Source organism: Macrotis lagotis, chromosome X, assembly GCF_037893015.1.
Source record: "Macrotis lagotis isolate mMagLag1 chromosome X, bilby.v1.9.chrom.fasta, whole genome shotgun sequence".
In the NCBI taxonomy this organism is placed as follows: domain Eukaryota; kingdom Metazoa; phylum Chordata; class Mammalia; order Peramelemorphia; family Peramelidae; genus Macrotis; species Macrotis lagotis.
In genome coordinates this window covers 285106488-285355709 of record NC_133666.1, presented here as the reverse complement: position 1 = coordinate 285355709, position 249222 = coordinate 285106488, and the positions used below count along the sequence as shown (strand labels likewise).

General features: G+C 37.0%; 1 protein-coding gene and 1 long non-coding RNA gene across 3 annotated transcripts; one reads left to right on the top strand and one right to left on the bottom strand.

Moving 5' to 3' along the window:
• The first annotated feature begins 7984 nt into the window (after positions 1-7984).
• EGFLAM (EGF like, fibronectin type III and laminin G domains) lies at positions 7985-244586 on the top strand. 2 transcript variants are annotated; one of them, XM_074207355.1, is made up of 24 exons: positions 7985-8001; positions 8659-8914; positions 97301-97410; positions 98245-98328; positions 101066-101092; positions 107717-107834; positions 110450-110585; positions 134392-134558; positions 176379-176494; positions 177389-177707; positions 178766-178866; positions 179663-179763; positions 181903-182047; positions 186908-187097; positions 194851-194976; positions 195663-195906; positions 202957-203068; positions 207920-208036; positions 211852-212032; positions 224773-224851; positions 226903-227046; positions 240728-240811; positions 241884-241987; positions 243545-244586. In XM_074207355.1, the coding sequence occupies exons 2-24, from the start codon at positions 8800-8802 to the stop codon at positions 243697-243699; spliced, it is 3075 nt and encodes a 1024-aa protein (XP_074063456.1). In that variant the 5' UTR covers positions 7985-8001; positions 8659-8799; the 3' UTR covers positions 243700-244586. The 2 variants fall into 2 exon arrangements, with proteins under 2 accessions (XP_074063456.1, XP_074063455.1); XM_074207354.1 differs by lacking the exons at positions 7985-8001; positions 8659-8914 and adding an exon at positions 94145-94260.
• Positions 186541-226632, bottom strand: LOC141502565 (uncharacterized). Its single transcript, XR_012472587.1, has 3 exons — positions 226499-226632; positions 197544-197615; positions 186541-193503 (listed from the first exon to the last, which is right to left on the bottom strand). It is a non-coding gene; the product is annotated as an uncharacterized LOC141502565 (long non-coding RNA).
• Positions 244587-249222: the final 4636 nt, after the last annotated feature.

Here is a 249222-nt window from a genome sequence, read left to right as displayed (position 1 = left end):
AAGAGTTCCACAGCACTTGCTTCATCTGCCTTCATGGTCATCAGAATAAATTGTTCTCATTCACTCATTCCACCAGGGAAAGTCTTTACATATAGAGTCATGGGGCTTACATTCTACAGGGACTAGTCAAAATATAATGGGTACTTGCCTGTGCAGGAGGATGGGAAGGAGACTACAGGATGTGGCAGTCATGGAGGTTCAGTTCTCATCAAGATAGGACAAAGGGATCACCTATCAGAGCTTGGAGGAGCCAGAGGAAGAGTTCAAGATTCTGAATAAGGCCATGGTGAAGAAAGTTTAGACAATTTTCATGAAGTTGTTGAATTAAATAAATTTTCCAGGCTCATAAGGTTGTGTGATAAAAAGAAAAGTAGACCCCACAGGTTCTTGATGCCCTATTTGGTGGGCTTTCCCCGATTTTCCATCATTGTATACATCAAAAAACTTGAACTTGATACTATCCTTTTATGGATGAACCCCTAGAAAAAGCAGTCTATGCTAATTTTCTTTCCTGGCATTCATTTCTTAAATCTTTCTAATCTGGCTTCACACTTCATCACTCAACTGAAACTGCTTTCTCCAAAGTTGCCTATTGATCTTTTAATTTTCAAATTCAATGACCTCCCTTGATTCTAGTAGTTCTTGACCTCTCTCCAGCATTTAAGACTATCAAAAATCTGTTCCTCCTGCAACCTCCCTTTTTTGAGCTTTTCTAATTGTTTTCTTGGTTCTGTTCCTCTGTGTGTGTTTGTTCTTTCTCAAACTCCTTTATTGGATCATCAGCCATATCCTGCATCCAGGTTACATTCTCAACCATTTTTTTCCTTTTCTCATCCCTTTCTTTCAACAAAATCCATGGTTTCAATTACTATGACTATAGATGTCACACCATCTTGCCCTAGTCTCCTCATCTCATTTTACATCAATTATTAAACATTTACATCTTTAAGTCCCATAGAAATTTTGACTCAACATGCTCAAAATTGAACTCATTATTTTCCTTCCAAACCCACCCTTCTTTGAAAATTCTGTTTCTCTCAAAATTATCTCTATCCTTCTAGTTCAAGATTCATAATTTTGAATTAATCCTCTGCTCTTCAGACTCCCTTTCCTCCCAGAGTCAATTAGTGGCAAAGTTATTGATTCTTCCTCCACAACATCTCTCATAGATAGATAGATAGAGATATAGATGATATAGATATCTATAGATATAGACATATCCCTTTATCTTTAATCACATAACTGAACTGCATTTAGCAGAATCAAACACATACTAGGCATTTAATAAATGTTTATTGATTTGATTGATTAGTGATTGATGGGTCAATCCCATCTTACTTGGACTATTTCAATAGCTTCCTAAATAGACTCACATTATCTCCCTTCTCTAATTAATACTCCACACAATTGTTTAAATGATATTTTTTTTAACTTTTCATCTTTCATTCTTTCTTTTTCCAACTACATGTAATGGTAGTTTTCAACTGCCTTTTTTTTACATTTTTCTCCTTTTTTTCCCTTCACCCCCTCCTTCCTCTGATAGAAAGCAATATAATACAGATGCTACATCTATAACTATGCTAAACATAGATCCATATTAATCATATCATGAAAGAAGAATCACATCCAAGTGGAGGAAAAAATCTGAAAGGAAAAAATGACAATTCATAAATCAACTTTTTTTTAAATTGAAGATTGTAAACTTTGATCTGCATTTTAATTCCACAGTTTCTTCTCTGGATAAGGATGGTTTTCTCTACCACAAGTATTTGTCTTTGATTATTGAACTGCAGAAATGATCAAGTTCATCATAGTTGCTCATCACCCTATGTTGCTGTTGGTATATATACTGTTTTTCTGGTTCTGCTCACTTCACTCAGCATCAGTATGTGCAAGGCTTTCCATGCTATTCTAAAGTCCCATCCATCATGATTTCTCATAGAACAATAATGTTCCAACACATTCATATCCCACAATCTGTTCAGTCATTTCCTAATTGATGGGTATCCTATCAATTTCTGATTTTTCACCACTACAAAAAGAATTGTTATAAATATTTTTGTTCATGTGGTATTTTTACCCTTTTTTGTGATCTCTTTGGATACAGATCTAGTAGTGGCATTGCTGACTCAAAGGGTGTGCATAGTTTTATTGCCCTTTGGGCATAATTCCAAATTGTTCTCCAGAAAGGTTAGATAAATTTACAACTCCACTAACAATTCATTGATGTCTGTTTTCCAACATCCCTTTCTTCAAGAAGCTTCAATGGCTCCCTGTTTCTTCCAAACTCAAAAAAACATAGTCCATTTGGCATTTAAAATCCTTGATCATTTGGCTTTCCATCCCTACTACATTTTACTCCTTCTTATCTCTCATACTTAACATGTGATCTTCCATTTCTTTGCCATTGCATACTTGTCCCTCATGCCTTGAATGTCCTTGTTCCTCACCTACTCCTTTTAGATAAACTTGTATAACCTCTTCATTGATCCTTTTAGCTGCTACTTCCTCCACATGTCCCACCTCACAAGAAATTACCTTATATGTTTGTATAAACTTATGTTTTCCCCAGATAGAAAACAAACTTCTTGAGGGAAAGAACTTTTTCATTTTTGTCAAGTCAGAAAATAAATGACCAAATAGTCACAGACATTATCCAACCACTGTTATACACATTATCATATTTAACTCTAAGAAATGAAGTAAAATAAAAGCATAGTTAACAGTAATCGTAAGCAAAAAAGTTTCCTTTATTTCGTTGGAAAAAGGAAATTAGACACAAGTGTAGGTGCTTTCTTTAGAAAGAGACTTGTTTTAGTGAGGCCTAAATCTAGGGGCTACTCATTGAGCTGTAGCCATGACAGTGAGGAGTAACAGCAACAGTGAGACAAGTTTGATTCATAACAGGACTTAAAAGACCAGAACGTGGATCCCATAGAAACTTGTTTGATCTCAGGGACCATTGGGGGACGGTGTGAAGCAATTTTGGGATTTTTCTTCTGAAGAATTCATCCAGACGGTGAAGGCAAAAGATTGTTATACCAAGGTCAGGTCACAGCTTGCTTCCTGGGCCTTGGATCTGGAAAATGACTCCTAATAGTAAAAGAGAGGAGTAAAAAGAGAGGGAGTGGTCTTGGTGTGACACCTAATCCCCATTTAGTCATTGGCATATAATAGGTGCTTAATTAATACTTGTTAATTAATTGATTCTGAAACCACCTCTTAAGTGTTGGAAAATGATGGCTTTGAGTATCAAATTGTCTCCAATTCACTATGATTCTTTCTATTCCACTGAGTGATGTTGGTCCTTATTTAAATTGTACCATAGATATTTCCAAAGGATTTTCATGAATTCTTCCATTTCTGGGACGATGATAGCTTCTTGTTCTTATGACATAGCCAAAGTCTGGCCTCAAACACTTGCTAACTATGTGTCCCCAGACAAGTCACTTAGCTCTCACTGCCTCCTCCCAACCCCTGCCCCCCATATTTTGTATTTTTTCTATTACCCCTCATTTCCCCATCTTACCATCAAAATTCATTTTCTTCATCCATTTGGGAGTCTGAAAATGTTCTCCAATTTAACTCATATGTAATCTTATATAGTTGTCTAAACTGACAGGTTTTTTGAGTTCTTATATACCTCTCAGGTAAAACTTGTAAATTTTAATAGAGACCTTCTTGATATAGTCTATATGTGGTCCTTGATTCAGACCAGAAGAGGTAAAAGTTTAGACATACCTGTTCTAGAGGCAATGCCTTAATTCAAAGAGGTATTCTAGTTATATCTCTCTTTCAAAAATTACAGAATACCAGTGAATCAAAGATTTTGGTCCAATGGACTCTGTAGTGCCTGTTGTCATGCCACCTATTTTGCTTTTGCTTAGGGCATACCATGCATAGAAGAGAGAGACATCCATTTTTATTTGCAAGGGGACCCAGTTGAGAAGACTCACAGCAAGTCCTTTGTCAATTCTTTTGTAGCAATGAAGCTAAAGTTACTTATCATCCATCTGTCTGTCTGTCTGTCTATCTATCTATCTATCTATCTATCTATCTATCTATCTATCTATCTACCTACCTACCTACCTACCTACCTACCTACCTACCTACCTACCTACCTCTCATCTATCTGCTATGACTGTTGGTAGAGCAGGATGCATTTTATTTGAAAAATGTTTGAAAATATACCAAGGAAAGTATCTTTTAAAAAATGAAAACCAGTAGGTTATTGTATTGAAAGCCTTGGTCAGTAAATTAATCAATATACTGAAATTTATGGAAGTAAAAAAGTGGTAGAAATATAAATAATTTATTCTAATAAGTCTTACTTCACTGAATGGATATTAAGTATTAGTATATTGTTAGATTGATATTAGAATAATAATACTTATTCATTGAACTATTCACTTAGTCTTTCAAAAAGCATTTATTAGTTTGCTTGTTATATTCAGAGCACTGTACCAAGCACTAGAGTAGAAAAAAGTTTAGAAAAGACATTTTTCTGTCCTCATGAAGCCTATAGTCTAGTGGGGGAATCAGACACAAATGCAAATGACTGTACATCATATAATAATCCTTATGATATTTGTCCTTCATTTTCAAAGAAGGCTATGACATCAAGAAGATGAAGTACATGAACTGAATTTGAGTGAGGGGGTACTGTGCAAAGTCACCAGTCTCACTTTTTTCCTCCAGAGTCATAGGGCAGCAGTGGAAAGATATGAATCAAGACAACTTGGAGATTGCCCTCAATGCAAAGCAATCAGTGTTAAGTGACTTGCCCAAGATCACACAGCCACTGTCAGATTTGACACTTGAGGACAGATTTGAACTTAGGTCCTCCTGACTCCAGGGTTGGTGTTCTATCTACTGCACCACCTAGCTGCTCATATTTGGGGAAATAAGTGACTTGCTAATATCACAAATAGTTATTTTCTTCTCTTTTTCTCCCTCTCTCTTTTTTTTTCCTGCTCTAAGTCAGCATGACAAGGTAGTCAACTGGAGTATTTTGATGGCAAGGAATTTCTTTGTAAATTTTAAGTGAAAATGAATGGAAGATTTTGACTTTGCCTTGGAAATTCTCCAATGAATACTACATTTTTGAACATTTTTAAGTTTGGATATCATTGACCTCCCTGTCCTTCAAAGGTCCATGAAATCCATTCTGTGAAATAAAGGTCAGAGTTCTCTTTCTCAATATTGAAAAAAAGGAGGCAGATTGCAATCCTACAGGAGACCTTGTTAATTGAGTTTGACCCTCAGGCCAACTGGGTCAGCTGTTCTCTAAAGACTCCAATGCCTCTTTGCTTTCTTCAGAGACTTTCCTCTGACCATTGGCAGAAAGAGTACTTTCAGAGCCTGAAAGACAAGAAACTGTGTCTAGAACACAGAAACCAAGATTCCATCAGACTTAAATATAATTTGCCATATGATGCTGAAAAATATCAATAATAATATCTCACATACATAGGACAATTCCTGACTGCAAAACTATTTGTAAACCCATAAGTTCTTAACTGGGGAGTGGAGAGGGGAATGGGGGTCATTCATCAACTATTTTCTTAATAATTTTAGAATTGATTGTGCAGCATGGAAGACAATGACACAGGACTGCCTAGCATGGTGTGCTCTCAGAAAGGGCACTGCACTCTATGAGCAAGGCAGAATTGAAGCAGCTCAAAGGTAATGCAAGATATGTAGGTTTATAATAAACAACCCAAGTGTTCACATGGACTATTTATGCCTGACCTATGGTAGAGCATCCCAAACCCATTCTGGTCTGAATCAGCCACAGTTGGATATTCTGTAATTTGTCTTTTACATAGTGATGTCATTTTGATCTTCTTCAATAATGAAGGATAAGAACTACAGCCAGTAGGTGGTGTTGTGGATAGAGTAATAAATCTAGACTTCCCAAGGTCTGAGTTCAAGTCCAACCCCAAATACTTACCTTGGGCATTTAACTTTTTTTCCCCTCAACTGCAAAATGCAAATAATAATAATAGTGCCCACTTCTCAAAATTGTTTTGAGAATAAAGTGAGATTCTTTTAAAGTGAGCTATAGAAATGTTTGCTATGGTTTCCTTTGTAAATCTGGGTACTTTATACATTTAAAAGCTTTGTTCTAAGAAGGCATCCATAATCAATGTATACCATGGAAACAATATAAGGACTGGCAAATTGCCTTCTATGGAGGGGTGTGGGGGGGAAGTAAGATTAGGGGAAAAATTGTAAAGCTCAAAATAAATAAAATCTTCAAAATAAGAAGGGATCCATAGGTTTCACCAGACTGCCAAAGAAGTTCATGATGCAAAAAAGCTTAAGATTTGCCTTTTCAAACAAAGATCAGTCTTACTGAAAGTGTGAATTGAACATCAAGGAGATACTCCTTAAGAATTTAAGAACCTAATTTGATTTTTACAAACGTTTTACAAGCTAGTTATGTCTGACTCTGTGATCATTTGGACTATACCATACATGGGCTTTTCTTGGAAAAGATATTGGAATGTTTTGTTGTTTCTTCTCCAGTGGATTAAAACAAATAGAAGTTAAGTGATTTATCCAGTTTGTATAGCTAATAAATATATGAGGATGGATTTGAACTTGTCTTCCTGATTTCAGACTCAGCATTCTATCTAATGAGCCATTTAGATATAGAAAAGGAGGCTTTGCAAAAATTAAACTATTTGCCCAAGGTCAAAACAAAAGCAGAAAGTGTAGAGCCAGGATTCCAGGTCAGAATTTTTGCCTCTAAATCTAGGACTCTATAAACCATTTAGATTGTCCATATTTGTGTTACAATTACTGTTAAAAATGGAAATAATGTGTTTTGGGGAAATTCTTTAATTTATGGTGATTGTAAAATACTTCTAGGCTGTTTTCAGATTTGTAAATAATGCCAATTTAAGTGTTCTGACACAATTCCTGTCTGTCTGACCTTTAGCAAAAGGTATTTATGCTTTTATCCCCTCCCCCCTTAATTCCCTGCAACTTGGAAAAGATTTGGGGCTCACAGCTGAGTACTGATCTTGGAATTGGATCAGACTTTGGATTTATTCACTGCACACCTATAAACTCCTCCCATGTCTGGCTTTATAAGGTAGGGGGTGGGGCCGGGGAGAGAGAAAACGTCAATTATCTGGTTAGCTATTAATCAAATGATTAAATTCCCCCAAATCTACCTCACCATATCAATGAATCTTATACTTGTCAGCCTCTCTGACTCCCTCCATAACAAACTAACCTGGGGGTGGGGGATTCCTGAAATATGACTAAACAGGAGTTCAAAGCCCTAGGAGGTTTGATCCTTAAAGGCTGAAGTCGATGCCAGGGAGACCAATTATATTTTTCATTACACCTTCCTTCTTGGAATAAAAAAGAGCAGTAGATGGACCAACCGTGGGTCTGTTCTAAAGTAACCATTCTTGTGAATTGCTCCTAGGAATTGGTGAGTGTTCCATATTCACTACTCTGCTACTCTGTTGATATATCTGAATATGCACTGAATATATCTGAATAGGCATCACAGAATGTTAGAGTCAAGTTTTTCTCAATTCTTAAATCTGGGCACTGGGGTTATTTCTTAGTTCCCATCCTGCCAGGTGACTCTCCTCCAAGCTCACTCTGAAGCAAGGACCAGAAAATTACAAAGACAGTGGACTCCACTCCAGGGGAGGAACGAGACAGAAGTTGCTCAGATCCTGATAGACTTCGGGGTCAACTCGTGGAACTAAGGCTATTCATTTGTGTACAATCCCTCCCTACCTCGTTCTTTGCCCTACCCAAGCCACAGCCGCTCTTAGAATCCCCAACTTCCTCTGGAGTTTGACATCCATTCCCAGCCCCCACCTAGACGATTCAGATTTCGAGAAGGGGAGCCGACCTCGCTCCCCGACCCTCCCCTCTTCCCCCTGCCCTCCCCTCCACCTTTCCCAGTTCAATCCAGGCCCTCCTATATCTTATACTGAGGGGCCAGAGAGGATTCAGCCGTCCATCTGGGTTCGTTAAATCCTATTTATCTCCTTACCTCGGCAGCCCTCCCCCGAGCGCCCCTGCTCCCCCCCCCCCATCTGCCTCTCTACTCACCTGGATCTGGGAGCGGACACCCCCAGACCCAGAAACAGTTCCAGGCAGCGGGGAGTCGCGGGAGGAGGCAGATGCCGGGGGCGGGGGGGGGGGGCTGTACAAAGACGTAGAGAAAGGGTCAACCGGCGGAGGTTCGGGCGTCAGGATGGGCTTAGTGAGATGGCAGGAGCTGCCAGGAAGGACTCAGACATCCTCCTCTCCAAGGCCAAACACTGAGTCTTATCTTTCGGGCTGGAGGCTACGGCATAAAAAAGGGAAGCGGCTAGTTTGTTGGAAGGGGGAGCTGGGTATTAGGGTGTGCGGTGGTGGGGGGAGGCGTGTTTGCCCTCCCGGGGTGGGTGAGGGCGAAATCTGCCCATCTGAATTAGACTTGAGTGTAATCTCATCAGAGGGACAGTCTGAGCCTGGCTCTTCCCAGGCCATCCTCTCAGGCTGCCTTCTTTCCTCCCTCTCCCCCTCCCCGCTTCCCACCCATCCCTCCCCCCGCCCCCCTACTGCAAAAGCCAGGCGGGCTGCTTGCCGGGTGCGGGCTCCAGTCCCGCCGACTGAGTTACGGTGCCCTCCTCACAGAGCCTCCTGCTGACCGCGGGTGTTGCCCGTCCAGGCATCTCGGGGACCCCCAGCCCAGGATCTGTCTCACCCAAACCCCGGAGCGCCTTTTTCTCTTCTTCGCCCCGGACTTCCCGAAAGTTTGCGGGCAATTCAGGACGGATGGATTTAGCCAGTAGATCCCGCCGAGGCGGCTCCCACCTCCTCTTCCTGCTCCTCCTGGCTTTTGGCTTTGGACCCGACGCCGCTTCCCCTAGGGCTGCACTCCGAAAGGAAGGTAAAGAGCGCCGGGCTGCCTGCCCTACGCAGCCCCCGGCCCCTGCCCCTGCCCCTGCCCCCTAGCTGCCCCGGCCCAGGGGGTGCTGCTGGTGGGAAGAGTGGACGCACAAATTCCAACAGCGCCTGGGGAAGAGATGGGGCTCTGGTGTCCGGGAACTGAGAAAAGAGCGTCCCTGCCCGGCCCAAATGCTGCCAAGGCTGTGTATTTGTGTAAAAAAAAAATAACCCATTCCGCATGGAGAGGTGGGCGGGGGTGGGGGGCGAGCGGAGCTCTGTTCGGACGATAAAGAGCTAAGAGTTGGGCCATTCTCCATGTGATCTCAATTACTTGGTGCAGGCAGTCAGGGAACGTGCGAAGGGGTGCGGAAGAAGCAGCTTCATCTCTTCTTCAAACATCTCGTTTCATCCACATTGTCTGAAGCCCAGCCATTTCCTGGGAAGTATGCGTGGCTCCCTTTCAGGAGAGTTTCTGATCCTCTTTCCTTCTGGGACAGAGTTGTTTAGACGGGCAGCCTTTGCTTGGTGGAGGGGATATTACTATGAGTGAAGAAGACGCCTGCTTGGGTTCCTTTCACCGGGTCTGAGCCCTGCTTAGCAACTCTTTAAAGGCATATATGTTAAATGAAGTGTTTCGATAATAACGGAAGCCTGAGTGATACAGTTTCCAGTCATACATACTTAAGCACTTGTGGAAAAGGGTTTTGTTTAACTTTTAATTTTTCTGTAAGCTTCGATTATTTGGGGGGGGGGGTAGTGAGAATAGGAAAATTCCAAACAGTGCTTCCTTATTAAGGGTTTCTGTTCTTTTTTGCTGCGACTATATTTAGAACACTTAAAATCTGTTTTTTCTTAGTTTACTTTGCTAAGGGAAGTTGTCTTATGGGATTAATTATCTCTTTTGAACAATGGAAAACAATATGACTTATTTTAATAGTCTCCAAAACCTCATAGTGCAGTTTGTCTTCTTCTGCAAAAAAGAGTCAAATTGTGGAAAAATGTATCAGAGGGCAAAGAAAATCTTAACGCTTCTCATACGGCTCCTTGAATATTTTAGATATTCCTGATTTCTCTGTTTGGAAATCTGATTTGTTGCCTCTCTACCCAGAAAAACAAACTCACTCTATTATCATCTGTATTTTCCATGCCTTGAAATTTAGGGTCATTATCTTAATATGTTTCTTTTTTTCTTCTTCCAGAGGATTCTGTTAATTCTTCCAAAGAAGAGCAGCAGCTCTTAAAAATGTATTAAATTGGTTGTCCTTTCAATGTGTACACACACAAATCGCATGACTGACATTTTGCAGGTTGCATTCAAGTGAACCATCCTTTCAAACATTGTAGACTTAAGTTTGTGATTCTCCATGAATGGTATGGCATCCATTTTATTAGTAACTTTCACCTCTTTCAAGAAAAATTCTTGAAGTTAGTCTTGTAATCAAGACAGTGAAAAAAAATGTCTCCTCAGACAGTTTTATTGGGCCTCCTTTCTAATTCTTTGCTATTAGCTCAAGGTTTGTAGTTGTACAGTTAATCATGTTCTTGATATCCTGACTACCCTGTCTGTTGGGCACTGGGTTCTGTTTAAAAAAAGTATTTATGACATAGTAGTGGCTTAAGGGTAGGTACAATTTTATAGACATCTGCTGAACTCACCCAAGTCTGTATCATAAAATCCTGACATCAGCAGACCTAGATTTTAAGCCCAGCTCTGATATCAACTGTAAGACCTTGGTCAAGTCATTTAACTTTTATGAGCCTCAGTCTCCTCCTGCACAAAGCATTGCTTACCATACAGGATTATTGTGAGAAAGTCTCTTTTGTGACTCTTCAAGGGATCTACTTCCAATTTCAGACAGAAGAGAGGCAGTGTGGAACAATGGCTAAGTACTGGACTTGAAATAAAGAAGGTCTAGGATCTATGATCCATTTCTGCCTGTGTCAGTTATTAGTTGTGGAAAGCCTGATCAAATTACTTGAACTTTTTATGATTGAAGCACTTTCCCAGGACTTATCTACCCTCACTTAGAAAAGTTGCAATCTACTTTGTTATTATACAGGAAACATCACAGTGATGAAATTCCATGTGCATACTGGTATATGTGGGTATATATGAGACATAAGATTGAAGAGGGTTCCGATTTGTGATTTCATTTGAAGGAAACACCCAGTATCTCTATCTCCATCCTCTTAAGCAAATAGATAACTCATCTATAAGGTGAAGTATCTTAGCTATGATCATAGTTGGTAAAGTTCAGAGCCTAGATTTGTAGACTGGTCTTCCTGCCCCCCCAGGACAAACTATTTATCCCATGCTGCCTCTCAAAAGAGTTATTAAAGTAAACTTATGAAGAAAAAATTTTTAAAGAACTGAAGAATGACCAGAGGAAAAAATCTTTTGACTTTTAAAGTTTGATCATCTTTCTTTAAAAGATCTGAGCATTCATTGATATAGGTCTTTTTTCTACTTAGTCTTAATATATATGTGAGTTGTTATACTCTCTACCTCCCAAATTCATCATCCAGTGTTCAAACTTTGGTAAGGGGCATTGGTATGTTAACTTAAGTGTATTTTCAAGGGGGAAGGTGAATTCAAACTCCTTTTCATCTTTTTTTTAAGTTTTTTTTTTTTTTGCAAGGCAATGGGGTTAAGTGGCTTGCCCAAGGCCACACAGCTAGGTAATTATTAAGTGTCTGAGGTCAGATTTGAACTCAGGTACTCCTGACTCCAGGGCTGGTGCTCTATCTACTGCACCACCTAGTTACCCCCTCCTTTTCATCTTTGAACAGTTTTTTAAGTTATTTGTTTAACTTACCCCTAGCACTTTCAAGTGTCACGGCTAGTCAGACTTAAATGACCTCTACTTTATAAACTTGCATGAGAATTTTCTTCTTAGGTTCATTTACATCCCTTGGAGAAACTAATTTTTGATCTGGAAAATCGGTCCAGATTAAAAAATGAACATATCCAACTTGACTGTGATGTGAAAAGCAACCAGCTAATACATAAGCTTCCCCAGAGGCCAGTAAGCTCTGTTAGTATCCAGGTGAGAGCTTCCCTGTACTTCGTATTTTCACAATAGAATTTAAATTGTGGGTAGGACACTGAAATAGTCTGGCCACGCTGAGGGGGTTCTTTGTAAAAGGATAAAACTCTTGATTATTTTCAGGCTTGTCATTGCTAATTTTGACCGTTTTCCAAAGTCATCCTGAAGGTCAGAAAGGGTGAAGCAAAGGTTTATAATGATGAGTCTCCTCCTCTAGAAATGGCAACAGCAGGTAGAGTGATCATTCATCTGACTCCTCTGACTGACCTGAATTTACAGAACATTTGAAACTGGTCATCTTAGAACCTTAGGCAGGAGTAATTGTGACCCTAGACTAAATTTCTGTACAAAACTCTCTTATTTCAAAGGTAGAACCTATTAAGTTGCACCTAAGAATTAGGGCAAGTTTTGTAGGGTCCTGCCCTCATGTCTTTGAACTCCTAGAAGCTATGGAGCTGATTGACCTAGATGATCTACCCTAGTCTCTTGGAAGTAGAAAGCTCCCACTACTTCCCTCAGCCATAGTAATATGAAGCCTTTATTAGTTAGATATCCTGATTCCACATCCTCTTTGGGAAATAACATAGATATTATAGAATAGAGAAAATTTCAATGATATTTTGGGGGAAGTAGGCTTGGAAGGAATGGGGAAATGGGACAGACAGGACTAAGGAAAGAATTTTGAGTGGGGAGGCAGTCAGATCTAGGGAAGAAATTTGCTGTGCTTTTGACATCCAGTGTTAAGACAGTGGGAAAAATTACAAGCAGATACTAATATTCAAGACTGTGGAACCCACTGTAAATGGAAATCAGGACATGTAAGTTATCTATTGGATGAATGCAATAAAAGATGAATAAGTGAAGAATGGATTTGGTTTGTGGAGTCTTAGGCTATCATAGTTATTATCTTTGTTACCATGGACAAGTCAAAGCCTTTCTTCATTTATAAAATAAAAAAATCATGACAAAAATGTTTGCATTGTTTACTTCTTAGAAGTGGATTGAGGAAAGCAACTTTATACTTTAAAGCATCATATAAAGATGAATAATGCTGCTGCTGCTGAGATACTAGCACCCACACACTCAGTTTGTACATTGCGGTCTGTGCCATGCTAGGGAAGTTAGTAACTCTTAACCTTGTTTGAAAAACATTTTTACCAAAGCTTCATGAGGGACCCAGGTGTTGAGGCATAACTTTCTGATTTAAAATTATTTGTCTTTTGAGAGAAGTAGGCATCATTTTGTATCAATTCCCATTTCAGGTGCACAAATGCTGTTGGGTTTATGTTTCCAAAATGTGATTTCACAACATAATAATTCTCAAGTATTTTTATGTTTTCTTCAAAGCAGAGATCATATAGCATTTTTTGCAGTTGGGAAGGACCTCAGAGACCATTCAGTGCAACCTATACTTGAACAAGATTTCCCTCTACAATCTACATGACAAGCAGGTTTTACTTAAAGCTCTCCCTAGTGAAGGAAAACCTTGTGAGGGACTGGAATAAGGAGGGGAATAAGCCTTTATTAGCCTACTATGTGCCAGGGATTTTGTTAAGCATTTACAAATATCTCATTTGATAACTCATTATCTCCTTGAAAACCTATTCTACTTTTAGATAGCTCTAATTATTTGTAAGTCTTTCCTTGTGTCAAATCAAAAGATTTTTGTTTTTGTTTTGCAACTTCTGCTACACAACTCCTAGTTCTGACCTCCAGGGTCAAGCAGAGAAAATCAAATATTTCTTTGACATGAGACTATTCCTTCAAATAATTGTAGGCAGTTGTCATGTTTCTTCTTGCCCAGGCTACTCCCCTCTCCCCCCACCCCCACCCCGGTTCTTTCTATCAGTGAGTATGCAGTCTACTTTCAAGGCTTTTGCTATCCTCAGGACACTGTCCAGTTTATCAGTGGCTTTCCTAAAATGGCAGCCCAGAACTGAAACTGGTATTCCACATGTGCTCTGATTGGGGTTATTGTACCTTTCTAATTTTCCTGGATCCTTTATCTCTCTTCTTTAAGCCTAAGATTGCACTGACTTTCTTGACTTTATCTTATATCTTTTCCCTCATCATACTCTTAGTACCTTTCTTCTCCATCCATTCACATGCACACACACAAAGGATCCCTCACAACACAGCCCTTTCCTATAGAACAAATATTATACTTCTTCCTCTTCCCCTGCCCCTCTGATCATAATTGGAAATTTCTCTAAACATACATTCTAAATTGAATTTTATTTTGAGGTGTCCTGTCACTTATCCTAGGCATTTTGATTTGGGAAGGGTGGGAAGAAACAGAAACAAAAGATGCTCCATCACCTTGATATAGTCTTTTATTGATTGATTTGTATGTGCCTTTAGGCATGAGGTATTCCCTAAACCTTCCCTTTCTTCCTTCTTCCTCTTCCCCCCATCTGTTGCTGGTCCAGTGGCCAGCAGTCCATAATGGTAAACAATTTTATGGTCTTTTTCCATGAACTTCCTCTTGTCCCCCTTTTTTTATCTCCTATCCCCCTGATGCCTTCTGTCATTCTCTTCACCTTCACCTTCACCCCTGTCTCACATGATGAAATGGCCATCATTCTCATTTTAAGTTATCATTCCATACCATTTCCTCCAGCAGATTGTCCCTTCTCTTATCCCCACTCTTTCACCTATTTTCAATCTCTCCTAGTCTACTGGCTTATTCCTTTCTACCTAAAAACATGCTATCTTGAAAACAACCCTTATTTCTTCCTTCTATCCCAATTTTCTTTCTATGTCTCCAATGCTTTGTAGCTAAACTCCTCAAAAAAGTCCTTTTAATAAATAAGTAACTCCTTTCTCTCACTCTTAATCTTTTGTAGTCTGGGCTTCCAAATATCATTCCACCGAAGTGCTTACTTCAAAGTTGCCAATTATTTCTTAGTTGCCAAATTCAGTGATCTTTTCTCTATCCTCATTCTCCTGGACCTCTCTGCAACTTTTGATATTAGCACCCTCTGCTCCTTGATACTCTCTTCTCTGTAGGTTTTCAGGACACCACTAGCCAGGTTTTCTTCCTACTTATCTGACCCATCCTTGTCTATCTTTTTTGCTGGACCCTCTTCCAGATCACACACTCTAATGGTAGATAGGTGTCTCTCAGGATTCTGTCCTGGGTCCTCTTCTCTTCTTCCTCTGTATTACTTCACTTAGTGATTTCATTATTCTGATGATTCTCAAATCTAGCTATAGTCCTCTGCGAACCTCCAGGCTTGCACCTCTAATTGTCTTTCAGATGCCTTGAACTAGATAGCCAGTCGACCTCAAACTCAGTGTATCCCAACCAAGCTCATTATTTTCCCCCTTAACTCTCCCTCCTTCCTCACCATTGCCACCACTCTAGTGTAGGTTCTCATAACTTCATGCCTAGATTATATTGTAATAGTCTGTTGGTGGGTATTACTCCCTCAAGTCCCTCTATATTCCAATCCATCCTCCATTCAGCCAATAAAGTGATTCCCCTACAGCACAAGTTTACTCTTGTCACCTCCTTAATCAATAAACTTTAATGGCTCTTTATTGCCTCCAGGAGCAAACAAAAAATGTTCCCTTTACTGTTCAAAGTCTTTAATAACCTAGCCCCATCCTGCCTTTCAAGTCTTCTTATACCTTACTCCCTACTACATATTCTCTAATTCAGTGATATAAACCTCCTGACTTTCACAAATAAGACATTTCATCTCCCAGCATTTTCTCCGACTGTTCCCCATGTGTGAAATGCTCTCCTTCCTTCATTCTGTCTACTGACTCCTTGGCTTCCTTCAAATTCCAAATAAAATCCCTTTTCATATTTTCCCAACCATTCTTAATTCTAGTGCTCTCGCTCTCTCTCTCTCTCTCTCTCTCTCTCTCTCTCTCTCTCTCTCTCTCTCCCTGTGTTAATTATTTCCTTTTTATCCTGTATATAGCTTGCTTTGTATATATTTGTTTTCATGATGACCCCCATTAGAATGTAAACTCTTTGAGGACAGGTGCAGCCTTTTGCCTCATTTTGTATCCCCTTCTCTCCCCACCATACCTGACAATGATAGGCATTTAATAATGGTTAGTTTATTGATTGAACAATCTGAAATATTTTCAGGAAAGTAAAATCTGGAAAATATCAAGGGATCCTTGGAGAAAATAAATGATCAAAGGGCAACATGAAGTGTGACAAATATTGGTGAAAGAAGGGAAGTGAAGAGAGTCAGACAGAGACTCTTTCCACATCCCTTCTCAGTTCCCTGAAGATGGTAGAAGGAAGCACTGGTATGTTTTTTTTTTGGAAGGGAGACAAAAAGAGGAGTTTAGGCATTCCCCTTTCTTGGTAGTCTAGAATGATAAGGACAATCCATCCCTGGCTTCCTTCTTAGGGGTGTTCTTGGCTTTTCTTCCACACTATCTCCAAAAGGCTGACTCAGGTGATCTTTTTTGCCTAGGAACGAAAGTAACCTGATGACTTCTACTACTATGTGGTAGACTTTCCCCTTTTCTGTCAGCATTACACCTAAAACTCTCAGATTCCACCAGGGAATCCACTCCAGTTTATTATCTTTCAAGTAATTTCATCTCAACAACTGTTTTTTTTTTCTGTATGTACAGATCACTCTTTGACATGGTATTCCAGTATATTTATCATATTCCACAGAAGAGAAAAATAGAATCGCAGGTCTATTAGGTCACAAAAAAAGATACATATCTGCATATAATAAGGAAAAGACATACTTTTCTAGGATAGTAATGCAATGGGACAGCAATTCAACTTGTCAGGGCACTGAAGGGGGTGTCCTAAGTTAGTCATGGAGGTTCATGCAGAAAGGGATACGCATTTGTGAAGTATGCAATATATTTATGTTTCACCAGATGATACATGTGTTTACAAGGGACAGCTTTGTTGTGGAAGGGGTTGATTAAAAGACAGTTGAGATTAGATGGAAAAAAGAGTATCAGTGAAATGTTTTAAAGAAATGAATAGAAGAAAACCAAGTTCCCAAAAATATATAAATAAATAAGTTATGTTTCTGTTTTGTTAAATGTCACAAATGTGTACTTATTTAAAAAAAAACTTGGGGCAACTAGATGGTGTAGTAGATAGAGCACTAGCCCTGGAGTCAGGAGTACCTGAATTCAAATCCAACCTCAGACACTTAATAATTGCCTAGCTATGTGACCTTGGGAAAGTCACTTAACCTCATTGCCTTAGATTAAAAAAAATTTTTTAAAGTTTTCCCAAATAATGGGCATTCAAATTAGCATTTATTAATGATGAAGAGACTAAAGAAGAATACCTCTGACTGGCAACAGAGGTTTTCTTACTTCAGTATTAACCTCAAAAAAAAAATACTGGTTGACTTGAATATGTATTTATGAAGTTCTTACATTGTTCAAAGCATGGTGTTAAGTACTGAGGACACAAGAACAAAAAGTGAACTGATCTCTGACCTACTTGAGGAAGCAACATGTTCACATCTAAGTAAATATATATATATGTATATATATATATATATATATATATATATATACACACACACACACACACACATATATGCATATGTTGTATACATTAAATGTGTTTATATATTCCCATAAACATACATACATAATAGATGGAGCAATGGTATGCTATAGTAGGGAGACCTGAGTTCTAGTTTTACTTGAGAAGCATACTGGCTGGATGTGCCTAGGTAAGTCACTCAACATGTATCTTAGAAATTAGCAAATTCTTCAAATCATATTTATTATTTTGTTGTTTGTCTATCTAGACTTAAGAAAATGTTGGGGGGCGGCTAGGTGGCCTAGTGGATAAAGCACCAGGCCTTGGAGTCAGGAGTACCTGGGTTCAAATGTGATCTCAGACACTTAATAATTACCTAGCTGTGTGGCCTTGGGCAAGCCACTTAACCCCACTTGCCTCGCAAAAATAAATAAATAAATAAAAATAAAAAAAAAAAGAAAATGTTGGGGAAAATGTTAATAATTCAGATTAAACTTAAATATGAACCATTTGTCCATTTCTCTTCCCCCCCACTGGTTAAATATTTCCCAGCATGCCCCTTTTTAGCCACATTAAATTATAAATTGCAAACTTACAATAATCAGGAACTAATCTTTAAATGAAGTAAAGGAGTTTTATTTCATTCTATGCAAATGAACTAACACATTCACCTTAAAATATACAACATAATTTCAGGGCGAGGAAGTTTACACTAGCATCCAGGAGAAGAAAATCAGTCTTCTTGGGGTGAGGAAGGAGTTCACTGTAAGCAAGGGTGACGGTTCTGGGAGGGAGATATGAAATGGATTCTGATCATATTCCTTAGACATTTTCCTCTCAGGCTGAATGCTTTTCCTAGGCAGGTGATTCTAAAGTGAGGGGAAATCATTCTTACCTTACGCATTTGGAATAAACAAATTCTGTTGCTTTCTGTCAGTTGCTATTTGCTTAGCATTGTGATTGTCTTTTAACATCTATGTCCTTTCTCCCCATCTGGATTATAAACCTCTTGGAAATCAAGGATGGTGTCTTTTGCAGACTTTTTGTCTCCCGAGTGTTAGCCCAGTGGCCCATGCCCTGGGGGCCCTTAGTAAATGTTTCTTGTTGATGCTTTCAGCAATTTCTCTTTTCTTGAGAAAATAGCAGCTGCCCACACCCCTCCTCCTCCACTTCAATCCTTTACTACTTTGTTTCCATAATCCCCTTCAAGGAAAATGATTTTTTCTCATTCCTGGATTTCTGTTCCTCTGACTCTGATTTTGAATTATGGTTATTTACATATATGGTGTGTGTATATACATATATATACACACATGTACACACATATGTGTATGTGTGTATCTGATCTTCTCTAATAGATTGCAAGTTTCTTGAGGGCAGGGATTTGACTCATTTTTCTATTTTCTTCAAGTTTTAGCAGTACTTTCTACACAATACTTGGGCCTAATAAATGTTTAGTTCTCTATAGCTTAAGTTTTAAGGCTTTGAGGGGGAGGATTAAGTACAAAAGTCATGGGCAGATATGGTTTGAAGTGTGCAGTTTGGGAGGAGTGATATTTCTCAGTTTGCTTACCCAGACCAGAGAAACTTAGCCAAAGTGGAACCCTGGCTCTATTTCTTTACTTCAACCCTTGATCTTTCTTTCACTCCTCACTTTCCTTCCACTACCATCCTCCTTTTTTTCACACATAGAAGGCTTTGATAATTTAAAATTCTCTTTGTGATTTTGGCTCTCTCTCTGCTGGTCAGAGCTCCTAATTCAACAGGGTTCAGAAATGCCTTGAGTTCAGATGCTTTAGCAATAGATTGAGACTGAGACTAACATGGGAAGGAGAAATTTCTTATGCTCTCTAAGGTTTTATAGGACACCAGGTGTCATACTTAAGAAATGCTCTTTCTTTCTTTCTCTCTTTCTTTCTTTCTTTCTTTCTTTCTTTCTTTCTTTCTTTCTTTCTTTCTTTCTTTCTTTCTTTCTTTCCTTCTTTCCTTCTTTCCTTCATTCATTCAACTTCACACTTAAAGGTTTACAATTCATCTTTTGTACATTCTCATTTAATATTAGATAGCATTTATATGGTATTTTGATGATTGCAAAGTGCTACATAAATATTATCTCACTTGAACTTCTCAGCAGCCCTGGGGTCATCTCTGGATCTTTTTGAATTAGGACAGGTACATTATTATCCCCATTTTACCAATAAAGAAAGTGAGGCAGATAATAGGTGACTTAGCCAGGGTCACACTTCTAGAGAATTTCTGAGACTGAATTTGACTCTAAGGTCAGTACTCTTTTCACTGTATCATCAAGCTGCCTAGGATCATTTGACCTCCACAACAAGTCTATGAAGTAAATACTACAGCTATTATTACCCCCTCCCCCATCTCAGAGATGAGGAAAAAAGCTCCTAGAAGTTCATGGTCACACAGTTGGTCATAGAGGCAATATCTGAGCCCTGACTGAAGCCCAACCATAGACTTGATATTTTACTCAATATTACACTATCTCTCATAACCTTCTGCTGGAAGATCTGCTGTTGTTCCCATTTCATTTACAGGACAAACATTTCTTCCCAACAGTTCTTGAGTTGATCAGGAAAGTGATTTCTAAGCTTGTGGGATAATTTTTGGGAGATTCTAGACCTTGCTCTCTGTCTTTGACATTCCATGGCATGCTGATATTTTGGAATCATTCTTGGTTTTCCCCAGGGGAAAATGGGAAACACAAGAAAATGCGTCAGAATCTTGTTTGACCTCAATGACATGAGTAATTCTGAGGTGATGGAAGGGAACCCTAGAACAAAATGGACAGGGAGCTGCCTTTTTGGTTGCTGACCAACCAGGAGCATTTTCTTTCTGAATTTCAAGTAGGACATCTGAAATGAGCCCAATGTTTAAGAAAGAAAGGCAGGAGAGTCACTAGCAGGAATAGGTATTGAAGACCAGAGTGAATACCAGAATGTGGCAGTCACTCAGGTTGTAGCAAATGTGGGATGGGACACAGATGAAAATTAAAACAGAAGATCTTGTTCCCTTTTATGGCAATAAAAAACTTGAAACATCTGAGAATAAATAAAGAGAATGTAGTATATAAATATAATGGGATATGACTGTGCTGTAAGAAAGAACAGATACATTGAATAAAGAGAAATTTGGAAATAAAAATATGAAATGATACATTGAGGTGAGCAGAGCCAAAAAAACCAATATACATAATAACAATAGCAATGTAAAAGGAAACCATCATAAAACAGCTCAAAATTAATGTTGTGAAATTATGAAAAACAAGTTTGGTCCCCCCAAAAAGATAGGAGTAGATATCTCCTCCATTTCACTTTTTTGCAGAGGTGAGGGGTGGCCCATGGGTGTGGAACTTTGCACATATTTTTAGATATTTTTTCAATGTATTGATCAGCCTGTATTTTTTCTTCCTTTTTCCTTTTAAAAACTTTCTATTTTATGAGATAGCTCATAAAAGAGAGGGGAAGAGGAGCATAGGAGGAAATTTAAGAGATATAAAAATAAAAGATATAGATAGAAAATTTATTTTTTTAAATGAAGCATTGCCAAAGCTGTCAAAGGAAGATGTAGGCTGGACTAGAAACTTCATCATAGCAGGGGGAATAGTAACAATAATAAAAGCAATTCCCATTTATGCAACATTTGATATCTTCTATTCCATGAGACCCTATAAGATAGAGGCTATGAATATTGCTTTGATACTTCAGAGAGTCTGTGACCTCCCATAGACAGAGATTTAGGATTTAGGAGACTTGTTCAGTGACTTGTTCAGATGAGAGAGTCAGAATGTGAATCCAAGTGCTCTGATTCCAAAATGAGCATTCTTGACCCTGAGCTCTCCCTTCAAGTGATACAAGTAACAGTAATAATAGTAATAATGACAATTTTTATTAGTTGAATTATTATTTATTAACATTACTATTGTTATCTGGGTAGTGATAATATTTATTCTAATCACTAATCATTCCTCAGCATTACTTTTAAAAAGAAGTTTTGCAAAGCACTTTACAAATATTCTCTCACAAGAACCTTGAAAGATAGGCACTATTATTTTCCCCATTTTTATAAGTGAGGAAATTGAGGCAAATAGAGGTCAAGTGACTTGCCCATCCATGGTCACGTAACTAGGGAGTATCTGAAGCAGAATTTGGATTCATGCCTTCCTGACCCCAAGCACAGCACTCTACTACCCCAACAAGCAATTCATTCATACCTTTCCATCCTTTCTAACTTTCCATATTTTCTAATTAAATCCCACAAAAAGAATGCCTAGAGATCCTGAGGGCTTCCTCTAATGCAGGAAGAGTTTTTAACTTTTTTTTGTGTGTCCTGGATCAGTCAATGAACATTAAAATGCACAGATTAAAAAGGAAATGATTATCTTGAAATATAGTTATGAAAATATCTTTTAAACAAATTCATGGATGCCACGTGAAGAACTCATGCTAAATCTTTTAACCTTCCGTGTTAAAAGTATTAGTGTAATGCTCAACATTTCCATTACTTTTCCTTTGCTCTCATTATACATTACACATTTCCGGGATACTGTTTTTATATCATTTTTTACATGTGAGTCAACATTGTTAATAAGTTGCAGCCTAGCTACATCCATCCATCCTATGCCTCTCTGAGCATTAGTATCCCCAGATGAAGAGAATGATCAAGATAAGTGAAGGGTTTTGTAACCCTGTCATACCCAGATCTGTTAAAGGCACCAGGAATATTCTTATTAAATCAGAGAGGACAAGACTGGGGTGGGGTGAAGGATGAAGAAAGCAGGACATGATAGCTGTCTTCAAATATTTTAAAGATTGCCACATGAAAAAGAGATGGGACTTTTTTTTTTAGTTCAAACCACCAAGGTAGAAATAGAAGTTTCAGACATATTTGAATGCAATTTGAGAGAAAACTTCCTAACCATGCATTGAGGATTCTGTCATTGAAGGAAGTATTGAGTTTCCCAAAGGAAAATCTTCCAATGGAGCCTGGATGGCCATTTGTCACAGATGTCATAGAGGGTGTTTCTGATTCATCTTGGAGTAAAAGACTTTTCAAATCTTTAATTTCTATGATTCCTATGAAAGAACAAATGACTGCTAAAAGTCATACAACACTTGAATGCAGATCTCCTGTGTCTAACTTGGAGTCTTTTCTCTATAATATATCATGCTGCTTCAGTTTTTCTGTCACACAAAGTCTTCTCAGAGCTCACCTCCAAAACTAGTTCGGTTTTTTTTTTAGGTTTTTGCAAGGCAAACGGGGTTAAGTGGCTTGCCCAAGGCCACACAGCTACGTAATTATTAAGTGTCTGAGAATAGATTTGAACCCAGGTACTCCTGACTCCAGGGCCAGTGCTTTATTCACTGCATCACCTAGCTGCCCCCACTGTGCCACCTAGCCGCCCCCCAAAACCAGTTTTGAGGAAAACTGTAGCCTTCATTTTTTTTTTTACTACAAAAACACCTAGTCCCCATCTCATCTTAGGGATCTGGTATGCTCATGTCTTTCTGTTCTGCTTCTTAAAAATCTTTCCTCAGATCTATTATGCAAAATAAGGAAAGAATGATTCAGTGGTTAGAGTTGGACCTGAGTCAGGAATCCTTATCTTAGAGATTTCAAATCCAGCCTCAGATTCTAAGAGATCCTGGGTGAGTCACTTTACCCTGTTTGCCTCAATTCCTTATCTATAAAATGAAGTAGAGAAGGGAATAGCAAACCATGCCAAGAAATGACTGAAAAATACGGAACAACAATTCAAGAGCATTAACTCTTGCCTCAGTTGTTCCCTTCCTACTCCTAACTCCACCAATCACACTTTCCCCCATCCACTGTTACATAAAAGGCAGGTGAATTGTTTGGGGGTTGGGGCAAGATTAGGGAGTGGTCATATAAGCAGATTAGTTAGATTCATACACACACATTCAATTTAATAATATTACTTATAAGTCTCCCATGCTCAAAACTTTCCTATGTTTCCACTATTCTATCTCCTTTTGTTGTAGAAGTGAATGTTCTCAGTAGCAGCACACAAGTTTCTTGAAACTTTTATCAAGTAGGAACAAATTTGGGCAAAGCCTTCAGTCTTTATTGTCTGAGAATCGGCTTAGTTAAGCTTAGAGAAAGTTCATTTTTATATGACAATTAGCTCTTGGTTTTTGTCTGTCTCTCTGTTGTGTTTTGACCACAATCATTCATTAGGATTAAAGAATTGCAGACTGTTCTGGTGAGGGGTACACCTACATTGAAAAAAACTGCACATCCTTATAGTTGAAGTTTGTTCAATCAATATACACAAACCCCCACCCCCAGCCCAAACACCCATAAAGACACAGGCATTCATATATACACCGAAAGTTGTACATTGTCTCATATTGAGTCTCTTTCATTCCTTTATTCTCCAAGGTTGTATCTTATGCTCATTGGAACTCAGTTTTACCAGGATAAAAATTTAAATTGTGAATGTAATGGGAATGAATGGCAAAAAAAATGAATGTGATATAAAACAAAAACTTTGTTTTAATGTAATGAAAAGGATCCCCACAGTTTGTTTTCTATTGATTGTTTCTTTTATCACAAGATGACCTTCTACTCAAGTGATGGAAACTTGGAGACAAGATTTACTTGAAATATTCACTGCACCTGAGACAACCAGTACTGACTCTTTGCATATTCTTTTTACATTCTTTCTTATGAAACAAATGAGCCTATAAGATTATGAAATTTTCTTAAAGCTTGCTTTTTTCTGTTTTTAAGTTTTTCTTCTTTTACAAAATAGATATAACATTAAAATTTCTTCCTCCCTTAAAATAAAATACCAAATAATGCCCAACAATGTCAATGTCTGTTGGATAGATATATTGATATAATTAAGAGCAAGGTATTCCACAACTTAAGAAGGACAGAGAAGCTCAAGAAAGAGTCAGTATATTAAGTATTGAAAAGCATATCCTTAGAGGGAAAGTTAAAGTTATGGGGATGATTTAATATGGAGAAGGCTGAAGGGATTTAGACATAAGAATTTTCTGTCATGAACACTGTAGGTTGTATTACCAAGGGAGGTTACAGGTTTAACAATCTCTGATTTTTTTAAGAGAAAGGCTTTCCCCCCCTTCCATTATGATGATTTTTTCCCCTATCTATGTGCAGAGGGACAAAGGACCTATTACGCATATTCCCCAAGGTGGGGTTGGTTGATATGAGCATTTTTATCCAGTGGGCTATGGGGGTGGCCCCAAAGGGTGTCATTGTGGACAAATTCCAGGAATAGAAAATGCTCTCTAAATATTAAGACAATAAGGAAATGTCAGTTGTTGTTATGTTGAAGTACAATACCTCTCTACCCCAGATGAAGCTCAGAGGCCCCTGGAAATTTGTACAGTCTGGGTTAGAGAGGTCAAGTACCCAGAACCAGGATGAGGCACTTTTTGGACTCAAGGCAAAGTCTGTCTATATGAGGTTTTGAGTTTTTAGAGTAACACATGCAATCTGAGTTACCGCAAAATAAAAAATGTTATCACATAGGGAATGGATACTCTGGAATTAAAGATATGTACAGGAGGTAATGCAGTTTGGAAAGTCTCTTAGGGAGGAACAGATTACTAAAAGAATGCAGACAATGACAATATTCACCCCCCCCCCCCAAAGAGAGGATTGAAAAAATATCAATAAAGGCTTACTCTTTTTTTTTTTTTTTTTTTTTTTTTAGTTTTTGCAAGGCAATGGGGTTAAGTGGCTTGCCTAAGGCCACACAGCTAGGTAATTATTAAATGTTTGAGGCCGGATTTGAACTCAGGTACTCCTGACTCCAAGGCCAGTGCTCTATCCACTGCACCACCTAGCCACCCACTCGTTCATTTTCATAACATTTTATTAGGGTGACTTACATGTATATTGAGGATACTGGTAAAAATGAGAGAAAATTCTCTATAGTAAATGATGTCTTTAAAATCACTTTTGCTTATAAAAATTCAGACAATATGATTGCTATTTGTTGTTTATTGATTGTTTTAAAAATACTTTTGATTTGATAGAGCAAAAATCAGATACTCCAACAGGGAGTCTCCCATGCAATGTGATGATTGTATATATTTTTCAAGACAAATCCAGACATTTACTTTCACAATCTAGCTAATCAGTAATGGTAAGTGAGACACAAAACAGTTAGATAGATGCTTGTCAAATATTTTCTCTTCCCCTCCCCCCAATAGTCTACTTTGCATAAGATCTAGATGAGAATGGAATTTGCTCTACATGGTAAGTTCCTACAAATCTTGTTCACATATGATTTATGCTAATTACATCAAATTCTTTCTTGATCATTATTAGATATAAATGATTGTTCAAATCAGAATAATCTAACAATATACACAGGAAAAACAAAATGGAAGAAAACAATTTCTTTTGCTTAGATTATGACACACAGATGGAGTTAGTATATCAGTGTGTATTTTTGGGATGAGAGCTACAAATGAATTATAAGATGGATCCAGAATTGAAAAGAAAAGAAAGAGACAGATGGGTTGTATTTAAGAAACTATGGAGTGCTTTTAATAATCTCAAACTGTTCCCCAGTACAAAGAGTCATCTATTCAACACAGATATACCCTTAACTCTACTCAGATTTGGAATGCCACAATGCCTAAGGAATGAAAATTATTGTTAATGAAGAAGCACATTGTTGTACAATTTAGCTGTAGCTTATTTCTAATGGTGACTTGCACTCAGAAGTGGTGAAAAAGACACTACTGAGGAAATGCAACATAAACAAAAGACTGGCCAATCCTTTAGTGCCAGTGAAGATTAACAGTTGGAATACCTAAATCCTCTACTAGTGCCTTTAGAAGGTAAAAAGATTTCCAGCACCCTAGGAGAATAAAAGTCATATATCAGTTTTAATTTGTTCCAATATGAAGAATATCTATATTGATGAAGTCACAGATTCATTTGGAAATTCCTTTCTTTGAGCTTCTAGTATATTGCATGTACCTATCTACCTTGTCCTGTTTCTGCATTCAGCCCTTTGAAGTGATAGAACTTTCATAAAGTTGGGATGAAAGAATACTACTTTCTGATCAATGTCTGTTGAATAGATATATTGGTGTAACTATGATCAATACTTGGTATAGGAGCAGTATATCGAAAACTTAAAGGAACTATGTCATTATCTACTGTTCTATTCTTTCTCAATGATATATCAGTTTCCTCATCTATATAATGGGAATACTAATGTTTGTGATTCATTGGAGAATGGATATGAAAGTGCTTTATAATGCATGAGATATTATACAAGTTTAAGAAATCATCCTTATAGTAATGATTATATTTTATTATTATTATTATTATATTATTATAATAATGATACCATTTTTTCAAGATAACCAGATCAATTGATCTTGCATTTTCTAATTTGGCAATTCTGGTCTAAAAAACAATTCCTATACTGTATTTATCTGACTGTGCAATACTGATCTGTTTAAACTTAACACTTCTGTTTGCTGATAGAACAACAGCAAAACACTGGATCAGATTTAATGCAATGCTATTGTTACTTATTTTTCTGTGTGCAATGAGTTTATATTAGCCATTTAATGGTTTACATTGTACAAAAGGAGTTGTATCAGCAGTCACTTTTGTGCAACATCTGGACAGTTGGAAACATAATACTTATATACAACCTGAGCTTAAAGCCTTCCTTAGACAGATGGCTAATTTTATTGATCTAATCTTACATTTAGGAATCAAATCCAATGATTCTTTGTTAGTTGAGGGAATAAACACTAAAATAAAAGAGATGGATGAAAACTATGAATTAGGTGACCAAAAAAATGTATTGGTAAATTGAAAATATAGTATGCTACCAATGAATTCCCTCACTTTTTACAGAAAATTAAAAATAATGACACCAAGAAAGTAATTAAGATAATGTTCCTTCTAGCCCTAAAGTTCTATGATTCTAATCAATGTTTTAAATAGAGAAAATATGTAATACATTTATGATATGATTGGAATTTCAGAAAACATTCCTGGAGGGTACTTTCATTTATATCCCTTAACCAAAAACATAAGTCATAATAGAACAAATTATTCATTAAGAAATATACTTTTATATAGGAGATGCAGTTTTAAACACCAAAGACTTTCTTAACTAGGAAAAAAAAGGTATTGCCTTATCTTCCAACTCATCTAATGTTCTTCCTCTCTAACCTTCATAAACATATGGAATATCCAGTTTTCTATGTAGCATTTTCTCACTTTGCTTCTCTTGATCTGTTTCTTCATCTGTGAAATAAGCAAATTGGATTAGATGGTCTCTAAGACATCTTTCAGCAGGTTGTCTATGTTTTTAATATTCCAGTGAGCTTTATCCCTTCCACCATCACTCTCCACTGACCACCCTGAGCCAAACCAGATTCTTCAAGACACATCTGAATTCTGGTACTGACTGGATGGTGCTTTAAGTGATCTATTGTTTGGTTTTGAATCTTTTCATGGGAAATTATCTCTTTAGGTAGATAACTCTCTTAATTGAGAACATAAGGTCCATAGCATCTTTTCTAAATGGATTTTGGTAACTCCATGGCTTCCTAAAAAGTGAGATACTCATTCAATCACAGATCATTCCTTGTTTCTTTCTTCATCCTCAGCAGAGTGTTGGCTCATTGATTTTTTTTTTTTGTATTTTAAAAATGGTATTTGTTGTATCTGGCAAAGTAATTTGCTCTAAGATTTATTCTTTTATTCCTGAGGGCAGTGGTTGGCTTTAGAACCTTTAATTTTGATGTCTAAAGAGCTTCTAATAAAAGCAATTAATAGAATAAGTTGAAAAGAAAAAAAAAACTAACACAAGCTATTACCAACTTGGAAAAAAAAACATTGATGGATCTTATCAAACCATTCAATATTGATCATAGTAACAGCCACACCAAGTTCCTGTTTGAATCAGGAGAAATCTGGATTCAGTCATTCCCATATTTGATACCCACAGTGACTATGGACAGGTCACTGACCTCTCTGAATGTTGGTTTTTTCCATCTTTAAAATCAGAATAGTACCAACCAGAATAGTTGTGAGGAACAAATACAATAGCATACACAGACTTCAAAACTATATAAAACCAGATGCTGTTATTGTTCAGATATCCTTTTTTGTATATATAAGTGAAGTTTCAATTTTGTCTTCAACATTACAAGAATATCACTTGTGTCTTCTTTACATACTGTGAATCTCCTATCATTTAATGCTTCATCCAGCACCCTGTGGCTATTCACTGAATATTAATTGACAATGATAGAAACAGAAGCATATAGTTGATGCGCTTGATTTTCAAGAATAGTAACTATTGGATATTGACTAAATCTGGCTTGACTTTGCATTGTTAATTGATTCTGCTGCCAGTCCTCACGTTCATTTTCTTTTTTCCAGAGAATTCAAGAAAGTTTTTATTTTAATAACAAGAGGAAAAAAAATCCCCCACATCCAAGTGCCAATGATTTCACGCAACCTATGCAGACATTTGAAAACCCACATTGCCACATGATTTAGAGAAAGATATCCCCTGGAGAGTTAGTCTGCTGCAGCATGTAATTTAAATCCCACCTACATGCTGCCAGGGGCTATTGGAATTGTAGGTTTTCAAGGAACCTCAGATTGAGACCGTGCTGTGAAATATGTCATTTTCGATACCCAGAAAACAGGTAGAATTGGAGAGAACAGCCCTGTCTCAGACCTGCTGCTTATCCTGTTGGGAGGTTAAGAACAAAAGGTAACTACCATTTACTCAGACATCAAAAGATAGGGGTTATGGAAGGGATAAAATAGCCAAATGTTCTCTTTTCCCTCTCTATCCTTTAAAACCAAAGGGAAAAATGAGATGTGTACAGGAATTGCATTCAAGGTACTGTTGGAAAGGTCATACTGCACGAAAAATTGATAAAGGCAGTTCATCTCCAGTAATGAGACTGGACAGAGGGGTCTCATGGGTCATGAGGAAAATGGTAGTCAAACTCTTCAACATTTTTCTTAAGTTTTATTGTGCCAACCCTGGCTTGCTTACCAAGATCAATTCTGTAATCCCCAGGAAGCAAACAAGTCCCAAGCCCAGCACATTTGTAAAGATTTTTTTCTTTGGCTTTCATTTCCAATAGCACATGCCTGATAAAATGAAAATTCTTGCCAGACCTGAAGGAAAACATCCTGGTTTCCTCCCTTATAGTTCCAAGCATCTATCTGTTTGTATAGAATCATATTTCTGAAAGGGGAGGGGAAATAGGGAAGATAAGTAGCTGTATTTCAGAGGGGATTCAAGCCCTGCCTGTACATATAGAATAAGTGAATGGATTTCTTCCCATGAATAAAACTACCCCCATGTCTGCTTTACATCCCCCTCAAGAGTCTAGGCAGCTTAAGAAAATTGCCACCATTGTTTCTTAGTTTGTATGCTGTTTCTGATTTAATATCTCCCATGAATAACTACTGTGGGTCTTAAAAATTCCTATTGGATTAGATCCTAGATAGATGAAGTAGCTCAACCATAGGGTCATAAAGACTTAGTCCAACAAAACTAGAAAGGACCTTAGAGGAGATCATTGAATCAAATTCAAATCCCCTATTTTTATAGATGAGGAAATGGAGATTCAGAAAGTCTATGTAACTGACCTAGGTTCACATATAGTAAGCTCCTGAGTTGAGATTCAAACTCAGGCCTTCCTGACTCCAAGTCCAGAACTCTATCCTCTATATCAGTTGTTTCTCTTAGAATTACATGTCTTGGGGTAGCTAGGTAATGCAGTGATTAGAGCACCAGCCCTGGAGTTGAGAGGATCTGAGTTCAAATCTGAGCTCAGACACTTAATAATTACCTAGCTGTATGACCTTGGGAAAATCACTTAACCCCATTGCCTTGCAAAAATTAAAAAAAACACAGAGAATTACATGTCTCACACTAATGTTTCACATTAATGATAAAGCTGTGAACTGATCCAACCATTTTGGAGAGTAATGTATAACTAAGGAGAAAGGGCTATAAAACTGTGCTTTCCCTTTGACCCAGTGATACCACTACTAGGTCTATATCATAAAGAAATCAAAGAAAAGGGTAAAGGATCTAATTGCAAAAAAATATTGAGAGCAACTCTTCATGAAGGCAAAGAATTAGAAATCAAGGTTATGACAAAATACCATTGTACTATAAGAAATGATCACCATAACCGTTTCAGAAAAACTTGGGAAGACTTATATGAACTCAGACAAATTGAGGTAGAAATAGAACACTGTAAAGAGTAATAGCATTATTGTAAGGATGATCAATTCTGATTAAGACAATGATCCAAGAGAGCTCCAAAGGACCCAAAATGAAAACTGTTTTCCATGTCCAGAGAGAGGGCTGACAAACTCTGAATGCAGATTGAAGCATTTAAAAAAAATTCTTCATTTTTCTCCCTTTTTTGGTCTTTCTTCTGCAACATGATTAATATGGAAATAAATATGCTTTGTATGATTACACATATATAATTGATATATTTGTTTGCCTTCTCAAGAGAGGAGAAGACCTAGGGGAGAAGAGAATTTGAAATTCAAAATTTTTAAAAATTAATGTAAAATATTTTTACATATTATTGGGAAATTAGAAAAATAAAGAAAAATGCATTTAAAATTAATCACATGTCCCAAAATCTAGTAGGAACTACATGAAGAAATGGAAAGGTGCCTGCAAACTTGATATTTTAAGTTTTAATGTAGAGGCTAGAAGCAACAACCTCACTATATAAAGAGTTTTTCTTTGAGAATGCTATTTTCATTAAAATTAGTTGCATTATTGGAATTCTAGTACTTGAAATTGTATTTGAAAATGTTTGCTGAAAAAAAAAAGAAAATGGTTACTGACATATCTGGTATTCCTAAAAGAAATCCCCAAAGGTCACTATTACCCAAAAGTATCTTAGAGTCAGAGGGTATGATCTTGAATACTGCTTCTGCTGCTTTACTCTATGACTTTGACCAAGGTGCTGAGACTCAGTTCATATATCTGTAAAATGAGATACCCTATGATTCACTGCATTGATATAACTCAGTAGTTGATTATTCAAAGAAAAGAAATGAGACTTGTTTGGGATTTTAAATACTCCTCAGGCTCAGTCATATTTGACTCTTTTTTCCTCCAACCCACTTTAAATCAGTTGTCAAGTTCTGTCAGAATTGCCTCTGGATTCAGTTTCTTCCTTTTCATCCTTATTTCCTCTATCCTAGCCCAGGCTCTCATGATTTCTCACTTAGCATATTGGAAAAGTCCCTAGCTGGACTTCTTGCTGCTGCCCTCTGATACTCTCCAATCCATTCTTCACACAACTGCCCAAGGAACCTCCCTGAGGCATGCATCTGACAATCCTATTTTCCTGCCAAGACTTTCAGTAGATCCCCAAGGCTTACAGGAAAAAATGTAGCCTCCCTTGCCTGACATTTAAGGACCACTAAAATCTGACTCTAAGCTGCCTTCCTTGACTTTCACGAAACTCCCTGTATCTGAAACTTAATTCAAATCCTTCAAAGTTCTATTCCAGGGATCTCTCCTCCTCCTCCAAGCCTTCCCTGATTACTCCAGCTAGGAATGAGTTAACCCTTACTGAATATTTTATACCTCCCTATTTAATTTTTCTTGTGCACTTTTCTCATTTTAATATTTACTCTACTAACTATTCTTTGTAACTTTTCTCCTCCTAATATACTAAATGTGTGTATTTGTGTTTTGTAGTCACTTTAGATTATAAACTCCATGAGGTCAGGGACTATTATTCCATTTTCAGTTTTTATATTCCTAGAACTAGTTTAGATTATTGAGCAGAGTAGAACTTTTTATTTTTTTTTTTAGTTTTTGCAAGGCAATGGGGTTAAGTGGCTTGCCCAAGGCCACACAGCTAGGTATTTATTAAATGTCTGAGGCCAGATTTGAACTCAGATACTCCTGACTCCAGGGCCAGTGCTCTACACACTGCGCCACCTAACCGCCCCAGCAGAGGAGAACTTTAACCAAAGTTTTATTGAGTATGGATGGCTGGATAGAGTCTTAACTGAATAAGATATTTCAGATGATGTTTGTAACAATGGTTTTGAGATACCTATAACCAACTATCATCAATAAGTAAGTTAATAAACATTTATTGTTTAATGTGTTACAGACATTGTGTTAAGCATAGGTGACAAGAAGGAAAAAACACAATCCTTTCCCTCAAGGACCTCATATGTTGGGAATGAATCTGTATAAGTAACAATATACAACCAAGATATCTACAAAGCAGATAGAAGTAATCTCTCAGAGAGAAGACCCTGACAGTGGGAGATTTAATGCTCTCTTCCCCTTCCCCTTCCCCACAGTACCCTTTAGTATATTATTTGGGAAGAAGTCTCTGGCCCTCCAAGTAGAGCTTTTCAAAAAATTTTTACTTTCTGTTATTCTCTCTTTCTTTCCCATTGTATATAATATTTATAAAAACTGGATGACAGGCTGATTACTCCTAAAAGTAGTTGTATCAAGGTAAGGGCAAGGTGACTCATTGGATAGAGCACTGACCTTGATTGCCTCATATCCAGAGTCATCTCCAGTTGTCCTGATTCATATCCAGCCACTGGATCCAGATGCTCCTAAGGAGAAAGTGAGACTAGTAACTTAGCACAGGGCCCCCCTCACTCAAATCCAATTCATGTGCCTTTCCTAACATCACTTCCCTGATGTCATGATCTTTTTAAAAAATGAAGAACAAAAAAAAACCACTCATATCAAGGAAGATAAGGACTTTTGCATGGTAGAAAGGCCACTGGATTTTGGAGTCAGTGAACTAATGTTCACTTCCCTGCATCTCAATTTTCTCATTTATAAATGAAGGAATTGGCCTATGTGAAGTGCCTTTGGGATCTTTTCACCTCTGAACATATGGTCCTATGAATCTTAGGATCCTATCTTTAGGAATAATCTTCAATTTCAGTTTTTCTTCTTATATTTTCCTCTTGTACTCAGTCTCAAACAATACAGGAATTATTAGAGGAATTTTCTAACATTATACTGTAGAACAAAACACGTGTCTTAAGAGTTTGGGGTATTTAGTTACAAGGTTATGCATCATTTAAGATATTCAAATAATATGTCATCTCAACCATTTTGATTTATTGGGGTGAGTTAGTGGTAACCCAGGTTCATCATTTGACTTTTGCTAATTTGCATTTAATCTTTCAGAGTTAGGTGGGGTTTTTTCCCCAGTGATAATAAAACACATTTTTTCCTTTTATGATCTCTAAGTGGCTCCTCAGTTACCCAGGCCTTTTAGGAAGTATATATTTTGGTAGCAGGCAGGGAGGACTGACTGGTCTTTGAAAAGAAAAAAAAATCAATGTCTCTTCGTGCATCATATGAGAAGATGGCAGCTACTGCTGCTCTCTAGCCCTTTGCCACCTGCTTGGTCATCTCCTCCTCTTCTGGTTTTAAGTGGGACTCCAAGAATCATTTCATGCTGCATCCTGAAGTGATAAAGAGGAGGCTAGAGAGATTATTGGGGTGTGTTGGGAACTGGTCTCATTAGACCTCAGCTGAGTTTAATCTATATCCTTAGAGCTTCCACAAAGATATTTTATAAGTACCTTATTGCCATAGGAACATATTAATGGATTTACTCAGCTTCATTATTTGCCATTTCATTGTTAGTCAGAAATTCTTATTGTTCATCCATTATGAATCTAAATTTACTGTGGAATAAATTCTGAGTTACAGAATGTTTTCAAAGAAAGTTGTTTTCAAAGGCATTAAAATCACAGAATTTCAGAATTCCTTCAGGAAGAAAACTGCTGCTTTTACTTGATACTCCAGAAATCTGAGGTAACTGTTCAGTAGGTGTTTTCTTGCTGTCATTATGGTGACCTACCTATCCACCCCATGCCAAGAGGAGGCATGGATAGGACTTGGTGGAGGACAACATTTTTTGTAAGCTCTGAAAAGTACTTGTGCTAAGGGCTGACAGTTTTCCCCAAGTATCAGTTCTGTTTTAATGAAAAAGAGCTTTCTTTTGTTAGTAGAATTTAAAGATAAGGACCATCCCTTATCCTATTTAGAGATAAAGACTAGACCTGTAAATTTATTGGTATAAAAGGAACTCAGGGGTAAAGAAACATCCTCTACCATTATAGGTAGGAAATTTTTCTACACCTAAAAGTTTTAGATAATTGTCTCAGGTGGTGAGACAGTGCCAGACCTGGATCAGGAAGACTCATCTTCTCGAGTTCAACTCTAACCTCAGACTCTTATTAGTCATGTGACCTTGGGCAAGTCACTTAAATCTATTTGCCTCAATTTCTTCAACTATAAAATGAGCTGGAGAAGGAAATGGCAAATACCTCCAGTATCTTGGCCAAAAAAATCCCAAATGGGATGACTGAAACTCAGACAATTGAACAACAACAACAAAAGTGAGATATTAAATAACTTGACCAGAGTCTCACAGCCTCTGTCCTGCTTTGGGGTCTAGCTCTCCATTCATTCTTTTTTTTTTTTTTTTGTCGTGATACAAACTTTATTACCTTTATTCTTTGATATTCAGACTTTTATACTCAAATTTATCTCAGACATGACAGGTTACACAAAACCCTCTTGCATCACTCTCTGGATATAATCTACAATTTGTATCCTTCAAAATCTGTAGACTTCCTTATCAGAAAGTTTCCCACACACCTTTAGCTCCATAGATGTTTAGGTCAGGGTTCACTGGTGAGACAACAAATCCATTTAATGAGCAAGAAGAATACAAGCATATCTCTAGTGGCCAAGGTCACCAAAAATATGTGTAATTCACTCTCAGGAGCTGACCCTTGACAGAAATCCCCTTCTTAGGCATGCTGAAGCTTTAGAGGGTGTTTTAGGACATCTACATTTTGTCCCAGAGAAAAAAGACATTTGAGCCAAATGGGAATAATACACGATATCAATAAAAATGTGAACATACCCAGAAGCATGCTCACTAATAGATTCATAAAATGAAAAGGATGAATCCTATCAAGAAAGTTAAACAAATTATCAATATCTGAGTCCATTTCCATTCTAGGTGCCAGTGCAATATCATTAACAATTTAATGCAATTGATTCATATCCTTAGTGATAGAATAATTATACCATATTCCATTCAAATAACCTTTTATATTATCCCCATGGAATAAGTGAAGTATTATATTTTAAAGGAGTAACACAAATAGCAGAGAATCTATAATGACATTGCAATTGTCCCTATTTTCATTACAGTGGTTTGTAATGCATTAATCAAATGATAAAGATCTTCATTAATTCTCTCCTGAGAGGGATTTGCATGAACTGATGCTGGGCAAGATGAGCAGAACCAGAAAAACCCTTGTACATTCTAACAGCAACATCGGAGTGATGATCAACCTTGATGGACTTGCTCATTCCTTCAGTGCAACAATCAGGGACAATTTGGGACTGTCTGCGATGGAGAATACCATCTGTATCCAGAGAAAGAACTGGTGAATGTAGACAGGTGCAAGAAGGCCTTTTTTGGCATGGGCATCAGGGAAGGCTTCCTGGATGTGGGCAGCCTCTCATCTTTCAATGTTTCTTTTGGATCTTGTATCTGAAAGTCACATATTCCACTCTTTTCTTTTCATCAGGAATGCTTCAAAGGCTTCAATTACATGGAATATCTCTTTTTTTCCCTCTTGATGTCTTTCTGTAGAGAGCAGGATGGTAGTATTTGGAATGTTCTTCAATCATGTGGTTCTAGCCACAAACATCTTGACTGCTGAGGGTTGGGAGGCTAGATGTGTCTTCACACAGAACAAACCTTGCTTCAAAGTCTTCATCAGAGTACCCAAATGTCTTAGGTCAGTTGATGGATCTGCATGTTTAGGTTTCCCTTTCTGGGTTAGACTATTACCAATTATTGTTGAGGAACCTTGAGCTCATTTAAGTGGCTGAAACAAATTTCTTCCATGATCTCCTCTCTCACAGTCCCTTGGGCATTTGCAGGACCCTCAGAGATGGTCAGTCTAGAACATGGAGGGAAATGAGGGTAAAGAAGGGGAGATTTGTAGGGGGGGGCAATGCAAGTGATCTCCATTCATTCTTAACAACAATACCTCATGCATGAAGTTTATTCCTTTAAGCAGATAAAACAGGACCTCAACCATCTAAGGATTATGGACATAGATTAGAGCTGGAAGGGACCTTATCAAGTCTAAAGCTTTCATTTTGCAGAGAGAAAAAGATACTTCAAGAGATTAAGTAACTTGTTTATGGTCACATATTAATGAGCCAGTAGATCAAAGATATGAATCCATATCTTTTGCCTTCAGATCCAGGACTGTTTCCATTTTTGGGGAATTCTAATTTTATGTATTGCTTCCTCCTTAAAACAGGCCTAATTCTGCCCTACTTTTTTTTTAGGTTTTTGCAAGGCGAATGGGGTTAAGTGACTTGGCCAAGGCCACACAGCTAGGTCATTATTAGGTGTCTGAGGCTGGATTTGAACTGTAGCACCTAGCCACCCCTCTGCCCTACTTTTGACCAAATTCTACCCAAACAATTAAATGGTACAATGATAAGAGAGCAGGACCTGGGTATTCAAGACCTGAGTTCAAATCTAGATTCAGATATTGTTGCTGTTGTTGAGTTGTTTCAGTTGTGTTCAACTCTCCATGATCCCATTTGGAGTTTTCTTGGCAAAGATAATGGAGGAGTTTGCCATTTCCTTCGCCAGCACATTTTACAGATGAGGAAACTTAGACTAACAGATTTAAGTGATTTGCCAAGATTATACAGCTAGTAAGTGTCTGAAACTGGATTTGAATTCAGATCCTGCTAGGACTTGCCTAGTCAGGTTCTGTCTTTGTTTCCTTAACTGTAAAATTAGGATAGCACCTACTCTCCAGGTTTGTTGTGGGGTTCAAACAAAGTAATCTTTATAAAGCAGTTTAGCACAGTACTTGGAACATACTAAGCATTTATTCTCTTCCCTGCTTCCTTTCCCATAGTTGCTAGTTCTGACCCCTGGGGCCAAGAAGAATAAATCTAATCCTTCTCCCATGTGAAAGACTTTCACATATTTCAAGAAAATCATCATGTCCCCCTTAAATCTTCTCTAAGTTAAATATCTCCAGTTCCTTCAGCAGACCCTTATATGCCATAGCCTAAAAGCCCACACATTTGGAAAGGTCAAATGTTTGCCATGAGATTAGAAACAGACTTGCAGAACAAGGAACAAGGCTGGATGATCAGAAGGGTTCCATATGCTTCAGAGAGAAGAGGAGATAGATCCCTGTAGGGGCCAAGATGGAAATATAGGAAAAATTCCACTGGGATATCAACTGTGATGATGAGAAAACAGAAATGTGAGAGTTGGTAGGCTACATTGCTGTCATTTACTTATTGTTTTATGATATCACAATTTCTTATATTTGGAGCTGAAAGAAACATCATCTTGCTCAGTCCCCCTCCTTTGAGAAATAAAGAAATGAATGAAGATCAACAAGAATGAGGGGTTTGCCCAGGGTCACACAGGGAATAACTGGAACTTGGGTCCTCCTCCAAAGTCATTATCCTAACCACTATTCTGTAATTCTTCGTCAGATTTAAAAAATTTTAATATTTCAAAAGATTTGTGATATCATCAGTGCTGTTATTCCCTTTGTTTCTATGACTTGAAGCAGATATTTACCTTAAGTAGACTGTGCCCTAAGTTACTCTGACCAATTTTTCTATCAAAACTTAGGATCCTTGGATGCTGGAGCCATCTTTGACTGTTGATCACATTGCATATGTTATAATATTCAAAGGTCTTTACCATATTACTGATAGAAAAAATAAATACATTGGGTTTGGGGTCAAAGAAAACAAGCTGGGCCTCCATAACTATGGAAAGGTAACTGAAACTTTGTCCCCAGAAACCAAATTTAGAGGATTACCTAGAGTAGCAACAAAACTTGATAGTACCTCCCTCTTTATCATAGTCTCAATTGTCTTCCAATGACATGGTGTCACATAGTTCACATACACACACACACACACACACACACACACACACACACACACACACACACACGCGCGCGCGCATGCGTTTAGGGTACTTGATCTATGTAAAAGTTTACTGGGTATAAATCTGATGTCCTGCTTTAATACTTATTAGCTTGGTGACCCTAGACAAGTCATATATCTCTCAGAATTTCCTTGTCCTTATCCATAAAATGAAGATAATGACATTTTCGCTATCTACTTAAAATGACTTGTTATGGGAAAAGTGTTGTGGTTACTATGACATGCTACATAACTATGAACTATTCTAGCCAGCCTGTTCCTTAGCAGCATAGGATCCTCCTATTGTTATTTGTCCTTCATTTTTCAAGAGGACCTGTGACATCATGGGTAATTTCTTTACATGTGTGTGAATTGAAATTAAGTGAGGCAGAGTTGTCAGCCTCACTTTCTCTTCCTTAGTCATTGAAGTTCAGTAGCAAGACAAAAGGCAGGACAACTGGCAATAGCCCAAGATGCTATGGAAAACCTTGATGTCCACGATCAGCCTGACCAGGCTCTAAACATCCCACAGCACTTGTTTCAACCTCTTTCATGGCTGTTGGAACAAATTATCCTCATGCACTCTTCCTATCAGGGAAAGTCTTCTCATGCTTGGAATAGACACCCCCCCCCCAATTATTGACCAATTGTCCATTATGCTCAATCTGGTTAAGTCCATCTATCCAGAGAATACAGAGAATATAGGATCCACCTATATATCAGGTTGGAAGAACACCTCAGAGGGCATCTAATAAAATTTCAAAATTTTGTAAAAGAGGAAACTGAGACACAGGGAAATTGAATGATTTGCTCAGTTGAGCTTCGGTTTTTTGTTTTTCTCTCTCTTAAATATGTGAACTACCTAACCTATGGGGTTGTGTTGAGGAAAGTATACTAATCTTGAAAGCCCTAGAGAAATGCATGGATCTCTATGGTATAAAGCAGTTCTCCCTTAAGGCATGGTGCCCATACAGTGTGGATCTTTTGATGTTAGTACAATTGCCATGCTTTTGACTAGAAATATGAAAGGATAGTGGATGATCTGCTCCATTCAATCAACAGAAGATGTTAGAGAATGCAGTTAACCCCAAAGAAAATTGTCCCAGGCTTTGGGACAGAAATTTAATACTCATCTCCATATGTCAAGGAGTACTAATAACTAGCACTTTCTTTACATTTTTGAGCAAGAGAAAGAAATTCACTGAGGGACTACAGGCAAATATCAGAATGAAATCCTTGATAGCCTAGAGAAGACTGTTGAGAAAAGGATGGCACTCCCTGCTTATTTTTTTTCCTTTTCAAAAAGAAAAGTCAGTGTCCTTTAAAGAATAGCTCTCAGATTTGTGAAACAGTGGCAGGGCATTATGCTGTGAAATAACATGAGGAGGTGTGATTTCAGGAACATCTGTAGCCCCTCCGTTTTGCTTTTGGTCCCTGACAGGATTTACTAGCAGATGTTTGGGAAGATGGTAAAAACACTGATTGGTATTGTCATCCAATTCTGAAATGCTATATCTTAAGAGTATATTTCTTTTGACCACAGATGGTGATCAGTTGAGGTTTTAGAGAAAAGAGATAAAAAGCCCTTCTACTTTTTATCACTGTTAATGCAAAACTAGATAGTTAATCATAGGCTTCTTTAAAAAAAATTCTTAACAGATTACTTACCTTGAAAGCATACCAAACAGTGAAGTCTTTAGTTAATTAAACTCTAGTTTAAAAAAAAATCCCCCTCTTCTGTTTTAAATTAGTGAGTACTGTTTACATTATCTGTTCCCTTGTTCATGGCTACTTCTTTAAGTTTGTTTAAAAGAATGGCAACTCAATTATGGGCTTCAGTTTTCTCATATGTAAAGTGATAGGCTGGGACTAGACAATCTCTAAGGTTGCTTCCAGTTCTAATGTTATTATGACCATTGACAATTTCATACTAATTCAGTTTAATTTTCAACTCAGTTTAATAATAGCTAATATTTATGTAGCCAAAGGTTTATAAAGTCATATATATGGTAACTCAAAGGTCTTCACAACAATTGTGGGATATTGGTATGATAATTATTATTCCTATTTTACAGATGAGGACATTGAGTTTGAGATGTTAAGAGATTTTTCCAGAGCTACGCAGCTAGTGAATGTCTGAGGAAGCATTTGAAATTTAGCAAACCACATGCGTGGGACAATAGGTAGAGAACCAAGCCAGGAGTCAGGCAAATGAGTCTTCATGAATTCAAATCTGGCTTCAGACTCTTATTAACTATGTGACCCTGTATAAATCACTTAGCCCTATTTGCTTCAGTTTTCTTATTTGTAAAATGAGCTGGAGAAGGAAATGGCAAATCAGTCCAGTATTTCTGCCAAGAAAACCCCAAAATGGCATCCTGAATAGTTGAACATGACTGAAAAATAACTGAAAAACAGCAAACTATGTTCATGGTCCTTCATATGACCCTGAAGACACAAAGACATAAACAAAATAATATCTATGTTCAAGGAGCTTGGAATTAAATGGAGGGGGTGTTCCAAAGTCTGTATAATATATATAAACTCCACATAGACTATAAAGTATATGAATTCTATTGTAAAAAGAATTTACAAGGTTATTTTAAGAGAAAGGAAGGGCTCATAACTGAGGACCCTAGGAAGTCTTTTTGGATAGGAAGTAGGAAGCCAGGCATACTAACAATGTGAAGCAACTTGATGGTGCAGTGATGAATGGAGCACTGAATCGGGAGTCAAGAAGACTTGAGTTCAAATCCAACCTCAGATATAGCTGTGTGTCCATGGGCAAATCACTTTATCTCTATTTTCCCAAGTTTCCTCACCTGTAAATTGGGAATAATAATAGTATCTACCTCCCAGGGTTCAAGAGATCAGATAAGACAGTACTTGTAAAGCACTTAGCTCTGCCTAGCACATAGCACCTCTATAGAAATGTTAGATATTTGGTATTGACATTTCTTTAAGGTTTGCAAAAAAATTTTTTTAACATTATCTCACTTGGTCCTCATGATCCATGAACCACCATGAGGTAGCTACCACAAGTAGCATTATCCCCATTGGACAGTTAGACAAACTGAAGTTCAGAAAGGAGATATGACTTACCCATGGTCTTACAGAACCAGATTTCTCTTAATACACACACGATCCTTTAGCCTCCTCATACTTAAGGTTAAACAATCATCTTAAATTTCTTTTCTTTGCATGGCCTTGTGACAAATACTGAGTGAGATAAATTTGGATCAGATTGAGAGCTTCCCCTCATGTAACTTAATGCTTGGTAGTTTGATATGACATATACACAAATAACTATAATTCAAAATTGAGTCTATGAGAGAAAAGCATACAATGAATGAATGAAAAAAGCATTTGTTCAATGCTTACTCCTTGCCAACTACTGTGCTTGTGAAGTCTAAAGAGTGAAAGGCACTCATTATCTACTAGAGTAAATCAGAGGACAATCCCTTCCCATGGGAGGAGGCTGAGTTGGGTTTTAAAAGATTTAAATGATTTGTAGAGTTCTTTACTTTTAAAAAAACAAAGCTTTTGTAATATTTCTAAAGAATAAGAGGCATAGCATTCTAGGAATAGGGAACATTATTTGTAAAGCCATGGAGGTGAGAAAGAAGGGAATACTTAGGGGAATAGCAATCTGTTTCAGTTTGATTGGAAAATAGAGAAGGTGGAGGGAGGTGTAGAATGAAATAAGGCTGAAAGGACAGACTAGGACTAGGTTTGAAAGTCATTTAATAAGCATTTATTAAGCACCTACTATATACCAAGCACTGTAATAGGCAAAGAAAGACCAAAATATAGATTCTACTCCCAAATGGGGGATTTTAAATAGACTTGAAGTCTGGCAAAATCCCTCCATTTTTGAACAACTAAGGCTTTCATGGAAGAGATTCTATAGTATTCTGGGGAATGATTAGTAAAACATTCCCACATGGGACCATTTGGGAAACTCAGTCTTCTCTGAGATAAACCATTCTATTTTTTAATTGCTCTAATTATTACAATTTTTTTCTTATGTTATCCTCAAATCTGTCTCTGACTTCCAATAAATAGTCCTTTATATTTTTATTGCAAGCCAAAGAGACCATGATAAATTCCACTTCCAAATTGCAACCTTTCAGATACCTGAAGGTAGCTATCATATCTCTCCAAAGTCTCCTGTTCTCAAATATTCCTAGGTTTGTTAATTAATTCTCAAAGAAAAGATTTTTGAATTCTTTAATATTTTGCACTTTTATACTTTGCACTCTCCAGCTGCTTGCTAATATCCCTTCTAAAATGTGGTGCTGAGTAAAATACGCTCTATTGTGATGTTGCTTGACCTGGGCAAAGTATGTCAAGGCTATACTCCATCTCCCCAAGTATTATCTGTTAATGCAGTCTCGGGCTACCTTTGCACTTTTGACTGTCACATCACATTGCCAATTTATGTTAAGTTTGAAGTACATTAAGCATGGAGAAAGACTCCAGGTCTTTTTTCATATAAAGCCTATCATAACGAAGAAAGTAAGATTGGACGCAGTGACAGCAATTACTTAGGAGTAGGTATTTCTGTCCAGTGCTTATATAAATAAGCATTTATATAGTACCTGGTATATGCAAACACTGAACTAAGTGTTTTTACAAATATTTTCATTTGATCCTCACAACTCTTCAGGTAGATGTTATTATTATCCCCATTTTACAGGTGAGGAAAATGAGGCAAACAGAGGTTAATTGACTTAACCGGGATCACATAATTACTAAGTGTCCAGGGCCAAATTGGAAGTCAGATCTTTCTGACTCGATTCAGAACTCTTCACTGCATCACCAGCTGCCTGAAATTATTTATCTACAGTGTGTCTGGCAGTATGTTATGAAATGTGAAGGCTACAAGAGAATAATGTAAAATAGTCCCAACCCTCAAGAATTTTATAGTAGTCAGGGAAACAAAATTAACATAGAGACACATGAAACATAGACATATATACTTAGATACATAAACAAATGCTAAACATTGTGATGCAACCTGCTCAGGGCAATAGGAATTTAGAGACAAGAAAGGTCAGTGTGGGCTAGTAGAGACAGGGAAGACTTCACTGAATAATTGGTATTTGACTTTGACTTGAGGCCTTAAAATAATCCAGGGACTGTGAAGATTCAACCAAACAATCCAACAAAAACATTAGTTAATTCCTATTAGAGAATAGTCAGGATAATAGGGGTACAAAGACAAAAATGAAATAGTCAACAGTGCAATAGAAATCTGTCAGGAAACAATTGTAATCAAGAGAGAGGGGAAAAGCACTGAAGAAGGGATTGTGTGAATGGAGAAAATGGGTACATGTGTGAGTGATGTTATGGAGGTAGAAATGACAAGATTGGGCAACTGATTGGATATGTAGGGTAAATGGGAGCATGGAGTCTATAATGATACCAAAATCATAAATTAACCTAGGTGACAGAAAGATAATGGTGTCCTTTGCAAATACAGGAAAATTCATAATAGTAGGAGGTTGGGAAGGGAAGATACTAAATATTGCCTTGGACATCTATCTTGGAATGTCCATTAAGCAGCTGGCAGTATGGAATTCAATAGAGACTAGACTTGGATATATATATGTGTGTATATATATATATATATATGTATATATATATACACATATCTGGGAATTATTTGACTAAATATAATATAGGAATACTTTGATATTGTAAGTTCAGTTTCAGACAACCAAAATAAAGTAAATATTGAAGTAAAGTAAGTCACACAATTTTGGGGGGGGTTAGTGCATATAAAAGTTATGTTCACACTAAACTGTAGCTGACTTAATATGCAATTGTATTATGTTTTTAAAGCACTCTAATATTTTAATAATTAAAAATCATTGCTAAAAATGCTAATTTTCATCTAAGCCTTCAGTGAATAAAAATCTTTTTGTTGGTGAAGGATCTTGCCTCAATGTTGATGGCTGCTGACTGATTGGGTTGGTTGTGGCAATTTCTTAAAATAAGACAACAATGAGGTATGCAGTATTGCTTAGAAACCCTTGTGGAGTTATTCATTGACTTAATTTCAATATTGTTGTGTCTCAGAGAATAGGAAGACCTGAGAAGGGTGGAGCAGTCAGAACACAGACTATATTTATTAAGTTTATTGTTTTATGTGAATGCATTTAATGGGACTCCAAAATGACTGCAATAGTAACATCAAAGGTCACTGATCACAGATCACCATAATATGTATTAGAATGATGAAAAAGTTTGAAATAGTCTGAGAATTATCAAAATGTGACACAGAGACATGATGTGAGCACGTGCTCACCAATAGAAAAAATGGCACCAATTATTTGTTCAACATAATTGCCAAAAACCTTCAGTTTGTAAAAGAAAAAAATATCTTTTTGAGAAGCACAATAAAATCTATAATTGAATTCATGAAAGATGATGAGATCATCAAGTAAATATTCAGAGAAAAAAATGAAGACTGTCCAGGACAGAGTCTTGGGGTATACCACAGTCAGTGGGCATAGCTTGGTTGAGAGATCATCAATGTAAATTGAGAAAGACTTCTTGAAAAAAGTCTGTTATGATTTTTTGACAGAATTATCCAAATGATTCCCAAGGAATATTGACAAGCATGAAAGTAATTCTTGTTTATATATTCCACTATGATGATTTTCAAAGATAATGGATTTCTCTCTACTCTTGATCAGTGGCCTTTATTTTAACTTCTTAGGTTGCCATTTTATTTTCATTTGGCAAAAGTTTGATTCTGTTGACTAAAGACAAGTACCTGTTTCTTATCCATTTACTAAATTTTATATTTCAAATGTGCAGGTACCTTACTTTCTAGAGAGTGAAGAGAATGATATAGATATTCTTATTTAAAAATTTATTCAGTTTTCCTGAAATATACTGAGATTTGCACAGACACCTTGCACCAGTAGTCCATTCTTTATGAACTTAATGCCACTGTAAGATTTTCAATACAGATGCGTATTTCTCCAGGAATAGAGCTAAATTAAGCTACGCTGAACACTTTTTCCTTTACTGTCTCCTTTGTTTGGACCTATAATTTCCCTAGAGATTAAGATCTTCCAGACATGTATGCAGTATACTAGAACAATTACCCCAGGTCTCCCAATACCACTCTTTCCTAACCAATCTGTTTGCACCTTATTTGAACTGTAAAAATATCATGATGTATTAAAACCTCCTTGGTTTTCTCACTCTGGTAATTCTGCTTGGTAGTTTCATGTGCTTGTAGCTATTTATGAAAGATGAAACTACAGAGAGATCTTGGCTCCGAGATTGTTTGAACATTAAGGAACATAAATACAAAAGAATCTTCCTTTATGTAGCAAAAGTCTCCAGATGTTCCTAATTGTGGATAACATTGTGCTGATTACATGGATCTCTGCAATACTACTGGTTTCTGCAATGTTATACTCAATCTATTCAAACAAATCTGCCAGGAATCCACACACACATATTACCTAGATAGTGATATGTAATTAAGTGGATAGCCTACAACAGATAGGCAATGAATTAGGGCCATAATTGAAAAGGAGGAAGAGAATGAGCTGGATTGTATTAGAGAAACTTTCATATCACTTCCAATTATCAAAAGTTGCTTCCTACCATAAAAGCCTTTCTTTTTAATATTAATATTCTCCCAGTGATGCTGTATAGTGGTGAATCAAGGAACATCATAATCTCAGAAGAATCAAAATTATAGTGACCCAAAGGGCAATGAAAACATAGATTGTGGGTCTAAGTGGGCTTTGCCATATTACCAATAATAACTTTACACAGGAAGGGTAGGAGGAAATAATCAGTGACAAATATGATTGGAAAGGAGGTGGGCTGACCATATCATGAGTTTGATGAATCAGAGATAGACAGTCAGAATCCTGTACCTGCTGTATATTAAATAGGAAAAGAACCAACATGTTCAATGTAACTTCTCTACAGGATTTAACAGAAAGACATGGACAAGGATCATTTAATAAATCAACAAATAATCCTTTGGAGACATTTTCTTGTAATGTAGAAAATCATTGACCTAGCAGGCAGAGGATCTGAATTTCAGTTCCAGGTCTGCCATTGATGGACAGTTTGATCTTGAGGAGGCCACTCAGTATCTCTGGGTCTCAATTTCCTCAGCTACAAAATGTAAATAATGACATTTGCCTAGTTAACAAGATTGTTATGAGGATTATATAATAATGATAACCAATATTTATATAATTTGATAGGTTTTACAAAACACTTTACATACTGTATCTCATTTGGTACTCACAACAGTTCTCTAATTAAAATGGGATAACGCTGTTTTGTGAAATCATTATGTAAAAAATGATTTAAGAAACAAACAAGGTGTCCCAAAAGATGGCACAGTTTTAATTTTTATACTTAAAACTATGCTAAAATTTTTGAGATACACTGTATAAATGTCTACCATTATTCATTTTGCCTGAGAAATACCAGAATTCTTCTGAGATAATATCCCCCCATGATAATAATGATTCTAACAGAATTTTCAAATAATCCTTGCTAGAAATACTCATGCTACCATCCAAAATTGCTTCACTTTTTTAAAATGACACATATCATCTTTCAAAATGATTGGATCTTTACAATGCCAATCATTTATCTTCTAGATCTTGAAATCAGTCACTCATTCATTCTGCATTCATGGTTATTCATTAGTAAGTATGAATAGAATCAGTAAGTTGTATGATGATGATGCACATGTGGGTCCAATGCTCAAATAACACCTGCCAAGAATGTCCAGCTAATTCTGTTGGTTCTGAAGCTCTCTCCCAAGTGATCCTGGATTCAGACCAGCATCCAGTATCTAGTACATGCTTACTTCACATTTTCTCATTTGTCTGTGAGTAACATGGGGATGGGGAAGGTTGGGAGTTTCAGGTAAATTCAAAATGGCAGCTGAGTCCAGGTTGACTAGTCAGTATTTGAAGAGGCATGCTTCTTCCAACAACATCTTCACTAGATAAAAATTCTGTGTGGATTGGTTGAGTCCATATGACACCTGAAAAAGCAAGACGTGGATGGTCATTTGCCAGGTTACAGATGGAATTCATGACTGGGATAAGGGTTGGAAAAGAATCCCTGAGTCCTTTTTAACTCTAGAATTCTACAATTTACCAGAAAAAAATGAGAAAGGTAATAGGTTTATAAGATAACTACAAACTGTTTCTCAGGAAGGAGATTGATATTCTCAGAGGGTAAACATTGATGGATCTATTATCTCATCCTGTATGACTCTTGTCCTATAGTAATAAGGAGACTTAGACCAATAATTCTAGAAGTGTGAAAACTCTGGGTAGGAAAACTCCTAGGCTAGATCCCCATTGGCATTTAGAGTCTTAGTGAATTGCTTAGAGCATTGAAAGGTTATGGAAGAGTGGCTAGGTGGTGTAGTGGATAAAGCACCAGCCTTGGAGTCAGGAGTACTTGGGTTCAAATCCGGTCTCAGACACTTAATAATTACCTAGCTGTGTGGTCTTGGGCAAGCCACTTAACCCCATTTGCCTTGCAAAAAAAAAAAGGTTCTGGAACTTGCTCAGTGTCACTGAGCTACTTAATAGTACAAGCAAAACTTGAACCCAAGTCTTCCCAATGACAAGATATACCTTCTATCCAATGCATCATGCTGTCTGTTGTCATTGTCTTTCCATAAATACCTAATAGAGTCCAACCAGTGTGCTGGAAGCCATCCTCTATAGGTCTTGACATTATGTAGATACTAGTAGAGCATGAGAGTTGTCCATCAAGTATTCTTTGTATAAACTGGCTCTCCATCTTTACCATCATCTTCCTCTCTCTCTGAAAGTAAACTTCATGCCACCAATGTAGTTCTACATTAGAATTATAGTATAATCTACTCATGACAATCATATAGCTTTTTGTTTCTTTGCAGATGACCTGCAACTCCAATTCCCCAGAATTAAATTCTTCCATGGTATTCCATGTTTCATAGCCTTATAGCATCACTAAAGAGCATTTTTTGTGGGAATCATTTAAAAACACTGCATCATTTTCCAGAGAAATGCTTGTCCAAGAAACTGATATGACTTTAAATATTTAGTTTTCTTCCTAGCAAAAGACTGATAAGGGGCAGCTAGATGGCACAGTAGATAGAGCACCAGCCCTGGAGTCAGTAGGACCTGAGTTTAAATCTGGCCTCAGACACTTAATAATTGCCTAGCTGTGTGACTGTGGCAAGTCACTTAACCCCATTGCCTCAAAACAAACAAACAAACAAATAAATAAATAAAAAGAAAACGCCATAGAAAAAGACTGATACCCAAGCAGCACTTGGGCTACCATAGCTTGATACCATTTTCAGTATAGAATTGGCCTTCCAGTTTTTCCATCCTCAATGGTTCAGTCTTTTATGATGGATTTTTGGAAAGACATGGGTAAACATTAAACAAAATGAAAAGATGTCAATGGTTATGAAGTGAACTAATGCAAGGAATACTCACATAGTTGGGATAATAGATCTATGGAAGTATTGAAGCATCAAAGTAATTAGTAATAATAATAACAATAACAATAGTTAGCATTTGCATAGCACTTTAAAATTTGTAAAGCATTTTGCAAATATTGGCTCATTTTATGCCCACACCAACCCTGGCATGTAGGTACTATAATTATAATATTCTTAGTCATTTAATGAGTTACTGTGGGAAAAAGAAATGATTACCAGGTGGCTAGCTCATTTTTGATGATCTTCTCCACATATGGTGAACTTTCAATTCTATCCTCAGATGACATATGGGCAAGTGTAGAGGCAAGAGCAATGGGATAGAACTATGTCTCCAGCTCTAACTTTTGATCTTTAAACCTACTCCCCTAAGGAAGTCTCTGTTGTTAACACAATTTTGACAAATAATGAGAGCATTTATAAAGCACCCCAAGATTTGCAAAGCATTTTTAAAATTTGCCATATTATCCTCACAACAATCCATTTTACAGTTGAGGAAACTGAAACAAAGAGGTAAAATTAATTGCCTAGGATCACACAGCAAGTGTCTGAAGCTAACATTGTCACCTGGTGACCTAGTTGCTATTTACTCACACACACACCATGTGCTTCTCCAGTGCTTTTCAGGGTAATCAGCCTCTCTAAATCTTCAGACTGTGATATTCCAAGCTTCATAGTCATAGAGCATCAATGGAAAAATGGTAGTGTTTAAAATGAGACTTGTTTCAGAGAAAAGCTTGGGATAAAAAGGCTTTTTCTCAAATACAATCCAGGCTATTCTCTTCTTCCTTTTTTCAACTCAAGGCCCTGTTCATTGTTTATTTTTCAGTGACTATTCAAAATTGATGTATCTCCTTCCAATCTTATCTTATAACTTATACAATAGACATTTTTCATCCACATGATTTTTTCCTGTGTATTAGGTCACCCTTCTGAGGGATACTAATTATTATTAGAATAACTACAATAATAGCTAGCATTTATATACCACTTTGGGATTCGCAAAGCACCTTATATGTATTCTCTTATTTGATCCTCATAACAACCCTTCAAGGTACCATTATTATCTCCACTTTACAGATATGGAAGCTGAGGCCCAGGGTCACACTGCTAAGAAGTGACTGAAACTGGAGTTATACTTGGGATCTTCATGATCCCATGTCCAACACTTTGCCACCCAGGTGCCTCCAGATTTTATTTAGGAAACTGTGCAGTCTTCTGGGTTTGAAACATTTGGCAGGATTTCATTCACAAACAGGAGCATCTGGAGTCTCTCACCATCAGTAGGGAATTATCCTCTTCTGTTTGGAGGTTGCAAGCAGGAAGACACAAAAGCATTAACTCCTTGTTTCCATAAAGTTTCAAGCACATCCATATTTGAAAAATACACATCTCCACTTCATTTATTTTTTAAATACTTTATATGGTAGGTACTCTGCTGAAAAGATCAAGACAAAAATGTCCCTTAAGAAGCTTATGTTCTGTCCAACAGACTTATGTACACATCTCTGTGTACTAGACACATATACAAGGTATTAGGGATGGTGGGTATAGTAGATTTATTTTATGTAAGGATATTTTAGAGGGTATATTGAGGACTAAGATATAATAGGAATTACAGAACAGGGTACATCAATGAGTGGGATTTATCATTAATTTTCTTGGTTACTTTGACATTCAGTTTTCCTAAATAGTTCATAGAATCCCCTTGCTTAGGCTTTTTAAACATTATTTGAATACAAAGCTTTTTTCAAGATATAAGAGAATCAGAAACAGCAACTGTAAAACAAGTGATATTTTCCTCCTTTGTTGAAATAACTCTGAAATAGTCAATACAGATTTTTCTAAAGTTTTCCTGAAAACTCTGCTCAGGAAAGAGACAAAGCCTTAGTTATTTTAGTTCCCAGGTAATTTCCTGAATAGGCTTTAAGTGACTGACGTGGATATTTACAGAGCAATCTCTACCTTTAGTTGTTGCTTTGGTAAACCCATTCTTTTCTCTAAGGAGCATTTCAAAGATACTAGCTAATCTTCACAGCACCCTACTGAGGGAGATAGCAGGAAAGTCTCCTTTCACAGATAGGGTAAGTAGGGACAGTGCAGTAATGCCTTTGTTCATATCCAGTTTCACATGAGTCAGTAGCAATGCAAGGATGCTAGTTCTAGGTATCCTATTAATTTCCCCATAAGTCCAAAGCCCTAGAGTAGGACAAGGGAATTAGAATATTTTATTAACTGGCAATCTCCATCACAGTAAAACCAACCATGGGAAGGTCACTGTTATCTCAGTGGATCATAATCTTATAACTTTTGAGATAAATGATAAACATCAGTGTCTATATTCAATAACTTCCACAACTGATCTTATTTATATGACCCATAGAAATGATCCATACACAGTGTTTACTCTACAATAGGCTTTTATAATTTCCATCAAATGACATGATCATTACATAGATATATCATCATTTACGAAAGGAAAGAGCAAGATTTCATTGAATATTTGAAATAGCTGAAAAACTCTTCTATCAGATCGATGGGGAATGTTGAATCAGGTCGATAGGGGAGTTAGGGAGTGTTGAAAAAAAGTCATTGGACTAGTATGCAAAAAACCTAGGTTCCAGTTCTACATAGTTCTGTGATTGTCATCTTGTTTTGATCAAAATGGAATTTCTGACATATTTTCTATTTGCCTTACTGACAATATTACTTCTCAGATGGCTAAAAAAAAGTGTAGCATGGAGCAGTGCTACTCTGAATACTGTAAAAATAAGAGAATTGTGAAATCTGACAGTGTCTAGGGAAGATATAAGCTAATCTCATTTATTATTTTTGTCTTTTAAAGATATGATTTTTTTTTGGCAGGGGCAGCAAAGATAGAAACAGTAGTGGCTTTCTGCCTGCTGGCTGATCCCCCTCCCCTCCCCAGTCCCCATGTGGTCATTAATACACGATGTTGTCTCTGTTTCTTTTCTTCCTTTGTTCTCATCCTTTCCTGATCTAAGGTGGATGAAATTCTGAGATGAAACAAGTCTGATTTGATCTAGTGAGCTTCAAAAAGTCAGAACAGACAGCATATAATCTGACAACTAGAGTGCATATGAGAGTCTTCCTGTAATCTTCAGAACCTGGGAGGAGGCAGTCCTGCTTCCTCAAGCAGGAATGATCTTCCTGACCTGGCTCAGTGATGAACTGACACAATTTGTCCTGCAAGCAAGAGAATGACTTATCCACAGCTATTCAGAAGTGAATTTGATGAGAATATTTTGCATTATTTGTAATGTTTAGTTTGAGCCCATTCTCCTGAGACACCACTGTGGTAGAGTAGTGTATACTCCCGGTTAGAAAGGTAAATGTACCCAATTCTGTCTTTGCTATCTACACTTTCTTAGTAAATATTTCTTTGTAAAAAACTAATTGATATCAACTTGTGAAATGTTACTGAGGAGATCTTAACTGGCAGTGAATATTGAGGGAACACACCAGTGGGAGCTCCTGATACTAGTTCTAGAAACCCTCCTTCCAGCTTTCTAAGGTTACATTTAGAACTGTGAGAGAGGTAGAGAGGAGGAAGAAAAGTCTCATTCTGGAGACCTGACTAGGTTGGGTTAATGAGTCCCATTAGGTCACATGCTACATTAGTATTATATTTCTATTGTCAGTGCAAATAAAGTATTTAAATGGATTGTTAATGACTGAGGCTGTGTTTAAATTTCATAATTATGCCCTAATTCTACAGTCCTTGATGTAGAAAGGAATCATGACTGTGAACATCTTTCATGATGATATTTGTGATCAAAGTCCAGATCTCAAGAAAATGAACAATGAATATGCCAGAAAGCTTTGCTGTTAACAGGATTCTTCTTAAATCTGTTTATCTGGTTACTGCTTCTGAAGATACAGGTATCTTTACAATGACACACACCTCTTTTGAATCAGTTCTTGTCATTCATTGTTCATTCATTTAATAAATATTTATTCAATATTTTGTGTATTAGATACTAGAGGTATTAAAAACTGAATGGAGAGGAATAGTAATGAGAATAATATAAGTGATAAAAAACTTAAATTGGAAAAGATTATTTTCATATTTTAAATAATAATATTTGGATAAATACAAATAAAATATAAATAAAATAAATATAGAATTGTACCTCAAGTAAAGCCATAAAATTTGAGCTGCCCAATATTTTTTTATTTCATTTTTTCCATATCTTCTTATGATATCTTTTCTGTTTATAAGCATTTTGGTTGTTTTAAATAAAAAAAGACAAATTTATGTTCTTCTAATTCTGTTGTCCTCACTTTGCATCACTTTCTCCCAGGCTTTTCATGTTGATTTTTTTTTTGGTTGTTCATGTTGCATTTTTTATTTTCATCATAACAATATTTCAGTACAATAATATACCACAGTTTATCCAGTTTCCTCTGATTATTGGAATATAGATTGGTTCCAGTTTTTTAAGATTATAAAAAATACATCCACAAGTATTTTTCTGTACAGATAGTAACTTTAGGCATTTTGGTGCCATCTTTAGGGAACATTACCAGAAGTGGGTCAAAAGGCAAAGTCAGCTTTGCAGATCTTAATATGTAAATCCAAATCTTATTCATAAATGTTTGCACTGATTTATAGTTCCTCTCCACCAAGTCTAATGGAGTAGTTGTTTCTCTACAGGCTTACCAGCATTGAATTTCATTATTTATGTATATTTTTGCCAAACTGATAGATATATGGTTTGTTAGAGCCATTTTTTGAGTTTCGTTTCTCTGACTATCAGTGAATTTGAATAGTTTTTCAAATAGTTATTTGTATTACCTCCTTCAAAAATGGCCTGTTTGACTTTGGAGAATTGTATTCTTTTTTTTCTTTTATTTCTTTTTTAGTTTCTGTAAGGCAATGGGGTTAAGTGGCTTGCCTAAGGCCACACAGCTAGGTAATTATTAAATATCTGAGGTCAAATTTGAACTCAGGTACTCCTTACTTCAGGGTTGGTGCTCTATCCATTGTGCCACCTAGCAGCCCTGAATTAGTATTATTCTTATGAATTGGCTTTTTTTTCTTAAAGATTCTAGATTCTCATTTTTTTATCTGAAATTTGCTAAAAAAAGAGACTTTTCTTCAATCTATTTCTTTTCTCCTTATTTTGAAAATACTTAATTTTGTTCTACAAAAATATTTTATCTTTGAAATACTCAAACATCTCCATTTCCCATCCCTCCCAATAACATCTTCTGTTTGGAAAACCTACTTCTTCAGTACACAACTCAAATAAATACAGTATTCATTTTCCTATACTTTTAATGTTCATTTTTATCATACTAACATCTGATTTTCCCAAGAATTTTTATTGAATTGCATTTTTTTTACCAATTTTTGATTGTTAATTTATTTTTAATTACATTCAAAAATAGTTTTCAACATTCATTTTTATGTAATTTTTTGTGTTCCACATTTTTCTACCTCCCTCCCCCATGACAGCAAATAATCTGATATAGGTTATACATGTACAGTCATGCTTAATATATGTCCATATTAGTCATGTTGTGAAAGAAAAATCAGAAATAAAAGGGGAAAAACCATGAGAATAAGAAAAAAAAGCATTGAACAAGTTTTGAAAAGTGAAAATAGTATGCTTTAGTCTGCATTCAGCCTCTATAGTTTTTCTCTGGATGTAGATGGCATTTTCCAGAACAAGTCTTTTTGAATTTCCTTGATCATTGAAGTACTGAGAAGAGATAAGTCCATCACAGTTGATCATCACACAATATTGCTGTTAATGTGCACAATGTTCTCCAGGTTCTGTTCACTTCACTCAACATCAGTTCATGTAAGTCTTTCTAGGCTTTTCTAAAGTCCATCTGCTCATGAATTCTTATAGAACAATAGTACTCCATCACATTCATATACCACAATTTGTTCAGCCATTCCCCAATTGATGTGCATAACCTCACTTTCCAATTCTTTGTCACTGCAAAAAGAGCTATTATAAATATTTTTATCCATGTGGGTCTTTTTTCCCTTTTGTATGATCGCTTTGGGATATAAACCTGGTGGTGGATTTGTTGGATCAAGGAGTATACATGGTTCTATAACCCTTTGGGCATAGTTACAATTACTCTGCATTATTGTTAGATCAGTTCACAACTCAACTAAGAGTGCCTAAGAGTTCCAATTTTCCCATATCCCCTCTAACATTGATCAGTTTCCTTATTTTGTCATTTTAACCAATCTCATAGGGTAATACCGCAGAGTTGTTTTAATTTGTATTTCACTAATCAATAATGATTTAGATCATTTTTCATATGACTATAGATAGCTTTAATTTTTTCATCTGAGAACTGTCTGTTTATATGTTTTGAGCATTTATCAACTGGAGAATGATTTTTGTTCTTATAAATTTGACTCAGTTCTCTCTATATTTTAGAAATTAATCTTTTATCAGAAACACCAACTGTGAAATTTGTGAGAATGTGTACAATCTGAGGTGAGGCACAGCTTGCTGGGGTCGCACATCATGTTTCCCCTCATATTTGAAACTAAAATACAACAAATTCAGCTGTTTTTAGTATGAAAATTACTGGAATCAAAAAGAAATTGCATATATAAAACAGATCAGTGTATGTAAGTATTAATATTTATTTTATTTTGTCATTACTATTTTTTACTTTTTGTGATATTAGGGGAAGCCCTGCCTCCTCTGTCTCCCCTGACCACATGTACCTGATATTGTTATCAATGTTATTTGCATATTGTTTCTCCCATTAGAATGTGAACTCCTTGAGAGCAGGGACCATGTTAGAGTCTCTATTTGAATCCCCAGCATTGGATACTTAATAATAACCATTTAATTGTGTCAGTGTTGACTGCCTGACTGACAAACTGAAGTATATCCAGAGGAGAGTGAACAGCATGCTGTGGGCTCTATAAACCTTATCTTCTAATAAATAGTTGAAAAAATTGGAGAGTGTTTAGCCTGGAGAAAAGAAGAATTGGGAGATCAATAGGAGGTAGAGTTTGGGATCATATTATCTTGCTCTCAGATTTTTAAAAGGCTGTCATTTGGAAAGGGTATTGTTATCCCTTATTCTAGGTAATCTCAGAAGACACAACTAAGATCAATATATGGAAGTTACTGGAATAGAGTTTCTGGCTCAGTATAATTGACTGAAAGATATGACTTGAAGAAGGAATATTCACATATATATGTACATATATATCTACATGTGTGTATATATAGTATATCTGAATATTCAGTATATATAATATGTATGTTCATATATCTATGTGACCACACATAGTAATATATATGAAAATGAAGGTGATGTAAAAACTGAAGATATCAATAAAATTTTAAAACATTTGATTTGGTTTATTTAAAAAATTTGCTTTAAATGAAGCCTTTCTTCCAACAAGATGCCTTATAGTGCCTACATCAAAATTATTGCTTGACAAATATAATCTATTGGCAACCTCCTGATCAGTAGAAGCCTAAAACAAGGAGATCTATGCTCCCAAAGGCTATGATCACATCCACTGCAAAATTCAAATGGAAGAAGAATTTGCTAAATGTTAATGTCTTCAAGATGTTCAGTTCATGGAGAACATTATTGCAACAAGCCCCAGAATATTGTAAAATGTCTGAATAAGTCCCATAATCACTCAAAAGAGTTTGGCCTAACCATTCACAGATGAAAAATCCAAAGAATCAAGAATAAATATTATCTGTATCCTGTTGTTGTTCATCCTGCATTTTTGAAGAGGACTAATACCATGTAAGTAGATGGTCACTTTCTTAGTCTTATCCATCGGGATACATATCTTGGATACTTAATTCAAATAGACAATAGGTTGGGTGTAGCATGAAATAGGCAGATGAGAGGAGGCTGGATTGCCTTTGTAAAATTGCAAAGATTCTTTAATGACCTTAAACTTCCTGAAACAAAGGTTCATATTTTTAAAAACCTAATATTCTACCAGTGTTGTGCTATGGCTATGAGTCATGGAACACTTCAGACTCTGAAGAACTGACAATGAATATCACTTAGAGGACAATGGAGAGATGTGTGGTAGCTGTGAGCAGACTGCAACATATGAGAAACAAAGAAGCTATGAGGAAGAATTAAGGTAAAAGAGATTTCTAAAGAAATGTGTGATTGAAAAAGAAGTGATCTCATCAAGTGGCAAAGTGAGGGATTACCAGTTAATATGTCTTTACTGGTATCTTCATAATTAAAAAGGAAGTCAGAAAGGTCTTTGTCCCTTGGAGTGCATGGCTCCCCCCAACTTAAAGGAAGATATGGGTAAGACTCACATTGAATGGACAAACATAGATGGGTTGTAGCAGGCATCATTGTAGGGAACATGTACATTGGTGAGATCAAAAATTCATTTGGGTATATATATATATATATATATCATGTTGGAACACTGAAAAAGTATTGATGCTATTAATGTCAGCACTCTCTCCACTTGTATGAATCAGAATTCCTATTTGCCTTCTTATCCTTCATGATTCATGCTCATGTCCTTCCAGAAATGCTCCATTGTCAAAATGTACAATGTATGATAGTGTTTCCCTTGTATTTTAATATTTCTTGGATTATCAGAGCAACACTCAGATTATAAAACTGTAACCCCTCACTCTCAATATATGGCCATTCTAATTCCTTTTCCAAATATACATGACCTTAATGATACTTTTTATATTGATTTTTTGCATAAAAGTCATGTTTCCATCATTGCCCTTTATGTTATCAAGAACTTGAATTCCTTTTGATTTGTAAATTCTATACTTTATAGCTATGATAACATCAGAGAGAATTTTGGTGTTAAAAAGTTGAACTTTTCAATACATCAAGATCCTATTCAGGTCCTGGTGCTTGCCCATGACTTTGAATTCAGTTTGGCATGGAGATTCTGATGTTGGCTTTATACTTGCTAATAGAGTTCCTTGAATAATGTTTCTTGAATGAAAGAATAAATGAATGACTGAATGAATTTTTTAAGAAGGTTCTAAAGAACTTAAGGCATGCGTTCCCATAGAATTCTCAAGCTAGCCATGCATTACTGACAAAAGATATTATAACTATAATATGCAATTTTAAATTTTTGTTTATTTTTAATTTATGGAATAAAACAAGCATTTCTATTACATTGTATAATAAAAGATGAATGCCCAAGAAACTGCAAATCTATTATATACAATTACTTTACTATTCCTTTTTAAATATATAAAAAGATATCATGAAAAAATTAGCTTTGTGTCAAGTCACAAAAATGTGTGCTAAAATGTGTAGTTCTGATCATTTAAAAATGCTGATTTTGGGTTTCATTTGCTACTCATTTTTTAAAACAATAAATAAAGACTGCTCTCTTCTTCTTTAATTCTGGCAATAGTTCATTGTTCTTCTATAGCTCCTGCCTGAGATTTACATACTGATAGTCCAAATCGTAGGATGCCCTTTCATTTTATATACAAATCATAGAAATGCAAATTCTTCATTCACTTTTTCCCCATGTGGATTATTGGTCTGACTTCTGATTGACTATGGTTCTTATAAAGGAAAGCCTGTAGTATTCCAACAAAATTAACCTATAGCATCTAGAGAAAAGGATCTCACATCAAGAATAATAGCAGTTAAATTAATATGAGTAGACAGTCTAAAAAATTTGTGAATCTTAGAATTTTCTGCCCTCTTTCCTACCAATCTATCAAAGTCACTCTGGAACTAGAAGCGAGCTGGCAACAGCTTTGTGTTTTTACCTATTTCATGGGTCTCCCAGTCCAATAATTCAACCCCTAGTGACCAACTTTCTGGCAACAAGACTTTCTGTTCTTAACTGGACTGGTTATCAGACAATCTCATTTACACTTTGTTGTTGGAACAATAGCTGCAATATTTTTCAGCTTGGTAGAATCTACCAGAGTTCAAACACACCACTTGCATAGCCTAAGAGAACCTAAAGCCACTTCCGAACTGCAATGACCATAAGAGTAGAACTCATGTTTAGAACTTTCATGTGTAAAATCTAGTTGTCTATGATCCAAAAGGTCATGGAGAGTTTCAAGGTCAGTACTTTGGACAGAGGTTGAGCATGAGTGGGGGATCTTCAAAATGAGGGGGGATGTAATTTAGGGGTGGGAGATGATTACTTCACCAACAAATTGCCACCATATTAGAAAAGGACTCAGTCCATTGCTGAGGCAACTATTGTTTCTTTCTGCCACAGATACAAAGGCATCTAGGAAAATATAACACAGATGAGTATTCCTTACTACTTATTCATCATAAATCATTCTTTATCTTGGAAGAAAAGAGTAATTATTTTCAAAATGTATTTCATTTTTAGGAAATATTTGTTAAAATGTTTACAAGAGGGCAGCTAAGTAGTGCAGTGGATAGAGCACCAGCCCTGGAGTCAGAAGGACCTGAGTTCAAATTCAGCCTTAGACACTTTACCTAGCTGTGTGACCTTGGGCAAGTCCCTTAACCCCCGCTGTCTTGCAAAAAAGAAGAAAGAAAATGTTTATAAGATGATAGATATTTTTTACAACATCTTTGTACACATTGTAAACTATTATAAATTATGCCAGGTAGGAAAAAGTAGCTCATTATCTTTTATTGGATTGTCAAAACAAAACTGGAAAATTTTTTCCTTTCTTCTCAAAGTGAACACTATATGCCCCAGAGAGATAGAAACAATGAGAAATATTGGGAAGAAGAAAATAGGAAATGAATATGGAATATGATAGTAGATCTGGCCAGAAGAGAGAATAAAAAATTTCTCTCTCTCTCGCTCTCTCTCTCTCTCTCTCTCTCTCTCTCTCTCTCTCTCTCTCTCTCTCTCTCCTCTTATCTCAGTGTCTCTCCCTCTCTTTCTCTAGTTCTCTTTTTTCTCTCTGAATCTTTCTCTCCTCTGTCTCTACCTCTTATTCCTTCTCTCTGTGTGACTTTGTCTCTGTCTCATTTTTGACTGTCTGTCTTTGTCTCCATTTCTGTCTCTTTCTCTGTCTCTCCATCTCTCCTCTTTGTCTCTATCTCTCTGTGTCTGTCTCTTTCCTCTCTATCTCTGTGTCTATTTTTCATTCTCTAGCTCTCTCCCTGTTTCTCTCTGTCTCTTTCTCTGTCTCTCTGTCTCCCCTGTCTCTGTCTATCCTCTTTGTCTTTCTCTGAATCTCTCTCCAAATCTGTTTCTCTATCTGTCTCTATCTATCTCTGTCTCCCTCTGTCTCTGTCTTTCTGTCTGTCCGTTTCTCTCTCTCTCTCTCTCTCTCTCTCTCTCTCTCTCTCTCTCTCTCTCTCAGAGGAAATAGAAGTTTCTGATTTGTAGGATGAATTGCTATCTAGTTCCCATGCAGATTTTAAAATGATTTGAGTTTTTTTCTCTAATAATTGGCAATCTCACTTGAACCTTGGGATGGAATTGCAGTTCTGTAATTCCTGACTACTGAATATTTGATCCCTTTATCTCACTACATTTCTTGCAGTCTGGCATGATCTATTGTTATGATATTTGTTGTTACTGTATAAAACTGTTATTGTTATTCATTAAAATTGAACATTTAGACTCAGGTTGGACATTACCTGCCCTCAAAGAACTGAATTTACTGTGCTGTGAGGAATGTATTTGCAAGCTCTCTTTTTCATTAGGGGAGGGAGGGTGATATAAAGATCTAATAAGGGATTTAGGCAGCTTCCAAGAAAAGCATTTTCAGACCACTGCTCAAACAGTTTGCTTTTAGTCTCCTTTTCTGTTTTAGAGAAACTCATGCTTTAGGAGGGCATCAAACAGAAAGGTAAAGATGAGAATTGGGCTTGTAAGTATTCTTAGTAAGGTTTGGGTACCATTTTCCAAAAACCTTTTAGATTCCACCCAAAGTATAAATCATATTGCAGTAGTTTCTTCCATCTTTGGGAGTATCACATCCTAATTAATTAAGAAAGGGTGGAGTGTTCTATATATCTACTCTGGAAGCCCAAGGCACAAGAAGAAAGATTTATGCAAGCAGGAGTTGATAGAGTGTGCTTCTGTATCCCTGGTTTCTCTTCTTTTATCAGATCCATTGATCGGATGGAATAAAACACAGGAACATGGTTTATGAATTTGTATGCAAAATTTACAAGTTCCGCTGGACCTCCCATCTAACAGAGGTGAACTTGAATGGGAAGCAGTGATATTTGTCACTGTAAATCTCTGCCAGCTTCCATCTATTCAGGGACAACTTTGTTTGCCAATGCTTTTGAATAATATACTTGACAGTTGCCAGTTGACACACCCATCATTCTGTGACATGTCCAGGGCCCTTTCCCTTCACAAATATTCATTAAAAAAAATACGACTGCACTATATACACAGTAAGAGTTTATGCAACCAAGTAAGTAATTGCTTTTTAAAAATTATTTTGTGTCAGTAACAAATAAATTTGTCTTGTTATTGGCACTGACATCAGCCATGTAACAGTAACTCTCAGTAAATCATAGATCTGAAGCAGGCTAGTTCCGAAAAGCACCTTAATATTCATTTCTCTCAAGTTCTGTCTTTTTTACACAAAGAGAATTTACTCATAGACTTATTTTTAAAAAAAAATAATATTCAACATCTTTGAAAGGACTTTTAATTTATCAAAAATACATTATTGTGGCAGTATAGGAAAGCTTATAATGGGTATTTTCCATCTTTACAACTACTGAATTCCTTTTCTCCTATACACCAAGGGCAATTTTCATGACCTCTAGTTCAAAATAATATTTCTTCGATTCAGCCTATAAGTAACTGAGCACATGGAAGAATAAGTAGTATTTCTTCTCACTTCATATTTTCACTAAAAATTTGGGAAAATGAGGTGCCCTGAACACTTCACAGTTTGGTGTTTGTGCCTGTGTATGTATCTTCTTTGCATGACAAATGATGTTATTTAAAATATGCTAGAGTCCAAGTTTCTCAGCATAAATGACAGGTAGCAGAGACTTAGTGTTCAAACAATAATAATTCTTTAAAAATTAGGGGATTCTACTGATCAGTTGCTTGATCTTACTAAATGACAAAAATCACCTCTTCATCATACTCTCATCCTAGCTTCCACGTAGTACGCAACATCAAAGGATACTATGGGGTGACCTCAAATACTCAGTGACTTTCAGAGGTAGGACTGCCTCTCTCATCTGGCTGTCCTTTTTGTGGATAGTAATGCTATCCTAAGAATTTGTGGGTTACATGAAGATTTATCCACTCTATCTCTTGCATCATGGTGCTCCATTCACAGGAAAATACCCCTTTGCCAGTGCTTCTACATTTCAATGGTAATTATTCAAACAAGTATGGCATAAAATTGTATATATTTCTTGATAGTAGCAACAGAAAAGGAGTATAAGTTAATGAAACAATCTACATAGAATTGTGACCCATAGCTACTTCCTGGTCCAGGCATCCCTAACCCCCTTTGTTCCCCAAATATGTCAAACCAGGAGTACAAAAAAAAAAATAATTTGGATAATCAAATACAGATATCTCATCAAAATATAGTGTTTTATGTGGGACAGCTGATTAGAGTACCAGCCCTGGAATCAGGAGGATCTGAGTTCAAATCCAGTCTCAGACACTTGATGCTTACTTAGCAGTGTGACTTTAGGTAAGTCACTTAAACTTATCCCCCCCCCAAAAAAAAAACTCCAGTGCTATCTTTCTCAAAATTTTTACTCCAATGGTATTTTAGATTGATCTCTGATTCTCCTGGAGGCAGTCATAGCTTTGTTTCCTCTCAATTGTCTATCACTTTGCTCTGGCTATATTTCCTGCTTTTCAATCCTGCTTACTTTAATAGAATTTTTCTGAGACTTCTTATGTGTAGGATTTGCAACCTCGCTATTAAATTTTCATCAAGGAAAGGTAATTCCATGGTGATATCTACTTTGCCTCTTTCCTGTCTTCTTGAAATCCAAGCCAGAATCCTTCAGTCTTTCATCATTATCCCAGTTCTACTCATGGGCTAATCACTGGGGCCATGGCTTTGGATACTTAGCCACACTCTTTGCTATACTATCATCACCATCCTCCCCATAATCTTCATCACTCCTACCATTATCATCATCACCATCACCATCATCATCTTCATCATCATCCTTATTATACAGGGGGTTTTTTTGCTTTTTTAAAAATTAATTAATTTTTTATTTTTATTTTTTTTGCAAGACAATAAGATTAAATGACTTGCCAAAAGTCACACAGCTAGGTAATTATTAAGGGTCTGATTCCAGATTTGAACTCAGGTCCTCCTGACTCCAGGGCTGGTGCTCTATCTACTGTGCCACCCCTTATATAGAGTTTTAAAGTTTTCAGAGCATTTAATGTTATTTCATTTGATCCTCACAAAAACCCTGTGAGGTAGCTGCTATTATTATCCTCCTTTTACAGACAAGAAAACTGGAGTTGAAAGAAGTTAAGCCACTTAGGAAGAATCATACTGCTAGGAAATATCTTAAACCAGATATGAAGTAAGTCTTTAGGGACTTTAAGTCTAGCATGTTACCCACTGTGCCACCTAGCCTCCTCCAATATTATTCTTCCTTGAAGTTTTCCTGATGTCTCCAACTCAGACTGTGTTCTTTCATCTCTGTCTTCTTTCATATTGATTATTTCACACATTCATACCTGAAAGGGCTAGAGAAGATTCTAGCTGCCTTATTATCTTATTTACAGCTTATATATATTATCTTATTTATCACTTTTTTTCCTATTCACATCTCTTGTCTCACTTTTCTTGATTACATATTTTTTAATGGCAGCAACAATGTCTTCTACCTCTTTTAAGAGGCACAGAGCTGGGCCAGGAGTCAAAAAGACCCAAGTTCATATTTTGCCTCAGATACTTTCTAGTTATGTGGTCCTAAGTAAGTTGACTTCTGTTGGCCTCAATTACCTCAGTTGTACTTATAATAATATCTCCCAGTGTTATTGTGAGATTAAATGAGATAATATTTGTAAAGCACTTAGCAGTTTGACCCACTGACCCTTTATAAAGACTTACTCCTTTTCTCCCCCCCCCCCTTATGTTTCCCTTAAGGCTGTAAGCACTGAATTAAACACATGCCAGGAAGGTGCAAAAATATTGATTGATTGATTGAGTTCATAATCTTTTGGGAGCTGCAAGGGGGTGTTCAGGAAGGACCAGCACCTCTGGTGTGAAGGCTTTCTGAGCCGTTTTCAGGGCTGCTCATTCAACTTTGATGTTCATCTATCACTCAGCTCTCATCAGGGACTCCAAGAAACTATACCATGCATATTGTTCATACTCCAGTAAAACCATTTTGGCAGAGGTTGAGGCTAACAAATGGGCCTCAAACCTAATCATGAGTTAGGGTGCTGTCTACTTGAAGAATATGAGGACTTCAAAATGGGCAAAATGGGCAGATAAGAACAATGTATTCTAATGACCATGAAGGTGGTTGAAATGAAGCAGGTCCTGTGGAGCAGATTCTATGTCATTGCAGTCAACTTGCCTTTTGTCTTGCCACTTGGAGTTCACTGGAAAAAAAAAACTGAGACTGTTGACTTTGTTCAACTCTGCTTCACCTAAATCCAATGTATGAAAAGGTCAAATCTCTGCCCTCAAGGAACCTATAATCCAATGGAGAAGCAACCTGCAAACACATAAGTACAAAGCAAACTATGTATGGAATATATAGAAAATAGTTTGTTTACCTTTCTGATCCTATTCCCTTATTCCATGTCATTGATTTTTAAACAAAATTTAAAATATCTGAGAAATGAATGCTTTTGACATTAAGATTGTTAGCTCTTTGAGGGCCTGTTATGGACAATGCTATCCACGTCCAGATGAAAAGAAAAACCAATCCAAAACTAAAAAACTACAGAATGTGAACAAACAGAAGATGGTGGCATGAAGGCAGCATTTCCCAAGAACTCCGACCTCCTAAACCCCAAAAACAAAAGATGGCTCTAGCCAAAATTCAGCAGGGCAGAACCCACAGAAAGATTGAGTGATACATTTTCCCAGTCCAAGATAACTTAAAACTTCAATGGGAAATGTGTGCTTCACCAGGACTGGGGGTTGGAAAAAAAGCCACAGTGCAGTCCAGCCCAGCCCAGGCACAGCCAAGCCCAGTCCAGCCCAGCACAGCCCAGCCCAGTCCAGCCCAGAGATCACCAGCAACAGTTTAAAGGGTCAGTGAGAGAACTGTGCTACACCTGAGTGAGTGTGGAGTGAGGGAGCACAGGCTGCAGAATCTGCAGTGAGAATTGGGAGAAAGCAGCCTGCACCCCCAGAGACAGTAAAGGAAGTCTGCAGAGATTTCTCTGCTCTCCCTGGGGTAGGACTCTGCTGTTTGTCTACACTCAAATATTGCAGTTTGGGCTTCCATACTAAATAACCAAGCTGGATCTCTCTTTATAGCCATATGGCAGAGGGCAGTGTTGTGTTCATCTACAAATCAAAGCACAGGCTAGAGAGCATAAGACCTTGGAGGAATGACGGTCCCTGTGGGGTGTCCCCCCCTCCAAAAAAAAACCCCAAAGCCTTGGAAGTGCTGCAAATTAGTCTTGGGCTGAGGAAATGAGTAAACAGAAAAAGAAGAATCTGACCATAGAGAATAACTTTAGTCCCATGGAAGATCAAAACACATACTCAGGTGATGACAAGACCTAAGCTTCTGTATCCAAAACCTCCAAGAGAAATAGAAAATGGGCTTAGACTATGGATGAGCTCAAAAAAGACTGAAAATCAATGAAGGGAGGTGGAGGAAAAATTGAGAGGAGAAATGAGAATGATGCAGAAAAATCATGAAAACCAAACTAAAAGCTTGGTGAAAGAAATACAAAAAAATGCTGAAGAAAATAATATGTTAAAAACTAGTTTAGGCCTAATGGAAAAACAAGGCAAATGAGGAGAAGAATGTCTTAAAAAGCAGAATTGGCCAGCTGGAAAAGGAGATAAAAAAGCTCTCTGAAGAAAATAACTCCTTCAAATTCAGAATGGAACTAAAAGAAGCTGATGACTTTGCAAGAAATCAGGAAGAAATAAAACTCTGCCAAAAAAGCCAAAAATTAGAAGAAAATGTGAAATATCTCATTGGGAAAACAACTGACCTCGAAAACAGATCCAGAAGAAATAATTTAAAAGTTATTGAACTATCTGAAAGCCATGACCAGAAGAAGAGCCTAGACTTCATTTTTCAAGAAACAATACAGCAAAATTGCCCTGAGATCTAGAAGCTGAGGGTAAAATAGAAATCGAGAGAACTTATTGGTCACTCCCTGAAAAGGATCCCAAAAGAAAAACTTCCGGGAATATTATAGCCAAATTCCAAGCCTCCCAAATCAAAGAGAAAATTCTAAAAGCTGCCAGAAACAGCAATTCAACTACTAAAGCTCCATAGTCAGGATTACACAGAATCTGGCAGCATCTACATTAAGGGCTTTTAGGGATTGGAATATGATATTCCGGAAGGCAAAAGATCTTGGTTTACAACTGAGAATCAACTACCCAGCAAAACTGAACATCCTCTTTCAGGGGAAAGGATGGACTTTCAATGAAACAGGGGACTTTCAGACTTTCCTATTGAGACAACCAGAGCTGAATAAAAGGTTTGATCTCTAAGTACGGGACTCTGGTGAACCATAGAGGGAGTGGAAGAGAGGGACTAACTATGAGGAACTTGATGATGTTGAACTATTTGTATTCCTGCATGGGAAGAAGATATTGATAACTCATATGAACTTTCTCATTTATAAGAGCAGTTAGAAGGAGCATATATAGACAGGGCACAGAAAGGAGCAGAATATAATGGTATGATGTGGTAAATGGATGGAGTTAATGGGTGATGGGGGAAAGTACTGGGAGGAAGGAAAAGGAGATGAAGAAGAAGCTGAGAGAGTTCACATGAGTCAAGAAAAAGATTTTTCAGTGGAGTGTTGGGGAAGGCAAGAGGGAATGAGTGAGCCTTCATTCTCATCGGAAATGGCTCAGGGAGGAAATGACATAAACACTTAATAGGGTGAGGAAATCTGTCTTGCCCTGGAGGATAGGAGGAAAGGGATGGGATGAGGGGGAATGGTGGGAGGGAAGAGGGGAATAGGTGATAGAAGAGAGGGAAAATTGAGGGAGAGGGTACTCAGATGCAACACTCTTTTGGACAGGTCCAGGATGAAAGGAGAGAGAGAATAGAATAAATGAGAGTGGGGAGAAATAGAGTGGTAGTGATAGCAACTATGGGAAATATATTGAAGCAAATTCTCTGGTGGACTTAGGATAAAGAAAGCAACTCACCCCAGAGACAGAGCCATTGAAATCTGAACACAGACTGAAGTACATTTCTCTCTCTCTCTCTCTCTCTCTCTCTCTCTCTCTCTATTCTTGAGGCTTCCCATCTTCTTGGGGGGTGGTTATGTTTATTCTTATGTTTTTTCCTTTCTATCCCATGTTTTTCTTTCTTTTCCCTTACTCATAATTCCTCATACACAAAATGATTAATATGTAAACATATTAAACACAAATGAATATGTACAAGGTTCACTAGACTGTTTGAGGCTGAGAGGAGGGTGGGGAATGGAGGGTAGGAGAAAATTGTGTAACATAAATAAGCAAGTGGATGAATGTTGAAAAAAGTTCATAACATGTTATTGGAAAAATAGAATAAAATATTTAATAAAAGATTCGTTCTTTGGAAGAGAGGTAGTCTTTTTTGTTCTTTTAATATCTTATTTTTCCTTAATTACATGTAAAAACAATTTTAACATTCTTCTTTTCAAATTTTGACTTCCATATAACTTACCCTTTTTTCTCCCCTCCCACGTTCAGAAGGCAAGCATTTTGACCTAGCATATACATATGCAGTTATACAAAATATATTTCATTGCAAGTCATGCTATGAAAGAATACACAGACCAAACAAACCCATGAAAAATAAAGAAAAAATGTGTATTGATCTGCATTCACATTCCATCAGTTCTTCCTCTGGAGATGGCATTTTTCATCATAGGACTTTAAGAATTTCCTTGGATCATTTTACTGCTGAGAATAGTTAAATTATTCACAGTTGATCATCATACAATATTGTTGCTATTGTATACAATGTTCTCTTGTTTCTGCTCATTTCACTTTACATCGGTTCATTTAAGTCTTTCCAGATTTTTCTGAGAGCATCCTGTTCATCATTTCTTATAGCACAATAATATTCCATTCCATCACAATCATATACCATAACTAGTTCAGCCATTCCACAATTGATGGACAATCTCTCAATTTTCAGTTCTTTACCTTCACAAAAAAAAAAAAAGAACTGCTATAAATATTTTCACACTTTTTTAAAAAATCTCTTTGGGATATTTTGCTTAATAAAATGTTATGCATGCATGGTGTTAGAGCCCTTTGGGCATAGTTCCAAATTACTCTCTAGAATGATGAATCAGTAAACAACTTCACCATTTGTTGTTCTTTTAAATGAAAGTAGTATATCAACAGAGGGACTAGGAGTACCAGCGCTGTTTTGAAACATCCATCTGTCTCTGCTCTAAGGGGGATGAGGAATTTCAAGCTGCTTATGGCTACCTACAGGCTTACACAATCACATGACCTTTAGGCCATAAAGCTGGATGTCCCACTGACCCCTTGACTCTCCTTAGCATGAGCTTTAGGCAAGGCTTATAAACTTAGTGCTGTACTTCTTGTTTTTATGGCTGAAATTGTTGTGACCTGGCTCCTGTATAACAGAAAGGATAAAAGTTTCTTTCTAAGCTGGCATAAACATCTCCCCCCCTTTCCTTTGGCTGCCCAAGGCATCCTTGTCCACTCAGTGATGTTGTTGAGCTCTTGAAGAGTCTCAAATTCAGTCTTGCCTCTGACACCTTCTGGCTATCATTCCATGAGCAAAGAGCTCCATCCTTATCTGTAAAACAGAGGAAAATGAAACCTTGACAGTTTGTTGTGAGAAGTGAATAAGACAATGCAGATGAAGCTCTTTGTACCTGCCAATTGCTAGGTATCTTCATGGATAGGGTACTGGACCTGGAATCTGGAAGCCTTGAATTAAAATCCATCTTCAGATACTTACTAATTGTATGATTCAAGGCAAGTTCCTGAAATCCTGTCTCAGTTTCTTTATCTGTAAAGGGTCTACTTCCCAGGGTTGTTAAGAATAAGATAAGATAATATTTGTGAAATGCTTTGTAAATCTTAACACTACTTGTACATGCTAGCACAAGGAAAAGAGAGAAGGCAGAGAAGAGAATTGGAAAACTAGAAAGAGCCAAAATTCAGATGTTTTTTCATAGACTAATTTCACTCAAATAAAGTAGATATAATCATTGAGAGTCAGTTGCTCTAAATCATTCCTAGTTTTATACTTTTACCACTTAAAATGAGGAGGCAGCACTAGGGGAAGATACTTTGTTTCTGGTTTTGAGGATCATTTGGACTGCAGATTTAGAACTAGGGGCCCTTGAGACCATTTTGTCAAGCCTCCTTATCTGCAGATGAAGAGCAGTGAAGTTCAGAGAAGCTAAATACTTGCCCAAGGTCACTCAGGGAGAAAATGATGGAAGAGGGAGATTTGAACTAAGATTTTCTGACTCTAGTACACTTTCCATTGAACCACACTGAGTTAGGTTTTCCTATAAAAATAAAGTTCACAACTCCAGGTTACTCAAATGACACCAGCAAAACTCATAAGCTCTGGGATAGTGAATGTCTTACATAGTTGCTAGCCTAGAGTAGAAGTGGAATATGAATGAATGAAGTGAGATCTCTCGTTATGGTCATGAAAATCCATAAAGATCACTAAGTAGTTGGAAATGTGGAAATTCTATATCCATCACAGGAAGAAGAAAATGTCTCAATTGTTCTCAGAAAGGCACAATTACATAACCATAGTTCTGGGTTATGGCTAAGCCAAACCATAGGTAATTTGGGTCCAAGGAAGAGTGAAATTGTTTATAATCTAATTAATTTAGTCACATTCACCAGCATTCATAAAGTGCCTCCCTCCTATTTGTATAAGACACTGGTAATGGTGATACAAAGATATCAAGAAAGGTTGCCCTTGTACTCAACTGAAAGAAAATAAAACAGCTTGAGGTAAAGACCCTTCAGAATTTGTCCTTCATTTCTATAGATTCTTGGACTTTTGTAGCTGAAAGGGGCCTTAGAGATTCTCTAGTTTTAGACATGAAAACCTGAGGGTCAGAGAAGTAAAGTATTTCCTATTTTTTCTATACATATCTTGCTTTGTACATATTTGTTTGCATGTTGCTTCCCCATTGGATTGGAAGTTCCTTGAGAGCAGGAACTCTTTTGTCCTTGTTTGGTAGGGCTAGTGCTTAGCACCTAGTTGATGCTTAATAAACATTTATTGATTAAAATATCCAAGTACATAATTGGTGTTTAATAAGTGTTTCTTGATTTATTGGTTAAGATTACTTGCCTAAGATCACAGTAGGTATTAAGGTTGATTAAACTTAAACTATATGTCTAAAATTCGAGTGTTCTTTTCTATGTGCTATGGATACACACACACACACACACACACACACACACACACACACACACACAAACGCATGCGCAGCCTCCAGTCAATCAGTTCCTATTCTCTCCAGTCAGTAAATTTTCAAGGAGAATTGTGAAATGGATCCTTTATTCTCTGACCTTTAGAATGATCTCAAACTAGGACATATTTCCTGGAGTCTGAGTAGATTAAGGATGTTCTCTATATTGACATGAGATCCTGAAGCCAGGTCACAACCAAACTAGGTCCTAGGAGTATGTTGTGTTGGCTATAATTAGAGGCAAAAGATAAGTAGGCCTTCAGTGAAACTTTTTGCTACTAGGAAAAAAAATTCTAGAATTTGTCTTATTTGTTATTTGTAACTGTGACTTACAATCATGGAAACTTAAGCATCGCAAAACACTATGTAACCCAAAGAGAAAGCAGACAATACAAAAAATTCTTAGCACATACACAGTGCACATCTCTCCAACTTAGCTCATAAGAATTTTTGGAATTCTTTTTTTTTAAATTTATTTAAGGCAAAGGGGTTAAGTGATGTGCCCAAGGTCACACAGCTAGGTGATTTAATGTGTCTGTGGTGGGATTTGAACCCAGGTCCTCCTGACTTCAGGGCTGAGGCTCTATCTACTGTGCTACTTAGCTGCCTCTAAGAATTTTTTTAAACACAAATGATGTTGTTTTATTTCAAGGTCATTATTATATAATGAGTATATAAGGTCACTTTACCCCTTTTAGTTTCATTTTCTTCATTTGTGAAATGAAGATGATAATAGCACTTACATTCTAGGATTATTGTGCGGGTAAGTGAGAGACTTTTGACTAAAGTTTCTTGGTTATTTCCCATGGAAAAAAATATGTACCATTGGGGGGAAGAGATTAATATGAATAAGTTGACAGACTATCTACTCCCTTATCGTGAAATATCAGCATCATTTTTCAATCTGACTTTTTCAAAACTGGCAGTCTTCAATTTAACTCATCAAATATTTATCAAGCTCCTCGTATATTTAAGGCACCATGTTAATTGTTAGAAATACAAAGACAAACACAAAATAGTCCCTTGCCCTCAAAGAGCTTACATTTTATTAGAATAATCCATGTGAATAATACTAGGTGTGTTGGAGTCTGTGTGGTCAAGATAATTTAAGGACCACCTAGAATAGGGGTGAGGAACCTTTTTCTACTAAGGGTCATTTGGACATTTATTTATTTATTTAAGTTTGTGCAAGGCAATGGGGTTAAGTGGCTTGCCCAAGGCCACATGGCTAGGTAATTATTAAGTGTCTGGGGTCGGATTTGAACTCAGGTACTCCTGACTCCAAGGCCGGTGCTCTATCCACTGCACCACCTAGCCGTCCCCATTTGGATATTTATAACATCAACCATGGACCATATAAAATTATCCATTTAAAAATTGGCCTGGGAGCAGCTAGGTGGCTCAGTGGATAAAGCACCAGCCCTGGAGTCAGGAGCACCTGGGTTCAAATCCGGTCTCAGACATTTAATGATTACCTAGCCATGTGTCCTTGGGCAAGCCACTTAACCCCATTTGCCTTGCAAAAAACTAAAAAAAAAAAATTAGCCTGCTATATTTGGTCAAACATTTAATTAATTCACCCTTAAGAAACTCCTAGATTTATTGAATTTTGAATCAGATCAAATGATTTCATGGGCCTTATATAGCCCATGTGCCAGATAGTCCCTGCTCCTGACCTAGAATAGCAAAATGATTTAACTGACTCATTTGCTTAGGTAATTTTTTGTCTTTTTTTATAAAATTAACACTAATTTCAAACTGTACATCAGTCTGATATGTCCTTTAGTTCATTGTAGGATTTGATTAGATTTGGAGAGATAAGTCCATGTTATTTCCTAACATAAAGATTTTAAGGAAGACCTGAGATCTGTAGTAGAAGATGCCTCCAAAGAAGCTCTCCTTTTGATACCTCCTCATGTTTGGGTCAGCTGGGTGATACAGTGGATAGAATACTGGGTCTAGAGTCAGGAAGACCCGTACCCAAGGCAAGTCACTTAATCCTCCTGTTGAATTTCTCTTCTGGAAAATGAACTGGAGAAGGAAATAGTAAATAACTCCAGGATCTTTGCCAGGAAAACCCCAAAGAGGGACAGAAGGAATCACTCATGACTGCAATAAATAAACATAATGCTATAGAGGTGGCTCTGGGTTCTTGAAGGTTGGGTCAATAAATCACAAGCTCTGATAGGTTCTTCTTATCTGGAAAAATTCCAAGAATGGTCCCATGGTCCCTATCTCTTTTAACTTCTAACACATACATGTTAAGGGTCCTCAGCTTTTGTCAAACTGCTTAATCTCTGGCCTCTCTATTCTCTTATCCATAAAAATGTATAGATTAAACCAGTTGATCCCTTCCAACTCTAAATTTATATTCCTAATATTCCTTCGTATCCCCTCTTCTTTGTGATATGAAGGACCTAAAAGTAAATCAGAGGGGGGAGTATTGATTATGTAATCCCTTAGAGGGGAAAGGAATATGTATTTATTAATCCCCTACTGTATCCTAGGCATTGTGATAAGTGCTTTACAGATATTATAGGAGACACTATGAGTTGCTGCTGCAGAACTGGGGACCCTTCATATATTTTTAAAAGCTAAGTTTACAGATATTATTTGTCTTTACATCAACTAGATTATTGCCTACGTTTCCCTCCCATAAGTGCTCTCAAGAAATCTGTCAAGATGTGGCCCCCATGTTTTATTTTTGGAAGGCAAATGGGGGTTAAGTGCCTTGCCCAAGACCACACAGCTAGGTAATTATTAAGAATCTGAGTCCAGATTTGAACTCAGGGTCTCCTGCCTCCAGGGCTGGTGCTCTATCCACTTCACCACCTAGCTACCCTGGCCCCCATGTTTTTAAAAAAAAGTATTATTCATGTTTTGCATTATTGTACATGTATATTTGTTATCATATTGCTTGCCTTCTCAACAAGGGAAAGAAGGTCTGGAAGAAGGAAGAGAATTTGGAACTCGAAATGTAAAAATAAAAATGAACAAACAAATAAATGATTTTTTAAAAAAAATATGGCTCCAAAAATAGTGTAAGCCTGTTTTCCAAAGACCAGAGCAGCTAATCATAGAGAGGCATACCCCAAATTGACTAGACACCTCATAAGGAAACTTTTTGACCATGGAGAAATAAATCAGAGAATCCTATATCATGAGCAATTCCTTTTTTAAAAAGTTTGTAGATGCTGATCATGACAACCACCAAATGTCATCTAGAAAAATGAAACTATACTTTAACAGTCAGGAAAAGACATTTAATTAATATGGGAGCTATCTCCAAGCCAACTGTCTGTGCACAATCAGACCACTGACTCATCATCACTAATTTATAATAAAAAGAAGGAAAAATAAAAATAAATAGTATATAATTAAGAAGATTTAACTCTGAATTAAACCAGATACTGAAATTGAAAAAAAAGAGAAACAGGCAATTGAAACAGTATCTATATCAACTATGATAATTTCATCCAGATACTAAGTCATTGTAAATTAATTGCCACAACAAGTAGACTAAAAGAGCCCATAAAATGCCTCAGTTAGCAAACATTTGACTTATTAAATTCATCTGTAAAATCTTATGAAATAAGATGAATGATTATGAAGTGTTCTCTCATAAAGCAGAGAGAGGCCGTGAAGAGTAAAAACAGTCTAAAGCAAGATCTATGACTTGGGAAATTGCTAATCTCTTTTACAGATCTCAAACTTCCCAAAACAGCCAAAGCATGTCATTTAATACAAAGTTTTAAACTGGTGCTGTTATGTGAAAGTGAGACCTGGTGCTTTTGAAGAACTAAAGATGAGCATAGAGAGCAATATAAAGGGACATGGTAGATGTGAGCAGGCTAATGAGGAACTCTGGAAAAGAACAGATGTAAATGATATCATCAGATAATTGCAGGACAGAAAGAGAAGATGAACTGGTAAAATGGCAAGAGTGAGGGATGACAGGTGTATAGCCAGAGAGCTTTATCTCTCTACCTTTGGAATCTTGGGAGAAGTTAAGAAAGGTCTCCAGTCCAATGAACAGACTCCCTGTGGTGAATTTATGAGTGTTATGGATGAATTTGCAATCATCATCACTGGAGAAAACTCCTAAGTTGAGGTAATTTAATTCAGTCAAACAGGGTCTCAAATCTTATTCAAAATTTAGTGAACTGGGAGTAGGGACATATCAAAATACTGGTTTCTCTACATGTTGATTCCTTCCCAGAGATGTTCTACCTCCAGACACTTGAAGAGAGTCTAGAATAATGTGTCTTCTCTCTCAAAGCTAGAAGTCAGATCAAGATCTCTTTTTCTCTCCAGTCCTCACCAATTCTACCCCTCATGTAGGCATAGAGCTCTAAGCAATTCTACCAAAAATGATAGTTCCATATCTTTGAGCTAAGACTTACCCTCCCTTCCTCCCTCCCTCCCTCCCTCCCTCTCTCCCATCCTTCCTTCCTTCTTTCTGTTCTTTCTTTGTCCCTTCCTCCTTTCCTTCCTGCCTGTCTTTCTACTTGATTGTTGACTTGAATTTTTAAAATAGTATTTCATTTTTCCCCAATTACATGTCAAGACAATTTTTAGTATTCATTTTTTTAGGGTTTTTTTTTTCAAGGTAATGGCTTGCCCAAGGCCACCCAGCTAGGTAATTATTAAGTGTCTGAGGTCAAATTTGAACTCAGGTCCTCCTGAGTGCTCTATCCACTGCACCACCTAGCCTCCCCCTTTAGTATTCATTTTTACAAGATTTTGAGCTTCAAATTTTTCTGCCTCACTCTCTCCCCTCTTTTGAAAATCAAAGGCAATTTGGTATGGGATATATATATATATATATATATATATATGTATATATATATATATATATATGTATATATATATGTATATATGTATATTATCATGTAAAACATTTCCATATTAGTGGCAGTTGTGAAAGAAACAGATCAAAAGGAAAGAAAAACTATGAAAAAGAATAAAGTGAAAAAATGTGCTTCCATCTGCATTCAGAGTTCATCAACAAGGGAAAAGAAGGTCTGGAAGAAGGGAGGTAATCTTACTTTATGAGTTCCTTGTACATGTCTTGAATCCTTTGCTGAGAGGAGCTGGGTCTCTCATGGATAGATCATCACACAATGTTGTTGATACTGTGTACAATGTTTTCCTAGTTCTGCTCATTTCACTTTGCATCAGTCATACAGGTCTTTCCAGGTTTTCCTGAAATCTGCCTATTCATTACTTCTTAATGCACAATAGTATTCTATTACATTCATACACCATAGCTTGCTGAGCCATTCCCCAATTGATGGGTATCCCCTCGATTTCCAATATTGTGCCATCATGAAAAGAATTGCTATAAATATTTTTTTGACAGTATCTGATCATCTTCAAACTTCTGACTTTCATTCTTGATTAATGCAAACATTCTTGGCAAGGGTTTTTCACTATGGTTCTTTTTGTGCTGGTCAAAGAATTTAACTCTAGTGGAAAAATATGGCTGTCCCTGTCTGTTGGCAAGAGGGCCACCTGGGCCTTCTCTGAGATCCCTGCTATCCTGCCCTGATGGGTTTACCCCCTCATTTCTTGTCACCCTTTATGTCTAAATCATTTTTGACCTTATCTTGGAATATTGTGTCTAAACCTAGTTTGTTTCTTATTGTTTTCCAATTTTCCCCAATAGCTTTTTGTCAAATAGTTATTATCCCAGAAGTTGGGGTTTGGGGGTTTATCAAATACTCAGTTACTATGGCCATTAACTATTGTGTCTGGTGTATCTAATTTATTCCACTGATTCACCACTCTATTTCTTAGCCAGTTCCAGATATTTTTGATGATTATTGTTTAATAATATAGTTTGAGGGGCAGCTAGGTGGCACAATGGATAGAGAACCGACCCTGGAGTCAGGAAGACCTGAGTTCAAACCCAGCCTCAGACACTTAATAATTGCCTAGCTGTGCGACCTTGGGCAAGTTGCAACTCTATTGCCTTTAATAAATAAATTTTAAAAAAAAAATATGGTTTGACACTAACAGAATGCCTTCTGTGGGGTGGGGGAAGCAAGAATGGGGGAAAAATTGTAAAACTCAAAATAAATAAAATCTTTCTTAAAAAAATATGGTTTGTACCTGGGTTCAAATCCGGTCTCAGACACTTAATAATTACCTAGCTGTGTGGCCTTGGGCAAGCCACTTAACCCCATTTGCCTTGCAAAAACCTAAAAAAAAAAATATGGTTTGAGATTCAGTATTGTTAAGTCAGTTTCCTTTGTTTTTTTTTCCTGTTAATTCCCTTGATGTTCCTGGCTTTTTATTCTTCCAGATGAATTTTGTTTCCAGTTTTTCTAGCTCTATCAAATAATTTTTGGTAGTTTGATTGGTATGATACTAAATAAGCAAATTAGTCTGTACAGAATTATCAGTCTGCCCATGCGTAATTGATATTTTCCATTTGTTAAGATCTGACTTTGTATAAAAAGTGTTTTGTGATTGTGTTCATATAATTCCTGGGTTTGTCTTGGCAGGTAGACTCCTAAATATTTTATACGGATTGCAGTTATTTTAAATAGAATTTCTCTTTCTCTTGCTGCTGGGCTTTGTTGGTAATATATAGAACTGCTAGTTTTTTTTGTGGATTTTTCTGGTATCCTACAACTTTGCTAAAGTTAATTATTTCAGTAGTTTTTTAATTGAATCTCTAGGGTTCTCTAAGTATACCATTATATCATCTGCAAAGAGTGATGATTTTATTTCCTCATTGCCTCTTCTATTTCCTTTGATTTCTTTTTTGCTATAGCTATACATTTCTAGTACTATATTGAATAATAGTGGTGATAATGGGTATCCTTGCTTCATTCTTGATATTCCCATTACAGATAATGCTTGCTGATTATTTTAGATAGATATTGCTTATCATTTTAAGGAATACTCCCTTAAGGAAAAGACCTGTATGTATAAGAATATTTATAGCAGTTCTTTTCTGGTGGCAAGGAATTAAAAAAGTGAAGGAATACCCATCAGTCAGGGAATAGTTGAACAAATTGTGGTATGATTATGATGGAATGCTATTCTGCTTTAAAAAATGATGAGCAGGATGCTCTCAGTAAAAATCTGGAACGTTTTACATGAACAGATACAACATGAAATGTACTATATAAAAATAAAAAGTAACAGTGATATTGCAGGGTTATTTGCCACGAATGATTGAACTTTTCTCAGCAGTGCTGTGCCCCAAGACAACTCTGAAGAATGCTATCCATTCCGAGAGAGAGAGAGAGAGAGAGAGAGAGAGAGAGAGAGAGAGAGAGAGCTGATGGTTACTGAATACAAATCAAAACATACTTATTTTTATACTTTATTATTCTTGAGTTTTTTGGGGAGATGATTATGTTTTCTTTTACAACAAGGATTAATAGGGAAATGTTTTACATGATTACATATTTTAAACTATTTCAAATTCTGTCAGTCCCTAATGCCATCATTGTTTTCTCAATGCCGGGGAGTAGGGTGAGAAGAAAGGAGAGAATTCAGAGCTCAACATTTTAAAAATGAATGTAAGGGGCAGCTAGGTGGCACAGTGGATAGAGCACCGGCCTTGGAGTCAGGTGTACCTGAGTTCAAATCCAGCCTCGGACACTTAACAATTACCTAGCTGTGTGGCCTTGGGCAAGCCACTTAACCCCATTGCCTTGCAAAAACTGAAAAAAAAATGAATGTTAAAACTTGTTTTTAACACATAACCAGGAAAAAATAAAACAAAATAAAATAATATACCTAAATTTGAAAAAAAAAAGAAATGTTCCCTTTATTCTTATGCTCACTATTGTTTTTTTTTTTTTTAACAGGAATCGGTGCTGTATTTTGTCAAAAGTTTTTTCAACATCTATTAAGATTATCATATGATTTTATTGGTTTTGTTATTATATGATCAATTTTGTTGATAATTTTCCTAATATTCCTGATATAAATCTCACCTGATCATAGAGAATAATCCTTTTATTTTGATATAATTGCTTTGCTAGTATTTTGTTCAAAATTTTTGCATCAATATTCATTAGGGAAATTGGTCTATTATTTTCTGTCTTGATTTAGCTCTTCTTAATTTAAGCATCAGTACTATATATGTATCATAAAAGGAATTTGGTAGGACCCCTTCATTTATTTTCCAAATAGTTGATATAGTATTGGAATTAATTGTTCTGGCCTGGAGATTTTTTTCTTAGAGAGTTCATGAAAAGCTTGTTCAATTTCTTTTTCTTATGATGGCTTTATTTATACATTCCATTTCCTGATCTGTTAATCTGTTAATCTATATTTTCATAAATGTTCATTAATTTCACTCAGATTGTTAGATTTATTGGCATATAATTGAACAAAATATTTTCTAATGATTGTTTTAATTTCTTCCTCATTGGTAGTGATTTTTACTCTTTTCATTTTTGAATATTTGGTTTTCTTTCTTTTTCTAAATCAAATTAACTAATGATATTTATCTTATAGGGTTTTTTTCCATAAAATTAACTCCATGATTCACTTATTAGCACAATAGTTTTTGTTTTTTACTTTCAATCTTATTAATCTTACCATCGATTTTCAATATTTCCAATTTGGCATTCAGTTGGCAATTTTTAATTTATTCTTTTTCTACTTTTTTTTTGGATGCATACCCATCTCATTGATCTGTTCTTAACTTATTTATAGAGAGATGGGGTGGCTAGGTAGGGCAATGGATAGAGCACTGGCCCTGGAGTCAGGAGTACTGGAGTTCAAATTTGGCCTCAGACACTTAATAATTAACTAGCTGTGTGGCCTTGGGCAAGCCACTTAACCCCATTGTCTTGTAAAAAACTAAAAGAAACTAAACAAACAAACAAAGAATTTAGAGAGATAAAATTTTCCTTTAGTATAGCTTGACTGCATCCCATACATTTTGGCATGTTGTCTCTTTGTTGTCATTCTCTTTAACAAAATTGATTATTTCTATGACTTTTTCTTTGATTGACTCACTTATTCTTTAGGGTTATATTACTTATATTAAAAATTAATTGAAAACTATCTTTCCATTGTCCTCTGTTGAATATAGTTTTATTGCATTATGATCCAAAGTAATATATATTTAATATTTTTGCCTTCCTACATTTGATTTTGAAGTTTTTATGTCTTAATACGTAGTCAGTTTTTGTGTAGGTACCATATACTATTGAAAAATATACATTCTTTTTGTTCCCATTCAGTTTTCTTCAGAGGTATGTCATCTCAAACTTTTCTAATATTCCATTTACCTACTTGGTTTCTTTCTTGCTTATTTTTGGTTGGATTTATTGAGATCTGAGAGGGGACAGTTGAGGTCCCCCATTAGTATAATTTTGTTATCTATTTCTTCCTATTTTCTTTGGAACCTTTTCCTTCCTTATCTCTTTTGATTAGGTTTATTTTTGTTTTTGCTTTGTTTGAGATCAGTATATCTATACCTTTTTAAAAAAATTTCAGCTAATGCATAATAGATTCTGCTCCAGCCTTTTATCTTATTGTATTTTTGCAAACATATTATGAGATTCTGTTTTTTCATCCATTCTATTATTTGCTTCCATTTTATGGGAGAGTTCATCCCATTCCCATTCACAGATGATTGCTACTGAATTTCCCTCTTTCCTATTTTCCCTCCTGTTTGTCCTCTCTCCCTTTACCCTTTCCCTTTCCAGTGTTTTGCTTCTGTCTACCACTTCCTTTGCTCTCTCTCTTCTCTTCTGTCAGTCCCCACTACCAACTTTACTTAATTCCTTTCCCATCCTCCCATCTTCCCCTCCACTATAATGGGTCTTTTCTCAATTCTTCATGTACAACAATTTACCCCTTCCTATTTCTCCCTTCCTGTACCCAGTATATTCCTTTTTCTCATCTCTTAATTATTTTTATGTCATTTTCTCAAATTTTCCATATAGTCATACACTCTCTCTACATATATTCCTTCTAGCTGAACTATTAGTGATATTATTTTTAAGAATTCAGGTATTACATTCTCATGCAGGGATGTAAACAGTTTAGTTCTATTGAATCACATGTTTTCTTTCCCCTTTTTGCCTATTTATGCTTCTCTTTGGTATTGAAATTGGAGATCAGTTTTTGGTTTAATTCTGATCTTATTTAATTCTGATCTTAAAGCTTGAAATTTCTTTACAAGTTCATCCTTTGTTGATAATCTGATCAAAAAATTATCAAAATATGATTCAAATGGTATCAAAATAGCACTTATCAACTTGGGACCCTAATAAACAAAGGTTTCCAAAACTCACTAGAAAAAACCATATACAGAGTGAATTCTTAAGTAAATGTTTTTAAATGCTTGATATGCATAACCACCACCACCATCATTATCTTTTTATAATTTAGAGCTAGAAGTGACCTTTGATACTATCCAATACAAAACTTGCGTTTTACACAAGAGAAGACTTCTGCTCAAAGGGAATAAATGACTTTACCTAAGATAACAACAACCTCTAACTGTGGATAAATTTAAGAATGGTTAAATTTTGCAAAGAATTCTCTTAAGCAAAAACAAAAATGTGATCACTGACCACAGGCTTTGGATATAGGTACTACTTAAGTACTCTATTCATAGTAAATGCAGTCCCCACCAAATCTCATCATTGTTTGGCTCTAAGGCTAACACAGTTGGTGTAATGCTCTTGGTATGTGTGACTTATTCTAGGAATTTGATTAGATTTTGAAACTACTCATCTCTTTTACCCATTAGAGTAAAAGGTACCATATCTAGCCTTCAAGTGAATTTGTGCATTTACTGAATCTAGCTGGAATAACATTGGTTCCCCTATTTTAAATTCTCAGAGCCATGGAGAACCTCTTGGAAATCTATTGACAATTTCTTTTTTGCTCAATCTAGTATAACAGTATCCAGGCCTATCCCACAATGATTCCCAATGGTACAGTCAGTTATCTAAGAAGTGCAGCTCCATGGCAATAATGATTAGAAACTTTTCCAGGAAGGAAGTGGTATGCACATTCACAACACAGCATTATTTCCTATATGGCTATTGAAACTTGATAATTAATAGAATCCTCAACATGATATAGAACTAATTATAGCAAAAAATCATGAATAGAGAATCAGAAAAAGGTCTTTGAAGTCATTTAGCTAGCATCCTCATTTTGAAGATAAAGAAATTAAGGTAGATGGAATTTCAATGACTTGGTTAAGGTCTCACAGTGCCCCAGTAAAAACTAGATCCTCTGACTCCAGATTCAGTATTTCTTGCTGCTCCATGAATCTTTAAGAGAATATTTTGGAAAGTAACTTTGATAATTAACGATACCCCATGACATGAGGCAGTTAGGTGGCACAGTGGATAGAGCACCAGCCCTGGAGTCAGGAGTACCTGAGTTCAAATCTGGTCTCATACATTTAATAATTACCTAGCTTTGTGGCCTTGGGCAAGCTACTTAACCCCATTGCCTTGCAAAAACCTAAAATATAAATGATACCCCATGACTAAAAATTGTTGTGCTCTGTCATTGATCCTCTGACTATGATATAATTCCAGAAATTTGTTGGCATTCTGTCTTTGAAATTAATTGCTGGGATTTCCACTCCTGTGCTTTTTTCTCTGTATCTAGAATAATGACGTAGTGGATATAGGAAGAACAGTAATATTCTCCAAATGACTTTTCTCAAAGAATTTCATTGGTCCATATATTTAGATCTGGAAGAGACCTTAGAAATTATCTTGGTTGACTCCCTCATTTTAAGTAAGATGGCACTGAGACCTAGAGGATTTAAGTAACTCTCCAAGGTCACACAGATATTAAGTCACAGAACTAGGTTTCTAATCAGTATTGTCTGAGTCTAAATCTAAATCTGTTTTCATTATATGGCATTGTTTCTCCAGAGTTGTATTTTTGAGTCTATCAAAAGATGGTCACTATAATCCTCCACTGAGATTGGTATGTCTAAATTGTAATAATAAGAGCTAAAATTTGATGTGTCATTTTAAGGTTTGCAAAGTGCTTTATAAACATTTTCTCATTTTATACATGATAACCCTGAAAGATAGAAACTTATTATTATTATTATTTATTATTATTATTATCCTATTTTGCAATAAGAAAATTGAGGCCAAATTTACCCAGGGTCACAGAGCTAGTAAGTATAAGCAGGATTTGAATTCAGGTCTCCTGAATCTAAGATTGCAACTCTTTCCATTGTACCACCTGGCTGCCTTACCTGGAACACTCTTCCTTTTCTCCTCTGACTAATGACCTCCCTGTCTTCTTTTGAATTTCAACTAAAATTCCACCTTCTACTGGAAGTCTACCCTAATCTTTCTTAATTCCAGGGATTTCCCTCTTTTATTTATTTCCTAATTTTATATATATAGCTTGCTTTTTGTATAATTGTTTGAATTTTGTTTCTCCCATTAGATAGAAGGCAATTCTTGAGGGAAGGGACTTTCTGTTGCCTATATCTGTATTTATATTGCTTGGCACAATATCTGGCCCATAGTAGGCATTTGTTGGGAATTGTTGTGTGTGGGACTACTATAAAATCTTCATCACCTGGTGTCCTTGAGCACCAGAACATTGATTTACTAAGTGCCCACGGGAGTGGGAGAGGGAATGGATTAGGAACTGGGGAGGATATTTAAGCACTTTTAGTTTGATAAATAAACAGAGACCTTAGTGTACTAAGGGAGAACTTGTCTTCCTTGTCTCCCTCCCCTTCAACTCTCACCTGGGGAAGGTTAAGGGAGTCTGGAAAGGGACTCAACACATGGCGTTGGAACAGGGACACAAAGACGGAGTTAACTAAGTGAAGTCTGGGATAAGGATCGGCAGACACAAGCAGCATCCAGGTGACATCCAAGTGCAGAGGACTCTGGAGAAAGTAACAGATTGATTTGTTACCAGGGGGCTGATTTTAAGTTGGAACAAGGAAGTGTAAAGCCAAAGAGAGGATAAATAGTATTCAGTATTAAGGAACCAGGGAAAAAAAGAAAATACTGAGGAGTCAGTGGAGTCTCCAAGGCAGTGCAGCAGGGGACAGAGCTTCTTCCTTAGCAGCAGGCCACTGCATGAGCAGGATGCAGGGGACCTGCTTGCTGTTCATTTTGGCCACTGCTGACTGTCTGATTGCACTATGTGTGTTAAGCACCATCCAAACCCCTAAATCTATGGTCAACTTCAGAGACTTCTCTTTGTTGAGGCAGACCCTGCCGGAGACCCTGCCATCTATGATGGATTTCACTCCAGAAGCCACAACAAGTTTCATTTTCCAGCCTGCAGCCAGGCTGCAGCTACCCATGCTCTGGCACCAGAGGGCTGTGAATTGAACACTAACTGTACTTCCTCTGTTGAGAGCAAAAATGTCACATGCTATTGGATAATTTGTAATGGTGTTGGTTACTATTCAGAGAATGCAACAATGCCAAATTATACTGTTGTCAACAATTTAAGTAATTTCAAGTGCTCTCTCTCATTTTCTGCCATCCCCCCCCCCCCCCCCCCACACACACACACAGAGGGAACCAGGGAGGGAGAAGGGAAATCTTCCTTTTTGGAACTTTGAAAGCCAAGCCTATGTCTCAGATGAAATGCAGGCTTTGCTACAAGGACAAGATCGCTTCAAAAACTTATTCTAGAAATAAAGGGATGCCCTTGCTTTCTTCCTGGTTTGGGGAGGTGGGGCTTGGGCATTAGGTTATTGATTGGGAAGCTTTGTGATCAATTAGTTAAGAAAAAAAGAGGATTGGGAAATTTAGATTTTTGTCTTTCGAATGAAGCCTATGCCTATCTATGGCTTATATTTCTGTTGACCAGTCTTAATTGGCATGATATGTGTGTGTATGTGTATTTAAACATGTATAGGACATTTTATATCTCTCCACTGGCCTGGAGAGGTGGGAAAAGGTTTCTATATTTTGAAATCTGGTACTGGCCAGGTTATCAGTCTCATTTTGGTAAATGTGATACAAGAGAATTGTTTTCTGTGTTTGTGTTTGTGTCTAAACTCTGAAATAGTTAGGTAAAGTTAAATGTTATTTCTATTAGTTTAGGTTTTGAATTTGATTGCTTTGAAAGGCTTTTGAGGACAAAAGAAAAAAGTTTGGATTTATGCATAATATAATGTGTAATATTATTTTGTAAAATTTAATAACTCATGTTAATTGACTTGGATATGTATTTGTTTTTACTGTTGTTTGATTGACATTTGTTTATGCTATTTTTGAACTTTTGTTTACAACTTATGTGGCATTCATTATGTAATAATTTTGTTTCAAAAAAAGGCAAAAAGGGAAACTGTTGGAAACTGTTGTATTTGGGAGTACCATAAAATCTTCATCACCTGGTGTCCTGGAGCACCAGAATGTTGCTTTATTAAGTGCCACAGGAGTGGGAGTGGATTAGGGGCTGGGGAGGATATTTAAGCACTTGTATTTTGATAAATAAAAGGAGACCTTGGTGTACAAAGGGAGAACTTGTCTTCTTTGTCTCCTGCCCCTTCAATGCTTGCCTGCTAAGCATGTCCAGAAAGAGACTCAACAGGCATTTAATATTTATTTATTGATTGCTGTATTATTGCAAATATTGCAGAATGGGCAATATATCTGATCTACTGAGCACTGACAAGAACTCACTTTGTTTAATAAATAGAGCCAATACTTGAAACTTGTCTTCATTTTTACTGTTCATATTAGGTTTCACTGTGAGCTTCTTAACTTGATCCATTATAAATGTCATCTTTGCTTTTGTCAAAAAGTTCTGTTCAAAGATTACATTATGAACTCCACATATGAGTGACCCCCCCACCATAATAGTATGGAGACAAATTGTGTTGCTATGGAACAGAACCTTTATTTGTCTGTTATTTCCTTTTGTGAAATAGAAATCTTGGGGCAGTGTCTGATGTTACCCATGAGAAGGGTCCTTTCACCTATCCCACAAGTTTATTAAATATCATCATTTTTGGTGAAGCAGTGGCTGTACAGTTATTATTTAAGACTAATAAATTATTAAGGAATGATAAATAACAACAGTCTTTTCCAGGTTTTCTATTTTTGATTGTTTCAAGAAAGAAATATTCACTTTTCATAAGAATTTCTAACATGTGTCACATAGGATTGCCATGTCATGAAAAAGCCTGTTCACATTCTAAAATGGAACTATATTCTAATGGATAGTCATAGCTATTGAAAAAACTTGTATTGTCTAGCTTCAGAATTCCATTCTCTTGCTATAAAACATTTTATGTCCTATAGAAATAAACATTTGGAGGACAAGAAGACTTTTCAAATGACTAAATTTTATTGCTGAATACTACTCTAGAAATCATTACACTCCATAACTATGAAAGGTCAAAAGATGATAAAACATTTTATAAATCAAAGATAATAAATGTTCTCCTATAACAAACCACCCCATGGCATATGTATGCAATCAAGGAGAATGATTTGTTAAAAACTGCTTGTATGATTTCATTTTTACATTAATTTTCACTGGTAAAATGAGGTCTTTTAAATGGTAAACTCTGAATTGTGACCCATCCAGAAATCTTGACATTCTACCTTTAGTGAACAGGTTTGATGTAGTTCAAGAAATTGAAAACAGCTGAATTTTAGAATAGGATGAAACCATGGAAAATGATATCTGGAAGGGACTTTATTGTTTTTGCAAGGCAAATGGGGTTAGGTGGCTTGCCCAAGGCCACACAGCTAGGTAATTATTGTCTGAGGCTGGATTTGAACTCAGGTACTCCTAACTCCAGGGCCGGTGCACTATCCACTGTGCCACCTAGCTGCCCCTGGAAGGGACTTTAGAAAAGATTTAGATGAGTTCATATGAAGCCAAATAATTGACAACCCTGGAGCAAGAGTCACAAGCAGATCCTTGCTTCTAAGGTCTTAGCTCCTTCTTGGAACTAACTAAGAAAAACTTTCTCTTGACCCAGAACATAAATATTTCCGGCAACAAAGATCATGGCACTTGATTATTTGGTTTTATTTAGAATAAAAGGAACATGGTTTGTTATGATTATTGAAAAAGGAAGTTGTTTTCATTGACTGTTGTTGTTGGTTATTGTTTTAGTTGTGTTTGATTTTTCATGATGCCATTTAGGGCTTTCTTGGCAAAAAAAATACTGGAATGATTTGCCATTTTCTTCTCCAACTCAACAGATGAGGAAACTGAGGCAAAAGGGGTGAAATGACATTACCAGAATCACACAGGTACTAAATGTCTGAGGCCAGACTTGAGCTGATGAGTTTTCACAACCTCAGGCCCAGCACTCCATCTGTGCTACCTAGTTGCCCAAAAGGATGTTAAAGTATTATAAAATAGACTTGAACCCAGAGTGAATATTTTTTTTCCCTTTTTTGGAGCTTTTTCATAAGAATCATATCTGCCAAAAGGGTATACTGTTGTATAGCAGAAAGAGCATTGCATTTTGAATCTAATTTGAATCTAATTTTAACTAGAGTAGCTATGGGAACAGTCTCTGATGAGCTGCTAAAATTTTTGAGTCATAGTTTCTGAAATAATGAAATGGGAAGTTTGAAAAGTTACTTTAATACTTTCTGGGGGGGGGGGCGGCAGCTAGATGACACAGTGGATAGAGCACCAGCCCTGGAGTCAGGAGTACCTGAGTTCAAATCTGGCCTCAGACACTTAATAATTACCTAGCTGTGTGACCTTGGGCAAGCTACTTAACCCCATTGCCTTGCAAAAAACAAACAAACCTAAAAAATAATAATTTCTGAGAGTAAAATTTTCTTTTTATAGGTAATATTTAAGTAATACCATGTTGGTGTTTCTTTTATATGGTCAAAACATCTTTTTTAGTTTTTTCACTTTATTTCTTGATTAGTAAAATAAAAATCAATGTTGCCAGCTTGCCATCAGTATACAGTTACACTCACAAATCTTTCTCAGACTTCCCATCATCAGTTCTCTCGTTGCTCTCTTTCCTACCCCTTGTGCTGAGTCTGAATCCCTTTTCAGTCCAGGAATACTTATCCTTCCATTGCCCGCTATCCTTGATGTACACACCTGAGGAGTCATTGAATGACAGTCCCCTACTCCTTCTTTCCTGCCACTGAGTAGATGTTCTGGCCATTGAAGGGCTTAAGGAAGCTATAACCTGGGTCATGAATTTGGGCATCATTATTTCTCCTTGGGACTCCCTCAACTTCTCCAGCACAGTCTTACACACAAGCCTATAACTTAAATTCAGATTTGATCAGAGTCTTCCAAACTTTTGTAAATAGATTATGTCAGGATTTGCTTCTGAATCCCTCTGGTTTCTGCATATATTCATACAGACAGAGATCTCCCATAAAGCCCTGCTGTCCTAAGTACCAGGGAGAGAGAAATAGCAACAACATCTTTCATACAATCTTTTATAACAGGGTTCTTTTAAGAATTGTGATATTCTAAAATCAGATATTAGTCATGGAACAACTCTAAAATGTGATATGATTATAATAACCTTAGGATTTCATAATCTCAAAATGTGGGTAGATTTGGTGTGTTTAAATATATAGCTGACTCTTGTTTTTTTTTTCTTAACAATCCTACCTAGTCTTTTTTCCAAGGTTTTTCATCCACATAATGCATAACTTTACTAAATTTTATTTCCTTCTTTGTAAAAAAAATTATTTTGAAATCACTTATTATATGTGCTGTGATTACATATATAGATATAAAGATATATAATTTTCTTCTTGATAGGACTCTTTAATTCATATGACCAGAATTTAATAACAGCACAATTATTATTGTAAAATTATTTTGATTTCTCATGGCTGTTATGACTTTTTTGAATGAGATTTATTTTATTATTCTTTTAAAAGTACCATAATAACTTCTAAAAGGAAATGATATTAGAAATGTCTATCATGAAATTATATCACTAGATCCAGCTCCCCTGGGGGAGAATTTAAAGCACTGTCTCTGGAAGAATCCTAGACTAATAATGTAGACAAAATGTTGAGGTGAGAGTGCAAAGGGTGAGATGTGGCCATTGAATACTCAAGAGGATAGGTTTCTTCTGATTCAGCTCTTCCCAGCATCCTTGGACATACACCCCCAAATAACTTAAGCAAATTTACCTTTAGTCCCAGTTTAATACTAGGAGTAAAAACAAAACAAAACAAAACATGGATCTTGAATTGGAAGAGGCTGGTAACTCTTCTTTTGTGTAAGGGAGTCTGGGATGTTGGTGAAGTCCATAGACAACTCAGAATAATGTTTTTTGGTGTATATTATAAAAATATATATAGAGAGAAATAAAAAAGAGATCAATTATATTGAAATATAGCTACCAAATTAAAAAAATCCAGATTTTTAATTGTCTGAGGTCGAATTTGAACCCAGATATTCCTGACTCCAGGGCTGGTGCTCTATCCACTGCGCCACCTAGCCTTCCCTAAAATAAAGTTAAAAAAATTTTCTCACTTAGAATATTTGTAATTCTGAAGTTATTAAATCTGAAACTGCTGAAAGATTATTTTAGAAGGAATGTGGACAAGTTAGAGTATGTCTAGGGGAAAGAGTGACTGAGAGAGAGGAGAAAAGAAAACAATGAGTACTGATTAAATGAATTAGGGATGTTCAACCTGAGAAAAGAAAACTTTAGTGGGGGAAGGGTAACAAATATTTGAAGAGTTGTAAAACACATAGAAGCCAAGTCAAATAAGTAAGCATGTTTTAAGCAGACATCTTCCTTTGTTTCATAGAGCAGTACTAAAAGCAATTTGTAAAAATTTCAGAGACAGTTTTTGGTTTGATATGAGGGGAAAACTTCCTAACTGTTCACCATTGGAATAGACTGCCTTCAAATAGAATTCTCTATCATTAAAAGGAATTTATGTGGTTAATGGCTGGGAATACAGTTTGTGGGGTATAAGGGAGGGGGGGATAATTAATGACAGAATCTGCATGTATAATTTTATGACAGGCCATCTAATCAGTCACCAAATCCTCTTTTTTTCTGATTGTTTTGGGTTCACTTCCCCATTTATATTCCCATTGCCAACTCTAGCTTCCATTTCCATGTCTCCAATCTCTTTTCTCCAATTCATTCTGTCTTTCCCTGTGAGTCACATCTAGCTAAAGCACACTCAATACAAAGGTAGCATGTTCTATAAAGTAAAGAACCTTGTTCTGAGAGCCAAGGAAGTTAGATTCTAATTTTGACTCTCTCTTTCTAATTAATTGTATGGACTTTGGTGAATTCTGAGACCTCTGGTCCCAATTTCCCCATCTGTAAAAGGAAGTCTGACTAACTCTACAAGCACATAAAACTTTTAATGACAAATGCAACTAAATCACCAGACTTCATTAATCAACAATCAAAAAAGTATTTATTGAAAACCAATTCCTTGCCTAGCACTATGCTACAGTCCCTGTCACAAGGAGTTTAAATCAGTTAAAGAGACAAGATAATCAAGCAAACAATTAATGAACTAGACAGGTTGATATACTGATGGAAAAAGGAACTAAATTATAGAGGACAATCAATTAGATGACTGGACAATATATTATTAGGTACTAATTATATAATGCATAGAAGTGTGAAGTATAAGTTGTTTTGTCCTTCATTCTTGAAGAAGACCATAGCATCAGGGAGATGGTGACATGACAAACACATGAATTGAATTTGAATGAGGGGACCTAAGCTAAGTCCCCAGTCTCACTTTCTCCTCCAGAAATAAGTGGGTCCAGTGGCTAGATATAAATCAGGATGACTGGAGACGGCCCTGAATGTGAGAGAATCATGGTTAAGTGACTAGGTCACTTTGCCAAGGTCACTCAGCTAGTGAGAGTCAAGTGTCTGAGGTCAGATTTGAACTCAGGTGTTCCTGAATCCAAGGCCAGTTCTGAATCCACTTTACCACCTAGCTACCCAAATATAAAGTAAGGAAGGTGAAGGGATGAAAAAATTCAAATGGATTTGAGGCATCAAGAAAGGCTTTATAGAGAAAATGGGAGAACAAATAATTTTTTATTATTTCAGGTAAAATTCCTTGATACAGGGTAGCTTGAAGAGGGGATATACTACAGTATGGCAAACTTTCCCTGGTTCTAGGAGCTTGAAATATTACATTCCTATATTATTAGAATTAGAGTAGAACTTAGAAATCACTTAGGTTTATATATACTTATTTTAGAGATAACAAAGTTGAGAAGTTGAACTGGTCTGAGTTCCCACAGTAATTTTGTGGTAGAGCCTAGATTAAAACATCTTTCTCTTGACTCATATTTAAGTACTTTCCATTTTCTCATCTAACCCTTCTCTCCAGAAACTCTGATCACTCAACACAGCTTAGATATCTTAACAATGATATCTGGAGCATGAAAGATGATAAAAAATAATGGATTTGGAATTAGAAGAACTGAGTACAAAACTGAGTCTCCTATTTATTAGCTCTATAACCCAGGGTAAGTTTCTTTACTTCTCTGGCCCTCAGTTTCTTATAAAATGCCAAAGTTGATCTAGATCATCTCTAAGTTGGTTCCTAACTCCAAATCTATTATCCCATCAGTCTTTCTAGGCTCTTCTATTTGTTAACTATATTTTTAATGCTTCTGAATTTTTAATATCTTGCTTTACTGATGTCTTTTATTTTATACCTGCATTTCTTTTTTTTTTTTTTAGGGTTTTTTTTCCCTTCAAGGCAAAGGGGTTAAATGGCTTGCCCAAGGTCACACAGCTAGGTAATTATTAAGTGTCTGAGGCCAGATTTGAACTCAGGTACTCCTAACTCCAGGGCCAGTGCTCTAACCACTGCACCACCTAGCCACCCCCCCCATACCTGCATTTCTAATATTCAAGCCTCTGTTTCCCAGAGATCCATCCCTTGAAACAAAGAGGAAGAAAGAGAAAAGAAGAAAAATGCAGTTCTGCAAAATTAAGCAACATATCAGCCATATCTGACAATTTATGTTAAATTCACAATCATTCTCCACTTTTGAAGAAAAGGGCGAGAAGCATGTTTTTCTAATTCTTCTTTAGATCCAAATGTAGTCATTATAATAACATAGTTTTTCCCCCTTTCCATTTAAATTGTTTTCATTATGTTTATTGTTTTTCTGGTTCTGCTCACTTCAATCTGTATGAATTCACATGGACCTTCTCATGCTTCTCCATATTCTTCATTTTCTTATGACAGTAATATTCTATTACATTCATTTATCTCAATTTTCAGCAGTCATTGCTGATGGTATACAATGACTACTTTTCTAAGCATAAATCCCTAAATTGTCAAAGATTAAACTTTCCTATGCTGCCAACTGCATCTTCCCCTACTAAATACCAAAACACACATAGAATAGGTCTATTGACCTCAGTGTCAATGGTGGCATTGAGGGAAGAGGGAGTTCATTTTTTTTTATTTGATCTCCCTGCCTTCCTTCATATTCTTTGAATGTTCTCTAAGTGAAACTTGGATTACAAGAAAGTAGATAGTAAGAACATCATAAAGAGAAAATAGCAAGCCTGGCTAGACTTTCTGTCATTTGCCAGTTATTGAGGATTTCTGAAATGGCAAGATGACTCAAACTATGTTGTATCCTGAGTCCAGATTTTCTGTAGTCTTGTAGGCAAACTTTCCACCATGGTGGGAAGATTCCTAGTGACTTATTCATTGTAGTCTTAATAAGACTGGTTGGATCAGGCTTCCAAAATATGGAAATATGCTCTGTGTGGTTGTTTGTCCATTCAGAACTTCCTGATTATTTTAGTTAGTCAGGGCAGTTTTCTTTCCATCTGCATCTGTTGGCATAACTTGGTTCATTTCATGAAAATCAAATAATTCAAGAGCTAGCAATGTATTTCTGTCACAGATGATATTTTTTATTTATGTTTGGGGGTATTTTTATGAATTGAATTACAAAAGTAATTACATCAGCAATGCATCTCTCTCAGGAAGCTGAATTGAAGTATTTTATTAAATAAAATTATCACAGGAAATTGACCTAACTATTCAGAAAGTTGAGATGCAAAATGAATAAGGTAGTGCAGTGGAGTCCATATTTTGACAGCCCAAAAGAAGGGTTTACCAACAGTACTTGGAAATGGTTTTAATCCCTCTGACTTTCAGAAAGTACACTTTTATTTATGAAAGTACTTTAAAGTATATTATATAAAAAAATCCCTTTCACCTTTTAAAGGCCATAGTTCTTCAAACCTGATTCAATGTTTCCTTTTTTCTGCCATTTCTAACCACTACTAATTAAATGGAAAATGTTATTTTGTCTTTAGGTTTAAAAGCCATATACATAGACTTGTCTAACTCTCATTTGAATTTGTCACACATATGAGTGACCTTTGAAAACAACCTGATTTCATTCAGCAATGAGTAAGCACAGGCCCTTTGTTATGCTATTGTATAGAAGGTCACAGAAAGAGTAGATGTTTAAAATCATCATGAAAACATTTGTTTGGAGATAAATTGTTTCTGGCTACTCACCATTAAGGATGTTTGAGAGGCATGATTCTGATTTCACAAATGTAGCTTATTACTACCAATGACTTCCTAAGGTTGTAAGAGATATATAAAAGACCTTCAGAAGGGTTACTGTCTTGCCATTAGTGTGAAGAACAGTAAAAAAACCTTGAGAGGATCATTTAACACAACACCACCTCTACCCCAATTTCTCACCCAGAATTTTCCAGACTAATTTGACCATTGTACTTTGAAATATACCAAAAGAGCCCGTAAATCTAGTTCAGGTGGCTTAGCACATAGAATGTTTCCCTTCCCCCACTCCTGCCCCTACCTTCTTTTCCTCATGAAAAAAAAATGAGAAGTTTCAGGGAAATTTTGGACAAATGGAGAAAGTTAATCCTATTTTCATACCCCTCAAATTGTCATTACATCTATCTTTGATGCATATATACTTTCAAGCACATGACAAACAGCAATCTTTCTGAATCTCATTCAGTTTTCTAAGGTTGCTTCTGCATTAGTGAAAGAATATTAGATTTAGAGCTGGAAGGGACCTTACAGGCAATCTAAATTTTTATCATTGAGGAAACTGAGGCATGGAGCAATTAAATGATTTACCCAAGCTCACATGGGTAGGAGATGACAGATCTGAGATATAAACCCAGCTGCTCTGCCTCCAAATTCAATGTCCTTTCTCCCCACTAGATCCTGGTCTTTAATGTATTGCATTTGGTGGTACAGTGGATAGTACTAGGCTTATAGTAATCTTCCTAAATCCAAATCTGGTGACACTCTGTGTATTGCCCTGGGTAAGTTACTTAACCTTGTTTGCCTCAGTTTTTACATCTGTACAAACTGCTTTAGTATCTTTGCCAAGAAAACCCCCAATGGTGTCATGAAGTGTCAGACATAACTGAAAACAACTTAATAACAACAACAAAAATAACACAATTATATGTGAAAAGTTTTAAGGATAATACTCCATATTACTTGGTGGTATGCAATAACAGCCAAAAAAATCATTACCTTTCCATCTCTTCCCCAGTCTTCCTTATCATTTTTCTAGGTAGGATACTATGTGGCACAGTGAAAAGAGGATCCCTGGCATCTCTACTACATGTGAGGGAAGCATTATTGTTCAAGCATTAATTCTGAATTTGGAAGACCACTAACAACCACTTTCTAGTAGACCTTGGAGAATCAATCAACTTATATTTATTAGGTACCTACTAAGTGTGTGGCAAATCACTTAATCTTCCTGAATCTCCCTCTCTTTAATAATAAAATAATATGTTGCCTAGATAAGTGTTATCAAATTCAAATAGAAATTCCTGTGGGTCTTTTTGATTTTGAAAACAACAAATTAAATTTATCTATGTTTTATTTTTAAAATATTTTGTCAAACATTTCCCAATGACATTTTAATCTGTTTGGGTATACTCAAAAGCTGTCCATGGTCATTGAGTTTGAAATCACTGTATTAAATGACCTCTGAGGTCCTTTTCCAACTACGATGATGAACCTGGGGTTCTATTCTTACCTTTTTTTTTTTTTTATAATTGTGACCTTGGACTCCCTGGACCTTAGGTTCCTCATTAGCAAGATGAGGGGTTTGAACTAGAGGGTCTCTGAGATCACTTCACTCTCAGGAACTACTATGATTCCAGTATAAAGCCCAGAACAAAATTTATCTTTTCCATGAATCCTCTGAATTTCACTGATTCTTTGTACCTATCCTACTTCACTTTTAAATTCCTTTGTTTCTATAGCTTATCCTCTAACTAGTCTAGGGGCTACAGAAGGACAGACTGTTCTACCCATAGCGCCCAGCACAAAGCTTTAGTCATAATAAACATTCAATAGCTGTGCTTTGAATTAATGAATGAATGAATCATAGTCAATGGTAGTATTTTCAAAAACCTATCCATACTCACCATCATCAACCCACACTACCAGTTTTTGTCCTTTCTATAATATGCCACAGAAAAAAATACAAATACTCAGTTTGCCATAGGACAAAGATAACTGGAAAGTCATACTCCAGAGAACATTCACTTTTATTTTAAAATTATTGTTATTTTCCTGAAGCATTCTGTGCTTGAATAGTTGAAGGGTCACACTATTTGAATGTTCTACATAGTTTTTTGTATGTGGGAGTACCTCAATAAATGCTAATTAATGATTTAGGATGGCATAATTTACAAAAATGAATAGTTTTCTTGCTAAGGCTCATTCATTTTCCAGGACAGTTGGTCATTATTTTGCACAGATACTCTACCTTTTGTTATTTTGTCAAACTAATAGACTTGCTCAGCTAATTGCATGCTATTTTTGGAGTTACTGTCTAGGAGATAGACTCTGCATGTAAAAAAAAATGAGACAATATAATGGAGTCTGTTTTAAGTCAAATAAGAGTAATTAGACTGACATTTTATTATAGACTGTCTCAAGTAATAAAAATTAGGACAAAAGTCTGCATACATGATCACAGTATCTTCATTTTTGTTACTTAAAAAAGTATTTCAAATGAGAGAAAATAGTAAACCAAAATCCATTATATGCTAGCTTTCAACACTCACTCTTTAATATAAACAGCTCAGTAAACTGTATATTGTCTTTAAATATCAAATATTTCAAATCTCTCCATATTGAATTCTCCTGTGACAGAGGAAAAAATAGATACAGTAGCCAATATATCAACCCTGTTTGATACTTTATACAATTTTCCATATCTATAGTTATCCACTTCTGGAAAAGAGGTGAGAAATGTGCATTTTTTTTCACTCTTCTAGAGACAAAATTTAGTCATCATACTATGCCCTGATCATTCTCTGCCTTTCTACTAGACTGAAGAAGGACTATTCATTGCTGTTGGGTACTAGAACGATTATTCCAGTATAAAGCCCAGATCAAAAATTATCTTTTCCATGAATCCTCTGAATTTCACCTACATTGCTGTTGAGTTTTTTTCAGTTACCTAGACTTCCTTTTAATAAACTTACACTGTTACTTTGCATTACATAGTTATAAGAATGGTGGATATGATTCTCTTGGTTTTGCATATTTTGCTCTCATCAGTTCACAGAAGTTTTCCAATGTAGTTATGAATTTCTTATATTTTCCTTTCTTAAGACATGATAATATTCTGTATATTCCTATATAATAGTTTTTTTTCATCCATTCCCCACTTGAAGGGCAACATTTTGGTTTCCAAGTCTTTGCTGCCATAAAAAGTATGAATATACTCTTTGTGTACTCATACAGGGGAATATACTTTTTGTAAGCTCTTATATCAGAATATGATTTTTGTAAGCTCATATGTGGGAATATACTTTTTGTATGTTTTTATGTGAGAATATATATATATATATATATATACCTTTTATACTATGGATATGATATATATGTATATAAATATAAATAAAGGTCATATACATATATATGACCTTTATTTTTGTTTCTGACTTCCTTTTGAGTGATGTGATTGTTCTATGAAAGGCTATGGAAAATTTAGTCACTTTTCTTGCATAGTTCCCAGTTGATAGCCATTATAGATTGATAGATTCATTGATTTCTCATTCCTCCAAAAGTGCATAATTAGATTTATCTTCCCAACATTGGTTGTTCTTAACTTTTTTGTAATGTATATTCTTGGAATTATCAAACATTGGCCATTATTTAGATATGGATTACTGAATATGACACTATTGACAGTACACTAAAATAGTTTCCTTGAAGCAGCTATAAAACACTGACTGGAGAAGTAACTGGTGTTTTCCCCAAAGAAATGCAGCAGATTGTCTCCTGCAGATCCATGAATGAATCTTGGATGGTTGTCTTTGGGTTTTGTTTTGTGAGGAGTCTCATAAGTCCTTGTAATTATCTCATATCTTTTTAGACAACTTTGTTTACTACATGGCCCTTTAAATTCTGGAATAAATTGACAAATGATAAGTGATCTTAAGTTCCAATTTAGTCTATAACTAATCTCCTCAAAGGGAGGAATCAGAAAGTGTCAGGTCATCCTCACCCAAGTTTCTTACTCCAAAGCCTGCAGAAGGAATTTGATCAAGAAACCCGAGTTAATTTACCAGAAAAAGAAAATAAATCCACCATGATAAAATACAAATTATTATCTTCTATAACCATCATTGCCAAGTCTATCAATTTGAATTTTAGCTAGATTTCTAGATATTTTCTTCTTAACAACCAGAGAAGATCTCCTTTGTACTTTCTAACAGTGTCCTTTTATTTTGATGTAGGCAGGTTGGGTCCCCCTGTTAACATTCTGCTGGATTCTTTAAACTGTTCAACTTTCCATATTCAGTGGAGAATGCCACATCATCACACCAGTCTCATCACTGGGTATACTGTGAGTATATAGGCTTGTTGTTTTTATTTTTTTAATATAATGTCTGCCTTCCTAATGTTTGTTGACCCACTCCTTTCCTTCTGCCCCTATGTGAACTCTTATTACATGAGCAGCCCTAATTAGAGTAGGATAACTTCTTTGAAAGTGCCCTGATCTTCTACTAGCTTTGAAATGAGGGAGAAAACAATTTGTACTTACACATTCATTAAAAGCTACAACTGGTTTAGTCGCATGTTTATGTGGTTCCCACATCATTCATAGCTTCAGGCCAGGTTTAATGGAGATGATAGATATGGTCCCTACCAACAAGTTTAGAAAGATAAGGCAAGTATGCATGAAACAGTTAGAGAATTGCTACATGCCACCCTACTGGTAAATGAAAAATAAGCCAACACTGAATCTAATTGCTAGCACTGAAGGATCAGAAAGAAAAGTGATATAGAGTTTTCATAAGGGACAACTAGGTGGTGCAGTGGAGCATTGAACCTGGAGCCAGGAAGACCTGCTTTCAAATTTGGTCTCAGACACTTGATACTTACTGTGTGATCCTGGATAAGTCACTTAGCACCATTACCTCACCAAAAAAAAAAAAAAAAACGACCCAAGCAAACAAACAAAAAAATTTTAAAAGTCCAAAATTTTTCAGGGAAAGTCACCTATAGATTGCCAAGCAAATAAAGTGAATGGACCCACAGCAAAAGGAGGGAGATGTGGAGGGAGTAATGAAATATGAGAAATTAATTCATTACATCTTTTAGTGAAATTAGAGCAGTATATATTCTGTAAGAAAACCTTTGCAATGCTATTGACCTTAGTTAACTATATTTCTTTAAGGTGTTTTACTCTGAGATTGGGAAGGACAAACTTCTACACCAAATGTCAAAAGATGTGCCTCTCAATGAGGATATGCTCAATATGGTGAGTAGTCCCAAAGCTGGCAACATCCTGTGAATATGATATGAAATCAATGCCTACAAGGACTTTCTCAATAACTAACAGTGGGATGTCTATTATTCTTTAACAAAATGTGTGCTTTTCTCAAATTTGCATATTGGAGAAGTGGGAGCCTACCAGGTCAAGATGTTGTATATTCCATTGTATCTGATATTTGGCCTTAATTTTTTTTCTCTCCTTAATTGTTTTCTTTGAAGGTTCAATTTGGGGGAGTGGGATGTGATTTCATTCTCTTTTATTTCCCAAGATGACAGTGACATAATGGCAAAAGTTATCTATACTATGTATTTTTTAAGAAATATAAAACAAGATTTGTGTTGAATGCCTCCACATATTCAGTCATTTGAAGAAAATATAACAGTTTAAATTTTCCCATCCTCTATTTCCACTCTTCTTTGTCAATTGCTCTGAAAACAACTTCCTTATAGCCGATTTTTCCTTTTCCCCATAAAGTTCAATTTTGATCTCTTAGAACTCCCAGGAAAGCTTTATAAGTATAAATGACAAATCTAAATTATCTCAACTGCCTGAAGAGACACATTGAAGAGAACAATGTATTTTCAGGTATATTTTTAAGGGTCCTATCTTTGATTTTTTTTCTTTCTCATTTTTCTCTCCTTCCGTTTTCCTACAGCTTTCTTCATTCTTTTCTGTTCTCACCTTTCCTCTTCATGTAAATTTTTCTTCTTAGATATTTTCTCCCCCCCAAGTTTTAATATATATATTATATATACATATATATACACATATATACATATATATATATACATATATATACATATACTGTGTTTTCGCATCAACTTCATTTCCAAGTCTATTCTCCCCCTCCCTATGCTGCATAATTTATGTTCAGTTGTTTCTGTTCTGTCTCCCTCTTCATTCGAGTCATTGAGGTTTTCTTGGAAAAGATAATGAAGGAGCAGTGAATAGAACACCAGCCCTGGAGTCAGGAAGACCTGAGTTCAAATCTGGCCTCAGACACTTAATAATTATCTAGCTGCGTGTCCTTGGGCAAGTCACTTAACTCTGTTGCCTTGCAAAAAAAAACCCCAAAGAAAAAAAATACTGAAGTAGTTTACCATTTCCTTCTTTAGATCATTTTACAGATGAAACACTGAGGCAACAGGGTTGAGTTACTTGCTCAGGGTCACACAGCTAGCAAGTGTCTGAGACTTCATTTGAACTCAGGAAGATGAGTCTCTGACTCTATGCCCAACACTTCCCATTCTCCGCATCCTTTCTCTCCTTCTTTCTCTGTCTCTGTCTCTTTCTGTTTCTGTATCTCTCTCTCTTGCTCTCTCTCTCTCTCTCTCTCTCTCTCTCTCTCTCTCTCTCTCTCTCTCTGTCTTTGTCTCTCTACTAAGGGGAATTACGAAAAACAGTCTGCTCCCTTTCTGAGACTAGATAAAGGATTACAATACTGGCCTCAAGGCCTTGAAGAGAAAATATTCCTATTGTTGTCTTTCAATACAAGAGTTTCCTGCCAAAATTTGCTGTTCTTCCCCCCCCCCCCCCATCCTGCTATTATCACCAAGCATTTTTTGTGTGACTGACTCCTTTTGTTTAGGGAACTAATTTGGGGCTAATTGGTAAGAGGGATGTAAGAGAATTGTAGAACCTGCCTCTGAGCTGCCTAGAGCCTCATTGGAAAGGGAATGAAATAGAAATGACAGTAGCATAGATTTTTTTTTTAGCTTTTTTTTGCAAGGCAAATGGAGTTAAGTGGCTTGCCCAGGGCCACGCAGCCAGGCAACCATTAAGTGTCTGAGACCAGATTTGAACCCAGGTACTCCTGACTCCAAGGCCGGTGCTCCATCCACTACGCCACCTAGCTGCCCTGAGCAACATAGATTTTCAAAGAATACTTATCAAATGTTGTTGTATGTGCCTTAGGCTACAAACTTTACAGAAGTTTAGAAAGGAAAGGGTTAGTTTGGGCTGCACTGATCAAGGATGATTTCATGGAAACAGGAATTGAGGGAGCATGAGGTGGTGAATTTGGAATACCAGAACCTGAAGTTCAAATCCCAACAAGATTTAGAGCTGGAAGGGACCTTGGAGTCCATTGAATCCATTTTACAGATGATGAAACTGATATACAAAAAAGATGATATGACTTTCCCAGAGTCACAAAGCTAGAAAATCTCTTAGTCTAGATTTGAACTCAGGTTTTCCCAATTCCAAATCCAGTGTCCTTTCCACCAAACCACCTCATTACCTTTCTGTATCACCTAGGCATTACCTGGGAAGCTTTGGGCCTCAGTTTCCTCTGAGGTCATAGATTTGGAGCTCATAGAGTCAAACCTCTCTATTTTACAGAGAAGGAAATTAAGGCACAAAGGTTGCCAAGGTCAAACAGACAGCAGTGTCTAAAATGAAGATAATACTTTTACTCTTGTCCTTGCAGACTTTTGTGATGAAAGCACTTTGTAAACTTCAGAATTCTATATAAATGTGGTTGGCAGGATGAGGCAGGAAAAGCATGCCTTCCTATGGGGCAGTGTGAAAGAAGGCTAAGAGATAAGGAAGAACCAGAGTGAGTTATAGGAATGTATCTGGATTGACTGGAACAAAAGATTTCTGTAGGAATTATGTGAGTTTCCATCTTTGGCCTGGACACTAGTTAGTTTGCAGACTGCCCTTGAGGCTTTTGATGTCCCATCATCTTTCATGCTGTTGTTCTTTTCTTTCTCCTCTACAGGGTCAACTTGATGGCCAGGCAGCTTTTGTAAGTATGTTTTAAATGCTAATGTATCCATGATGCAACTCTAGGAGTCTAGGTGGTCTCTTCTCATCAAAATATTGAAGTTGGCAGACACCCTTTTGATATTTATTAATCAGAAAGACCAACCAGACAGTGCATATTGCTAGTGAGAGTGTCCAAGGTGAATTTTTAATCATTAAAAAAAATAAACCTCTCTTAGACTTGCTTTGAGATGCTTCAGTTCACATGGCAATACAAGCACAGAAGACACATTTTTTTAAAAAGATTGAAATAATTTAATCTCTGTCTTGAGGCCAGGTGAAATAGTTTGGAAGAGAGAAAATATTTAAACTGATAAAGTGTCATGGTATTTTTAAATGTTTTACTTCCTTTTCTTTCTCTCCTACCCCCTGAACTTTTGCTGCACAGTCTCAATTACTTCAGACATTTCTGCAGGATGTAGTCAATTCAACCAAACAAGAGTTGATTTTTGAAATTAGGACTTATATCCTGTCTACCACAAAAGAAGGACTTAAGGTGAAAATGATGGGTTTGATGTTTTTTTAACCTAATGTCAAACAGTGGACTGGAATTGACGACCAGTTGATCTGGTTCATTTAACAAGATGGCCATAACCTGACTTGTTTGGATCCATTGCTTTATGATCCATCCACAGGCATTCATTGGATAGGAGAAACACTAGATTTTGAGTCAGTGGATGTAGGTTCTATTCTTTCCTCCATCATTCCCTATATGACCTTGGGAAACATAAATACCATGTCAGATTTCCTAATTTGTAAAATAAATGACTTGAACTTATTGTTCAGTTGTTTTCAGTTGTATGTGACTTTCTGACCAAATTTGGAGTTTTTCTTGGCAAAGATTGGAGTGGTTTGTCCTTTTCTACTCCAGTTCATTTTATAGTTGAGGAGACAAAGGTAACAGGGTTGAATGACTTGCCCAGGGTCACCCAGCTAGTCCAAGTCTGAGTGCAGACTTGAACTCAGGAAAATGAGTCTTCATGACTCCAAGCCCAGCCAGCACTTTATTCACTGTAAGAAGATTAGGAAAAAATAAGAAGCCTTCCAGGTTTGGAAGGGCTTTAAAAGTCAGACTCAGTATTTGATCATGGAAGTAATTAATAGGAGCCACTGGTTCAGACTTTAGAATGATCACTTAGGTACCTGAGTGGAGAGTGAATTGGAGTGTGAGACACTTGAGTCAGGGAGATCTATAAAAATGAATATTCCTTCCTGATAGAATAAAAATCTTCACATCTCCAAGACTGGAAGGAGAAACAAGAGACATCTTTTGTCTTCATTTCCACAGGCATGATACATGAATACCAGTAGGGTAGGAAAGTTAAGCAACAAAGAAATGGATAGTGAGTTGGAGTCGAAGACTATAGCCAGTTTATATTCAGGTTCCTCAAGCAAAAAACTCTTGAATGAACTTTCTTGTTTTCCCACTCACTGCCCAATAAAGTGACCTTAGATCTGTTAAATGCAATCAGGACTATTCAAGCAGAGGGATAATACATAATTAAGAAATAATCTTTGCTCTTATAGGATGTACAACCCAGCAAGCAATGGGAGAGGGAGGAAAGGAGATATGCCACATTCCATTTCAGACACATTATCCACCAGGTGCTAAGTGGTAGGGATGTGAAGATGGAGGAAAGCATAGTCCCTACCCTCAAGGAGCTTACATAGTCTTTTTTTTTTGGAGGGGAACAGGCAGTCAAGATAAAGTGACTTGCCCATGACTAGTAAATGTCTGAGGACAGATTTGAACTTGATCCACTATCTACAAGGTCATCTAGTTATTCCTATGTTCTATCTTTAAATATTGTGAAATAAAATCTGACCAAAATGTAAAAAAAAAAGGTAGAATGACTTTTGGCAATTAAATTGGTTAGTTCAGCTCATGAGGAAAACTAAAGCAGCTGTTTAAAAGAAAGTCTTTCCTTGTATTTAGCCTGGCTCATCTGCCTCCTTGACTTTAGATTACCAGAGTCCCAGCAGTTAAAAGACTGTTTTATAGATCTCGAGTGTTTGTGGTCACTCAGTCAGAGTGGCGGCTGTGTGGGTATTTGTTCTCCTGGAATGCAGATTACAGTGGCCTATTGGTGGGAAGTGCCCCGGAGACCCCTGAGGAGCACTGCCAGAAAAGAGGAGGATAATATGGAAAATCTATCCAGGGTCAAAAATAAATGGAAGAGGTTAGAATAGCAATGAGAGCCTCAGTTCAGGAAGACCAAAGACAAACTAGCAGTTGACTGAGGTCCTTAATACATAATTCTCATCCTTTTATGAATCTGCAGGAAGTAGGACTATTCTCAGCTTTATTTCTCCCCTTCCCCTCCCCCTCCCCAGCCCTCCCTTCACCTCCCTTCTCTTTCCCAAGCTTCCCCTCCCCCTTCCTCCCCTTCCCTCCCCTCCTCTGTCTCTCTTCCCTTCCCCTCCTTTCTCTTCCCCTCCTCTCCTCTCCCTTCCTCTCCCCTCCCTTCCCCTCTGTTAGTTTTCTATTACAACCTTTCAGTGATTTTTCTGACAAAATGCTCCCCAAAGTACAAATTTTATCATCATGTAATAAATATTTTCTTGGAGATTTTTGCTCACTATGTCTGCTGTTTGTTCTCATAAAGTAAGTTACCTATTGGTCATTCCTGATGATCTTTAAAAGAAACAAAAAAAACCCCTGGATTCTGGGATTCCCCCTTAGACTCACTACTTGTCCAAAGTTTCTTTTGCATAAACACAGCAATAGGAGTAGAAGATCATAGTATTTAGAGCAGGAAGGACCTTAGATCATCTAATTCAATCTTCCTATTTAACAAATGAAGAAACTGAGACCTATAGACATTAAAGTCATCCATTATTATTTTTTTTATTTTACTGTTTTTAGGTTTTTGCAAGGCAAATGGGGTTAAGTGGCTTGCCCAAGGCCACACAGCTAGGTAATTATTAAGTGTTTGAAACTGGATTTGAACCCAGGTACTCCTGACTCCAAGGCTGGTGCTTTATCCACTGCGCCACCTAGCCGCCCCCATCCATTATTATTTAAGAAAATTTGATGGGGAACTCACTCTAAGCATTTTAAGCAAATTCTAGAAAAAAGGGAAAGTGGTATTATTTTATTATAGCAAAGTGTCAAATTGGGTGGGAAAAAATATTTTTGTTGAAGGTGACCTGAATCTTAGCTCATATATAAAATCCCAGTGATTTATTTTTTTCTTCATTGTATCCTTCAATACAAAACAAAGGTTAGACAACCAGATCATAGGTAGAAACAAGACGGGGTTGGGGGGGAGCTTAGATTTTTTTTTTTTGAAAGTTTCATTCCATTAATTTTTTTCTTTTTTTTCCTACTTAAATAAAAACAAAACTTTTAACTTCTTATCTAGGTTGGTGCAAATCTGAAATAGTGAATAACAGACAGTTGGATACCCAGGATTAGTCTGATATTTCATCAAGGAATTAAGATGTATCACTCCAGTAATGAAGTCAGCTGGATAAGAGAAGGGAGATTAGAGAAGGAAATGAGCAATTAGATGGCCTAATTCTGCTCTTTACCCTTCATCTTCCAGGTTGGAAACTGTTTTCTTCTAGCCTAGAGTCTAGCTCACTATCTTGCCACATAGTAGGCACTTACTGAGTATTGAATTGAACTAAATTTATTTTTTTAAGGTTTTTGCAAGGGTTAAATGGCTTGCCCAAGGCCCCACAGCTAGGTAATTATTAGGTGTCTGAGGCTGGATTCGAACTCAGGTATTCCTGACTCCAGGGCCAGTGCTCCATGCACTGCACCACCTAGCCGCCCCCAGAACTGAGCTAAATTGAAATGCCAAGCCCCCAGCACAGGAAAATAAATGGACTGCCTCCAAAATTGTTGGAGGAAGTGAAAAATAGCTAACTTCCCATGACAGTAAGAGAATGTCTTTTTTTTTTTTAATTCCACATGAGAACCTTCTGGATGTAAAGATTTGCCTAATTTTTTAGAAGTGAAAACCTTGTATTTTTTTTAATCTGTAGACTTGAGGGGACCCAGGGCAATCTGAACTTAAAGGTTCTTAGTAAATATTTTTGGTGACTTGCACATTTCTTAATCTTTTCCATCCATGTATCAGACAACTTTACACTCAGAGAAAGTGTTTAATGTTAACATTTGCTACATATTGGCTGAATTCTAATTTATGACTTTTATAATGATTTTTTCAAACAACATCTTTAATTCATATGGTTTTATGATTTTTTGGAAGAGGAGGAATGTGAAACAGACGACTTTGAAATATTTTAGTTGGTCTAGAAGAGAAAGTCTGTTTGCATTAGGAGTTTCCAATCCTTTCAGGGTTGGAAAGGAAGGCCTGGAAAAGGTCCTTTTCCAGGACCCAACCCTCCATCTTTTGCAGTCTTTAGCTAGAAATGGAGAAATGCATAGTTTATAGGACTGTTGTAAATGAAATTGGGAATGGGATTCAGAGTGAAGAAGGTGAAAAGAAGCAGAAGAGATGAACTGCCCAGCAATAGTTCCCCTTGTGAGATATGGCGGCAGCTAGAAAATGCTGGCTATTTATCAAAGACAACCTTATTTCTTCATATGCAATCATGCTTCCTGTTATTTCTTGCATTGCATTAGGTGGAATAATATTATTAGAATGGGTTCAACTTCTGTCTCTTCCAAGCATAGCTTGTAAAATTCATTGAGGTGGGAAATTCAGTGTAAAATTCAGAGGAGAGTTTAGCTAGAAAAGTTTATGAAGGAAAGTAATTGGGAATAAGTTGCAAAGGGAGGTAGAATCAATTAGTAAACATTTAAGTTTCTCTGGGAATATGAAAACAGGCAAACAATAGTCCCTGCCCTCAAGGAGGCTAAGGTAACATGTGAATAAATATATAAAACAATCTATATTAAGGCTGAATAAATAATTAATAGAGAGAAGGCACTGGAATTGAGAGAAGCTGGGAAAGGCTTTCTGTAAAATTCAAAAAAAGTAGAGAATCACTATTGTAGACCCTAATCTCTAATAAAGCTAATCTTAGCTTTAACAATTAGCTTCAGGATAATTGAACTGGAATGAGAGAAATAAACTGGAGACTAGTGATAGTAGCATCCTATAAGAGCAAAGGAAGTGACGAGATCACAAACTTAAAGGTGGAAGGGAGGGATCTTGAAGGCCATCTAGCCCAACTCCTTATTTGGCAGATGAAGAAGGGGAACCCCAGGGAGTTGCCCATGTTAATACACAAAGTCCAGGAATTTTTGAGGATTAGTTAGGAAAGTGACTTCCTCTTTCAGAATTGAAGCAAGGTTAAGAAATACAAGCTGTTATAATAAGACAAGTCATTTTTTTGTCTAGACATTCATTACCTTAGACCAAGAAATATGTTCTCTCTTACAGCATGGAGCTTTAGAAGCAGAGTATTTGGAGCTAGAGTTAACCTTAAAGATCACTCAGCCAGTTTCTTCATTTTGCAGATCAGGAAAATAAAAACCAGGTAGATGAAGTGATTTGCTTAGTAGTAAGTGGCAGAGATAGGATTCAAACCCAAGTCTCCTGGTTTCAGGATTTTCCCTAGACTTTAGTGACACATGTATATACTTTAACATTTTCTTTCTTTTTTCTTCCCCTCATATCCTAAATTAAGTTCCTTTTGGAACAATTCAAACATCTTCACTGAACTGGGGGGAAATAATTTTGTGTACATCGCAATCAGGTTCGAGATCACAGTGTCCTTAGAAGTAATGTGTTGGGGTGACAACAGCAATCTCAGGCTGCCTCTCTAAACATTGTGCCACCCGGTTGTCCCTTTATGCATTTTTTTAAAAGTGGTCCATAGGTTTCATCAGACTGCCTGATTGTCATGACACAAAAAAGATTAAGAATTCCTCACATAATTTATGTGACTTAATCAAAATCTCATTGGCAATAAAAAAAAATAGAATTAGAACTCAGATCCTCTTACTCCAAAACCTAACATTCATTCCATTTTACCGAACTACCCACGGCATATCCTACTCATTTTTAGCAATGTATTTCAGTGCTACTTGATGAACAGATGTAGAAAGTGGGTGGAACAAGTATTTGCTTAGTCTGAGATAAAAAGTGACTATTTCAGGTCAGTGGTCTGAGAACAACCAGAGCCAAGGGTGAGGGAAACGTCTGGATCTGTAACTGTAAATGTTTTTGTTGCACCCACACACAGTCAGGGTAGCAAGAAGGGCCCCATCTCTTGTGACTGGTCCCATTGCTGTCAAGAGTATCTGTGATTCGAAGATGAAAAAGGTATATAGCTTATGCATTCCAACATTTGGCCCAAGGGAAGAATGTTACTTATATTCAACAGCCAAACTGTAGGAACTGCTTCAGACTTCATAAGCTGTTTTTGAATAGTGATGAGTAGCAGTTCTAGGACCATTTATACATTCCTCTAGAGAGGAAGCCTTCCACTTTGATAGGAAACATGTGAAGTTTCTTTTTTCTTGATTTTTTAAAAACTGAGCTGACACTGCTTTTGTCTTTGAGGAAAGACTGAAAACTGTTGCAAAAGGATTTTCCAGGTAGGCCACATGATGCTGTTTCGGTGGAGGTTCTCAAATCCCCAGACTCATGAATTCTTTATGTCTTTCTTTTTTGACTATTGACAGGAAGTAGTGATTGGGGATTTAAAATCAGGTACCACCTACAGTGTGAGTGTAAGAGCTTATGGTTGGAACATCAAAGGACGCCAGAGCTCTCCCCGACATGTTACCACTCTATCAAAAGGTAAAAAAAAAATGCCCTGAATCCCCTTTAGTATAAAATTGTATGGTCTCCATTAATGAGAAACATTTCATTTGCATAGGTAAACAAATGACTGAGAACTCAATTTCTGCTCATACACTGAAATCCTGTCAACATAAAATAAGAGAATAGGAAGGATGTTGTTGTAAACTGTGGAATGTTTCTATAAATTTAAAAGAATAAACACAAGTGAGCTCCCATGGGTTAAATGGCATGAACTTCTTAAAGCTATGTTTTTAGTTGAAATTATCAGATGAAGAAAAGGGAAGACAGTTTTTCATACTCTCAAAGAGAAGCAGCATTAGGGAGAGGGCTTCAAAAGCAGGAAGACCCAAGTTTGAATTTGTTCTAGATGATCTCTGAGGTTTCTTCTGATGCTAGAATTTGATGTCTCTAAATTGGGCTACTTATGGAAAATACAAAGTGATTAATCTGCCATAAAATATTCTCTGATAAAGTCAACAGACAGAAATCAATGAAATGAGGGATTTGATACTTACTGACTTGTGATCCTAGGCAAAGTTCTTAATCAATCAGTGCTCTGTAATATCAAAGCTCTAGAGCAATGGGGTCAAACTCAAATAGAAATTGGTGCCACTAATCTGCACATAAGAATTCTTACCTTGCCACCCTGCCCTGATGAATTGCATAATTGACAACTCTGCTTTAGGAGACTAAGTCTTTAGCTACAAAAAAAAAAGATGCCAACTTTCATCTGCAAAGGGAAATTTCACACCTAGGAATTTCCTATGTCAATGAAATCCCATTTTTCATTCTTATCCCTTCATTCCGTATTTAATGAATCCAACCACTACATGGATCACTCTTTAAATTCTTAGAGAATGCTCGAATCTCATCATTGGATAGCCATCTGATCCTATTGGTCATGAATTCCCTCTACAATATTCTTGACAAAATAATCATACAGCATTCTCCTAAAATTTTTCAAAAATGATGAACATTGATCCCTCATGTCAACCATTTCAACTTTTTTATTGTTGTTCAGGCATTTTTCTGACCCCATTTGAGACAAGAAAGTCTTTGCCAAAAAAGGCAAGGATACTGGAGTGGTTTGCCATTTCCTTGTCTAGCTCATTTTACAGATGAGGAAACTGAGGCAAACAGGGTTAAGCGACTTGTCCAAGGTCACACCAGGGTCAGACCACATTTGAACTTAGGAAAAGGAGACTTTCTGACTCCAAGATTGGTACTCTATCCACTGTACCATCTAGCTGCCCTTTCAACTTCTGAATAACTCTGATTGTTTAGAAATATTTCCCCAAGAGCAATCTGGAATTGTGCCCAAAAGGCAATAAAAATGTGCATACCCTTTGATCTGTCAATAACACTACTGGGTCTATACCCTGAAGAGCTCATGCAAAAGGATAAAAACATCAGTTATGCCAAAATATTCATAGCAGTTCTGTTTGTGGTAGTAAAGAATTGGAAATCAAGTGAATGTTCATCAACTGGAGAATGGCTAAACAAATTGCAGTATACATATGTATATACTTATATATATATATATATATATATATATATATATGTATGTATGTATGTTATGGAATGCTATTGTTATATTAGAAATAAAGAGGTATGGGAATTCAGAGAAACCTTGAAGGATTTGCATGAACTGATGATGAGCCAGATGAGCAGAACATTGTACACCCTAAAGGCAACACAGGGGTGATGATCAACCTTATTGGACTTGCTCATTCCATCAATGCAATAATCAGGGATAACTTTAGAGCACCTGAGACACAGAATACCATCTGTACTAGAGAAAGAACTGTGGAGTTTAAACAAAGATCAAAGTCTATTATCTTCAATTTTTTATTTTAAAAAATGTCTCATGTCCTACATGATTTCACTATCTCTAATATTTTATTTTCTTCTCAAGGATATGATTTCTCTCCCAACACATCCAATTTCAATCAGTGTATAGCATGGAAACAATGTAAAGACTAACAGACTACCTTCTGTGGGGGGGGGGGGGTGGGGAAGGAAAGGGAGGGTGGAGGAAAGATTGTAAAATTCAAAACCTTACAGAGAATGATGGGTAAAAGCTACTATTGTATATAATTGGAAAACAAAGAAAATATTAATTAAAAAAGGAATATTTCCCTACATCAAACCTATGTCTGTCCCTCTGCAATTTACTATTTACTATTTAACCTTCAGATGATGAACAGAATAAGTATGACCCTTCATTCTCAAGATAGCCCTAACAAGTACCCTCCCCACTTCCTAGCCATTTTCCCAGATCCTTCAACTCTGTCTTGTCCTTCCCTTATATGTCATGGAATCTAGTCCATATCACCCCTCCTCTGAACACTGTTTAGCTGATCAGAATCATTCCTAAAGTGACATACCCAGAACTAAATGCTATGTTATGGTTCATCTGAGGCAGTAATGTAAAATGGAGAATTAAATGATTGGGATGCTGATATCTCAAACTTACAGGAAGAACTCTGAATGAGATTCAGTTGTTTCTATAAGAGGAGGAGTCTCCTAGGAGAGGCAACATGTTTTGTGGGTATATAAAACCTACCCATGTGCTTTAATAACTTGACAAATATTCTTTTGCTCCTGATCAGATAAATGTGTGCCCCCATCACCTCCTTCTCAGCCTCAAGTCATCGTGGTTTCTGACTCCGAGGTGGCACTGTCCTGGAAACCTGGAGAAAGTGAAGGAAGTTCACCTATTCAGTACTACTCTCTGGAGTATATCAGGTACCTTAATGGGTCCAATTTAAGTGCTCAACATTTTCATTTCAGGTGTTTCAAATTCAGCAGGAGTCTGGACTATGAACCCTAGTCATTACAATGGGAGTTTTCAAAGATGAATGTGTTGCTACCTGTTTATGCTCCAACCTGAACTTGCCCAAATGACACCCCTAAAGTCTACCAGGAGGCCAATGCCAGCACCAAAAGGAGTGGCCTGATGGGTGGGTTTCCAACCAACCCCAACCAAATTGAGAGATACGCCTATAAACTATAAATGCCAGGTTATTGCTGGCATTTTGTAGATTCAATAGAGTTGGCTTATTTTTCAAAAATTTGCCCACAAAGGAAATATTTGATAGTGACCCTCCTTAGAAAGTAAAAACTGAGAAGCTGAATGGGGATTAAAACAATTGTGTTGTTGGGGCAATTTTTAGCCTCTCTTTATCCTGATCTTAGTTCTTCTACTTCCATTTATCAGGAAAATCAGGGATCCTCAGTTCAAGCGGTCATGGGATCTCAGATTTAGAACTGCAAGGGAATTTAGTCATGGTTCAGTCCCAACCTCCTGATTTTACAGATAAGGAATCTGAAATTTCAGGGAGGGCATTCTTTGACCTTTTTAGGCCAAAGACTTTTTTTTATTATTATTAAATTCTGATGGTGATAACTTGAGTTTGAATCAAAATACCAATTTGATTAGTGGATCTGAAACTTAAAAAATATGTATGGCTTCTGGAATCTGTGCATTAAAAATGAGAGGGAAGGAGTGGTCCTAAGGTTCACTCCTTTCAGTTCAAAAAGGGGCAAGGTTAACCACCCATCTGAGTCAGAAGCTCTTCAAAATTTAGAAAGATGATTCTGCCAAGATTTATCTTATTTGGGAAGGTCAGGAGGACAGGATATTGGGGGAATTGGATCATGTTCCTTTCAGTGGCTTGTATAACTCTTAGCAAGGTCTGTCACTACCATGCTTACAAATGTAGAATTTATAAACTCCTCATCCTCACTCAGGATACATCGATAGTAGGCACTGTCTATTGTTTCTAATTAGTTCTAGTTTATTACCTATAATTTGAAAAGCTCATATAAATCTTTATTTAGAAAATCCTAGTATGTTGCTGCTGGATGAGACTTTAGAAATCACTTAATCCAAGGGTTCTAAATCTGTCATCCTTGGAACTTCAAAAAAAATGGTAATTATTGGGGCGGCTAGGTGGCGCAGTGAATAGAGCACTGGGTTTGGAGTCAGGAGTACCTGGGTTCAAAAATGGTAATTATTTCAATACACAGGATTTTAAAAGTCTTTCTTAAAACTACATTCAGACATTTGAAACATCCTGCATAACTGGTTTCCTGTGCAGATTTTTGTATTTTAATTTATGCATTTAAAAACATTATTCTGAAAAGGGATCACACACACACACACACACAGGTTAAGAACCCTTTATTTAGTCATGGGTTACTAGGATCATTTATTTAGAATTGACAGGGGTCTGAGAAGCCATTTCATACAACCTCCTAGTTTTACTAATAAGAAAATTAAAGCACAAAGAGATTCAAGCTTAAGATACCATAATGGAACCTGGTGTATCTGACTACAATTGGCCAAAAAGCCAGTGGGTTTTAGGAAGCAAGTCACTTAGTCTCTCTGCACTACACTTTCCCCATTTGTAAACCCCATTTCCCAATTTGTAAAATGAAGGAATAAGACTCTATGACCTCTAAGTCTTTTCCAGCTGTATGTGAGTCTTATAAGTAGAAGGGAAAAAAAATATTCCTCTAACACATGAGAATTATTCCATTAGTTTCCTTCTCTACAAAATAAAACCAAAGTTGGTTCTACTCTGGTTCAACAAAGCATAACATTGGCAAAACTTATAAAGAGGAGGGAATTTTTAGGGCAGGCACAGGGGATTTTTTGGTAGAAAGTTCTACTAATAGGTTGGTGTTCATTCATTCATTTCAAGGACATATGTTTGTTAGATACCTGCTGTGTGACTGACACATGGGGAGAGAGAAGAAGACACTAAGAATTATGACAAGCTCGGAGTTGAAAAGAGATTGCTTGTATTTAGTTGCAGGGTTGTTACTTTGACATTTCTGCCTCACTCTCAATCAATCAGCAAATATTTAATTAAGCGTCTCCCCTGTGTAAGATGCTATACTCCATCCTGAGGATTCAAAGTCAAAAATGAAAGTCCCTGTTCTTAAAGAGTTTGTGTTCCACAGGAGGGAGATAACAGGGACAGATGGAGTCATGTGTACAATATATACAAATTCCCTGTTTGTTTCCTGTCCTTCCCCTTGTTCATCTCCTTTCCTCCAAAAAAAAGATCATTCTAGCATTAAAAAATCAAAAGTATAAGAGCTAAGCAGGATAATACAAGGTGGAATGGCAGGGGTGGATGAAAGCACTAGAAAAATGTAGAAATTTCAACTTCCAAAAAGCATTCAAAGTTCTGACTTTCCAAAGATAATAAAAGGAGGCCAAAGGTGCTATGACTATGTACAGATTGACTTCCACAAACTCTCCCCGCCCCCAATCACTATATATTATGATGGAATTCCAACAACAATGAGGAACAGGCATTTCAAATAAAATATGAATATACATTCTTTCTAGTCTCTGTACAAAAGGGAGGACATTCTCATCAGTTCCCTACATTCATCCCCATCTCTTTTTCCCTTTTCCCTTGAACTGCTGCTGATTCTCATTTCCTAGGTGAGGAGTTGAACCCTGGAAAGATGATGTCACCTTATCCTAGACTCTAGCTCTAGGGCCGGATGATAATTTGAAGTCCAACTTCTTCATTGTGCAAATGAGAAAACTGAGGCCTCAGGAGTCTTACTGAGTTGCCCAAGGTTACACAGGCAGTAAGTGACAGAGTCAATATTATAATGTGCAGGTCTGGTAACACCGAGATCAACATTTCAAGTTAAGGATTCTTTTCCACTTGCTGAAGGCCAGATGGCTAGTTTATCGCAAAAGGGAGGACAGACAGATTCCATCCCATAGTAATCTTATGCCAACATCCTCTGTATTGAGATTCAAGTCAGCAAGGATTTGTTCAGTACCTACTAAGGACTAGACCCTGGGATAAGTGAAAGGGATGCCAAGAAAGAATGAAAAGTAATCTCTCCCTAAGTCCAAGGAATTTACTTTCTCTTGGGGGGAACATAATATTTAAATAAGTACAATATACTTTGAGAAGGGAGAGAGCAGTAATAAGAGACAAGAAAAAGTTTCCTGTGAGAAAGGGTATACCTGAATTGATCCTTGAAGGAAATCAAGGATTGGAAAATGAGGAAGAAATTAATTCATATCAATCATGGGGTCAGTCTGTATAAAAAGCATAACTTGGTGTTGGGTCCTGGGAACCCTAAATAGGCCTGTTTGGTTGGAACATAGACTGAGTAAGTGGGAGTAATAAATGCTAAGTCTGGAAAGGTAGGCTACTATCAGATCATGAAGGGCTTTAAATGACAAATGAAGTATTTGTATATTATCCTAGGGATGGAAGATGGAATGATAGTCATAATGTGCAGGGGATCTGCTGTCTAAAGAAATTGGAACCTCAGTTTCTATGATTTCAATGTTTGCTCTGTTTCAGAAAGAATCCCATTGCAGTGTATTATTGTGTTTGTTCCCATGTTTTAAAATAAATCCCAGCATTTGTCTGTAAACATTTCAGATTATACTCCATTACAGCTGAGTGCCCAAGGATGTGTACTTAACAAGAGCTTGTGTGGGCTCAAAATCAGAAAAGGCAATTAGCATGGATGCTTTCTCAGGCGCCTCAATTATTCCCTTCTTCTATGTTTGCCTGTTAAGTGTTTAATACTAAACTCTTCTTGTCCTAATATTTCACTTCTGCAGGAGGAGTGTGGTATGCCTCTGGGTTCCAATTTTAAGAGAAATTAATGGATCCACAGAATTCCCAAAAGGTTATATTCTAGGTTCTAGGCACTAATAAAGAAGACAGGAGCACCTATTTATGTTAGGGAAGTGGGTTAATAACCTTCAACCTCAAAGTAGGTCAAACTGCTCAGGTCTAATGATATATACCTTAAAAGAATCAAGAAGTGATTTAGGGTCATGTAAAAGGCTACTAATAAAATGGTTGCCTTTTGACCAACAGGAATATGATTTTTCAGAAATAGGCTACTCTAAGCCCGTTGGTCTTGCTGCTATCTAACCTGGAATGCTGCTCTAAGTTACAGTCTGCTGATTTTCCACCTGCTGCCTGTATAGAGCCCATAATGAAACTTAGAAAACTCATCCACACTCAAGGCTCTCCTAGTAATGCCTAAGAATTGATTTCATTTGAGAGTCTTGATGTCAGCCACACCTGAGATGTTTCTATCAAGGTCCTCTAGACTAAATCAGGAGCTGTGGGTTCCAAAGGCTTTAGCCTTTAACTAGCTGTGAAATCATGAACAAGCCAGTTCATTTCTTTGAAGTTTCCATTTCATCACTCAGCAGTTGAGATAATACTCTCCCTATCTCACTCACAGGGATTTATTTAAGGAAAGCACTATAGAAATGTGATATATTTCATATATGATTACTAAGATGGGTCCCAGAGTCTTGAGCACTCATTTTCTGTGGAAGTTAAGTCTTAATTATGTTCCCTATATAGTGGGGATGATGGCATCAAAAAAATAATAAAGGATCATATCATAATATTTTAGAGGTATTATGAAAGTAACAGTATAAATCCCAGTATCAATCAATGAATTTGCAAGCATTTCTTCAATGTTCCAACTCTGATTCAAAAACAAATTAATACTGTCTCTATCCTCAAAGAACTTAGGTTCTATTGGAGGAAATAATGTCTATATAAATAAGATAGATACAGGGTATTTTATTTTCCAAAGAGGAAGACAGTAACAAGGGTGGATCAGGAAAGACCTCATATAGAAGGTGAGATGTGAGCTGAACTTTGAAAGAAACTAGGGGTTCCAAGAAGGAGAGGAGGGGAATTCTGGGCAAGAGGAACAGGCAGTGGAGGGTTATTTGCATAGGACTCCTATGGTGAAGACTGATACTCAGTGATCATCAGGTGGAGATGAAAATCTGTTATCCCAAATGATGTTGGGTGTATATAAATATATATATATATATCTCAAAGCTTAGTGCTTATTGAAGTTGGGAAGAACTCGGGAGAGAAGAAGCCTGGTCTATTGACTTACAGCTTTTGAGAAAGAACCTTATAGTTTCTGATTCTCTTCAAGGGGAGCTCTCTAAAGGAAAAGGAAGAATACAAAGAAGCTGACATTGTAGAGGAGCTGACTTTGATTATGTCCCTATTCCCAGTTTACTATACAAGAGAATTTGAATAATTTCTCCTTACGTAAAACCTAATCCTCTCTCTCTCTCTCTCTCTCTCTCTCTCTCTCTCTCTCTCTCTCTCTCTCTCTCTCTCTCTGTATCTCTCTGTCTCATTCCCTCCCCCTTTTTTCTGTCTCTCTCTCTCTCTCTCTCTCTCTCTCTCTCTGTCTCTCTTTCTCTCTGGTTCTCTCTTTATTTTTCTGTCTTTGTGTCTCTGGGTCTTTGTCTCTATTTGTCTCTTTCTCTCTGCCTGTCACTCTTTGTCTCTTCTCTGTTTCTCTGTGTCTGTCTGTCTGTCTCTCTCTCTCTGATATTTCATTTACAGAGAAAGAGCTCTTTCAATCTGAGTATTATCTAGTATTTAAAACTTCTCTGACTTATTCGCTATCAATCTGGATAAATTTGCATTTATTTGATATTAATTTTTGTATAGCTGGTGCTTGGTAGGAGGGAATCAAGCTGTGTATATGTGTGTGTGTGTGTGTGTATGTATGTATAATTTGAGGCACTCCTTCCCCATTTAGGAATAATGATAAGCTTGAACCTAAAAACTGCATCCCCTAGCCTAACAATACTTAGGAAATCAGAGAACTTTAGTGTTTCTTCTACTTAGCCTTCTTTCAGGAAACTTACCTTTAGTTTAGCCTGGCATCCTCTCACTGAGAGGAAAGGTTGGCTAGACTCTTGTTCCCCAACCTCCTGCTCCCCTCCAGACCAGAACTGAAATCTCCCTCAAAGAAGAGTGAATGAAGGAGACTCTACATAATAATGTATACAAAGACAGATTGAGTTAGGTTGGGGGGGGGGGGGGGCGTTGCACTAGGTTAGAACATGGGTATTGTTTCTTTTGTCATTGACAGGATTTATGGTATACTTCAAGCCACAATGTTCACATGAAGCAATCATTTGGCAAGGTTCTAGTACCAAGAAAATGAGTTTTTTGTTTCAATTTGCCCTTTCTGAGAGTAACCACAACTCACCTATGGAGTTAGGTCACATCAAGGAATTTTTCTTGGTGACCTTTGTACCCTAGAAGTTTGTCAGAAGCTTAGGCTCAGAATGAAAGTTTTCAGTCAGGTATGATCATCATAATTTACCAAATTTAGCCTACAGGCTTGAGATTAACTTAGACATTAGCATTTTATCTTTTTCCAATATACCCACCAGATGGTAAGTTGTTTCTTATGCAATGGAGAGAATATTTAAGTCTTCAGGCTCAAAATAAGACTTTAGACAATAATGTTATCATTTTTTAACTTTACCCGATACGATATCTTAATTCTACAAATCTTATTTTTAGGTGAAGATGAATATCTGTTTTTCCCAAATGATGTTGGCCATATCTTGGTGGACAGCAAAGCTTAGTGTTTATTGAAATAAGAGCCTAGCATATGTTTAGCTACCTGCATTTGAAATATTTTGGTTATGAATATCTGAAAAGCGACTCTACTTTCTGACTGCAAATTTCCCTAGGGTATCTCCTTTTCTCATAAGAAAAAAAAATGTATGCTAGGGAAAGGAAAGCTAGAGGTCTGGAAAGGAAATATTTTTTACCTCTTGATATTCTAGTCTTTTCAATGCCCATATCCATATATACTATCTGGCAGGCTGATCAGAGGTAAAAAAAATAGTTTTCGCTTAACTTTCCTCTATAACTTTTCAGATTGAACATTCCTATAGGTGTGGATTGATTGGTTAAAATTTAATCACAGCAAAGTATTGACTAAGAAGGTAAAAATGAAGCCTTTTTTTTAGGTTTTCGCAAGGCAAATGGGGTTAAGTGGCTTGCCCAAGGCCATATAACTAGGTAATTATTAAGTGTCTGAGACCAAATTTGGACCCAGGTACTCCTGACTCCAGGGCTGGTGCTTTATCCACTGTGCCACCTAGCCGCCCCCAAAATGAAGTCTTTTTTGAATTGGAATATGGTTGTTTTAAATTTTACCATTTTCTTCTTGTATTCCATATAAAAAATTCAAGAATTTGTATGATTTAAAGCCTTGGGTCAAAAAAAAATCTCAGAAAAAAGTTATTTTATTGGAAAGAAAATAGATTTCCCCTCTCTTCCCCCTTTTGCCTTTTCTCCACTAAATAATCCAATACCTGCTTTTGCCTCCTTGTAAGAGAAGCAATCCATAACAAGACTTAGAAAGTTCATCTTCATACAGGTCTGCTCCTAAGCTAATTGTAATGCCTAAGAATTGATTTAATTTGGGAACCTCAAAGTCATCCACACTCAAGGGTTTTTTAACTAAAAATTGATATTTTGGTTAAAAAGCCATTCTTTTTTACACCTCATCACCTCACAGATCACAAGCTATTCACTAATCCTCGAGTAACAAATGAACTTAATTAAAATTTTCTCACTGGAAACTACCTTCCAGGGAATACAAGTACAAGGAACACAAGCCAGGAAATTCAGCACAGTGGCTAAGGCCAATGCAATGATCCTGTGTGTTTATAAGACTGAAGTTAAAGTTGATGACTTTTCAGGTTAAGGAGGTTTGTTGACAGAATCTGAATTTAAGGCTTATGTGTAAATAAAGGACACCCTGTTGTTTATTCCTCAAGATAACAATGAGACCTAGAAAAGTTTCCTTATCTGACCTGAAGTGGCCCTTCCTTAAATGATGAAAAAGGATGGATGTGTCCCATCTTCCACTGAGAAATAGTCTTGAACCTGCAATGCTAAATAAAGCATAGTACAAAAAGGACCTGGCTTCCATCAATGAAATCATGGAGTTGCAACAAGCTATAAAAGCCCTGCATAATAGTCAGTACTCAGACACTGGCCTTGGGTCTCCCTAAGGTTGCCCCTTCTCTAGTAACCCCAGGTCCATCAACTTTGTTTTAGTACTTGACTTCTAAGAGGACATGTACTATATTTCTAGTTTGGCCTAAGTCAATCAAATAGTCTTATTTTGGTGAAGCTAAAACTGTATTGGGGAAAACAAAAGAAAATTAAGAGCATAATGAAAATTGGTGAAGTAAAATGAATTTTGATTGTGGAGTTAAAAACCTGAGTTTTAATTCTGATTCTTCCACTTCCAAGTATTAATATTGGTGGGTGATAGAGAATCAAACCCAGATGTACTAAGGCTTCATCAAAATGGTCCAGGCAATTCCCTGATACTACATTTTTATACAAAAATAACAGGAATATTCATGAATACATTTCATATATATTATATATATACATATATATGTATATTTTATATATATATATATATATATATATATATACAAACATTTATGAGAAAGAGAGAGAGAGAGAGAGAGAGAGAGAGAGAGAGAGAGAGAGAGAGAGAGAGTGGGAACATCCTGTGTTAGAAATTGTTGTGTGAAGAATTGAAAATGATAATAATTACTTCATTTGTATAGCATTTTAAGATTTCCAAAGTACTGTACATATTATCTCACTAGATCCTCACAACTCTGGGAGATAGATGTCATTATCATACCCATTTTACAGATTTACAGATAAGGAAATTGAGAGAAGTTGACTTGCCCAGGGACACAGCTAAGTAGGTGAAACAAAGGTGAATATATACAATATCTTACAATAAAGGGGTATGGGATTCTATTTTGATTTTTTTTTTTTTTGCATATCCATCCCTTAGTCCAATGACTGGCACAACTGATTTGCACACTGGTTCAAATAAAATATCAAAATCTTGATAAAATAAATACCAAGCTTTAGAACATCATGCTTTTTAGATGTTGGAGGACTAGCTGAAAAATTAACTTTCCCAAGTGTCAACAGAAATTTCATATCCATAAGTATTTCTTTTAGATAGATCTTTTTTTTTTTTGCTTCAGGTTTTGAAATTAAGTATTTAAGAGAAGACTTACAAACTGGTACTGGGTGCCAGGATATCTCATAAAGGTTAAGTCCATCCACTCTGTGCTTTAATGGAAGGGTTAAAAGGGTAAGTCTGACCATTTTCACAGAATGGAGATATACTAGCTCTACAAATTGATCACTTAAAGCTTCAGTCATTCCTTTAGTGAGCTTTGCTGATGTAATACCAAGTCAGATTGATGGAAGTTGACATAAATTGAATTCTTGTGAGAATAACAGCACTGGGAGTCATTGGTAAAACATAAAATGGAAAGTGCACTCCCTGGTTGGCTCACCCTGGGACAGATTGCCAGCTGAGCCTATCATTACCCCACTTTATCCATCTGTTTGTCATTTGCTGGGGTTGGACTGATTCGTAAATAAAGAAGGCAGGCTGAAAGCTGAAGGTCAATTGATAAGTCATTCGTTTTTTCTTTTTTCTTTATTGAACTGAAACTACTTAGTGGCTTCTGGAGTTTCCTCTACAATATATTTTATTGGAAACAAAGTCTTTGCAAAGGCTAGTTCTGAAGAAGCAAAAGAGATTAGTTTGGGGAAGATTAGTTTAGGAGATTTAGATTAGGGAACCCACCCCTGGGAAAACCAAAGCAAAACAGTTTATATTGAATAATCTGTAGGTCCATGAATTTCTTCTCTTAGAGCAGCCTGTCACAACATAAAAGAAATTAAAAGATCTTTCTTTATGTGGCACTTAATGGAATTGTGCTACTGAATACCTTGTTACATTTATTCCAAGAAACTGGAGATGATCATGATACTGTCATGGGTTCAGGGCTGCTATAGAACTAATTCAGCGGGTATCAAACTCAAAGAGAAAAGGATCCCTGCATGTGGCATATTGATTTAGAAAGCCACAAACTAACATTAACTGTGTGATATTGTATTTTTATTTGTTTTGTTAAATATTTCCCATTTACATTTTTTGAATCTTTAATGAGATAATCAGCATTAACTAAACACGTACTATGCCAAGTGTTAAGCATACTAAAGAGGCAAAAAATAGTCCCTGCTCTCAAGAAGTTCATAGCCTAATGTTAATCCCCTATTCTTTGTTTCCACAGAAATCACCCTGGATCATGCTCTCATCTCTTTTTTCTTCCTAAACTCTTTTTATAGCTTCCTTTTAAATTTTTTAAAAATATTTTAATTTATCATTTATTTATTTTAACAGTTTTCGTTTTACATTTTGAGTTCCAAGTCCTCTCCTTCTCTTTCATAACTTCCCACAAACACAAGAAGGCAAGTAATAATATATAAATTATACATGTGAAATAAAGCAAAACTTATTATCATATTAATTATATTGCAAAAAAGGCAAGGAAAATAACATGAAAAAAATCATATAATTTACCCTTGGAGTTCATCAGTTCTTTCTCTGGAAGTGGGTATTTCATCATGAATCCTTTGGAATTGTGTTAGATTATGTTATTTATCAGAGTGATCAAGTGTTTCACAACTGATCATCATTACAACATTGCTATTACTGTGCATAATGATTCCTAGTTCTTCCCACTTCACTTTGCATCACTTCATCTAAATCTTGTCATATTTTTTTCCGAAACCACCTCCCTCATCATTTTCCACAACATAATAGTACCCCATCAATTTGGGGAAAATTAGTTTAGGAGATTTATATCAGGGAACCCACCCCTGGGAAAAACAAAACAAAACAAAACAATTTATATTGAATAAATCTCTAGGTCCATGAATCGCTTCTCTTAGAGTAGTGTTTCACAACCTAAAAGAAATTAAAAGATCTTTCTTTATGTGGCACTTAATGCAATTGTGCTACTGAATATCTTGGTACATATACATATTAAATATGTACAATATACATATACATATACATAATGAATATATACAATATCTTAGAATAAAAAAGTATGGGATTATATTTTGATAACAATCATGTATCACAGCTTGTTCAGCCATACCCCTGAATTGATGGGCATCCTCTCAATTTCCAATTCTTTGCCACCACAAAAAAGAGCTGCTATAAACATTTTTGTACATATACATCTTTTCCTCTTTCTTTGATCTCTTTAGAATAAAGGCAGCAGTGGCAACACTGGTCAAAGGATATTCACAGTTTTATAGCCTTTTGTTCATAATTTCAAATTGTTCTCCAAAATGGTTCAATCAGTTATTTCTCCACCAACAATTCACTGGTTTGCCTAAATTTTTTTAACCTCAATCCTTCCAGCTTTCAACTTTTGATAGAAATGATACCTCAGAGTTGTTTTAATTTTCCTTTCTCCAATCAAGTGATTTAGAGCAATTTTTTTGATGATTATGGATAGCTTTGATCTCTTCTTCTGAAAATTGCCTATTTATATCTTTTTACTATTTAATTCAGTTATATGCTCAAAATATATTTGAGAAATGAGGGCTTCATCAGAGAAATTTGCTGTAGAAATTTTTCATGTTATTTCATTGTCTGTGGGTCCTTTTAGCATTGTAGTTTCCCTTATTTTCCTTCTTAAGAGAATTTTGCCTTTGTTTTATGTGAAATCAAGATTACTATCCCTATCTTTTTATGTGTAGCTGAAGCATATTAGATTCTACTCCAAGCCCTTTATTTTAAATCTTTGTATGTCTTTCTGTTTCAAGTGTGCTTCTTATAAGCAGTATATTGTTGCATTCTGGTTTCTAGTTCATTTTGCTATCCATTTCTATTTTATAGGTGAGATCGTCCCATTCATATTCAGGTTATGATAACTAACTGTGTTTTCCCTTCTATTTCATTTTCTTGTGTTTGTTCCTTCTTCTCTATCCATTTTTATCTTGCCTATTTTGGTTCAAGGCACTGCCTCTCTTTATCTGTCCTCCCTTTTATCATGCCTCCCTCTTTCCTTTATCTCTTTCCCTTCTTATTTTCCAATTGATTAAATTACAATTCTATACATAACTGAGTATGTGTATATGTGTATGTATTTCTTCACTCTTTGAACCAATTCCAATGAGAATGAGATTCAAGTATTACTTGCCACCACCACCCCCCTACTGTAAAAATTCTTCTTTTATATGAGAAAACTTTGCTCATTCTACCCCTTCCTTCCTTCTTCTCCCAGTGCATCCCTCTTTCTCACCCCCTCATTCTTTTTGGAGATCATTCCAATGTAATCAACTCATGTCCATACCCTCTGTCTATAAAAAATTCCTTTTAACTGCCCTAAAGAAGATGATGTTCTTAATGAGTTACATCTTCCCATATAGGAATGTAAACAGTTTAACTTTATTGAGACCCTTATGATTATCTTGTCATGTTTTCCTTTTTATGCCTCTCTTGAATCTTGTATTTGAGTGTCACATTTCCTATTTAGCTCTTTTTTAAATCATAAATATTGAAAGTTCTTTATTTCCTTAAGTATTCAATTTTTTTCTTTATGAATTATATTCAGTTTTACTAGGCATATTATTCTTGGTTTTATTCATTGTTTCTTTACTTTCTAGAATATAATATATTTTCTCCTCCTTTAACTTTATACTTTGTATACATTGTATACATTGTACTTTATACTCTCTTCTCCTTTAACATGGAAGCCACTGAGTCTTGTGTGATCCTAATTGTGGCTCTTTAATATAAGAATTGTTTCTTTCTGATGATTGAAGTGTTTTCTATTTGACATTGGAGCTCAGGAATTTGGCTATAATATTCCTGAGAGTTTTCATTTTGAGATTTCTTTCAGGAAGTGATTGGTAGATTTCTATTTTACCCACTGCCCACTGTTCCTAGAATATCAGGGCATTTTCCTTGAAAATTTCTTGAAATATGATGTCTAGGCTCTTTTTCTGATCATAGCTTTCAGGTAGTCCAATATTTCTTAAATTATCTCTTTAGATCTATTTTCTAGGTTTTTAAAAATGATATATTTCACATTTCCTTCACTTTTCATGCTTTTGACTTTGTTTTATTATTTCTTGATGTCTTGTGGAGTTATTAACTTCTACTTGTCCTAGTCTATTATTTAAGGAATAGCAAGATTTTGTACCTCTTTCTTCTGTATAATCAGATTTGCTTTTTAAAGAGTTCTTTTCTTCAATGAATTTTTATGCCTCTTTTACCAATAGGTCAATTCTGTTTTTTAAGACGTTATTTTCTTTTTGTTTAAGATGTTATTTTCTTCAGTATTTTTTGTACCTCTTTTACTAAGCTGTTAATTCTCTTTTCATAATCTTCTTGCATCTCTCTTCATTTTTTTCTATTTTTTTCCCTCCCACTCTTGTCTTTCTCTTTTTTTAACTTTTTCATGAAATCTTGCTGGGCTAGGTGTTAGTATTTTCTGTGAGGCTTTGTCACTGTTTCCATATTGTTGTTTTCTTCTAATTTTATGTCTTGTTCTTCCCCACCATTGTAGCTGATTTTTATCATCGGATGCTTTTCATGTAATTTGTTCATTTTTCTAGCCTATTTCTTGACTCTGCTCACTTGGTGTGGGGAGGCACTGTGACATTCATACTTCAGGTTCTTTCATACTACTCTTTTCAGAGCTAGTTCTGGGAGTACACAAGTTTCTGGTGTTTCCAAAATGGTGTTACCCTGGAGCAGGTGTAGTCACTGTTCTGGTCTGTGCTCTTGTCTTTACCAAATAATGGTTCCTTGGCCCCCTGCAGCTACAAGTGATAGTATTGCTCTTTGTCTTGATACTGCAGCCAGGGTCCCTAGTACTCCTATCTGCCCTGGAGTTAAAGCCTAGAACTGTGCTAGTCAGTGCCAGCTGTACCCAATACCTACAAAGAGTCCCCTGTAATCTCTTTCTAACCAGGGGTCTTACCCCTTTACCATCTCTGGTAAGGGCTTCTGAAGCTACTGCTATGGTTGCTTTTGTTGTTGCTTTATGTGTGGGGTCCAGTCAGGCCTTCATCCCGGTGTCACAAACTTCTCCTATGGGTCTCCTAAATTTTTTTAGGCTGGACAATTGTCTTACCCTGCCTTTTTGTATTCTATTCCCCCCAAATTTGAATTGAGTCATTACTTTAATGTTGTTGGAAGAAAATTCAGCTGAATTGCCTCTAATCCATCATCTTGGCTTAGTCTCATTCCTCCCAGTTACATTTCAATCTGATTCAAGCCACTCAAGAGTTTGTGAGTGTTTGTAGTTAGGGTCATGAGTTTGATACTGTTTATCTCACCCAACCATCCCCTATTACAGATGAGAAAAATGAGGCATGGAGTGACTGGCCTATATTCATAAAGGCAGTAAGTAGTAGTGTTGAACCTAGACCTTCTGCCTCCAAATCACTATACCAATTTCTTGGAAGGGAGAGAGAAGAAACCAAACAAAAAACCCTTTCACTTTAGGAAACTGAGCTTCCAAAGTTCTCACAGAAGTCAGGAAAACATCAAATAGTATAATTGGATGTGGGCTGATGGCGAATATAGGGTGGGGCCTTTCTAATAGCCATTTCTAAATACTTTAATTACATTTTCTCAAAACAAAGGAATGAAAAGCAGATTTCTAATCTATTCTGTTTCCGTCCAGGATGACCTGGTTGTCAAGGGATACAAAATGCAGATCTTCTTCCCTCACTTCCCCTAGAAGACCTCCCACTCCTTATTAGATTTTGGTTTCAGAATATTTTTCCTTAACATTTAACCATTTTAGCTCAATTTCTTAAAATAGTTTATTTATATGTATTTATACATTTATACATATATGCATTTTTATAATTTTGCCTTTCTTTCCTTAACCTAATGTGTCACACACACACACACACACACACACACACACACACACACACACACTCACATCCATACACACATATTATGTTAAGGGGAAAAAGGAAAAGGAATAAAATATATGGCTTAGCCCTGTGCTAAGCATTTTTTTGCAAATATTTCATTTGGTTCTCAGAACAATCTTGTGAGATAGGTCCTATTTTCATCCCCTTTTTACAAGTGAGGTAACTGGAATTCCAATTAAATGATTTATCTATGGTCAATGGTTAATAAGAATTTGAGGAGGAGTTAGGCTCAAGGTTCACTGTGACATTCCAGGTAAAGTCACTTTCTTTACTATCACATCTTCATTCCAAGGATCATAGGATTTAGAACAGCAAGAGATTGTCCAATGCAAACCTTTCACTGTATTGATGTGAAGATAGATTTACTCAGAGAAATGATTTGCTCAAGGTCTTACAAGTAATAAATAACCAGCAGAGTCTGGATTTGAAATCAGGTCCTCTGACTCCAAATTCACTACTCTTCCTACTATGCCACACTCTGTGTGATTGAATCTTTATGCTATCAGTCTTTGCATAGTGCTTACTTTCTAGGGCATGATAAGTAATAATAGTTACTATTGAACTTTACTATAAAAGAAGTAAATTTCTGAATATTCTACTATATCCTATCTATTTCATAGTCTTTCCCACTGGTGAGAGAATCCTGAGTTCACTGATTTCAAAAAGGATTGAATTTCTAAGTAAGGACCTCAGAGTTTATCTAACTCGGTGTTATCAAACTGCTAGTTGCAAATTTATGTATTTAAAAAAATCACAAATTAACATTGCCTATGATATATTTTTATTTATTTTGTTAAACATTTTCTATACCTTTTAATCTGGCTTTGGTTGCCCCTACAAGTTTTGCCAGTGACATCTCTAATCTAGCTCAACCATCTAGGTTCAGAGTTTTATTTATAATTACATGGAAAGGAAAAAAGACAGATCTGAACCATCCTGGCATGGACCAGTTGGAGTGGGCAGGGCAGCAATTACCCTTAGACATCATCAGAACTATGCTGAATCAGACCAGAAGTCATTCATGTGTGTCAACACTGCCAGAGGGATGGGGAAGACGCTGCCATCAGAATTTTAGAGTTGTTTTTTTCCAAATCACCTATTCTCTTTCCTACCTGCTACATTGTCTAAATATCCATAGAAAAGTCCTCACCAGTTGATGTTAGCTAGGCTATAGTAATGTTGGGATGACCGAGAAAATGTTTCTACTGGAATGATAAGTAATAGTAATTTAGCAGTTCATACTTGTTAATTTCTGAATATTCTTCCATGTCCTATCCACTCTATAACCCTCTTCATTGGCAAGGGAATCTTGGTGAGAGTCTCTTTTGTCTATCAGAGGTCCTGAGAGCAGATGAAAGCAGTCAATCCCTACCACAATGCTATGTATCATCAAGTTAAGAAAACAGTAGAAAAAAATGACGAATTGGTATTCAACACACCTGGATTCAAAACCTAATTTTGCTACTTAATTCTTCTAGGGGTTTCGGGAAACTCCTTTTCCCTCTCTAAAACTTATTTCCCAACAAGTAATTGAATACTGCAGTGGACAGAGTGAGAAAGATGACCTGAGTTCAAATTTTGCCTACTTACATGATGAATAACCCAGTTAATTATATTTCTCTTTCCTTAAAGTTTTCTCTTAGGACTGAAACCCACATCTATTTCTCCTTTTTCTGAAATTCTGTTGTATTAATAATCGTATAATTATATTAATTATTATAATAATTAAATCTAATTCCATAAATAATTGTTATATGTTTTTATATTTTATAAAATAAAAATAATTATATAATTAAATGTAAATATATAATTATAATAAATTAACCTTTTATGTTATACTTAAAATATTTTTACTTTGTGCTTTGTGTACACTGTGTGTTTGTGTGTGTGTGTGTGTGTCTGCTAGGTAGCGCATTGCTAGAACAACATGGGCCTATTGTCTGAAAGATTTGAGTTCAAATTTGTCCTCATACTTAGTAGTTGTTTGACCCTGTTGATTTCTATTTTCCTTAGTTCCCTCAACTGTAAAATGGAGAAAATAACATCTACCTCACAGAATTGTTGTGAGGACCATATGATAGAATACTTGTGAAGTGCTTTGCATGGTGCTGGTGCTATATAAAGACTTGTTTCCTTCTCTTCCTTTCCCTTGCCTGTAAGGTTTGAAATCAAGGATTGAATCTCCTCCTTCTTTTGTATTTCTATAGAATTTACATAAATGATGATCATAAAGTGGATATTTCAGATGCGGCTAGGAGGTGCAGTGAATAGAGCACCAGCCCTGAAGTCAGGAGTACCTGAGTTCAAATCCAGCCTCAGACACTTAATAATTACCTGGCCATGTGGCCTTGGGCAAGCCACTTAACCCCATTGCCTTGCAAAAACTAAAAAACACCAAAAAAACAAGTGGATATTTCATAAAGAATTCTTATTGAATTGATTTGCCACTTTGAAGGCAGTAGTTTTGTGACTTTAGCTAGAATAGTAGTGAAATAGTCAATTTAATTCATTAAACTTCAATTGAGCACCTATTTATAATCAAATCCCTCTATTCAGCACTGAGATTGCCAAAAAGACCTTGTGGATCTAATTGCTCCATGGAGCTTGCCATTGACATTAATGACCCATTGACAATGAATTGCACACAAGAAAGGAAAAGAAGGGAGCTTTAGGATTGACACTGCCCAAGGAAATGGTTTCAATGAATTCTTCTGTCCTTTCTCCATTTTTTTTCTCTTATTGTCTCCATCTCAGATACTATAATCTTGAATAGGGCAAATAAGTGCAAAGTGATCCTTGCCAATAGCCCCCCTTTTTCAGTCCTGCCACTAGCCATCTCACCAATGAATGCTACTGTCCAAAAGCCAAAGTCATATTGACTATTGAACAACCTAGAAAAAATATTCCCACAGTAGTAAAAAAAATAAAAATAAAATGGTACAAAGGAGAATAGAGAGAAGGCAAGTAATTTTTTTATCTTTTATTTTATTTTTTCCAATTACATATAAAGATAGTTTTCAGCATTCTTTTTCTGTAAGATTTTGAGCTCCACATTTTTCTTCCTTCCTCCCTTCCCTATGATAGCAAATAATTTGATACAGGTTATACTTGTACAATCATGTTGAACATATTTTTATGTTATCCATATTGTAAAAAAAGAATCAGAACAAAAGGGAAAAACATGAGAAAAAACATAAAAACAATTTTTAAAAGTGAAAACAATATGTTTTGGTCTGCATTCAAAAGGAGGGAAGTAATTTAAAGTCTATTCTGTAATGGTAGCGGGACAGGAGCATCATATTTATCATGTTGGATAGTCTGTGCTTCCATGTATCCTTTTCTTCTTATAGTTTTGTAATGAACATTTTCATTCACCAGGATATGATTATTAAGGTTGCCCCATATGCATTTGGGACATTATATTTAAGTCGAGAAAAATTTCTTTGACTGAAAAAAGATTTAAAAGTATGCCTCTAGGGGCGACTAGGTGGCTGTAGTGGATAAAGCACGGGCCTTGGAGTCAGGAGTACTTGGGTTCAAATCTGGTCTCAGACACTTAATAATTACCCAGGTGTGTGGCCTTGGGCAAGCCACTTAGCCCCATTTGCCTTGCAAAAACCTAAAAAAAAAAAAAGTATGCCTTTGTTCGATGATTCATCACCTCCTTCCAATTTACCTTTTCCTGGAGTTTGTCTCTCTCCCAACCTCTATTGTGCCCTCTGGTACTTGAAAGAAAACAAATATTCAAGTCAGGAAGCTAGTGAGGTAATCCAAGTCAGACTGGGGTTCATAGTGATAAATAGCTCTTCAATCAGTGTATCATCCTTACTTTTCTTTTTTACCTTAAAGAAGTAAAACCTGGGAAATCTGGACAAATCTTGGGTTGACTAGCAAAAGGAGTCATCCATCTGTGTTCCTTTCCAGTAACAAAAACACAAAACTATCGTCCACTAGGATATTCACCTGAAGACCATTGGTGACTTTGGTAGCTTGTCCTGTATAAACAGAAGTTCATTCAAGGAACACTTGAAGATTATTTCCTGCAATAAGTATCACAAGAACATTTTAGGAAAGGACACCAGAATCATTTTATCTCAAAGGTCACATCTTTTCTGACTTGTAGATATTCCCAGATGACTTTTCTCAGCTGGTATGATTTTGTTCTAATTTCCGTTTGTAAAATGTGTTTCCTTCTTTTGACTTAATTTTCCTTTTTCATGATAAAGTTGGTTCTTATGAAAAGTCTGGTAGCTCTAAAGTTATCCAGCAGATCCTCACCCTTTGTTTGGCCAGGCAATATTTTTACCACTTAACTAAAATCCTAAGGTATGTACATTATCATGAGATAATGCCCTTAGCAGAGATGAAGGAGTTCCTAATCTTACTTTTTATTCAACTTCATATTTAAGACAGAAACTATAATCATCTCAATTATTTACACTAATGAGGAACAGAAGTAACTTGGATTAAATAAATCCATGGATTTATTTATATGTTTTATCAGCTAAATGGGAGCATTAGTAGCAAACAAAGCAAGATAGTTGAGTCTCACTATACCTGCTTCCTCTGACAATCTCCAGACTGAGGTTCTTATAATGAAATGATCAGTGAGCATCTAGAAGCTTTAAGGAAACAAGGGGATGAAGAGAGTTCTGTATTCCTAAAGGATAAAGCACATATTCTTCCTCTTAGCTTTCAAGGTTTGCCCATCCCGCCCCATCCCATCACTTTGGCTCTAGTCAATCTCTCTCTCTCTCTCTCTCATTAAGTTATTTTTTTTTTTTTGGTTTTTCTGAGGCAGTAGGGTTTAATGACTTGCCCAAGGTCACATAGCTAGGCAATTATTAAGTGTCTGAAGTTGGATTTGAACTCAGGACCTCCTGCCTCCAGGACTGTTGCCTATCCACTGCACCACTTAGCTGCCCCTCATTAAGTTCTAAAATAAGCCCTCTACTCCAGTTAGATGTTATAAACATGCTATATTTATCCCAAGCTCATGTTGTCTGCTCTCCTATTTGTACTTTTTCCCCTTGAAAATTCCTCATTCCTCACCATTGGCTACCTATCCAAATACCATGCATGCTTCAAAATTTAGGCCCCACACCTTCAAGGCAGACCTCTTCTAACTACTTTAGCTAGCCCTCAATGGATTTCACTTTTCTTTGAATACATTGCCCTTTAAGCACTTTGAGATCAGAGACTATTTTTTGCCTGTCTTGGTGTCTTCAGGGCTTAACCCAGTGTCTCACTTAAATGATATTGTTAATATGACTGACTGTAGCATATTTCAGCTAAATTAGTGATTCCCAATTTGACTAGTCTAAGTCAACAATCCCTGGAGGATTCTAGGATTATAACCAAGGGGTCTATGAAAATATATTCATTCCATGCATTTATTTTGCCTATTTAATGCAGTATGACTGACTCAGCAATCAATAGTCAGACATACCTTCCTCAAAGTGAGTAAATAATATGTTCTGCATATCTATTTATTTCTATTTTCAAATTAATGTAGATGTCTTTGTGGTTAATGAAATACAAATTTATGTGTTACTGAATTCATAGCTGCTTTTGACCATCATTCATTTTTCAATTAACCAGTACTAACAGCACAATTGGTATTATATAGTATAAGAATGTGTATAATATTATCTTATATTTTTAAATGTTTATTTTTGACAATAGTTTTTAAAATTTTGAGTTCCAAATTATCTTCTTTCATTGATCCATTCCCCCATTCAATGAGAAGGAAAACAATGTGATATCCATTATACATGTGAATATTGGCAGAAACCTAAAAATAAAGTGAAAAAATGCTTCAATTGACATTGAAAGTTCATCAGTTCTCTCTCTGGAGATGTATTGCATTTTTTCATCATGGATCCTTTGGAAATGTTATAGATAACTGCATTGATGAGAATAGCTAAGTCTTTTACAATTGATCATTCTTACAATATTGCTATTGATATATATATATATATATATATATATATATATATATATAATGTTTTCCAGATTTTTATCACTTCATTTTGCATCAGTTCTTATAAGTCTTCCCAGATTTTTCTGATACTAAAAGATCTTTATTCTTAAAAAATATTGGGAGTCACTAATTGGGTCCTTTATCATACACTGAATTAAAGTAGCATAGCACCTTCTGCCCTTTTTCTTCTTATACTCCTCATGAGCTGGAGAAAACCAGTGATCAATTTTATCAATTATGATAAAAGTAATGTCTGAAGCAAGACTAGACTTGGAGTCAGGAATGATTAATGGTTGCTAGTTGTGTGATGTTAGACAAGTCACTTAATCTCTTAGCCTTGGTTTCCTTATGTATAAAATGGGGATAATAAGAGTACCTACCTCATAGAACTGTTAAAGAAACTAAATGAGATAACAAATAGAAAACACAACTTAAAACACTATACAAATGCTAATTGTTATTATTATTAACTCTTTTCACCTCTCTACTTGAGTCTTTAGATTCATCCTTCTATTTAATTTCAATTTCCTTACATCTTTTGATTACAGTTATTGAGATAATGTCAGTACTGATAAGATACTGTTCCTGCAGTAATGGACCCTGGTTGTTGACTGATTATCTCACATTTTGAGTACCAGCAATTAAGTTAATCTTTATGAATGTAAACACTATGTCATTCATTTTAAAAATTATTTTTACTTATTTTTAGCATTCTTTTCTTTTTAAATTTTGAGTTCCCTCACTCTTACCCCCTATTCTGTCCACTGAGAAGACAAGTAATATAATATCAATTATACATTTGAAATCATGCAAAACATTTTCATATTAGCCATATTTCAAAAGAAAGCAAAAAAAAAATTTTAAAGTAGGAAATCCTACTTGAATATGCACTCAGAGTTTATCTAGTCTCTCTCTGGAGGTGGATAGCAGTTTTTCATCATGAGTCCTTTGCAATTGTCTTGGATCATTGTACTGATTCAGAGCAGCCAAGGCTTTTCAATTGATCATAACACTGATGTTACTATGCACAATGACCTCTCAGTTCTTCTCACTTCACTTTGCAGTAGTTGGTAAAGTGCTAGCCGTAAGACATAGTTCTTCCTGCCATCTGCCCATGCTCTTGCTTGGCTTCCATGAGCTGAAAGGGACTAAACAATTTCTTTGAGATTCTCCTCTTATTTGTTTGAATACTCTCCAGGTTCTTTTGAAATCTTCATTTATGTGATAGCCACCATCTAAAAAGATGTATTCCAGGGCTCTCTCCTGAACTTTCTTTTCTCTCATTTTATGATCTCACATTTAATGAACTCCTCAGATCCTGTGAGTTAAGGCACCTGGATGGTTCAGTGGAAAAAGCACATGACCTAGTCAGGAAGACCTGAGTTCAAATTTGGCCTCGGGTATTTATTAGCAATATGATCTCTGGATGTAATTTCTTTCTGCCTTGGTGTTTACATGTGTTTGTTGTGAAGATCAAATGAGGTAATATTTGTAAAGCATTTTGAAAATCTTAAAGTGCTATACCCCATGCTTGCTATTAATAACTTACTGTATTTTTATGGTTGACTCCCAAATCTATTTAGCCAGCCCTAAGCCTTTCCTGATTAGTAGAATCTTCTAGAATCTTTAGAAGCTCAGAAATGGTTTTCAAGACTTCAGTTACATCACAAAGAACAAACAGAATGAAATCACACTTCATACTAGCTGTGTGACCCTGGGCAAGTTAGTTAACCTCTCTGGACTTCAGTTTCATTTTCAAAAGAGGGGAGATGAGCTTAGTGGCCTCTAGGATCCCTTCCAGCTGCAAATCTATGACCCCTTGATCTTTCCTCTAGAGAACATGTGCAAGCCCTTCATAATTCTAGACATGGGGTGGGGGGTTTACTAAATGATTTTTAAATGAATAGAAATGGGATGGCTTTGTGGCAATTCAAAACTGGGAGTCCTGGATTCAAGCCCCAGTTCTGCTACTAACTAGCAGTGTGAACTTGGATCATTAACTTCTTCTTTTGGAACATGTTTCTTTATCTGTAAAAGGAGGTCAGAGATGATCTCCATTTACCCTTCCAGAACTCAAATTCTATGAAAGAATAAGAATCAAAGAGTCTAGATAATCTACAGTCACTATCATAATGCCAGAAAAGACTGTAATATGACAGCATGATGTTTATGGAAACCCTACTTTCTCCCATCCTGGCTCTCTTTGCGTGGAGAGTTCCTTCAGAGAAGGAACTGAAAGTTCTGTGCCTGAAGACAAACAGGTTCCCTGGGACAATTTCTACCCTTCTATATAGTACCTGCTGAAGGAAATTTGAAATTTTAGTGCCCTATCAGACCTGTGGCCATTAAAACTCCTTTCACATTTCAGGTACAAGTAAGGACTTGCCAAGAACAGAATTTCTAGTGTTTTCTCATAGGGATTACCGCAATTAGTCACCCTATAAAATCTTTATTTGTTTTATGAACTGCAAGTTGGGAATAGATTGCCTTTCTGTTCCCCTGATCTCCAGGGATGGAGATTACTGAGAGGATGCTTGTTTATGAAACATCTGGACAGAGGAGTCCTTGAATGATTATCAGGACAGCCATTATCTTTCAGTCATATTCTAAATGGAGGAGGGGAAGGAATAGGAAGACAACCCTTAAATTGAGTTTAAGGCTGATCCTACAAACTATCCAGTATATTTTATATTTTATTGGGAGAACTCACAAATAAACAACCTCTGATTTACAATACTAGTCATTTTTTAGCTAGGAAACTGTTATTCATTTTTATGAGTATTGCATCAGAGTTCAAATGTTGGTTTATACAGTTTTCTTGTCCTCTGGTATTTCTGAACTACTTCTTCCTCCTCCTCTTCTCTCTCTTTCTCTTTTTTTAATGATAAAGGCCAGATTTAGACAACAGTTGGACTCTAATCAAAGAACGGATCCAGATGGACTCCATGGTTCTAAAGGGACTCATTGCAGATACCCAGTACCAGTTTGCTGTGAAGGCTGTGAATACTTTTGGAGCCAGCTCCCGCAGCCAGCCCAGTGACACCATACGAACCTTCAGTGAGTAAAACAGCTTTGCTTTTTTAAAAATGTTTATTAATATATTTTGTTTTGACATCACCTCTCTTCCCAATATGTTTCCCCTCCATCATACAGAGAACCATCCATCATAATAAAGAATAAAAAAGAAAGATGGGGGTGGGAGGGGAGAAGCATTTTGTCAAAAATAACCAACTCATCAACCAAGTCTGACAGGATATTCTGTGGTCCATAGCCAGAGTCCCCCACTTCTCCAAAGAAGGGAGAGAGGAATATTTCCTTATCTCTTCTGTAGGACCAAGCTTGACCCTACAATTAGACAGCATTGTACTGCTTTTCTTAATTGAGAAATATGGCTGTGTTTGGTGAGCTTTCTTAGGACCCTGCAGAATGAAAATATCCAGAATCTTCCTCCCTGGAGTTTTTCTCAGTTCTGCAGAAGTTGAGTCTCTGGTGAGAAAGGCCTGGGGCAAAGGCCCTCCCTTCCTGTTCCTGCACTCTGGAGGTCACTGGCAAATTTATTTTTGGATTGTCCCTATGGGGTTGGGATCAACTTTCTTTCACTAAAGCAATGTAGGCTTATGTACACACAGCAGGATGGAATTCAGCCTCATTCCTTCTTCATCCTTGGAGGAATTGACTTAGAGTCATTATAGGGTAGGGGATTGAGGAGGTGGGGAATGGGAAGAGACATGGGTTCCAAAGAAACTAGGTCCTTTCAGGATTAGCTCTCAGTCTAGATCATCAATATCCAAATAAAAATCAACTCCTCTGGATGTTTCAATGAAGCCTTCATTCGTAAACTGCAGCTATCCAAACATGTCCTGGACTATAAAGTAGGATTTTACCTTATGACTTTGGTGGTCTAAATAAAGACAGCAGCAAAAGAACCCTTTTCTTCATGTCTCAGTACCTTATCCATAGTACTTGCTTAGTAAAGGTTGGCTTTAATTATAATAGCATGAAATTGGATTGGATAACATGCTCATTATTTGTTTAGGGATTCTCCCAAGATGATGTGTCTTAAGTAATTTGAGGAAGAAAAAATCCACTTACCCAGTCCTCTGTGGTGAGCAAAGTGAGCCTCTTCTTCAGGATGTACTTATACTTCTCAGTTTTCTCAAGAAACTTCTTGTGGTACAGTAGAGAAGAGCTCTGAATGAGGTGGCAGAGGACTTGGCTTTGAATTCTGCCTCTCCCACTTACTACTGGCACAACCTTAACTAAATTTCTTAGTCTCTCTGAACCTTAGATTCAATATCTCTAAAATGAAAAATAGCATGGGGTTAGAAAGAGTCAGAAATTGTTCAGTTGTTATTCAGTTATATCTGGCTCTTTGTGATCTTGTTTAGGGTTTTCTGGGCAAAGATATAAAAGTGGTTTGTCATTTCCTTCTCTTGCTCATTTTACAGATAAGGAAACTGAGGTAAACAGGATTGACACTGCTAATAAGTGTCTGAGGTCAGATTTGAACTCAGGTCCTCTTGATTCTTGTTGCCCCAAATGCTACTTTGTATAAGGCTACAGACAGGGAGGGAATCAGAAACACCCAAGTTCAAATCCTACCTTAGATATTTACTAGCAAGTCAATTAATATTTATTAAGTCCCTACTGTGTGTCAGACACAAGGCTAATTGTTGGGGGATACAAAGAAGGTCAAGAGAGTCCCTGTTCTCAAATAGCTCACGGTCAAATGGGAGAGATAACATGCAAATCATCAATATTCAAATAAAAATCAATAGAATAAATAGGAAGTCATTGCCAGAGAAAAAGCATTATTATTGAGATGATCAAGAAAGGCTTCTTGTAGCTGAGATACTTGCTGAAATTTGAAGGAAGCTTCAAAATTTTGCCTGTGACTCATTCTCCTTGCCTATAAAATCAAGTGATTGGACTTAATGGATTCTGAGATCCCTGTGACCTCTAAAGCTATGGTTCTGTGACTATGAGATCTCAAAATTCCCTTCCTGGTTCTGAGTCTTTGATCCTTTGAGTCTCATGGTTTCTATACCAAGATCCACTTACTAAGTACCTGTGCTCTTTTTAGCCTACAGTAGGGCGAATCCAGGTGGATTAGTGTTTGACTTTGGCAATAGTCAAACAAAAGGCAAGTCTTTGGCAATAGGTAAGTCTTTGTGCTTAACTTGGCAATAGGCAAACAAAAGGACAGTTCTGATAGTGATATTTAACTTAATTCAACTCTAGAAACAAATTGTCTCCCCCCCCCAAAAAAAATCCAAAATTTCAGATTAAACATGAGTGCTTTTTTTAAATTTTTTTAACATAGAAGGGTGCATTCCTAAGCTTAAAGGAAATTAGAATTTTTGAAACTGTGGAAAAGTGATGTATAAATTCATTTAAAAGGAAGGTTTTCTTGTACCAAAAGGTATGTTTTGTCTATGTGAGCAAGTATATTCTACCTCCTTTTCATTCCTTCCCCCTTTTTATACATACAAACACAGACTCATACACACACACACACACACACACACACACACACACACACACACACACACACTCATGCACAGAATGATGTGATTCTGAACTATAACCTATTAAGGAACCAGGCATGTTTTGTCTAATGCAAAGAAGACTTGCAGTAGGTAGAGAAGATGATAACAAGTCTTGAAATATTTGAAGGGCTGCCATAGTGAAGAAGTATTACAGTTATTTTATGTAGCTCTAGCCTTAGCTCTCCCACTAACTAGCTCTGTGACCTTGGTGAAATCACTCTCTAGCTTCAAAATTCCTCTTCTATAAAAATGAAAGAGTTCAATTATATGATCTCCAAGGTCTCTTCCAGCTCTGACACAATCTTCTGTCATATTTAGTGCCTTCTACTTTTGTGCTTGACTATGGCATGAGATATGTTACCAGAAATATTACTTTCTTCAAATAAAATTCTTAGAATCCTGGAATGTTAGAGAGTAAAAGGGCAGATGAAAACCAATAGATAAGAATGAGGGAGGTGGATTTTTGAACATAATCCAAGGAAGTATCTCCTACCTACTAGACATGGACTACTCCAAAATGGAATGATCTGTCTTATGAAATATTGAGCTTCTCCTCATGAGAGATACTCCAGTAGAGGCTGGTTGACAGGTTGAGTTAATTAATTGAAGGGAGATACATACTTTGGGTAGGGTTGGTCTGCCAAATGTCATTCCAAATTTGGGATTGTAAGACCTTGTAAATATTAACCTATGAATGAATGAATGAATGAATGAATGAGCATTTATTATGTTTCAAACACTAAACTTAAGTATTGGGGTTGACAATTTGAGCACAAACAAGCTAGCTCTTGAATTAAAAAAAACTTGCATTCTAGATGGGGGGAAATTATTTAAGGGAATACTCACAAGGAAGGAGTGTTTTAGACAGGGAAGTCAGAAAGAATGATGTTCTTTCCAGGAATTGTACTTTTGATTTGATAATAACTCTCAGGGTAAGAGTTGGAAAGGGGAAGAGGTATAATGCATGCCATGACATGAAGAAGAGGGGTGGTAAAGGGGAAGTGGCATGAAAATGAAAATTAAAAGCCTCATACATTTGTAAATTTTAAAAAGCTGTTTCTTCCCTCACCACCACCCAAAGAGAATATTTATGACTTTAGCAAGACCTTAAAAGTATTTCTTTGTTCTTGTTAGAAAAAAATAATCAAATCCATACTACTACCTTTATCCAGAGTTTCTAATTTAAGGGTTGGGGTGGGGTAGAAATTGGGCAACTAGAAGATTTGCAGCTTTTTGTTCTCTTAATTTGTAGTTGAGCAAAATAACAGCAAAACAAAATTTTCCCTCCAGGATTTTGGGGGATTGGGATTTCCCCAATCCCTGAACCTTTATGTCCCTTCACTAAGTAATACTATTATCTTACTTTCCTTTATTCCAAGGGTTCTTAATATTTTGGGATGTGTCTTGCAGCCCCTTTGACTGTCTGGTGAAACCTCTGAATCCTTCACAGAATAGTATTTTTAGACACATAAAATACATAGAATTTCAGAGGAAAAAAATATACATATTTATATATTAATTAATATTATGGTTATGTTATAATTTTATTTTAATTGTAGCATAACTTATAATGTTATAAAATATTTTTATCATATTTGTGTGTTTGTGTGTATGTATGTGTATGTTCTATCTTCAACCAAGCTCAAGGATCTTGCTAAATCTATGGATATATCCCTTCCAGGTTGATTTATCTCAGATTAAAAAAAAAAAACCCATGACTTAATCCAAAGGGCTATAGAACAATAGAATTAGAAAGGACTTTAGAGATCATCTAATTTAGGTTCCTCATTTAGCAGAACAGGGCCTGGCTATTCTTCTTTGTATGAATTACTCATTTCCAGCAAAGTAGATCTGAACAGCCAAGGACAGCATAAAATTTCCTTCTGGTCTATGACTAGTCATAGATTTAGGGTTGGAAGGGACCCTTAGGTGTCCTCAAGTCTAACCTCATGTTACAAGAACACCCAGAGAGATGAACTTGTCCAAGGTTGGGTAGGTAGTCAACATGTGAGGCAGAATTAAAATCCAGCTCTTCCTCACTCTTAAGGACAGTTCTGTTACATCAATCCATTTCAAACTTTTTGGTCTCAGGACTCCTTTACACAATTAAAATGGTTAAGGATACTGAAGAGCTTTTGTTTGTTAGATTTATAGCTATCAATATTTACTGAATTAAAATTTTAAACTGATAAATTTTAAAATGTGTATCGAGCAATTGTAAAATAATGATAAACCCATTTATGTTAATATAATACTTATGAAAATTAACTATTTTTCAAAATTAAAAATAGGGAAATTATCATGATTTTTCATATTTTTATAAATCTATTTAATGTCTGGCTTAATAGAATAGAATATATCTTGATTTTTATTTCAATCTATATTCAATCTATTGTGGTAGGTTGTTTTGGCTCTATACATGTTATACAATATATATAAATATATATAATAAGTCTATGAAATAAAATAATGATATAGCTGACTATATACTGCTATAGTGTTATAAGAGGAAGAAAATTTTAAAATTTAGAAAATTATTATGAATATAGTTCTAACTTTAAGGACTCTCTACAAGGATCTCAGGGACCCCATGAAAAATTCTTGAGGTCCCCCAGGTGTCTACAGACCACCCTTTGAAAAGTGCTTCACCATACTATGCTCTTACTCCTGCTCAGAGAGGTCAGTGAGATGGAGGGGAGGGGGGAGGGGGTTGCGGGTTTTTTCCCCTTAAATATGACAGCCTCACTAGTTAAACTTTGTTTTTTAAGTTGTGGGGATTATTTTCCTTTTCATAATAACCTTGTGAAATTCTCCATGGGAAGACATTTCACTTCTGACCAAGACAGGAGGCAATGTAACATGATAAAAGACCTGAAATTTGAACTGTTCTTAAACAAATCTAAGTTCAGCATTTTCAGTGTTTCTAATTTCTTAATGATCTTGCAAGTAAAATAGAGCCAGATCAGCATTGTAAAAACAGAGGTCCCTAGAGAGTCTGCTTTCGTACTATCTAGTTTAAAAAAGTTGTTCTTATTATTTCAATTTTTTGCAAGACATTTGGTTCTCTCACATACTTGAAAACATTTTATTCTAAGAGATTTTACTTTCCACCTCAGCAGTCTTACTTCTGTAGTTCTTTTGTTCCAAAAATCTCCCTTTTGACCAGGGTTTTTTTTTTTTTAAACCGTTGCCAAAGTGCCAAGTTTCCTGAGGCAGACCCTGAGAACTAACCCAAGAACCCCTGAGTCATGGAAAGGGTAGTGTCTCCTTCCTCTCTCTCTCTTGGGCTACATTAGTCCTCCTGCTGCTTACTGTTAGATCTGCTTCCCTCTCTTGGGCTTTTTCGTTTTCCTAGGTGTTCATTTCTTCACTTGGATATCTGGGCCCTGGATGGTTTCTGTACCATATATTTGCACACTCCCCTGGCTTAACTGAGCCTCAGAACAGAATGTTCAAGGAGACCTCCAAGGTTCCAGGAGCTCAGCAGGAACCTTGGCCCTCTCTGATCTTGCCTTGGACCATCCCCACCACTCCCACCTTGTTCTCATTCATTTCCTGTTTATCTTGAGTCCAGGATACCCATATTCTTCCAGCTGGAAAGATAACACTTCTGTTCTGCTAATAAGAAAGGGATTGACTTCCTCCTGTGCCTATTTAGAGTTTAATCACTGTAATTGGAAGATCACAGTTGATTCTTAAGTTTGGTCACAAAAAGTCTAGACCCATTGTTTTTAGATAATTGAAGATTAAATCTAGGTTAAACATCAATGGTTCCTTGGTTTGGGGTGGCATGAACTGGCATTGTGATGGCAAGAAACTTTAATACTCTACCTTGGTTAAAAAATTCAACAAAAAAAATCAATAGATAATAAAACTTTAATAGCCCACCCAATACTCTCTACCTGTGCAATTCTCATTACAGACAATGCAGACTTGATTCTAAAGGATGCTTGCACTGCCTTGCTTTACTAACCCCCTTTTTGCCAAGAGCTTCTCCATCTGTTGTTTTATTTATGCTCTCAAAACATTCCAAGGAGGCAAGGAGGAAAGGAGGAGAGAAGATCATAATTCATCCAAATCCTTCCCCATCTAACTAGTTTTCTTGCTCTAAAAATAAAAACCTAATATATATATATATATATATATATATATATATATATATATATATATATATATATTTTTATATATATGTTACTAAGTCTGGGGTTTTTTACCCTACATTTTATTCTTTGGACCTGTGATTTCACTGATAAAGGAAAATTGCCAATGAAGAAATCAATGCAGTTTGTCACAGGCTCTGCAACCAAACATCTCAGTTACTTGGGGCACAAGAAGGCTATGTGATTTACTCAGGGTCACATAGCCAGGACATGTCAAAGGTGAGACTTGAATCTGGCTGTTTCTGACTCTGATGTTGATCCTTTCTGTATTATCCTGTGTGACCTCTTTCTCCTTGCAAATTATCTTAGGAAAAACCATTTAGATTTTAGTATCCATTGGCAGGGTTGAGATTTAACAAAGCATAATTTTGATACCATCAGTGGGAAAATGAAAATGGAGAAATTAGCCTTCAGGTCCATGAGCTTTCTCTTTCTACCTTCAACTCCAAACACTCATGGTTTGTATACTCAATTCATTTTCCTACTGTGTGTAAAGAATTCAGTGCATAAACTACAATTCAATTCAACTATCATTTGTTAAGGTACTATGCTAGGGAATGATTAAACAAAACTAAAACAATCTGTGCCCTTAAAGGGTTTATAATCTACTGGAGAGTTACATCATATGTTCAGAGGAGTAAAAACAAAAAAATATGGAAAACAGAATAAATATCCCCTCCCCTTCCAGAATGTCAGGGTGGTGGAAGGGGAGGGAGGGAAAAATATTAATAATTAAGGTATCACTTGAACTGAATCTGCAGCTAGCAATTTTAAGGGGTGGAAGTGAAGAAGCATGAAGCACACCATGTATAAAGTCAAAGAGGAAAAAGGTGTATTGTTATATTCTCAGGAGCAACAAGTGAGTCAACTTGGCAAGAAGAGAGTGTGAGCAGAGGAAGAATGTGAATTGTATTAAAGATGGTCTCAATAAATGTTGAGTGGGGCTTTAACAGCAGGGTGAGGAGTCTGTCTTTAACATTATGATAAGGGAAAGCCAATCAAGTCTCTTTGAGAAAAGGAATAGCACAGTCAAACACATATTTTAGGAAGATTATTTTGGCATTTGCATGGTAGAAGAATGGAAAGTCTGGAAGCATAAAACCAGCTAGTTGAAACTGCTTTTATTTACTAGTGTAAGGTGTGTGTGTGTATGTGTGTGTGGTCTAAATACACATACACACACATATATACATGGAGAGAGAGAGAGAGAGAGAGAGAGAGAGAGAGAGAGAGAGATGGATGCAGATTGCTGGTGACATGAATAGATATAAATAGATATAATATAGATATAAACTGAATAGATATAAATAGATATAAACTGAGTTCTGAGAATAAGAGGAGAGCCATCAGTATATCTAGGTCGGAAGGATCCAAGATTGGGGGATGCTGAGTCAATCTTGAAGGGAAGAAAAATTTGCCAGATTAGCTCCTTCTCAACAAATGCTAATTAGTTCACACTTCCTACCCAAAACAAAAGTAAATAGTAAGGAAAGAATGAACCTATTTCTCCAAACAAAATAGTAAACAGGAATCAGAGCTCTATAGATTAAAATGTAACAAAGACTACACAAGAATAAATGAGCTCTTCCATCAGGAGCAAGCTAAGAACTGCACAGGAAGTTATCTCAGTCTCTGAAGTTACAAGCTCTGGGAAGTCAGGAAAGATGAACTCAATTTTCTGCATGTATCCAGGGCTCCTTTCCACAATTTCCAAGATTCACCTCATTCAAAAGTCTCTCTTATCTCTCTCTCTTTGCTTATCAAAGATCTGCACTGCACTGTCTTTCTGGACCCTACCCAAGTTTGTTGTTATTGTTTGTCCTTCTTTCTCAAAGGGGAGGAATAATAAGGAAGGTAATGCTTTGAATTTTAAGTCCATTAGATTTAAGTGAGGCAGAACTGTACAAAGTCAGCCTCATTCTCTTCTCTGGAGCTATTGAAGTCCAATGGCAAAACATAAGTCAAGACTACTAGTAATGGCCCCAGACACTTATATTATGCTGTGAAGAATGTGAAAATCAACCATCCCATGGTTAGCAAAGTCTATCTCTTCAAATCCCTGTGATTCAAGATTGCAGACTGCCTAGACAAAAACTCCAATCCTCAGATAACATTCCACCTCAGGTACCCAATTTTCTTTTGCTGTTAGTGTGACCCAAATTGAAAGTATCATTCCCATGTCTTTTAGACTTTCCCCTTCTCAGCTCTACTACTTAAACTAGAAATCATTACTTTCTTAGCTAATTAGATCTCTTCTTCTACTTTCAGTGATAATGCTGAATTATTATTTCTTTTGGTTATTCCACTGTCAAAAGGAGCAAAGCCCTTTTTCTGGCTGTCCCAGATTTACCTTCATAGTTTCAAGTCAAAAACCCTTTTCTTGTAGCTTCTTGAACTCCAACATGGACCATATTCCCCAGACTTTTATTTCCTGACTATCTTTTCTTCTGGCACTTTTCCAATCTCAATCAGCCTTTCCTAGATTCCCTTCTGTTCTCCCACTCATCAGAAGTATCCAAAGCTCTCTGATTATTATAATTTTCCATCTCTGTGGAATTAGTTATATTTCTAGACCTCTCTTCTAACCATTATTTCTTCTTAAACAAACATTTACATTTCCTCTCTTTATTGCAGTTCAATTCCTCTAGCTCCAACTAGGCTGGATAAATATCTCTAAACCACTGATCTTTTGGGAAAAGGACTTTTTTTTTGTGGCCATACAGCCCTTCCCAAAGATTCCTTTCCTTCAGAACTCCCCTCCCCCACTGAGATTTCCTAGATCTTCTTTAACCTTTGTTCTGTCCCTATTTTTTCTCCACCCTCATTTCTGTGACTACACAAGCATTTTTGCATTTAACTGCACAGCTGTGACTGGTTGGATATATGTTTATGTGTTTCTGTCACACATGTTTAAGTGTGTGTGAATCAGGTTATGTCCAGTCCCCCTTGGAGGGCAGTAACCAAGTCTTTCCTTTCCTCTGTAGCTCCCTAGGGCTCAGCTTCAGTATTCCCATACTGTAGAATCCTTGAACTTAGGCACAGAGCAACAAATAGTTTTCTTTTATTCCTTGCCACCTTTCCATAAGAGTCTATTTTTTGAAGCAGCCTGTGAATTGTCAAGAACATTGTTGGAGAGAAGAGAATATAGGCAGATGTGCACACACACATACACACACACACACACACACACACACACACACACATATGAGAGGGGTATATTTTCATACTTCTTGTTTGGTAGTGAGGCAATTTGTATGTGATTAGAACTTGATTCTAATCTTCAATCTCTCTTCCCAACAGAACGGACTTCTGGAGTTACCCAAAGATCCAAAAACCTTCTTCATTTCCTCATTGCTTATGAAAATCCCCCACTGCCCATCCAGAAACACTTCTTGGTCTCTGAAGTATTTGTTCCTTCAAGGTTATGAATAAGTCCATCAAAAAACATGCATGTATTAAGCCAGTCTCTGAGATTATAAAAACACTATTCTAAACTCTAAAGATCACAAGGGAAAAATTAAGCATTCCCCACCCTTAAGAATCTTATATTCTTTGATACTAATGTGATATAGTAGACAAATTTGTAGTTCAGTTGTTACCTGATTCCCATCCCATTCTTTGTGACCCCATTTGTGATCCCATTGGAGTTTTCTTGACAAAGATACTGGAGTGGTTTGCCATTTTTTTCCAGTTCATTGACAGATGAGGAAACTGAGGCAAACAGGATTGAGTGATTTACCCAAGATTGCATAGTGTCTGAGGCTGGATCTGAACTCATGAAAATGAGCCTTCCTGACTCCAGGTCCAGCACTCCATCCACTGCACCAACTACTTGAACCAAAATAGAAGAATAAAGACTCAGATTTCTTAGCATTTAGTTCATAGTAGAAGAAAACCTGGGACTAAAAGCTAAGAAATCTGAATCTTGAGTCTTCTGTTGACTTGCTACATGACTTTACTATGCTTCATTTGTAAAATGTGAATTCTAATTAATACCCATTTTAGCTAATATATTACTCATAGAACTGCTAAGGATTATAGGAAAAAGAAATGTGAAAGGAATTATAATTGGTTACTAGTTACAACAAATTGAGAGCAAATTGAGAATCTTCTGTCTTTCTTTGTATCCCCATACTTAAACTCATAGCAGGCATTTAATAAATGCATCTTGATTGAATGATGACAGACATTTCAGAATGATAAAAATAGAGGAAAATGTTCACCAGCCTATTAATACAAGATACAAGAGGATAACTTGTTCTAAGGAAACAAACATGAATTAAGAGACAGCAAGTAAAGTTTATTCTAATTTTCATTGAGGGATATTTAACTCAGTGACCTTTTCTTAAACTGAAAGAATCAAGGAGAAGGGAAAAAAACTTAGTGACTGTCTAGAATAGAAATCAGTGATCCTTTTTTTTTTGTTTGTTCGTGGCTCCTCTTGGCTTTAAATCAACCTTCCGATGCACTCTATTCAATAAGAAAAGAAATAAATTCTTGAGTTTACCATGTGTATACAAATAAGAAATACCTTCCATTTCCCTTCATCACTGTTAAAGGAAACAAACTCTGGAGTTTATACATGCATATGCACATAAGAAATAAAATAAAGGGACTATTAATTAAGTCCCATTAATTTCAATAAGATCATATAATTCTTTGCCAAATATTCCCCAAACCCTACTCATATCCTCTGGAGCTATACATGGCCCAGGTGACAACTCCTGATCTTTCTTTAAAGACATAAAGACATTGAAATCCCCCCCCCCCCCCCAAAAAAAAATAAGATGAGTTGCTAAAAAGTCCTACAGCTGCTTAGAGGAAGAGCTGGGATGAGAATCCAGCTGATCTCTTGGCTCCAGGTTGAGTGTTCTGTCTACATACCATATCTTGCATCCCTGAGGGACAATGTCTATATTAAGAAACAGAAGAAAAAGATTCATAGTCTCATCCTGTAGGTGTTATCCCTACTTAACAGAACTGGAACAATCCAAAAAAGCTTTGCCTAGAATAATAGTAAAGTCATATGAACTCATTTGGGCATCCAGAAAAGGAGGGGGAGGCAAAGGAACATAGTTAATACTTTTAGAGCAGAAATTTTTCTCTTGAACGTCAGAAGAATCTGAACAGCAGGTAGTTGGGTAACAAAAGAAAGGACTGAGAAAGAAAAATAATACTATTATTGCAATATCTAGTTTTGACCACCAGAAGATTAACCAAAAGGCAGAGTTTCAACTAGAATGAGGAGACCTTTTAGGCTTTACCTCAGGGTACAGACTTTAGAGGTTTCTGGAGCATGCTCAGTCCTTCGGCAGGAAGGAAATAGCAGAGTCTAGCACCTAATTAGCAAGAATAATAAGAGACTACCAGCAGATGGGGGAGGGAGGTGAAGTTCAGAACCAACCCCTTGCCAGTCCTTCATTACTCTCCCCCCCCCCCCCCATTAGCTAAAAGTGAATTTTTATGGCTGTGGGAACAAAAATTCTTAGTTATAACTTTACCAAAGGGAGTCTTCTCCATTTACTAATCTTTTATTCTTACCAGTCAGAAAGGGTGTGGGGCAGAATTTGGATATCTCTGTACCAATATAAATTTTCATCTGACTCAGAAGGAATTAGGTAATGCATAGTAATGTGATTGTCCTATAGACAGAAGTCCATTCCTGGAACTTAATTTTTACATGTAAGTCTTAAATAAATGTCAGCTTCAAAGGAATCAGCATTCCTCCTAGTTTCAAACAGACCCCTGGCCCTCTCAGTGGAGAAGGAGATAGAAATATGAGAAAGAAGAGGGATTGCAAGCTCTAAACCACAGTGAGGAGCATTTATGGAGGCTGGGATGTGCATATAAATTGATGGATTCCATTGATTAGCACACAATTTGTAAATCTTATGGATTTATGACAGCTGAAAGGAAAATAGGACATATCATTTGTTCCATTGTTAATACAGAATAAACATGCATAGAAAGTGTGCATAAATGTAATTTTAAATGTGATTCCAAATTTAGTGTGCCTACCATAGGTAATCTCTCCATTGATTTGTGAATGCTAGGCTACATGTAAATCTGATTAGCATAAATTTTCACAAGTTTACTAGCTTAGAAGGAAATGATTCACTTTGTTGCTTAAATACCTGGTGCCCATTAATTACTCTTTTGTGTTCTTTGCACGTCTAAGAAGCAGGAGAATTACCTTACATTAGCATATATTTACTTCTAGTCAGCACACATTTTTTTTCTTTTATTACTTGGGAGGGGAGTGAGGGAAAACATTAAAGCAAACAGTAGGAAAGAAAAGAAGTTTTAGGGTAAAGAAAGGAGGGCAAAGTGATTCCATTCTTAGAAAATACTGCTGTTTTCTGGTCACTTTTAGAATCTATTCAATCACACCATCAGTATTTGCTGAGGCTCTATAAAGGGCCTAGCTAGATACTATTTCCTTAATAAGTTTTTGCTTTAAACATTTCCAAGGGAAAACATACAAAATGTTGTCTATGTTCACTCTGCCTTTCTTTGCTGACCAATTTGTTTATTTTTCCACTATATTCATCATTTCTTATGGAATCCTTTCTGGTTCTTCTTTCCAAGGAAAATTCTTATATTTTAAAATTGTACCTGTTTACTTAAGTTTTAAAAAGATACTAATGTAGTTGTTTTATAATATTCCTATTGTCAGGACTTCTCACATCAGGACTCTTTCAGAAGGCCATGGTCAAGAATTTTGTCAGAGAAAAAAATATATGACCAGATTCCTTAATCTTACCTACTCACTCTGAAAATACATACTTGTCATTGTCTAGTGAAGTAGGAAAGGCAGCACAGATGTTACAAAAACAACAAAAAAAGATGACTTCAAACTCACATACTACTTATAAAGAGTTACAGTTTATTTCAGTTTATTACAGTCTATTTCATTTCCATTATCATTGTATTAGTCCTTTGATTTTTTTTTTTTTTTACTTTTGTAGATTCTTTTCCCCTTGAGGACAGGAACTATGACTTGTTCATTGACTCTCTCAACATAACAAACACACAAATGGTTCTCAGTAAATTTAATTTCTGGCAGGACTTTGGGTGTCATTTAATCCAACTCATATCTGAAAATATATTTTTGTTACAATATGACTGTGACAAGTAGTCTCTTAGCCTCCATTAAAGATTTCCAGGGTTGGGGAACTAGCTATCAATTGAGATAGCCCATTTCATTTATGGTCAATTCAAATTATTAAAAAAATTTTCTTTACATCAAACAACAAAAAACAGCTTCCTTTTTTCCACTTCTCATTGCTCTCAATTCAGTTCTATGGGGTCAAACCAAACCAATACAATTCTTCTTTCACAATATTTCTTTCAAAAAATTTTTAACATTACAACACTCTCTGAAAAAAATTTATTCACATTTAGTAATCTTCATTATAAATATTTTCTTCAATACTTTCTTAGATTACACACAAGAATAAATCAAGTCTTAATATGTAGCATTTGATGATTTGATAATGCTCATGTTGAAAACTTAACAATCAGCCTTAATAAGCCAATTTTAGCGGGCTCCAGTACATCTTTCTATATAACTCATGTCCCCTTAAATCTTCTCTTTTCTGCGCTATCTCTAGTTCCTTTAGTTGATGCATGACATGGTTTCCCAAGACCAACTATTCTCATGTTCTTTTGCTTCCCTGGTCACTTTCCTCTGGATACACACTATCTTGTCATTGTTCTTAATCAAAATATAGGGAGAAACAAACACAGAACCCTAAATGTCATCTGTAGTGGTTAGACTACATTGGGATTGTGATAAGTAGTTCCTAGATGAGAGCTGAAAAGGACTTCAGCCCCCTTAAATTGGCAGATGAAGACCCTGGAAAATTGATTTACTTGCCTGAGGTCCAATAACTGGTAAGTGGAAGAACTAGGAACTAACACTTTTTCCACACTACCATAAAGTATCACTTCCCTTGTTTCTTTCTCAATTCATTCTTTTGTTATACAACTATTGCTGTTCAAATTCTCCTGGTTTGAGGGGAAATGGCAAGTTTTCCTCTACTCTGTCTTTGTCTCTCTTAATCCCACCTTTTCTGAATACCCAAAAGAGTTTATTTGCCTTTATTGTTAAAGTAAGCAAAGTTTTTCTGGAATGGTCCAATCTTGTTATGGCAGATTATTATTACCTCATAAAACAAAGAGAAGTAATGGAGGATAAAAACCATTTTAAAAATGGGTAGGTGAGAGTCCAAACTAAACCAAGTCATTACAGGTACATTTAAGGATAAAAATGGGAAAGGGGCAAAGAAAAAAATGGAAAATATTTGCAAAGTTTTGTCTTTTAAAAATAATGAACTTTTGACTATCAAGACAGTAGAATACCCAAACTTTTGACTCAAGCATCACTGTCCTGGCTGTACTTAAAGAGGATATAGAAGTGGCACTAAATAAAACAAAGATGGGGGAAATAACGGTTGGATTGGACATGTAGACTGGAAGAGACACAATCATGCAAGCATTTATAGGTATGCAAAATTTCTGAAATGGCATGGAAAAAATCTTGGTGACCAAAACCATCAACAATACCCACCTTTGTGCCTATTTTCCCTACTTTATAAACATTTTAACATTATCTGCACACATATTAAGTGTATCCTCTATAAGGATATTAGTAGAGAACAGGCAAGCTTCCATATGCAATCTTTCACATTGGTTTACATCTTTACCATCTTAACTTGTGACACTGGGCAAATCATTTCTCCCTGTTTGCCTTGATTCTTCACTTGTCATGAAGACATGAAGAGTTAGGTACAACTGAAAACCACCAAACAACTACAATTAACTGAAAGATGTAAAGAATACGAGAACTTGCACTGCTTGTTCTTTGTTGATTAGGAGAAAGCATCTAATTCATCACAACAAAATACTACTTTAAAAGTTCTTTTGAAAGAAAAACAATCTACTCTTAACATTTTAGCAAATTCTACCAATACACCTTATCTAAATTAATGTTGCAGTATTCTACTTGGAGAAAGAGAATATCTTTTGCTAAAACAGAAAAGCCCTCCTTCCTCAAGCCATTCCTAACTTAAATTGGATAATAACCATGAAATAAAAGATGAAGAAATTTCATAGCCATGATAAAATAAAAGTACATCGTTTCAGTTTGGGTTTCTATAATTAGGAAACATAGAAATCAATGTTAATGTAGTCATTAAATTAGAGATCTGTCTTTCCAGAAAACCCAGCTCCTTCTTCTGCTCTAGTCAGTGATAAGAAAGGGGGGAGGGAGAAAACCTCTCTTTGTGATTTGCTTAAGAAAAGGACATTCTCCCCCCTCATTTGGTCACCAATAAATTCCCCTCTATTGATCTAACTAAAATTCTATCTTCTTAAGGAATTAAGATCACTCTTTAAATTGATTTTTTTCTATCCAAGGAGACTGATTATGTCTTTCATTCAAGGAATAATGCAGACTATAAAAGAGGGATAACTAAAACAACATTAATTCTTAATTATCCTAATACAATTAAAACTTTCATACAATAATCTTCCACATCTTTTTCCAACAAAGTGTCCTTTATCCAAACATCAGAATCATTCAAGATTTGTTGTAAGATTATAACAATAGAGCAAGAGTTTCTTAACCTGGGATCTATATTTGTAGATTTCAGGAGGGGTTCTGTGAACATGTATGGGAAAAATGATTTTATTATTATTTTTACTGAGCTATCTGAAATTTAACTTTTCCTTTAATTTCTATAATTTTGACTATATACAACAAACCACATACTTCCAACTATTTCTGTGACTTTGACACCAATAGAGTTCATCATGTTTTTATGTCACATTAAGGTTGTTGCAGATATAATGCCATTCAAGTTTCCTATTATTTTGAAATTACCAAAGTATTAGACTGGCCAGTAGATGGCACATAATTGAAGTCTTCCTATCTACAGACATTCTTGCAATACAGCTGGTCAGCATTTTGGGCTATGATTTTACCAGACAGCCAAAGGAGTCCAAGATACAAAATAATTTAAGAACCCCTGGAACAATGGCAAATATTCAAACTATAGGCATCAGGCAAATGATAAAAATGGAGATGCATGCTGAACAAAGTTGCTCACCACTGCAGTGAGTAAGATCCAACAGTTCCAAGTTGAAATTCTTCAGATGTTCTTATTTGTGCTGGTCCCATATTAAGCCTGGAGAGTCTTGGAAGAGATCTGTAACTACTCAAAAAACTTGATCAGACTATTCCTTCTACCTCTAAAGCTGTTATGCCATTATCCTATGTTCTTAAGAGGAAGCATTAGGTGCATGAAGTCTCCTTATTGTTTAGATCATGAAATGCCATTGGAGTAGCAACCTATGAAGCCTGTTAATCAGTATTCACCTGCATGTCATGGCATCACATCCCTGATGTCATGGTCCTCTTCAAGAACAAAGAACCACCACCACCAAGAACAACAAAAACAACAGTATACATGTAGTAAATAATGAATAGGGTACAGAATTTAAAAAGTGGTCAAAAGCAAGTTGAGCACTTTCAGGAAATTGTGAAACTATATGAATGACCCATTCTTCAAAAAATTAAGACCTGTAGATTTTTTTAAATTTCAATGATCTATGTATACTATTTCTGCCTGTAAGACATAGATCATAACATTCTCTGAAAATGAATTTCACATAAGGAGCAATGTACTGCTTCTTAGATTAATGGGGCAAGCTGCAAAATATAGAAAATGAAGAGTATCAAAGAACATGAATAAAAACTGACATTAAGGAGATGTATATAGAGCAAGAGGCTGAATTCTCACCTGGTGAGGGCAAGGGATGACAGGATTAAAAAAACAGAATATTACATTGATCAGTGTCAATTCCACTTCCAAGAGAAAATTGGGAAAGTCACCAGGGTATTGGATATTGGGTGGGATTCCAATGATGACCTTATGGGAGAAGATGAACAAGTCATACAAACATAGATAAGTTACAATCTACATTATTAGAAGAAATATTTAAATCAATAAAGTCCCAAATCCTTTTGCGTATGGGACCATTATGGAGTAACTAAATGATTCCACAGAGAGTCTAATTAAGTTTTTATTTTTTGTATGTTCAGTCATATCTGACTCTTTCTGATCTTACTTGGTGTTTTCATGGCAAAGATAGTAATTTGCTATTTACTTGTCTAACTCATTTTACAGATGAGGAAACTGAGGGATACAGGGTTAAATGACTTGCCTAGGGTCAGATAACCAGTAAATGTCTAAGGCCAGATCTGAACTCAAGTTTTCCTGACTCCAAGGTTGGCGTTCCATCCACTAATGCCCTAAATGTTTATTAAGCACCTATTATGTGAAAAAATGGTGCCAAGGCCTGGGAACTCACAGATGAAAAATAAAGCAGAGCTTACATTATTAATACAGACTCTGAATAAGGCAAAAAAGAGTAGTAAACCTTTATTTCTTTAGAGCTTTTTTGTGCACAGATCCTAATGACCTTGTAGCCTCCTCAGAGATGGCACAATGTATGGTCCCTGAACTTGTACCTCAATTGCTGAAATGGGAAATGAATCAACACTAGTAATCTAGGTGATCAAAATGTAACTTGCATTATTCCCTTTCCTTCTGGTGCACAGGAACTCCTGTGAGACATTTCAAAGGAAGGCTTTACAAATTGAGGGTAGGCTCTAATACTATGTATTATCTCCAACAATTCTAGGAAATTTTGATTATTTTTCTTACAGTTAGGTCAGATTGATAGGTATAAGGGTGAAGAGAGAAGCCCTTTCATCATCCTCTAATGCAAAGCTAAGAAATACCTTGCTATAAAAGTATGCTTTTGATGATGACTGCAAGAAAAATATATTTCTAGACTAGCCAATCAGCATACATGATGCTGACATGCCAATTATCTACAGAGTGTTCTAAGGGAAGAGAAGAATGAACTGACAGTGATAATCATAGGTACCATCAAAATACCTAATTCAGTAATTCAGCAAATATACTGAATAAATGCCCCCCCACTCCATTACCTTTGCTACTACCTTTTCAATTGTCTCTTTTTAACCAGTATCACTCACCTCTAAGCCATCCATTCTACAATCTGATAAGCCAGACTGTCTTCCTGAAAAACCACTTTGATCATATCTCTCTCCTGGCCAAAAACCTCTTCTAGCTCTCTATCACCTTTAGGGGAAATGATGATGATGATGATGATGATGATGATGATGATGATGATGATGATGAAAAAATGATGTTTGTCCTTCGTACTCAAAGAAGACAGTGGCATCAGGGAGGTGAATTGGATTTGAATGAGGAGATGCTCTGCTAAGTCACCAGTCCGACTTTCTCCTGAGTCATCTGGATCCAGTGGTCAGATATGAATCAGGAAGATTGGAGATAGCCCTAGATTCAAGACAGTCAGGGATAAGGGACTTGCCCAAGATCACACAGCTAGTGTCAAGTGTCTGGGGTCAGATTTGAGCTCAGTCCTCCTGACTCCAGGGTTAGTCCTCTATCCACTGCACTACTGAGCTGACCTATTTAGGGGAAATAGTCTACTAATAAAGGATAAAGTCAAAACTTTATAACCCAACATTCAAATCTGATCCTTGTCTTATCTCCTGTTCTTTCCCTTTATTAGTTCTCTCCTACAGTCATACTAGCCTACTCAATATTCCCTGTCAAAATAAATTTATTCAAATCAGTTGGAAATAAAGATATAGTCATTTTAGTAAAGAATAATAGGGAACTAAGACTATCTATCCCCCATTAAAGTTTCAATTTGATGACTCATTAAAGTTGAAAGGACATGGGAGTCCAAGGTCAGTGATGGGCCCCACTAGAAGTTTCTTCTATCTTGTAATGAATTCATTCAATCACAGCAACTCAAAAGAATTCTCTCTTAAGATATGTTGCATGCAGTCTGTATCCATGAAGGAAATCAGCTATTCTTGAACTTCTGAAACAGAAGCTGTCTCTCTGAAATAACAAAAACAACCATTTAGATCATGAATTCCAAGCTGAAAGGGACTGTTGAAGGTCATTTGGTCCAACCCCCATGTTTTACAAAAGTGGACAGAGAGGACTAGGGAACTCACATGACTTGTCCAAGGTCATACAAGTAATTAGTGGTAAAGTCAGTAGTCAAATGCAGTTTCAGGATCCTAGATGGCAAGCAAAGGCTCTTACCCTGGTCCATAGAAAGATTTCACAGCGTCTGTAAACTTGAATGAGAAAAACCAATAGTTTATTTTCACTGGTGTTTAGTTTCCTTTATAATCTCATGTATTTTATTTTGTCTTTTAAAAAACATTCTGAGAAAAGATTCCTAGGCTTCACTAGCCTCTGCTAACAGAGTTCATTGACAAACAAACAAAAATGTAGAACCCTTGACCTAGAGCTAGATAAGACCTTAGATGTCATTGAATCCATTGCTCCCATTTTACTAATGAGGAAACTGAACACCAGAGAGGTGAGATCACTTGCCCAAGGTCACACAGGTATAAAGTAGATTTGGGATACAAACTAAGACTCTCGGACTAAAAAAGTCAATTCTCATTCCACGTACCATATTACCTCCCCTTTGGAGGTTTTTAAAAATGGAAAAAATAAGTCAGTAAAATTGTTTTGTTTATGTGAAGCTCTACTACAGTTTAAAGTGCATTAGAGGATTTCTTTGTTGTAACTACTCTTTTTTTTTTAATGGAATTGCCTGGTGCCTTTAATGTCAATATAGACCTAGTTTTGGGGCATTGTTTTCCCATGAGAAAGAAAGAGTTGCTTTTGGGACAGGGAGAAATGACTTAAGGAAAGCTTGCTACTTAAACTAATGTTCATCCCAGTCTGCCATTGGTGCTGGTCAGGAATAGCAATCTAGGGGTTTATGGAAGAATTGCTGTAACCAATCCCCCAATATCTCTCACTCATATACTAACCCTAATACCTCCCATGTTTAAGAATGCAAAATCAGTTTCATTTTAGTTTAGAATGAGTCTCCCACGGCTCTTCTTGACCTTGGAGTCCATAAAGTGACTTCAGAAACCAACAGAGGATTCTGAAGTTCACGAGCATCTGGAAAGTCATTACTCCAATGGAAGAAGTATGATGAGAAATCCAGCAGGTGGCGATAATTCACAGAATTTGGGGGCTGATAGAATCTCTTGTCTAATCAGTAGAAATGAATGAGATAGGTGTTACAAAGAAAAAATATCCCATGAAGAGTTTACAGCACACACCTATATTGGCAGTGGGGTGGGGAACCATAACTGATCTTTGCCTTTATTTAAATTGAGAAGGCTTCAAGAAGGATAATATAGAAATCTAGGTATAGATATGGGGGGAGGGGTGCTACATATAGCATCCAAAGACCTAGTTGAGTTCTCACACTCTAACTTTGTGATCATGAGCAAATTATTTAACTCCTCTGGGGCTCAGTCTCCTAATTTGTAAAATCAGAATAATACTTGTATAATTATAACTATCTGATAAACAAAAGGATTGGGGTGAGGTTATTGACTTAAACCCCTACTAATTATATTCCTTGATTTTCAGGGGTCTAGTCATGCCAGTTCCATTTAAACACTTAATAGTCTGAATAGACTTTACAAAGGAATATTTATTTGAAAAGCATAGCAAGAACAAGCAGACAAATATCCCCTCTATCATACAGGGACAATAACACCGCCCCCCCCCCCAAAGAAAGAATTCCCTTGGTCTCTGAGAATTGGAAGAGAAATAGGTTCTCCACTTAGCTCAATTATTTTATAGCATTAATCCCACCAAGTTCTAAGTCCCAAGCCTCCCATCAAGCCTTGCATCCATGCTCCCTGGTTCGTCAGGATTTCCCTGCTGGTCTGTCAACAACATCCAGCCTAGAATCTTGGGTTCCAAGGTCCCTATGGTTCACTGTCCTGGTCTAGGAACTCTTATTACTTACACCTACACAAACAAAATATACTAAAATCCCAAGCCTGTTTCTTGAAGCTATATGTCTTAAGGGAAGGGAAGGTGGCCTTTTCCTTAATCGACTTTGTGCTTAGTGTTCATGCTGCATGTGATTAAGATCTTGTTGTCACCAAAAATAGAGAGCTACTGTGGCTCAGTTAACAGCTAGTTCCAACTATGCAGCCAACAGAAGAAGGCTGTTCCTACCCATGTGGTAGAAAACATAGAATTCTGCCTCTGAAAAGTAGTTATCACCCACTTGGATGCTGCCATCTTAGGGCATGTTCCAAAGTCCCATAGATTTGCATTACTTAACTTACAAGAAAGACTTGATTTCAAGCCCCACCTCACACAATTACTATATGTAGGACACTGGACAAATCACATAATCTCTCTGTGCTCTGAGAAGCCCTCTAAGACAATGAGTTGAGGGGAAAGTGAGTTTCCTTGGATTTTTCTATATTAATGAAATCATAGGCCCTATTCCTATTATCTAGTGTATAGGATGGTTGCAGGGAAAGCACTTGAAAATCTTAAAGCACTATGTAAGTGAGAACTGTCATTATTAAGCAAATAGGATCATAGATGTGCTCTTAGTGACTATTTAGTCCCATGTCCCTAATTTTGTAGATGAAGAAACTGAGGTTCAAACAAGTTAAAATATCAAGTCCATTAAGCTCTTTTATCATGAATGTAGTTCTACAAAAATAGTTATGAAAAACTGGCATATTTATTTTTCTTCCTAAAAGAAAGGAAGAAGGATAGATGACCTTTTCTCAGGGGGAACCAAGAAGAAATGAATAGAAAAGTCAGACAAAAAAAAAAGAATCTATCTTGAGTCAATTTCTTCAACTTGTACCTACAATAGACTTCTTTGTTCTTAGACCACAAAATCACCATGAATTATCAAGATAACTTTTATTCTGCATTCTGCTTTCTATATCACCACTAAGTGATGCCGACACTTCAAAATAATCTGAAAATATTTTGTTGGTTAATCAAACATGGATTTATTAAATGCTTGCTTTGAGTCCAGCCCTTAAGTACTAGGGATCAAAAGGCAAAAGTGAGATATCCTTCCCTCTTGGGCATGAATGACATGTTCAATCTAACAATCATTTATTTAATGCCTGTTGGGAGCCAGGAGCTATGTTAGACTTTGGACATTTTTTTGTTGTTTAGTTGTTTTTCAATTGTCTGATTCTTCATGACTCCATTTTGGGTTTTCTTGGCCTTCTATAGCTCATTTTTTAGATAAAGAAACTGAGGCACACAGGGTTAAGTGATTTGCCCAACTTTGACCTTCCTAAGAGCACATCTATGATCCTATTTGCTTAATAATGACAGTCCACACTTACATAGTGCTTTAAGATTTTCAAGTGCTTTTCCCCCAACCAACCTGCTCCATATGGAGAAGAGAATTTCAAGGAAGAGAATGCCAACAATGTCAAATGCCACAGAAGGGTCAAGGTGAGAACTGAGCAAAAGTCATTGAATTTGATAACTGTAATTAAAAAGTCATTGATGATCTTACAAAGAACAGTATTAGTAAAACCAGATGTAGAGGCAGAAGAGTAAGTAGATGGTAAACAGGCAATAAAGGAGAGTAGAACTGTAGGATGATGATGATGACGATGATGATTATGATAACATTTATATAGAGATTACTAGTGCCAGCCACTGTGCTAAAAATTTTTCAATTATTATCTCTTTTGATCCTCACAACAATCCTGTAAGCTAGGTGATATTTCTCCCATTTTACAGATGAGGAAAATGAGACAGAGTTTTAAATGACTTTCTCAGAGCTGCTAAATCTGAGAACAGATATGAACTCAAGGTGACAGCCAGATAAATTGAGAGGACTGAAAGTAAATTGTTTTTGTTTTGATTTATTTTGAAGACTACATAGAGCTGAGCATGTTTGGGGACAAAAGGAGGGGCTCTAGCAGAGAATGAGTAATCAAAGATGAAAGGGAGGCAGTGCTTCTGGAAACAGGAATTTGAGAGATAAGTGGGACATAACTAGGATAAAGAAAGTAATAGACACTGAATGAATGCCAAGCATTCTTTTTTTAGGCACATTAAAAATTGTTGTGTTTAAATGAAATGAACTATTTCTGCATATAACATTTTCCCTGGAAATATCTCCAGTTTCTCAGCCCCATCTTATGTGGAATGCTCCTACTCCTTAATACAAAGAAACTCCAGACAGTTTGATCCGCTCTGTCTCCCAACAACTCATGAGCAACCAGAAACTCTAGGTTTTGAAATATAATCCTTAGCCTCAAAACTCTTCTTGCTTATTTTTTTTCTCAAATTGTAGGTTAAAAGGGTTCATCAATAAGTCTTACTCCATTAGAAAAAGTATACATTTCCCCAACTTTATAAACTGTAAATCAGTACACACAAGATAAACATGGCATACAGAGCCAGGAGGTAGAATGTGTCACCCATTGCACATCATAAATCATCAAATGAAAGAATCCAAATTATTATTGAGACAGGGAACCCATAAGATTAGCATTCTGGTTATTTCCCTGGGAAGATGAGTTATTCAAGGAGGCTTTGGTTCTTGGAGGTACACTTGAACTCTTATGACTTCCCTCGTATTCTAACCCTATGTTGATCAACATGCAAAAGTCCTCCTTCCTTGGTCATAATAACAAATTACCTTTGATCTTGTTTATTATGTAAAAATCCTTTGGCCAAAAGAATCCCAGATAATGGAACACCAATGCTGTCATTTGTCCATTGTTGCCTCTGGGATTTTCAATTAATTATAGGACCACATTGTGGGACAAAAATGAGGGATGTAAGCCAAGTTTCATTCCCTTTTGTTCTAAAGTTTGGTTGTCTACAGTGGCTTGGCAGAGAGGAGTGGAAGTGGCATACATTCTTCAGGTTAATCATTTCTGATATTTCCTGTCCCTTACATGGCTTATTGTCTCCCAGAACTCTCTAGTGTTTTTAGAACACAGGCCACATTGAGGAATGTATGAAATCATTCTAACATTCCTTTGGCTCACAAGTATTATATTAATTTTTTAAAGGAAACCCTTTTACTAAACTAACATAAAAACTTATTTATCAGACACACAAATACACTTTGTCTGAGCACATAAAAATTGTCTGTAGAATCTGCCAGTATTCAAAACAAAATTATAATTCAATGTGCCTTACTTCTCCTTCTGTTCAATTTACCATTTACAACTGGATTTTTCTGTCTTGAACTTTTTCACTTTCTCATTGCTCCATAGAAAGGACTATGTCTTCAGTCCAGCTTAGGAACATAAATACCAGTTCCTTGCTGACTCAGTTATTTGAGCAAAACTTTCTGCTGCCCACACACTGAGATCTCCTGCGTTTCCAGGGATTAATTGTGAAAGCTAATGTCATGCCTCCTGTAGAGATTCCATACTTAGATATCACAAGAATCTAGAAAGTAGGAATTCCAATCAAATGATTATTTCCTCATTCTATGGCAGTAAAACTCCTTGGTTCATGCTTCCTTGATCCTTGTGATTCAGACCAAATATTTGCTGAGATAAATACTCTCTCTTCCATCTAGCTCTTCTGGAATTTTCTCCTTATTGACCCCAACACTCCCCCTTCATGTACCATATGATCCTCTGCTTTTTTTATTCTATTGAGCTAGTTATGTATCCCCCACCATTCCACAGTTTCCCCTCCATTCCAGATCCCTTCTCACACTTCTTTCATTTTCTGTTGATAATGGAAACCAGCTTTCCCTTGCAGAGGAACACATCTTTATCCAATTTCTCCAGTACTTGGTGTTCTTTCTTTCATCACTCAATCAACAAACATCTTTGATACTCTGATGTGCCAAGCTTTCTTAAGTTCTAGGGTCACAAAGAAAAAGCAAGTTACCATAGCCTTCAAGGAGCTTACATTCTAAGAGGAGGCATAAATTGTAAAACAACTTAAAAGATAGAGCCAAAAAGAAGGAATAGTGCTATCCCTTGCTCCTCATTCTTGCTCCTAAACATTTTTTTTGCTAATTGGTGACCCTCACCTAGTGATCTTTCTTCCTCTGAGGTTCACTCTATTTATCTGCATTATCAAGTCCAAATCTTATTACAGTAACCCAATGGCTACCTTGCCATTGTCTTTGTTTTCTCAAGGAATTCAGTAATCAACTTAGTCTTCTTCACAGCCCCAACTCCTTATCTTCATACTTAGGGACTTCATTTTATAAGTCATTGTCCCCTCAAGCCCTTTGGACTTCCAAATTCATCAAAATGGATGTCTTCTAGTTCCATTTTCCATCCACCACAAGTAGTTTATTTGAACAGGTCAGCTGATAGCTGTTATAATTGTTACATATGTCATATATGCCATATACTCTCATCCTCATCTTTTCTTCTAGTTTGGCCTTGATTTTTACTTTCACTCTAATAAAACAACAGAATCCAGACAGCTGGTTCTCAAATGACTCCCATATTAGTAATGAGTCATTCTTTCTCTATTAAGATATGGCCATTTTCATTTTGGAGAAGTGTGATGTTATTCATTGCTTACCATATCCATCACCTTCCTCAATTTCTTCATGAGTATTAGTATTTATAATACATAGACATGGGCTTTCAATCTATGAGATTTTGACCTCTTTGTTTTTAATCCTGAAGTTTTTTTTTAAATTGCCTTTCTTTGTTTTCATCATTACATTGAAGTCTTCAAATAGTGAGGTACAAGTTGACTTAGTCAATGGAGGACCTATCTGAGTTTTTTATGGAATTATTCTATCTCCTCATGAGCAGAAAAACATTGTCTTCATGGTGGTTTTATTGTTTAAGCTTACCATAACCAAGCATCCCATGAAATTATGTTTTGTCTTGCCTTTGGGCTTATGGCTTTGGTTTGTTTTTTGTTTTTTGCAAGGCAATGGGGTGGACTTGCCCAAGATCACACAGCTGGGTAATTATTAAGTGTCTGAGGTCAGATTTGAACTCAGGTTCTCCTGATTCCAGGGATGGTGTTCTGTTCACTTCACCACCTAGCTGCCCCCTTTGGGCTTATGGTAAGCCCACCTTTGTTCTGATGATGGAAAGTCATTCAAATTAGTCAAATGACCTGGGTTTCGATTCTGACTCAGTGACTCATTTTTTTTCCTTTTTTTTAAAATTAAATTTATTTATTTATTTTCAACTATATATCCAAGCCCATGCATATTCCAAGTTGCAAAATTTCCCTTCACCCTCCCTTCTCACCCCCCCCCCCAAGGAACAGTCAGCTTAGCATTTTTATACATATTTTGATAAACATGTTTATAAATTAGAAATTTTCAGTGTTCATCAGATTTGGAAGGATTGGGTTTTCAGTGTTTTGTTTTGTTCTTCTTCCTCTGGATGAGGATAATGTAGTCTCTAGTCAGTCAAATATAGTTGTTCTAGTTCAGTGGATTGCTGAGAGGAGCTGCTTCCATCAAGGTTGTTCATTTCATAATGTTGTTGATGTGTACATTGTTCTCTTGGTTCTGCTCCATTGCTCTGCATTCAGCCACTCATTTCTCTTTGACCTCTCTGAGTCTCATTTTCCTTATCTGCAAAAGGAGGAAGTTGCATTTATTGTTTCATTTCAGTAATAATCAATTCTTCATGGCCCTACTTGGGGTTTTCTAGGCAAAGATGCTAGAGTGATTTGCCATTTCCTTCTACAGTTCATTTAATAGATGAGGAAACTGAGGCAAATAGGGTAAAATCTCTAATGCCAGGTTTGAACTCATGAAGATGAGTCTTCCTGATTCCAAGCATAGTGTTCTATCCTCTGTACCACCCAGCTGCCCTCTGAATTTGCATTATATGACCTGAAATGTCTCTTGAAGATCTTTATTAAGGTTCACTTAAAGCATTATTTCTTCAGGATGTTTTTTTCTAATTTCCCAGTTATTAAGCCCTCCCTCTCCAATAGACACAGTCTCAAAGTCTCCTCTCCCTAACCCAATTTGTTAGAATCTGCTCAGGGACTCCTAAGCTCAGTTTTGTAAATTTATTTTTAAATATTTCAATAAGTGTATTTTAATATTTAGTTATTCCTTCTACATTGTGACTTTTTTCTCATCACAGTTTTGAAATATCATGGGTGGCATAAGAAATTAAATGGAAATTTGAAGAGTTTGCAGAAGGAAGATGCAGAGGACATGCAAAGGCCATTGGATGACACAGAGCCAATGATCTAATACTTAACTAAATTTTACAGTAAGGTACTCTAAAAAAGAAAGAAAGAAAAAATAATACTTTTCTTACATTCTAAAAGAGAAAGGGAGGGTCAAAAAATATTACACAGGTTTTCAAGATCACAGGGCTGCCTTGCCCCTAAACCCCTGCATTGTAGGAGAAATATCTATAATTGATTTCCTTGGTAAACCTATGTATTTGTTTTTACACATTAAAAAGCATTCTCAGAAGGCTTCCTCAGACTGCCAGAAGGTACTAAGTCACAAAAAAAATTAAGAAGTTTCTGTCCTGGGCTAGGGCTTGTGTTCTACTGACCCAGACCTTGGGCAGCCCAGCAATGACTGGGTCCAGCCCCTTGAAGTTGGACTCATATTGCAAGGAGACAACCAAGTGGGAGTTTTCTGCAGGCTAAAGAACAATCTTTTGTGAATAATGAAAATTTCAGGTTCTAAAAATAGGAAGGCACTTGAGTTTATGTATTTTATTCCTTATAAGTGCATTTGCCAAGTTAGAGATATTTTGCCCCAAAGTTGAGTCATTCATTCATTCGTTCATTTCATTCATTCAACAAATGCTTCCTCATCCCTAGAAGCATAGCACCAATAGTAGCCATTCTGACTATAACTTTTTAAAAACCTTTTTAGGGATTGTTTTAATTAATTATAAGTTATAGTTGAGAGTCACAAGACACTGGCATGAAAGGAGATGACTGAGCAAATTATTATTCAATATTCCTCTCTCAAGATCCAAGGATTCCAAGCAGCAACAACCCGGCACAACAGACTGAGAATATGGGTTTAGGTTTGCCTGCTGTGCCCCCAGCTGCAGCTCATATTATGCCTTGCCTCTGTATTTCCTAAGCCAGCAGGTAGCCAGAGCAGCCTCTACCCGATGCCCTGGTGTCTAACCATCTGCTTAACTTTCTACTGTTCCTTTCTCTTTACCATTAAGAGAGCATTAAGGAGCAAAAACAGAGGAGCCTGTTCTTTTGGATGACTAATTTCATGTTCTTCTAACCACATTTCTGGTAAGGGTGACATAACACTAGAGTATACTAGGTTTGTGACCACAAAAAATTATCATCATAACTAACATCTAAATAGCACAAAGGAAAGAGTGTCAGGACTAATGTTAGGAAGACTCATGAGCTCAAATCTGACCTCAGATACTTAGTTTGACTCAGTTTCCGTATCTAAAGAAATAAATAGCAAACCACTTGAGTATCTCTGCCAAGAAAACCCTAAATAAGGTCATGAAGAGTTGGATATGACTGAAACAACTGCAAAAACAACAACAAAAAGTACTTACATATCATTTATCATAGTAAATATACTAGGCACTGTGATAAGCATTTTACAAATCTTATCTCATTGATCCTCACAACAACCTAGGAAGGTAGGTGCTGTTATTTTCCTCTTTTTCCAGATAAGGAAACTAAGAAAGAGGTTGAAGTCAGACAATAACATTTGTCCTTAATTTTCCAAGAAGACCACAACATCAGAGAAGTGATGCTATGAAAAGCATGGGAATTGGATTTGAGGTGGGCGGGGGGGTGGGGGGGGGTGCTGTGCTAAGTCACCAACCTCACTTTCTCCTCTAGGGTCATCTGGGTCCAGGAGCCAGACATAAATCCACGATATTTGAACTGTGTCCTTCCGGCTGCTTGTAATATTTTCTCTTTGACTTGGGAGTTCTGGAACTTGGATATAATATTCCTAGGGGTTGGTTTTTGGGGATCTCTTTCTCGGCGGGGATCGGTGGATTCTCTCCATTTCTATTTTGCCCTCTGCTTCTAGAATATCAGGGCAATTTTCCTGTAGTAATTTATTGAAAATGATGTCAAGGCTCTTTTCCTGATCATGACTTTCAGGTATTCCAATAATTTTTAAATTATCTTTCTTGTCTGTTTTCCATATCAGTTGTTTTTTGAATGAGATATTTCACATTTTCTTCTAATTTTTCTTTTCTTTTTTTTTTTTTGGTTTTGAAGTATTGATTCCTGATTTCTGGTAAATTCATTGATCTCCCTGAATTCTATTCTTTGTCTGAAGAATTTGTTCTCCTCAGAGAGTTTTCTTATCTCTTTTTCCATCTGGCCAATTTTGCTGTTTAAAGCATTCTTCTCCTCCATAACTTTTTGAACTGTTTTATCCATTTGACCTAAGCTGGTTTTTAGCATTCTATTTTCTTCAGCCCTTTTTTGGATTTCCTTGACTAAGCTGCTGACTTTATTTTCATGTTTTTCCTGCATCTCTCTCATTTTTTTCCCAGTTTTTCTTCTAACTCCCTCATTTAATTTTCAAAGTCTTTTTTGAGCTCTGTCATAGCCTGATCCCAGTTTCTGTTTTTCTGGGAGTCTTTAGATGCAGGAGCTTGTGTTTCCTCATCTTCAGACTGAGTATATCCATCCTTCTTGGGATCATAGATAATATATTTCTCAATGGTATTCCTCTTTTTTCTCTCTGCTTGCCCATTTTCCCAGACTAAGCCTGTTTTGGGGGTGCTTCCTGAGCTTTTGGGGCACTCCCACAAAGGTCTCAGTGTGTGAGGCTCTGTCCTCCCTCCTGGTCTGTGAGTAACCATATGCGTTCCCGTCCACCACAGGGCTGAGGTGGAGGGGGCTGCTGTTCTGTGTGGGGGCCTAGATTGCGATCAGTATCTGAATGTGGTCAGAGCCCCAGAGTCCTGTTCCAGGGGTAGAGCTCTGCAGTCTCTCTCTCTTCACTCCCCTCCCTCTGCTCAATGGGCTCATGCCCTGGAGGCTCCTGCTTACCGGCTCCGCCTGCTTCTGTTCCTGGATCTGGGCTGCCAAAAGACCAAGCTGCTTGCTGTGTGCCCTGGGGGCTGGGTTCCACGTGCTCACTCTGGCAGAGGTCCCCCGCTGTTCCCCCACTATGTGCTTGGTGCTCCCTGGGGTGTAGCTCAGGAGACTCCCCCACTGCTGTGACCTGGGGCTCCCAGTGCTCTGGGGCTGCCTCCGGGAGGCTGAAGTTCTTTCCCTCTGGCAGGCCGCCCCTCTGGTGGGCTGCCCCTCCGACCCGGGGAGCAAAGCCTTTCTGCTCTTTTCCAGGTTACCTTGAGTAGGAGAACTGCCTCTCTGGGTCCCTTTGTGGGTTCTGTCTCTCGAAAGTTTAGTTAGAGCCCTTAGCTTATGAGTTTTATCAGAGAGCACCTAAGACTCGATCCTTTCTTGTCGTCATCTTGGCTCTGCCCCCCATCTGACTCTTTCAGGTCTGTCTTCTTCCTTATGGTTTGTCAAAGTGCTAGAAAACTCACTATTTAAGAGTCATAAGAGTATAAGTCCACAGATGCACAACTAGACAGGACTTTATATGCCATCCAAGTAGAACCAATAAGCTAATTTTGAATGCTTTGGCTAGGTCACACAAGTAATAAGCAGAATGGCTTACCCAGGTCTTCTGACCATAAAATAAAAGCATTGCCATTTATTAGACAAATTAAAAAAATAGGCAAACAGACAAAAAATTATATTTTAAGCAAAATTCTATTAGTTCTATGAATCTAATATTTTATATTGAGTTTTAAGTGAAGGTATGCCTCCATTGTGTTTTTTAATCCAGTTAACTGGATGTCCATTCTAGTTATGATAAATGTCTCATTTTTAATATTCTTTGTTCCTAATAGAATGAAATGGGTTACAGGATTCAATTGGACTGTCCCAGGCTATAGCTAAGATTCTTATAAGTAACTAACTGATGATATTAAGTTCTCTCTTAGAACTAAAAACAGCAAAAATATCTTGTGAGAAAGTTGAGACAAAAAGTTGAGGAAGAGTGGATCAGTGGGAAAAAGAGAGACTACAAATCCTAGTTCCAACTGTGTTGATGACTCTTGAGTGACCTTAGGCAGGGCACTGAACTTCTTTCTGATACTCTGAAAACTATGGAAAATAGAGAAGAGTCAGGAATATTATAATATATAGGCCACATTTTATATGGAAGAATGGTTCATGAAAAGTATGAAACTAGGGGGCAATAGCTTTGCTTCTGATTCAAGCTTTTCCACTCGTTGAATAACCTTAAACAAAGTCTCAATTTGTTCTTCCTTAAGTAGAACTGTGCCCCCACCCATCAATTCTAATAGTACACATTTTCTATTTACACTCATATACAACTTGTCAGCCATTCCCCAAATGATGAGTATCCCCTCAACTTTCAATTCTTTGCCACCACAAATAAACATACATGAATAAATAAATATTTTTGTACAAATAGTATTCCCTTTCCATTTTCTTTGATTTCTTTGGGATACAGAACCAGTAGGCAGGACATACTTTAAAGTTTAATCTGTATTACAAACATTTTTCCATTGTTTTCTTAAATTTAAAAAATCAATAAAACAATAAATCTGACCCTGATTTGTAACATTTGCCAGTTTCTAGATGTAAATGCTCATAATGAAAATTTCACATTTGGTACTTGGGAGTCAGTCTGAGCTGGTTCTGGTACAGCTCTGCCCTCAGAGCTCCCAGAGAAGATTCTAAAACTATAAATTACAGATCAATGACAGATCTGCTTTGATAAGGAAAATTTCATTACCCAGAGTAAGAACCCCAAAGTGGAGCAATGAAATCAAAGAATCATACTTCCTAAAGATGATAAATGATATTGTTTGGGAATGTTTAATGACTATCCTGACCACCTAAATTAGGGGGAAAGCCTTCCACTTGAGTGCCCCATCAGTTGTTGGCACCAGAAGTCCCAATAAGAGAGATTTCCTTACTGTGTTTAGGGATGTCTCAGCTACTAGAGAAGCAAAGTTTGTGGGGATGTCACCAGTCTACTCTATATTTCATTACTACTCTCTGACTAGCTGTCTGAATCAAAGTCAGTGGCCACTCACATGGGGAAAGGCCAGCAGCCAAGGGATTTCTTTTCTCATGGTCATTGTCTCTTTCATGCAAGATTGTTCTTCAGCATGAGTCCCCTTTGGTGTTGTAGAAAGAGGGATTTTGGTGCATATTGTCATGAACCTGGCGAATTCAGCCTTCACAACTGTCAAGAGTATCCCCACTTCTATTAAGTTCCAATCAACAAACTTGGTCCCTATAGTGTGCTTTTCTCTTGGCAATGGAGACACAAATATAGATATGACACAGGTCCTGATTTCAAAGAGATGAAGGGAGGACACTGCCAAAAAGTTATGATATGAGAGTATAAGGGCAAAGAATAAATTGAGAGAAAGGACTATGAAAAATGTCAGGAAGGAAAGCTTCATGGAGAAAGTGGTGTCTGAATTGAACCCTAAGGTATGAAAGTATGGCCTTTGGATAGGGTGGTGTGGATGAGGGAAGAGTCCATTTGAAGTATAGGAGATACAGAAGTAATGGTATAGAGCTAGAAGAGAAAAAGGGGTGAGGGGATGAGATTTTCTTTGTTGTCAGATATTTCCAACTCTTAAAGAATCCTTTTGGAATTTTCTTGGCAGAGATACTGGAGTATTTGTATTTTTTTTAATAAATATTTCATTTACATTCCCAACTACATAAAATGGTAGTTTTTACTAATCATTTTTGTACAAGGTTTTGAGTTTTACAATTTTTCTCCCTGATCTGACAGAAAACAATCTGCTATAGGCTTTACATTTGTGACCATGCCAAACATAGATTGAAATTGAACATTCTGTGAGAGAAGAATCAGGTCCAAGAGGAAGAAAGAAAAACATTAGAGATAACAAAATGACATAATACATAAGACAACTTTTAAAAATTGAAGGTAAATTTTGAAAGTAAACTTTGGTCTTCACTTCAACTCCATAGCTCTTTCTCTGGATATGGATGGTATTTCCCCATCACGAATCTTTTAAGATTGTCTTTTTATTGCTGAAATGAACAATTCCATCAAGGTTGATCATCACCCCATGTTGTTGCTAAGGTGAACAATGCTCTGGTTCTGTTCATCTCACTCAGCATCAATTCATGAAAGTCTTTCCAGGTTTCTCTGAAGTCTCATTCCTCCTGATTTCTAATAAAACAATAGCATTCCATCACATACATATACCACAACCTGTTCAGCCATCCCCCAATTGATGGGCATTCCCTCAATTTCCAATTCATTGCCACTATAAAAAGAACTGCTATGAATATTTTTGTACATATGGGATTTTTACCATTTTTCAGGACATAATTGACCTTTGGACATAATTCCAAATTGCTCTCCAGAAAGGTTAGATCAATTTTACAATGGAGTGGTTTGTCTTTTATTTCTCCAGGTCATTTTATAGATGAAGAAACTGAGATAAACGGAATTAAGTGATTTGCTTGGGGTCACACTGCTAGTAAGCTGGATTTGAACTCAGGGCTTTCTAACTCCAGATCCAGTGCTCTATCCACTCTACCACCTAGCTGTCCAGAAAAAGTTATTATTATTGTTTCACTTCAATCATGTCTGATTCTTTGTGACCCCATTTGAGTTTTCTTGGCAACTTCTAGTAGAATTGTTGTCCATTTCCTTCTCTAATTCATTTTCCAAATGAGGAAACTAAGGCAAATGGAGGTAAGTGATTTGTCCAACATCACAGAGCTAGTAAGTGTCTGAGGCCAGATAAGTCCAGTATTCTATCCCTAACCCTAACCCTAACCCTAACCCATATGAAGGGAAGTAGCATGAGATAAAGTTGGAAAGTTAGTGACTCCATGTCTTTCTAGTAGATAAGTTATTTGCTTTGTGAGGGGTTTGGGGTATCATCTACTGACCCTACAATGAAATTGTCTTTTCTGTAGCTCTAGGAAATTGGAGTTTTTTTTAATTTATTTTTTCTAATTTTCCCAATTAATAAATATTTTTTCTCCCTCCCACCCTCTAATTAAACAACAAAAAAGAGAAAAATTAAACCTTCATACCAAATATTTTTAGTCAGATAAAACAAATTCCAACCTTGACCATGTCTAAAAATGTAGAGCTTATTCTTCTTCTTTGGCATCACTGCTTCAGCAAGAGGTGAGTAACATTCTTCCATATCCACTTCCTCTGGATTTGATTATTTGATTATTTGTACTTGATTATTACACTGATGAGACTTCTCAGATTTTTTCAAATCTTAGTTGTCATTATAATGTCATTGTATAAATTCTAGTTCTGCTCACTTGAATTCATAAAGGTCTTCTGGTTTTTTCTAAAATGTAGAATTTTGTCATTTCTTATGATAGATGGAAAAATAATCTATTACATTCATGTAAGTTAAGTCATTTCATTGAGGCTCATTGTGAAGGTCTAAATAATTATCCAAGCTGGAGATAGTGCCAAGTTAGCCCTCATTCATGATAGCCAATTAGCAGTAGTAGGTGGTAGATGATAAGGTTCAGCTCTGGCACTCCTATCTGATCATTATCAAGATCTTCTGAGCTCCACTTTAATGTGGGGAATAAAAACAGGTTGCCTCAAACCTTAACACAATACAGTGTGGTAGAAAGACATTTTGAAATGACTTTGAAATCAGATGATATAAATTCTAATATCAGTCAAGCCAACACCAAACTACTTAACCTCTCTGGGCCTTGGTTTCTACATTTTAATAAATATTTTATTTGTTTTCCAATTATATACAATGGTAATTTCTACTCATCATTTTTGTAATGTTTTGAATTTTACAATTTTTCCCACACCTTCCTTTCCTTCCCGTCACCCCCAACAGAAGGGAGTCTGATAGTCTTTACATTGTTTCCATGCTATAATTGATCAAAATTGAACATGTTGAGAGAAAAATCATATCCTTGAGGAAAAAATAAAATATTAGAGATAGCAAAATTATATAGTACATAAGGCAACTACTTTTTAGGTTTTTGCAAGGTGATGGGGTTAAGTGGCTTGCCCAAGGCCACAAAGCTAGGTAATTATTAAGTGTCTGAGCCAGATTTGAACTCAGTTACTCCTGACTCCAGGGCTGGTGCTGTATCCACTGTGCTGCCTAGCCGCCCCCATAAGGCAACTTTAAAAAAAATTGAATAGACTTTGATCTTTGTTTAAGCTCCACAGTTCTTTCTCTGGATACAGATGGTATTCTCCATTGCAGATACCCTAAAATTGTCCCTGATTATTGCAGTGATGGAATGAGCAAGTTCATTAAGATTGATCATCAACCCCATATTGCAGTTATGGTGTACAGTGTTCTGGTTCTGTTCATCTCACTCAGCATCAGTTCATGCAAATCCTTTCATGCTTCCCTGAATTCCCATCCCATAGAACAATAGTGTTCCATAACATACATATACCACAATTTGTTCAGCCATTTCCCCAAGTGATAGACATTCCCTCGATTTCCAATTCTTTGCCACCACAAACAGGGCTGCTATGAATATTTTTGTACAAGTGAGGATTTTACCCTTTTTCATGATCTCTTCAAAGGTATAGACCCAGTAGTGGTATTGCTGGATCAAAGGGTATGAACATTTTTATTGCCCTTTGAGCATAATTCAAAATTGCTCTCCAGAAAGGTTGGATGAGTTCACAGCTCTACCAACAGTGTAATAGTGTCCCAGATTTTCCACATCCCTTCCAACATTGATCATTGTCCTTTCTGGTCATATTGGCCAATCTGAGAGGTGTGAGGTGGTACCTCAGATATCCTTTAATTCGCATTTCTCTAATCAGTAATGATTTAGAACAATTTTTCATATGACTATGGATAGATAGCTTTGAATTCATCATCTGTAAATTGCCTTTGCCTACCCTTTGACTATTTGTCAATTGAGGAATGGCTTGGTTTTTTTTATAAATTTGGTTTGATTCTCTATTTATTTTAGAAATAAATCCTTTGTCAGAAATACTAGTTGCAAAAATTGTTCCCCAATTTACCTGATTTCTTTTGATCTTGGTTACAGTGGTTTTGTTTGTGCAAAAGCTTTTTTTGTTTTCCACTTCTGAACAGTTTAGGGCATGATAGACTGAATGGACTTTAGCACTCCATCTCACCCACCACCACCATTCCCCTTCCCTAGCTCTGACTATTTATTGGCCAAGAAAGAAGATTTCCTACATAAAATGGGCAAAAAATTGGGAAGGAAGTCTGCCATGCCCACTTAAAGAAGAGTCTTAAGTGTTATTTCAGACTGGTTCACCCCAAATTTACAAGAGAAACAACACCAGGCCAAGTCAGAGAACAAATTCTGTGGCATTTGGACTGATAAAATATAAATACATAAAAAGTTATATAAAATCATGGAACAATAGAAAAGCTGTCATATGAGGTAGTATATTATTGTTATTCATTTTCTGTGTTATTTTTCAATCATCCAACTCTTCATACCACAAAACCCATGGGGTTTTCTTGGTAAAGCTCATTTTCTAGATGAGCAAACTGAGACAAAGTGTTAAGTGATTTGACTAGATGCACTCAGTAAATATCCGAGACTGGATTTGAACTCACAAAGATGAGTCTTCCTGACTCCAGACCTAGAGACCTATCTACTGTGCCACCTATCCTCCCAGTTATTCATTTAGTGATGTATATTCTCCAATATGTGCTAGAAGTTCATAGAAAGGGAGAGGTTACTGTGAACTGGAATGGTCTGGGTCACGAACCTGAACTTGAAGAATTTACATTGGCTATGAATAGATAATAGAAAGGTGAAAGAGGTGAGGAGAAAGAATATTTTAAGGAATAAGAATTAAAAATAGGAAAGCATAGACCAACAAGTAGCCCAGTTTAACTACAGTTGTATCAGGGGACATAAAGGGAATAAATTTGGAAAGCTAGGATGAGTCCAGATTGTGAAGAATTTTAAATGTCAGAAATGTGGACTATATCCTATGAGCAATAGGGAGCCATTGAAGGTTTCTAAGTGGGAGTACATTGCAGGCATCTAGGTGGCGCAGTGGATAGAGCACCCGCCCTGGAGTCAGGAGTATCTGAGTTCAAATCCGGTCTCAGACACTTAATAATTACCTAGTTGCGTGATCTTGGAGCAAGCCACCTAATCCCAACTGCCTTGCAAAAAAAACTAATAATAAATAAAGGTGAGAGTACATTGTAATACATGTATAACCTATATCAAATTCCTGATCTTCAGAATGAGGAGAGGAAAGGAATGAGAGAATTTGGAACTCAAAATGTTTTTAAAAAGCAAACATTTAAAATTGTTTTTACATGTAATTGAGAAAAAAGTAAAGTACTAAATATTTTAAGAGTATTCTGTATGTTTAACATGACTACACGTATAATCTTTTTCAGATTACTTGTCATGGGGAGGGGGGAGAGAAGGAAGAGAGGGAGAAAAATGGGGAACTTGAAATCTTACAAAAATGAATGTTAAGGGGTGGCTAGGTGGCACAGTGAATAGAGCACCAGCCCTGGAGTCAGGAATACCTGAGTTCAAATCCAGCCTCAAACACTCAATAATTACCTAGCTATGTGGCCTTGGGCAAGCCACTTAACCCCATTTGCCTTGTAAAAAAGAGAATGTTAAAACTATATATGTAATTGGAAAAAATAATATTTAAAAAGTATATTATGATAAAATTGATATGATGATAAAAATATGATATTATGATAAAATTAATCTAAGAAGATTAATAAAGCAGTAAGGTCTAGGATAGATTGAAGCCAAAGAGACTGGAAATAAGGAGGAATTCAAGGCCAGTGAAGAATTGAAATTCTTTTTTTATAGACCGTTCTTGTTACATGGATTCCTTTCTCTGAAGTTAGACAATTTAGAAGCCATGCCTTAAATGGGTTCTATTAATAACAATAAAACATAATAATAACAAAATGATGATAATAATAAAATAACCATTAATAATAAAAGTTAGTTGAACCCAATTTTAGCAGCATTCTTTGAGAAAACACCTAGTATACAGCTGTTGTGGTATAGATACTTGGCTTGGTAAAACCAGTCATCAATATGCTAGACCTGACATCTGGCAGAAGTTGGTGGTTTTAGAGAACTACTGGAAATTACTATAGAGAAGGTGAAAATAGACAGCTCTGCTCTGCTCTGCCAACATGGTCCTGAGCTTGAAAGCCAGCACATTTTCCACTCACTGGCTAATTTTTTTCTTTCTCTCCCCAAGTCTTTCCTTCTTAAAAAAAAAAAAAAAGCTTAATTGATACCCTTTTAAAAACATCTTGGCATATCTGCATCTCTCTTCCCTCATCACCCAAAGAGCATCCTACATTTTAACCTTCCTCCACAAAGAAAAACATTTCAGCAAAATCAACCAATACAGTGTATGCATTATTCTGTTTCCATTATCCTTCACTTCTCTGCTAAGAGGAAAATATGTTTTTTCTTTGTTCTCAGGACCATTATTGGTTTTATTTACTTAGAGTTTGATTTCTCTTAAGTGATCTTTTCAATTATATAATTATTGTTATTGTATCTAAGGCTTTCTTTTAGGGAGGAGATTTATTATCAGAATTAGACATAGGAGATAGAGAATAAGGATTTATTAAGTTCATCTATGTAACAGACACGATTATGCTAAATGAATACTTCATAAATCCTTTCTTATTTGCTTCTCACAACTTTTGCCCCCTGCTTTTACACATGAATAATATGAGACTTAGAGAAGTTATCTCTATTGCCCAGTGATTCAGATGTGATTAGAAGCTGGGACTCAATCTGTCTGGGTCTAAATCTAATGTTTTTTCAAGTACACCACGCTCCCCCCACCCTCATTTTCTGGTCTTCACCTGTGTAGTATTTTGCTTAATGAAGTTTGCTTTGCTCAGAGATACACATGGACTAGGCTGCTGGTTTAAGTCCCTCCAGTCTGACTCCAGCCTACCTTTCTGGCCTCTTCTTACAATATATCCTCCTTCACCTGGTCTACCTTCTTACAAAGTTAGACAATCTCCTGAACAATTAAATCTTGCTATTTTCCACCTCTGAGCCTTCTAAGCTCTCTGAGAGAAAGGATTATTTCATTTATTCTATTTGTATCACCAGAATCTGGCACTTAGGAGGTTTTTAGTAAGTGCTTATTGATTGATTGAGTAATTATTCTTTAGGATTGGAATGTCCTTCCCTAGTTTCACTTGTTATAATCTAAGCAGAATACAAGGCCCTGTTCAAATGTCTTCTCTTCCTCCATATTGTCTTTCTTTGTTTTGTTTTGCTTTTTTTTAGGTTTTTGCAAGGCAAAGGGTTAAGTGGCTTGCCCAAGGCCACACAGCTAGGTAATTATTAAGTGTCTGAGATCGGATTTGAACCCAGGTACTCCTGACTCCAAGGCCAGTGCTTTATCCACTATGCCACCTAGCTGCCCCGATATTGTCATTCTTGATCTTGGAAGTGACATCTCTCACCTCAGAATTTTTATAGAACTCTCTGTTTATATGGTCGTCTTATTTTATTTTGTAATGTTTATTTGTGTACATTCCCTACTTCTCAAATTAAATGCTAACTTCCTTGAAGATATGTGCCATACTTCATTATACTTAACCTCTCTAATTCTTCTAGAATCCAGTATCTCTCTCACATAGAAATTATTTAATAATTGCTTATGAAATAAGTTAATGAATTAATACTCCAAGATGACTTATTTCTAGACTTAGTTGTATGCTTTGTAATCCTTTGTCCATTTTACCAATCATCAAACTAGAATCTTAAAGTATTTAGCTAGAATATAAACTGAAGAAATTGGAGCAAGTCCTGGGCACTTAATATTAAGTGATAAGTTAACATGTATATTGGGCCTGTCCTGTTTTAGGCCACTATCCTATTAGTTCAGTTAACAGCTCATAGAGGTTAACACGGTCAGAGTTTAGGATAGATATTCAACAAGGATACTCTACCCTTAGGTAGATGAGACACCCTCATATCCATATGTTAATGTGCCTGGTCAGTGAGGTAGAACACTCAAAGACTTGTACATGGGAAATATGCTAAGTCTGAAAAGTCCTGACATTTTTTGGCCTTAGATGACCCACTAAGTCCCATGTCAACATGGAGAGAAATTTCCAGGAAGTTGCATCAAAAAAAGGTACAGCTTGATCTGTGGTTAGTTAAGTCTTAGGGACAGCTTTGTTACCTTTTAGGGGGAAAACCAGCCCCCAACCCATGATGTAGGGGGAGGGAGAAGTCTGGTAGATACTGCTTCCATTATAATGTGGATCTGATTTTCATTAGTGTTTTATCCACTGTGTCAGCAACACTCCTAACAAACTGTTTATGAAGTTCTACTGAAAAACAAAACCAAAGGAGATCCCCAGAGATCATTTGGTTCAATATCCACCCTACCCTTATCCCCCCATATGAGGCTTATGGAAAGGACAGCTTCTCTGTTGTAGACTGGTAGCCACTACCTCAGCTCTCTTATTCACCCTTCATTAAAGTAGGCAGGTTGCTGGCCTCTTCAACTCTGATGGGAAGAAATACATCAGAACCTTTTTAAATGCTCAGGATTCCCTGAGTGTTGCCTTTCTTAGATTGGATCTATATGAGACCTGAAGGCTGCTAACTTATTTCTTTGGAAGAGGAAGAGATATCTAAGCAAAAAGAAAAGAAAAGAAAAGAAAACTGAGCTACACAATGACCTATGTCCTACTCAAGTCAAACCAGATATTGCTTCTTTTTTTCAAAAAAATATACTTATTTAAGGAAATGGGGTTAAGTGACTTGCCCAGGGTCACACAGCTGGACAATTATTAAATGTCTGAGACTGGTTTTGAACTCAGGTCCTCCTGACTCCAGGGTCAGTGTTCCATCCACTGTACCACCTAACTACCTCCTAGATATTGCTTCTTAAAGATGATCTCAAGTGCTTTGTCCGTTGATACCCTTCCCATACTGAGGATTCTAATGCCCTGCCAAGGCTCATGGAAGGGGAGGAAGGGACAAGGCCACATCTTTTTATCTGTATTGGGTATTTATGGCATTGTGTGTTTTCAGTCTTGACATAGAATGGTATCTTAAGGGTTTAGGAATGAATGGCAGACACCTTTGAATGGCAGATCACTTTGATATCTATCCTGAAGAAATTAGTTACATTCTCTGCATGTTGCAGTGGGATGACGAAGTAGAGAATAATAACTATCAAAGCATATATTGATGAAAGCTGTGCTGATTTTTCTATTAAAGGTACTGAAGAGGCAGGAAGTGGGACTTCTGAGCCAAGGTATATCACAGACACAGGAGGAAGTGATGACAATGGATTTGACATTGATGACTCTGATTTTGACATTTATATTGAAGAGGTAACAAAAGTCTTTGTTCTTGAGGTTGAATGTGTTTTTGTTTTCTAGTAAAAATCAAGTAAGTTGGTCAATGAACTGTGAACCTTTAGCCTGAAATTTTGAATAGATCAATTTGTCTTAAAAACTGTCATTTTCTATGGACATTCCACTCCAGGTTTTTTTAATTGACATTAACCAAGCCAAGTCCCAACCATGCTGGGGCATCTGTTCACTGGTTTAACAATCTGGAGACAGATTTCATAGTGAGTGGAATTTTAAAAATCCAACTCCCTTATAGAGGGGAGAACAGTCATTCCTTACCACTTGATTCTTCTTAATGGGAAATGATTAGCTTCCAAAAAACTCATTAGTTTTAGCTCTTCCAGTGATTAGTTGTATATCTTGAGCCAGTCACTTAATATCTTGGATCCCAATTTCTGGTGAATGGAGATAATAATACAAGCTCTACCTCCTGTGTAGGGTTATATCAAGACAAATTGAGCTATGCTCTAAAAAGACATGAGACAATACAGCTATAAGGGGGTAAAGGTGATGGAGATGATTGGTATGCAGATTAGGATAGGGATGGTGATAATGATTAGTCAATCAACACACATTTATTAAGCTCCTACTGTGTGATATATTGGGGACATCATGACAAAAATCAAATAGTCCATTTCTTCAGGGATGAGAGGGAAAGAGATGTTGGGCAAATTGATAGGAATGGTGAGGGTGATAGTAGGAATAGTTCTTGGTGATGATGATGATCTAAATGTTAATTGGAATAAGTTTAAGAGTGATGAGGAGAATATATATGGGGATTGGAATAATTATAATAATCTTGGTAATGATGTTGTTGACAATGATGTCAGCAATAATATAACCATGTCTTTCTTATCTTTCCTCTTACTTTAGATCAAACCACTTCCTGCTATCAAAGGAAGTCATAGGAAATTTTTTGTAGAAACCAAGATGCCTCCTAGATCTGCACCAAAGTACTTTTCAAGGTTTATCCCCCCTACCTCAGCTTCCCCTCTTACTACCACACCAGTCCACTATACTACCATGGCAAAGGCAAAGAGGAGGAGTGATATGGCTGCAATGACAAGACTCTTTGACATGTCCTGTGATGAAACCATCTGCTCAGTTGATAGCTTCTGTGTCAATGACTACAATCTGGGTGGTTCTCGATGCCACTGCAATCTTGGCAAAGGTGGTGATAATTGCGCAGAAGGTAAGTCCTCCCAGAGGTACTCAGTCAGGAATAAAGAGAATGGTAGACATAGAAGTTTTCCATTGGAAGTCAGAAAAAATTTAACTCTTCTTGGGTTTCTCTTTTCAGACCCATTCCTAGAAATGTATCCCTAACTGTGTGTGTGGTCAGTGAGAGTTAACCTCTTGCAGTAAACTAAGTAGGAGATGAGATCAAGTATACATAAATTATGTTTAATTTGTTGGGATTTTTTTAGACATTGGTATGGGGAATTTCCAATGAAGACACTCCCTCTACCAATACTAATTATTATCCACTTTGTACATTACAGTCTTAGTTACCTGGAGCACTGAGAGGTTGTGATTCACGTTGTCACATATTGTCATAGATGGGACTTAAGCCCAGGTCTTCTTTACTCCAAGTAATATTCTCTCTGCACCATGCCAACCTGACTCTCAGAGTCCAATATGCCTATGGTGCTACTGTTGAGTGCTGATCATTCAAGACAGTCTCACATTTTTGTACACAAGCTAAATCATTTGGAGGAAATAAGAGATTAATTTACAGATCATTGTTTGAGAGAAGAAAGTCGAAGAGAAGATTATGATGTTAGTTCTGGGATGTACATTACTGTTGAAATCTATATTACAAGAAAGAGGATTTCTTAGTCAAATGTGCAGCCAAGCCAAAGCAGTCTACTCTTTAAAACTATCATGATATCATCAGGAAATTCACCTTCTCTAGGCACCCAGTTTCCATCCCTAATCAAAGGACCATAAATAAATCATATTACCCTGGAATGAGAGGAATAACTGAGAACATTGAAGAAAGGATAAAGACACATTGGACTTAACAGATTGTCAAATAACTCTGACTAATAATAAAGGAGATTCTCTATCTTAAATATTCACCTGAGTGTATTTAAGTGTGTGTGTGTGTATATATATATATATATATATATATATATATATATATATATATATATATAATATATGTGTATATAATATATATATACACATATATTTCTGCCTTTGGAAAGTAAGGAAAATGCATTCTTTTCTCTTCTCTTTCCTTTTCAGACATTTTCATCCAATATCCTCAGTTTTTTGGCCATTCCTACTTAACCTTGGAACCACTAAAGAACTCTTATCAAGCATTTCAAATCACCCTTGAATTTAGGGTAAGAAAGATATAATTGTGCCATACAATGCAAGTCCTATTCCAGGGCTCATAATGTCTGTCTTCACCATTGTGCATGTTACTATATGAATCAAATAAAGTAATTTTAGAATTGAAGGGAAATTCTTAGATAACTCAGATGACTCAGAAGAGTTTGGTGAAAAGGAAGCATGGTTCTTTGGAATCTTTACTGAAAATGATGGCTCTAGCTAAGGAATTAACTATAATAAAAATGACCAGCCCCACCTTTGTCATAACTGTGCTGAAATCTTGTTTCATTATCCTTCCCTACTTATCAGGAGCAGGAAGTCAGGCTATAGAATAGTTTGTTTTGGAGTTGTGCAGCAGCTCAATGAAATGATATATATTTTTAAATGAATACCCTTCTTTGAAACTTGAGTTTGATAAGCTTAAGATATCTGTGCTTTCTGCTTTGCACAGATGAATTTTTTTCTGAGCCCTAACCTTAGATCAAAGTGAATAAAGAGAAAATCTAAAAACAATGAAGCCTTCCTTCTCTCATAGAGATTCACAAAACTTTAAAGTTTAACAGGAATCTTCTCATTTTATACTAAGGAAACATTTCAATCTAACTTTTCACATGCATTGTTTTCATTTATTTATTGAATCTGATCAGAATCCATTATTTGAAAACTAAGTGGCATTCACACACTTGCCCCCTTGTAACATCATAGAATAGGAGAATGTTTAAGAATTCTAATGTCAAAAAGTTTCCAGATGGGGCTTTGTTGAAGAGGTGCCCATTCTTCATATGACTTTTGTTCTTATAATAACAGACAGAAACAGAAGATGGTTTACTGCTATATTGTGGAGAAAATGAACATGGACGGGGTGATTTTATGTCATTGGCAATCATCCGGCGTTCTCTCCAGTTCAGGTAACAACTGCCAAAAACAGTTCCTTTTCCAATGTGATTCCTAGTCAGTTCATTTGGCCGACTGGTAAAATAAATTTTAACTAGCATATGCACTTGAAGGTCATTGCAGGAAATAAGAATGAGGAGAAATTTCATATCATGAACTTAACTTGTACCACTACCCCACAAAGAAAAATGGGAAGACTAGGGGATGGGGGGTATGTAACAGTGATCAAGGATCCTTGGAGTGGCCTTAGACAATTCATTTCTATGAGTCTCAGTTTACCTTAAAAAAACAGAGTACCAAAAAAAATTTGTTGGTCTAAGAAAAGTGAATTCTTCAGGGATGAAAGTGAAAAGATAAGGCAATCATAGTTTATAAATCATGAATAGTTGAACCTGTGATTAAAACTACCTCAGCATATTCATATTCTGAGCTCTCCCTTGAAAGGTAAAAAAAATGGAGTCTTGGTTTAGAACATTAAGACCATATGATCATCAGAACTCCAAGGTCAGTTTTTGACTCCTTATGTCAACTAAGGTTGAGATAGACAGTGAAAGAAAATAACAGCACTTCGCAGCATTTTCTGAAATGGAGTTCTGTAGCCTCCTAAAGCATCATGGAAGAATCACAAGGGGAGTCACAGAAACTTATCCCCACATTTCTGGGAGGATCAGTTCCTCCCTTCCTGAATTCTTTTCCATAAGCTTTGGGAGAACTCTAAGTTGATCTGGGGTTTTCTTGGATGAAGAATAAGAGGGATATATAAAGGTGCAATAGAATACTCTAAGGAGATTGTAAGTTGTTGAAGTTTAAAAATCATTCAAAGGGCAGCTAGGTGGTGCAGTAGATAGAGCAACAGCCCTGGAGTCAGGAGAACCTGAGTTCAAATCCAGCCTCAGCCACTTAATAACCACCTAGTTGTATGAACCCAAGTCACTTAACCCCATTACCTTGCAAAAAAAAAAAGGAATCATTCAAAAAAGTTATGCCTTCAAGTATAAAGGTATCAGGGTAGTTCGGGTAGATGCCAGAAAAGAGTCATACCCATCCTAATTGAGGTCTTTCCTAAGAGGGAATTTCTTTGAATTTTGGGAAATTTTATGGGGGAATTTCCTGATATTGCAAATTCTTGATGGAATGGTTATTGCTTGTGTTATTTCTTGCTGAAAATTCCCAAGAGACTCTGGCTGAGGTAACCAAAGTTGAGACTGACCAAGTAAGGCTTGCAACTTGCCTGTCAAGTTACCAGTCCTTTGGACCAAAGGAATAATGGATGTGGGGAGAAGTAGATAGGCATGCTAATTGCAGGCAAGGAGAAAGGAGACCACTTTACCTCTCCCACCCTACCCTCTCCCCACACACGTGAATGTTCCTACACTGCCCCAAAATCATCCTTCATTGGAATCCTGCTGTGGAAAAAGGATTGCATATTTCATGCAGTTGGGCTCAAGCAGCTGTTTTGACAACCTTGCCAATCAGAACTCAAAGGCTTAGTTTTCACATTTTTATTAATACCTGCCACTTGGGAGCTAGAAGAGTCCTCAGAGAAATTACTGGAATAAGAGTGACTCATATTCTAAAAATCTGCACCTTCAGTCCCTTTCAGGCAGTTGGCAATCTCCACAATGCATGGTGAAGAGGTGAGGGTATAAATTGCTCAGGCTTTTTTTTTTTTAAAGAGCAAATCAGAGTTTTCAATGGAAAGGCTATTTTGGCTCAGACAAGTCAGCCAGATTTAGATCAACTAATAATAATAATAACAACAAATGTTTATTTAGCACCTACTATACCAGGTACTATACTAAGCTGTTTACAATTATTATCTCATTTGATCCTCAAAACAACCTTAGGAGGTTAGGTGATATTATTATCCCACAGAGATCAAGGGACTTGGCCAGGATCACTTAACTAATAAGAGCCTAAGATTTCTTTGAACTTGGGTCTTCCTGACTTCAGAGCCTCAATTCTATCCATTTGCCACCTAGATGCCCCTAAATCCATATGTGAAGAACAGGGTAGGATGATTGGTTTTTGTTTTATTTTGTTTTCAATCTCAAATGTATCTCTGAATCGATTCATTCTGAATACCAAGAGTTCCTTCTGGAAGCAATGAGACTATTTGATAAGCACTTTCTCCCTCTTCTCCTTCTCTACAGATTTAATTGTGGAACTGGGGCAGCCGTCATTATGAGTGAAAGCAAAATAAAACTAGGTAGCTGGCACACTGTCAGCATCTACAGGGATGGACTGAATGGGCTACTCCAAGTGAACAATGGCACCCCAGTGACAGGCCAATCTCAGGTGAGTTTTTCAGTACAGTATAATCTTTCCCACACCTAGTCCATTGTTTGTAGACCATAGAATTCCAGATATGGAAGGGACCACACAGGCTCAACCCCCGCCTCATGGAGGAGCCTTCTACCATATCCTCAGCAAGTGATCATTCAGAACCCAGATGGAATTTTACCCATTTGCAGGGAAACTCACTTCATGAGGTAGCTCATTCCCATTTTGGAAGCCCTAATTTTTTGAAAGACAGGCAGCATGGAGCAGTAGATAGACAGGGCAGACTTAGAGACAATTTCTGCCTCAGACACACACTGGTTGTATGACCATATGTAAATTACTGACTTCTTATTGTCCCTTTCTAAGATATACATTTTAAATTGCTGATTTGAATTGTTTGAGCCAGATATCCATACTGACAAAATCATAGCTGCATATCCAGAAAAAATCAGAAATTTTTTCCTAGTATCAAGCTAAAATCTGTCTTCTTAAAATTGGTTGCAATTTATTCTTTGGAATAATATATTGTTAGTGTTGTTCAATTGTTTCAATTATGTCAAACTCTGACCCCATTTAGGATTTTCTTAGCAAAGATACTGGAATGGTTTGCTTTTTTTTCCCCCCAGCTAATTTTACAGATGAAGAAACTGAGGTAAAAAAGGCTAAATGACTTGCCATGGAGTCACACAGCTAGTTAGTATCTGAGGTCAAATTCGAATTCAAGTCCTCCTGACTCTAGGCCCAATGCTCTATCCAATGTACTACCTAGCTACCCCATTTGCAATAGAATAAATCTAATCCTTTGTCCATAACAACTCTTCAAAATTCTGAAGACCTTTGTTGAGAAGCAGCATAGATAATTCAGAGAGTCCTGGACTTGAGTCAGGAAAACCTGAGTTCGAATTCTGCCTCAGATACTTGCTAACTGTGTGACCCTTGGAGTAACTAACCTCTCTGGGCCTTAGTTTCTTATCAGTAAAATGAAGAGGTTGGTCTAGATGGCCTAGGGGTCCCTTCCAGTTCCCAGTCTATGAGCCCTTCTCTTTGCCACTATTCCAAGGCATTCCCATTTATGGTTCACCATTTCCCCAACATCTTTACTCTTCTCTAACTTAATTATACATTTTTTAAAATGGTGCCAGAAATGATAGAAGTATTTCAGGTGTGGACTTTCATCTTCCTTTTTCTAAGCACTTTACTTATAAAGGCTACTATCATCATCCATTTTGGCAACTGTGCCATACTATTCATTCATATTCAATTTGGATCTTATCCCAGTGAAGACCTTCTCTATCTTCTACTTGTGATTGACTTTTGGCACCTAAGTACAGTGCTTTACATTTATCACTATTATATTTTGTCTCGCCAGATCTAGTCCATTATTTCAGTCTGTCAGTAGCCTTTCCTAAATCATAGTGTAAAAGAAAAAAAGGAGATGAAGAAAAGCAGTACAGGCTGCTGCCAAATCAAAGATTTCACAGTCTGTGGCACAAATAAAGGAAAGATTCTTTTTCTGTTGAGAAACCATACTATTGGACTCAATTGCTCAAATACTAAACCTCAATTGCTTGACCCTCCTTTTCAGTTAAGCATTTGTAAACAAAGGGAAGAATCAATCCACCAATCAATAAGCCTTTATTAAAGGGCCTAAACTATGCCAAGGCAAGCACTAGTAACTAAAGATTTTGTTTTTGTATTTCAGTCATTTCAATCATATCTGACTATGTGACCCATTTGAGGTTTTCTTGTCAAAGATACTGGAATGGATTGCCTTTTCTTTCTTCAGTGCATTTTACAGATGAGGGAGCAGCTAGGTGGCTCAGTGGACAGAGCACTGGCCTTGGAGTCAGGAGGACAGAAGCTTGAATCCAGCCTCAGACACTTGACACTAACTAGTTGTGTGACCTTGGGCATGTCACTGAACCCTGAATGCCTCACATCCAGTACATTCTCCAGTCATCCTGATTCATATCTGGCCACTGGACCCAGATGATTCTGGAGGAGAAAGTGAGGCTAGTGACCTAGCACAGGCCCCTCACTCAAATTCAGTTCACCTGCTTGTCTTGGCATCACTGCCTTGAAGTCATGGTCTTCTTCAAAAAATAAAGGACAATCATTACAGATGAGGAAACTGAGACAAATAGGATTAATTGAGTTACTTAGGGTGACACAGCTAGTAAGTGTCTGAGGCCAGATTTGAAGTTTCAAAAATATGTCTTCCTGAATTCTTCCTGGCAGTCTATCTGCTGTACCATCAAACTGCTCTTGGGAACTGAGGGGAGGGAAGAGATGTGGTACATGAAACAATCTCTACTAATACCTTCTAAAGTGTCATCTTTGTGCACACATGTATTTGCTGATACATTAAAAAAAATTTATTTTCTTTTTTAAAAATTTTTAAAATTTATTTAAGGCAATAGGTTAAGTGACTCGTCCAAGGTCACACAGCTAGGTAATTATTAAATATCTGAGGTCACATTTGAACTCAGGTCCTCCTGACTCCAGGAGTGGTGCTCTATCCACTGCACCACCTTGCTGCCCCCAAACTTATTTTCTTATGACTTTAAAGTTAGGAGTGACAGAAGAAGGCCAGTACCAAGAGAACTGAGCCCATTATTATTAACAAACCAAAAAAAATGAACATAACACAATCTTTTGATAAGAAAAAAACTCTGAAGAGGTCACTGGGTTCAGTTTTTGAGAATAAACCATTTATCTAAGGTTTTTAGATCATGTCTGTAGGAAGTGGTGAAATATGAAGTGACTCACTTTACCATTCCCATTTCTGTCATGCACTAGATCATTTTAGTTTCTGGTTTGGAACAGACTGTTTGGGTTAGCAAACAGCCAAGGGAACCTAACCTGCAATTATAACCAGGCAGGTATCTGTATTTTCAGAGGGGAAAGAGGGCAAGAATGCTTTTGTGGATCTGTGACATTCACTGCCTTTATCCTTGTCCATCTTTGCCCTTGCCTACTGTAATACAGGAGAGCTCATTCCTTGGAGATTTAAGGAAAGCAAGGGTAGATAGATGAAAGCATTCTTGATTCAGTTCCCACTATTTCTGAGCTCACAATAATTCAGACTGTGGCTTCTATGAGATCAGACAGACAGAAGGCCAGAGTTTAGAGTGACATAAGCTCTGACAGGAAGGAGAAGTCAGAATTTGTCTCAGGAAATCACATAAGGGTTTTAATGAGAATCCTCTGTAACGAATGCATTCATTTTTAATATGTTGACTGAAGTTCACTCTTGTGCAAGGCATGAAAAAGAAAGAGATTGGTAACCAAAAAAGTTAAAAAGTTTAGGAGTGGGAAATAGCAGGCCCACTTAGGAATAAAGGCAAATAGACCCCAATAATATTTTAAGGTCTCTTGAGTAGCAGCCTGAAGCATTAAATGTACTCATCAGAAATCAATCAATCAGTATTGCAGTGACCACATTTGAGTACCAAGATCTATGCGAAGGCTACATACATGAAAGTTAGATAGTACTTGCCTTCAAAAACCTTCCATTCTCTTGAATCCCTATCTATTCACTAAAGTATAAAATAAATATTGTGTATCTGTCTATAAGGTATAAACTACAAACACATTTCTCTGCAAATTTTCTACAAATTGGAGTTTTTGTAAATCCTACCAGGACCTTCTTCAAGAAAAAAATTGCAGATTAATGAAGTTTTACACTAATGAGAACAATCCTCAAGAACATCTGTCTTGTCCCATTGAAAACACTCTACTGTATTTGGACTCAAACTCAAAAATAACTAATCCAGATTGCATTTTTTGTTACATAGAAATGTAGAGCTGAAAAACACCTAGTTAGTTCAACTTTTTTGTTTACTGATGGAAAAAACCAAAGGCCAAGAAAGAGAGGAGGGACTCCCAGTGTCACCCAGGTAGTGATGGAACCAGGACTAAAATCTGGCTAATCTGACTCCTAGAATGACTCCCATGAGCCAACAGGACTTTGATTCCCTTGTCTGAATAATGCTTTATATTAATACTTTTTCCACTCCAAAATTTAAAAACATAATTTGCTTAATTGTCACACAATTCTTTGAAACTTTGAGGCAATAGAGGAGATTATATGTAATTTTTTCATGTAGTGTTATCCCCTTTTTCAGATGAAGAAACAGAGGCACAAGAAGGGTAAATAAACAATGGGAGGCAATGTGATGTAGCAGAAAGCATACTGGATTGGGAGTCTGAAGATCTTAGCTTGAAGCCTACCCCTGATGCTTACTAACTGAGCAAATTATTCTCTGAACCTCAGTTTTCTCACCTGTAAAATGAGGATAATGTTATCTACTTCACAAGGGTGTTTTAAGGATCTAGTGAGATAATGTGTTGATCTCAAAGTGCTATGAAAATGTGCGATATTAAATTTGTAGGAGAGCTAGAAATAGAATATTTTGTTTTAGTGCCCTTTTTTAACAGTGAATAAATATTATTGTTATTTTGACATTATGAATGACATTTTCTCAATTACATGTAAAAAAACATTCAATTTTTAAAAATTTTATATTCCAAATTCTTTTTTCCCTTCCTCTTCTCTCCTCATTGAGAAGGCAAGAAGTTTGATGTAGGTTACACATATGAAATCATGCAAAAACTATTAATATTGAAATATCTTGCCTTTCCTCTTGCAAGAGAATGTTTCTGAAATCATGCTCCATGAGGAACTAGAATGGTAGCTAGCACTGGTATTTGGTGGGGTCAAATTACTTGTAAAAAAAATCTTAAAAAATCATTCATCACAAAGTTCAAATATTGAGCCTATATCTTACCTCTTCATATTCTTCCTTTATATCTTACCATAGTCTTCCTTTTTAAAAGTCTTTTGAATGTGTTCTTTGTTTTTCCCCTTTAAAGGGCCAGTACAGTAAAATTACATTCCGGACCCCCTTTTACCTTGGTGGGGCTCCCAATGCCTATTGGCTGGTCAGAGCAACAGGAACAAACCGTGGCTTCAAAGGTTGTGTTCAGTCACTAACCATCAATGGGAAGAAAATAGATCTAAGGCCCTGGCCACTCGGGAAAACTCTAAGTGGGGCAGACATAGGTAAGTCCACACGTGGGATTTGGTAGAATTCCTTTCTTGTTTCTCTGGGCTGAGTTTGGTAGGAAAGCAGTTGGCAACAGCTTACTTATAAAACCGGAGGGGATATGTACAAGGGCAGTTGGATTGAGCACTTCAAAGATGCATGTATTAGTCATTCTAGAATCTCACCCCTCTACATTTTCTACTCACACACACAGTGGGGCAGGTACGTGGTGAAGTAGATAGAGTACCAGGGCTAAAGACAGAACAATTAATCTTCTGAGTTCAAATCTGTCTTCAGACACTTACTAGTTGTGTGACCCTAGACAAATCACTTTATCCTATTTGCCTCAGTTTCCGCATCTGTAAAATGAATTGGAAAAGGAAATGGCAAACCACTCCAGTATCTCTGTCAAGAAAACCCCAAGAGAAGTCATGAAGAGTTATACACAACTGAAAAATGACTCACCAACAATAGTAATGAATCCTGGCCCCAAACTCAGCATTCTAATCCCTACCTGGTAGCTAAGTCTTGTTAGGAACAAAATAAGCACTTGTTGAATTGAATTTAATCTAATTTTTAATAGAAAACTAATAATATAAGGCATCACATTGACGAATAGCAAATGAGCACTAGTAGTAATTGTAGATACTTATGGAGAATTCTACATTTTACATGATACTTTGCTTACATTCAGTCACATTTGGTTGTCAAGACATCACTTTGGAATAAATATTATGTTAATCTCATTTTATACATGAGGAAACTGAGATTCCTTTTTAAAAAAAGCAATTCATTTGTGGCCATGGTGGCTAATAAGTGTTGGAACTATGATTTGAACTCAAGTCTTCTGACTCCAGTTATGATAGATTCTTAGGGAACTTGATGAAATTTGTAAGCTAAGGGGGAAAATAAATAATAAATGACAGTTTTAAAAATTAAAATAAAATAAAATTTAAAAACCTGAGCTGACTCTCAAAAAATGGTCAAGATTTTCATAAAACCATATTTAGTGCTGAAGGGATCTGAGAGACCATGTAGGCCAATATCTTCTTTAAGAAAAGTTAATTGACTTGGCCTAATGTCACACAGGTAATAAGAAACAGATATGACTTGAACTAGTTCTTTTGATTCCAAATCCAACTTCTTTCCATTGAACCACAGAATCTCCTCTTAGGTTAAGAGTGGGTAAGAGAATATTCTGGATGCGAGCAATGTCCATCTCCTCTCATCATGAACCACTATCTAGCTACTGAACCCAGACAGCTTCAGAGGAGAAAGTGGCTGGCAACCTTGCACAGCCCACCCTTACTTAATTCCACTTCACTTGTTTGTTTTTGGCATCACTTCTCTGATATCATGATCATCTTTAAGAATGAAGGACAAGGGGTGGCTAGGTGGCATAGTGGATAAAGCACCAGCCTTGGAGTCAGGAGTACCTAGGTTCAAATCCAGTCTCAGATACTTAATAATTACCTAGCTGTGTGGCCTTGGGCAAGCCACTTAACCCCATTTGCCTTGCAAAAAAAAATACCTAAAAAAAAGAAAGAATGAAGGACAAAAACAGAAAATACAGAAACATTCAGGGGCAAACAGTTATAAACCAGTTTCACTAAAGGAGATGGTTCATGAAATGGGAGATAAGACTGGAAATAGAGATTGGGGCCAAATTGTGGAGGCCTTGGAATTCCAAGCTAACCCCTAGATCTTATTTCTTAGACAATGGCGAACTAACTGTTCTTTTTTGAATAGGATAGTAACATGAATAAAGCAGGGTTTTTAGGCCAAAGCCTGTCTGCATAGTTCAGGAAAACATATTTAAAAGAGGAGATTCAAGACAGTTAAAATGTTATTGCTATGGCCTGGGAGCTAGGTAGGCAAAAATAACAATAACAAAAATAATAATGGTGATGAGTTGAGATTCTATTTAGAGCTTGGTGGTTGAGAAATTTTAACGAAATGGAAAAATTTGTATTAGAAGATGTATCTAATATTCCACCCTATTTACTAAAGGAAAAGAATTATCCCCCAGCCCTAGATCCTTCCTTAGCCCTACGTCCAATTCCACCCCTACAATTTGTCTTATCATAAGATTCTCTTCTCCAAAAACAGGTATTTATAGATATTTTGCTAGTCCACAGCAGGCAAGAATAGGAATGACCAGCAATCTCATTTTCTCTTGGGTTCCTATGTGAATAGTCTCCTCTAAGAAAAAGGAAATTTCTGGAACTCACTGATCTGGGGTCATGGAAGCAAAGATAGCTTGACCAATAGTGAAGCCCTGGGAAATCATCTGGGAGTGGCCATTTCTGACCAGGGTTGTGACGATAGTTGTCTGCCTTTGGCTGGGCTCCAACACATCTTACCCCCAAACCCAGACAACTCTTCTATTGAATCTTGGAGCAGAATTCAAAGTAGAAGTCCAACTTTAGCTTGTGTTATCAGATTTAAGCTAGACAGGCAGTTGGCAGGGACAAGACAGAACAGGACACAGGGCAAGTAAATTTTTCAAGTCTGAAAGGTACTGCTCTCCAAAAAAAAGGAACAGAAAGACACAAACAACACAAACAACTTGGATACACCTAGAACCAAAAATACTGTAGGCTTGAAGCTCAGATCAATCATTAAATGAATATAACATTAAGCAACTTGTCCCCTTTGGCTTCAGGTTCTTCATCTGTTCATTAGGGTAATGGCGTGGGCAAACATCATTATAACTTGTCAGATACTATGACATGATGTGAATCTTTATTATTCTTCTTACTTCATAGATGTGCCTGGGCTGACCCCTTAAGGGAATCCAAATCTGTCTGTCTTTTGACAGTTATAATGATGAATCACAAAAGACTTTGCCTTTTTCCCTGATCAGGGTTCCCCTTGGATTTAACCTGGAAGAAGAAAGCCAGTATTCATGGGGCAGAAACTCTTCTCTGATAGGTGACTGGACTGGGAGTAGCCCTGAGAGGTAGATTAATTAGGCAGCTGTCATCTCACTGAGCAATCACAGGAGCCGACAAATAACACAGATGTTGCTAAATTGAGCAAGTGTCTAGACCTGCCAGCCTTTTGGCTTCCATCTTAGTCCAGTGTTTATCCCTACCAGTTCCACAGGTAGTATCAGAGAAGGGGTCAAGTAAATGGTTCCTGGACTCCAAGAGTCAGCTGTTAGATTATTGGATCTCTTTTCCTTATGTACTTTGATAAAAAAAAAAGTCAATTAGGTTATTTTTTTTCATTTCTCCTAATACCAGAGATAGCATAGTTCAGTAGATTAGAAAGACAGATACAGAATTAGAAAGCAAAGTACTCAAATCCTACATCAGACATCTAATAACCATGAGTCTAGGGGCAAATCACTTAACCTCTTTAGTCTTGGTTTCTTAGAAATGAGGGAGTTGAACCCATTGACCTTTAAGATCATTTCCCTCTCTAAATCTGTTCCTATGGCCTTATCCACTGCAACAGGTCTTGTCATGTTTCCCAATTGAACATACTTTCTTTGTTTTGAGTTATTCAGCATTAAAAGAGGTCTTGAAATTGTTTTTAAAAATCCAACAGATTGCCAAGCTATGGCAGTGAATTGTTCTGACATAAGCAAGAGTAAATTTCTTGTAATGTTATCATTTTCCAAAAGAGGATAGCGAAGCCATGGTAACTCAAAGAAAAGAATCACAGAGCCTCAGAGGAGGTAGGAACTGCAGAGGCTACCTGATCTGTCCCAACAAAGATAGAAGAGAAAGCTCCTCTCCCCCAAAATGAGCATTTAAGTTTTGTTTAAATAGCTTTATTTAGGAGATAATTGCCATGAGTGTACCCTTTATATATAAAATGGTTTTACCTCTGAGATCTCACTAATTCAGCACTCTCTTCCCCTTCAACTCTCACCTCCTTCCTTAGTACTTCTTCAAGTTCTATACACATATACACATGCATACATACATATATATCTACATGCACATACACATACATCCCCATCAAACATAGTCTTCCTTCTCACTGTGATCTTCCATCTGCTTTCTCATCAGCCAGTTTAATTATGCTCTCCCTTGGTAACAAGACCATCACATCAGAAAATCATTGACTCTAGGCTGAACAAGCAGCATGGCAACCCTAGATTGGGAGCCAGAGGACCTGGGTTCATATTCTGAATATTCTGCTTAAATACAGGATCCTGGCAAATTGATTTACTTTTCTGGACTTCTTCTGTAAAATAAGGAGGTTCAACTTTCATCCCTAAAACTATACTTCTACAAATAGCTCTCATAATTCTTCTCCTCTCTATTATCACTTCCAGCTTCCTTATTCTAGCTGCCTAGATTATGACAATAGCCTTCTTTTTTTTTAAATTAAAAAAAAATTTTTTTAGGTTTTTGCAAGGCAATGGGGTTAAGTGGCTTGCCCAAGGCCACACAGCTAGGTAATTATTAAGTGTCTGAGACCGGATTTGAACCCAGGTACTCCTGACTCTAAGGCCGGTGCTTTATCCACTACGCCACCTAGCCGCCCCTGACAATAGCCTTCTAAGCCTTTTTTTAAACTCCATTTTCTAGACTATTCAGTCCAATGAAATATTGATCAACACCACTGGCTTTATCAAGTGGGTAAGGGGATGTGACCCAAGGATAGATTACATATTGATACCCTATTCAACTTCCTTACACACAGATCTGGAGTAATATAAATCAATCAATCAATATTAATATCTTTTCTCTCCCAGATACACCGTTAAGGTTCCTCTTCATACTATTGCCTACTGGGAGCAGCTAAGTTGCACTATAGTGCAGAGAGCCCTGGGCCAGGAATCTGGAAGATTCAAATCTGACCTCAGACACTAACTAGCTGTGTGATCCTGGGCAATTCACTTCACTCTGCTTCATTTCCTCATCTGTAAAAGAGAAGGAAGTATTTTTGCCAAGAAAATCCCAAAAGCAGTCACAGAGAGTTAGATTCAAGTGAAAAAATGAATAACTACAACAAAACTCCCTACTGAATAAACTTCATCCTCTTGTCTAGCCTTCAGGGCCTTTCACACACTACAATTCTTACCCTTATCTTAAACCATTTCCTAGTAGGTTCCAGTCAGTCTGCAATATTGAGAGAAATGATTATTTCTTTCATCTATTAATAAATAATTATTGAATTAGAATCAAGTTTTTCCCCTTTTCTACTTCCTCATCCAGAAATAACCAATATGGGAAATCTTTCTCAGAGATTTACCCAGTCAGGAAAGCAAAGATCAAAGGCTGTGCAGAAATTCTAAGTACAGGCTGAATTCCTGCTCGTTGTGTTTATTCAGACAGGTCTGGGAAAAAGTGGTTTCTCCTTTTTGTCATATAGGTGATATGGAAATTCATAAGTCTCTTTAACCAAGACTTGGGATACTCAAGATTCTCATTGGAATAAGCTCACTTCTCATTACAATATTCATTTTCTCATTAATCTTTAACCATTCAGTGTTGCCACTCTGAAACAACCACTCTTCGAAGGGCATATAAACTAAGTATCTACCACCATGAGTCATCTTTGTTCCAAAAGAGACATTCAAATGACCATTCCTTTTATTAATAAAATGCTAATATTATTACCAAGAAACTATGTATTTTAAACTTTTTAAATATCACATTATTTCTGTTACCCAGACCTCTGTGTTTTCACATTTCCAAGTCTTTCTTTGTCCATGTGCCTGGGTTGTTCTTCCTCCCCTTCTTTCCTGTTGAATTTCTAGTTATCCTTCAAATTCCATCTTAAATGTCAACTCTTCCAGGAAGCTCACCGTACTACATGCAGTTTGGTTATGCTATGCTCCTTCAGATAGTATGTGTCCTATATGTGACATCTCCATACTATATAGTTATCTGTGCTAATGTTATATTTCTCCTAACCCAGTTATAAGCTCTAGGTGTACATTTTCCATGGTAACTGTTTAATCAATATTTTTTTAAAAATGAATTGCCTGGCAGGCAGCCTAATATTAGAAAGATTTGGATTTGAAGTTAGAAAACTTGAGTTCTATGTTTTCTAGGGGGAAAAATTATTACCAATGAGACCTAAGACATTATCACTTGGTTTCTCTGAGACTCAGTTTCATGAACTATTAAACAAGGGGTTTAAACTAGACGACCTTTGGAATTCTGAAATCCTTATTCTGGGTTCATCCAAGGAGAAGCTGATGCTGCAGAAATTAGTAAAAGATGGGAAGGTAAAGGGTTAGCTCTATGATGAATCTGTTCTTCAAGGGTCAAAGGCTAGTTCAGAGGCTCCTCTGCTTCAGTCTCTCTGTGGACTTTGGAATCTTGGGGGATTAACACCAATCTGTAGATTCTCTTACTGAACAGAGACCACCAGATGCATCTGTCTAAGCTCTGTAGGGCCACCAGATGGGATGTACAGATGATAACATACTTCAGTTGATAGTGGATCAGTCACCTGGAAACAAAATGCTTTTTTCACATCTCATTAGCAACCCATTCAGTTATCCTTCCCCCCTCCTCTGCCCAGGATGCTTTACCTCCCTCCACCCTCCAACACTTTATCAGTTGCAGAGGCTGGATGAATTCTGCAAATACACTTGACTGATGCAGACAGAAACAATGATGTTGAGGCCAAATGAAGACTGGTCCATCTAACTTCATATTTCTAAGGCTAGAAAAATCCCTGAGATGGAATGGTAAAAGAGAAGGTGATAGGTTATTTTGTTTTTCTTTTGTTTACTTTATCTGTGGAAAATTCTGAGAGATATTGCTTCATACTTAGGAAAAAGCCAGGGAAATTATAGAATATTGGGAAAGTACAACAGGCAATTGTTGACCCAGTAAGGGAAATGAGACAGCATTTTCATTCTCTCATTCACTTTAGTGATCAGATCCCTTCTTCCATCACCTGCTACAGGAAGATATTTTGCTTTTACCTATACTGATTGTTCAAGACCATATTAGAGTCCATCAGTCTAATTTAGCTCTTTTGTGCAGGGGGGAAAAATAATCTACAAAAGCAACAGAAAAAGTCAAATATAAAACAAATAATTCCATTCCTCTAGGGGTGTACATTTGCAAAACAAAAGATAAATTTCTCACAAATTTCCCCAGATAAATTCAATGGAGGAAAAATCCTACCACCTGTTGGGATTCTTTTAAGTGCGGCATTGCCCTAGGGCACTTACTTATCCCTCCTGGAGGATACTGAGGAGGTGGGAATGGTGATTATGAGGCCCATGTGCTGTCACTTTATGGTTTGCTTACTGCCCAGACAGAACAGTCAACAACCTTCAGATAGTTAATAAGCTTAGACCCAGTCACTTAACTCCTTCAAGGCTTACCAGGCAGGGAACAAACTTTGATTCAACAAGACAGCACTTAAGCTAATTGAGGTTACACAAATTAGAATGCTTATAACATAAACAATCTGGTGACATTTGGAGAGTTTGAATTATGTGTTTATGAGAACAACAGAGAGATTAATTAAAGCAGAAAAGGCCCAGTCATCCTGGTGAGTGGTCATAAAAATGTCTGGTGAATTAATATATGATTTATTGTTTCTACCGTGTTTGAGAAAGGCTTTGTGGCACTCTGTAAACCCAATGGAAATCAGATTAAAATGAAGGGACATTATGACTTGTCCTTAAATTTGGTTTACAATTTTGCTGAGGTAGGAATGAAGTTTACAGAACTAGGAACTAAATACAATGTGTTGGGAACAATGGTTCTTGCTTCCTAGTTCATTGGTGTTATTGGATAAATGCCTATCTATCCTAATTCCTCCTTTGTGTGCATTTAGGTGAATGTAGCAGTGGGATTTGTGATGAGGCCTCCTGCATCAATGGAGGCACCTGCATTGCAGACAAAGCAGATTCCTACATTTGCCTTTGTCCCTTGGGATTTAAAGGGAGACATTGTGAAGATGGTGAGAAGGATGTGAGCTGCTAACTACCAAGCAGATGCTATAGAAGTAGAGTTTAGTTTCTGGTTGCTTGTTTGTTCATGTATTAATGTAATTTTTCAGCCCTGTAACCTTTAGTTAACATCAGAGGGCATTTGGGGAGTTGCATTTTCAGAAACTAGAGAACCTATTAATGGATAATGTATGTGAAGCACACATAACTTGTACACTTGGGAATGTTTGGTTGGTTTTTAAGAAGAAGAAAGCCATATTTGGTGGACTATATTCTGGATTTAATGGAACCCCATTACTTGATCCTGGCAAATTGATTTACTTTTCTGGACTTCTTCTAGGGCATCCAAAGTTAATCAAGGGTATTCAACCTTTTGGTCTGATAGTAAAAGCTTTGAACAATGACCATTTATCTGGAGGACCTAGATTTGCAATTTAATCAATATATAGAATAATGTATAGAATTATAGAAACACTCTTTACCAATACAAATGAACAACCTCTTAGTAACTTATAGAACTAATGAATTGCCTGAGACTTTCTCATGGTCACATAGTAAGGGTTCTCAAATTACATTTACCTGACTCCAAGGCCAGATTCCTACCCATAACGAATTATTTTTTTAAAAAATCAATAATTCCACATCCACATCTCACTGTGTATTCTAATGTCATGTTTGTTTCTTGTGAGACTTTCAGCTTTCACCCTGGCCATCCCTCAGTTCAATCAAACTCTGAGATCCTTTGCTGCAACCCCTTGGCCTTTAGAGTCCCAGAATTACCTCTCTTTCATGGAGTTTGAGATCACATTTCGACCAGAGTCAGAAGATGGGGTTCTATTGTACAGCTATGACACAGGCAGCAAAGACTTCCTGTCTATCAACATGGCAGATGGCCATGTGGAATTCAGATTTGACTGCGGCTCTGGAACAGCTGTTCTCCGGTAAGGGTAACTTCCAAAACTAACCCCAAAAAGAGTAATGCTTAGACATTTTTGAAAACAAAATCATTGCTTGCTATAAAACTGAGTATGGTTCATACTTACAATCTAGCACTATTGCCTTTCCATCTTGAGCTTGTGTTATATTTGCCATCGATTATGCTCCAGTCAAACTGAATTGCTCTCTGCCTTCTCATCTCTCTCCACATTTCGTTTTCTGTGCCTTTGCTCACAGTTTCACAATTGTGAATATTCTGCTTCCATTTCTGTACCTATTGAGTTTCTTACTATCCTTTAAATAAGATTCACACGGCATTTCTCCTTCAAAATTTTCCTCTAGTTCCCTTCCCAATTCCTTATTGGTGAAGAACTTCCATGTTAGACTTTCTGTAGCACTTCTGTTTTAATATTCTCTAATGATAATGAGTTTTATAGATTTTATGCTAATGTTTTCTTTGCTTCTAGACTAGATTCTGGGAGGACAGGACTTTTCTTGTCTTCCCTAACAGAATATAAGATCCATGAGGGCAGGAATAGTTTCATTTTTGTCTTTATAATCTCAGTGTCTAGAATGGTCCAGGAACATAGAAGGCACTTAAATTCTTATTGGATTGAATTGCACACAACATTTTGCACATCATAGACAATAAGAGAAAGTTTGATTCATAGACAAATGAATGAAGTGCATTTAACAATGTCCTCCTTTTTCATGTCTTTCCTGCACATTTCTTTTTTCTGAATCAAAGCCTAGTATACACAGATAGGATACTTCCCATAGTTAGAGATCTCCTGCCTACAATGTTTTTCTTTCTCAAATGGCTCCTCAACAGGTAGCTTCTTTCTGCCCCAAACAAAGAAAAAATTTCTTAAGCTTGAGGTGAAGATGAAATCTCCTGATTTCTTGATAGGGTAGTAATGAACAATACAACCCTTAATAAATATTAACTTATCATTATCATCATAATACCTAGAATTTATATGTGTGTATATCTATATATCACTTTAAGGTTTACAAAGTGTTTTACAAATATCTCATTTTATAGCACTATATTTTAATGTGGTAGATACTTAATATTTGTTGATTAATTAATGAAATGCTAATGATAATTTGTGATCTGCTTCATTATGTGATCCTATGATATGAATTGTAGGAAAAGGAGAAATGTATGAATTTTTTATATCTATCCATCTCCTTGCCCCAAATCTGAGATAACTTACCTGGTTTTCCCCTTTGTTTTTATGTCTGTCTTTCCTCTCACTCTCTTCCCTAAATGATCAGTCATTAATAAGTTTCAGTGACCCCTAAAAGATCGGGGATCTTTACTTTATAAACTAGTACTTCACAATTTCAACGGATCTATTGATGCCCTGGCAACCCATCTATAACTCATATTCTGCCATGGATCCAACATAGAGAATCCACATGAATGCTGCAAAGTTTCCTTCTTCCAGGTTTTATTCGTTTATTCTATCAACAGGACTTTCCTCCTGTAAAGAGCATTTCCCCTCCCTTCCAAAAAGAATCTTATGGAGAGGTATGTCAAAGTGAACCCAGACTGACCCTGGCATGACAATGAACCCTCCACAATGACAACCTATCATAGCCCTCCACAAGTTCCTAAGGATGGAGGAAAACTTACCTAATTCATCTTTCCAAAACTTTTGGAAGTGAAAGGAGCTCCCATCCAAGGCCTTCTTTTCTATCATTTCCCCTAAGTGTAAAAGAACAAAAGATACTTGGAAACAAATTTATTTTAAGATTACATTTTGTTTTAAATATATCCAAATCCTCCTCAAAGACATCCTTTCAACAAAGCAAGACCTTAAGTTCTTAGAAGTTATCCCACCAAAAGAAAACTTCTACCTGAGATGAGTTCAGGTATGAGTTAGGAATGGCCTGTGAATCTGGTGTCCAAGGACCAACTGAGTCCAGTTCAGAGAGTGAATAACCACACCAGACTGGCTAAAGAGTAAGGAATGTTTTGGTCATTCCAGTTTTAAAATACCATCAAAGCTAAAAAGTCAGAGGGGCATGGTCTACACTACAGAGACTAAAAAGATCACAGAGTCGATAAGTCTGTGCAAAACTGTGAAAGAAACTGGGAAAACAAAGAGGAAAAAATGGTGTAGACCCAGATCCTACACTCTGGTAGAAGAAATGAGATCTTTTCTGAATTCTCTGAGCCTTCCATCTAATAAGAAAAATAGATTTTATATACAAGCAGTGTACTAGATAGATGTTCCTTATGGAAGTTACACTCTTCCAGATATTAGAAAACCCAGGTTCCTGTCTTAGCTTTGATGCTTACTACCTGGGAGAATTTGAGCAAGTTTTCTTGCTTCAATTGCTTGCTTAAGTTTTCTAGTTACCATTTCCTCACCTATAAAATGAGAGGGTCACACTGGATGACCTCTGAGGTCTCTTCTAGCTTGAGATCTATAGTTTTATGACAAAGGCAGAACATGATAGGCTGTTGAATATTTTGAATCCTGAGCTTTTCTCATCTTTGCATTCATATCTATTTCTCTTACTCTCTTCCATATTTATTAATTTCTCCCTAAGACTAATTTACCTAATAACCTTTTTTTTTTGTTCCTACATTTGTTTGTCTTCCCCTCCTGAAGTTTCCCACCATGGTTTTCCTTAATAGTTCAAGCAAGCAGCACAAAATTAGGGATCTTTTTTCCTTTCCTTTTTTTAATCAATTAATCAACCCATAAGGATTTATTTGGCACCTACTATCCAACAATTAAGCATTCTGCTGGCCCTGGGGGAAAAAATTGCAAAGAATGAAATTATCCCTAAATCTCAAGTAGGTTACATTTTACTTGGCAATAGGAATGGGTAGTTTTTTCCCTTTTCTTCAGCTGACATTCTTTACTTCTTTCTGCTATTTTGGAAAGAATAGAAGGGTGAGATGTGACAAATGTATATTGGCTATAACTGCTGCTCATTCCTAAAAGCTGATGGGAAATGCTGGTTGTTCTTGGTTTAAATGATTTTTTTAAAAATGATTATTTCTCATTTCTCTTCTGTGACTATTCCCCCTTATCCAGCAATGACATTGGCTGTTATGGGGATGAGCATTTATCTCTCTTTGTGTGTGTGTGTGTGTGTGTGCTTATAAAAAGTGTTGTTTAAAGCTGCTAGTTCCTGTACTTCAAGACAACTTTGAGTTGTCTTGGCTGATTCTATTTGCATAAGATTATGCAAAATAGCTGAAGCAATTCACCTGAAAGGATTCTGTATGACAGGCTGAAAAGGGGAATAGGGGTGGGTAAGAAAACATTGATTATCACCCTCCCCTTTCAAATTTAGCTTCCTCCTGGATAACAGACAGAAAATGGAGACTATGCCTGGACTTCTTGGCATACCTCAACATATTAGTTATATCCTTCCCTCCCACCTCCTCTGCAGTCATATTATAATAATGGGAGCTTAACAGCATTTGGGACACTAGGGGCTGGTACAATTCTCCTTTCAGAATGTGGTACCTTTTTATTTTTTAACTTGAGGAGTTTTATCTTCAGTCATTCAAAGGAGCTGTAGCCCTCACCTATCAGTAAAAGCCAGTGGCAAAAGAATTCTGAAGAATTAAATATGGTAAAAGAAGGTAAATTCATCCAAACCAGAGACCTATCCATTATTGATAAGGATTTGAACACAGTCTAATTGGTTGATTCTTTCCCCTTCCAATAGCATTCATTCCATTCTATTACAAAGCACAGATCTTTTTTGTATGCCCTCCTTGTTGAATCCAAGTCCACAACTCAATGTTATTCCTAACTGATTTCTCATACCCTATATATCCCATCCATTGCCAAATCTTGTTGCTTCTACCTTCACAATATTTTCTCTCCACTTACACTATCCAAATTTAGGTCTCAACCCCTCTTGTCTTAACTATTGGGATAACTTTCAAATTGGTTTCCAATGGTCTGCTTCATGTCTCCATCCATCCTAGACCATTCTCCACTCAGCTGCCAAGGTAATATCTCTAAAACCTCCAACTGCATCACTCTCCTCCTCAGTAAGCTGCAGTCATTCTCTATTACTTCCAAAATTAAATATAAGCTCTTCTGATATTTAATGCCTTTCTTAAATGGTCCATTCTACCTTTTTACTTTCCTGTTTTCCATGAACTCCACAATCTAACTGCCCTTGGTCCTCTTCATGCACTAGACTTTCTGTCTCCCATCTCAAGGCTGCTGAGGTACTCAGATGTAGAACAATGGTGATATCCTAGGCCCAGAATGCTTTACTCTCTCACCACCTCCTCTGTTTCCCTAACTTCCTATAAGACTCAGATCATTTCCATTTTCTGTAGGAAGCTTCTTTCATTCTCTGTCCCCCAATTACTAATGCCTTCCCTGCTGAGATTATCTCTCATCTACTCAATATATAGTGCATGCACCTATTTTCATGTGATCTTACATATTAGAATGAAAGCACTTTGACATCAGGAAGTATTTGTACCTTTCTTTGTAACCCAAATGTTAACCATAATGCCCACCACATCTTAAGTACTTAAAAATTCTTGTTCACTGACTGATTGGATTAACAGAATCCAAACAAAAAACCTAAAATTATAGGCTATGAAAACTATTTTAGACTCTGTAATCACATCTCCTTTTCATTAAGTTTTGCTGACCCTTTCCTCTTTGTGAAGGAAAAAGGGGAAAAAGTCATTTTGACTTTAAGAGATTACAAAATCAAAGGATCCTAAATATAAAACTGGGGAGAAATCACAGCCTCTTCATTTTCAGATGAGGAAACTGACTTCAAATGAAGCTAAGTGGTTTGCCCAAGGTCACCTAAGAATTAAGTATCAGAGATCAGATAAAGTGATCTGATTTGTCTTAAGCTCAATTTAGCAATCAAGGTTACCAAACTGAGTTGTTAATGAATATTCTTTATTTAGTAAAGGGAAGCCTGACTATTGATTAAGCAAATGATCTTTGAAGAAGTGGAGCTCAGATATAATACTATTCAGATAACACATTCAGAAAACAGACCACTTGATCTATGAAACTTTTTCCTTTATTGCATATTGACTTAGCCAAGTTGAATAAATTCTAATTTCTAAGGACAAATCACAAGAACATTTGCTAAAGCAAATAACTTATTAATATCATGTCTGCTGTTTTTCTTGGTGTTGGGAGATATGCATTGGTGTGCTAGAGCCAGCTCTAACAGTATCTAGAGAGCAATTGTTAATTTTCAATGTAAGCATTCATAAATTTGTTGATTCACTAGACATAATAAAGTAAGGGAGATAGATATCAATAACATAGATTAAACCTAAAGATGTATCATGTGTACATTTTTATTTCTTAAGAGCTAGTTGTTAAACAATTACCAGCACACTACTGGACAGTTTAATACAGTTGTAGAGCTTCTAAAAGTTGAAGGAAACAGTCCTGGATGCCTCATCTTAAAGTCTAGTGATGCTTCATCATAAAGTTTAGTGTACAACTGCCACATTCCACTTCGTGAAGCTATAGAGCAATACAAATGGAATATTCAATGTCTATATTCATTATTCTATAGATACAAGAGATGGAACACAAGAGTATCCAAGGACTAAAACTGAAAATTACTTAGAGAATTCTGGAGAGGTGCATGATGGAGAGGAACAGATTGCAATGTATAACTAAAGAGGAATTCTGAAGAACCAGAATAAAGAATGTCATCATGTAATAAAACCAAGTTATGCATGATGAGAATCTGAATTAATAAGCAGATGGATTGATTGCTCCATTGATATCCTTAAGTTACCAAGACAAAGCAAGGAGGGTACCCAAGACAGTCTTTGGATGGTCTTTCTGGTGTAAACTTATGAAAGGACTAAAGATACAAAGGAAGTGAAGATTATAGATGGATCATGATATGCACTCTTAGAGAGAGAATATCTTCATCATGGAAACCACCATTCCATTCAAGAATCCATGGCCTTGAGTCTATTAAGTCTCTTATGGTTCATTCAGAATTTAGATTCCTTTGCCTTAACTTAATCATAAACTTCCTAATCCATCTTCATCCTTGTCATGATACCAGAAGTCTTGGCATCTGGTTTTAATAATGTTTTGCTCTAGTTGAGAACTTTTGAATCCTTCTATAAATCAGGTTTACATTGATTACATCCATTTAGCTTCCTGGGCAAAATCAATAAGAGGCTGATCTCAGGGTCAGTAAGACCTGGATTCAAGTCCTGCCCCTAATACATCCTGACTGTGGAACCCTTGGCAAGTCATTCAACTATTTTGTATGTTGAGCAATTTTCTTTTTTATTCTTTTTTTCCCAAACAATTGGAGTTAAGTGACTTGCTCAGGATCACTAAGCTAGTAAGTGTCTGAGGCTGGATTTGAACTCAGATCTTCCTGACTCTAGAACCAGTGCTCTATCCCCTGCATCACTTAGCTGTCCCATTAGACAATTTTCTAAGACATAAGTTGGGGAAAAAATGTCAAACTGCATTGGAATAGGGAAGTTTTCCATCTGTGAGTTCCCTTTAATCAATGATATCATAGCCAGACCACATCCCTAATTCCTATTTAGCTTAAAACATCCTTTGAATATTTTTTGTTCAATCATTTCAGTCATGTTTGACTATCTGTGATCCCATTTAGGGTTTTCTTGGCAAAGATACTGGAGACTTTTGACATTTCCTTCTCAAGCTTATTTTACAGATTAGGAACAGAAGAAAATGGAATTAATGATTTGCCCAGGGTCACACAGCAAAAAAGTGTCTATGACTGGATTGGAACTCAGATCTTCCTAATTCCAGGTCTGGCACTTTATTCACTGCACCATTTTGCTGACCCATTCGGAAATTGTTCCCATATTACTGAGGTTGAGAAGGATGAGATGCTACCCTAGTTATTCATCAAGTCGGTGGCCAGGCAAGGACCAGTTCTCAGATCTACAGAAAAAGCTAGTGTTGTTATTATTATAGTTGTTTTTCCCACTAGACCTAAATGATGTTTATCTTGTACAAATATAATAGGAGTTTTTAAGAATCAAAACTCATTCATAATCCTTCTCACTTCAGGAGCGAAGATCCCCTTTCTCTAGGTCACTGGCATGAATTGCATGTGTTGCGAACAGCAAAGAATGGGATCTTACAGGTGGATAAGCAGAGGACAGTGGAAGGCATGGCAGAGGTAAGACACATAATCCATCATATTATTTTCTAACATCATGGAACCAAATCATATTAAGCCTGTGTAAGTACAGAGTCACAAGAAACAGCATGGTACAGTGGATGAAGACCTAGCCTTGGAGTCAGGAAATCATGGGTCGATATTCATCTCTCTGGTACATATTAATTGTGTGATATCAAGTGAATCAATTAACCACCTAGAGCTCTGGGCAGCCCTCTTAGACCCTCTGTGTGGCCCAGCAGTTACTGATTTGCCATAGTAAAGATTCTCACAAAGCATCTCTTATGCTAGAGAAATCAAAGATTTGGTTTTCAGAAAATGGATCCATAGACTCTCAGAATTGGAAGAGATGTTGGAGGTCAATTAGTTCAAACCTTAACTGAATAGTAATCTTCTCCCCAAAGTTCCTAAAATAGTTATTCTGCCTTCAAATTACTGGCTATGACAAGATAAGCTTTTTTATAGTCCTCATCCCAAGATCTCTGACTGCCAGAATCCCAAGATGTAGATGAGTGCAAGAGAATAAGGAAGAAAAAAAGAATAAGGAAGGACTCAGTGTTGACAAATAATAAATGGTTGCAACCTTGTAACACAGACTCTTTATCACCCAGCCTTTAAGTGTCCTCCCTGTCCACAGCCTCAGACATCTTTATATCACAATAAGGATACAATATTGCCTCAGGAACAAATACAACAAAAGGAATATAAACATAGATAAACAAGGAAGTTGCTCAGAAAAACACTAGACCATAGGGAAAATAATTGCTCTATCACAAAGACATCCTACCAGGTTCCCCTTTTAACACAGTCAGCTCTGCAGCCTTACTATAAGGGTAAGTTTGGGAACACCATCCTCAGAATAGAGAGAAATATAAGCCCTCACTGGGGATATTGGCAGTAGTCATTACCTTCTGGTTTCTACAGTTCACTCCCTTTTATACCCTGTTGGGAAGCTCTAGCCCATTCCTTATTCCTCAAGGTAAACCCATCATAAGAGACATGCTTCACTCTCATCTCCATGAGCTTCTCTTACCCCATTGGTGGACTGCTATAAATTCTCTACCAATGAAACCACAATACCAGTATGAAAAATAATAATCATAATATTCTCAAATAGCTCCTCAGAAGTTAATACCCAAGTCTCATGACTTCCCGTCCAGAGCCTTCTCTCCTCTCATTATTCACCTCCTTAATTTCTCCTACTACTGGTGACTCAATTAATCAATCAACAAGCATTTTATTAAGTGTTTGCTATGTACAAAGCACCATGCCAGGCACAAAACACAAATACTGAGAATGAAAAAATCCCATTCTTTCTTGGGTTGGGGCGTCTATTAGGGTTAAGTGGCAGGGTCACACAGATAGTACAGGTCTGAGGTTGGATTTGAACTCAGGTCCTCCTGACTCCAGAGCTGGTGTTTATCCACTGTGCCACTTAGCTGCCCAGTCCTTACTCTTAAAGGCTTACACTCTAAGGAAGAAGCTAATACATACACATAGAAGTATAGACAGAGGCACATAAAGAAAATACCTACAAAGTGTCAAATAAAAGGTGGCTAGGGCTTTCTAAATATAGCCAAAAAGAAAGAAAAGGTTTTCAGCATTGGGTTTTATGTACAAGTACAGTGAACATTAAAACAAGCAAAAGAAGTTCTTTCTTTCTCCAAATCTGGATAAGTTCTTGGTCTCCTGGAAGAATAAACCATCAGGACTTGGACTGAGCATAGACAGATGAGCATTGTGCTAGTACACTGCCTGGTGCAAGAAGAAAACTTCCAATGGGGACCAGTGCTATATAAAAAACAGTGGTCAAAACCACAATTTAATCCATTTGGAAAGGACTTCAAGACCCATTTCCATGGGTCTTGACCAGTCACATTTCACACAGTCATAACAAAATCTTCTGATAACTCCTAAACTCTGATAAATCCTAAAACCAAATTTTAATCAAGATCTTCAACTCTCACTAAACCTTTAGCTATAACTATTGAAATTCAATCAACAAACAATTCTTCATCACATACTATATGTCAACTATATATCAAATAAACACTGTGGATACAGAGAAAAGTAAAAAATGTCCTCACCATGTTTTTTTAAAGACCCATTTTGTGACCTGGATTGAGATCACCCTTCCTTAAATAGACTGGTCCCTTAGACCCCTTCACTCCCCTCCCCCCACCTACTGCAGCTCAGAACTTCCAAGCTAAAAAGCTCTACCAGTTTTAGGCTACCCAATAGTAGAGATTCTATCCAGCAGTCATCTAGCATCTCTCAAGGAGATTACATTGTAATGGAGGGAAATAACAAATACACATACATACATACATACAATGTACATGTAAAATGTATAGAGCAGATAGATTACTTTAGAAAGTAAAGTTATTTAAGAAAAAAGCGAAAATTTTACAATTTGAGATTGAATTCATCTTTCCTTTCCTAAGAAGGAAAGAAACTTCCTAGCTCATGAATCAGTTATAGCAGAGGTATCAAATATCAAACTATGGCAGAACCAGGTTAAAATGCAAAAAAAAGAAAAAAATTTAACAAAATAAATGAAAATGCTATAGCACATAGATAATGTTAATATGTGGTGTTCTAAGTCAATATGCATTGGTAGGGATCTCTCTGTTCCATGTAGTGACCCTCATTTTTATTTGAGTTTGATATCACCAATTTATAGAGTCATCAAAAATTTTCTATAGCACTGAGAAGGAATAATTTCATGAATACTAAGCCCAACTTTGTTTTGAATTAACATTGAGTTTAACAAGCTATCATTGATCTCTGTGCCCTTACACTTCTATAAAATGGGGATGATAACATATAGTGAGAGTGTCATAAATGGTCTTTAATTGTATTGGTTGTGAAGAATTTAAAAATTATCATTTTTTAGAAATGCATTTTACTCTTAGAATGTATATCACACCACAGAACTATCATTACAAAGAATACTAAAGTCACAACTAGCTTCAAAGTCAAAAAGATATAAGTTCAAATTTCATCTCTGATGCAAGCTGGCTATGTGAGCTTAAACTAATAATTTACTTTCCCATTGTCCTGAGCATCTTTTTAAGGCACAAAGTTGAAGATGAGATACTAATAGGCAGTGTGGGAAGAATTTCCTCACCCAAAGTTTTCTGTGAAATCTCAAGTCTGGCGCCAAAATAAACCCACCTCATAGGGTGGATATGAGACTTGTACCTAATGCCTTCCTTTGTCTCTGTTTGAGCCAGCTCTGGCTCAGTGGGAAAGGACTGGAGAGCCAGAACTACCAATTATTTCAATAAGCAACTCCTGAGTGGATGAAGAATTTCTGTTTTCAGTTGTTGGTCCCTGAACCAGAGAGACATAATTCTGCTCTGCAGGAGCAATGTGTATGTGTTGAAAGTAGAGCTGTAACCAAGTTCCCTTGCTTGGGAATTTTGTATGAGGGTGTGTCTAGTAGGAGCACGGCCAGGTGAAATTTATTGGGGACTAGGGAGAGGAGGTGGAGAATGGAACCCTTGGAGTGTGGGGTTTTTAAATGAATAAAAGGGACAGTCGATCTTGAGCCTTCTGAGAGTGATCAATGGGCAGCATTTACAAATTCCCCTTATCTCAAGAGAGCTGAGCTCAGAATCCTTAGTAACTGAAGAATCTCATGCTTGCAGGGGCTTTGAACAGTCCTAGCTGGGTGTTGTTTGCTTAGCTATCTGAGGAGGTTAAATACAAGAGGAAGTCCTTTCTCTAGACTGGAGCCATGCAGACAGGCTTTGCTTTGATGCTGCTGGATTCTTTCTTTCTTTTATCCCTACCCTTCTGGATGACAGCTGTAGCTTTGCCTCTTGTCAAAAGGAGGGTGGGAGAGGAAGGGAGGAGAATTTTGATGGACAACCAGAGGGCACCCCAAGAAATACTGCCCCCCTTTTCTCCCAAAAGAAAAGGGCTTTCTAAATGCACCTTTCAAAACAGCCCCTTTCCAAGCAGACTTCTTTGTAACCCTCCTTCCTACATTGACTATTTCTACTTGGGGTCTGTGGTGACAGTTTCTGATCCAATATTTAACTGGGGCACTTCATCCCTCTTAGGCCAAACATGAACTTATTAATTAAAGGGATTTCTGAAAGCCCATCTGCCTCTTTGATAACCTTCAATTAACATGGACCCTTCAAGCTGACAAGTTGTTTAGTAAAGTGCTTCTCCTGCTGCTATTTTTGGGTACCTCTTATAATGAAGTGATGCATTCAATAGCTGATTGTATATTAATATGCTTATTTGTCACCCATGGAACTCTCATCCCCAAAGCCCTCAGAGGCTTTTGAAGTGTTTCTCTGTAGACAGTCACACATAGCCCACTTTTCTAGCCCAGAGTTAGGAGTCTGAATTATTGCAAACCTATTGGGTTGAAGCCCTATAAACTTATGAATGTATATGGGGTTTAAGAATTTATTTTGATGTCATAGAGTTGTAAGGGATCATCTAATCCAACCCCTCAGATAACACATTAAGTGATTTTTCCATTCTCTCACAGGTAGTAAGCTTTAGAAATGTGATTTGAACTCTGAGTCTTTAACTCTAGTGGCTGAATTCTTTCCAGTGTCCTCTGAAGAAGTAGTAATGGAAGGGTCTTAGTTACCTCTTCCATCCTAATCTGAGAAAGCCTTTACCATTGCAGAATGGTATACTTTGTGACTGTTCTATAAGAAAATTGTCATGAATAGGACTTGAGGTTGCACCCTCCCTATTCCTTTGCCCCTAGCAGGCACAAAAGAATTCTGTTTACCAAACAAGCTGGGATTAGATTTTTTTGTTTACCATTATTTTTATTATTATCATTATGATTTTTTTCTCTCTAACTTTCACGGTCAGGGAGCATTCACTCAAATTAAGTGCAACACTGATATATTCATTGGTGGAGTCCCCAACTATGACAACCTAAAGAAAAATTCAGGCATCCTCCAGCCTTTCAGTGGGAGTATCCAGAAGGTAAAAGTCTATTTTTTTATTTATTATAGTGGGACATTGACTGAAGTCTTCATATGAGAATTGCTATGGGATAGAATGGATGATGCAGTCAAAGAACCAGAAATTAAGGTGTGTCTGTCAATTGAGGTTAAATAAATTATGATTTATTCTGTAAGAAATTAGGAAACAGATGGTTTCAGTAAAACCTGAACAATTTATATAGTAATATTTTAAAGATAATTTGACAGATTTGAGCAAAGGAATGACCAATCATGATTCCAGAAGACTCATAGTAAAATATGCTACCTACTTACTGATAGAGGTGTAAGCAACTCAAGGTACACAATGAAAGATTTTTTTTTGACATGGACAAGGGAGAATTTATTTTTATCTTACTACGTATTTGTTATAAAAGCTTTTTTCCCTCTTTTAATAGGTGAGAGAGAGAGAGAGAGAGAGAGAAAATAGGGTTTTGTCCAATAGAAAAAATAAATTAAAATTTTAATATAATTAATCATATTAAAAGCAATGTTATCCTAATTATATCAAATTATATCAAAAGATGAAGAAAAAACCTTTTAACAAAATGTACTTATTTATACTAAAATCCTCTAAAAATAGGGCATTGATTATCCACTTAATATATAAAAGTATATACAGAACATGACAAAAATCTTGGTGCAATTTTAAACTTTAATAAAGTTTAATAAGTTTAAAACTGGAGCAAATGTTTGTATATATATGTGTGTGTGTGTGTGTGTGTGTGTGTGTGTGTGTATTTACAGCTACTAAAAAATGCCCCCTCCCCTCCCCCCAGCTACTCCTGACACTGCAGGACAATGATGGTGTCAAATGCTGTGGTTCCCAAATGTCCTACTCTGGGGAGCCAGGAGTCAGAGAAGAAAGTCCTAAATCTATTCTTGGCTCTGTTCTCCTCTCCTTGGTTTGCTCAGGACACAAGCCAATTTGTAAAGCTATTTTTCCCCACTTTCAGCAGTTGCAGGCTATCAATCATGCAACTGAGCTTATGAGAATGAGAGTTGAAGAAGCCTTGCAAAGAGAGTTCAAAAGTTGTTCAGCCACAGAGATCTGGGACTGCATGCAATGTCATGCACCAGTCCCACTCTATTTCCAACTCTTCTCTTCCCTATTACAATAGGTTAAAAGAATGAACCCTCTCTGCAGCAATAACTGAGTTAATTTACAAACACAGATTTACTGTAAAACCAAAGTTAGCATAAACAACAAGCAGAGGCAAGATATGGTTAAGCTACTTTATTTGCTGGACTTGAGTTTCTGCATCTATAAAAAAAGGAGTGTTAGACTAGATTTTTAAACTCCCTTCCAGCTTTAAATCTGTACCCCTAAGATATTGTCGAAGTTCATCTTGATCTCCTAGAACCATAGAATCAACGAGCAATAGAATCATAGAGTTGAAAGAATCTTTGGAGATCATCTAATTCTACCTACTCATTTTTATGTGAGGAAACTAAAATTTTATTTAATGCTTGTGGAGTGGTGCTTATCTTCATCCCTGAGTTAAAGAGTAAAAGTGGATATGATGAAGCGGGGGGGGGGGGGGAGAAAGTTGGGAAGAACCTTCCAATTCCACATTTTAAAAACTCTAAAAGCTCTGGAAGGTATCTCTTCTTCACATTTGTTCATTTATCTCAGATGTTTGCTGTTCTAGAATGTTCAACACTAATCTTCCTAGAGTTTAGTCTAACCATGTCACTCTCCCTACTCAGTAACTTCCAAGGTCTCCTGTATCACCTCCAAGGTCAAATATAAAATCCTGTTTGGTATGCAAAGTCTTTCACAACCTGGACCTTCCCTACCTTTCTAGTTTTTTCACACTGGTCTTCATCTCCAGACTGGGCATTTTCACTGACTATTCACATGGCTTACATTCTCTCCCTCCTCATCTCTGCCTCCTGGCTTTTCTGCTTCCTTCAAGTCCCAGCTAAAATCCCTCCTGTTGGAAGCTTTTCCTGGTCCTCCTTAATGCTCATGTCTTCTCTCCATTGACTATCTTCTATTTATTCTGTATGCAGTTTATACAGAGTTCTTTTTTATGTAATTTACCTCTTTAGTCTGTGAGTTCCTTGAGAGCAGGGATTCCCTTTTACCTTGCTTTGGGTCTCCAGCACTTAGCACAATGATTGACATAGAAGTTCTTAATAAATTCTTTTTTTTTTTTTAGCTTTTTTTTGTAAGGCAAACGTGGTTAAGTGGCTTGCCCAAGGCCACACAGCTAGGTAATTATTAAGTGTCTGAGACTGGATTTGAACCCAGGCACTCCTGACTCCAGGGCTGGTGCTTTATCCACTACTACGCCACCTAGCTGCCCTTAATAAATTCTTAGTGACTGACTGACTAACCCCGAATATGACTGAGTTAATTAACCACCTATCTCATTTCTTTGTGATTTTCTATTTTGAAGACAGTAGAAATATCTGAAATATTCATCCTTTTCCTCATTCACCTAGCTTCTACTTCTTCTTTCTGTTCTTCCCATTTGGTCCCCACACACTTGATTCTTCTCCAAATTATTTTTCCTTAGGGATACTTCCATTGTTTCCCTTATTATTGGCTGTCATCTGCTCTCCCCTACATCCTTCCCTGTTCTTACCCTAAAGCTAACATAGTCACCCCCAAGTTCCACCCAGTTTCACAGTCCTTACTCCCAATTTGTAGAGTAGAAATTTTAGAAAGATTTTGCACTATTGACACTGAGGTTGGGTAGCAGGAGAAAGTTGGAAGGAGGAGGAGAAAAGTAAAATCAAGAGAGACTAAGTTTTCTTTCAGTTTGAGTTATCTAGTCTTCCAAAGTCCATACTCAGGGCAGGAAGTTGCACTTGAAAACTCCACACATATTGCTGAATTCCCTGAGAAATGACATTACTATATCAAAGTAAACTCACATTTTCTCTTAGATGGAGAAATAGTATCCATTTATTAAGGGGGAAGGGAGTGGAGAGTGAAACAATTCAGAATTTGTTTCCCTTTTTGTGAAATCAAAGGTTTTCTTCAGTAAGAAGCCATGATGAGAAAGGAGAAGGAAATTAAGGCTATGAGTTTTTAGGATTTCTGGGACCGTTTCAATGTGCTAGGTTTACAAACTAGGCTGTCCACATTTTTATCTTCTTCCTTGCTTCTTTGCCTCTGCTTAGGCCACCACTGCAACCTAAGGAGACTTCACTCTTGCTGGCATCTTTCACCTCCATCTCCACCTAAGTTCCCCCTTTTCTTCAAAACCCAGCTTAGATGCCAGGGCCTTTCCTGATTTTCAAAGACTGAAATGGTTCTTTCCCTTTGTGTGGTGCCCCCAACTCCCTACTACCTCAAACCTTTCATAGACTTTGCCTATATATCTCCATTGTGCTTATATTTTGCATGTAGCATTGTTTTTTGATTAAAATGTTTCTGTCTCATTATATAACCAGCTTCCTGAGTACAGAGTTTCAGTCATTCCACCATCATATAATGATATCTTATACATAGTAGGTGTTAAAGCATTTGTTGGATTGCATTGGATTATAGATTGGAAAGGTTTTGTTTATAATCATGAAAGTGTTTATTTTGTTCTAATATAGTCTATTGAGTATGTTCCATATCAGTGTCATAACAGCATTATCATTAGTGAGGTTTTAAGAATCTATCTTTTGCATTTCCAACAGGTTATTAGGCAATCTAAGCAGATGGTAGAAGTATTTAATCTCTGTGCTTAAGGGTTACTCAGAGTTATAGAAATATTGACTCAAACTATACTCAGTAATGTTTTAGCTCAAATAAAGGGTCTCTGAATGCTTCCATTGCTTTTTTCTTATTCTAAGATCGTCCTTAATGACAGACCCATTCATGTGAAGCATGATTTTACTTCTGGTGTGAATGTGGAGAATACTGCCCATCCCTGTGTGAGAACCCCCTGTGCCAATGGAGGCAGCTGTAGACCCAAGAAGGATGGTTATGAATGTGACTGTCCCTTAGGATTTGATGGGCATCACTGCCAAAAAGGTAAACACCAATAGTGTTAAAGTCTCAGCTTCTTGACTTGGGGGGTAAGGGGTATAACAAAGATATTGAGCTATTATTGTAATAGGGCTATAACCCTCCACACATTTGGAGCTATTAAAAGAAGATATTGTGTATATGTGCATGTATGTTTGGGGGGGGGGTTGGAGAGGGATGTAGACCTTCTGATCCATAGACTGAAACAAGCCTGTACATTTAACAGATATAACATATAATATAGCTCATATATATAAACAGAAGTGCTATTGTACATAATCTGCATAACTTCTAATTATCCCTGTCCAAATTCAAAAATATTTTAATATTAACTATACTATTAACAATTTTATGTTAATGTTTTTGGATATTTAAAACCAGATAAAATTTCAACACCTTTTTTTACTAGAAGTTATTGAAGATCCAAATGTAAAATTACCTGTACAGACCAAAAGGGGGGAAAAAGCACTCATTAGAAGATACTTTTGAGCCATTCAAATTTGGATAACTTGGGTTTTGATTCAGAAAAAAAAACTACACAAATATTTCCCTCTCAATTGCCTATCTATGCAGTTTGTTTATCTGACCAAAATTCTAGGAATAGTCTTAAATATAGATACTGTATGTAAATGGGCCAATTTCTAGTTATGGGACACAGCCATGAGAGCATTAGGTGTGTGCTTCCACTTGGTCAAAGAAATTACATGGGATGAAAATAATTTTTGCAAATAACTCTTTAAAATGCAATGTATTCTCTTTTCTATTTCCTTTTTTTGATTTTAAGAGGTATTCATGGAAATCTATGTGTATAGTGTAGGCTAACAGATTTAGTTATCCATTGATACATGAAATGGCAAATAGAGAAGTAGATGTTTTGAGAAAGAGAAGGACAAATACCATAGGAGTTTGTAAATTTTGAAAACAGCATAGAAATTTTGTGGATCTAATGCATTTTGAAAACTACTTGGCAAACTCAAGGTGTATCTATCATGTTTAAAATGCCAGCTAGTGACTCACAGCAGGGAAGATCAATTAGCATTTTGACAAATTACTCTTTTTTTTATACTTTAAGCCAGCAACTTGTTCAATTTATGAGTTGTATTCACATTAGTCCTCCATTAGAGAATTTTTGATACATAAAATTATATTCATTTGACTCTTTAAAATATGTTTGAATTTCATAAGCCTTACTAAGAGCCAAGTTTAATCTGTGCTTTAATATGTTAATACCAGTGATTAAGGTTACCACCGGTGCCTTTATGTGGGAAAAGTGCTGTATCTTGGGACAGATGCCCTGGATTTGAATCCTAGCTCTTTCACCCACTACCAGTGTGACCATGAGCAAATCACTTAGTTTCTCTATACCTCCGTTTCCTCATCTATAAAATAAGGAATCTGGCTTTGATGACTCTTAAGAGCTCCTCCAACTCTAAATCTTAATTCTTTATGGCTATCTACCTTGGTGCTACATGTACTCTATGCAGAAGCATAACTGATTTAAATTGACTAGTCTTTGGAAGGAAAAGCTAAAAGCACAATTTATGAGCCTGTTCTTTATTATTTCCTGTTGTTAACATTAATTATGCTACATGTATATGTTATTTATATATATATATATATATAATACATGTATTTATGTATCACATAAATATCACATATGTATAGACATGTATAATATCTCATGTGTATTATATGTATATGTGTGTTTATATTATTGTGTATTATGTGTTTATATATATATATATATATATATATATATAGAGAGAGAGAGAGAGAGAGAGAGAGAGAGAGAGAGACATATAGCCCACAATAGATATAGCTCATATGAAGCATATGTACTCATGGTGCCATAATTTCATATTAGGAAAGACATCTCTACAGGGATTGAGCCTTCTGAAAAAGTCAGAGAAGCCTCAAAATAGCAGCTGAGATCTGCAGGGTGTTCGTGGCCTCCTGGCCTCTGCTGCAACAGCTTCCAGATGCCTGAAACATGGCAGGAGTGGAAGGAGCATCTGTCAGCTCTGCTATACAATATGTCTTTGTGCTTACTAAGTGAGAATGCCACAGCTAGCACAGTCATCTTTTATCAGTCCACTATCACCAGGAGGGCTTGTTTATAACTATGACATGACAGTTTATATCTCATCATTCCTAACCCCTTTAAGTATGGCATGGGAGAATCAGCAGGGGTCAAGATATGGTTGGGACTGCTGACAACTTTTTTCCAGTCTTTGTACTATCTACCCTCCAGGTGAAACATTAAGATTTTCACTTTTTGGAGCAGCTAGGTGGCACAGTGGATAGAGCACTTGCCCTGGAGTCAGGAGTAACTGAGTTCAAATCCAGCCTCAGACACTTAATAATTACCTAGCTGTGTGGCCTTGGGCAAGTCACTTAACCCCATTGCCTTGTAAAATCTAAAAAAAAAAGATTTTCACTTTTAAATCAGTACTTGGAATTTGTAATTGCATAGGAAAAAATATTCCAACAGTAAAATTTATTGAAATAGTAACATTTAACAAGCTATTATCAGACACCTAAAGTTGGTAATTAATAAAATATTTTTGATTGGTTGATTGAGAAAGAAACTAAATTTCATTTAAAAATCAGAAAAATCCCAGAGAGGGCACTTCTGAGACTATCTAGTCCAAAATGTGAATGAATCGGAATTCCCTATCCCTTACCCAAGTCACATATATACACAAACATTTACCTCTGACAAGTGGCCATCTAGACTTCCTGAATATCTACAGTAACAGGTTGTTTGTCACCTCTCAAAGCAGCTCATTCCACTCTGGACAGTTCTGTTTAGGAGCTATGTAGAACCAAATTTACCTATTTACAAGATTCATCTATTGCTCTGACGTCGGCATTTTGGAACCAAGAAAAATAATTGTAATCCCCCTTCCCTTTCATAGTCCTTTAAATTCTTGAAGTCACTCATCATAACTTTTTCTTTTTCAGGCTAAATATCCCCATTTACTAACTAACAATGGAAGAGACTTGTTACCAGTAGGTTGCCCTCAAGATGAGGGCATGGCAATTGATGCAACAAAGAAAAAAAAATTAAATGGCCCTCATTTCTATATGGTCCCCTTGCATTTGTATAATGGCAGTTGATAATCTAGGCGAAACGTATAGAGGGTATTAAAATCACAAAAATGTGTACTAAGTGAAAAAATCTATTTTAGACGTTTGTTCAGTGTCAGTTAGATGGACATATTCTTGGATGGACTCACTGGTATTAATACTAACATCGTCACAATAAAAAAACTATAAGACAAAAGAATGTTATAACTACATGAAAGAATGAATCACAGAGTTTCCTTGGAAAGATAAAGGAGTTGGTTTCATTGTGGGCCCAAAGGCAATAAGAAATATTTCATAGTACAGCTAGTCATATCATTTTGCATTACCTGTGAGGTACATAAGCAAAAAAAAAAAAAAAAGACATGGAGAAATTCATTGAAGAACTTGAAAAGATCCTCCAAACAAGTCAATGGATATTTTATCAGTAATTTCTATGCAAAGATGGGTATAGGGATGAATAGTGAAAAATGTTTGAAAATATAGTTCAGATTACAACAAACAGAAATACAGCTATATATTCAGATTACAAGAAAAAATACACCTATATATAATAAATACTTTTTTGTACTAAAGTAGCCTCTGAAAATGTTGAATACCAATAACATGCAAACCCACGGAAAAATTAATTGATTGTATCCTAATAAATGGGAAAATCTAGTTATTATTGTGGGAACCATTGTAGAACCTACTAGCTGTGTAAAAAAAGTAGAGATCAAAGAATCAGCACCAAATTAGAAGAGAAGATAAAAATAAAAAGAATACATTCATTTGCAACAACTGTAATCTAACCTTCTCAAATAAGCCTTTGGTCCAAGAAAGTAGAAAAAAGAAAAAGACTAAGATATTGTCCTAGATTATTACTATTTCTAATAGCTGACCTGGAGTGCAATAGTCATTCAGACAGGCAGAACAAAAGATCCTACAAACCACATTAGACAGCAAATACTTTTATCTCCTTGTCAAGCCAAGAGACAGTCACCAGTTTAAAACAAAAACTCATTTTTACAACAATGGAAGAGCCAATTATGAATCTCATTAAACAATGAGAAGCAATAAGATGAAAAAAAATTTGCAGGGTCAGCTAGGTGGTACAGTGGATAGAGCACTTGCCCTGGAGTCAGGAGTACCTGAGTTCAAATCTGGCCTCAGACACTTAATAATTACCTAGCTGTGTGGCCTTGGGCAAGCCACTTAGCCCCATTTGCCTTGCAAAAAAAATTTTAAAAAAAAGTAAAAAGATTGAAAAAATTTGCAAAAACTTATCATGAGAGTAACAACTTTTCCAAGACTTATCATAGATGGAACAGGCAGGCATACAACAAAGGCACATGGAAACAATTTTTCAACATTTATTAAATCAATTTTCATCATTCATGCAGTGGAAGCATCACATATGGGACCAGAACACCTCGATACCAATGGCACTTAAGGAAATGAAATTTCAAGAATAACTGGACAATAGCAAACACAGCCTGAGGGAATCCATGCTGAACATGTCACAGTCTTGAAAGCACAGAGATTGTTTGACAAAATGTTTAAGGAAGGTGAAGACACTAGATAATAGAAAAAGGCACGGACAATATTAATATCCTCCAAAATAGTTGAATGAATATTAAGAATTGCTCTCCTATACGCCTGACTTCTCATCATTATCTCTAAGAGAATTCTCTATAGATGTATAAGGTATATTCTTGGTGAAAGTCTGGAAAGGGGAAAATGTCATAATTTTGCAAGTAATTTCTAATGGCAGACCATCTTTGTAGTCAATACAATTAAAAAAGAATTCCATGTTGGACAAAACAAAATTTTGAAAGCATTGAGAGATTATCTCGGGGGGGGGGGAAATGAGAGAATTTGATTTTATTTCTACTCTCAAAAAGGTAATTGAGAGTCCATCAATATATACCTGATTTCTTTTTCTTGTAAAATCTTAATGAGAATGTCATACACACACACACACACACACACACACAGAGGCAACCTTGCTACAAATAAAAGGAATACTCAAGTTTTTGCAGGCCATTTTTTTTTTAGTTTTTTTTTTTGTTATGTTTTTGCAAGGCAAATGGGGTTAAGTGGCTTGCCCAAGGCCACACAGCTAGGTAATTAAGTGTCTGAGACCAGATTTGAACCCAGGTACTCCTGACTCCAGGGCTGGTGCTTTATCCACTACACCTCCTAGCCACCCCTGCAGGCTGTTTTCAACAGCAGATCAGGAATTTGCAATCACACTCTTGAAAAAGTATGAAGAACAAAAGATCACACTCTGTTTGTCATTTATTAATTACATAAAAAGCCTTTGAGAGGAGTAGAACCAAACACAACCCTAGATGTTCTCTCTTGTGTATGTTAAGATCTTATAAGATTCCTTGATAAATTCAGTTGCAGAGTTCCCACTTTAATCACCAATGAATTATTAATGTCAAGAAAGACATAAAATGGGAAACCGTATGTTCCAAAGTAATTTAAAATAGTATCACGAAGAGTGTAAATGGCAAAACCTTTCAGATACCCCTATCTGCAAATAATACTGACTACATTAGGTTCTAAAATATAGAATCTTCAATGAAAACCATGATTATTGAAATTAAATCAGCCTGAAAACCCACATAGGAAAAACTAAGTGGATGAAAAATGCTTAGTGTTCATTGTGATTTACAGTTTAATGATAAGACCATTGAATCATTATATCAATATTTAGCTGGAATAGTCTCTGCAGATGGACAATGAGTTGAGTCCAGAATTGAGCAGGCAGAAAAGAGCAGACTGGATTGTATTTAGGAAACTATGCAGTGCCTTTAACAATTCCAAGCCCTTCCCCATTGCAAAAAACCACCTTTTAAAACAAACATTATTCCAGTGATGTTATATAGTTGTGAGTCTTGACTTATAATGTCTGAAGAATCAACATGGTAGATGGGGAACCTCTGGCCCATGGATTGTATTATCTTTGTGATGCCAAGGCAACTGCAGGCAGAACTTGAAATTCAATAAATCTAGTAGTTTTTTAGGAATGAATTAATTAAATAATATAACCTATGAATGATGCTATAAATATTCAAATTGCCCTTGGCAGAGAAAAGTTTCCCCACTTCTGTTGTTGACATACCTACAATCCTTGCTACCAGAAATGCTTAGACTAGGAGATATTTTGAGTTTGGGGACCATAAAGTTTCCTAAAGTAAAGAGATCAAGCTCAGGTCAGCAAAACTGCTTAAAGCTCCTATTGCTCATCAGAGTGGGCTTAGGACCACAAGTGACCCTTGCAGTTCCAGTCTGGAGAGAAATACAATCTCAAAAAAAAAAAAAGATAGAGAGAGAGATAGAGAGAGAAAAGAATCAAATTTGTAGATGACCTGAAAAGTCAATGAAAAGATACATAGTAAGTGAAAATAGAACATACAACAAGTAAAACAATAATCTTCAAACAAAAAGCAATATAAAGGTTATTATTTGGGAATGCATAATCAGAAAAGGAGGTGAGTTTTGAATCATGTAGTGAGAGCAATGAGCAATACTTGTATGATGAAAGTGATCCACCAGAACCCATGAGATTTGAAAAGACCTGGAGGAAAACCTTCTGCACCTATAAACAAAGGTGGCAAGGGATAAAGAGGGATGGGAGAATTGTAAATTGTATAGATGAAAGGCATGCCCCCATGAGTGAAATAATAAAACCTATTTATTCGAATATTGTCTAGTCTAAAAATCTTTATTCTTACTGGAGAAAATAGAAGGGGGAAAAAAGATTTGAGTAGTTCTCCTTTCTCTCAATTCTCTATTATCATCATTCCATCAATGCCAAGCAATAATCCTGTCCCCTGAAAATTCTTCCTTCATTTCTTCCTCCCTTTTTTCTTTTTAGCTCTCTTCTTTCTTCCTATCATTCCTTTCTCCTTCCCTCCCTCTCTTATTCTATCCCTTTCTCCTTCTTTTCCTCTTTCTCCTCCTTCTCTTCCTCCTCCTCCTCTTTCTTTCTCCCTTTCTTTCCTCTTTCCATTTTTCCTTCCTCTCTTGCATCTTTTCACTACATATTTCCATTACCCAGTGTGAAAGAAAAATAAGAAAGCAAAGCAACAAAAATTTATTAAGTATTCACTTGTACAGGCACTATACCTAAGTGCTAAAGAGACAGCTCCTACTCTCAAGCAATTTACATTCTTCTGGTCTAGATAAATTTATGAGTATTGGACTTGAAGTCAAGAGAGATTTGGGCTTGTATTTTAGCTTTGACATTTACTATTTGTGTGATTATGGGAAAGTTGTTAAATTTCTCTTAGTCTTGATTTCTTCATTTATAAAATAGAAATAATAACTAATATCTATCTCAAAGTAAGAATCCATTGAGGTAAATGCATGCTAAACACATTGCAAACCTTCAATATGTATGTTCATATGTGTGTGTATGTATAATCATTCAGTAATTAGACTATTAGAGAAAGTAAAAATTTACTGGGGTACATTAAGAATTTTGAGGCTCAAATTTGGGAGGACAAGGCTCTCCCACAATATATTTCTGATGCTGTTTTCATAGACAGAATCCTGAAATCCTGGTCTTACTCAGCAGGGTCCTCCTTATTTATAAATGTTTTAGAGGTTTGAGGGGGCTTTCCCCTATTCCAATCTAATAACCGATTTGGAATTCAGAACTCACTGTTTCTTTACTGCTTAATTCCTTACAAAAGCTTAAACAACAAATTAGAGCCCAATGAAACATACACATTAAAAAGATAACTTAGATGCCTTCTTAAAGAAAAATCTCTTCCTCACGGGAAGAGATTCTGGCATCCAACCCATACAGCATCTGGCATCTGATAGGAGATTATGTCCCTAAGGTTGAGTGACCATACTTCGCATCTTGAACTTCTCTACAAAAGAGATAGCAGAAGCCTGCTGAAGGAGACATACTACAATTGGTTCCCTTTACCAAAATCACTAGGGGGAGTTATGGGATTTTCCAATATTGACACCCCAAAGAGCAGCTATTGAGACACCTGGGAGCCAGAGAACCAGAACCTAAGCAGGATCATAGATGGAAAGCATTCCTTGCCATCTGACAGGCACCTGACACCCTGTATAAAAGGAATTCCCCACAGTTCTGTATCTCTGGGAGGAATTTCACATGGGAGGGTGCAAAGGCTCTTTTAGTTGGATGGAACTTCAGGCTTCCATTGTGCCATTAAGAGCTCAGGACCAGTCCAAGTAAAACTATATATATTTTTTCTTTGCCTTACCTCCAACTTAAGCCTTACATTTCCTAAATTTCAGAACTTACCCTTTCTCCTTCCCATCTATAAATTTACCTATTCCAAGTCCTGTCCCAAGGTCTCTCTACTGGGTATCAGCAGCTACTGACAGTTTCTAAGACCAAATAAGTGAATGGAGGAGAGATATGAGTATACAAAAACTGGCTTACCCTCCCGCTCTCAAATCCTTGCCACCTATAACTTCTATGACTGATCCTGGCATCTCCAGCATCTAGGTTTTTCATATGGTGCCAAAACCTTTAAACCTCTTGGGCTTTAAGTGGAGCTCAAAGTCACTTGAGAAAGCAACCAGAATAGTCCCATCCCTTTTGGCTCAGGATTCTGTGCACTCGGGGACACTTCTCTGAAGGCAGCTTAGAAATTAGTAATTCAGATGATCACTAGGTGGAGGTGTTGCTCCATTGACTGTTCCTAAGATTGTACACTTGGCTCCTCGGCTTCACTGAAGTGGATAGAAAGGCAGTTATCAAAATTGGGTCCTTCACTAAGCTCTCTGTCAAAAGCTCTGAACATGTTCTCATCAATACTGATGCAGTGTTGGTATTCCTGACTTGGATAATGAGTTTCCAGTTGTTTTGAGTAGTTTCATGTCATAATTCCAGGTTTTTTTTAAGAGTTAGAAAAATAGGGTAACTCAGTGCCACAGTGGATAGAGTGCCAGTGTCAGGAAGATCTGAGTTCAGATTTGATTTCAGATATCTTTTAGCCATGGGACTCTGGGAAAGTTACTTAACCATGATTGCCTCAATTTCCTCATCTGTCAAATGAGCTGGCAAAGGAAATGGAAAACCACTCCAGTATCTTTCCCCATCTCATACTGAGTTGGACACGAATAAAAACTAAGTGACAAGGAAAAATAGCTTCAATGCAGGTGGACCCCAGATTAAAAACTCACATATATAAATTAGGTGGTTGTTTTACTCTTTACTAATAAATTCATTGCCAGCACTTTGAAACAGATGAAAGACTTGGGGAATGTTTAAGCTAAAGAGAGAATACTGGAATAAAGAAAGGAGGACCATGACCACTGACTTTAAACTTGGGAATTAACAGGTATGGAAGAAGAATGAAATCTATTCTTTGTAACTTTAGGGAATAGAATTAGTATTAATGGGTGGGAGTTACAGGGAGGTAGCTTTTGTCTCAGGAAAAGGCATATTCCTAAAATTTAGAGCTGTCCAAAGTTAGAATGGGTTGCCTTATAAATTTGTGAACGCTCTGACACTGGGAGTGTTTGGGGATGGGGTAAGGGATGGGCATGGAGCAGGGATGACCAGGGATTGTTATAAAGGTAATGTCTATATGGAATAGGAAGTTGAGGACCTCCATGGTCCTTTCTAACCCTAATAATTCTATGAAGAAGTCAGCTCACCTAGAAAATTTAAAAATGACTCCATTTACAAAAACTTTAATTATGCATAACTCTGCAGGAAATAATTCTAAGGTCTCTTCTAACTCTAAAATTCCATGATTAATCCATGATTTATCTCATCTGCTACTCACAAAGCATGTTCCTTAGTCACCTTAATTGTATTTGGGTTTCCAGCTTCTAATACAGTTAGGCATAAGACAAGTACCTAAAAAATCCTTGATTGATTTATTAATTGATTTCTACCTTTTATGCCAGAAAAAAGCCTACCTATCCTTTGTTCACTAAAGTACAAACATATCTAGGGTCCCTTGCAAATTATTTGCTACTCAGATAATTTTGACACCTAGGAAGTCAGGGGGGAAAAAGGAAGTACCTGTCATGGATTATTCCTTTCTTCTATTCTTTGTGCTCTTTTGTCTTTTGCACTTTCTCCATACTGAGCTGAGCTGCATAAGTTAATTAAACCTTTACAAGTTTATCTAGAGCTCTGCTACAAAGATTTTACTGTTAAGTTTAACAAATATTTATTAAATCTCTACTCTTTGCAATTCACAATGCTTACAAGACTAGAAGAGTTTAGTCAGAGTGATATTATAACATGGAACCTAGGGAATATAAATTACTTGAAAGTAGTAACAATGGATCAACTGGGAAAAGGAAGCTTCTAACCATTTCTGTTGGAGCTGACACTCAGTACTGTCTATATCAGTAGCCAGTGGTGTTCAACTCAAATAGAACTGAATCTCTGTGGGTCACATGTTGACTTAGAAAACCACAAATTAGCATTATTGATGTGTTATTGTATTTTCATTTATTTTGTTAAACATTTCCCAATTATATTTTAATCTGCATCTGGCCTACTTGAAAATGTTGGGGCCCTAGAGAGTGAATTTTGCCTCTCACCCACTTGGCAGTAATAGGAAGGCTCTTTCTTGAGAACCCAGCAGGAAATGGGACTAGCTAGTATTACATGATATTATAATGACTGTGAGGTTCTGACTCTCCTTATTTTGTTTTATGCTGGCCCCCTGCAGAGTGTGGGAATTACTGCCTCAACAGTAAGTACAATAGGTTCTACAAGGAGAGGGCTATTTGTGAAAACAACTCTCCAGAGGTACCCCATCTCCCCCTCCACTTGGGGTCCATGCAAATCACAATACTTACAAGGTCAGAGGGGTTTAGTCAGAATGAAACTGTAACACGGAACCTCGGGAATGTAAGTAACATTTACTTAATCTAAGTTACAAAAAAAAAAAAATCTAAGTTACAAAAACACAATCCCCCCCTGGAAATCTGGAGTTGCCAAACCCAATTCCTAACCTGGGTTTGACTGTCATTCTATGCTAGCCCTTATACCTGCCTATTTATACTACCGTCAATGGAGGGCCCATCCCATTTATAGAAGGGCTATAGAGATCAATCCTAAAGAGGGAACACATGCTTGCCTCTCAGCAGATACCAAGGAACAGCCTGCCTTGCCATAGGGGATCAACAGACAGTTGAACTTTGAGCTGTAATCCTCAAGCCTGCATTTTTGAGCCTCTCTTACAGGGCTGGTGTGTGACAAGTACATTCAGACCATTTAAATAAGTCCAGGAAAAGGTCTCTTGGCCCTGGACTTAGCATCCTTGGCCAACAACAGCAGGGATTTGGCATGGCTGTAAAATCCACCCTGGGGGCAAGCCAGAACTAAGCAGGGGCCCCTTGGTTTGTGTTTAGTTCAGTTCATTTTGGAAGATTGAGTCAGAGTCAGAATATACTTGCCCTTCTTTCCTTTCATCATCAATTATCTGAAACAAGATGTTTGTGATTCTAAGTAATTTTTTGTTCCTCCTTGGGCCAATCTCTTTCGTTCTCTGTCTCTGTTAGTGTCTCTTCTCTCCCCCTTTATCCCCCCCTCTCATTTTCCCCATTTCTTTCCTTTTCTTTTTTCATACTATTTCCTTCTCCTGCTTTCATGTTTCTTTATGTTCAACCCCTTTTCATTTTTCTACCAAACTTTTGCTCCTCTACCTTCCCTCTTCTCTTTGCTTTGTTTTTGTCTTTATGATATTCTTTGTCCCTTATTTCTCTTCCTCTTCTTTCCTTTCTCTGCATCTTCTCTTCCTTGATCTCCCCTGCTTTCCCCTTCATTTGCACTGTTTCAGCTCTCCATTCTTTTTTCTACTACTTTTCTCTTTTACTTGCCTCGTCTTTGTTGGTTTTTGGGTACTCCTTTTCCTTCACTCCTTACTTCTTTTCCTTTTCTTTGTCTTTCTCCCCAATCTCTTTTCTGAGGCACTGGTAGCATAGCCCAGAATCTTTGATTACTTTGTGGATCAGCTGATTCCTGTCTAAAGTTGGGCTTCCACAGAAAACAATAATATATTTCTTCTTCCACCCTCCCCCAACTAATCTTTTGGAGAACCTGTGCTGGTTCTATTATAATTTCAATAAGCATACTACCATTCATTTGAGGACATCCTTAGATTGATTCTAGGGTAGACTGGTTTCAAAGAAAAAGTCCTAATAGGCCAGTGGGGATTATTTTGTCTTCCTGCCTGGGAGAAGAGCCAAGCTTCCCCTCAGATACTTAGCATATGGCCTGAGACCTACTCCTTGACCACAAAAAAAAAAATGATTCTGAATAGGCCTGGTTTTGACAGATTACACATAGAACAAGTACATGCCAGAGAGATTTGCTCTGCCTAAGAGTGGTCAGTGACACTTGCATGTCAATCAAGATAGGTGGCAATTAGCAGAGCACCATTTAGCTAACACTGATTAACAAACTGGGAGAAAGAACCAATCAGGACACACTAATGCCAGGCAGCCAGGATAGGGGAAGGCTTGGTAAGAATGTGCTACCAAGAAGGAAGAGCTATTGAGGTGCTTAATATCAGAGTATCCCCAGCTGATTTTTTTTTTGTAATTTCCCACCTTAAGGTTGACTCTTAGGTCTAAGGGATGTGCACATTAACCTAGTGTCTTTTCTTAGAATTACTCACCTATCTCACCTCAATTATGTTTTTTCTCAGCTATCACAGATACCATCGAGATCCCACAGTTTATTGGCAGGAGTTACCTCACCTACAACAATCCAGATATCCTCAAGAGGTATTGGGTTTCTTGATGCTTTTATTTCCTCCCCCAGGTGTTGGCTAAGCCTGGAATGCTCTGTCTCCTCACCTCTGCTGTATGGAATCTTTAGCTCTTTTTTAGAACTCAAGTGCCACTTCTGGGAAGGCAATACGATCTATCCTAATTTCCCAGTTGTTAATAACTCTTCCTATTATTTTGTATTTATTTTGTCTCTACTCATCTCTAGACTTGTTAATTCTCACCAGTAGACTATAAACTCCCTGAGGGCAGAGACTACTTCTATCTTTGTTTATGATGTCTGACACAGTAGGAACTTATTGAATAGTAACTGAGTTTGAATTCTCCTTTTGAAGAAGGTATAAATTTCTGAGGGATTTCTGATCAGGGATCTAGGGTTTTTGCCCCACTCATCCTTGCTCTATTAGGATTCCAAAATTATCTGATTTTAAAATTACCTGATTAAGGATAGGAGAGGGAAATTTTTAAACAAACAAACAAAAGAAATTTCTGGTCTGTGAGACTGAGGAAAGTGAGAATGTAACCTCTCACAGTGTGGTATTTAGGCTCTGAGCAACAGTAAGGTTAAGGAAAGAGGGAAACCAAGGTCATGGACAGGGTCACTCCCTGGCTGCAGACTACAGTCTCCATCCCAGCCAATTATCTGCCCAATTACATTCCATTGACCACAAAGGGAACTGCACCAGCAAGCAGACTTGGTTGGATTCTGAGAACATGGTTAGAAAAACAAGCGAGCATTTCTTGCCTGTTTGATGGTCAAAGTGGGTGAGTAGCAATAGCTCAGGAGGCTATTGTATGACCTTGGCTTCTAGGTGGTAAACTTTTAGCTTGGCAGTAACTCTCATTCCCTCAATGTAAATAAATTGGGCAGTTTAGAGAGAATTGAGGGTCAATTGGGGTTGAAGCAGATAGTCAGAAAGCCCCACCTTCCTGAGTTCAAATCTGGCCTTAGATACATTCTAGTTGTGTGACCTAGGCAAGTCATTGAACCTTATTTGTCTCATTTTCCTCATCAGTAAAAATGAGCTGGAAAAAGAAATGACAAAGCATTCCAGTATCTTTGCCAAGAATACCCCAATGAGGTGATGAAGAGTCATGGATCAAAAAAAAGACAACAACAAAAGAGGGGCTTAACATAATATGGTTGTGGGGAGGCAGAACAAGGGCACAATAAATTGTGAGTTCTTTGAGGGATGATTATCATTTCTTTTCTTTGTATTCCCTGGACTGAGCACATAGCAAGTATTTAAATTCAATTTAAGAAGCATTTATTGAATTGGAGTAGCTGAGGTTGATGGAAGACTAGTTTCTGGCTCTGCTAAGATTGACTTCCTGGGGTCAGAGACTTCTCCCAACCACAGTCCCAGAACTCAGAGTCCTCCTTGCCTAAGCTCAGGCTCTTCTGTTCTTATTTATTCCATTATTTTTTCCTTTACCCCCTACTCTCTATTCCAACAATCCCATTCTGGGGATCCAAAGTTTCTTTTCATTGTTCTCTCTCAATTCCCATTGCCCTTCCTGCAGGTCTAATGCTTCCTTGCTTGGAGTATGATGGTAGCTATACTTTCCCACCACAGTCTTGTACCTCAGAGTCTATGTCTTTTGGTACCTAAAAAAAGAAAAGAAAAAGAAAAAACAAAATACCTGAGGCTTGTCCTTCCAAAAGATGATTAGCAGGGGAAGTTTCTTTTTAAAAAAAACTCCTTAATTCCTGGATGGCTCAGAGGGCTTTGTAGTATAAATGCCTCTGAGTATAAGGAGGTACTTTATATAACAACTTTGTTGTGATGATGATGGGCCATGCCACAGTATGAGCCAGTTAGCTGGTTTGCAGGACTGGTGCACAATTCCAGGAAATCCTGTTTTTAAAGGAGGGGCTGGCTAAGTCCCACCATAACACAAATCATGGGTGTTCAGAAATGGAGACTCACAGACTTCTTGCTCAAGGCTGGCAGGCAAGACAGTGTTCATGGAGAAGAGATATTAATGAATTCATTCAATCAAAGTTTTTTTTAACTTCTCTTCCCCCCGCCCCATCCCTTTTTCAGGGTATCAGGATCACGTTCTAATGCCTTCATGAGATTTAAGACCACAGCCAAAGATGGGCTGCTGATGTGGAGGGGAAACAGTCCCATGAGACCCAACAGTGACTTTATTTCTCTGGGTCTTCAGGATGGAGCCCTTGTGTTCAGGTAAATGATGAAGTACTAGAACTAAAATCACTATTATCATTGCCAACAAAGGATAAAATATAGAAGGGGAGTCTCATAAGATATGGAATTCTATAAGCCTAAGAAAGTGTGGGCTTTCTTTTTATTTTTTACTGAGGGATAAATACTAGTATTTATCATACATTGAACAACTGAAAGAATGTTTGATCTGATGGGAGAGATATTCAGTTCAAATACTCCTGGCTCTGCCATTTGCTACCTATGTGTCCTCAAAATAGTCAATTCATTTCTCTGGGCCTCTGTTTATTCATCTGTAAAATGGGATCCTATGGTGGGACATCTGATGCCTTCCAACTCACCATCTATGATTGTATGTGTTTTTTTTTCTTTGGATTTTGCAAATTAGTGGAGTTAAATGCCTTGCCCAAGGTCACACAGCTAGCAAATATTAAGTGTCTGAAGGCAAATTTGACCTCGGGTCCTCCTGACTTCAGGGCCAATACTCCATCCACTGCACCATCTAGCTAACCCTATGTACTTTTTTATATCTTCTTGTCTTTACTTTCTGGTCTCTCCTAGTAAGTTGTTATTTTACATAAACTAATTCCTTCTTTCCACTTCCCTTAGGAGAAATAAGAAGAAGGAAGATGTCTGTGGTTTTTCAGACCACAAAAGAATGTTACCCCCAAGTTATGGTTTAGGGCCCTGGTGTCAAACTCAAATAGAAACGAGGACCACTAATCCATGCATAAGATTCTCTGCAGGATGCAGAGTGACTTAGTTTTAAAATGTAATATGAAATCTGTCTTGTCCTATTTTTATTTATTTTGTTAAATATTCTCCAATTATACTTTAATCTAGTTTGGTGCACTCAGGAGTACTGTGAACCATATGTTGGGCACTTCTCTTTTTGTGCAATAACACTGAAATGCTCAGAAAAATTATCCTGACTTTTTCTTCCTCTGATTAAATACTGACTTTCTAAGTATCATATGTCTGCTAGCTACAGGATACCTTTAGAAATCATTTATTTCAACCCTTTATATTACAGAAAAAGACACTGAGTCCCAACATGTAGCAAGTGGTAGGGTTAGAATTTGAACCTAGGTCCTTTGACTCTCTATCCATTGTTTTTTCTGTTCTACCATATAGTTTCCCACCTTTTCTGTCTATATCTTTCTATTCATTTTCACTCAGCAATGCAAGCTCTCTGCTCCAATCAAGCAAATCTCCTCACTATAAAGTTGCCCTTTCCTGCTTTCCCTTGTACTATTTTCCTCTGCCAAAAGTGATATACCCCTTTCCTTTGTTCACTAGTTTCCTCATCTTTACAAAGACAGGAATATGTAAAGAATCCATTATTTTACCAGGGGCAGCTAGTTGGTACAATAGATAGATCACCAGGAGTCAGGAAGACCTGAGCCCAAACCTGACCTCCGACACTTACTAGTTTTATGATCCTAGACAAGTCTCTCTATCCCATTTAGCTCATCTGTAAAATGAGTTGGAGAAGGGAATAGCAAACTACTCCAGTATCTTCCCCAAGAACTGAACAACAACAACAACAACATAATGATAATTTCATCAGCTTGGGGAAACTTTATGTGGGAATGCAATCTACCAATTTAAATTAAAACCCAATTATAGGGACAGCTAGGTAGTGCAGTGGATAGAGCATGGGCCCTGGAGTTAGGAGTACCTGAGTTCAAATCCGGCCTCAGACACTTAATTCCCTAGCTGTGTGGCCTTGGGCAAGCCACTTAACCCCATTTGCCTTGGAAAAAAATAAAACCTAAGGGAAAAAAAACAATTATAACAATACATAAGGTTCAAATACCATCTCTGACTTGAGTTTTGTGCCCTTGGGCAAATTATTTAATGTTTCCTTAGGCCTCAGTTTCTCCATCTGTCAAATGGGCACAGGAGCCTCTATTAGATCTAAATCTATGATCCTATAATTCAAGTAAGTAATATTTAAGAAGGACCTGAGTTCAAATTTGGCCTCAGACACTTAATAATTACCCAACATGGGGTGAAGCCAAGATGGCGGCATGAAGGCAGGAATTCCCAGAAACTTGTTCCCTAAAAGACTACAAAAGCTGTCAAATTATGACTCTAGCCAAAATTTAGAGGGGCAGAACCCACAGAAAGACTTGAGTGATACAATTTCCCAGTCCAAGACAACTTAGAAGTTCTGCAGAAAAGGTGTGCTCCACCAGGACCAGGAGTTGGACAAACCACGGCTGCAGCATAGAGCATCCACAGCACAGCTGAGCCAGGCTCTTGGGTCCATGGCAGAAGGGCCAATTTCCAGACCTCTTGGCCCAGGGATCATCAGGGACAAATGAAAGGGGTGGTGAGAGAACTCTGGCCACAAAGCAGCCCTGCAGTGAGAACCTGCAGCAGGAGTCCGCAGACCCACCCAGCCCATCAAGAACTCTCAGCCCATAGACAGTAAGGGGAACAGGGGAGACTGCAGAGGTCTCTCTGCTCTCCCTGGAGCAGGATTTAGCTGTTTGCCCACATTCAGATCCAGGTTGCAGTCTGGGCCCCCACAACACCATCATAGACGAGCAAGGACACTCCTCACAGCTCCAGGGCAGAGAGGTGGGCCTGAACAAAGGCAAAAAAGCAGTCAGAGCCTTTCATAAGACCTTGGAGGAATTAAGGTCCCAGTGGGGTATCCCAACCCCACCCCAAGCCTTGAATCTAACCATAGAAAATTACTTTGGTCCCATGGAGGATCAAAAAACATACTCAGATGATGACAAAATTGAAGCTTCAGTATCTAAAACCTCCACCAGAAATAGAAAATGGGCTCAGGCTATGGATGAGCTAAAAAAATGACTTTGAAAAACAATTAAGGGAGGTAGAGGAAAAATTGGGAGGAGAAATGAGAGCAACGCACATAAATCATGAAAACCAAGTCAGTAACTTGGTGAAAGAAATACAAAAAAATACTGAAGAAAAATAACATATTAAAAACCAGTTTGGACCAAATGGAAAAAGCAACACAAAAAGGCAAATGAGAAGAATGCCTTAAAAAGCTGAATTGGCCTGCTGGAAAAGAGGATAAAAAAGCTCTCTGAAGAAAATAACTCCTTCAAATGCAGAATGGAACTAAAGGAAGCTGATGACTTTGTGAGAACTCAGGAAGAAATAAAACTACACCAAAAAAGAAAAAGAAAAATTAGAAGAAAATGTGAAATATCTCTTTGGAAAAACAACTGACCTTGAAAACAGATCTAGGAGAGATAATTTAAAATTTATTGGATTCACTGAAAGTCATGACCATAAAAAGAGCCTAAACTTCACTTTTCAAGAAATAATATAGCAAAATTGCCCTAGGATTCTAGAAGCAGAGGATAAAATAGAAATTGAAGGAATTCATCAATCACCTCCTTGAAAGTGTTTCTAAAAGAAAAACTTCCAGGAATATTATAGCCAAACTCCAAAACCTCCAAGTCAAAGAGAAAATACTAAAAGGTGCCAGAAACAAGCAATTCAACTACTATGGCTCAAGTCAGGATTACACAGAGTCTGGCAGCATAGAGCTCATAGGGCTCATAGGGCTTGGAATATGATATTCCAGAAGGTAAAAGAGCATGGTTTCCAACCAAGAATCAACTACCCAGCAAAACTAAACATCCTCTTTCAGGGGAAAAGATTGACTTTCAATGAAACAGGGGACTTTCAAACTTTCCTATTGAAACAACCAGAGCTGAACAGATCTCCAAGTATAGGACTTGGGAGAACCATAGAGGAGGTAGACAAGAAGAACTAATTATGAGGAAGTTAATGATGTTGAACTGCTTGTATTCCTGCATAAGAAGAAGATACCTATAACATGGACCTTCTCATTTATAAGAGCAGTTAGAAGGAACATATATAGATAAGTAACAGGAAGGAGCTGAATATAATGGTATAATATAGTAAAAAGATGGGGTCAATGGGTGATAAAGGAAAGTGCTGGGAGGAAGAGAAAGGAGAGGAAGAAGGGGCTAAGATATTTCACATAAGAGTCAAGAAAAAGCTTTTACAATGGAGTGGAATGGGGAAAGACGAAGGGAATGAGTAAGCTTTCGTTTTCATCAGAAATGGCTCAGAGAGGAAATAACATACATACTTAATATAGAAATCTATCTTACCCTAGAGAAAAAATGAGAGAAAAGGGATAGGATAAGGGGGAATGGTGGGGGGAACGTAAGGGAGTAGGTGATAGAAGAGAGGGCAGATCACGGGAGAGGGTACTCAGACACAATACACTTTTGAACAGGGACATGGTGAAAGAAGAGAGAGAATGGAATAGATGAGAGGGGGGGGGGGGATACAGCTAGTGATAGCAACTGTGGGAAAAATATTGAAGCAACTTCTCTGGTGGCTATGATGGGGAAGGCAGTTCATCCCAGGGACAGAACCATTGGAATCTGAACACAGACTGAAGTATATTTTTTTTCTCTCTCTCACTAATCTTGAGGTTTCTCATCTTTTTTTGGAGGGAGGGGTTTTATTATTACTCTAACAACAAGATTATTGTAATAATATAAAATAAAAAATATTACCAAACATACTTACTAGCTGTGTGACCTTGGGCAAGTCACATAACCCCATTGCCTTGCAAAAAAAAAAAAGGGAAAAAAGTTTTACAGGATCATCTCCAGTTGTTCTGATTCATATCTGGCCACTGAAACCAGATGGCTTCAGAGGAGAAATTGAGACTGTGATTCAGCACCACACACCTGCCCCACTCAAATCCAATTCATGGGCTTGTCATGGCATCATCTCTCTGATGTCATGGTCCTCTTCAAGAATGAAAAATCAACATCATTAGAATTGTTATATAATTGTGAGGTGCCACTTGTTTTTATTACCTTAGATTTACTCTTGAATTTATTGAATGGACATAGATATATCTGTCTGGAGGGGTAATAGACCTCCAGGCTGACACTTTAGTTCTCCACACAAGCACAAGTTATCATCAGTCTCTGCTTGGATATCTCAACTTCCCGACCAAATCATAAACTTCTTTGGGCAAGAACAGGGTCTTCCATTTGTTTCCACCCATCCCAATCCCTAGCATCCCTTGCCCAGGTGTGCCACAAATATTTCTGAATTAAGTTAAATTGAAAGGGAAAAGAAGAGGAGCATAACAAAGATATGGACTACTATTAAAGCTTACTTCCTGGAAATAGTGGGAGAGGTTGAGGTATAAGTAGTGATTTGTCCTTTCCAACCTCAGGATGTTATCTATCATCTATCAGCTATCTATCTATCTATCTATCTATCTATCTATCTATCTATCTATCACTCTATCTATCTATCTAGTAGGCTAGGTGGCATAGCGGATAGAGCTCTGGGTCTGGAGTCAGGAAGACATAGCTTCCTAAATTCAATTCTGACCTCAGATATCTACTAGCTTATAACCCTGAACAGGTCTCTTAGTCCTCTTGGTCTCAGTTTCCCTATATGTAAAATGAGCTGGAGAAGGAAAATGCAAACCATTCCAGTTTCTCTGCCAAAAAAAAAAATCCCCAAATGGAATCAGAAAGGGGACTTGACCAAACAACAACACTATACTGCCATAGACAGAACCACTGGTAGGAGAGGGTGGGGGAGAGGTATTGGTTTGGGGCAAAGAGATGATAAGCTTTCACTTCTCTAATATGCAGGAACATGTCTTTAGCCCCAGCTCACTTTGATTCAATTTACTTCTTCAAGCATTTTTTCTTCTTGTTCAGTTTTTTAAATCAATCTTGTCTGACTCTTTATCCCCATTTGGGCTTTTCTTTGGCAGAGATACTAAAGGTGTTTGCTACTTCCTTGTCTGGCTCATGTTATAGATGAGAGAATTGAAGCAAATAGGGTTAAGGACTTGCCCAGGGTCACTGGGCAGTTAGTAAGTATCTAAGATTGGATTTGATCAGGAAGTGGGCCAACTCCAGGTCTAGGGCTCTAACCACTGCCCCACCTAGCCTGCCAAGCATTTTTAAAGTGCATACTATGTGACAGTATGGAATGACACCAAAAAGTGCTGGACTTGGAGTCAGGAAGATCTGGGTTCAAATCCCATTCTAAACACTTCCTAGCTATGTGACCATGGGCAAAACTCTTAACCTCTGGGACTGTTTCCTCATCTATGAAATAAGATTTGACCAAATGACCTCTCAGGTCCCTTCTAGTTCCAACTCTGAGCTTATTTTTGAGACTGAGAGAGACTTTGTGATAGATGCTGTGAATATAAAGACAGAAACTAAAGCAGTCCCTGCCCCCAAGCAGTTTACATTTTATTTGGGAGGGGAGGTAGGGGCTGGGAAATTAAATATGCATAGATAAGGAAAGGCATAATGTAAACAAAGTAAATGGAAAAGATTTTCAAGGTGAGGAAGGAAAGAGCTAGGGGCCTCTGAGATGCACCAGGAATGGAGTCAGAGAGTCCAAGGGGTACCTACTTAGTGAGATAACACTTTGCTGGAGAATTACAATTCTTATAAAATTCAGCTTTGCTACATTAATTCACATCAGCTTTGTTCCCCTCTGCCGGACTGGCCCCCAGACAGCAAACACCGTAACTGGGCTTATTCAGACTCCTTGCTGGAAGGCCATTTTCTTGTGGTTTTCCTGTGGTTAACCTTGCAAAAGGCCTTAAGTGCATGATTGTGACCAAAAATGGGAACTGAAACAGTAGCTCCTGCCCTGGGTGGGAACCTGCCCACTCTCACCCCAATCTAACAGCTGAAAGCTATCCACTTTTTGTCTTGTAGAGGGACAATACAATTATGGGGAAACTTGATTCTCCCAATTCAATAGGCCAGCCCCCCCCCCCCCCCCTCGCCATAGTCCTTTTAGCAGGCCAGTCCCCCAGCTCCTTAATAGGCCAACCTCCTCCCCTCCCCAGCTTCTTAGCAGGCTAGTCCCCCAACCTCTTAACAGAGCAGTCTCACCCCCATGCCAGCCAGCCCCTTAGCAGGTCAACCTCCCAGTCTGTTAGCAGGCCAGCCCCCCAACTTAACAGACTTGCCTCCTAGTTCCTTTACAGGCCAACTTCCTCCCTGCCCCCGCCAAGCCTCTTAACATGCCAACCTCCCCTCCCCCCCAGCTCCTTAACAGGCCAACCTCCCAGCCTCTTAGCAAGCCAGCCTCCCAGCTCCTTAACAGGACAGCCCCCACCCCTCTAGTCCCTTAGCAGGCCAGCCCCCAAGTCTCTTAACAGGCCAGCCTGCTCCCCACTCCAGCCCCTTACAAACCGATCACCCCAACTCCTTTACAGGCCAACTTCCTCCCCTTCAACCTCTTAGCAGGTCAGCCTCTCCAGCTCCTTCAAGTCTGGCCTGCTCTCGAAAAGGACTCCATAGCTACCACCCCACCTTTCCCCAGTCTCTTGATACCTTTTTGACGACTCCCCCTTTCCCAGAAACAACTGGCTTATTATAATTTCTTTCTCAAATTTCTGAAAATTGACCATAAAGTATTTTCCTTTCTGCATGAAAGTAGCACTAATGAAGAAATCCAGTTGACCTAAGTCAAAGGCTCACTCCCCCCAGTACCATTCCCTCCTTCTCCACATTCCTTCCCATTCCACCTGTTTGGCACTTAAATCTTGCTGTGGCTGGGGGTGGAAGGTGGGGGTTTCCTGTGAGACCCCCCCAAGACTGAGCAGAATAGCAACTCCAGGATCTGGAAGGTAGGAGAAGTATATAATTTAGTGGAAGAGTTAGAAGAGCTAAATTCAACTCTTCATCTCTTTGGGATTTGCTATCCACCTTTGTTAATGAAAGGGAATCAACTAGATGTTCTCTAAAGGCTCTGCCAGCTCTAGGTCTTATGAATTACTAGCCATTTTTCACACACACACACACACACTTATTGCCATCACTGCCCCTCTTTTTCTAGGTTTCTGAGTTCCCAGGTAAAGTTCAGGGCTGTATATAGGATCATAAAACCAAAATATGGAGCTGCAACAGCCCCTGAAGTCATCTAGTGCATTTCACATATGAGGAAACCAAGGCCCAGGGAAGTTGAAACTTGCTTAAGATCACTCAGGGAAAAAACCCAAGCATTTATGAAGTATCTACTATGTACTAGGGATTTTACAAATATTATCTCATTGGAAATCCACAAACAGCCTGGAAGTTAGGAACTGTTATTATCTTCATTTTGCTGTTGAGGAAACTGAGGCAGACAGAGTGATAGATGTAAGAAGGGTCTGGGACCAAATTTGAGCCAAGGCCTTTATGACCTCAGGTCTGACACTCAATGTTTCTTTGAGGGCACTTCCAGTCCTCCTGATCTATATCTTGCCCCGGACCCAGATGAACCCAGAAGAAAGAATGAGGTTGGTGACTTTAAACAGCCCCCTCTCACTTAAATCCAGTTCACTTACATGTCATGACATCACCTTCCTGATGTCACTGATTGTCTTCAAGAACTAAGGACAAACAACATCAGTTCCCTCTCTACAGAAAGTATAATTCCTTTTTCATACTAATCAAAACTTAGGTGTAAACAGCAAAATCAAGGTTTGAACCTAGTTCTTCTGACTACAAATCTAGTATTCTTTCCACTGAACCATGATCTCTGACATCAATATTCTCCTCCCCACCCCAGTCCTTCCAGGGAATAGATTAGGGTCCTTCCTTCTTCCCCATCCATTTCCTTGCTTCCTCAAATGCAACACCACCCCTTCTGGTGTTTTAGTAGAGGTTAGTCCAAAACACTAGAGGCAGCTAGGTGGTGCAGTGGGTAGTGTCCATACTGGAGTCAAGAAGATTCATTGCTGTGAGTTCAAACAAATTTGATCTCAGACATATACTATCAAATGAGCTGGAGGAAGAAATAGCAAACCACTGCAGAATCTATTCCAAGAAAGCCTCAAATGGAGTCATGAAAAGTCAGATATGACTGAAGCCACTGAACAACAAACATCAAGAACATCACTTAACGACACATCAAAACACTACAATGGAAATAAGAAACAGGGGAGGTTTAGTAACAGTCGGAAAGGGGAAAGCTTAGAAGTTATAAAGGTTCTTATGAGTTCAAAATTGTTCTTTGTACCAACTGCAGAGATATGCATAGATATAAGACCTGTCCTATTCCCCTAAGTTATGCAGATCAAGTGAGATCACATGGAAAAGCTCTGAAAAATTAAAGGCTAGACAAATATGAGACTATGAGCAATCATTACATTATTGATGATGCCCAGCATGCAGTTCCTAGGATCTTTTCCCAATAGCCATCAATCTGCCTGAGGGAATTAAACTTCTTAAGCTGAGATGGACTCATAAGTCTCTGTATGTGGCCAAATTATAAAGAATTATTTCAAGAAAAGTTATCCCTCCGGTGACATTTTCATGCAATAAAGAAAACAATGATTTTTATAGTGCAATTGGTTTCTGCCCACCAGTTTCTCAGTCCTGCCTCTTACTCATTCATTCATTTACTTATTCATTCAAGAATCATTTGGCCAGAAAATAATGAAATCTGTGGCTCCATCTAAGCAGCCCCAAACAAGAAATCACTTGATAGAGGAAAAGAATATTAGAAAAATACAAAAAACAACAGAATTTTTTGAAGAATAAAGGGACAGTCTGATCCATAGTCTAATTCAAGGTAAACTTATTCCAGACTAGAACACTGACTTATTCTGGGACCCACTGACAATTAGATCTCTCGGACTTGCTGTCCTTGGTGATATGACTTCTAAGTTTTGCAGCCCTTTTCACTAGGGAAATTGAAGGCTTTAGAACAAGTTCTTAAACTTTAAATAAATGGGTAGGATTCTTACATTAAAATCTTCTTAAATAACTTTTTTGGAAAATACCTACTTCTAATGGGATCTAAGTGATATTTTGTCTTATTTTTCCCCCCTTTCATTGATACAGATCTTATAATATGGACTTAAAGAATTATAGAGAGCACTGAAAAGTTAAGGGACTTGCTCATGGTCACACACCTAATAAATTCTAGGTAGGCATTAAACCTAAATGTTACTGATGCCAAGGCCATACTTTGTGCTCTAGGTCATGCTGTTTTTCACTGAACATTTTGTCCCTACTCAAGTCTTTCATAGCCTCTCCTCCTCCACATTCATAGCTCTCCTAAAAAATTGAGACCATTTGCCAAGAGGCTCCTCATTCTGTCCTCCTCACATCTTCATTAAGACATCTTCCACTATCTCCTCCTTTAGTCTGGTTTCAGATAAAGAGGCACAAACTTTCTCCTTGCTAAGGCAAGCTCCTCTATATGTGTTTGATTTCATTCCCTCCTAATTTCTCTAGCAAATTGTCCCTACCATCATTCTTTCTCTCCTCTTTCCCTCTTCTCTTTCTCCTTTTTTTCTTCTTTCTCTCCTTTCTCCCGCTTCTCTCCTTTCTTACTGTCACCCAATCCCTAAAAAAACCCTTATTTGATCTGACCAGCATTGTTAGCTATCTTTCTTCTTCATCATCATTCCTAAATACATTGAAAAATTGTCTGTAATTAATAACTCTACTTTGTTTCTTCTCATACTTTCCTAAACCTGGTTTTCTAGCTTTTGGCTTCACTCAACTGAAACTGCCTTCTCCATAATTGTCAATGATCTCTTAATTGTCAAACCTGATGAATTTTTCTCAATCCTTATTACCCTCAACTTTGGCAGCATTTGACCCTGTCAATCAATTTCTCCTCCTGAATATTTTTTCCTCTGTAGATTTTTATTATAGTTCTGTAGTTCTATCCATCTTACCATGCTATCAACCATATTTTTCACCCAGACTCCTAGGAAAAAGTCTTCTATACTTGTTGCCTCCACTTTCTCTCCTCTCACTCATTTCTCAGTCCTTTTGTTCTCTTTCAGTCTTAAAAGAAGGAAGGGATTCTGTGAGACAGACATGAAATAAATACATTGCATATCTGGCAGACAGAGTGCAAGAGCATGGAAATGGAGACTAAAGAGTCTTCTATGAGGAACACCCAAATGACCAATTTGACTAGATAGCTTAAAGTAGGAAAAGGATGTATATATATATAAAGGCTAGAAAGGTAGGTTAGGTTAGGACCAAATTGTGAAGGACTTTAGATGTCAAATAGAAGAGTTCATATTTTATCTCACTCAGACAAGGCAATAGGAGATTTATTCAATAGGGAAGTATCTTGCTTAATAACTGCACCTAAGGAAAAAGCACTTTGGTAGATATATAAAGAATAAGCTAGAGTGGAGAGAGATATGGCAGGGGGACTATTGCAAAAGATGATAAGGCAAGAACTGTAAAAGAACCTGAACTAAGGAGGTTGCTATGAATAGTGAGAAAGAGGTAGACTCAAGAGATGTTCTAGAAGTAGAAATGGCAAAATGTGGATTGCAAGTGAATGAGAAATTAAGGATAACATGAATGTTGTGAACCCAGGAGACTGAAAGAATGGTGATTCTCTCAATAGAAAAAAAGGGGGGTGACTAGGTGGCACACAGTGCACAGAGCACTGGCCCTGGAGTCAGGAGTACCTGAGTTCAAATCTGGCCTCAGACACTTAGTAATTACCTAGCTGTGTGGCCTTGGATAAGTCACTTAACCCCATTGCCTTGCAAAAACTTAACAAAAAAAAGATGTAGGATATTGGATGAGTTGTTGGGGAAAAAAGGGATGAAGGCAATGAATTTTGTTTTGGATATATGAGATTTTTTTGTGTGTGACATTTAGTTTACAGCACTAAAGAAATACTGGAGCTAGAAAAATGGATCTGGGAGTTATTTGAATAGAGATGAAAACTAAACCTAAGGGAGCTGATGAATTTACCAGTAAAAGAATGTAGGGAATGAAGAGTCAACAGCCATGGGCTGATGGTGTGATGATAGCCAGTCAAGGAGATTAGAAAACAACAGGCAGACAGATATGATGAGAACCAAGAGAAGTAGTTATTTGAAAACCTGGAGAGGGGAAAAGGATCAGCAGGGTCAAAGATTGCAGAGAGGTCAAGAAAGTTAAGATTTGACAAAAGTTCATTAGACTTGGCAGTTTAGGGATAACAGGTAACTTCGGAGAGATAAGTTTCAATTGAATGATGGTCAAAAACCAGACTACAAGTATTGAGAAATGAGTGAAAGGAGAGAAAATGAAAGCAACAAGTAGAGAAGCCTTTTCTCCCCTAAGAGTATGGTTAAAAAAGGCAAGATTAATACAGGATGATATCACAATGAACCACAGAAGGAAGTTTTTTGTTGTTGTTTGTCTTATGTTTGTGTTTGGGATAGAGGAGACAGGCATTTTTGTGGGTTAGGCATGGTCTTTGCCATTCTCAAATGGCAAACTAAATTTTTTAATTAAAATAAATGGGTTTTTAATATATTAAAATTATATTTAAAAATATAAAATCCAACTTTAACTCATGAGTCAAATGTGGACCCTAGTTCATTGAACTCTCTCTGTTCTTGATCTGTAAGAAGTCAAGAAGTTTTTAGGTTTTTGCTTTGGCTGAATTCACATACTGTGAACAACCAGTGCAGACAGGTTTATTGTGTGGGCTTGTCCATTATTACATCTTTTGTTTCTCTAAAATTGGGTTGGAGAAAAATATTGCTTTAGGGTGTTATTCTCTCTTTGTGTTGTTTAATCATTTTCAATCACATTCAATTCTTCATGACCATTTTGGGGGTTTTCTTGGCAGAGATACCATTTCCTTCTCCAGCTCACTTTACAAATGAGGAAACTGAGGCAAATAGGCTTAAGTAACTCACCTATGGTCACACAGCTAATCAGTGTCTGTGTTTGGATTTGAACTCAGGTCTTCCTTACTCCAGGCCTGATGCTCTATCTACCTGGTCACCTAGCTGCCCTATTCTCTCTAAATGGATAAAACCGTAGAAAAGTGCTTGCTCCTAGGTCAATGTAATAATAACTGACAATTTCTATGGGACATTAAAGTTTATGAAAGCATTTTACATTTATTACTTCATCTGAAATTCACGACAGCCTTATGAAGTGGTGTTCCCCCATTTTACAGCAAGGGAACTGGAGCTCAGATGAATTGTGTCTTGTGTAGGATCACACAGCTAGTGAATGTCAGAGTCAGGATCTGAACCCCAGTTTTCTAGCCTCCAAGTCACTACACCCTACCACAAGAGCATGAGTTTTTCACCTGGGATCATTATTCTTTTTAATATTTTGATTGTTGCATTTCAATATAATTGGTTTCTTTTGTAATCTTATATATTTTATTTTATACATTTAAAAACTTTATTCCAAGAAGGAATCTTTAGGCTTTGCCAGACTGCCAAAGGGACTCAGGACACACTAAACATTAAGAACTTCTCTGACATGAAAGGTCAGCAAGTTGCTTCTCTCCTTCTTCCTCCTTTCCTGACCCCAGACACTCCTGTCAAAAAAAAAAAACCTTCTTGATTCTGGTGTTACTAGTGAATCAGGGATGTAGGTGTGATGGGCGTCCTGAGATGGAATAGAAACTGTATTATAAATGGTGTTTAAGTTTAACTGAAATAATTCTCTTAATTAAAAAAAACTTCAGAGATATTATGGATTCAGTAGGACTTTGTGAACTATCTTGGAAAGTGTTCCATCATCTTTAATGTGTCATCCATGGGAAAATGATATTCTAAGTTCCATATTAAACCCTTGTGTTTACATTATAGCCAGTGGGCACAAGACTGAATTGTGTTCTCAAGTTTAACTCTTTTCTCTGCTCTCTTCTTCCTCAACTATTCTTCTAGTTACAACTTGGGCAGTGGTGTTGTTTCCATTGCAGTGAATGGATCCTTTAATGATGGCCGGTGGCACAGAGTGAAAGCTGTCAGGTGAGTAAGAGCCATCCTTTGAGGCAATCAGAGTCAAAAAACAGGAATCTGACTTTGGATTTAGCACCATCTCCCATTCTCTGAACAATATCTCTGCCGCATTCAACCCTATTCCTGTACATTCATATACATACATTGCTTCCCATTGGGGGTCCTGTGTCATTGTCCCAACATTTCAGGACTCAGCTCTCCTGAACTAAATATTTTGTATTTAACTCTGGGTGCCCCAGACTCCCACTTGAAGGCTTTCTTACTCCTGGTCTTCTAAGTATGAAATGCAATTCATGAACAATGTATGACATTTTACTTCCATTCTATCTCACCCTCCCCCCATCACTCAAACTTACTTGTCCTGTATAATATTCTTCACTTCAGAGTCAGGCTAAGGAGTCACTTCTATCTACTGACTAAGTACTGGTGAGCAAATTGGTATTCTCTTACTTTTTGAAAAAATTTAAAGGAGATCTAATGATTCTCTCTCTCTCTCTCTCTCTCTCTCTCTCTCTCTCTCTCTCTCTCTGTGTGTGTGTGTGTGTATGTGTGTGTGTCTGTCTGTCTGTCTCTGTCTCTGTCTCCTTCTCTCTTTCTGTGTCTGTCTGTCTCTTTCTCCTCTCGCTTTTCTTTCCCCCTTCCTTTTCTCTTCTCTTCTTCTCTACTCTTCTCCTTTTTTCTCTCCTCTCTCCCTCTCTTTTCTCCTTTCCAACAAAGGGTCATGTCTACCAAATCTCGGACATAGCAAGGGATAGTTAAACGAATAAGCAAAAAAAAGCTTCAAACTGAGCTCTCATCTCAGGGCAGAGATATTTGTTCTCTTTAACTTGTTTTATATAGTTCATTGGGAGTGTAAGGGAGAAAGAAGGACCATAGTTGTTCATTGAGCCAGAAGATAGATGTTCATTTTGCTTTTCAAATCCCCTTTGGCTTCTATGTTCCTCAATACCACCCTGAATGCCAGAAGTAGAATTCAAGTATTAAAAACTCTAGCAAACACCAGGTTTGGGGCATTGTTCTCTTGCTTAATCCTTATCCTTCATTAGATGCTTCTATAAAGTAACCATGACTGTCTTTCCAGGGATGGCCAGTCTGGGAAGATAACTGTGGATGACTATGGAGCTAGAACTGGCAAATCCCCTGGACTTATGAGGCAGCTGAATATCAATGGAGATCTTTATGTAGGTAAGTGAGTTTGGTGACACTTGGCTACAGTTTAAGGTTTTTGTTTATGTTGGTGTTTCCTGTAAGTCTAGGTGTGGATTCCCTATAGCTGGGTTCCAGTGACTAAAGTCAAATAAATGACAGGCAGGAAGTTTGGGAGGTCTTTAATTCTTCCACACTCAACTCTTGGCTGGAAATAGGATCTGGAAGGGACTTGTTTGGACCCCTTTATGCTTTGGGCCAACCCCTTGGAGAAACAAAGCTTTTCTTGTTAGGAAAACAAGAACCTGCCAAAACCAGGCACCACCCAGTTAAAGGAGACATTCTTCTGTTCCCAGACACATCTCCCCAATCCAGCAAAGACTTAGGAGAATCTCCAGTTTTCCTCCATGTAATCACAAAAAAATTAAAATATCCCTCCTTCAGGGTTAACAAAATTTTAAAAATGGAATTAATAGAAAAATACTAAATGTATTTGCTAACTCATTTGATTTGAAGCTGATCTAACCTCTACTAATATTCTACATTTCAATGAAATTAATATTTATTGACTGACTGATTGAAATCTTTCCAGTTGAAAACTCTCCCAATGATCATTTTGTTCCAGGGATTTAACTACAATATAAATGAATGTCATATATTTTACCCAACTAACTGACACCTTCACAGTTAATCACAGGATTGGATAATAGAAAAGAAATCAATGTTAGTTAAAAAAAATAAATGTTGGAGAAGAAGTGAGAATAATGAGATGCTAATGCATTGTTGGTGGAGTTATGAACTGATCCAACTGTTCTAGAGAACAATTTAGAATTGTATCCAAAGGGCAATAAAATTGTGCATACCCTTTGACACAATTAATCATATGAGAGATGAATGTGAAATTCTAAGTAGTCAGCTTGAGATTCAGCCCTTCTCACTTTTGTTCAATTGATCACAGAGATAGATCAATCTGTAGAGACAGTAGTACATCAGCCCTGCTAGCATACTCAAGAAAACTGGAAAGATTAGGGAATGTGAAGCATCTAGAACTAGAGAAACAACTGTCTCATTATGTTCTTTCCTGATCAGAACATCTCTAATACTCAACTCAGTAATGGGGGTCACAGCCAGAGAAAGACAATTGAGTTCTAACTCTGACATTGTCTCTTTGAACTAGAGCAAACCACTTCATCTCTCAGGGTCTCAGTTTCCTTTTCTCTAAAAATGAGAGCACTGGACAGTATGACCTCTGAAGTCTTTCTAGCTATAAATCTATGGTTCTTCAATCATTTGAGAAGCCCCATAGCCACTAGAAAAAAAAAATTAGTACTGTGAAAAGTCTTGAATTCATGGGAAAGAACTAGAATGTTTAGAGCAGAAAAACAGACTTGAGGAAGGGGATTGGGAATGGTAGTCATGATAGCTAACTTTTCAAATATTTAAGGGGCTGTCATATGGAAAAGGAATTAGAATTATTTTTTCTTTTTGGTCTCAAAGGGCAGAAAGATGGTCAAATTTAAATCCCAACTGTGAGATATTGTGATTCTCTAGCCTTGTGACCTCACCTTGGATTCATTCTGTCTCCTTCCCTGGCAGGTGGAATGAAGGAAATTGCTCTGCATACAAATAGGCAATATTTGAGAGGTCTAGTCGGCTGTATTTCTCATTTCACTCTTTCTACTGATTACCACATTTCCCTGGTGGAAGATGCAGTTGATGGGAAAAACATCAACACCTGTGGAGCCAAGTAAGCGCAACCAGTCTTCCCCAAGGGAGAGTGAGCGTTTTTCCTCCAGAAGCTCTGTGTCCCTGCCATCTAGCCCAATGTTGCACACCAAGCCCCCAGGGCACTCCCTCCTCATCAGAGGACAGCACCCTGAAGAGAAACTATGGACCAGACCAAGAGAGGAATACCATCAGCTTTCCCTGCTGACACTCTACAGACCAAATCTCACTGAATCCTCTGTGGAGGAAATGTCAAACTGTCCACTGAATGTATAGTGATGAATGAGATCAAGCATCAATGCAAATTCCAGAGATCACTGTGCTGTGATGAATAGTTCAATGACTGTGTCATGAGTCATCCTGCTTTCTTTTTAAACATCCAGCAGAATAGTATAAAAATGCTTTTCTTCACTCCTGATTCATGATACTTTTAATGAGAGCAGGATGGCTACGTGACCCCAAACTTCCTTTTTCATACTCTGCTCCATGAAACTGCTTTAGCTACCTGCTGTTATGTCCTCAGCACATTCTGGTCATGCCTTGTATATAAAGAAAGAAGAAATTCCACCCATGGGAACTATGGGGACTGGATAGGTCACCCTTAATATTAAAAGTTTCCTTTTTTTTTTTAATAATGCAAACCTCAGAAAATAGACACCATGATTTTGTAGAAGTACTTTTGTAAGTGTATATTTTTATAGAGGCAGAACTGATCACAAGGTATTCTTTGGAAAGTTTAGGTGAATTATGTATACTTCAGTCCTTAAACACTTTACATATGGACATTATTTGGTATCGGCAGGGGTAGTAGGGTCAGGGTGGGCAGTGGGGAGCCTGACGATTCCCTTTTGTCAGCATTGATCATTCAGAGTGTCTGATTATAAAGTTTTCCTGACCTAAGCCGATTAAAAGATTGAACATATGTTGTTCCTAGATGCCATTACTTTTTATGTTGAGAAAACTATAGTGAAATCTTAAAAAGAAAGATAATGATGGGCTAAAACATTCATTCACTCACCCATTCATTCATTAATCCACCTATCTATTTAGTCATTTCACTCCATTCATTCAACTCGCATGGTTGTTGACTCCTTGAAGCAGTATTACTTCTGAAACCTATAAAAACTGACATTGCTCACATTGTGCTGTGAGGAAGCCTTTTGCGAGGTCTGAATGCAGTCATAGCCATCAAGGTGGGGCTAGGGAAGAGCTGTCCTTCCAAAAGGTCAGCCATGGGCACTTTGATGTCTAGGCATGTGACTCTATAGCCTGAAGAATATATCCCTGTGGCATGACCATCTGAGGGAAATTTGAGCTGCACACACTGTCCACATACAGAGCCAAGAAATATGACCTGACTGAAGAAATGAACTATAATTAGCCTCAGTCTTGGCATCAGTCATTTTCATTCAACATATATTAATGATATCCATATAATTCAAAAAGCACTGTTGTACAAGTCTTCAGCCAAGGGTTGGAGAGAGGGGGTATGGGGGGCACCAAAAATGACTCCCATTTAGATACATTTACGGATCATCTATCAGAGCTTTGTTTCTCCCAGTCTTTTGAGGTTAAACAAATATAAATTATCTTTATTTCTTGAATGGGTAAACTAAGTCTCAGGAAAGTTGAAGTGGCTTGCCTAGCTAGTTTCACTTAACTAGTATGTGGTAGACTGAGGACTCAGACTCAGTCTTTGGGTTCCATGACACCATGTTGCCTAAGCTCAGACTCAGCAACTCCTAGCATCCTGGCTTCAAGGACCTCAAAGTAAACATATCCTTGTGCCTAACCCAAGTCAGAGGTGGCCAGGATACTTCCTGCCAACAGTTACCTCCTAATGCATATTCTCTTACCTGTGTCCACTGATGAGTATGAGAATTAGTGTGATCATGAAGTGATTGGGTAGATCATGGCTTCTTACCACCTCACAACAAGGAAAGTAATGGATCTGAGACTTTGCCCCACACCACTGATACCCCTACCAAAAGAAAAATCACTTCTCCAAAATCATCACTCCTTTGTGAATATTTGTAATTGATATGGTGGTGTGCTATTTTCTCAATGTAAATATTTCCCAGGGAAGAAACAATGACCCAGAGATACAAAGATGATGACATAATATCTGCTTTCAAGGAGCTCACATCTAGTTGACAAGACAATATAAAGGAACTAGATAAGAGTAACTAAATAGGGAAAATGGCATCCCCATGTGATAGATGAAGAAACTGCATTAGAGAGTGAACAGATGAATTGCACTGATGGAACTGGGCAAGTCCCATTTTCTTCAGATCTCAGTTTCTTCACCTACCTAATGAGCAGGTTGAACTAGATCAGACAAACACACAGCTGGAAGACCACATAAAGCCAGGAACACACCAGTACTGGGAAGCAGATGAAAATGTAATTGGGAAGTATTTAACAAAAGAAATAAAAATATACTAAACACTGATAACATTACATTTTAAAACTAAGTAAACTGATTGCTCCTAGAGATCCTTATCTATGGATTAGTAACCCTCTATTTCTTTTTGAGTTTGCTATCATTGAACTAGATGACCTATAAGATTCCTTTAAACTCTAAATCTATAATGGCAGTAGATCAGAAAGAGCACTAGACTTGAGTCAGGAAGACCTGAGTTTGAATGCTGCCTCAGAGATTTAACAACTGTGTGACCCTGAGAGTGACAACTGTTGTCACCTCAGTTTCTTCATATGCAAAATAGAAATAATAATAGTACATACATCCCTGGATTTAGGTGAGTATCAAATGAGATAATAATATATATAAAATGTTCAACAAATCTTAAAGTATTAAGCACTTCAGTTATTTTTTCACTATGTATCCTCATCCACCTATCTACCTACCTACCTATCCATATGTACAAGGGATTGTGCTTCTCTGAAACCAGAGTGTGGTGAGTCCTAATGAAGACTCCAAGTCACCTAAGTAAACTGATGATAGTAGGCAGGGAAGAGAAGGGAGCTGTAAAGAAATGAGAACTTTTAGAGATCCTTTGGATTCAGGATGGGCAAGAGGAGAAGAAGCAATGTGTCTCTCACCTACCTTTCCAGTCTCATTCATGTTACTTCCTTTTGTGTATTCTAGCCCCTCTAGTCATTCCCCAACTCAACATCATCTCTGTACCTTTGATTAGACTGAGTCCCATGTCTGGGATGACTTGTCTCCTCACTTTGGCCTCCTGGAATCCTTAGCTTCTTTCAAAGTTCACAGCTCAGGTGCCACCTCCCATACAAAAATTTCCTAATCTCCTTCCTCTCTCCTAATTGTCTTTCTTCAGAAATTGCTTCGTATGTGTTTTTCTGAGTGCATTCTATGGGCTTCCTCTTTCCCCATCTTTTTCCCAGTGGAATGTAAGCTCCTTGGGGTCAGGGACTAATTTTTGTTTTGGGGAAGCTTTGTCTTTGTATGTCACAATTAATTCATTAATTCAACAGTGACTTTGACATTCAATAGTAAACTCTCAAGAACTGAGCTTCCTCAATTGTAAAATAAGGGAATTTAGCTGTATGATCTTGTGATCCATATAATAATAATAATCACCTACTATGAACGGGGGGGGGGGTGTAGCTAGATGGCTCAGTGGATAGAGCACTGGTCCTGGAGTCAGGAAGACCAGAGTTCAAATTAGGTTTCAGATACATGCTAGCTATGTGACCCTGGGTCACTTTAACCCTTTTTCTCTCAATTTCTCCAACTGTAAAATGAGTTGGAGAAGAAATGGCAAATCATCCCAAGGCTGTTGCCAAGAAAAATCCCAAATAACATCTCAAAGAGTCAGACATGACTAAAAAGACTGAACAGTAACATGTACCAAGCACTAGGCTAGGCAAGAGTTAATAGAGACAAAAAAAAGAAAAGGAACAAAACCCTGCCTAATTAGTGCTTAATCAATTGAATTGATTGAATTGAAGATCCCCTACTTGAGAAAATTGAATAAAATTTAGAGTACCCTGAACTAGGAGAAAACAAGTTGATAATTGCTGAACAGAGGCAGGGGGATATCATTCAATTGGAGATATCTGGAACCATTTTGGAATAAGTCTAAATCTGATGCTAAATGAATTGTTGGATTGGGGACCAAAATAAGATTTTGTTTCAGTCCCAAACAACAACATTGAGAGAACCCAGCATGGAAGTAGACTTGGAAAAGTCTCAGAGATCATTCAGTCCAAACAGATGAGAAAGTTAATTAAGTTGTCCAATGTCATTAAACTGGTTAGTGGTAGAGCCAGGACTATAAGTCTAGTTGCCTGACTGTGGTGCTGTGATAGAGGCTGAAAAAGACTATTAAATGTTTAACCTCTTGCCCCAAGTAACACGAGATTGTGAAGCTGTGACTTACCTCATCCGTACATAGTTGGTGCCCCCATTCCCTCACAGTCATAAAAATAGTTGTGTACTTGAATGAACCATGTATTTGGTAACTGAAGCAAAAGATATGCTGGGGGAGGGGGATCAGATCACAGGAGGAAAGGGAGAAACCAGGGAAAGACTGTATCCCAGGGACATGTTTTTTGGAGGAAGAATGCTTGAGCTCCTGGTTCCTTTTGTTAGAACAGGGGTGACATGAGCAGAAATTTACCGAAGAACAATGTGGGAATTTGTTAATTGGGAGTTGCTAGTAGAAAGGAGAGAAAATAAATGCCTACTAGTTGAAAAAGTAAAGAAATTTTCCCAGAGGGAAGGGGAACAAATCAGGGCAGCTTCTGTACAGGTAATACTCTAGTTGGCTCTGTTACTCTTTCCCCTATTTCTTCACATTTCCAGACTCTTTCCAAGAAAGTAAGTGTGTAAGTCCCAAGAAAGAACTACCTCCACTCCAAGGTTGCTGAAAAGAGTTCTTGATTGTCCCTTATGGGGCTTTACTTTTTGATCATTTATATTCCACCCATATTCTACCCATTTATAACAGTCTGGAAGAAACAAGTCATCTACTGAGTTACCCAACCAGATATTAAAATGGGTGTGAGGGATAGAGATAACCTTCTTGTATGGTCAAGAGGCATGGAATAAAACATAACACTAGTAAAGAGGCACAGGATCCACAAACTATAGCCTGGAATCCAAATCTGTCCTACTGCCTGTTTTATATACCCTCAGTTTGAATGGTTCGAGCTATGCATAAACAGAAGTGGACTCAGTTTGGCCCTTAGGAACATGATTTGCTGATTCCCCTAGGATGCAATAAATTCCCAGGAAACAATCAAAGAAATGTGACATCAAGAAAGATGGACTGGAACTTATGCATGTCTTCTCTATCCCATAATGGATGTCATTGCTTGTCCCTCAAATTTAAGTTTATTATGATTCATTTAATATAAATTTATGTTGCTATAAAGAAAAAGAAAGATGTATTGGTCACTACAGAGAATGGGTGATGGATAATCCATATTTTCTCTGGACATATTAGATATTTTGAAAGGCTCTCAGGACTTTAAGGGAAGTCTCAGGTAAGAGTCACAAAGAATGGATAGGCACAGATAGGTTGGAATCTTCATTGTTGGAGAGAATACTCCCATTGGTG

Excerpts from the sequence above, each read along its gene's own strand:
- EGFLAM (XM_074207355.1), top strand. The coding sequence starts at position 8,800 with ATGGATTTAGCCAGTAGATCCCGCCGAGGCGGCTCCCACCTCCTCTTC. Across the intron at positions 8,915-97,300 it reads GGCTGCACTCCGAAAGGAAG|GCAGGTTGGGTCCCCCTGTT; the intron begins GTAAAGAGCGCC and ends ATTTTGATGTAG. Across the intron at positions 208,037-211,851 it reads TCAGTGGGAGTATCCAGAAG|ATCGTCCTTAATGACAGACC; the intron begins GTAAAAGTCTAT and ends TCTTATTCTAAG.